At 40.5% G+C, this 288,358-nt stretch overlaps 11 protein-coding genes and 2 long non-coding RNA genes across 18 annotated transcripts in view; 11 read left to right on the plus strand and 2 right to left on the minus strand.

The window, feature by feature from the left end:
• The window catches only part of LOC139578959 (double C2-like domain-containing protein beta), a 52,040-nt gene extending 40,904 nt beyond the window's left edge, over positions 1–11,136 (plus strand). The window contains exons 9-11 of the mRNA XM_071407116.1: positions 6,450–6,531; positions 7,255–7,351; positions 10,877–11,136. Coding sequence (XP_071263217.1) covers positions 6,450–6,531; positions 7,255–7,351; positions 10,877–11,016 — 319 coding nt within the window. The 3' untranslated portion in view covers positions 11,017–11,136. The remainder of the gene's footprint in view (positions 1–6,449; positions 6,532–7,254; positions 7,352–10,876) is intronic.
• Positions 11,137–15,766: 4,630 nt separating this feature from the next.
• On the minus strand, positions 15,767–20,540 carry LOC139578958 (plasma protease C1 inhibitor-like). The gene is made up of 10 exons (XM_071407115.1): positions 20,375–20,540; positions 19,974–20,021; positions 19,284–19,572; positions 18,539–18,859; positions 18,112–18,327; positions 17,773–17,916; positions 17,404–17,607; positions 17,049–17,188; positions 16,730–16,952; positions 15,767–16,326 (listed from the first exon to the last, which is right to left on the minus strand). The coding sequence occupies exons 2-10, from the start codon at positions 20,019–20,021 to the stop codon at positions 16,079–16,081; spliced, it is 1,833 nt and encodes a 610-aa protein (XP_071263216.1). The 5' UTR covers positions 20,375–20,540; the 3' UTR covers positions 15,767–16,078.
• Positions 20,541–23,894: 3,354 nt separating this feature from the next.
• Positions 23,895–29,423, plus strand: LOC139578965 (transmembrane protein 134-like). The gene is made up of 8 exons (XM_071407127.1): positions 23,895–24,086; positions 27,164–27,427; positions 27,520–27,587; positions 27,724–27,810; positions 27,970–28,046; positions 28,455–28,499; positions 28,615–28,668; positions 29,053–29,423. The coding sequence occupies exons 2-8, from the start codon at positions 27,215–27,217 to the stop codon at positions 29,133–29,135; spliced, it is 627 nt and encodes a 208-aa protein (XP_071263228.1). The 5' UTR covers positions 23,895–24,086; positions 27,164–27,214; the 3' UTR covers positions 29,136–29,423.
• Positions 29,261–36,446, plus strand: LOC139578963 (AH receptor-interacting protein-like). 2 transcript variants are annotated; one of them, XM_071407124.1, is made up of 8 exons: positions 29,261–29,364; positions 29,861–30,008; positions 32,638–32,820; positions 33,066–33,254; positions 33,721–33,897; positions 34,134–34,275; positions 34,605–34,834; positions 35,224–36,446. In XM_071407124.1, exons 2-8 carry the CDS (start codon positions 29,910–29,912, stop codon positions 35,227–35,229), a joined length of 1,026 nt encoding a protein of 341 aa, XP_071263225.1. In that variant the 5' UTR covers positions 29,261–29,364; positions 29,861–29,909; the 3' UTR covers positions 35,230–36,446. The 2 variants fall into 2 exon arrangements, 1 of the variants encoding a protein (XP_071263225.1); XR_011675657.1 differs by lacking the exon at positions 29,261–29,364 and having other exon boundaries at positions 29,846–30,008; positions 34,134–34,279.
• A 1,661-nt stretch (positions 36,447–38,107) lies between these two features.
• Positions 38,108–44,016, minus strand: LOC139578966 (cyclin-dependent kinase 2-associated protein 2-like). 2 transcript variants are annotated; one of them, XM_071407129.1, is made up of 5 exons: positions 43,911–44,016; positions 42,944–43,101; positions 41,181–41,272; positions 40,721–40,841; positions 38,108–39,578 (listed from the first exon to the last, which is right to left on the minus strand). In XM_071407129.1, exons 2-5 carry the CDS (start codon positions 42,996–42,998, stop codon positions 39,511–39,513), a joined length of 336 nt encoding a protein of 111 aa, XP_071263230.1. In that variant the 5' UTR covers positions 42,999–43,101; positions 43,911–44,016; the 3' UTR covers positions 38,108–39,510. The 2 variants fall into 2 exon arrangements, with proteins under 2 accessions (XP_071263230.1, XP_071263229.1); XM_071407128.1 differs by lacking the exon at positions 43,911–44,016 and adding an exon at positions 43,470–43,885.
• Positions 44,017–44,387: 371 nt separating this feature from the next.
• On the plus strand, positions 44,388–51,316 carry LOC139578964 (butyrophilin subfamily 1 member A1-like). Its single transcript, XM_071407126.1, has 6 exons — positions 44,388–44,651; positions 45,714–45,776; positions 45,975–46,328; positions 48,730–48,894; positions 50,812–50,961; positions 51,165–51,316. Exons 1-6 carry the CDS (start codon positions 44,564–44,566, stop codon positions 51,299–51,301), a joined length of 957 nt encoding a protein of 318 aa, XP_071263227.1. The 5' UTR covers positions 44,388–44,563; the 3' UTR covers positions 51,302–51,316.
• Positions 51,317–51,319: 3 nt separating this feature from the next.
• LOC139578960 (uncharacterized) lies at positions 51,320–66,648 on the plus strand. Its single transcript, XM_071407117.1, has 26 exons — positions 51,320–51,447; positions 51,553–51,582; positions 52,358–52,378; positions 52,476–52,541; positions 52,682–52,702; positions 52,800–52,865; positions 54,682–54,759; positions 55,010–55,075; positions 55,316–55,393; positions 56,259–56,336; positions 56,582–56,647; positions 56,886–56,963; positions 57,202–57,279; positions 57,513–57,590; positions 58,104–58,181; positions 58,694–58,771; positions 60,866–60,931; positions 61,170–61,247; positions 61,493–61,558; positions 61,797–61,874; positions 62,113–62,190; positions 64,117–64,194; positions 64,331–64,351; positions 64,449–64,514; positions 64,693–64,719; positions 65,353–66,648. Exons 1-26 carry the CDS (start codon positions 51,411–51,413, stop codon positions 65,862–65,864), a joined length of 2,067 nt encoding a protein of 688 aa, XP_071263218.1. The 5' UTR covers positions 51,320–51,410; the 3' UTR covers positions 65,865–66,648.
• A 14,587-nt stretch (positions 66,649–81,235) lies between these two features.
• Positions 81,236–151,845, plus strand: LOC139578961 (butyrophilin subfamily 2 member A2-like). Of its 2 annotated transcripts, none has more exons than XM_071407119.1 (11): positions 81,236–81,452; positions 85,579–85,641; positions 85,777–86,130; positions 86,327–86,482; positions 90,216–90,344; positions 92,670–92,765; positions 93,040–93,069; positions 93,226–93,246; positions 93,367–93,420; positions 93,506–93,532; positions 151,005–151,845. In XM_071407119.1, exons 1-11 carry the CDS (start codon positions 81,422–81,424, stop codon positions 151,544–151,546), a joined length of 1,503 nt encoding a protein of 500 aa, XP_071263220.1. In that variant the 5' UTR covers positions 81,236–81,421; the 3' UTR covers positions 151,547–151,845. The 2 variants fall into 2 exon arrangements, with proteins under 2 accessions (XP_071263220.1, XP_071263221.1); XM_071407120.1 differs by lacking the exon at positions 151,005–151,845 and adding an exon at positions 94,138–96,304.
• LOC139578967 (uncharacterized) lies at positions 129,811–130,925 on the plus strand. Its single transcript, XR_011675658.1, has 3 exons — positions 129,811–129,984; positions 130,164–130,190; positions 130,811–130,925. It is a non-coding gene; the product is annotated as an uncharacterized lncRNA (long non-coding RNA).
• Positions 151,846–162,423: 10,578 nt separating the features above from the next.
• On the plus strand, positions 162,424–177,336 carry LOC139579713 (butyrophilin subfamily 2 member A2-like). Its single transcript, XM_071408543.1, has 11 exons — positions 162,424–162,630; positions 166,681–166,743; positions 166,879–167,230; positions 170,978–171,126; positions 173,451–173,546; positions 173,663–173,710; positions 173,820–173,849; positions 174,006–174,026; positions 174,147–174,200; positions 174,286–174,312; positions 174,934–177,336. The coding sequence occupies exons 1-11, from the start codon at positions 162,600–162,602 to the stop codon at positions 175,467–175,469; spliced, it is 1,407 nt and encodes a 468-aa protein (XP_071264644.1). The 5' UTR covers positions 162,424–162,599; the 3' UTR covers positions 175,470–177,336.
• An 8,819-nt stretch (positions 177,337–186,155) lies between these two features.
• LOC139579715 (butyrophilin subfamily 1 member A1-like) lies at positions 186,156–196,218 on the plus strand. The gene is made up of 11 exons (XM_071408544.1): positions 186,156–186,353; positions 193,682–193,744; positions 193,847–194,200; positions 194,297–194,461; positions 194,560–194,694; positions 194,903–195,001; positions 195,142–195,183; positions 195,287–195,316; positions 195,812–195,832; positions 195,930–195,995; positions 196,211–196,218. The coding sequence occupies exons 1-11, from the start codon at positions 186,323–186,325 to the stop codon at positions 196,216–196,218; spliced, it is 1,014 nt and encodes a 337-aa protein (XP_071264645.1). The 5' UTR covers positions 186,156–186,322.
• A 1,569-nt stretch (positions 196,219–197,787) lies between these two features.
• LOC139578968 (uncharacterized) lies at positions 197,788–199,047 on the plus strand. The gene is made up of 3 exons (XR_011675659.1): positions 197,788–197,911; positions 198,169–198,234; positions 198,374–199,047. It is a non-coding gene; the product is annotated as an uncharacterized lncRNA (long non-coding RNA).
• Positions 199,048–212,835: 13,788 nt separating this feature from the next.
• Positions 212,836–277,232, plus strand: LOC139578962 (butyrophilin subfamily 1 member A1-like). 3 transcript variants are annotated; one of them, XM_071407121.1, is made up of 10 exons: positions 212,836–213,054; positions 219,032–219,094; positions 219,225–219,572; positions 219,796–219,951; positions 223,892–223,987; positions 224,260–224,289; positions 224,446–224,466; positions 224,568–224,621; positions 224,707–224,733; positions 225,338–227,333. In XM_071407121.1, the coding sequence occupies exons 1-10, from the start codon at positions 213,024–213,026 to the stop codon at positions 225,877–225,879; spliced, it is 1,368 nt and encodes a 455-aa protein (XP_071263222.1). In that variant the 5' UTR covers positions 212,836–213,023; the 3' UTR covers positions 225,880–227,333. The 3 variants fall into 3 exon arrangements, with proteins under 3 accessions (XP_071263222.1, XP_071263223.1, XP_071263224.1); XM_071407122.1 differs by lacking the exons at positions 223,892–223,987; positions 224,260–224,289; positions 224,446–224,466; ... (1 more) ...; positions 224,707–224,733; positions 225,338–227,333 and adding exons at positions 274,356–274,484; positions 276,805–276,900; positions 277,173–277,232; XM_071407123.1 differs by lacking the exons at positions 223,892–223,987; positions 224,260–224,289; positions 224,446–224,466; ... (1 more) ...; positions 224,707–224,733; positions 225,338–227,333 and adding exons at positions 274,356–274,484; positions 276,860–276,900; positions 277,173–277,202.
• Positions 277,233–288,358: the final 11,126 nt, after the last annotated feature.

Consider the following 288,358-nt stretch of genomic DNA (forward strand, 5'->3'; position numbering starts at 1 on the left):
GTTGTCCGAGAATTTATAGCACAGCTTTTGATGATCCTTCGTTGGGGTCTAAGCAGATTATTTGTTGCGATTGCAAACATAATAAAATGGTGGTCTGGTAGGCCATTCCACGGGACAAAACTAGGTCCAGAGTATGACTGGCAGTGAGCAAGTCCGGAGACATGTTGTCCAAAACCCACTTAGTCGATGATGGATCCAAAGCCTTTTGGAGTGGGTCTGTGGACTTTTCCATATGAATATTATAGTCACCAAAAATTTGAATATTATCTGCCATGACTATAAGGTCCAATAGGAATTCAGGGAACTCTGTGAGAAATTATGTATACAGCCCTGGAGACATGTAAACAGTAGCTATAAAAAGTGATTGAGTAGGCTAAATAGATTTCACGATTAGAAGCTCAAAAGACACAAACAGTATTTTTTTTGGGGGGGGGTGTAAATGGAAATTTGCTATCGTAAATGTTAGCAACACCTCCACCTTTGCGGGATGCGCAGGAGATATGGGCACTAGTGTAACCAGGAGGAGAGCCCTCATATAACCTCTTAACTTATCCAGGCTAAAATTGGAAAAAAAGGAGCCTAAAATGACCCATATCTAACTGCCTGTAGCTCAGGCCCTGGAGCAAGGATACACATATTATTGGTACCATTTGAAAGGAAACACTTTGAAGTTTGTGTAAATGTGAAAGCAATGTCGGAGAATATACCACAGATCTGGTCAAATAAAAACAATTTTTTTTTTGTACAATGTTAAAAATGCAAGAGAAAGACCGTAATGTATTAGTCCAGCCCAGGTGCAATTTAGATGTTGGCCACTAGATGGCAGCAGTGTATGTGCAAAGTTTGACTGATCCAATGAACCATTTTTATTTCTGTAAAAATGTTTTTATCAAAACTGCCCAAATGTGCCTAATTTGTTTATTAATAACTTTTCATGTTCATAACTGTGCACTCAAACAATAGCATGGTATTCTTTCACTGTAATAGCTAGTGTAAATTGGACAGTGCATTTAGATGAACAAGAATTTAAGCTTTCTGACAATATCAGATATGTCTATGTCCTGGGAAATTCTCGTTACTTACAACCTCATGCTAATTGCATTAGCCTACGTTAGCTCAACCATCCCACAGGGGACCCACCAATCCTGAAGAAGTTTAAAAAGTAAACTTTTTTCTTTGTATTATCTTTTACCAGATCTAATATGTTATATTATCCTACATTCCTTTCACATTTCCACAAACGTCAAAGTGTTTCCTTTCAAATGGTAGCAAGAATATGCATATCCTTGCTACAGGCAGTTAGACTTAGGTATGTCATTTTAGGCAATAATTGAAAAAAAGGGGGCCGATCCTTAAGAGGATTTATTAACAAAGTCAATTCATCAGGCTTAAGCCATGTTTCAGTCAGGCCAATCACATCAAGATTATGAACAGTGATTAATTAATTGACTATAACTGCCTAGAAAGTGAGGGATCTAACATTAAGTATCCCTATTTTGAGATGTTAGAGATCACAATCTTCCATCTTCCAGTGAGATTGCTAAGGCGAACACAGCCATGTTTAGTTTTGCCCAACCTAGATCGAGGCACGGACTCGGTCTCAATGGGGATAGCTGAGCTGACTACACTGACTGTGCTAGTGGCAGACTCCACTAAGCTGGTAGGCTGGCTAACAGCCTGCACCCTATCTCATTGTGGAGCAAGAGGAGTTAGAGCCCTGTCTATGTTCATAGATAAGATGAAAGCACCCCTCCAGCTAGGATGGAGTCCAGGTCAGGGACTTAGCATGCGTGTATGTAAACTCAGCAAAAAAAGAAACTTCCTCACTGTCAACTGTGTTTATTTTCAGCAAACTTAACATGTGTAAATATTTGTATGAACATAACAAGATTCAACAACTGAGACATAAACTGAACAAGATCCACAGACATGGGGGGGGGGGGGGTCAAAATCAAAGTAACAGTCAGCATCTGTGTGGCCACCACCTGCATTAAGTACTGCAGTGCATCTCCTTCTCATGGACTGCACCAGATTTGCCAGTTCTTACTGTGAGATGTTACCCCATTCGTCCACCAAGGCACCTGGTGAGATCCGGGCTCTTCATTGGCCATGTCAGAACACTGACATTCCTGTCTTACAGGAAATCACGCACAGAATGAGCAGTATGGCTGGTGGCATTGTCATGCTGGAGGGTCATGTCAGGATGAGCCTGCAGGAAGTGTACCACATGAGAGAGGAGGATGTCTTCCTTGTAACGCACAGCGTTGAGATTGCCTGCAATGACAACAAGCTCAGTCCGATGATGCTGTGACACACCGCCCCAGACCATGACGGACCCTCCAACTCCAAATTGATCTCGCTCCAGAGTACAGGCCTCGGTGTAACGCTCATTCCATTCCGTCACCCCTGGTGAGACAAAACTGTGACTCGTCAGTGAAGAGCACTTTTTGCCAGTCCTGTCTGGTCCAGCGACGGTGGGTTTGTGCCCAAAGGCGACATTGTTGCCGGTGATGTCTGGTGAGGACCTGCCTTACAACAGGCCTACAAGCCCTCAGTCCAGCCTCTCTCAGCCTATTGCGGACAGTCTGCGTACTGATAGAGGGATTGTGCATTCCTGGTGTAACTCAGGCAGTTGTTGTTGCCATCCTGTACCTGTCCCGCAGGTGTGATGTCCGGATGTACAGATCCTGTGCACGTGCTCTTACACGTGGTCTGCCACTGTGAGGACGATCAGCTGTCCGTCCTGTCTCCCTGTAGCGCTGTCTTAAGCGTCTCACAGTACGGACATTGCAATTTACATGCCTAAGGCACGTTCACGCAGATGAGAAGGGACCCTGGGCGTCTTTCTTTTGGTGTTTTGAGTCAGTAGAAAGGCCTCTTTAGTGTCCTAAGTTTTCATAGCTGTGACCTTAATTGCCTACCATCTGTAAGCTGTTAGTGTCTTAACAATTGTTCCACAGGTGCATGTTCATGAATTATTTATGGTTCATTGAACAAGCATTGGAAACAGTGTTTAAACCCTTTACAATGAAGAAGTTATATTACACTAAGTTGGAAGTTGATTTGTGTGCTGGCTGCAGTTTCACATAACACGTTTTCTGCAAGAGATTAAGCAGGGTTCAAGTTTTGGGTCCTATGAACTTTTACATTGCTCCACCCCAAATGGCACTATTCCCTATTTCATGGGCACAACTTTGGTCTTAAAAGTAGTGGGGGGGCATCATTTGCTTTATTGTTTTTTTAATCTAGTCTTACACTCCAAACAGGCTACCTGACCGCTCGGAGGCGTCATCAAGGTCCCAAAGCACACCATTGCCTAGTTTTGTATCACATCCCAATGATTGAACTGGGGGGGGGGGGGCATTTGGGACCCAGCACAACTTATGGCTGCGGGTCTCCAACTCTGGTCCTGGAAGCTATTGTGCGTGCAAGCTTTTGCTCCAACCCAGCACTAACACATCTACAACGAGGACAGAGAACTAGAGACAGCATCGTCAAATGTATCATTGCATGACACTATTTCAGAGCAAAAACTGTTTTAGGGGGGGGAGACAAAAAAAATGTGCAAATCATCAATGAGCGAGTCAAAAGCTGGAGCCAAGAGCAAGACAAATGGGTTCTCGGAGTCAGACTCTTAATAACCTTCTCATTACAAAATGTTCAGGGGCCTTCAACCAGAGCCAGAAAATAGACGAAGCAGAGCTGTGTGAAACAAGGATGTCAGTTCAACATTGACTCCCCGAAAAAAATTCCTTACCCCAGGATACTTCAACTGTTGACTATCCGGGAGAATAAAGAAAAAGGAGCACTATGTGTGACGTGGTGAGGTTGGACCCAGGTGCAGAGAAGAGACCAGACAAGGAATCAGTGGTTAAGGATAAACATAATACTTTACTGAGAAACGGTAGCCGCAGGATCACAATACACTTGAAAAGCGACAAACACTAAGTCTCAAACTCACTCGGGGAACAAACACACAAAGGACCACAGAAAACACACCTCTTTTAACAGGGACACAATCATGAAATAACAAGATATACCCGAGTCCAATAAAAGTCTCTAGGGCGGTCTCTGCCACACTCTGGTGCCAGGAGGAACCATGACACTCTGTTGCTGGGTAAATCGAATAGATTTATTGATGGGAGAAACAACCAATAGTCTTACGTTTCGGCATGAATCGCCTTTGTCAGAGCCTTAAGTAGGAACAATGTGGTAGGCACCTATATACCCTCGCCCGGTAGGGTCCCACTCATCATGTCAATCAAGCATGTCAATAATGTCAATACTGTCAGTAGCAGTAGCAACTACGCAGGTTATTTAAACAAGAGTATGATCATCATTGATCATGCTGGTCCGGAACAAAAGCCTGCACACCCAGTAGCTCATCCAAGATTGCATGGCTGGAGATCTTGGACTAGGAGATTCCTGACTCAGGGACTCTTATAATAACCACAGAGATACATATGTATATTATGTTGTACTTAATTCTGTGCTGATTAACTTCTCATTACAAATGTCCAGGGGGCCTTTTCCTATCTTTCCAACATACGATTGGCTCCTATGGTTTGAGCCGCCTACTCCTGGCCTTTACAATTCACTTAAGCATATATCAAATTCACAATCACCCACACAACCCCCTCAACCCTGTTTAGAGCGACCAAGAGGCTATTCCATCAATGCCTTGAAGACCAATATTGACCTCTAGGTCAGTTGCTCTAGGTGGGTGGCCTGCCTTTCCTCTGTTTTCCTCTCTTCTCGGATACAGATGAACAGAAATGTTAGAGCAACGTTCCATCAACATTTTAAAGACCAATATGAACCTCTTCAGTAGTGCTGGTGTGTTGCCTACTTGCCTTTCCTCTATTTTCCCCTCTCCGTTAATACAGATGAACTAAGATATTAGAGCGTTTCATAATCGCTTCCAACCAGAGACCACGAAGAGACATTATGTATTGGAAACGAGGATCTCAGTTTCTCTACCTCCCAAATGGCAGCTTATTCCCTGTATAGTGCGCCATGGCCCATAGGGTTCTGTTCAAAGGTCGTACACTATGTAGGGAATAGGGTGCTATTTGGGATGCCACCCGTCCCTCTGGTGCTGAGTGAGCAAACTGTCATCTCGGCCTGTGCTGTTTGGATGTGTGAGTCTCTAAACTGGGCGGTTTGTTTTGCTCCTCTCTCTCCTCGCTCTCCTCCCTCTCCCCGCTCTCCAACTGTCACTCTGTTTTTCTATCCTCTGTCTCTGTGTGAAATTGACTGTTTTTCTCGTTCTTTCACTCTTCTGTCTCTCTCCCTCCATCCCTCTCTGTCTTAATTTTTCTCCTAGCTTGTATTCTCTCGAACCCAATTTCTTTCTCTCTTTCACTGCGTTGGTTGAGGACTCTCTTTCTCTATCTTAATCAATCAAATTCCAATTTGTTTTATAAAGTCCTTTTTACATCAACAGTTGTCACAAAGTGCTTGTACAGATACTCAGCCTAAAACGCCAAAGAGCAAGCAATGAAGATGTGGAAGCACAGTGGCGAGGAAAAACTCACCAGAAAAGGCAGGAACATAGGAAGAAACCTAGAGAGGAACCAGGCTCCGAGGGGTGGCCAGTCCTCTTCCATATTTCTTTCTATAAACACCCCTCTCTCCCTCTTTTCCAACAAATCCAATTTGTTTCTTTCTTTCACTGGGTTGGTTGAGAACTCTCTCATACTACCTCTTTCTTTCTCTCTCTCATCCCTCTCTCCCTCCCTCCTGTCTACTTGTTGTGAACAAACCAACCATAGCAGCACATCTGTTAGCTTGTCATTGAGTACGTGTTATTGACGTTGGGCTGAAGGTGGGTGGCGTTGGGGAGTGAGATATCTCCTCCCCGCTAGAACATCATGACTTCGCTGCTTGAATTTATGCTGATGCCTCCTCCAATAACAACCAATGGCCTTCTGGGAAGCTGTCTGTCCCACTCTTTGCTTGAGCTTTTGAGTCTCTGACTCTCTCATCACCGATTTCTCTCGCCCTCTCCCCAAAAAATGAAATGAAAGTTTTCGGCTCTGAATTTTTTCAATTTTTTTTCTCTCACTGTCTCTCTTTGTTCTATTTTCCTCCCTCGTTCCGGTGGGGTTTAATGTCATGCCGGGGTGGAAGACTAAATGGAAGATAATTTGCTTTGATGTTTCAGAAACAATAAAAGACCTGTGTCAGAAATATGGGGGAAAAGCGGCATTTTCAGTCGTCATGCTGTGTCAACTGTCTAATTAAAATTCCATATTTTTCTCATTCTCCTGCTCTCCCTTCATATCTCCCTCTCCCTCTCGATCTGGCTTTCACTTGCTCTCTTTCTCCTCTGTGCTCTCCCATGCCCTCTAACTCGCTCTCATATGCCTCATTCTCTTTCACACTCTCATCCCCTCCTTCCCTTTCTCTCTATATCTCCCTCGCTGTTTTCTCCCCCTCTCTCTCAGTGTGCTGCAGCCTGATATGGGGAAAAAGTCCAAGTACAAAACCACAGTGAAGAAGAAAACTCTCAATCCCGAGTTTAATGAGGTACTTCCACCCGCTCCGAGCACTACAAATCACTCTCCCTAATACATAAACCAATACCTGGCAACCTTCCAGTGAAGTAATATCTATCATTCTTCCAATACACACATACAGATGTAGGTTCTTAATTTGAGCAGTTTGCTACTGCAGGAAAATAATCCTTAGCAACAATAAACATGAATTATTATGTGGATTATAATTAATGAACATTTTTGAATGGGTTGATACATTGTTCGTTAGGGCAAATCAATTATGACATTTCAAAGTGGAAATCACAAACTTTAGAAGCATGTTTAAAACTCAAATACACTGCAAGTTTGCAGGAAAATCAGCAACAAAAGGGTGATCAAATTAAGATCCTACATCTGTACCTGGCAACCCATTTCTCTGACTCACATTTGGCAACCAGATGTGCAAGATATATAATATATCATATTAATGTTGTTTGTTAAAGTTGAACTGTATGCCCTTGGAAGTGATGGAGAGCTATAGCTTACCCCTTCTCATGCATTTGTGTAAGAATATTGTCCCATGCATTTAATTCCATAATTTATGTGCCATAATTTTAATACATTTTCCATCTCCTTCAATACTGCATAACTACCTACCCTACCATCAACATGAATTTAAGTCAATGCATGTTTCACATTCAACGTTAAACATAATCTGAGTAACTTTCCGCTAATAGTGAGTACATGAATACCTTTCTCTCTCTCTACATTACAGGAGTTTGTGTATGAAGTTCCACACGACCAGCTGGCGAAGAAAACCCTAGAGATCTCCGTATGGGACTACGATCTGGGGATGAGCAACGACTTCATAGGTAAGAGAAAGGGGGAGTGAGGGAAAGGAGGAGAGTTAGAGAGCGAGAAATGTAGCTCCAGAAAATAATGTAATAGAATTTATGTGTGCGAGGAGGAAAGCAACGCGGGCCGCAGTGTGATGAGCAATGACGTCATCGGTAAAAGAGAGGGAGGGAGCAATGATGTCATCGGTAAAAGAGAGGGAGGGAGCAATGACGTCATCGGTAAAAGAGAGGGAGGGAGCAATGACGTCATCGGTAAAAGAGAGGGAGGGAGCAATGACGTCATCGGTAAAAGAGAGGGAGGGAGCAATGACGTCATCGGTAAAAGAGAGGGAGGGAGCAATGACGTCATCGGTAAAAGAGAGGGAGGGAGCAATGACGTCATAGGTAAAAGAGAGGGAGGGAGCAATGACGTCATAGGTAAAAGAGAGGGAGGGAGCAATGACGTCATAGGTAAAAGAGAGGGAGGGAGCAATGACGTCATAGGTAAAAGAGAGGGAGGGAGCAATGACGTCATAGGTAAAAGAGACGGAGGGAGCAATGACATCATAGGTAAAAGAGAGGGAGGGAGCAATGACGTCATAGGTAAAAGAGAGGGAGGGAGCAATGACGTCATAGGTAAAAGAGAGGGAGGGAGCAATGACGTCATAGGTAAAAGAGAGGGAGGGAGCAATGACATCATAGGTAAAAGAGAGGGAGGGAGCAATGACGTCATAGGTAAAAGAGAGGGAGGGAGCAATGACGTCATAGTTAAAGAGAGGGAGGGAGCAATGACGTCATATGTAAAAGAGAGGGAGGGAGCAATGACGTCATAGGTAAAAGAAAGGGAGGGGGCAATGACGTCATATGTAAAAGAGAGGGAGGGAGCAATGACGTCATAGGTAAAAGAAAGGGAGGGGGCAATGACGTCATGGGTAAAAGATAGGGAGGGAGTGAAAGGATGAAAATAAATAGTGAAAGGATGGAAGAACTGAAAAGTGGGATGAAATGAAAACGAGCAGAAAAGAGGGAAAGGACTGCATGTGAAGAAGCAAGAGCATTGGGGAATGAAAACGAGAGCGACAGAAAGTTGTCCTCAATCCCTCAACGGGGCGACACGTCAAATTCACACTGCTTTGTGAGGATCTAAACAGCTCTGACACGGCCCGGCGTGTACCGTATATCACAGGGAGAACCGGTGGGGAGGCAGCTGGGGCAGAATGGATTGTCTCCCAGGGAGCTGGAAGGTCTTGACATCAAAGTGTTTTACTCCCATCTGGAGGTTCCCTGTAACAGGCTGAGTCTCTCTCTCTTTCCGACTGTCACCCTAGTGCTCTCGTTCTCTCTCCATTGCCCTCGCTCTCTCTCCCTAGTGCCCTCGCTCTCTCTCCCTTGCCCTCGCTCTCTCTCCCTTACTCTCGCTCTCTCTCCCTAGTGCTCTCGCTCTCTCTCCATTGCCCTCGCTCTCTCTCCCTAGTGCCCTCGCTCTCTCTCCCTTGCCCTCGCTCTCTCTCCCTTACTCTCGCTCTCTCTCCCTAGTGCTCTCCGCTCTCTCCCTTGCCCTCACTCTCTGTCCCAAGTGCCCTCGCTCTCTCTCCCTTGCCCCCGCTCTCTCTCCCTTGCTCTCTCTCCCTAGTGCCCTCGCTCTCTCTCCCTTGCTCCCGCTCTCTCTCCCTAGTGCCCTCGCTCTCTCTCCCTTGCTCTCTCTCCCTAGTGCCCTCGCTCTCTCTCCCTTGCTCTCTGTCTCTTTCTCCAACTCACCCTTTCTATTTATCTCAGGCCCACTCTCTCTTTCACACAGACACACACACACACACACACACACGCATACACTCAATCTCTCCTTCATGCCCTCTCTCTCTCTCCCTACATCTCTCTCTCTCTATTTCTCTTTCTCTCTCTCTTTCTCTCTCTCAAGCTGGGGACATAACGTGAGTTATTACCCGCGCCAGAAGAGAAGGGGAAAAAGGCCATCGCTCTAACACAATGCTCCGGCTAACCTCTCCCATGACTGTTATCGTTATGGTGTAATGGCCAACATACACGATGGCCTAGATCTGTTAGCACTGCGGAAAAATGACTGTGATACTGGGAGAGACAGAGCGAGACGGGAGGAAGAGGGGGAAGAGAAAGGGGGGAGTGACCGAGAGGAAAAAAGACAGATAGAGCGGAGGGAGAAGCAAATGTGCTGTCAAATACTCTCTGTAAAGGCCAGGAAGAATGATGGAGGAAGAAGATGAGAAGCCAGGGACAGAAAAATGAAAAAGAAATCGAGTAATTATGGAAGGCAGAGAGATAGGAGGAGAGACGGAGAGGGAGTAGCAGTGTCCCCCCTGATTTGTGGGAGCAATTGATGGGCGGACTGGACCTCTCATTTTGCACAAAGACAGAGGTGTCGAGGAAGGAGGAGAAGGGGAGGAATAGAAGAGGAGGAAAAGAGAAAGGGAGTGGGACGCCCCCGCCAGGTCCTCCCTCATCCATCTCATCCGTCAGTGTTTCTCTCTCGCCCTTCTTTCTCTCGTCCCACGGCGGGTCACACAATCGCCCGCCATTTGTCACCCACACCCCTCCGGACTCAGGGAACATGTTATCGATCTGTTTGTGTGTGTGGGGGGGGGGGGGGGTCAGTGAAGGGAAGGGAGAGGGAAGGGAGAGGGGGGATTGGAAGGTCATTAAGGGGGTACGTGAGTGGCCTAGACAAACAGGTCAGGTGTGTGTACCACTGTGTGTGTGTCTGTGTTTGTTGGTGGCAAGAATGAGAAGGGGTCATTTGGAAGGTACGTGAGACGACTATCCAAACACACTATCTGAAACTTGGGCACTATGAGGGCCGAGGTGTGTTTGCGCACATACAATTGCACACATCCCGCTGGGCACACACTGGTTGAATCAACGTTGTTTCCACATTATTTCAATGACATGACGTTGAACCAACGTGGAATACATGTTGAATTGACGACTGTGCCCAGTGGTATCTGTGTGTGTGTTTGTGTTACTATACTTGTGAGGACTGTGTGTTGATGTGTGTATGTCTGGTTCCGAGGGAGTGTGAGATATGTAAGAGAACAGTCTTCCCCACGCCTCTCACTGTATCTGAGTTTAATACCAAGGCTTAGTTGGGGCCACAGATGAGCTATTGAGCGTGTTTGAGGCGTTGTGAAAGCCGGCGTCTGTTAAATACTGTGTTGAAAACTTCACACTCCATCAACTATGCAATCACAGCCAGGAAAACCTCTATCTGTCTGATGACCCCCCCCCCCCTGACTCTGTCTTTCGCTCTTCATCTCTCTCTCTCGTTTCCTATCTGTCAATTTCAAGTTCTCTCTCTCCCTGTGTGTCTCCCGTGTCTCTCTGTGTGCTTCTCTGTGGGTCTGTCTGCGTGTCTGTCTGTATGTCTGTCTGTCGCTAGGTTGTTCATGTAAAATATATGTTTTTCTCGATGACTCACCTACCTGACTTAAGGTTAAATATTTCCTTTCTCTTCTCTCCTTCTTCCTCTCTCTCTCTTTCTCTCTCTCTCTCTCTCTGTCTGTCTCTCCCTTCCACCTTCTCCCTCTCTCACAGGCGGAGTTGAACTGGGCATAAATGCCAAGGGAGTGAGGCTGAAACATTGGTTTGAGTGTCTCAAACACATCGGCAAGAAAGTTGAGTACTGGCACACCCTCACGCAGCAAGGAGCCCCTCCGGAGGCCCCCCCGCAGTGACTGACATACACACACACTCAATTATTAAATGATCATCAATGAATGGTGAAGAAAGAAAGAAAGAATAAAGTAATAAAGTAATACAGTGATAAAACATGCAATAATGATACGGATAATGATGATATAATAATAAGAATAATATTATTTATAATACAAATCATAATAGTAGGTAATTATCCCAATGTAGCTTTTTTATAAGTAAATACATTTGTGAAAATGTCCCTCGTTGAAATGTTTAATGTGAAGGTGCGAACAAATTTGACCTTAGCCCTCAATATTATGAAGTCACTTGCATTTCAGTCATTCAAATGTACACATTAATAGTGTAAAATCTCTTACCTGCACTGTAACTACAATACTGGAACATTCTGTAAGCACCTTTGCCCGACAAGGTCTTGTTACGAACGTTGTAGTCACCAGGTTGTTTCTACTAGGGATGTAGTTGAAAATGGTGGGTAAGAGTGCTAAACGTCCGGTTGAGATGACTGGCGTCTAGCAACGCTAATGCTAACTGCTATAACAGTTCTAGGAAGTATGGGTAACTGCATACTTGGTGTGTCTCTGAAAGTGGCTGTGGCGAATAAAGTGGGTGGATCAACAGTGATGGGTGTAACATCAGCGCCTGTTATTGGTTAGACGGTTTTGACTGAGCGGTGTTGTTTTTCGTTTCTTACCATGCAACTACCATACCGCCAGTGTTGGGACTTCAGTTTTGAAGCCAGAAGATGAGCGCAATTTGTATTTCACTGCTACAAATAGTTGTACATTTTCAGTGAATATAACTGACAACTTTGAATTTTTTATTAAAAGTACTTATGATGGTGTCACGACTTCCGCTGAAGTCGGCTCCTCTCCTTGTTCGGGCGACGTTCGGCGGTCGACGTCACCGGCTTTCTAGCCATCGCCACTCCATTTTTCATTGTTCCTTTTTTTTTTCTTGTTCCCTGCACACCTGGTTTACATTCCCAATCACACTGCATGTATTTATTCCTCTGTTCCCCCCATGTCTTTGTGTGAAATTGTTTTTGTTACGTGTTTCGTGGGTACGCGCCAGGCTGGGTTTTTTCCCGTTGTTCCGTGGTTTCTCCACGAAGGATGTTTATTGTAAAACATTTTGATAATTTTTGTGACGATTTCGCACCTTGCCGTACCTTTGGCTGGAGGTTTTTGACGCAGTGGCGTCTGTCTGTTTATTGCCTCTGCCGAAATAAAGTGTGCGCCTGTTCACAACTCTCTGCTCTCCTGCACCTGACTTCTCCACTCGTAATGCACACCCTGACAGATGGGTGTACTGTTGCTTGAATGTGTTGTATGTGTGTGCTTACCTTGACTGTCACCCTGATGTTGGCTACACTAGGTAGCTACTTCCCACGCTGTTGCGGGACAAAAGTGCTTAGCAAGCGGAAGCGAAGGCCCGGTGTTGTTGCCGTTCATGCCCTTGAGCAGGTTGTATCAAGGTGACATCTAGATAGCTGTGTAGGCTACTATCCCACTTGAAATAAAATAATGGGAGGGCAAAAAATTGCCACATTAGCTACTGCTGGTGACACAGCTGATACGGCTGCCCAGTGGGAAGCACCTCAGGTTGGCAGACACCTCGATACAACAACAGTACATTAGTCATTCGCACTGGCTTATACACTCCTCGTGCATCCCAGTCAGCCACGCAAAACGGTCTTTGGCTCCAACAAATCTGCCCAATTTGCTGATTCGCTTTCCATATACCCACTTGTGCTGATCAACCCACTTCTTTCGCCACGTCCACTTTCAGACACACTCCGCATATGCAGTTACCCATGACTCAGTTCGAGCATTAACTACGCTAACAATACAAACAGCGCTAACAATGCTAACAGCGCTAACAGTACTAACAGTGCTAACAATGGTAACAGTGCTAACAATGCTAACACTACTAACAGTGCTAGCGCTAAATTAGCGTAATAGGTGTGAAAACAGTATTCACCAAGGTGCGTTAACAGCGTTAGCATGTGTTTACCCTCCTCTGCATCCCTGATTTACTATACAAAGTACCCAAATGACAAGTTGGGTAAGTCACCTGCTACAGATTTTTATTATTATTATGGTGGTTGTCGCTCTGATGCAAACTGGCACACCATGACGTTAAAGCACAAAAGGATCCAGCTGACGGTACTGTCTCTGTGTACTTGTCCGATGTCTGTACGTGATGACAGTGGGTGTCTGTATCTCCCATTATCCTCCTGTGTGTATGTGTCTTTGTGTGTGAGCGAGTGTTTGTGTGTGCATACATTTTGCATACAAATATGTGTGTGCACGTGTGTTTTTGTGTGTATGCGCGCGTGTGTGTTTGTCTGTAAGCGTGTCTGCAAATGTCTCCATCCATGACCCCCAAAGCATGTAGCAGTGAGGAAAGACAGAAAAAAAGAGACAAGACTCACTCCTACAGTATGAGACTCACTCCTATGTTCCCTGGATGTCCCCCTGGTCTAACAAACGGATGTCCTGTCACATGTGCAACAGTATGGCTGGCAGTCCAGTGAGTCACTTTTCCTTGGTTACAGTCACACAAGATAACCATCAGTCTGGATTATTCTCTGAACCCTGCTCTGTGCCCTTTGACCTTTGACTTTGAGTGACTTGAAAGCTACACAGAGAGATTTCTGCGTCACAGTCTCAAACACACTATAGCCCCCTACTCTAAAGAGGGGTTATCATTGGTTATCAAATACCAACTACTGGGTGTGCAGGCTTTTGCTCCAGCTCCAGCCTAATGCAGTCTGGACGACAATAAGTGTCATCGGGTGTGTTCGTGCTGGAACAAAGGTGTGCACATCCCAGTAGCTCTCGAGTTTCCTCCTTCTTTTCGGCGCCCTTACACTAAGATTTTATTTATAAATGCCAGGATTTTTTCAATTTCGGTGAGTCTCTTATGACATTCAAATGTTCCATCGTGGAGATAAAAAAACTATTAGTGTGAGAAATATGGCAAAAACTCCACCTGTAGCCAAAGGAATAGGTTGATTTGAGATTTTATCAATGTGCTCATCTATTCATGTCTAAGAGGAGCATATCAAGAAGTGTCTAGGTGTTTGTTTAGGGAACTATGCGAGAGAGGCTACTCAGGCTGTTTTTATGAGAGAGGACCGCCCATAGAGCACCATGGATTTCTTCACCAGAGACAGACCTCGAGAGGTTACCCACACTAAGGACAGAGGGCCAAACCTGTGGCCCCTGGCTACAGTTTGGACACCTTATAGTTCCAACGTTGGCCCACTAAAGCACACTATTACCCTTTTCACACTACTGAGACAAACATAGCCAAGTCAAGCCAAGCTGTATCACACTGGCCTGGTTCCTCATCTACTGTAGTTGCTGGAATGAAAAAAGGACAATGTGAAAATAAAATATCCAGTCCAGCACAGTATGGTTTGGGTCGGCCCTGTAGTGTGAATCATCAGTCAGTCAACAGTCTCCTGGACGTTTTCTTACTTTCTAATCATTGTCTGGGATCTCTGTGTTGTTCTGTACTTGGACAAAGGTGTGAATGAAGGAGTCATCATGGATAGCAAAAAAACTAAGACGATTCAGCATGGCTAGGGGTCAAATATAGGGGGACTGTGACACGGATCATGGATCGTCAAAGCTTAGGGACTGAACTCTGAAACGACGAGTGAGAAGTTCAGCTCGTCTAAGTCTTTCTCGGTTACCAAGAACACACATTGATTGACCTTGACAAAGATGGCGGTGGAGTGGAGAGGGCGGAATCTGTTCTTCTCTATGCACACCAATGACGACACAGAAATCCTCTCCACGCGCAGCAACAACAGTGAAATGAATAATCAAATGATAAACATCTCCGATGTCACTATGTGATATGTTGTCAAAGAAGCCTTCATGTTTTTTTTGTATGTAATACTGCGTATGTATACAACGGGTGGGTCTAATCCTGAAAGATGATTGGTTAAAACCGCACTCCAGCCGGTGTCTATTCTAAAAGTTACTTAGTATGTATGTACTTCCCTCCCTGGGATATTCCTTATCATGGGAAGCCAGGCTTGAAGTTCTGATGTAACAACGGGAGATATTTCTTCTCTTGTCCAGGTGATCTGGTGGTTTATTTTCACTCAGATTCTCTCGATCTCTGCCTTTTATTTTGATATGTTATCGGTCAAGCGAACTTGACTTTGTTCATCATGTGACAAAAAAAAAATATGCATCTTAACATTCTAATAAAGAATTGCATGTGTAAAGATTGTCATATATATGCATATGTAACTAACATTGTAACTTACATTGATCAATGCCAATTTCTTTATGGTTGATATCATTGACATGGTATCATCAATCAAATCTGTTACAGCTATCATCCCTGCTGTTTACTCGTTGGTTTGTAATTTACTGTTTGTAAAAAAAAAAAAGGGATAATTCAGGGTAATTTGCTCAATTTTATGCTTTACTCGGTTCTGCCGTTGCTTTAAAACCTTTATCGTCATAGATATTGACATTGTCTTCCTTTAATGACATTAATGGAATGGGGAGACAGGGTGGAGGGGGAGGACTATTGTTACAGCATCCCTGTGTACTCACTGACATCCTGTACTGTCTATTTCTATGTGGAACATACGGTGTGATTGCCATCCTGTGGTGAATTTGTGGAACTACTTCTCAAAATAAACAACTCGTTTTGAGTGGCTTACTGTGTACGTTTTTGGACAGAAGAGTGAATTAAATGGCACATTTGTCCCAAAAAAGATTTCCATACCACATGTGGAGAGATGTTGTCACCTTTTATTCTTTGATAAGTCATACATTTTGTGACAACCTATAGCAAGCCCTCGCAAGCATTTATTTTAAAACAAATTTAAATCATTCTACGAAGTTACAATGAACATGTAATTATAATGAGTCTATATCGATTTATATTATATGTTGAAACGTGCTGATGATTAAACGTACAGTATTGTCAAAAAGCATAATCTCAATGAAGTAATACTGCTAATATTATTGCAAATGTCCTTTCCTTTGCAAACATGGCTTTTTCTATATGCATGCTACTCTGGCCCCCTCTCTCTTCCTCCTCCTCTCACGGCTCGGTCACTCGGCCCACGAACAGTGGGGCCTTGGCCTGGTCGCTCCACAGTATCATCAGGAAGGGCCTGAGGGCTGAGAAGGAAGAGAAGGAGCGGGAGAAAGAGAGGGAAGTGGCCGCACCAGCCTCCACACCTTGCTCCGTCAGGGAGAGGAAGGCCCGGTGGCGGGCGTCCGTCAGGAGCAACTCGTTGTCGGGGTAGAGGCCACACAGGTTGGCGCTGTCGAACAGCTCTGACAAACCTAAGGGAAGAAAGAGGTGGGGGAGTAAGAGGAGGTGGATATGGAGAAGGAGAGCGAAGAGGGCCAGAAGGAAAAAGTGAAGGATAGAGGGAGATCGAAGAAAGGAAGGGAGAGAAGTGAGAGAGGCAAATCAAGAAAAGACAGAGTTATATAAAAGATTGGAATTTGTTTTGTTGGTTTAGGTTGACTTAGAACGACCTGGGGAAATCCATTCCTGCATCTGGTCGTGCACATTTTGTAGTAGCCAAGCACAAACATCTAGTTCAACCAATCAAGTGCTTGGTGATGAATTGAATCAGGTGGCTACAACAAAAGGCACAGTCTGTAATTTCAACAGTCAGGCAGCAGGTAGGCTAAAAGACAGACAGATAGACATGACATGCATACAAACAGACAGACAGACCTATCTTCCTGAGCAGGGTGTTCATCTCGGTCCGAACGTCCAGTGTGATTTTGGGCAGAGTGACCTCGGTGGCCTGGGGAGACACCTGATTCATCTGCTCCACCATCTGGCTCACTGCCTTGTCCGTCATCTTCCCCTCCACCAATTGCAGGTCAGAGAGCTTGGCAGAGGGCGGGAGCAGGATAAACAGGCTACTTTCACCAGAGAGAGGGAACATCGCCACCTATGGGTGATAGACAAGGTTATGTAGATTGTGTGTGTGACTGCTTATAGTGTATCTATGCATGTAGGTGTGGGTGTGTGTAATCAAAATGGTTACCTGTGCCTTCACTGCCGGGATGTATTGCATAGCCAATTTGTATTTGGCACTGTAGAGGACAGGCACCTTCACAGTATCACCATTCAGTTTCACAAATGGAGACTTCTTGGATTTTGCATCAAATTTCATCTTCCATTGACCTAAAACAGATATGTTTTTAATCCACAAACTCCATATCCGCTAAAATAGACTATATCATATCAGATAGATAGAGCATCGGTGCTTACCAAGAGCTTACTTTGATCACACACACACCACACACACACACACACACACAGACACACACACACACACACACACACACACACACACACACACACACACACACACACACACACACACACACAATACTGACCATTGAAATACACAGCATTGAGGAGTACCAGTTCGGTGTGGGCAGGAACAGAGTCGACCAGCTCGTTGATTTTATTATTTGTCTGCTTCGCCACCCAACTGTTGATCATTTCCACGTTTACCTCACTACTATTGGTCAATTTGACTGGATCTGCACCGTAGAACTGCATGGATTGGTTGGTAAAGGACTCACTCAACTTCATGTCTGAGGTGGGAGAGAGAGGGAATGTCCGAGAGGTGGACAGACAGACAGTGAGTTAAGGGGTGTCGGCGACTCATGATTAAATTGACAATATACGACGAGAATTCGAAATTATAGCTGGAGAATAAGTTAGAATTATCATGAGTACTAATTGTGCTCTGGTAGTACTGGGGTTGTAATAGATCTGAGAGGCCATCTTCAGTGTGTCCTGAAGTTTCAGCTTCAGTTTCTTCATCTCGGAATGAACGCAGAAGAAGTCGTGAGACAGACAGAGAGCTGTCTCCATGTCTCTCCTTGTCTTGCCACGAGCACCTAATGAGAGAGAGAGAGAGAGAGAGAGTGTGAATGTATTTTACTTGGCTCCCCATGAGTCTATTATTCACACAGTAGGAGTTTATATCAAGAATGTTGCTTTATTAAAAAAAAAAAAACTGAGATCTAGAGTATGAGTGCACTTGGACAACCCCTCCCCATGTTCCCTTTTAAAGAAACCCCACCCTCTCTTACCTAGTAACAGGTGGGTTAACACCCCGCTGATACTGATTGGAGAGAAGAGTACGTTTTTCATGGGCTGCGATTGGCTGAGGTGGGCATAAAGCTTCATGGAGAACTCATTGAGGGATTCTTTTAGCATGGCCTCCCACGACCTGCTGGTCTCGTCTTGACACGATTCCCAGGGGGTCATGAACCCAACGCAGGAGTAAGGAAGAACGGTGGGCGCAGCTAAAAGAAATGGCAAACTAATATTATAATTTCAACAAATCAAGAGCGTAACAGTGTCTTGAACATTGCAGGTGAGAGTCTAACATTTGGGAATTATGGCTATTCGGTACCAATTGATGTTACATTTGTGAATTACACCAATTTAACAAACGTGTGTGCATACACAGGCAAAAGTTTGAGCGTGTAATAGAAGTAGGTTAGCTAAACGTACCTTCCACAATTAGCTCAATTGTATTAAAGTTGCTGCTGTCTCTGCCCTCCTCAGCTGTCTCACAGTAGTACATGCCGGCATCTTCCATTTTGACCCCATTAAGTGTGATTGTCATATCTTTTTCAAAGGGGCCAAAAAGCCATTCTAGTCTGTCACCATCCACCATTTCTCCAGTCTCTGCGGGATTCAGCTGCTTCCGTGTGCCGTTCATTACTTTATCATATCTGTACCAATGGATCTGGTATTTGCTGGATGGTGGGCGTTCACAAGGTAAATTCACAGTGGACCCTTCGTTTACCTTGAGAATGTAGCTGCTGGACACTGGAGGGATAGAGACCAAGATGAAAGACAGCAAAACAGTAGAGTTGATTTCTGGAGCCAACCTCAAAATGCATGCAATGTTTGCTGACCTGCAGAGTTTGCTAAATTGCACCAACAAAAAAATCGCCCCATATTTCACCAGTTTTTAACAATTACAATCTATGAATAGAGTTCTCGGGCTGTATGTTGAAATCAACTGAATGCCTTATTCGTTGTGATCTAAACCCTCTGCTCAAGTTGTCGTCCTTTTTCTCTCCTCAACATGGACTCAAAGATTCATTCCTGGATTGAGTTTAACTTGTAACATGATTTTTTTATAAAGTTGGATGTAAAAACCACAAGCAGAGTGTCTATTTTAAGAAAGGCCTACATCACGTCACAGGCAGTTGTGATGAAAATAGGAGGTGGCAGTATGTGTCCTTACCATCAACCTGGACTATGTGCACTTTTTGCCACTCCATATCATTCTGCTTGATCACACATTCATATTCCCCCTCGTTGGCTACACTGACGGGAGAGATTTCCAGAAAGAAACCATCCGGGGAGAGCTTGAGTTGCTCTGAGGATTCTGGGTAGTCTGGAACCAGGGAGTCATTGTATTTCCAGGTGATCTTAGCCCCAGCAAAGCTTTGTTGTTTTTGTCCAGGGAGACATGGGAAGACCAGGGTGGAGCCAGGTACACCAAGCAGGACTCCAACGGAGGAAGAGAAAAGCTGGATCGAGAGACAGATGGACAACCAAACAAAAAGGTGGAGGCTGTAAGGTACATGAGGTGTCTCAGTGCTACATTAGCATTTGTCCTAAAAAAACAGATTAATTTTAGAATTCAAAACGGGCCAGTTTTCTCAGAACCAGATTCACGCTTACACTCCTGGGCCCGTTTTCAAAAAGTGTCTTAGAGAAGGACTGCTGATCTAGCAACAGGTCTGCCCTGTCCATATGATCATATTCATTATGATCTGAAAGCTAAAGCCGAACAGCAATCCTACTCTTTGTAAATACAGGCAACGGACCCGGGACTAAAAAGCATTTAACAGAGATTCTCCATTTAGCATGCTTTTCAGACCAAGAGTGTGTTTAATCATTCTCCAGGAAACTGTCTCTTTGTGTTTACCTCAAAGAGGAGCAGGAGGGAGACACACGATATGACTGAAATCCTCATCTAGGGAAGATGAAGAAAGATAGAGGGGGGGAGAAGAGGTAGGAAGGGATGGCGGGACATAGTGGGCAAAGGGGCAGTGGGAATGTGAACAAATCAATAGAACACAGAAGCAAGCTTAGTTTGGCACATATTCATGCATTCTTTCCTAATCCGGTGGGCCATTGACCCATGCCTTATTTCTCAGTGCAACAAGCAAAGTATCAGACATATCATTTGCAGTTATAACAACATAGACAAACAATATCAGAAATATTCTTTCTAGAGTACCTAACCATGATATCCTTATGACAGTAGGCCTATCATGATTGAGTCATCGGTAGATCTTTAGAAAGGCATCTAAAAAGTGTACTCACACTGCAGGTCACTTGCAAATACTACAGCATCAGAAATTGTCTGAGGATGATATATTTTCTCTACTGGGAAAAAAAAGGTTCACGTCCTACTGCGTGTGTTCATCTACTGCTTGTATTCAGTATGGGTGTCCTTCCCTTCCCTGCTCTCTCTAAAACGAATGACTTATCTGTTTATTGTTTGATCAGTGGTCTTGTGTGTTTGCACTTTGTACGGGTTGATTTACCGAAAATCACATGGCTATTTGGCAAAAGCTCCCATACACACTGAACAAAAATATAAACGCATGTTTCACGAGCTGAAATAAAAGAAAATTAAATGTTTCATACGCAGAGGCTTATTTCTCTCAAATGTTGTGTAGAAATGTGTTTACATCCCTGTTAGTGAGCATTTCTCCTTTGCCAAGATAATCCATCCACCTGACAGGTGTGGCATATCAAGAAGCTGATTAAACAGCATGATCTTTAGACAGGTGCACCTTGTGCTGGGGATAATAAAAGGACACTCTAAAATGTGCAGTTCTGTGACACAACACAATGCCACAGATGTCAAGTTTTGATGTCCACCAGAGCTGTTGCCAGAATTTTATTTGCATTTCTCTTTCATAAGCCACCTCCAATATTATTTAAAAGAATTTGGCAGTATGTCCAACCGGCCTCAACCGCAGACCACGTACAGTTAAAGTCGGAAATTTACATACACTTAGGTTGGAGTCATTAAAACTAGTTTTTCAACCACTCCACAAATTTCTTGTTAACAAACTATAGTTTTGGCAAGTCGGTTAGGACATCTACTTTGTGCATGACACAAGTAACTTTACCAGAAATTGATTACAGACAGATTATTTCACTTATAATTCACTGCATCACAATTCCAGTGGGTCAGAAGTTTACATACACTAAGTTGACTGTGCCTTTAAACAGCTTGGAAAATTACAGAAAATGATGTCATGGCTTTAGAAGCTTCTGATTGACTCAAATGTTGTCAATTAGCCTATTGAGGTGTACCTGTGGATGTATTTCAAGGCCTACCTTCAAACTAAGTCCCTCTTTGCTTGACATCATGGGAAAATAAATTAGCCAAGACTTAAGACAAAAAATTGCAGACCTCCGCAAGTCTGGTTCATCTTTGGGAGCAAGACCACATTCATCTGTACAAACAATAGTACGCAAGTATAAACACCATGGGACCACGCAGCCATCATACCACTCTGGAAGGAGACGCGTTCTGTCTCCTAGAGATTAACGTGCTTTTGTTCGAAAAGCGCAATTCAATCTCAGAACAACAGCAAAGGACCTTGTGAAGATTCTGGAGGAAACGGGTACAAAAGTATCTATATCCACAGTAAAACGAGTCCTTTATCGATATAACCTGAAAGGCCACTCAGCAAGGAAGAAGCCACTGCTCCAAAACCGCCATAAAAAAGCCAGATTACGGTTTGCTACTGCACATGGGGACAAAGATCATACTTTTTGGAGAAATGTCCTCTGGTCTGATGAAACAAAAATAGAACTGTTTGGCTATAATGACCATCGTTATGTTTGGAGGAAAAAGGGGGAGGCTTGCAAGCCGAAGAACACCATCCCAACAGTGAAGCACGGGGTGGCAGCATCATGTTTTGGGGGTGCTTTGCTGCAGGAGGGACTGGTGCACTTCACAAAATAGAGGGCATCATGAGGCAGGAAAATTATGTGGATATATTGAAGCAACATATCAAGACATCAGTCAAGAAGTTAATGCTTGGTCGCAAATGGGTCTTCCAAATGGACAATGACCCCAAGCATACTTCCAAAGTTGTGGCAAAATGGCTTAAGGACAACAAAGCCAATGTATTCACAAAGCCCTGACCTCAAATCCTGTAGAAAATTTGTGGGCAAAACTGAAAAAGCGTGTGCGAGCAAGGAGGCCTACAAACCTGACTCAGTTACACCAGCTCTGTCAGGAGGAATGGGACAAAATTCACCCAATTTATTGTGGGACGCTTGTGGAAGGCAACCCAAAACGTTTGACCCAAGTTAAACAATTTAAAGGCCATGCTACCAAATACTAATTGAGTGTATGTAAACTTATGACCCACTGGGAATGTGATGAAAGAAATAAAAGCTGAAATAAATCATCCTCTACTTTTATTCTGACATTTCACATTCTTAAAACAAAGTGGTGATCCTAATTGACCTTAAACAGGGATTTTTTTACTGGGATTAAATGTCAGGAATTGTGAAAGACTGAGTTAATGTATTTGGCTAAGGTGTATGTAAACTTCCGACTTCAACTGTATATGGCGTCATGTGGGCGAGTGGCTTGCTGATGTTAACATTGTGAACAGAGTGCCTCGTGGTGGTGGGATTATGGTATGTGCAGGCATAAACTACGGACATCGAATACAACTGCATTTTATCCATGACAATTTTAATGCACAGAGATACCGTGACGAGATCCTGAGGCCCATTGTCATTCATCCGTTGTCATTCATCAGCATGATAATGCACGGCCCCATGTCGCAAGGATCTGTACAGAATTCCTTGAAGCTGAAAATGTAATTTCTAGAGTAATTTACTAGTTCTTCCATGGCCTGCATACTCAACAGACATGTCACCCATTGAGCATGTTTGGGATGCTCTGGACCGACACGTACGATAGCGTGTTCCCGCCCACATCCAGCAACTTCGCAGAGGAGTAGGACAACATTCCACAGGCCACAATCAACAGCCTGATCAACTCTATGCAAAAGAGATGCATGAGGCAAGTGGTGGTCACACCAGATACTGATCCATGCCCCTACCTTTTTTGAAGGTATCTATGACCATCAGATTCATATCTGTATTCCCAGTATTGGGAAATCCATAGATTAGGGGAAAATGAATATATTTCAATTTACTGATTTCCTTATGTGAACTGTAACTCAGTAAAATCTGTGAAATTGTTTCATGTTGCATTTATATTTTTGTTCAGTATATTTTTCCAGTATTATTACTGTTCATGATTTTAAAGTTTATCTTTGTATTTTTTTGTTTAGTTATGTATATTCGCTGCTCTGGCCCCCCAATGGTGGAACAAACTCCCTCACGACGCCAGGACAGCGGAGTCAATCACCACCTTCCGGAGACACCTGAAACCCCACCTCTTTAAGGAATACCTAGGATAGGATAAAGTAATCCTTCTCACTCCCCCCCCCCTTAAAAGATTTAGATGCACTATTGTAAAGTGGCCGTTCCACTGGATGTCATAAGGTGAATGCACCAATTTGTAAGTCGCTCTGGATAAGAGCGTCTGCTAAATGACTTAAATGTAAATGTAAATGTATATTCATCTTGATTAGCATTGATAAAGTCAATTTTTTACAAATATGCATCAATCTAATAGTTCCGTGTGCCGCTTGTTGTTATGCTATAAACATAACATGAACGAATGAAAATATACATTCATGTGTTATTTTGGGTATAAAACTTTTTTTTGCCCCAAGTACATGATAGATCGACATTGCAAGTCAGTGATCGATTACTAGAGTCTTTTCATGTGGGCGTATTCGAATCCGAATACTTTTCACTCAGTCATGTTCAATCGGGAACCGGATGCAAATACGAAGCCTAAAGTTTTGGGAAGTTTTTGCAGTCCGTATGCTGTGATTTGTATGACATATTGCAAACAAAAGCTTACAGTAAATAATGTAATTATGTGAAGATGGAAAGTCAAAGTAAAATCGCCTGAAAAAGAGTAAGTTTTTTTCTAGCCGTTAGCGGAGCAGTGCAACCAGACAATGTAGACAAAACAACAGTGCTAAAGTAGCTATTAAAAGTTGCTTTTAAATGTTTCCAATAATTTCTCAGAGCTTCAGATAATAATGTACGTTAACGACAAAGGCATTTGTGTTTATTAGTTAGCAACGTTCTTTGTTTATGTTATTTCTACCACTTAGCTAACGTTTTTCAACCGGATAACGTTACTAGTAACGTAAACCCCATTCCGTACAAATGTGCGTAACTGCGACATTCAAACGAGGCTACAAAGAAAACTAATGGGACTGTAGCGACTGTGTTGACTTCAAAATCGGGGGTGTGAACTAGGTTTCTATTCAAGCGTTGATCGACATGGTAATGGCTCTATAGTATTGGAGAAAAGTTGAAAACTGACCCTCCGTTACATCTTGACGTGTCATGTAACGTACAGCACGCATAAAGCAACTATTTCTGTCTTACAATCTCTCTCCACCAGGTGTAGCACTTCTCTCATCGTTTAAAAACAAGAAATGGACAGTGACAGGGGCAAGGGGGGATACCTAGTCATTTTTTGCGTCATCATTGCATGCGATCATCATTCTCAAAGCCACTGTTTACTTCTAAGATCACTTTAGCACCGCCCTAAAAACCTGATTTAAATTCGACACAAACCTTCAAATAGGTATGTAATGACACATTATATGAACTCTTTATAGTGTTTTATTTACATTTTAGAGGCGATAAGGTGATTAGTTGGACAGATCGAGTGAAAAAAGCAATTTTCCCACACAACACATCTCCTTCTCACTATCACGCATTAGTTTAGCTTCCCCACCCGCCATTTTTAAAAAGACCTGACGGGGCTCATTGCCTGCTTGAATTATGCAGAAACGGGCAGTGTTTAGGTCATGTAATTGATTTTGTTGGAAGGGGAGAAATTGTGCTTTACAATGGTATTGACATCACAGTTGATCTGGAAGTATTACGTTTTTGGGGCGCTAAAATAAAGGCAATTGTACGGACCAAGGCGATGTACGAGTTTACGTGAGTTTACGTTATGCCGCTTAATGTCCTTATCTACGAAAACGTGTTTGCAAATCGCAGGGTTGGAGGGTACAGTGGCAATGGAGTTGTAAACAATTTGGTTCATCAGATTTACGCAAGATCTGTTTAATTCAGATGAACGTAACAAATACGAAAGGAAAAAATCTAATAAATATCTCAGAATTTTCTTTGTTGAAAACGACATGCAGCCTAAGCTTCAATGTGGTTAATCATTAACCCAAAGGCTGTATGATGTCGATATCACACGTCGAACAGCTAACACCAGACAAATCCACTTAAGCCATAACTTTAGTTTAGCCTAGATCAGAGCCCTATGTGGACGTCCACATACAGTGGGGAGAACAAGTATTTGATACACTGCCGATTTTGCAGGTTTTCCTACTTACAAAGCATGTAGAGGTCTGTAATTTTTATCATAGGTACACTTCAACTGTGAGAGACGGAATCTAAAACAAAAATCCAGAAAATCACATTGTATGATTTTTAAGTAATTAATTTGCATTTTATTGCATGACATAAGTATTTGATCACCTACCAACCAGTAAGAATTCCGGCTCTCACAGACCTGTTAGTTTTTCTTTAAGAAGCCCTCCTGTTCTTCACTCATTACCTGTATTAACTGCACCTGTTTGAACTCGTTACCTGTATAAAAGACACCTGTCCACACACTCAATCAAACAGACTCCAACCTCTCCACAATGGCCAAGACCAGAGAGCTGTGTAAGGACATCAGGGATACAATTGTAGACCTGCACAAGGCTGGGATGGGCTACAGGACAATAGGCAAGCAGCTTGGTGAGAAGGCAACAACTGTTGGCGCAATTATTAGAAAATGGAAGAAGTTCAAGATGACGGTCAATCACCCTCGGTCTGGGGCTCCATGCAAGATCTCACCTCGTGGGGCATCAATGATCATGAGGAAGGTGAGGGATCAGCCCAGAACTACACGGCAGGACCTGGTCAATGACCTGAAGAGAGCTGGGACCACAGTCTCAAAGAAAACCATTAGTAACACACCATGCCGTCATGGATTAAAGTCCTGCAGCGCACGCAAGGTCCCCTTGCTCAAGCCAGCGCATGTCCAGGCCCGTCTGAAGTTTGCCAATGACCATCTGGATGATCCAGAGGAGGAATGGGAGAAGGTCATGTGGTCTGATGAGACAAAAATAGAGCTTTTCGGTCTAAACTCCACTCGCCGTGTTTCGAGGAAGAAGAAGGATGAGTACAACCCCAAGAACACCATCCCAACCGTGAAGCATGGAGGTGGAAACATCATTCTTTGGGGATGCTTTTCTGCAAAGGGGACAGGACGACTGCACCGTATTGAGGGGAGGATGGATGGGGCCATGTATCGCGAGATCTTGGCCAACAACCTCCTTCCTTCAGTAAGAGCATTGAAGATGGGTCGTGGCTGGTTCTTCCAGCATGACAACGACCCGAAACACACAGCCAGGGCAACTAAGGAGTGGCTCCGTAAGAAGCATCTCAAGGTCCTGGAGTGGCCTAGCCAGTCTCCAGACCTGAACCCAATAGAAAATCTTTGGAGGGAGCTGAAAGTCCGTATTGCCCAGCGACAGCCCCGAAACCTGAAGGATCTGGAGAAGGTCTGTATGGAGGAGTGGGCCAAAATCCCTGCTGCAGTGTGTGCAAACCTGGTCAAGAACTACAGGAAACGTATGATCTCTGTAATTGCACACAAAGGTTTCTGTACCAAATATTAAGTTCTGCTTTTCTGATGTATCAAAAACTTATGTCATGCAATAAAATGCAAATTATTTACTTAAAAATCATACAATGTGATTTTCTGGATTTTTGTTTTAGATTCCGTCTCTCACAGTTGAAGTATACCTATGATAAAAATTACAGACCTCTACATGCTTTGTAAGTAGGAAAACTTGCAAAATCGGCAGTGTATCAAATACTTGTTCTCCCCACTGTATATGGCCCTTGGGTAGAAAATCTGCTTTTGTACATTTTGATTGTTTGCTGAATTTCCCCCTCAACCCACAGTGTATATCAACCAAAGCAGCAGCAAGGTGTGAGTACTGGCAACCGCCAGCTATGGCAACGCAGTTCAGCATCGATGACGCGTTTGTGCTGGAGGGAGAGGACGAAGGGGTGACCGATGGAGAGAATGAAGGATGGAAGGGCCGAGAGAAAGACAGAGAGGGGGGAGAGATGACGTTCGGTACCCTGTCCTTTGCCAAACCCCAGACTCACCCGGCCTCCGCTGTGGCTGGCTCCCCCGACCACAGCAGCAGTCTGAAGTACCAGGTGATGCCCCATCATACACAGACATACAAGTGATATCAGGGTGTAATGTTGTGTGGTGGTGACCTAACATTTTACTCTCTCTGCTCGCACAGAATCTGGAAAATGAAGACGTCTTAGGCAGCAATGGCAATTCCTCTTTCAATAACTTATTCAAAATCAGGTGTGTCTTCATTGGAGTGTTGTGATTGCATCTGGTATTACCTAGATGAGAATAGGATACTCAAATGTAAATGTGTGTTCCTTGTTTTCTATGTTATCAATAAAGATGTACAACATTCCATTTTCTTCCCCCTCAGTGATCCCGCTACTCTGTCTTACTGCAGCTCCCAGTGGTCGTTCAGCACCTTGAGTTCTGTCACCCAGCTCTCTGCACAGTGCTGCGGGTATTTACCCACGCACACAAACACACACAAACAGTAATTCATAAGAAAGCATTTACACTGAACCATGCCCACAATAATGCATAAGATCAAGGATGTACTCACACACCAGCACTCTCAATCACCCACAATGACTGACAAAAACCCTGACGTTTTCCTCAGATGGACGTCTCACCCTCTGGTGAAGAAGAACAGAAGAGTGGTCCTCGCTTCATTCCTTCTCCTCGTCACTGGAATCGGTAAGTCACACCATCTCTGCTGAAAGAAGTGACACCTCCCATGATTCTCCTGCAACAGTGTTTTTCACCAATCCATTCCTGGGGGAACGCACGCGCAAGGTATCAGCCCAGCACTAACACACTTGATTCAACTAACCAAAGGTTTGCTGATACATTGAATTGTGTGTTATTACGAGGCTAGAAAACAATTGCGCGTTGGGGAACGCTGCAGTCGAACATTTAGTTTGTGTATGGCGCTTTATATTTTATAGATGTATTTTTTTTTTTACCACCGATTGTCAGCCATTGTAATGTATTCATGGCACTGAACTTTTCCTCAGAATAATTCCTCATTGTCTTCTCAAATCTCTTGTTAGTTATCTTGAGATATTGCCTTTTCATTCAATTTCCATGTTTTCTTTCTCTCAGCTCTCATTTTTACTGGTGTCGTAATACAATTGAATCCGGATGCAGGTAAGAGACTCAGTTAATGTGGGGTGTGTTGTCACAAATCAGTGAAGATGTCTGTTCTTGGTTGGTTGTCTTTTACTGTGGGCTTTGACAACTTGATCTTTGACCTTTTCCACAGGGGTCTCAAGTGCCATTTTCTTCGTCCCTGGATTTCTTCTCTTCATTCCTGGGGGTATATAGCGTTCTTTACCGTGACTTGGTTGTGTTGTCCAATGTATTTTATGTTTCACACGTCTTTCATGCTTTTCTCCTGTCTTTTTAATCATAATGTCTGGACAGTGCATTTGGGAGGAATGTTACCTTAAACATTCCTGTAATGGTCTGTAGGAGTCCCCACTGTCACATACTTGTCACTGTATGTTGATACAAGTAATCTGCAGATTAAATAACATACAGGCAACATGTGCAGTACTATTTTCATTTGACCTTTATTTACCTAGGCAAGTCAGTTAAGAACAAATTCTTATTTTACAATGACGGCCTACTATACCTTCATATATTTACTACAGAAATTATTAAAACAGTGTGGTAATTGTTTTCTCTCCTTCACCCTCAGTGTACCATGTGATTTACATCAGCTGTGCGGTTCGGGGAAGAAGAGGCTTCAAGTTCTTCTACTTGCCCTATTTTGAAAAATGACCTATTGCACTACACCTTTTTTTGGTCCAATTTCCAGAATCATACTTTTTTCAATTATGTAACAGAAATACATTGTTCCATGGATGTTTTTTCTTATTTTGTAAAACATTTTTACCCTGTCTTTATACTGACCACTACTACGGACTCAACCACTTTGTGCCTCAATAAGCTTCCTGCACATCCTGTATGGAAGAGAAGGGAGTCTGATTTGCCCTGTTTGTCATGTCTCGTGAGTACATAATGACTGTGAAACTACAATAAACGTTTTTTTAATTTTTTGGTATATTACTTTTAGGTCTCGGTGAGTCAGTGTTTGTTAGTAGCACTGTTGTTGCAGTAATGCAATGCGAACAGTATGGGCATTTTAGGACGGCTGTGATGCTGTTGGTGCCAAACTTATCAAGTATTAGGTATTTTTCTGATGTGTTTGGTGGGGCCGCAGATCCCAGATTTTAATGAATGGGATGAGTATTTGCGCTTGTGTATAGCTCATCAATTCTGAGTGCAAGAGTATCCTATATGCAGATTTTTGGATACAATAAGCTTTTGAAAAGCATTATGTTGGTATGTAGGGAAAACTTAACCACATCAATGTTGGAGAAGAGTGGTGAAAAATAATCAATGGACAATGACATTCAACTGGTAGAAAGTAATCTAATCACAAAACTGCTTGAAGTCCCTAGCCGTCAGCAGTGACGTCAATGTATGTGTTGGTTTCTCTCGAGCTCCCGAAGATAGGCAATCGGCTGCTTTTTGACACTCGGGGAAACAAGGATGGAGGAACTGGCTACCAAGCTACTCGCAGAAGGCATTCAGAAGAAAGTAGTCAGTCCTGGCAAAGGAGATCTGTCAACGTTTCCCGATGGGACCAAGGTGAGTTATAAAATACTGCATTTAATCCACGTTCAAAGAGTAGTTTTGTATGCGTATGGCTGGCTAAATTGGTTAGCATTATTAGCTAGCTGCTAACGTTAGCATGGAGCGTAATTATCGAGGTTCTACATGTTCAGAGGTGACGCATACATTACCTTATTTTAGTTAATTCTGGTAGACAGAGTTATAGTTTGTTATTTACAGTAATTATCAGCTAACAAGTAATTATTGGAGCAAAAACGATAATTGTCTTGGTGAAACTGTAAGAGGGCGGGGCTTTTACAGGATGGACACATTTTCATTGATGTTCGTCTCTTATTGGTCGGTAAACATTAGTTATACGTTTTAATTGGATATTCGGCATGATCGACAGTATTGTTGGATAATCCGTGTGAATTTCTGCCTCTTCCTGTTGATAATCTCCAATTTCTTATTATGTGGAGTTTTTTAATCTGTGAAAGACATGCATTATAAACCTTTTACCAGCTCACTCTATCAGCATTTATTGTCCAACTTGTGTATATAATAATGTTCGGCCTGCTGGCAAGTGATTGTGTAGAGACTACACATTTTATTGTTACAAAACAGAAAAAACACTCATCAGTACAATGCATGTCACTTACACTGAACAAAAAATGTCATGTTCATATAAAGAAATCCAGTCAATTGAAATACATTAATTTGGCCCGAATCTATGGATTTCACATGACTTGGAATATAGATATGCATATGTTGGGCACTGATTTTTTTATTTTTTTTTGAAAAATCATTTAGTATCTGGTGTGACGACTATTTGCCTCATGCAGCACGACACATCTCCCTTGCATAGATTGTGGCATGTGGTATGTTGACCCACTCTTCAATGGATGTGCGAAGTTGCTGGATATAGGTGGGGACTGGAAAACGCTGTCGTACACGTTGATCCAGAGCATCCAAAACATGCTCAATGAGTGAAATGTCTGGTGAGTATGCAGGCCAGGGAAGAACTGGGACATCGTGGACTACGACGGGGCTGTAGTGGAGCGGGTCACGAGTTTCAAGTTCCTTCGTGTCCACATCACCAACAAACTATCAGGTCCAAACATACCAAGACAGTCGTGAAGAGTGCACGACAACACCTTTTCCTCCTCAGGAGACTGAAAAGATTTGTCATGGGTCCCCAGATCCTCAATTTCTACAGTTGCACCATCGAGAGCATCCTGACCGGTTGCATCACTGCCTGGTATGGCAACTGCTCGGCATCTGACCGTAAGGCACTACAGAGGGTAGTGCTTACGGCCCAGTACATCACTGGGGCCAAGCTTCCTACCATCCAGGACCTATATACTAGGCACGTCAGAGAAAAGCCCCAAAAATTGTCAAAGACTCCAGTCACCCAAGTCATAGACTGTTCTCTCCGCTACCACACGGCAAGCAGTACCGGAGCGCCAAGTCTAGGACCATGAGGCTCCTTAACAGCTTCTACCCCCAAGCCATAAGACTGGCCACCCGGACTATGTGACAAAAGGTTTGATATGATTTTCAGCTTCCAGGAATTGTGTACAGATCCTTGGGACATGGGCCTGTAAATTATCATGCTGAAACATGAGGTGATGGCGGTGGATGAATGGCACGACAATGGGCATCAGCATCTTGTCACTGTATCTCAGTGTATTCAAATTGCCATCAATAAAATGCTATTGTATTCGATGTCTGTCGCTTATGCCTGCCCAATACCATAACCCCACCACCACTATGGGCCCCTCTGTTCACATCGTTGACATCAGCAAACCGCTCGCCCACACGACGGCATACACGCTGTCTGCCATCTGCCCAGTACAGTTGAAACCGGGATTCAGCCGCGAAGAGCACGCTTCTCCAGCGTGCCAGTGAGGTGAGCATTTGCCCACTAAAGTCTGTTATGAAACCGAACTGTAGTCCGGTCAAGACCTTGGTGAAGACCACAAGCACGCAGATCCGCTTCCCTGAGACGGGTTCTGACATTTGTGCAGAAATTCATCGGTTGTGCAAACCCACAGTTTCATCAGCTGTCCAGGTGGCTGGTCTCAGACGATCCCGCAGGGGAAGAAGCTAGATGTGGGGGTCCTTGGCTGGCGTGGTTACACGTGGTCTGCAGTTGAGGCCGGTTGGACGTACTGCCAAATTCTCTAAAACAACGTTGGAGGCGGCTTATGGTAGAGAAATTAACATTCAACTCTCTGGCAACTGCTCCGGAGGACATTCCTGCAGTCAGCATGCCAATATCATGCTCACTCAGAACTTGATATCTTTGGCATTGTGTTGTGTGACAAAACTGCACATTTTAGAGTGTCCTTGTATTGTCCCCAGCACAAGGTGCACCTGTATAATGATCATGCTGTTTAATCAGTTTCTTGATATGCCACACCTGTCAGTGGGATGGATTATCTTGACAAAGTAGAAATGCTCACTAACAGGGATGTAAACACATTTGTGCTAAACTCTTTAGAGAAACACGCTTTTTGTGCATATGGACAATTTCTGGGATCTTTTATTTCAGCTCATGAATCATGGAACACTTTACATGTTGCGTTTTTGTTCAGTGTATTACATGATTTATCCACTTTGTGTAATACCTGTTCTCCATTCTATCCCCTCAATTTTCCAACAGGTGATATTCCACTACCGCTCCAGCCTGTGTGATGGCACGGTGCTGGATGACTCCAGGACCATGGGGGGCCGGAGCAAGCCCATGGAACTCATCTTGGGGAAGAAGTTCAAGCTGGCCGTGTGGGAGCGAGTCATTGCCACCATGAGGGAGGGAGAGGTGGCAGATTTCACATGTGACGTCAAGGTGGGTCGCCTAACTTAATATGGTTGACTTGGATGGATTAGAGACTGTTACATCTGTACACACACACACACATACAATTCGTGGCAAAAATATTGACCGTTATGGAATTTGACAGGGTTTGTCAATATGTTTTGTTAATTGTTTCCCTTCAGAGAACTGCCTTAATTGTACTTTCATAACCACCAGTCCCTCAATTTGTCCCAGTGAATGTAATGTAACCATCCTCTTTCCTTCTCTCCCCGCAGCACACAGCCCTATACCCGCTGGTGTCCCAGTCCCTGAGGAACATCAGTGCAGGGAAGGACCCCCTGGAGGGCCAGAGACACTGCTGTGGCATTGCTCAGATCCACTCACACCACTCCCTGGGCCACTGTGACCTCGACAAGCTCCAGGCCAACCCTCAGCCCCTGGTCTTCACCCTGGAGCTCATGGAGGTGAGGGGGCGGCTTATTTCTTCTCCATTAGGGGTCCAAGCACCATGTGCTGAGTCTGGTTCCTCTCAAGGTTTCTTCCATCCAGGGAATTTTCCTTGCCACGGTGCTACTGCGTATTTCTTAGAGCAAAGCACCTTCCTTGCTTGGGGCATTAAGTAAATGGACATCTGTCTCACCTAGATGGTTAAATGAAGTCTGAACTTCAACCACAACATCAAGAGGAGGATGGCACCCTTCCTTTCAAAGTTTATGTCCTCAAGAGTTTTCCTTTGCCAGTGCTACTGCTTGCTCTTTGGGGGTCTAAGCCTGGTTACTGTAAAAGCATTTTGTGACAACAGTTTTTGTTAAAAGCACTACATCAAAATGTTTTCTAACCCTTTTATCACCCAAGCAGCACTCATGCCTCTGTCAGTTCACTGCATAAATACATTTTGATGGAATAATATGATTGACGCCTCTCTCCCAGGTTTTGACGCCCGGCTCGTTCAGACTGGACATCTGGGCGATGACGGACGACGAGAAGCTGGAGGTGGTGCCTCAGATCCACGTGGAGGGTAACGCCCTGTACAAGAAGGGCGACGTGAAGGAGGCGGCCGAGAAGTACCACAACGCCATCGCCTGTCTGAAGAACCTGCAGATGAAGGTAAACCTTTCTGACTTCAAACCTGGTCCCCATGCTTTTTTGGGCATTTTTATTTAGTAGGGTAATATTTAGAGCACTTTAGACAAATTGCTTTTCATTTAGCTGAGATGACATGACAAGCAGAATGGCTAGTTAAATGAGATCTATGCATTCCCTGTCTGTAGAACGTCTTAACCCCACTAAATAAGTGACTAGTCTTCTAACTCCTCCCAATCCTTGGCCCCTCTTCCAATTAGGAGCGTCCGGGCGATGAGGGGTGGATCAAGCTGGACCTCATGATCACGCCCCTGATGCTGAACTACTGCCAGTGTCAGCTGATCCAGGGTCAGTACTACGAGGTGCTGGAACACTGCTCCTCCATCCTCTCCAAATACGAGGGTGAGTCACACACTTCTGAATACATTCAAGGTGTAGCCCTGCCCTAGGATCAAGTGAATATGCTGAATTCACATAACAATAAGCTATGCTCTGAAAGCGAATGTGTAATTTGTTGCCGCACTGTCATTACTTAAGACAATCCCTTTACAAATAAACGTGTTACTTTTGCTGTTTTATCGGTCTACAGTAGGCTTGTTGCTAGTGAATGACAAGTCCTTTTGAACTGTTATTTCGTACTACCAGCTACTCAACTTAAATGTGTGTAAACTTAACATTTGAACACACCAGTCTCTTTCCCATTGACACACTCTTGCCTCCCATCCCCACAGACAACGTGAAGGCCTACTTCAAGCGGGCCAAGGCCCACGCTGCGGTGTGGAACGAGACGGAGGCGCGGGCCGACTTTGCCAAGGTGGTGGAGCTGGACCCGTCGCTGGGGCCCTCGGTGGCTAAGGAGCTGAGGGCCATGGAGGAGAGGATCCGCTCCAAGGAGAAGGAGGAGAAGGGCCGCTACAAGAGTCTGTTCAGCTACGACAGCAGCGCCCCGGCCACCGCCACGGTGAGTAGCGGAGTACCTTCTAGAAGTTTCTCTTAGAATCTAGGCCCATATTAAAACGGCATCTTAGAGTAGGAGTGCTTATGTAGGATCAGGCCCCCCCCTGTCCCTATAATCTAATTGATTATAATCTAAAAGGCCAAACTAATCTATATCAGCACTCATACATGAATGCTATTTGAGTGCTTTTCCCAGATCTAGAATCAGATGACCCTGTGTGAAGAAAATATCTCCCCTTTCTTTTACTAGTGAAATTAATGATCCATCTGTCTTTACACTAATTGATGTATTTTTAAATTGGCACTATTTCATCCCTTATTAGTGTTGAATTACTAATTTATGTAAATGTTGTACTTTTTGAATGTCTAAAACTGTGTTATGCCCTCTTTTAGGGTTGAATTAAGAAGATGTGTATTTTTGTTATAAAGAAGAGAGGAGGAGCATTTGTGGACACATTGCTGACACGTTTAGTTTTATCCACACATCAAAGCCATATTCAGTTTCCCCATGAAACATCACTTTCGCGATGCCCTCGCAAAACCCACACGCCACTCGCATGTCACACATTCTCCTTCTAGATTCACTTATCTTTTATAGAACAACATTACACACCCACACAAATGTACCCTCCACACAAACAGACTTTCAATGTTCAGCTTTCCCCTACTGCAAACAGCCATTTACATCACACGCGCTGCGAAAGCACAGGAATACGGAGGAGATCCTCCACTTCTGGCAGTATGACTAGGACATCAACTTCGGAGACAATCATAAGATATACGATATGTATGGACACTAGAGCAGTCTCCACCATATCCCTCTTGTTCACCCCTATCTTATTTACCCCTATTAATGTTCTATATATGACTATCCAAGTTATTTACTCTTATCTTTACTTGTATCTATTATTGTTATGTTATTATTACTGTATTACATTTCATTTGCTAATCTGTGTCTTTGTAGTCCTGTATATTTTAAGCTAGGACATTTTGTAATGGTCTGTTTTGCCCTCAACTCAACCACCACCCCAACCCCACTTGCCTTTTGGTCAGTCGAACAGAGCTAATGATTTGCCAAGTCATTGGCATCAGTGAGTGTAGTTGGGATAGTGGCCATCATTTTGGCCCCTAGCTCATTCCTGTGTTCAACAAACTGAAATGACTGGATAGGGGAAGGCAATATGGCGGAGGCTCGATTTAGACTACTCCTTCCAGGCCTCCAATAGTCACTGAAGGGTTAGAGATGGTAATGGAACCGCATCAAGTAGAAGGTCGAGAGCCTCTTCTGTAGGGCCCATTTTCATAGGTTTGCACATCAAACGAATGACACAGCTCGTCATACCAGCATTTAACTCATTTGTCCCTTGTATTTGTGAAAATTGTATCTGACTCAAGTGTCAGTTGTATGAAATGGGTGTTCTTATCTAGCCTGGTTGAAGCAGAGTAAATGCTACACTCAACATTGTTTTCATTGGTGAGAAGTGTTCAATCTGATTTAACCAGGCTACTACTTCATGCCTTCTATAAAATGTCTACGGCGGGACAGCCAGGAGTGCTTTTTGCAGCCGTCTTTTGCTGTTATGACTGAGAAGCCAAATAAAGAGGTGCAACTCTTACTAGTGTTTGTAGTGGTACCCACCCGTGACCCCATGCTTGCGTGTGAGCATGCTCACCCCCTTCATCAAGGTCTCCACACACACATAGTCCCTATAGAAAGTCTACATCCCCTTTTAAAATGTTCACCTTTTGTTGCCTTATAGCCTGGAATTAAAAAGCGTTTTTTATCCACTGATCTTTGCATCCTACCCCACAACTTCCAAGTAAATTTAAAAAAAGAAAAATGTATCAAAAGAAATTGTGAACTGATAGCTTGGTTGGACAAGTGTCCACCTCCCTTGTACTAGCGATCCTAAATCACCTACCAAGTTAATTGTCCTCCACCTGTGTTAAATTGTAGTGATTCACATGATTTTAGGATAAATGTAGCCATTCCTGTAGGCTCCCTCTGATGGGTAGTGAATTGCAAAGCAAACACTCAACCATGAGCTTTCAAATGAACTCCGGGACAGAACAGAGGATGGGTATAAAAAGATTAAGGCCTTGAATATCCCTTGGAGCACGGTCAAGACAACTATTAATAATTGAAAGGTGTATAGCACCACCAAGACCCTGCCTAGATCAGGCTGCCCTCCAATCTGGATGACTGAGAAAGTAGGAGACTGATCAGCGAGGCTACCTAGAGTCCGATGGAAACTTTGAAAGAGCAACAGGCTTTTATGGCCAAGACTGGTCAGTGTGCATGTGACAATATCCCAAGCACTCCACAAATATGTCATGTATTGTAGGGTGGCAAGAAGGAAGCCATTACTCAAAGAAGCCCACCTTGAATCAGTTTTGAAGTATGCAAAAAAAAAACACTTGGGAGATTGTAGCTGTGGCAAAGGGTTTTGTGGTCTGACTAAAATGTAACTTTTTGGCCTAAATGCAGTGTTACATTTGTCGCAGACCAAACACATATGGTGGTGGCAGCATCATGTTATGGGGATGTTTCTCATCGTCAGGGACTTATCGGGACAGAACAGAAAATAAAAGCACAGAAAAGTCCTTGAGGAAAACCTGCTGCCCTCTGCCATAAAGCTGAAACTGGGACGGAAGTTCACCTTTCAGCATGACAACGACCCAAAGCTACAGTACAATGAAGTGCCTAAGGAATAAAAAGGTCAAGTCCTTAAGTGGCCCAGACCTAAATCAAATAAAAAATGAGGCATGACTAAGATTTCTGTCCAACGCTCCCCAGAGAACTTGAGAGCTTGTACAGTTTTGTAAGGAATGGTCAGACATTGTCAAATCTAGGTGTGCAAAGTTGGTAGTGACCTATCCCAACACTCACAGCTGTAATTGCTTCCAAAGGTGCTTCCACCAAGTATTAACTCAGGGGTGGAGACTTATCCAATTACATTTTTCTAAACACATTTTTCCTTAATGTGTGGAATATGGGGTGTAGATATGTGGGAAAAATCCTTATTTTAAAATGCATGAAACTGAGGCACTGTCAACAAAATGTGAAAAGTTCAAGGGCGTGTAGACTTTCTACAGGCACTACATCACAGGAGGCTGCTGCGGGGAGGATGGCTCATAATGGCTGGAACAGAGCAAACGAAATGGCATCAAACATGTTAATCATGTGTTTACCATCCCACGCATTGCGCTCCAGACATTACCTCCCCAATTAAGGTGCCACCAACCTCCTGTGCACTGCATAAAAATGAAACACTCGTTTTTTAATTGGAAAACTTTTCATTTTATTCAATTTTTGAAGTACAGAACTGCAAAAATTGGGTTTACAAAATTGCCATACTAACAAAACTGATTTCAGGTGTGTAGTGAGGTAATAGTTAATTGGGAGGAGGATGAAGGGCAAGGAAAGCTTGATCTTATGCGGCAAATAGAGGGTGCTATGACAGCAGAAAATGTAAGCATTTCACGGTAAGGTCTACACTTGTTGTATTCAGTGCATGTGACAAAGTGTGTGTGTATTTTCAAGATGCTGTAAAGCCTTGTTCACATCAAATCCATTTTTTTTTTTTTGCATATCCGATTCAAAACGTATTTTTCCTGCAGTCTGAACAGTCAAATAGCACATGGAATAGGATATTTTAAGCCACCTTCGTAGGTGGTTTGAAGTCAGATACAAATCTGATTCCTGGCCATGCGACTTATCTGAATGGTCAAATCTGATTGATTTACCCTCAAGTGTTTCTAAAAACTTATTTGGCATATCTTGTTGCTTGCTAGCTACACTTGACAGTTTGACAAGAATGTGCCAACTAACTAGCTTATTAATCATTTACAAATAAATGAGTGAATGTGCTAGAAAGATAAACAGCTACCTAGTTAGTTGACTGCTGTGTCTAGCCAAACACTTGTTTTGAAAGTAGGAGTATCTTATCCTGAGGCTTTTAAAGTGTTCTTACACTATGATTTAGAACATTCAAAACAACTGGGAAATGTCCATTGCAGGCAGTCACCGTCGCTTGCTACATAACTGAGTGATAGGAAGCACAAGCACCAACGCGCACCCCCCCCCTCCCCCTCATTACTATGACAACTAGCATAGCCATGTCAGCAACTGACTGCTGTCTGAACACACACATCTGATTTGGTCACTTGACTTGCTGTTTGGACAGCCAGTATTGCAAAACGGATTTGAAAAAACAAAACTGATTTGAGCATTAAGGCCTGCAGTGTGAACAAGGCTTAAGTGTTGCTTACTGTAAAATAATGTGTAATTGAACCTTTGGTTGTTGAGTGGTGTCAGTATAGCAGCTAAGAGAAAGATTCAGAGTATCAAACTCATCAGATAGATTATTGAAAACTACGCCATAATGAAACGTCTATCAGAAATATTTTACATTACCATCACCCCCACTGAACTGGACAACCAGGTTCAGACAATATTTACCAGGCCCTCGTGGTGCCTATGAAACCGATATAAGTTACAGAATGTTCTGAGAGCAAACTGTCCTACAACTGCAAAATGTGTTACACATTCTGATGTGAGAGACTACATGGAAGAGGGAATGGAACAAGGGAAAGTTACAAGTTCAGTCAGGATAACGAAGACATGACACATAGATGAGGCCTGTACAGAGACGAGGGACGGGGGGATTCTGCCAACTGTTATGTGCGAGCGCTCCTCTCCGTCTCTGCCAGACACTCCCTGACCAGCGCCCTCGCGTGAATGATACCTAGAAAACAGATCAACAACATCACAAGTTGGGATTTATAACTTTTACTTCATGTGTGGAGATTTCCACATTTAACCTGAATGTGAATTGAAATGCAGCTATTTCCAGGTAAACTCATATGTACTAAGTATTGGTGCCATGTGAGTAGGGAACAATGGGATCCTTGGGACTAACTGTCACCTCATTGAGTCACCTCATTGAAGTTGAAATGTGTTAAGGTTAGGGTTTAGGGTAGGGACGTCCCAAGGAGCCCAGATAACCATGTGAGTAGAGAACAAAATGGCCGTCGTGTGAGAAGCATGGGTGAAATGTTTGTTTAATTGAAAAGTATTTACTTCAGTAATTATTCATAAGAAAAACATGTTCCTTGGGATTACAAGCCTTGGAATAGGGATTTCTGGACTGACCATCTCAAATAATATGACTACCTTTCATCACCAAGTAGTGGTTAATTCATTATTTTTGATGTGTCCTGCATTTGGGCAATTCCCCTGTAACGGAATTACGACGAGACTCCGATATTTCACTTTAAAATGTATGCCAAACCAAAAAACACTGATTTCAAAGTTTAACAAACCGTACAAAAACGATGGTTTTTGTTTGGTATCCATGTTAAAGTGAATCTTAGTCGCAGCGTAATTCCGTTACCATGGAATTTCCCATTTTCATTTTGTGCATAACATTTACGTTTCATGAATTGAACATAATTTAGGCTTCTTTGGCTTTAAAGGACAATGTCAGATTGGACTGGCTGTCATTTTGCTAATTGAAATTGGTGGATTTAAACTTTGATGATTGATTGACTGGATGACTGCGCTTGTTGATGGTTTTATTGAATGCAGGAAGCCTTGGAACATATAATTTGGCTTATTTCAATGATTTACGTGTGCTGCTGCTGCCATGCAATGTTGCTGATTGTTTTCACCCACTGCCTTATGTTAATTTCTTATAGCTGTGTTTATGCCAATAATATTAATGTGCTTACTGTCTGCTTGCTGGGTATGTGCACTGTGGTTAGGGAAAATTAAAGTAACCTCTATGGAGTACTGATAAACACCCTACGTCAATACAACCACAACCTTTGCTCCAAACTTCGGGAGGATATTTGTGGCCTAGGCGTTTAGCCGGGCAGGCTGCAGTACCTCTCTTTAGCCTCTCCATGGCGCTCTTGCTCCCGGCGTAGGTGGGGCGGATCTCGCGACTCATCTCCTCGATGACTGACAGCAGCTCGCTGTAGGTTGAGCCTTGAGACACTTTCACTGGCTGTGTGTGAGAGAGGGGGGGGGGGGGGGGACAAAGGTCATATGCTGGAAGAGAGCGAAAACAACTAGAACTCCGAATTGACCCTGAACAAGATATAATCATTTTATACAGAGTAGAGATACGGGGATAATTACCATGACGAATCGACAGAAATGCAAATAAACATACAATTAAATTGACCAGTAATGACCATCTGCTTTGTATTTGTTGTTAGTGATACCTGGACCCTATTGATATAATACCCTGAATAACATCACATGATATTTAACATGACTTTCTAAAATAGCATAGGCACTAGTTAAAGCAGTTGGAGATGAGGATCAGGCTGTTCAGTCCCACCTGAACGAAGCCCATCGACGGCGGGCCGAAATCACTGAACGCCGGTCTGAAGTTGGAGGAGGAGGGGAGTGAGGGGGAGGGCACACTGGAGCCTAGGCAGAGGAAAGAGAGAATTCAGACGCACTGAAGCGCCCTATGACTGGTTAACATCTTTGAAATGGGAGGCAGGGGCAGAAAGGCTCCGTGGCATAGTGGTGTATTCATTCTCAGGTAAGAGGGATTGTTACATTATGGGTTGGTAGTAAACTCAGTAAAAAAAGAATCGTCCACTCACTGTCAACTGCGTTTATTTTCAGCAAACTTAACGTGTAAATATTTGTATGAAAATAACAAGATTCAACAACTGAGACATAAACTGAACAAGTTCCACAGACATGTGACTAACAGAAATGGAATAGTGTCCCAGGACAAGGGGGGGTAGCCCTAGCCCTCCGATCCAACAGTTTCCAGGTGTGCTCAATGGGATTGAGATCCGGGCTCTTCACTGGCCATGGCAGAACACTGACATTCCTGTCTTGCAGGAATTTACGCACAGAGTGAGCAGTATCGCTGGTGGCATTGTCATGCTGGAGGGTCATGTCAGGATGAGCCTGCAAGAAGGGTACCACATGAGGGAGGAAGATGTCTTCCCTGTAACACACAGCGTTGAGATTGCCTGCAACGACAACAAGCTCAGTCCGATGATGCTGAGACACACCGTCCCAGACCATGACGGACCCTCCACCTCGATCCCGCTCCAGAGTACAGGCCTCGGTGTAACGCTCATTCCTTCGACGATAAACGCGAATCCGACCATCACCCCTGGTGAGAAGACTGCGACTAGTCAGTGAAGAGCACTTTTTGCCAGTCCTGTCTGGTCCAGCGACGGTTGGTTTGTGCCCATAGGCGATGTTGTTGCCAGTGATGTCTGGTGAGGACCTGCTTTATAACTGAACTACAAGCCCTCATTCCGGCCTCTCTCAGCCTATTGCGGACAGTCTGAGCACTGATGGAGGAATTGTGCGTTCCTGGCGTAACTCGGGCAGTTGTTGTTGCCATCCTGTACCTGTCCCACAGGTGTCATGTTCGGATGTACCGATCCTATGCAGGTGTTGTTACACGTGGTCTGCCACTGCGAGGACGATCAGCTGTCCGTCCTGTAGCGCTGTCTTTGGCGTCTCACAGTACGGACATTGCAATTTATTGACCTGGCCACATCTGCAGTCCTCATGTCTCCTTGCATCATGCCTAAGGCACGTTCACGCAGATGAGCAGGGACCCTGGGCATCTTTCTTTTGGTGTTTTTCAGAGTCAGTAGAAAGGCCTCTAGTGTCCAAAGTTTTCATAACTGTGACCTTAATTGCCTACCGTCTGTAATCTGTTAGTGTCTTAACGACCGTTCCACAGGTGCATGTTCATTAATTGTTTATGGTTCATTGAACAAGCATGGGAAACAGTGTTTAAACCATTTACAATGAAGATCTGTGAAGTTAGTTTTTTTACGAATTATCTTTGAAAGACAGGGTCCTGAAAAAGGGGATTTTTTTTTGTTGCTGAGTTTATATGACACTCAGGTTTGCCGTTGACATGGTGTGTTCCCTGGGCAGGTGCAGGTATAGGACCGCTAGTCTTATCTATTGAATGGAATCCACTGCACTGTGGTAGGGTAGAGAGTTCAGTAAGATGGGTGGAGACCAAACCAAAGATGAGTAGTGTAGAGGGTGCATCTATAGAAATAGAAATTATAGTGGATACAAAATAACAGATTGACAGTCGGCAGAAACCTGGCGGGGTGTGGTTGGAGCCGGACGGGGCAGGGGCGATGGGTTTGTAGCTCATCGTGATGTCACTGCGGACCTCCCCATACAACGACGCGCCGCTTCCGTCTGTCCCGTCGACCCGGTGCTGATACAGCTTTACTGGTGGGCTGGGCCCCTGAGAGCTAGGAAGAAGAAAGTCGTGGATTTATGGTCATGTATGACATTCATTAATTATACTGTCAGTCTAACCTGGTCCAGAATATACTGTGTGCTATGCAAGTATTGTTGAATGCTCTGTATGGCCAATTGGGTTTGGCATGAAAATGATTGAGGAATGTTTTTTAAGTCATACAGATTTGGACCAGGCTGTCATGACGTTGTCAGTGGATTACTGACGTTTGCAAACATATGACTTAATGACCCAGACCTTAGGTTATCTAGCTAGCAAGTAATCCAACAACCCCAGCTGGTTAAAAACATTTGTCACAACAGTGCCTGTTTCCTCTAGCTACATCAGCTTAGCGGGCAACTTTTCACAGTAAATCAGTACCTCATCTGGTCGTAGCCTAACTAACGTCAGCTAGGTAGACAAGCTAACGTTAGCCAACTGTAGGTCGCTAACTAGTTACCGAACCAAAGGTCGACGACATGACATCTTGCATCAGATAAAGTCAAATTAATAGAAACAAAACTGGTTAGCGGGTGACCTAACTTGTAATTGCAATGTCTTTGTTCACCACTGCGCATGTCATAGCTAGTTACTTAGCAAGGAAGCTAGCTAGCTACATTAACTAGCTATTTGCTGACAGGTTTGCATTCGGTGTGAAACAGGCTTACTAGCTAACATTATCTAGCTAGGTGGACAACAAAGTACATAGCTATAACGTTCTAGTTGCAGAATGAATTTGCGTTCCATAGGTTTAAGTATCTAAGTTGCCATTCAACATGTAATAGAAAACAAAACTCAAGGGGAACGGCTTTCGAAATGTACCTTTCTAGGGGAAGATTTTCAGCCAGGTCGAAAAAGCAGCTTCCTTTCTCCTGTTGAAAGGGGCGTGGCTGTTAATGCAAATATAAACTGAATATTCATAAGGTGGCGCGTTGTCATTGGCTGAATTAGGCTGAAAAAATCAAAGGCAGGTGAGCAGAACTGTCTATTTATCAGCGCCTTCCCTTTTTATTTAGAGGTTTCTGCACTGGTGTGTATTTTTTCATAATCTCTTTGGTATTCAGAGTTTGAGTGTAAAGAAAAAAATCTAATAATCAGGTATAGGGATTACCCCAATGATTTTTTCCCCTGTGATTAAATGATTTGTGGGCATGTCGATTTGATGGCTTTCCAGGTCGTCTTTTTCACAGTCACGCTACACATATTATCAGATCTCATAACACCTGGATTAGTGTTTAACATTTCCGGAATCACATCAATATGATATAGCAATCTTCTGAGATGCGTCGTGTCGACCTGGTATATCACCTTTTGTCAACCATTAACCCATGTTGCTGCAAGAAAAGGGAAAGTGAAAGCACAATGAAATATATAGGGAGTGGGCAAGAAAAATGACTTTCGCGCTTACTAACTATTCGATTTACATTCTCATTTTACGGTAGAATTGAAATGCACGGGATGTATGTTGGAGGGTCATGAATCTATTGGATCATCGGAGGATCCCTAAAGTGAGGATACATTTGATGTTTACGACCGTTGGAAATCGAGGCACCATGCACTTAGGTACAAATGCATTTTCTATGACTTCTCCAGTAAAAGATTAGTTAACATTTAAATGAAAGGTTATCAGTTACCTCTTAATTGAAAAAAAGTTATGCTTCTTCTATTCCCCCTTCTCACAACTTTTCACTTGCTTTTGTCTTTTAATAAATGTTACATTTATGACTTGCCACTTGGATTTGTTACATTTGTTCTTTTCCTTTCATAGTAATAGGACATTTTGTTAGATTTATTCTCAATGTATTATTTCTAGTAATGTTTTTTGCCTATTACTATTAGGCTGGTATTCTATATTCTTCCATTAAACCCAGTTAAAATGACTACTGTGCGTGTACCTTTCTAAAATGGCTGCTAGTGCTAGTGTGGCTATTTAATCAATATACTGTAGCAGTAGTAAAAAGATAAAACCAATGTCTGAAAGTCCGAAGTTCAGGGTGTCAAGTTCATTCACCTTCACCTGGTTACCAATTAACCCAATAGCTACACTTCTGAGAGAAAAAGCGGGATCTGATTTGACCATGAGTGTACAAAACATTAGGAACATCTGCTCTTTTCATGACAGACTGACCAAGTGAATCCATGTGAAAGTTATGATATTTTATTGATGTCACTTGTTAAATCCACTTCAATCAGTTTAGATGAAGTGGAGGAGATGGGTTAAAGAAGGATTTTTACACCTTGAGACAATTGAGACATGACTTGTGTATGTGTGCCTTTCAGAGGGTGAATGGGCAAAACTAAATATTTAGGTGCCTTTGAAGGGGGAAAGGTAGTAGGTGCCAGGCGCACCGGTTTAAGTGTGTCAAGAACTGCAAAGCTGCTGGGTTTTTCACGCTCAATAGTTTCCTGTATGTATGAAGAATGGTCCATCACCCAATGGACATATAGCCAACTTGACACAACTGTGGGAAGCATTGGAGTCAACATGGGCATAATCATTATGACAATTTTTGTAACTTTATTGGTGAAGTATTTTGATACTTTGTATGTACCTACAATGTTAATCTCTCTCGGGCTACCGAACACCTAAATCATGATAATGTCATTCTGATGTCTTCTATGCAGGTTTGTGTCTGAGGGTGCTGATACTGACTGTTCTCACAGTTCCCATCAGAGCAGCTCAACCTGGTGAGAATGTTTAAACAGTTAATCACATAAAAGTAACTGAAAGGAAACGGTTTTCTGGACACAGAAAGTAATTTCAATGGAGATCCAGGTCAGGACTATGCTTAATCTGTGTCCAGGATACTGGCCCTGGGAGTCTAGCACAAATCAGTCACCATCTTTTTCTCTCTCCCTCTTTCTCCCCTGTCTCTCCTTCTCCAGCCCAGGAGACATTCACCTTAACTGTCCCTGATGGTCCAACCTCGACCTTGTCTGGCTCCTCTGTCTCTCTACTCTGTCAAGTTTCACCTCTCTTCAATGCTGAGTCATTGGAGGTGCGCTGGTATCGTTCCAGTAACTATCACAGTCCTGCCTTGTTGTACAAAGATCACAAGATCCAGGAGGCCCCTGTGGACCCCCATTACAGGGGCAGGGTGTCTCTAACTGGGGGGCTGGATAGAGGGAACGTGTCTCTGACACTGGAGAGGGTCACACTGGAAGACAGCGGGGAGTATGTGTGCCAAGTCACCAGTGAACAGTGGTATGAAAAGGCCAGTGTCTTCCTCTCAGTGAATGGTAAGGGTTATCTCTCAAATTGATGGTGAAACTGTGTATTGTGGTGTCACCATCAAAGCACCTGATCCTAGATCAGCACTCCTACTATGAGACACTTTATGAATACAGGCCCTGGAGTCTTTGGTACCACAGAGTTTAAAAAAAATGGCAGTTACATTTGCCACCTATGTTTACAATGGGTGGGTTTCATTTGTGCAACGTTCCAACAGGAATCTGTTCCAAAAACGTTGTAAATAACACTGATGCCAATAAACGCATACACGTAGCATGATCAATTCATCTAGCAAACCAGCTGCCGAATAGGCATCAACTCACCACGTAGCTTATTCTTAATGTTTGTCTATAGGCCACCAGAGTGAGGACAGACATTTTTCAGAATATACTTGGTGAGTGATACCTACTCGGTATCTTATTCTGCAGTTATACAACTTTGTATGCATTGTTTGTTGGCAACCTTGTTATTTACAAAGTGTTTGGAACAGATTCCTGTTGGAACGTTCCACAAATTATACCCACCTGTTTACAATTGCATTAGGGGTACAGCCACTACAAACTTCAGCTGTATTTAGCCTTATACAGCCCATTAAAAAATCTTTAGAAGCGATGGGGGCATCCATGTAATGTAAAAAAAAGCAAAAAAAGAAAAGGGCAATCCACCTTTAAGTAATTTAAGAAAATGTCATGGATGCCCCTATCCTATTGAATGTTAACTAGCGGTGGCTAAAGTTAGGTGAAGTTTGTCGTAATCGTTTAAAAGACAACCAAACAATGGAATACCGTTTCTCCTGTCCCATAGACTACTTTCAGAGTGAGGAACCATCTAACATTAAATTGTAAAATACATAAACTCAGCAAAAAAAGTAACGTCCCTTTATCAGGATCCTGTCTTTCAAAGATAATTCGTAAAAATCCAAATAACTTCACAGATCTTCATTGTCAAGGTTTTAAACACTGTTTCCAATGCGTGTTCAATGAACCATAAACAATTAATGAACATGCACCTGTGGAACGGTCGTTAAGACACTAACAGCTTACAGACGGTAGGCAATTAAGGTCACAGTTATGAAAACTTAGGACACTAAAGAGGCCTTTCTACTGACTCTGAAAAACACCAAAAGAAAGATGCCCAGGGTCCCTGCTCACCTGTGTGAACGTGCCTTAGGCATGCTGCAAGGAGGCATGAGGACTGCAGATGTGGCCAGGGCAATAAATTGCAATGTCCGTACTGTGAGACGCCAAAGACAGCGCTACAAGGAGACAGGATGGACAGATGATCGTCCTCGCAGTGGCAGACCACGTGTAACAACACCTGCATAGGATCGGTACATCCGAACATCACATCTGCGGGACAGGTACAGGATGGCAACAACAACTGCCTGAGTTATACCAGGAATGCACAATCCCTCCATCATTGCTCAGACTGTCTGCAATAGGCTGAGAGAGGCTGGACTGAGGGCTTGTAGGCCTGTTGCAAGGCAGGTCCTCACCAGACATAACCGGCAACAACGTCGCCTATGGGCACAAACCCACCGTCGCTTGACCAGACAGGACTGGCAAAAAGTGCTCTTCACTGACTAGTTGCGGTCTTGTCTCACCAGGGGTGATGGTCGGATTTGCATTTATCGTCGAAGAAATGAGCGTTACACCGAGGCCTGTACTCTGGAGCAGGATCAATTTGAAGGTGGAGGGTCCGTCATGGTCTAGGGTGGTGTGTCACAGCATCATCGGACTGAGCTTTTTGTCATTGCAGGCAATCTCAATGCTGTGCATTACAGGGAAGACATCCTCCTCCCTCATGTGGTACCCTTCCTGCAGGCTCATCCTGACATGACCCTCCAGCATGACAATGCCACCAGCCATACTGTTCGTTCTGTGCGTGATTTCAAGACAGGAATGTCAGTGTTCTGCCATGGCCAGCGAAGAGCCCGGATCTCAATCCCATTGAGCATGTCTGGGACCTTTTGGATTGGAGGGTGAGGGCTAGGGCCATTCCCCCCAGAAATGTCCAGGAACTTGCAGGTGCCTTGGTGGAAGAGTGGAATAATATCTCACAGCAAGAACTGGCAAATCTGGTGCAGTCCATGAAGAGGAGATACACTGCAGTACTTAGTGCAGCTGGTGGCCACACCAGATACTGACTGCTACTTTTGTTTAGGGACACATTATCCAATTTCTGTTGGTCACATTTCTGTGGAACTTGTTCAGTTTATGTCTCAGTTGTTGAATCTTGTTATGTTCATACAAATATTTACACATGTTAAGTTTGCAGAAAATAAACGCAGTTGACAGAGAGAGGACGTTTCTTTTTTTGCTTAGTTTATCTTGCATTCTTCCAAATCATTCTGTCATTCAATCTGTGTCCTAATAGTTGTGGCTTGTCCCCCCCTTATCTGTCCATTAGTAACAGGTAGTGAACCAGTTCTCTCTGTAGCTGAAGCAAGAGGAGGAGGAGGCCAGCTGAACGTTACATGTTCATCAGCGGGCTGGTCACCACAACCTAAACTCACCTGGAGAAACAAAGATGGGGCAGAGATCAGAAATGGACAAGAAGTACTCAACACTTCTGGTAATTACATTTTGTTACTTCCTGTCAAGGGTGTGTATACTGGTGGCGAAGTCAGGTGCAGGTGAGCAGAGTGTTGTGAACAGGCGCACACTTTATTCAGGCTGGAGTGAACAAACAGACGGACGCAAACTGCGTCAAAACCTCCAGCAAAAAGGCAAAAGTGCAAAGCGCGAAGAAACACTCACCAAAGCTAATGTACCAAATGAACATACAACGTGCACCACATAACCACATAACAACAAACAATTTCACAAAAAGACATGGAGGGGAACAGAGTAATAAATACATGCAGTGTGATTAGGGAATGAAAACCAGGTGTGCAGGGAACAAGACAAAACAAATGGAACAATGAAAAAAAAATCATTTTTCATTGTTCCATTTGTTTTGTCTTGTCTTGTTTTGTCTGCACACCTGGTGTGCAGGGAACAAGACGAGGAGCCGACTTTGGCGGAAGAACAAGGAGAGGAGCCGACTTTGGCGGAAGTCGTGACACTTCCTGACACTGTGTAAGGGTCCTGTGTGTAGCTGGTGTAGAGGAGTCAGGCGCAGGAGAGCAAACATACTTTACTCCAAAATTCACACAAAATACACGAGCCCACAATAACGGACCGAATTACAAACCAACAATCACTCACAAACAAACAGAGGGTTAAATAATGAACAAGTAATTGGGGGATTGAACAATTTGGGGATTGAACAGAACGACAGATTTTTACCTTGTCAGCTCGGGGATTTGATCTAGCAACTTTTCGGTTACTGGCCCAACGCTCTAACCACTAGGCTACCTGCCACCCCAAAATAAAACATGTAAAAATGCGGGACACCAGTCAACAACATCCGGTGAAATTGGAGGGCGCGCAATTCAAATAAAAATTCGTAATATTAAACATTCATGAAAATACAAGTGTCTTACATAATTCAAAAGCATAGAATCTTGTTAATCGAACTGTGTTGTCCGATTTACAATAGGCTTTACAGCGAAAGCGTTTGTCTGAGGACAGCGCCCCACATCAACATATTTTTCAACCAGCATAGGCGTCACAAAATCACAAATAGCGATAAAATCACTTACTTTTGAAGATCTTCCTCTGTTTGCAATCCCAAGGGTCCCAGCTACACAATGAATGGTCATTTTGTTCGATAAAGTCCTTCTTTATATCCCAAAAAGTTAGTTGGCGCCATTGATTTCAGTAATCCACTCTTTCAACATGCAGAGAAAGGAATTCAAAAAGCTACCAGTAAACTTCATCCAAACAAGTCAAACGACGTTTCTAATTAATCCTCAGGTACTCTCATATCTAAATAAACGATAATATTTAATACGGAAAGTAGTATGTTCAATAGGAAAGAAAAATAACGAAAAGCGCGCCCTCATTCTCGCTTCCCAAAACACTACTTTTCTTATGGAGCTCTCTCTCAGAAAAACTACAATTACTTGTTCTTTTTTTTAAAATGAAGCCTGAAACCTTGTATAAAGACTGATGACATGTAGTGTAAGCCATAGGAACTGCAATCTGGGAGACGGAAATATATATCAGCAATAGGTTTGCGTTGGAAGAAAAATTGGGGTTAAATTTTTGCCTGCCATATCAATTGTGCATTACTGAGGAAGGGGGTCGAGGTCAGTTAAGGTCACATTAAGGGAGAAGGAACAGTTTATTGCCCGTATTCCTTAACTTCCTGCCTAGCAATAAAAATGTAATGTTTAGAGAGAAGGAGGAGACTCCACCCAAATTGGGGTAAATATATTACCACTGGTGGAAATATGTTTGTGTCGGTTCAGTTGTTCGATCCTTTGGGGTGAATAAACTTGGTTGGAGCTTTAATAGAGTCCGTCAATTTCTTACTCTGATATTTAGAACCTAACAAAGTCAATGTGAATATTTTTGATTTCCCCTCCCCATCTTCCTGTATCAGATACCCAGGGCTTGGTGAGTGTTAGTAGTTGGCTGCTGTATGCTCCCTCATACTCCGATTGGCTCGCCTGTACAGTCTCTCTGTCTGAGGAGGCGAAGAGAGAGGGCAGGATTCTGCCACATGCATACACAGCTCCTACAGCTGCACCTGGTGAGTTAGTCTCCTACACAAACATCCTACCCACGATCAGATCCCTCTCTCCCCATCCCACAGACACTAGTTTAGAGGATGAACATGTTGAAGAGGTGTCTACAGTTTATTTTGGTAATTCATTTCACTGTGATGATGTTCTGATGATATCATGTCTTGAGAGCTTTTGAGGCATTTGATCCATGTGGAGTCTCTGTGTGCAGGAGTCTACAAAGAGGCCTTCATTGTCACTCTGGTCCTGTTGATCCTGTCTCTGGTCATCATCTGTGCTCTGTGCTCTGTCATCCTGTGGAAACGAAGAGGTATCTGGAATTCAGTCATATTAGTGTTTGTGATTTAATTATAAGAGCAAGATAAAACAGTAATAATGACCCTAAAGAGAATTGTGTCATAAAAGATTTTGTCCATAACATATTTAAACAATAATATTTGTTTATATTTTATGGTCCATGTGGTCTTCATCCCAAAAGTCCAGAAACCGTTCAGGTAGTGTGTTTCATCTGATAAATAAACTAAGAATAAAATATGAGTTATGACATAACATAAACAATGAGTTTATTTTATTTTGACAATTGTGTCTCTATATTTCAGATCAAACTGAGCTGGGACAGAGGCCAGCAGGTAATTGTTTCATTTTGATCTCTGGGTGAAGGCTATCATAAGATACACGCAACTTATTTTTGAGAACCTTTCCATTGACACGAAGCATGATATGTACATATCTCAATAGGATTTGACTCTACTTGTTCCACAATTTACCTTTTTATAATAATTTTAACCTTCTCCATTCAACAGAGCAAAATAAAACTATTGCAGGTTGTTCACTATCATGATGATATAATTTTATAACGTTGATAATCATTTAGTAGCCTAGTTTTGTATAAATTAAATATTTACGATTATTGAATTGCAGGATAATGACCTAAATGCGCTCTGCTAGGGGCAGAAAGCAAAGAACAGATACCAACTACTGAAGAGATAGCAGCTGGTATAGAAATTAATCTGGAAGGTATTAAGTAATAGGGGGAAAACATTTCTTTACCCTCTAAAATGTGTCATGCCAAAAGTGCAGAAACAGTATCTCATCTGATCTGTGTTATAACTCATCTCACACTTAGTTTATTTATGACAACATAAACCATGATGGATTTTATGTTGACATGATTGTGTCTCTATATTTCAAATCAAACTGAGCTAGGACAGGGGCCGGCAGATAACTGTTTCATTCTGATCTCTCGGTGAAATGCTAATACATGCTAATACATGCTACTAACTTATTTATGAGGAAACATTCCATTGACACCAAGCATAATATGCACATATCTCAATAGGGTTTGACTCTCCCTGTTCCACAATTCACCTTTTTACAATAACTTTCACCTTTTCCATTCAACAGAGACAAAAAACCTAATTGAAGGTAATGTTCACTCGTGATATACTGTATATGATCTTATATAACTTTGATAATGTAGTAAACTGATGAATTTCAATATTACTGAAATGTGCTCCATTAGGGGCAGAAAACACAATCCCGAGACCTACCGACCAGAGAGCAGCTGGAAAAGAAGTGAATCTGGAAGGTATAGTAAAAGGATAAAAAAATGTATTACCTTTTTAATTGTATAATTTGATGATCATTTGTCATAATCACATTTGGATTCGACTTTCCCAGTTCCACATTCACCTTTTTACTATAACTTTCACCTTTTCCAATCAACAGAGACAAAAAAACTAATTGAAGGTAATGTTCACTCATTATATACTGAATATGATATATTATAACTTTGATAATGTAGTAACCTAATGAATTTCAATATTACCTAAATATGCTCCGTTAGGGGCAGAAAACACAGTGCCGACACCTCCCAAACAGAAAGCAGCTGGAAAAGAATTGAATCTGGAAGGTAAAGTAATAGGAGAACAAATACAGTTGAAGTCGGAAGTTTACATACACCTTAGCCAACTACATTTAAACTCAGTTTCACAATTCCTGACATTTAATCCATGTAAAAAATTCCTTGTCTTAGGTCAGTTAGGATCACCACTTTATTTTAAGAATGTGAAATGTTAGAATAATAGTAGAGAGAATGATTTATTTCAGCTTTTATTTCTTTCATCACATTCCCCGTGGGTCAGAAGTTACACTCAATTGGTATTTGGCAGCATTGCCTTTAAATTGTTTAACTTGGGTCAAATGTTTCAGGTAGCCTTCCACAAGCTTCCCACAATAAGTTGGGTGAATTTTGGCCCATTCCTCCTGACAGAGCTAGTGTAACTGAGTCAGGTTTGTAGGCCTCCTTGCTCACACACGCTTTTTCAGTTCTGCCCACAAATGTTCTATAGGATGGAGGCCAGGGCTTTGTGATGGCCACTCCAATACCTTGACTTTGTTGTCCTTAAGCCATTTTGCCACAACTTTGGAAGTATGCTTGGGGTCATTGTCCATTTGGAAGACCCATTTGCGACCAAGCTTTAATTTCTTGACTGACGTCTTGAGATGTTGCTTCAATATATCCACATAATTTTCCTGCCTCATGATGCCATCTATTTTGTGAAGTGCACCAGTCCCTCCTGCAGCAAAGCACCCCCAAAACATGATGCTGCCACCCCGTGCTTCACTGTTGTGATGGTGTTCTTCGGCTTGCAAGCCTCCCCCTTTTTCCTCCAAACATAACGATGGTCATTATAGCCAAACAGTTCTATTTTTGTTTCATCAGACCAGAGGACATTTCTCCAAAAAGTATGATCTTTGTCCCCATGTGCAGTAGCAAACCGTAATCTGGCTTTTTTATGGCGGTTTTGGAGCAGTGGCTTCTTCCTTGCTGAGTGGCCTTTCAGGTTATATCGATAAAGGACTCGTTTTACTGTGGATATAGATACTTTGTACCTGTTTCCTCCAGAATCTTCACAAGGTCCTTTGCTGTTGTTCTGGGATTGAATTGCACTTTTCGAACAAAAGCACGTTAATCTCTAGGAGACAGAACGCGTCTCCTTCCAGAGTGGTATGATGGCTGCGTGGTCCCATGGTGTTTATACTTGCGTACTATTGTTTGTACAGATGAATGTGGTCTTGCGCCCAAAGATGAACCAGACTTGCGGAGGTCTGCAATTTTTTGTCTTAAGTCTTGGCTAATTTATTTTCCCATGATGTCAAGCAAAGAGGCACTTAGTTTGAAGGTAGGCCTAGAAATACATCCACAGGTACACCTCCAATTGACTCAAATTATGTCAATTAGCCTATCAGAAGCTTCTAATGCCATGACATCATTTTCTGGAATTTTCCAAGATGTTTAAAGGTACAGTTAACTTAGTGTATGTAAACTTCTGGCCCGCTGGAATTGTGATACCGCTGAATTATAAGTGAAACAATCTGTCTGTAAACAATTGCTTGAAAAATTACTTGTGTCATGCACAAAGTAGATGTCCTAATCGACTTGCCAAAACTATAGCTTGTTAACAAGACATTTGTGGAGTGGTTGAAAAACTGTATGCTACCCTTTTAATTGTATAATTTGATGATATTTTGACATAATCGCAATAGGATTTGAATTTCCCAATTCTACATTCACCTTTTTACAATAATGTTCACCTTTTCCATTCAACAGAGACAAAAAAAATTATTGAATGTAATGTTCACTCATGATATACTGTATATGATATAACTTTGATAATGTAACTTTGATAATGTAGTAACCTGATGAATTTCAATATTACCTAAAGGTGCTCCATTAGGGGCAGAAAACATAGTGCTGACCCCTCCCATACAGAAAGCAGCTGAAAAAGAATTGAATCAGGAAGGTATAGTAAAAGATAAAACATGTATTACCTTCTTAATTGTATAATTTGATGATCATTTGTCATAATTTGATTTGTTTGTCCCAGTTCCACATTCACCTTTTTACAATAACGTTCACCTTTTCCATTCAACAGAGACATAAATCCTAATTGAATGTAATGTTCACTCATGAAATACTGTATATGATATAATATAACTTTGATAATGTAGGAACCTGATGAATTTTTGTATTACCGAAATGTGCTCCATTAGGTGCAGAAAACACAGTGCCGACACCTACCGAACAGAAAGCAGATGAAAAAGACTTGAATCTGAAAGGTAAAGTATTAGGATAACAAATATATTACCCTTTTAATGGTATATTTTGATGATATTTTGACATAATTACAATAGGAGTTGACTGTCCCAGTTCCACATTCACCTTTTTACAATAACGTTCACCTTTTCCATTCAACAGAGACAAAAAACCTAATTGAATGTAATGTTCACTCATGATATACTGTATATGATATAACTTTGATAATGTAGTAACCTGATGAATTTCAATATTACCTAAAGGTGCTCCGTTAGGGGCAGAAAACACAGTGCTGACCCCTCCCATACAGAAAGCAGCTGAAAAAGCATTGAATCTGGAAGGTATAGTAAAAGAATATAACATGTATTACCTTCTTAATTGTATAATTTGATGATCATTTATCATAATTGGATTTGTATGTCCCAGTTCCACATTCACCTTTTTACAATAACTTTCACCTTTTCCATTCAACAGAGAAAAAAAAGTAATTGAATGTAATGTTCACTCATGATATACTGTATATAATATAACTTTGATACTGTATTAAGCTGATTCATTTTTATATTACCTAAATGTGCTCCGTTAGGGGCAGAAAACACAGTGCCGAGACCTTCCGAACAGAGAGCAGATGGAAAAGACTTGAATCTGAAAGGTAAAGTAATAGGATAACAAATATATTACCCTTTAATGGTATATTTTGATGATATTTGACATAATTGCAATAGGATTTGACTGTCCCAGTTCCACATTCACCTTTTTACAATAACGTTCACCTTTTCCATTCAACAGAGACAAAAGACCTAATTGAATGTAATGTTCACTCATGATATACTGTATATGATATAACTTTGATAATGTAGTAACCTGATGAATTTCAATATTACCTAAAGGTGCTCCGTTGGGGGCAGAAAACACAGTGCCGAGACCTTCCGAACAGAGATCAGATGGAAAAGACTTGAATCTGAAAGGTAAAGTAATAGGATAACAAATATATTACCCTTTAATGGTATATTTTGATGATATTTGACATAATTGCAATAGGATTTGACTGTCCCAGTTCCACATTCACCTTTTTACAATAACGTTCACCTTTTCCATTCAACAGAGACAATAGACCTAATTGAATGTAATGTTCACTCATGATATACTGTATATGATATAACTTTGATAATGTAGTAACCTGATGAATTTCAATATTACCTAAAGGTGCTCCGTTAGGGGCAGAAAACACAGTGCTGACCCCTCCCATACAGAAAGCAGCTGAAAAAGCATTGAATCTGGAAGGTATAGTAAAAGAATATAACATGTATTACCTTCTTAATTGTATAATTTGATGATCATTTATCATAATTGGATTTGTATGTCCCAGTTCCACATTCACCTTTTTACAATAACTTTCACCTTTTCCATTCAACAGAGAAAAAAAAGTAATTGAATGTAATGTTCACTCATGATATACTGTATATAATATAACTTTGATACTGTATTAAGCTGATTCATTTTTATATTACCTAAATGTGCTCCGTTAGGGGCAGAAAACACAGTGCCGAGACCTTCCGAACAGAGATCAGATGGAAAAGACTTGAATCTGAAAGGTAAAGTAATAGGATAACAAATATATTACCCTTTAATGGTATATTTTGATGATATTTGACATAATTGCAATAGGATTTGACTGTCCCAGTTCCACATTCACCTTTTTACAATAACGTTCACCTTTTCCATTCAACAGAGACAAAAGACCTAATTGAATGTAATGTTCACTCATGATATACTGTATATGATATAACTTTGATAATATAGTAACCTGATGAATTTCAATATTACCTAAAGGTGCTCCGTTGGGGGCAGAAAACACAGTGCCGAGACCTTCCGAACAGAGATCAGATGGAAAAGACTTGAATCTGAAAGGTAAAGTAATAGGATAACAAATATATTACCCTTTAATGGTATATTTTGATGATATTTGACATAATTGCAATAGGATTTGACTGTCCCAGTTCCACATTCACCTTTTTACAATAACGTTCACCTTTTCCATTCAACAGAGACAATAGACCTAATTGAATGTAATGTTCACTCATGATATACTGTATATGATATAACTTTGATAATGTAGTAACCTGATGAATTTCAATATTACCTAAAGGTGCTCCGTTAGGGGCAGAAAACACAGTGCTGACCCCTCCCATACAGAAAGCAGCTGAAAAAGAATTGAATCAGGAAGGTATAGTAAAAGATAAAACATGTATTACCTTCTTAATTGTATAATTTGATGATCATTTGTCATAATTTGATTTGTTTGTCCCAGTTCCACATTCACCTTTTTACAATAACGTTCACCTTTTCCATTCAACAGAGACATAAATCCTAATTGAATGTAATGTTCACTCATGATATACTGTATATGATATAACTTTGATAATGTAGTAACCTGATGAATTTCAATATTACCTAAAGGTGCTCCGTTAGGGGCAGAAAACACAGTGCTGACCCCTCCCATACAGAAAGCAGCTGAAAAAGCATTGAATCTGGAAGGTATAGTAAAAGATAAAAAATGTATTACCTTCTTAATTGTTTAATTTGATGATATTTTGACGTAATCGCAATAGGATTCACATTTGGGTTTGCTTGTCCCAGTTCCACAATTCACCTTTTTACAATAACTTTCACCTTTTCCATTCAACAGAGACAAAAAACATAATTGAATGTAATGTTCACTCATGATATACTGTATATGATATAACTTTGATAATGTAGTAACCAGATTCATTTCAATATTAACTAAATGTGCTCCATTAGGGGCAGAAAACACAGTAATAGGAGAACAAATATATGACCCTTTTATTTGTATATTTTGATGATAATTATACATAATTGTAAATTGATTTTACTGTCCCAGTTCCACATTGACCTTTTTACAATAACGTTCACCTTTTCCATTCAACAGAGACAAAAAACCTAATTGAATGTAATGTTCACTCATGATATACTGTATATGATATAACTTTGATAATGTAGTAACCTGATGAATTTCAATATTACCTAAAGGTGCTCCGTTAGGGACAGAAAACACAGTGCTGACCCCTCCCATACAGAAAGCAGCTGAAAAAGCATTGAATCTGGAAGGTATAGTAAAAGATAAAAAATGTATTACCTTCTTAATTGTTTAATTTGATGATATTTTGACGTAATCGCAATAGGATTCACATTTGGGTTTGCTTGTCCCAGTTCCACATTCACCTTTTAATAATAACTTTCACCTTTTCCATTCAACAGAGACAAAAAACATAATTGAATGTAATGTTCACTCATGATATACTGTATATGATATAACTTTGATAATGTAGTAACCAGATTCATTTCAATATTAACTAAATGTGCTCCATTAGGGGCAGAAAACACAGTAATAGGAGAACAAATATATGACCCTTTTATTTGTATATTTTGATGATAATTATACATAATCGTAAATTGATTTTACTGTCCCAGTTCCACATTGACCTTTTTACAATAACGTTCACCTTTTCCATTCAACAGAGACAAAAAACCTAATTGGATGTAATGTTCATTCATGATATACTGTATATGATATAACTTGGATAATGTAGTAACCTGATGAATTTCAATATTACCTAAAGGTGCTCCGTTAGGGGCAGAAAACACAGTGCTCACCCCTCCCAAACAGAAAGTAGCTGGAAAAGAATTGAATCTGGAAGGTATAGTAAAAGAATATAACATGTATTACCTTCTTAATTGTATAATTTGATGATCATTTATCATAATTGGATTTGTATGTCCCAGTTCATCATTCATCTTTTTACAATAACTTTCACCTTTTCCATTCAACAGAGAAAAAAAAGTAATTGAATGTAATGTTCACTCATGATATACTGTATATAATATAACCTGTTGAGGACAGAGGGCGCTGTTTTCACTTTGGGGGAAAATCGTGCCCAATTTAAAACGGCCTCGTACTCAATTCTTGCTCGTACAATATGCATATTATTATTACTATTGGATAGAAAACACTCTCTAGTTTCTAAACCCGTTTGAATTATATCTGTGAGTAAAACAGAACTCATTTTGCAGCAAACTTCCTGACAGGAAGTGGAAAATCTGAAATCGATGCTCTGTTCGAGGCCCTGCCTTTAAATGTCCTTGATATTTATTAGTATACTTGCACTTCATACTTCTTCCACTAGATGTCGACAGGCAGTGAGAGAAGAAATGGAGTGTATAACTTGATCTGGGGTCGAATAAAAGCTCTTGGCATGACGTGTCACCAGTTTCCTGTTTTCTGGAGAGCGCGTGAAGGGACCTGGTTTTGCCTTCTGAAAAGCTGTCGTTATAGACGACTAATATCTCCGGCTTTGATTTTATTTGATACTTGTGACAATATCATCGTAAAGTATGTTTTCTGAATATAGTTTTATTAGATTATTGAAATTTATTCGGGACGTTAGGCGTGTTGCGTTGTGTGCCTTTGTTCAGGAATGAGAGCTTTGCGCTACTTTGCTAGCTTTCCGTGCTAACTGACTGGAGAAGAGGACATTCTAAAACCAAACAACGATTGTTCTGGACAAAGGACCCCTTGTACAACATTCTGATGGAAGATCGTCAAAAGTAGGACCCATTTTATGATGCTATTTCATATATCTGTCGAACATGTGAAATAGTCGTTTGCGCCCAGATTTTGGGTACTCTCTCGCTATAACTAAGCTGGATGTCGTAATGAAGTTATTTTTAGAATTCTAACACGGCGATTGCATTAAGAACTAGTGTATCTATCATTTCCTATACAACATGTATTTTCTAGTAACGTTTATGAATAGTTATTTGGTCAGAATAGTTGAGTGTCATAAAAATATCCGCACATTCTGGGAAAAAGATGCTACGTTAGCACAATGTATAACCACTGATTTCAGCTCTAAATATGCACATTTTCGAACAAAACATAAGTGTATGTATAACCTGATGTTATAGGACTGTCATCTGATGAAGGTTTATGAAGGTTAGTGAAAATTAATATCTTTTGCTGGTTTATTCGCTATCGCTAACATGCCTATTGCTATCGCTAACGTGCCTTGATGAATGAATGCGGTAGTGTGGTAGGCTATTGTAGTAAGCTAATATTATGCTATATTGTGTTTTCGCTGTAAAACACTTAAAAAATCGGAAATATTGGCTGGATTCACAAGATGTTTGTCTTTAATTTGCTGTACACCATCGATTTTTCAGAAATGTTTTATGATGAGTATTTAGGTATTTGACGTTGGTGTCTGTAATTACTCTGGCTGCTTCGGTGCTATTTCTGATGGTAGCTGTGATGGTAGCTGCAATGTAAAACTGATTTATACCTCAAATATGCACATTTTTCGAACAAAACAAAGATTTATTGTATAACATGTTATAAGACTGTCATCTGATGAAGTTGTTTCTTGGTTAGTTTGGTTGGTTCTTGGTTAGTTTGGTTGGCTTTGTGCATGCTACCTGTGCTGTGAAAAATGTCTGTCCTTTTTTGTATTTGGTGGTGAGCTAACATAAATATATGTGGTGTTTTCGCTGTAAAACATTTTAAAAATCGGACATGTTGACTGGATTCACAAGATGTGTATCTTTCATTTGCTGTATTGGACTTGTTAATGTGTGAAAGTTAAATATTTCTAAAAAATATCTTTTGAATTTCGCGCTCTGCCTTTTCAGTGGAATGTGGGAGGAGTTCCGCTAGCGGAACCCCGGTGCCAGACAGGATAACTTTGATACTGTATTAAGCTGATTCATTTTTATATTACCTAAATGTGCTCCGTTAGGGGCAGAAAACACAGTGCCGAGACCTACCGAACAGAGAGCAGATGGAAAAGACTTGAATCTGAAAGGTAAAGTAATAGGATAACAAATATATGACCCTTTAATGGTATATTTTGATGATATTTGACACAATCGCAATAGGATTTGACTGTCCCAGTTCCACATTCACCTTTTTACAATAACGTTCACCTTTTCCATTCAACAGAGACAATAGACCTAATTGAATGTAATGTTCACTCATGATATACTGTATATGATATAACTTTGATAATGTAGTAACCTGATGAATTTCAATATTACCTAAAGGTGCTCCGTTAGGGGCAGAAAACACAGTGCTGACCCCTCCCATACAGAAAGCAGCTGAAAAAGCATTGAATCTGGAAGGTATAGTAAAAGAATATAACATGTATTACCTTCTTAATTGTATAATTTGATGATCATTTATCATAATTGGATTTGTATGTCCCAGTTCCACATTCACCTTTTTACAATAACTTTCACCTTTTCCATTCAACAGAGAAAAAAAAGTAATTGAATATAATGTTCACTCATGATATACTGTATATAATATAACTTTGATACTGTATTAAGCTGATTCATTTTTATATTACCTAAATGTGCTCCGTTAGGGGCAGAAAACACAGTGCCGAGACCTTCCGAACAGAGATCAGATGGAAAAGACTTGAATCTGAAAGGTAAAGTAATAGGATAACAAATATATTACCCTTTAATGGTATATTTTGATGATATTTGACATAATTGCAATAGGATTTGACTGTCCCAGTTCCACATTCACCTTTTTACAATAACGTTCACCTTTTCCATTCAACAGAGACAATAGACCTAATTGAATGTAATGTTCACTCATGATATACTGTATATGATATAACTTTGATAATGTAGTAACCTGATGAATTTCAATATTACCTAAAGGTGCTCCGTTGGGGGCAGAAAACACAGTGCCGAGACCTTCCGAACAGAGATCAGATGGAAAAGACTTGAATCTGAAAGGTAAAGTAATAGGATAACAAATATATTACCCTTTAATGGTATATTTTGATGATATTTGACATAATTGCAATAGGATTTTACTGTCCCAGTTCCACATTCACCTTTTTACAATAACGTTCACCTTTTCCATTCAACAGAGACAATAGACCTAATTGAATGTAATGTTCACTCATGATATACTGTATATGATATAACTTTGATAATGTAGTAACCTGATGAATTTCAATATTACCTAAAGGTGCTCCGTTAGGGGCAGAAAACACAGTGCTGACCCCTCCCATACAGAAAGCAGCTGAAAAAGAATTAAATCTGGAAGGTATTTTAAAAGAATAAAAAATGTATTACCTTCTTAAAACTTCTTATGGCTTAGATCCCGCTAACGGGATCGATATGACAACAGCCAGTGAAAGTGCAGGGCGCCAAATTCAAACAGAAATCTCATCATTAAAATTCCTCAAACATACAAGTATTTTACACCCTTTTAAAGATAAACTTGTTGATAATCCCACCACAGTGTCCGATTTCAAAAAGGCTTTACGACGAAAGCACACCAAACGATTATGTTAGGTCAGTACCTAGTCACAGAAAAACACAGACATTTTTCCAGCCAAAGAGAGGAGTCACAAAAAGCAGAAATAGAGATAAAATTAATCACTAACCTTTGATGATCTTCATCAGATGACACTCATAGGACTTCATGTTACACAATACATGTATGTTTTGTTCGATGAAGTTCATATTTATATCCAAAAATCTCAGTTTACATTGGCGGGTTACGTTCAGTAATGTTTTGCTTCCAAAACATCTGGTGATTTTGCAGAGAGCCACATGAATTTACAAAAATACTCATTATAAATGTTGATGAAAATATAAGTGTTATGCATGGAACTTTAGATAAACTTCTCCATAATGCAACCGCTGTGTCAGATTTCAAAAAAGCTTTACCAAAAAAGCACACCATGCAATAATCTGAGTACGGCGCTCAGACACAAAAACAAGCCATACAGATATCCGCCATGTTGTGGAGTCAACATAAGTCAGAAATAGCATTATAAATATTCACTTACCTTTGATGATCTTCATCAGAATTCACTCCCAGGAATCCCAGTTCCACAATAAATGTTTGTTTTGTTCAATAAAGTCCATAATTTATGTCCAAATACCTCCTTTTTGTTCGCGCCTTGAGTTCACAAATCCAAATTCACGATGCGCAGGCCAGACGAAAAGTCCAAAAATTCCATTACAGTTCGTAGAAACATGTCAAACGATGTATAGAATCAATCTTTAGGATGTTTTTAACATAAATCTTCAATAATGTTTCAACCGGAGAAATCTTTTGTCTTTAGAAATGCGATGGAACGCAGCTACCTCTCACAGGAGCGCGCCTGAATGAGCTCATGACACTCCAGACACCTGACTCAATCAGCTCTCATTCCCCCCCACTTCACAGTAGAAGCCTCAAACAAGGTTCTAAAGACTGTTGACATCTAGCGGAAGCCTTAGGAAGTGCAATCGGACCAAATTTACACTGTATCTTGGATAGGCAAAGAGTTGAAAAACTACAAACCTCAGATTTCCCACTTCCTGGTTGGCTTTTTTCTCAGGTTTTTGCCTGCCATATGAGTTCTGTTATACGCACAGACATCATTCAAACAGTTTTAGAAACTTCAGAGTGTGTTCTATCCACATCTACTAATAATATGCATATCTTAGCTTCTGGGCCTGAGTAGCAGGCAGTTTACTCTGGGCACCTTATCCATCCAAGCTACTCAATACTGCCACCCAGCCATAAGAAGTTAATTGTATAATTTGATGATCATTTGTCATAATCACATTTGGATTTGACTGTCCCAGTTCCACATTCACCTTTTCCATTCAACAGAGATAAAAAAACGAATTGAATGTAATGTTCGCTCATGATATACTGTATATATCGGCGGTGGCAGGGTAGCCTAGTGGTTAGAGCGTTGGGCTAGTAACCGAAAAGTTGCAAGTTCAAATCCCCGAGCTGACAAGGTACAAATCTGTCGTTCTGCCCCTGAACAAGGCAGTTAACCCACTGTTCCTAGGCCGTCATTGAAAATAAGAGTTTGTTCTTAACTGACTTGCCTAGTTAAATAAAGGTTAAAAATGTAAGTCGCTTTGGATAAGAGCGTCTGCTAAATGACTTAAATGTAAATGTATATGATATAATATTACTTTGATAATGCAGTAACCTGATGAATTTCAAAATTACCTGAAGGTGCTCCGTTAGGGGCAGAAAACACAGTGCTGACACCTACTGAACAGAGAGCAGATGGAAATGAATTGAATCTGGAAGGTAAAGTAATAGGATAACAATATTTCCCTTTTCGTTATATATTTTGATGATAATTTGACATATTCGCGATAGGATTTGACTGTCCCTGTTCCACATTCACTTTTTTACAATAACTTTCACCTTTTCCATTCAACAGAGACAAAAAAACTAATTGAAGGTAATGTTCACTCATTATATACTGTATATGATATAATATAACTTTGATAATGTAGTAACCTGATTCATTTTAATACTACCTAAATGTGCTTCGTTAGGGGCAGAAAACACAGTGAAGACTCCTACCGAACAGAGAGCAGCTGGTAAAGAAGTTAATCTGAAAGGTGAAGTTATACTGGGGGGGAAATGCATTACCCTCTAAATTGTATAATTTACAGTGTTTACATTGTTCATAAAACTAAGTCTGCTGACATGTTGGAGTGCATTAAACCATTTATAATTCATACAATTTTTGGAACAGTTGAAATACAGGACACTCACAATTTCCTTTTTTAAATGCAGATTGGCACCAGGTGAAAGGATTCAAAGGTAAAAAAAAAAATCACAGTAGGACAGGAACATTGTATGTTCATTAGATTATTACAATATACAGGTAACAGCATAAATAAAGGAAACCAACAAAGTGTCTTAATAGGGCGTTGGGCCACCACGAGCTGCTGGGACAGCTTCAATACTCATTGGCATAGATTCTACAAGTGTCTGGAGCTCTCTTGTTAATGGTGGTGGAAAACGCTGTCTCAGGCGCCGCTCCAGAATCACTCATAAGTGTTCAATTGAGTTGAGATCTGGTGACTGAGATGGCCATGGCATATGGTTTACATTGTTTTCATGATCATCAAACCATTTTGACCACTCGTGCCCTATTGGGGAAGTGTCATTCTGTAAGAGACCCCTCCCATCAGGATAGAAATGGTTCATCATAGGTTGAAGGATGGATGTGTAGTTATTGACGTTTACCTGGCCCTCTAAGGGGTTGAGTGGACCTAAACCATGCCAGGACAAAGCACCCCACACCATAACAGATCCACCAGAAACCTAATTTACTCAAGTGTTTTCTTTATTTTGGCAGTTACCTGGAGGTCCACATTATCTGAAATCCTTACCAATCCATCCCATCATATTGTGTGAATGAAAGAAATCTTGTCTTTCTATTTCCCCCAGAGAACATCATTCTGGATGAAAAGACTGCGCACCCTGCTATTAGAGTCATTCAAAGAAAGCGTGCTAGTTACATTAAAGAAAAAGATACAGAAAACCCCTCTGTTAGAATGCATCTCCATGTATTTTCTCAAGAGAGTTTCAGTTCAGAACGACACTATTGGGAAATGAAGGTAAAGGAACGAACAACAGAAAAACTGTCATGGTATGTTGGTGTGGCCAGAGAAAATGTTGAGAGAAGATGTAATGTTCCTTTAACTCCACAGAATGGATTTTGGATTCTATCTTTTGATAAAGAAAAAGGTTTCCATGTCAATACTGACCCTCAACCACCAATAACTGTGGCAGAGCTCACTATTGTGGGAGTGTTTCTAGACTGTGACAGACACACTCTGTCTTTTTATAATGTTGATACAGAGTCACTTCTTTACACTTTTACTGATGTGAAGACATCAAACTACTTTCCTGTGTTCAGCCCGGGACAACGTGACAGATTCGCAATAAGAATCATTTGAATGCATACCAAAACCCTTTTCACACCACTGAGCCAAGTCGAGCTGTACTACGCTGGCCTGGTTAGTATAGGTTGGGTCAGCACGATAGTGTGAAAAGGGTCCGAGATGCAGGTGAAATTCATGTCAAATGAGACATGCATTATACACATTTTATGTTGTTCAGTGATACCAAGTTGTAAATGTGTGTATCTTTTTCCCAAAAAGTTTTCAGACGCCACAAGAAAAAGAGCACTAGTAATGGCATCTTTTGGAAGACAGTAACTCCGCCATGGTTCGTTGAACAAACCCTATTGGAAAATTAATGTAGTTTTTGTCGATTTTTGGGATAAAAGTTGAAAATAAGGTCTGTGGTAAACGCAGGCTTATGAGCTAATCTTCATCAGCTAAAGTCACTGATTTTTTTTAAAGCATTTATTTAATCAGAAAAAAAACAAAGGCTTAATTCATAACGTTCCTATTAACTGATGGATATTATCTCAGATTATAATGTATATCATCTCTAAAGCCTGTGTTGACCTCAGACGTTATTTCTACATTTATCCCAAAACCCTATTCTTTCCCCCTAAGAATGGCTGAACGAACCAAAACTTACTCATACAAATCTTTTACGACTACAAATTGGTGAGTTTTATATAATCTACAAAAAATCTTTGACTTTTTTTCTACCTGTATCTAGATTATGAATGTATTCTGTGAAACTACTGTAATACAAGTTAGAAATATCCTTTGTGTTCTTCAGTTCTGTTAAAATGTTGTCCCAATTAATAAATTACTGTAATCTGTTGATAAAGTTTCACTGTTGCTGAATGTTTGAATGTATAAAAAATATAAATGCAACAATTTCAAAGATTTTACTTAGTTACAGTTCATATGAGGAAATCAGTCAATTGAAATACATTCATTAGGCCCTAATCTATGGATTTCACATGACTGGAATACAGATATGCATCTGTTAGTCAGATACTTTTTTTAAAAAGGTAGGGGTGTGGATCAGAAAACCTGTCAATATCTGGTGTGACCACCATTTGCCTCATGCAGCGCGACACATCTCCTTTGCATAGAGTTGATCAGGCTGTTGATTGTGGAATGTTGTCCCACTCGTCTTCAATGGCAGTGCGATGTTGCTGGATATTGGCGGGAACTGGAACACGCTGTCGTCGATCCAGAGCATCCCAAACTTGCTCAATGGGTGACATGTCTGGTGAGTAAGTAGGCCATGGAAGAACTGGGACAAGATCCTGAGGCACATTGTCGTGCCATTCATCTGCCGCCATCACCTTGTTTGAGCATGATCATGCACGTCGTAAGGATCTGTACACAATTCTTGGAAGCTGAAAATGGCCCCGTTCACCCATATTGCTTTAGATAAAATTGTCTGCTAAATGGCATACATATTACTCTAAAACATTTTAAGGATAGCCCAACCTCTTTCCCTCTTGGGTGCATAGCCAATATTGAACCTGACTTCAACTTTCCTCAAAATACTATGCTGCAGGATGACACATGCTCTAAAGTGCCTTTTAAGATCTGTAAAAAATTTACATATACACTACGGTTCAACATTTTGGAGTCGCTTAGAAATGTCCTTATTTTGGAAAGAAAAGCAATTTTTTGTCATTAAAATAACATCAAATTGATCATAAATACAGTGTAGACATTGTTAATTGTAGCTATTGTAGCTGGAATCGGCTGATTTTTTGTGGAATATCTACATAGGCGAAGAGGCCCATTATCAGCAAGCATCACTCCTGTGTTCCAATGGCACGTTGTGTTAGCTAATCCTAGTTTATCATTTTAAAAGGCTAATTGATCATTAGAAAACCCTTTTGCAACTATGTTAGCACAGCTGAAAACTGTTAAAGAAAAAATAAAACTGGCCATCTTTAGACTAGTTCCGTATCTGGAGCATCAGCATTTTTTAGGTTTGATTACAGACTCAAAATGGCCAGAGAAAAAAAGCACTTTCTTCTGAAACTCATCAGTCTATTCTTGTTCTGAAAATTGAAGGCTATTCCATGTGATAAATTGCCAAGAAACTGAAAATCTCGTACAACTCTGTGTACTACTCCCTTCACAGAACAGCGCAAACTGGATCTAACTAGAATAGAAAGAGGAGTGGGAGGCACTGGTGCACAACTGAGCAAGAGGACATGTACATTAGAGTGTCTAGTTTGAGAAACAGACGCCTCACAAATCCTTAACTAGCAGCTTCATTAAATAGTACCCGCAAAACACCAGTCTCACCGTCAACAGTGAAGAGGCGACTCCTGGATGCTGGCCTTCGAGGCAGTTGCAACGAAAAAGCCATATCTCAGACAGGCCAATAAAAATAAAATATTAAGATGGGCAAAAGATTACAGACACTGAACAGAGGAATTCTGCCAAGAATGCTTGATTCTCATGGTCACAGTTCTTTTGGTGCCTTTTGGCAAACTCCAAGCGGGCTGTCATGCGCTTTTTACTGAGGGGTGTCTTCCGTCTGGCCACTCTACCATAAAGGCCTGATTGGTGGAATGCTGCAGAGATGGTGGTCTTTCTGGAAGGTTCTCCCTTCTCCACAGAGAAACTCTGAAGCGCTGTCAGAGTGACAATCAGGTTCTTCGTCACCACCCTGAATGCTCAGTTTGGCCGGGCGGCCAGCTCTAGGAAGAGTCTCGGTGGTTCCAAACTTCTTCCATTTAAGAATGATGGTGGCCACTGTGTTTTTGGGGACCTTCAATGCTGCAGAAAAAGTTTTGTACTCTTCCCCAGATCTGTGCCTCTACACAATCCTGTTTCTGAGCTCTATCGACAATTCCTTCGACCTCATGGCTTGGTTTTTGCTCTGACATGCACTGTCAACTGTGGGACCGAATATAGACAGGTGTATGCTTTTCCAAATCATGTCCAATCAATTGCATTTACCACAGGTGAACTCAATCAAGTTGAATAAACATCTCAAGGATGATCAATGTAAACAGGATGCACCTGAGCTCAATTTCGAGTCATATAACAACAGGTCTGAATACTTATATAAATCATTTCAGTTTTTTATTTGTAATAAATGTGCAAAAATGTCTAAACTTGTTTTCACTTTGTCATTATGGGGTATCGGTCCCGCTCTTTGTTCGGGCGGTGTTCGGCGGTCGACGTCACCGGTCTTCTAGCCATCGCCGCTCCACCTTTCATTTTCCATTTGTTTTGTCTTGTTTTCCCGCACTCCTGGTTTACATCCCCTCTTTACTCTACGTGTTTATTATCCTCTGTTCCCCCCATGTCTGTGTGTGGTATTGTTCGTTCGTTACGCGTGTGACGCTACAGGCTGGTTTTGCGCCGGGTATTGTTGTAACACGTGGTTTTGTTATTTGTACCTATTTGTGTAATTTGTGCGCTATCGCTTTTTTCCTTGGGCCGGAGTGTTGCGACGCAGTTGCGTCCGGCTGTTTTCCTCTGCCTGAATAAAGTGTGTCTGTTCACTCATTTCTGCTCTCCTGCACCTGACTTCCTTCGACGAGTTGCGCACACTCTGACAGATAAATCATTTCAATGGAGGATACATACAATGCCTAGTGAAAGTATTCACATTCTGCTGTCTTAAAATTTTATCTAAAAAGGAAATAAATATACAACCTACTCCACATTTTAAAAGTGAAAGAAAATCATATAAACATTGCTCAATGAATAAAAAAAACTCAAACCAATAACATGTTGTAATGCTCTGTATTTATTTTCTTAGTCAACCTTGTGTTCGTTGTGTCAATCAACCTGTTTCGTTGTGTTTTTGAACGTAGCCCTCTTTCATTGTGTTATTGAACGTAGCCCTGTCTTTCATTTTTGTTCATTGATTTCACCTGTGTTAGTTTCTCACCTGGTCTCATCAGCTCCTTATTTAGTTCAGTTCATTCTGTTTGTGCCTTTGTGAGGTAGTCTTTGGCATTAATATTTGTGTAATTGTCCTGCTGAATAATACAACTATCCCAGGGTCAGGTTTTCACTGTTTACATGACCTTTGGAGTGGATTTTGTAACACATGCTTCCTGTTCACTGTGTTATACAGGACAGTAATGTGGAGTAAATGGTGGCAGCATCATGTTATGGCTACGCTTGTCACCGGCAGGGACTGGAGATTTTGTTATTCCTGACTGAATGCTTGACAATAAGAGACAAAGTTTGAATATTGCTGTCATCAATAATTCCCAAACAAATTGACTGAGTTTGAGCATTACATTTGACGTTTTAGTAGACGCTCTTATCCAGAGCGACTTACAGGAGAAATTAGGGTTTAAGCACCTTGCTGAAGTGCACATCGACAGATTTTTTACCTAGTCAGCGTAGGATTCGAACCAGCAACCATTCGGGTTACTGGCCCAATGCCCAATTTTGACAAAAACATTGGATAAACTGTATGTTGCCCTAAGAGTTGTGCAAGGTTAGTAACATCTTATTCAACATGATTCACAGCTGTAATGGCTGCCTAAAGTGCTTCCACCAAGGATTAACTCTGGGTGTCAATACATTTTCATTTTTCATTAATTAGGAACATCTTCTATAACTTTTCTTCACTTTGAAAACGTAGAGTAGGTTGTGTAGATGGGTAGGAAAACATCTAAACCAATCCCTTTTTACATTGAATTTTAAGGCAGAATAATGTGAAGACCGCGCAAGGGGTGTGTAGACTTTCACTAGCGACTGTATATTTCAACAATGGCTCCCATTGTGTATGTTTTTATAGCAGTAATAATAGCAGTTATAAGATAAAACTTATCCAACAGCTGAAGGTCCAAAGTTCAGTATAACACAGTCTATTTGTTCAAGGGTTCCTACACATTGGTTGTATGACCTAATGGTTTTAGCTTTGAGACACAACGTGGAATTGAATCAAATGACCAGGGTCACATTAAGGGATGTGCAACATACTGAATATTGCACCCTGTGTTTAATGGCGCAATAGATTAAACTTCTAATACCTGCAATTATGATGATATTGTCATCACGGTGATGTTCTGATCTACCCCAGCGGTCTTCACCTTGTGGTTCCCTCATGTTCCGGTCTTGACCTGGTAGAACTCCTCTATCTCTATCCTCTCTTTAATGCGGAGAGATTGGAGGTGCGCTGGTATCGGTCCGGTGACTTCAACCAACCTGCCAAGTTGGACAAAGATCACACGATCCAGGATGGTCCTGTGGACCCCCGGTACAGGGGCAGGGTGTCTCTAACTGGGGGGATGGATAGAGGGAACGTGTCCCTGACACTGGAGAAGGTCACACTGGAAGACTGGAAGTATGTGTGCCGTGTCAGCAGCACACAGTGGTATGAAAAGGCCAGTGTTTTCCTCACAGTAAATGGTAAGGGACTGAAGACTGCACTGCACTTGTGTAGACAATGTGGAATGGGTAGCTACAGTGACATCAGAAAGTATTCACACCCCTTGACTTTTGGCACATTTTGTTGTATTATAGCCTGCATTTTAAATGGTTTAATTGTAGATGTTGTCACTGATCTACACCCAATAACACATAATGTCAAAGTGGAATTATGTTTTTAGAAATGTTTAAAAATAAAATAAGACAAAATGTCTTGAGTCAAAAAGTAGTTTTTGTCATGGCAAGCCTAAATAAGTTCAGGAGTAAAAATGTGCTTAATAAGTTGCATGGACTCACTCTGTGTCCAATAATAGTGTTTAAAAGGATTTTTAAATCACTACACCAATCACTACACAATTATATGTATGGTCCCTTAGTCAAGCAGTGAATTTCAAGCACAGATTCAAGCACAAAGAACAGGAAGGTTTTCCAATGGTTCACAAAGAAGGGCACCTATTGGTAGATGGGTAAAAAGCAGACATTGAGTATCCCTTTGAGCATTGTGCAATTATTAATTAGACTTTGGATGGTGTATCAATACACCCAGTCACTACAAAGATACAGGCACTCTTCCTAACTCAGTTTCCGGAGAGGAAGGAAACCGCTCAGGGATTTCACCATGAGGCCAATGGTGATTTTTAATTTTTTTTTTACAGTGTTTAATGGCTGTGATAGGAGATAACTGAGGATGGATCAACAACATTGTAGATGATCCAGAATAATAACACAAATGACAGGGTGAAAAGGAAGCCTGTACATAATACACACATTTTAAACATACATCTTGTTTGCAATAAGGCACTAAATTAATACTTCAAAACAAAAAATGTGGTAAAGAAATTAAATCTTTGTCCTGAATAGAAAGTGTTTTGGGGAAATCCCACACAACACTGAGCACCACTCTTCATATTTTCAAGCATGGTGGTGGATGCGTCATGTTAGGGGTATGCTTGTCATTTTTTGGGATAAAAATAAACGGAATAGAGCTAAGCATTGTCCTTTGTAGAATGCCCTTCTAGCCAATCAGAAATGAGTATTCAACAATGCTGCTTTCTTATCTCCTAGGTATAGTACAGACACTTCAAAACCTTATGATAAATGTTTTTGACTGTCTGTTTTGCCATTTATTAATGTGTTATTCAATGCATTTCTATGGAAGCAGGTAGCCTAGCTTGTAAGAGCGTTGAGCCAGTTACCGAAACATCGCTGGTTCGAATCCCCGAGCTGACAAGGTGAAAAATCTGCCGATATGTCCTTGAGAAAGGCACTGAAACCTAATTGCTCCTGTAAATCGCTCTGGATTAGAGTGTCTGCTAAATGACTAAAATGTCAAATGCATATGGGCTATAGTAGTAAATGCCAAATCCAGGGGGTCTTAATGTTCAAATCAAAAGAGCAAAATAATCCATGGTATGCCCATCATTTGCCAGGTCGTAGTTGCAAATGAGAACTTGCCTACCTGGTAAAATAAAGGTGAAATATATATATTTTTAAATCTCCATGGTATGACCATGTTAGATCTCAGATATCAAATTGTGAACCCGAGACCCACATTTATCACATAAAATGTATATGCCATATCTCACAATTGATTTGACTTCCCGAATGTAGAATTATCACTGTGACAGAACGTTTATTTTTTTTGGTAGATTTGTGTCATTCCATAAAGTTCTATATAGCGCTGCAGTGAGTGGGGGACTGTATAACCCTGTGACATAGCATTCGCTCTAGCTCTACCTTGCTCTCCCTAAGTGAGAGAGGTCCGCACTTTGAGAGACAGTCCAACAACAAGTTCGAGGGGTTTATGAACTTAGACACATTTTCTGAATTTGCCGTTTTTCCCATTATGACACTTCATGTCTGTGTTTCCTTTATTTTTGTAATTACCTGTATCTCCTAACTTGGCTCTTTTACTATAGCGATGCTTTGATGACTTGTGATTGGCCGGCAACAACAGCAAGCTTCACGCACCACTTTCGTGAAAAGCAAGAGCAGCAGCATCAATTGTACAATTTTCACTTTCTCTCCACAACACCAGTCGCGTTCGGGTGTGTACGAGTCCTTACGGGCAAATCGGTTATAATTACAAATACCCAAGACCCATGACAATTAGGTCCAACCTGGCTTTTTGGGTACAGGTGGACCGGTGAAGTCCTCAAATATGTTGTCTTGAGTTACTGTATCTACCAAAGACGACGACATAAATGTGAGAAATAAGATTCACTTCCGATTTTAAATACAGATTTTGTCAAATTTTAAGTGGTTTTATAAATCCTTTGTACAGGATATTGGAGACTTGGAGCCTTCATCACGACTCTGATTATTTTACTGCTAGTCGTCTTTACTGTCATTGGACTCTTCATCTGGAACAAAAAACAGGTATGTCAACAAGCTAACATGTTCATTTAAATATGAACAGTCTATTGATGGTCTATTAATAGTACTAATATACTGATATAGTAGGCTGAGCTAAACTATTCTTCTCCGCATTTCAGATAAAACAGCGTCTACTGAGATGCCAGGCATTACTTCTATATGTTTTACTATTGTGTATATTTCTACAAATACAGTACCAGTCAAAGGTTTGGACACACCTACTCATTCCAGGGTTTTTCTTTATTTTTACTATTTTCTACATTGTAGAATAATAGTGAAGACATCAAAATTATGAAAAACACATATGGAAACATGTAGGAACCAAAAAACTGTTCAACAAATCAAAAACAATTTTTCACAGGACAATGTCCCAAAACACCTCCAGGCTTTGTAAGGGTTATTTTACCAAGAAGGAGAGTGATGGAGTGGTGCATCAGATGACCTGGCCTCCACAATCACCTGACCTCAACCCAATTGACATGGTTTGGGATGAGGTGGACCGCAGAGTGAAGGAAAAGCAGCCAGCTCAGCATATGTGGGAACTCCTTCAAGACTGTTGGAAAATCATAAATTCCAGGTGAAGCTGGTTGAGAGAATGCCAAGAGTGTGCAAAGCTGTCATCAAGGCAAATGGTGGGTATTTGAAGAATCTCAAATATAAAATATACTTTGATTTGTTTAAAACTTTTTTGGTTACTACATGATTCCCCCCCATGTGTTATTTCATAGTTTTGATGTCTTCACTAATATTCTACAATGTAGAAAATAGCAAAAATAAAGGAAAACCCTTGAATGAGTAGGTGTGTACAAACTTTTGACTGGTACTGTATTATATCATGATTTTTAACATATTTCGTTTCTTATTTTGTTTTTTACATTTTCTTTTAATTAGGAGAAACAGCTCTTGTCACAGGTACATTTTGTTTATTATTTAATAATATTTTGATTTAAGTTGGCTACGGTATCTTGACTGAGTATTTATTGTGTTATGTAGTGAAGATTGTTTGTTGATTATTTGATGTAAAAAATGTGTATACTGTATATCTACTATATATACACTGCTCAAAAAAATAAAGGGAACACTTAAACAACACAATGTAACTCCAAGTCAATCACACTTCTGTGAAATCAAACTGTCCACTTAGGAAGCAACACTGATTGACAATAAATTTCACATGCTGTTGTGCAAATGGAATAGACAACAGGTGGAAATTATAGGCAATTAGCAAGACACCCCCAATAAAGGAGTAGTTCTGCAAGTGGTGACCACAGACCACTTCTCAGTTCCTATGCTTCCTGGCTGATGTTTTGGGCACTTTTGAATGCTGGCGGTGCTTTCACTCTAGTGGTAGCATGAGACGGAGTCTACAACCCACACAAGTGGCTCAGGTAGTGCAGCTCATCCAGGAATGCACATCAATGCGAGCTGTGGCAAGAAGGTTTGCTGTGTCTGTCAGCGTAGTGTCCAGAGCATGGAGGCGCTACCAGGAGACAGGCCAGTACATCAGGAGACGTGGAGGAGGCTGTAGGAGGGCAACAACCCAGCAGCAGGACCACTACCTCCGCCTTTGTGCAAAAAGGAGCAGGAGGAGCACTGCCAGAACCCTGCAAAATGACCTCCAGCAGGCCACAAATGTGCATGTGTCTGCTCAAACGGTCAGAAACAGACTCCATGAGGGTGGTATGAGGGCCCGACGTCCACAGGTGGGGGTTGTGCTTACAGCCCAACACCGTGCAGGACGTTTGGCATTTGCCAGAGAACACCAAGATTGGCAAATTCGCCACTGGCGCCCTGTGCTCTTCACAGATGAAAGCAGGTTCACACTGAGCACATGTGACAGACGTGACAGTCTGGAGACGCCGTGGAGAACGTTCTGCTGCCTGCAACATCCTCCAGCATGACCGGTTTGGCAGTGGGTCAGTCATGGTGTGGGGTGTCATTTCTTTGGGGGTCCGCACAGGCCTCCATGGGCTCGCCAGAGGTAGCCTGATTGCCATTAGGTACCGAGATGAGATCCTCAGACCCCTTGTGAGACCATATGCTGGTGCGGTTGGCCCTGGGTTCCTCCTAATGCAAGACAATGCTAGACCTCATGTGGCTGGAGTGTGTCAGCAGTTCCTGCAAGAGGAAGGCATTGATGCTATGGACTGGCCCGCCCGTTCCCCAGACCTGAATCCAATTGAGCACATCTGGGACATCATGTCTCGCTCCATTCACCAACGCCACGTTGCACCACAGACTGTCCAGGAGTTGGCGGATGCTTTAGTCCAGGTCTGGGAGGAGATCCCTCAGGAGACCATCCGCCACCTCATCAGGAGCATGCCCAGGTGTTGTAGGGAGGTCATACAGGCACGTGGAGGCCACACACACTACTGAGCCTCATTTTGACTTGTTTTAAGGATATTACATCAAAGTTGGATCAGCCTGTAGTGTGGTTTTCCACTTTAATTTTGAGTGTGACTCCAAATCCAGACCTCCATGGGTTGATACATTTGATTTCCATTGATCATTTTTGTGTGATTTTGTTGTCAGCACATTCAACTATGTAAAGAAAAAAGTATTTAATAAGAATAGTTAATTCATTCAGATCTAGGATGTGTTATTTTAGTGTTCCCTTAATTTTTTTGAGCAGTGTATATATACACACCACTGTTCAAGAGTTTGGGGTCACTTAGAAATGTACTTGTTTTTGAAAGAAAAACACATTTTTTGTTCCATTAAAATAACATCAAATTGATCAGAAATACAGTGTAGACATTGTTAGTCATATACAACATTATTGTAGCTGGAAACAGCAAATTTTTTATGGAATATCTCTGAAGTACAGAGGCCCATTATCAGCAACCATCACTCCTGTGTTCCAATGGCACGTTGTGTTAGCTAATCCAAGTTTATCATTTTAAAAGGCTAATTGATCATTAGAAAACCCTTTTGCAATTCTGTTAGCACAGCTGAAAACTGTTGTTCTGATTAAATAAGCAATAAAACTGGCCTTTTTTAGACTAGTTGAGTTTCGGGAGCATCAGCATTTGTGCGTTCGATTACAGGCTCAAAATGGCCAGAAACAAAGACTTTCTTCTGAAACTCGTCAGTCTATTCTTGTTCTGAAAAATGAAATCTATTCCATGCGAGAAATTGCCAAGAAACTTTATATCTCGTACAACGCTGTGTACTCCTCCCTTCACAGAACAGCGCAAACTTGCTCTAACCAGAATAGAAAGAGGAGTGGGAGGCCCCGGTGCACAACTGAACATACTTTGTTCATCTTTCCCTCGATCCAGTCCCTGCTGCTGAAAAACATCCCCACAGTATGATGCTGCCACCTCAATGCTTCACCGTAGGGATGGTGCAAGCTGTCCTCCAGACTTTACACTTGGCATTCAGGCCAAATAGTTCAATCTTGGTTTCATCAGACCAGAGAATCTTGTTTCGCGTGGTCTGAGAGTCTTTTGGCAAACAGCAAGCAGGCGGTAATGTGCCTTCTACTGAGCTGTGGCTTCCGTCTGGCCACTCTACCATAAATACCTGATTGGTGGAGTGCTGCAGAGATGGTTGTCCTTCTGGAAGGTTCTCCCATCTCCACAGAGTAACTCTGGAGCTCTGTCAGAGTGACCATCGGGTTCTCGGTCACCTCCCTCACGAAAGCCTTATCCCCAGATTGCTCAGTTTGGCCAATCTGGGGCCAAAAAACAGTTTTCGCTTAGTCATTATGGGGTATTGTGTGAAGATTGAGGAAAAAAAGTATTTAATCCATTTTTAGAATAAGTCTATAACGTAACTAAATGTGGAAAAGGGACGGGATCTAAAAACTTTACGAATGCACTGAATATCATTAATTTATATGTAAACAAATGGATGTAGCAGCTAAGGATTCTCTTTATGGTTGATCAATATGGTTGATTTATAGATTATTATTAATAAATAATATATCAATAGTCACATGTTTAACTCATGCAGAATGTGGTATGCCAAGGAAACTACTACACAGAAGAAATGTGTCCCAAAAGGTACATTTATATTGACATACCTTTTCTTTATTTAATGTTTTTTAATCTGTTTTTTAGATCTTATTCACCCCACAAGCACAGTCATTCAATGGTTAATAACATTTATTGAAGAACACCCATAAGAAGAAAAGGTGGTACAACCCAAAATCTATTTTCTGTTGATAAGATTAGTGGTTAAATATTTCTCTGATTTGATTTGTTCATTTGCTGCATGGGGCGAAGTGAAGAGATTCAAAGTTAGGACACATGAACAAATAACTAGCATAGTGTCATTACATGGCTGTACTGTCAGGAGGTCTATGTGTAGCTGGTGAATAGAAGTCAGGCGCAGGACCGCAGATAAGAGTAAATAAACGTATTTTACTCAACAATTAATAAATCCAATACAAAAACAGAGGCCATAATAACGGACCTACCTACATAGAAACAATCACTCACGAACAAACATGGGGGAACAGAGGGTTAAATAATGAACAGGTAATTAGGGGATTGAAACCAGGTGTGTAAGACAAAGACAAAACAAATGGAAAATGAAAAGTGGATCGGCGATGGCTAGAAGGCCGGTGACGTCGACCGCTGAACGCCGCCCGAACAAGGAGAGGGACTGACTTCGGCGGAAGTCGTGACATGTACCTTCAAGTAACATCCATATCAGAAAACCATGTGAGTGAATGAATTCACCAAATCTTGTTCTCTTTTTTTTGTGGACATCACTCTGGACCCAACGTCTGCTCACCCTAACCTAGACATGTATGCAGGTAGAAAGGTTTTTTGTAAGAAGTCAAAAGTAACTGATGTTCCCAAAGCTCTTCATGCCTTTACTAAGGACACATTCAGCTCCAAACAGTTATACTGGGAAATGAAGGTGATGGAAGATTCCATTTTTAGCAAAGAGAAACAGACATGGTATGTTGGTGTAGTCACAGACATAGCCATTCTGACAAGGGCTGTTATGCCCTTAACCCCTGAGAATGGTTTCTGGGATTTTACATATGAAAAAGGGAAATGTTATTATGTCCCTGATGACCCTCAATACCAGAATTGGGAAATGAAAGCCATTTAATATTTCTAAGCCTACAAGAATCTGGAAAAGCAATTGTTACAACACTTGGAGTGTTCTTAGATTGTGACAGGCAGATGCTTTCCTTTTATGATGCTGAATCAAAGGTACATCTTTACAGTTTGTTTAACGTTGTGTCATCTAACACATTCTTCGCTGTATTCAGCCCTGGGTTACGTGGCAAATGTCCCTTAACAGTAAAATGACTATGGATGACAAAGGTGGAAATACATATTAAATGAAATACCAATGTAACACTCTGTGACACTAACAGGGAATTCAACCGCATAGATACATTACACTTTAAATGTATATTTACTACCTTTAGCAACATCATTGATGTAAATCTGTAATACAAGTATTGAATATCAACAACACTGTTGATTTCTGTATTGTGTATTGAGATGAACTAACTTGATATTGAATTAATGTCATTTGAAAAACTCCTGTGCAACACCTCCTCTCAGTGGTCTATTCAGTGCATTGAACAGACTGGACCAGGATGCCACTAATGAAACAGACTGACATACCCATACAATTGTGCATCAACTGACATAGGAGACTGACGTCTGCTTTTCATCAACATTTAGTAAATGAGTAAGCCTTGGGTGTGTGCTTTGATGGAGAGGAGATAGTGAAAGTCCAGACAGTCAGACAAAGAGAGGGAGTTTACGGGAGAGGGAGAGGGAGACAGCAGGGGTTCAAGCTGTAGAACCCAGTTCCTACATTAGAATATAAAAATAGATTTTATCAAACAAAACTATGCTACATATTATCTCTGGGACCCTCAGGATGACAAATCAGAGCAAGATTACTGTATGTACAATTTTTACCTTCAGAGGTGAATGTATCAAACTAGCTGCCGTGAAAGTGTTTTGTTGTTGTGCACGCTCTTCAAACAATAGCATGGTATTTATCACTGTAATAGCTACTGTAAATTGGACACGAGTTAGATTAACAAGAATTTAAGCTTTCTGCCATATAAGACATGTCTATGTCCTGGAAAGTTGGCTGTTACAGACATCATTCTAACCACATTAGTGCACGTTAGCAACAACCATCCCGTTTTAAGGTCACAAAGTAAAATACTACTTGAATAAAAGTCCAAGTATTTGGTTTTATTAAAATGTTTTAATGGAATTGCTAAAATACATTTCAAAGTAAAAGTATTGATAATAAAAAAATCCTTATTATGCAAACTAGACGCCACATTTCTTGTTTTATTTTAACTTACAGACAGCCAGGGGCACACTCCAAGACTCAGACATTAATTTACAAACTAAGCATTTGTGTTAGTGAGTCCTCCAGATCAGAGGAAGTAGGGATGACCAGGGATGTTCTCATGATAAGTGTGTGAATTGGAGCATTTTCCTGTCAAATTGTAACGAGTACTTTTGGGTATCAGGGAAAATGTATGGAGTTAAATGTATATTATTTTCTTTAGGAATGTAGTGAAGTAAAATAAAAAGTAGTCAAACATTTAAACAGTAAAGTACAGATACACACAAAAACTACTTAAGTAGTCATTTAATTTTTTTTTTACTTCAGTACTTTACACCACTGTTAAATGACTGTGATAGTAGATAACTGAGGATGGATCAACAACATTGTAGCTACTCCACAATAAATGACAGAGTGAAAAGAAGTAAGCCTGTACAAAATTAAAATATTATGAAATATGCATCCTGTTCGCAATAAGGCACTAAAGTAGAACTGCAAGACATGTGGCAAAGAAATTATCTTTATGTCCTGAATACAAAAGAGTTATGTTTGGGGCAAATCCAATGCAATGCATCACTAAGTACCACTCTTCATATTTCCAATCATGGTTGTGGCTGCATCATGTTATTGATATGCTAGTCATCAGCAAGGACAAGGGAGTTTTCTTGGATAAAAAGAATAGGAATAGAGCTAAGCACAGACAAAATCCTAGAGGAAAACCTGGTTCAGTCTGCTTTCCAACAGACACTGGGAGACAAAGTCATCTTTCAGCAGGACAACAACCTAAAACACAAGGCCAAATTTACTGTACACTGGAGTTGCTTACCAAGATGACATTGAATATTCCTGAGTGGCTCGTTACAGTTTTGACTTAAATCGGCTTGAAAATCTATGGCAATACTTAAAATGGCTGTCTATCAATGATCAACAACCAACTTGACAGAGCTTGAAGAATTTTTTAAATAATAATGTGCAAATATTTTACCATCCAGGCTCAATTCAATACAAAGCTCTTAGAGACTTCACCCAGAAAGACTCAAAGCTGTAATCGCTGCTGAAGGTCATTCTAACAGGTATTGACTCAGACTCAGGGCTATGAACACTTATGTAAATGAGATATTTCTGTATTTAATTTTCAATAAATTTGTAAACGTTTCCAAGAAGATGTTTTCCTTTAGTCATTATGGAGTATTGTGTGTAAATGGTGAGGTGAAAATAAGCAATTTAATCAATTTTGAATTCTGGGTGTCACACAACAAGATGTGGAATAAATCAAGGTGGATGATTACGAATACTTTCTGAAGGCACAGTGTTGCTCAACTGTTAGTAAATGAATACGCCTTAGGGGTGTTTGATGGAAAAGAGAAAGTGAAAGTACTGACCGTGAGAAAAATAGGAGTTTACAGGAGAGGGAGAATTAAGTGATTCTCAGTCTTTTGTTAAGATTGGTAGAATGCAAACGTGATATTTAACATTTAGTATACAAACACTGATATGTCAGTCGGTTATAGGGTGATCAGAAGATTCCAAAGGTAAATGTTGATCGTGCAATGGAAACTAATCGAAGGATCACGCGCTCAGGTACAAATGCATTTTATTATTTGATTACAACCTCTCCATTACAAATACCTTCCTTCTCTCCACTCTTCTCCTTACTTTAATCTTTAAACAGTGATCATTTCTGAGTTTCTTAATTATTGTTGTTTACAATCTAGTCTTAACCAATGTGCCCTCAAATCTTCTTCAGCCCTGAGCAACTTTCTGGTCTGCTGAGCGCAAACTTGAACATTGTGAAAATTCTTTGCAACTTCTGGCTCGAAATTACTGTAAACACTAAGGCTGTACCCGCTTTAAGTACAGTTTTAACATTGGCCAATTATTATTATTCCCATACCTGTCACGTCTGCTCCCGCTCTTCCCTTCTGCTGGCGCTTGAGGGCGCCAGATTACCCTGCATCACACGCTCCTGCCATCCATTACTCACACCTGCCCTCCCTCGTCACTTGCATCAGCGATATTGGACTCACCTGGACTCATTCATTACCTGTTTATTTCCTCCCCTATATTTGTCAGTTCCCTACCTCTGTTCCCTGCTGCTGCATTGTATTGTTCTTGTCTTTTGAATTTGTTTCTGACGCTGTTCCTGTCTCGTCTCTGTCCGTTAAAATTAAATGTTTTACTCCCCGTACCTGCTTCGTCTCAACAGCGTCATTCCGCGTGGCAATACCATTATTACAGAGAATCAGACACATTATGCTACCCGAGATCTTACCTGACTCGCTTTTCAAAGATGGCTGGAAATGCAGACATTTTGTGCTCTTGTGGGAAGTAACCACTCCTCAATTGGTTTACCCTTTTTCTCCCCAATTTTGTGGTATCCAATTGGTAGTTACAGTCTTGTCTCATCGCTGCAACTCCTGTACGGACTCAGAAAAGGCGAATGTTGAGATCCGTGCATCCATCGAACACAACCCAACGAAGCCGCACTACTTCTTGACAAAATCCCCGCTTAACCCGGAAGCCAGCCACACCAATGTGTCGGAGGAAACACGGTACACCTGGCGATCGTGCCCGCCACAGCAGTCGCCAGAGGGGTGATTGGCCGAGGACATCCCTGCTGGCCAAACCCTCCCTAACCTGGACGATGCTGGGCCAATTGTGCGCTGCCTCATGGGTCTCCCAGTCGCATCCAGCTGCGACAGAGCTTGGACTAGAACCAGGATCTCTAGTGGCACAGCTAGCACTACGATGCAGTACCATTCCCCAATTGTTGACTAGAAATTAGGTATAACTGGGCTAATAACTCACTAACTAGAAATAATATAATATGAACAAATGTGCACAGGTGGCTACATGCAGCTCTCGCTTTGATCTCAAAACAAGCACATTTACTCATGACCGCTCATACTGTAAACACAGTCCAGTTCAAAGTGAATGGCACATTTCCGTATATCGCAATGGCTATTTGCATATAGGCCTACTGCAGCTCTGATTGATTGGTTATGGCGCACCAGTCTGTGTAGAGTAGGGGCTTGAGTCATCCTTGTCAATGCAATAGAATCCTACGTCGATGCGCTCTGCATAATTTGTTTTGTTTCGGTATGTGACATCGAAAGTGACTAATGTTGCATTGATTCGAGCACAATTCCCACAGTAGCTCGAAACATCGATAGTGTTAAGTAAAGGGGAAAACTCTAGAAAGTTGAGTGAAGCTCAATCTTGTGCTTTTCTGCGCGTGCTGATATTTGTTCTGTGCACAGTATAGAGGAAACATTGATCATAATTCCATACTGCATGATTGGTATACAGTGCATTCAGAGAGTATTCAGACCCCTTGACTTTTTCCACATTTTGTTATGTTACAGCCTTGTTCTGAAATTGATTAAATATATATTTTTTCTCATCAATCTACACACAATATCCCATAATGAGAAGCTAAAAACAGGTAAAAATGGAAATATCACATTTACATAAGTATTCAGTATTCAGACCCTTTACTCAATACTTTGTTGAAGCACCTTTGGCAGTGATTACAGCCTTGAGTCTTCTTGGGTATGACACTACAAGCTTGGCACACCTGTATTTGGGGAGTTTCTCCCGTTCTTCTCTGCAGATCATCTCTAGCTCTGTCAGGTTGGATGGGGAGCGTCACTGCACAGATAATTTCAGGTCTCTCCAGAGATATTCGATCAGGTTCAAGTCCGGGCTCTGGCTGGGCCACTCAAGGACCTTCAGAGACTTGTCCCGAAGGCACTCCTGCGTTGTCTTGGCTGTGTGCTTAGGGTCGTTGTCCTGTTGGAAGGTCAAGGATCTCTCTGTACTTTGCTCCATTCATTTTTCCTTGACCCAGGTTAGTCTCCCTGTCCCTACCTCTGAAAAACATTCCCAGAGCATGCTGCCACTGACATGCTTTATCGTAGCGATGGTGCCAGGTTTCCTCCAGACGTGACGCTTGGCATTCAGGCCAGATAATCTTGGATCTCATGGTTTGAGTGTCCTTTTGTGTATTTTGGCAAACTCCAAGCGGGCTGTCATGTGACTTTTACTGAGGCGTCACTTCCGTCTGGCCACTCTACCATAAAGGACTGATTGGTGGAGTGTAGCAGAGATGGTTGTCCTTCTGGAAGGTTCTCCCATCCCCACACAGGAACTCTGGAGCTCTGTCAGAGTGACCATCGGGTTCTTGGTCACCTCCCTTACCAAAGCCCTCCCCCCCCAATTGCTCAGTTTGGCCAGCCAGCCAGCTCCAGGAAGAGTCTTGGTGGTTCAAACTTCTTCCATTTAACAATGACGGAGACAACACTGTTCTTGGGGACCTTCAATGTTGCAGAAATGGCTTGGTACCCTTCCCCAGATCTGTGCCTCGACACAATCCAGTCTCAGAGCTCAACGGACAATTCCTTTGACCTCATTGCTTGGTTTTTGCTCTGACATGCACGTTCAACTCTGGGAACTTATATAGACAGATGTGTGCTTTTCCAAATCATCTCCAATCAATTGAATTTACCACAGGTGTACTCAATCACGTTCTATAAACATCTCAAGGATGATCATTGGAAACAGGATGCACCCGAGCTCAATTTTGAGTCATATAACAACAAATATGAATACTTATACTGATGTAAATAATTTCTGTTTTTTATTTGTAATAAATGTGCAAACATTTCTAAAAATCTCTTTTCACTTTGTCATTATGGGGTATTGTGTGTAGTATGATGAGTAGGATTTAAAAAGAGTAAGGCTATAACGTAACAAAATGTGGTAAAAAGTCAATAGGTCTGAATACTTTCCGAATGCACTGTATTTTACCCTTCAATGAGTGGGTCCCCTTTCATGATGAGCACAAACTGTGGTAGAAAGCCAACTTGTAAATCAATAAACCTTTGGTGTGGTGAACGTGAAGATAATGACACGCTCTAAAGGAGAGAGTGGACAGACTCCCTCTTTTTCTCGCTGGTCTATTACCACTCTCGTCTACAAGGTATAATAATAATTATTTGAATGATTATTTAAATATACTATGATATTCCGATTCAGCCATTAATCTACTTGATTACCAGAAGATCCCGTCCATTTTTAACCGCATAATAACAGGAAATGAAGGTGGAGGGACCATGCAATCAGGTACACAAGCATGTAATAATGCTGTGTGATTACCACCCTTCCTGTTATTGTTGAACAATGGTGTTCTTATTTGTCTCCCTCCACTTACAGAAAATCACATGATTTCACGTGAAATTTCACATGTAAAATCATGTGAAAACTTGTTTTTGGATCACTTGTGTAGTTTCATGTTATCACATACTGCTTTACATGGTATCACATTAACTTCACATCAGTCAGCTTCTATTATAATGGTTTTCTACAGTGTATGTTCTATGTAGAATCAGTGAGTCCAATGTTCATTGCTATATTGCCAGGTCGCAGTTGAAAATGAGAACTTGTTCTCAACTGGCCTAACTGGTTTAATAAAGGAGAAGTAAAAAAAGATTGACCAACCTTTTTTATGACTTGGCATGATAACGTAAACAAAATAGTACAGCTAGACTATGTCTGAAAGTAAAAAATTCAGCCTCTCAATCATTATTCATTAGTCTCTGTAGCTGATCATTTGCTAGATCAGGGATGTGAACTTCATAGGACTGTCTGATTTATTAATCCATTTAGCTGGGTAATGTAACAGTGTTGTCCTCTTTCTTCAACACAGGGGTATTGCTCAGGGTACTGATACTGGCTGCTTTCACTGTTACCATCACAGCTCAAAAACCTGGTGAGAATGTTTACTCTTTTAATTACATTAGTTTCCAGTTACCCACTAAAACAATTTCTTGGTTATTTAAGACCTAACAGGACTTGAATGAGTATTCTTCATCATACGTTCTTATTTCTTTCCCCCTATACCCAGCCCCAGAGGTCTTCACCTTGACGGTTCCTAATGGTCCCATTTTGACCCGGTTGAACGCCTCTGTCACTCTACCTTGTGAACTCTCACCTATCTTCAATGTTGAGCCATTGGAGGTGCGCTGGTACCGGTCCGAGAACTCCAACAGACCTGCCTTGTTGTACAAAGATCACAAGATCCAGGAGGCCCCTGTGGACCCTCGGTACAGGGGCAGGGTTTCTCTAACTGGGGGGCTGGAGAGAGGGAACGTGTCTCTGACACTGGAGAGGGTGACGGTGGAAGACAGGGGGGAGTATGTGTGCCATGTCAGCAATGAAAGGTGGTACGAAAAGGCCAATGTGTATCTCTCAATGAATGGTAAGAGGCTTATGGCTGAAACGGTTTAAACATGATTTTACATCTGCAAAACTGGACCGAACTCTACATAAAATATAGAATACTCACAATAAGGTGGCACTTATTTTTTACAACTTCAAAGTAATCCACAGGAAAATGTGATTGTCATTGTAGTTTCATTGTAGTTTCCCTCCACACTCCCTTATCTCTCCATCAGTGACAGGCAGCGCACCAGTTCTCTCTGTGGCCAGTGGAGGAGGAGGTCAGGTGAACGTTACCTGTTCATCAGAGGGCTGGTCACCACAACCTAAACTCACCTGGAGAAACAAAGAGGAGACCGAGATAAAAAATGAACAAGTACTCTTCACCTCAGGTAATTACATAGACAGTAATAGATCATCACCCCAGTTAAAACAATGGCCAAAGATGTAGGCCTAACATCCGTTTCCCAAAACACCACTCAGAGAGAACGTTCTCTATGTGTGTCATTGGAGTGTCGATAATGATAGGGTTGAAAGAAAGGCAACGCTGCTCCCAGATCAGTTTCCTCTATTCAAAATCTTACCTTAACATTAGAATGAACACAGACGACTGATATTGAGGAGGAATATTCTAATGCCTTAGTCTATAATACAGTTAGCTCCAAAGTATTGGGACAGTGACATTTTTATTTATTTAGGCTCTACTCCAGCACTTTGGAATTGAACACAATGATTATGAGGTTAAAGTGCAGACAGCCTCAGATTACTGCTGACAATATTCATCCATATCGGGTGAACCGTTTAGAAATTCCAGCACTTTTTGTACATAGTCTACCCCATTTTAGGGGACCAAATGTTTTGGGATAAATTCACTGAAAGTGTTCAGACCCCTTCCGTTTTTCCACATTTTGTTACGTCACAGCCTTATTCTAAAATTGATCACATTTTTTGCCTAATCAGTCTACACACAATACCCCTTAATGGCAAAGCGAAAACAGTTTTTTTGACATTTTAATTTTTTTTAATTAAAAATAAAAAAACAGATACCTTATTTACATAAGTATTCAGACCCTTTGGTATGAGACTCAAAATTGAGCTCCGGTGCATCCTGTTTACATTGATCGTCATTGAGATGTTTCTACAACTTGATTGGAGTCCACCTGTGGTAAATTCAATTTATTGGACATGATTTGGAAAGGCACACACCTGTCTATATAAGGTCCCACAGTTGAAAGTGCTTCTCAGAGCAAAAACCATTCCATGAGGTCGAAGGTACTGTCCGTCGAGCTCCGAGAAAGGATTGTGTCGAGGCACAGATCTGGGGAAGGGTACCAAAAAATGTCAACAGCATTGAAGGACCCCAAGAACAAAAGTTTGGAACCACCAAGACTCTTCCTAGAGCTGAGCAATCGGGGCAGAAGGGGCTTGGTCAGAGAAGTGACCAAGAACCCAATGGTCACTCTGAAAGAGCTCCAGAGTTCCTCTGTGGGGATGGGAGAACCTTCCAGAAGGACAACCATCTCTGTAGCACTCCACCAATCAGGCCTTTATGGTAGAGTGGCCAGATGGAAGCCACTCGTCAGTAAAAGGCACATGACAGCCTGCTTGGAGTTTGCCAAAAGGCACCTAAAGACTCTCAGACCATGATATACAAGATTCTCTGGTCTGATGAAGCCAATATTGAACTTTTTGGCCTGAATGCCAAGGATCACGTCTGGAGGAAACCTGGCAACATCCATACAGTGAAGCATGGTGGTGGCAGCATCATGCTGTGGGGATGTTTTTCAGGGGCAGGGAGACTAGTCAGGGTTGAGGGAAAGATGAACGGAGCATAGTACAGAGATATCCTTGATGAAAACCTGCTCCAGATCGCTCAGGACCTCAGACTTTGGGCGAAGGTTCACATTCCAACAGGACAACGACCTTAAGCACACAGCCAAGACAATGCAGGAGTGGCTTCGGGACAAGTCTCTGAATGCCCTTGAGTGGCCCATCCAGAGCCCGGACTTGAACCTGATCGGACATCACTGGAGAGACCTGAAAATAGCTGTGCAGCGACGCTCCCCGTCCAACCTGACAAAGCTTGAGAGGATCTGCAGAGAATGGGAAAAACTCCCCAAATACAGGTGTGCCAAGCTTGTAATGTCATACCCAAGTAGACTTGAGCCTGTAATCGCTGCCAAAGATGCTTCAACAAAGTGCTGAGTAAAGGGTCTGAATACTTAGGTAAATAAGATATTTCAGTTTTAATGTTTACCTTGTCTAATAACCTGTTTTTGCTTTTTCATAATGGGGTATTGTGTGTAGATTGAATAACGTTGTAACGTAACAAAATGTGGAAAAAGTCAAGGGGTCTGAATTCTTTCCGAACGTACTGTATTTCCTCAATTATAATATTTATTTATTTATTTTTCTGCTGCCTCTTGGGCCGCCAATGGGCCTGAGCCCCGGGGCTTCATCCCCGGTAAGCCCCAACATTTATCCGGCCCTGGTTTTCTGATCAACGCCCCTAGCTTTTTTAAAGGTGTCTGTGACCAACAGATGCATAACTGTATTCCCAGTCACGTGAAATGCATAGATTATGGCCTTATTTATTTATTTCAACTGACTGATATCCTTATATGACCTGTTGCATGTTGCGTTTATATTTTGTTCAGTACACAATAAAAGTAACAAGCTTGATGCAGTCATTGCATGCTATTAATATGGGAGCAAATACTTCTTACTACTTAAAAAAAACGTTTTACTACTTTAATACACATATAAGCTAATTTGTCCCAATACTTTTGGTCCCCTAGAATGGGGTGGCATTATACAAAAAGTGCTGTAATTTCTAAACGCTTCACCCAACATGGCCAATACCCTTAAATTAAAGCTGACAGTCTGCACTTCAACCTCATATTCATTGTATCATTTTGCCCTGTTAGTAAAGGGCCAAAACAACAACAAAAATGTCCAATACTTTTGGAGCTCACTGAATAATAGTAATGTTGTTACACAAAATGAAATATATTGAGGTAAAAATTTACTTTAGCCAGTAATACCAAAATATTACTAAATTGATTGAATATGCAATATGAATCTATGCAGCCTATGCCTATTTATTTTAAAATGCAGAGATATCGGTTTTCATTTTTTTTAAGGATCTTTCACTTGTTTGTAACAATTGCAAAGATATTGTAAACTTAGTATTTGAGTTCAGCTTTGTTCTGAAGTTATCAGCGGGTACAGAAATACAGGTGATTCGTGGGAGGGCAAAACATAATCTAAAAACAAATGTACCTGTTCTACGTGTGGTCTGAGTCAGTTGTTAACTTACGAGTGTTTTCAAGTGCAACTTAATTAAGTAACGATGGTTTTAGGAAACAGCTCAGAGATATAACGATGCTTGTACAAAGGTTTTAACGATGAACTTAGCCTCAACACTAGAACCGACATAGCGTCCCCTGCCATTTGATTTTGTAATAAAAATACATCTGCCATTTTGAAAGCAATTTTCTCCCCCTAAATAGTTATATTTTACATTGCTCGGTTGTCAGAATTTTTAAATCACAAACAGAAAAGTTTATAGAACCTGTTTACTTTTTCAGACCGATTCCTAATTTAAGGAGCCAAGACCATTTCGCTGCTGGGCGTTGGTACCTAGGTGATAATATGCCTCTCTCCTCACTGAATGAACGCTGTCAATAGATAAATTGGCGATAGAAATTGATAATCGTGCACGTGACTTTACAATTACATTTGAATGAACTGAATGATGAGGAGGGTGAAGAGGTTGATTGAATATAGAACAATAGTGTAATGATGATGATGAAGAATTGTGAACACCAAGAAAGCATGCAACTGCGTGTCCTCCTCAGCATCGTGCACTAAATTCCTAAACTAGCTAGTTTAAGAAAGAGAAGGGCGGGCTGTACATTGATCCTGCTCCTCTAATTGGATAGAGCAAAGCAGTCTATTTCACCCAATCACTTCTCATCGTATGTTTTGGTCTGGCTGATAACCTCTGTAATTCTAGTCTTAAGAAACCAGGAACTGTGCAATTTTAATGATTCAAAAAATTGTATCTATGAGTGAATCTCTCATAATAAATGGTTGTGTATCACTCCCTTCTCTCTGTAACAGATTCTCAGGGCTTGTTGAGTGTCAGTAGTTGGCTGCTGTATTCTCCCTCAGACTCAGATTGGCTCTCCTGTACAATCTCTCTGTCTGAGGAAGAGAAGAGAGAGAGTAGAGTCCTTCCTCACAAACCTGGTAAGTGTGTCTTCTACACAAACAGCATATCAAATCAAATGTATTCATCACACACAGTTTACAGCAGGTATAAAAGGTGCAGTGAAATGCTTATGTGCTAGCTCCCACAATGCAGTACATTAATCAATATTGAAATAACAATGAAAAGAGTAGAGTCAAATATCCACATACAGTGCCTGTAGAAAGACCACACCCCCTTGGACCTCTTCACATTTTACAAAGTGGGATTAGAATGGATTTAATTGCCTTTTGTCAATGATCGACACAAAATACTTAAATCAAAGTTGAAGAAGAATGCTATAATTTCTTTCAGCGATTAATGAAAAATGAAACACTAATACACACAAATCTAAGTAAAGGAATGGAATAAGAATATATACACTACCGTTCAAAAGTTGTCACTTAGAAATGTCCTTGTTTTTTAAAGAAAAGCAAATTTTTTTGTTCATAAAAATAACATAAAATTGATCAGATATACAGTGTAGACATTGTTAATGTTGTAAATGACTGTTGTAGCTGGAAACGGATGGAATATCTACAGAGGCCCATTATCAGCAACCATCACTCCTGTGTTCCAATGGCACGTTGTGTTAGCTAATCCAAGTATAACGAGTGCTCTGAGAGATGGGAAGCAAGTTCAGGGAGTGAGTGTTTTAATAAATATACGTAACATAATACAAACAAGAAACCAGGAACAACGCACAGACATGACACAGATCAGTGTCATATAGAGGGAAGGTAATCAGGGAAGTGATGGAGTCCAGGTGAGGGATGATGAGCAGGTACACGTAACAGTGGTGACAGGTGTGCACCATAACGAAGCAGGCTGGTGACCTAGATGCTGGAGAGGGAGCACACGTGATACCAAGTTTATCATTTTAAAAGGCTAATTGATCATTAGAAAAGGCTTTTTCAATTATGTTAGCACAGCTAAAAACTGTGTGCTGATTAAAGAAGCAATAAAACTGGCCTTCTTCAGACTAGTTGAGTATCTGGAGCATCAGCCTGTGGGTTCGATTACAGGCTCAAAATGGCCAGAAACCAGAACTCTCTTCTGAAACTCTTCAGTGTATTCTTGTTCTGAGAAATGAAGGCTATTCCATGCGAGAAATTGCCAAGAAACTGAAGCCCATTATTATTTTCTAAATTCTTCAAGCTCTGTCAAGGTGTTGGGGATTATGGCTAGACAGCACCTTTTGCCATAGATTGTCAAGCAGATTTAAGTCAAAACTGTAATTTAGCCTCAGGAATTTTCACTGTCTTCTTGGTAAGAAACTCCATTCTAGATTGGGCTTTGTGTTGTAGGGAATATCCTGCTAAAAGTTGAATTCCTCTCCCAGTGTCTGGTGTAAAGCAAACTGAATCAGGTTTTCCTTTACGATTTTTGGCTCTGCTAAGCTCCATCCCATTTATTTTCATCCTGAAAAACTCCCCACTGAAACACTGCCTCCTTATTTTCAAGCATTCCATACCATGATGCAGCCACCTCCATGCTTGAAAATAAGGAGGCAATTTTTCATTGATGTGTTTGCTTTGCCCCAAACATAAGGCTTTGAATTTAGGCGTGTAGTGTATTCCTTAGCAATTTTATTTTTTGCAGTATTACTTTAGTGCCTTGTTACATACATATGCTGGTTTGGGAATAAAAAAAAATATATATTCTGTATATTTTGTATTCTTCTTTTCACTCTGAGGTGACTCCACAATAATCTAAATGACAATGTTGTTGATCCATCCTCAGTTTTCTCCCATCACAGCCATTAAACTCTGAAGGTGTTTTAAAATCACCATGGTGACATCCCTAAGGAGTGTTCTTCCTGTTCTGCAGCTCAGTTCAGAAGGATGACTGCATATTTGATGTGTCTGGGTGGTTTAATACATCGTCCACAGCATAATTATTATCTTGACCATGCAGATATGTTCAATGTCTGATTTGTTATTGTTGCCCATCTACCAATCACTGCCCTTCTTAATGAGGCTTTCGAAAAGCTCTCTGGCCTTTGTTGTTGAATCTGTTCTTGAAGTTCAACACTTGACTGAGGGACCTTACAGATGTTGTATGTATGAAAAGTCATGACACCCCTATCATTTCACACAGAGCGTATCATTTGTTATGTGATTGTTTAAGCAAAATGTTGCTTTGAACTCATTTAGGCTTGCCTAAACAAAGGGGGTGAATACCTACGCATTGACTACATTCTATAGGCACTGTATCCAAATATCCACTCACCCCCACAAAAACTGAGGCGAACATGCTTAGGAAGCCTATCTGTGTTTTATGAGTATTTTAGAAGAATTTGGTTCATGTTGAATATCTGTGTGCAGGAGCCTGGAAAGAAGCTTTCATTGTGACTTTGGTCCTGTCTCTGATCCTTCTCTGTGCTCTGTCAACTGTGGTCTGCATTCTGCTCAAACATAGAGGTATAAAACACATTCTTGTCATTAACAGCAATATATTGTCAATGATAATAACATTACTATATAGAGATTTGTTAACAAAGATTTTTCTTAAGAAAAGTCATCCTTGTTATCTTTCAGGGTCTTGCACGTTGTTTTCATCACAGAAAAGCAAAAACCATACAGATTGTAAATATGTGAAATCTCATCAGTGTGATGAAATTAGATGTGACACGTTGTAACATAAAACATGATTGATTTTATATTAACATGATTTTGATTGTGGCTTTGTTTTCAGATCAAATGAAGCTTGAACAGAATAAATCAGGTAAGCTAATTGTTTCATTCTGAACACATTTTTGTGGGAGATATTCTCACATGACATGTCTGGTACTCAAATTTCTAAGTCTAATATTTCAAGTTTAGATTTGACTTTGTTCAAATTTTTCATATTTATACACTGTCTTGAATTTTCACTCAACAGAGACAAAACAACTATTTAAAGGTAATTAATGAATATTCATGATCATAAACTATGGCATAACATTGATAATCATGCCTAATTTCTTAGTTTGGTTTGCAATATATTTACCTAACTATATTTATTATCAATATGCCCTGTTAGGGACAGAAAACAGTCTGGAGAAACGAACCGTCAAAGAAGGAATTAATCTCGAAGGTAAAAATGTTTAACAATATTTTCCTACACAATCTTCATTGTAACATCTGTGTTTTACATTTACTTGGTATTTCTTTATATGCAGATTGGCACCAGGTGAAAGCATTCAAAGGTAGGAAAAACAATCTATGCCAAAATTGTTACATGTTTTTGTTTACGTTTAGGGAAGTTCAACTTAATGTTAGATGTGAACATAAACTGTGATCCATGGTAATATGGGAGAGATAGGGGCATAAAGTGGCCAAATCACCATTAATAAGCATGCTGACGCCTTAAGACATGGTACACTACGACGTTCACAGAGAGCTTCGTACACCAAAATGTCTGTCGGAACCAGTCCAGAACCACTCAAAGTCCCCCCCCCAAAAACAAATAATTTAGTTTATTTGAGTTGATTTGGCCATGCAATCATGTTGATTACTTCCCTTTTAAAAGGATTGTTATTTTGGCAATGAGGCCTTTAATCTACTTCGCCAGAATCAGATACCATTTTAATGTCTCCTTCCAGTATGAAGGAAGTTAGAGGTAGTTTTGTGAGCTAATGCTAAGTAGCGTTAGAGCAACGACTGAAAGTGTACAGGGACAGCTAGATAAAGGGTCTAATTGCAAAAATCCCAAACTATCCCTTTAAGATAATTATTTAGTAGGCCTAGATCACACAACTTACATATCTTAATATTGGATGTCAATGAATAAAACCATATTCTCTTCCCTCAGAGAACATTACTCTGGATGAAAAAACTGCTCATGGTACAATTAGAGTGACTCAAGACGGAAAGACAGCTCATTACATCAAAGAAACTATGAAATCTTCCGATCAAAGGCATCCTCATGTATTGGCTAATCAGAGTTTCGGATCAGAACAACACTACTGGGAAGTTAAGGTGAGGGATGAAACAGTGGATAAAGCAGTGGGTGACTGTGGGAAACTGTCATGGTATGTTGGTGTGGCCAGAGATAATGCTAAGAGAACATCTACAGTCCCTGTAACACCTCTTCATGGATTCTGGACTCTCTTTTATGAAGAAGGAAAGGGTTTCCATGTCAATACTGACCCTCCAACCTCAGTAACTGTGAGAGAAAAGCTCTCAAAAGTGGGAGTGTTTCTAGACTGTGATAATCGATCTCTGTCTTTTTATAATGTTGAAACAGAGTCACATATCTACACTTTTTGTAATGTGGTGACATCACACAAGTTTCTTCCTGTGTTCAGACCTGGACAACACCCAATAAAAATATTGAATGAAAACTAAGAAATGAGGGTAAAAACATGAGACACATGTCCAACAATACTGCTCATCAATAGAACAGACATGTTGAAGACAGGAACACGTGGTCAGAGATATAATTTTAGACATAAGTAATATTTAGTGATGTCCAGGTGTATATGGTTTGTCATCTGAGGCACAAGGGTAATCAAAACAACTACAATTGTTCAACTTGTTGCTACTTGTAGTGAGATTATTGATGTACACTGTAATTCAACTGTACTAAAAGCTAGCAGTATCATATATTCTTTAATTCTGTTGAAAGGTTTTTAGATAACGATGTCCTTTGTTAAAAATGTAATATACTTAAATAAATTAATATCAAGAGTACATGACTGACTGCAAAATATTTTCCATTGACCATGGTGTCCTGTCAGCTGCCACAATAAAGCTTTTGTTTCAGATTCCAATGCTACACACCCTTGTGGTATAGTTAGTGCACTGTACCGCGGTTTTGAATTTCTTGTATGTTATTGACGTCATTTTGATCAATTACATTAAATAGTTATGTTTTGTAAAACAATTTGAAAAACAACAGACGATAGGATTACTCAATACAATGATAAAATGGAAAAATCAAGACTCGTTTTAACCAACATGTCTACGGGCTTCAGAATGGAGACCTATCCCTAGCTAGTATGATCTAAGAAGTACAACTTTTACCTTTTGCTGTAAATATATATATATTTTTCAGTTTTCCATCATTTCCATTGATTGTTAGCTAGCAGTGATCAAAGTTAGCAGACATTTGTAATACATTTGTTTTAAGAACTGAAACATGGATTACAGTTTCTCCTGGTCCATAGACTACTTTCAGGAAAAGGAACCATCTAACATCAAGTTGTAAAATAGTGAATTACTTCTTTAAGATGAATGCACTAATAATAAGTCACTCTGGATAAAAGCATCTGATAAAAGACTAAAATGTCAATGTAGATGTACATGATTTGATATTCCATTGTTTGTCTGAGTAATGACAACGTACTGGGTTTAAATAAAAAATAAAAAATTAAAATATTATACTAAAACACAAAATGTACTTCTCATAGTATGATAATGTCGCGACTCCCGCCGAAGTCGGTCCCTCTCTTTGTTTGGGTGGCATTCGGCGGTCGATGTCACCGGTCTTCTAGCCATCGCCGCTCCACCTTTAATTTTCCATTTGTTTTGTCTTGTTTTCCCGCACACCTGGTTTACATCCCCTCATTACTCTACGTGTTTATTATCCTCTGTTCCCCCCATGTCTGTGTGTGGTATTGTTCGTTCATTACGCTACAGGCTGGATTTGCGCCGGGTATTGTTGTAACCCTTGGTTTTGTTATTTGTACCTATTTGTGTAATTTGTGCGCTCTCGCTTTTTTCCTTGGGCCGGAGTGTTGCGACGCAGTTGCGTCCTGCTGTTTTCCTCTGCCTGAATAAAGTGTGCCTGTTCACTCATCTCTGCTCTCCTGCACCTGACTTCCTTCGACGAGTTGCACACACTCTGACAGATAAATAATTTAAATGGAGGATACATACAATGCCTAGTGAAAGTATTCACATTCTGCTGTCTTAAAATTTTATCTAAAAAGGAAATAAATATACAACCTACTCCACATTTTAAAAGTGAAAGAAAATCATATAAACATTTCTAAATGAATAAAAAAACTCAAACCAATAACATGTTGTAATGCTCTGTATTTATTTTCTTAGTCAACCTTGTGTTCGTTGTGTTAATCAACCTGTTTCGTTGTGTTCTTGAACGTAGCCCTCTTTCATTGTGTTCTTGAACGTAGCCCTGTCTTTCATTATTTTTCATTGATTTCACCTGTGTTAGTTACTCACCTGGTCTCATCAGCTCCTTATTTAGTTCAGTTCATTCTGTTTGTGCCTTTGTGAGGTATTGTTCGTTTTGACTCTACTAAGCCTTTTCCTGGCTTGTTTGTGAGAACCATTTATAGCCTTCAGTCCTAGTTTTGATTCACCTGCCTGTTTGCCTACCTGTGTATGACCATTGCCTGCCTGTGACCACGTTTCCTGCTTCTGCAAAGGTGAAATAAACACCTGCTGCGCTCTGCATGTGAATCTACACCTTTTTATCCCTGAGTATTCATTACACATGTCTTGATTGTAAATGTCTTCATACATACTTGGTGGAAGCACCTTTGATAGCCATCACAGCTGTGAATCATTTAGAATAAAATTCTGTTAGGGCAACATATATCCATTGTTTTTCTCAAAATTGCTAGAGCTCTGTAAATTTGGTTGGGAGTCATTGATGGACAGCAATATTTAAACATGGATTTTTAAGCAAATTTAAGTCAGGACTGAGACTAGACCACTGAGGAACACTCAACACCTCTTGGAAAGTCACTATGTTCTGTCTTTGGCATTAATATTTGTGTAATTGTCCCACTGAATAATACGATCCCAGTGTCAGGTTAGCCAACTTCTACCGAATAGCAGCACTGTAGAAACTCACATTACAACTTACATTACAACGGAACGACTTGATTAGCGTAGTGTTAGCTAGCTACATAGTTGTCTTTGCTGTCCTTGTATCCAAGATAATTGTGTAGTTTTGAGAAATTGTCGAGGTTACCTAGCCAGTTAGAGGTTACCTAGCCAGCTACACTTTCAAACAAAGTCAAAAACGCAGCCACTGCTAGCCAGCCTACTTCACCGCCAGCAGTACTATATCATTTTAGTCAATAAGATTTTATTTTATTTTTGCAACGTAAGCTTAACTTTCTGAACATTTGCATTAGCGTAGCCTCTACTGTAGCCTGTCAACTATGTGTCTGTCTATCCCTCTTCTCCTCTCTGCACAGACCATACAAACGCTTCACACCGCGTGGCCGCTGCCACTCTAACCTGGTGGTTCCAGCGCGCACGACCCACGTGGAGTTCCAGGTCTCCGGCAGCCTCTGGAACTGCCGATCTGCGGCCAACAAGGCAGAGTTCATCTCAGCCTATGCGTCCCTCCAGTCCCTCGACTTCTTGGCACTGACGGAAACATGGATTACCACTGATAACACTGCTACTCCTACTGCTCTCTCCTCGTCTGCCCACGTGTTCTCGCACACCCCGAGAGCTTCTGGTCAGCGGGGCGGTGGCACTGGGAGCCTCATCTCTCCCAAGTGGACATTCTCTCTTTCTCCCCTGACCCATCTGTCTATCGCCTCCTTTGAATTCCATGCTGTCACAGTTACCAGCCCTTTCAAGCTTAACATCCTTATCATTTATCGCCCTCCAGGTTCCCTTGGAGAGTTCATCAATGAGCTTGACGCCCTGATAAGTTCCTTTCCTGAGGATGGCTCACCTCTCACAGTTCTGGGTGAATTTAACCTCCCCACGTCTACCTTTGACTCATTCCTCTCTGCCTCCTTCTTTCCACTCCTCTCCTCTTTTGACCTCACCCTCTCACCTTCCCCCCCTACTCACAAGGCAGGCAATACGCTTGACCTCATCTTTACTAGATGCTGTTCTTCCACTAATCTCATTGCAACTCCCCTCCAAGTCTCCAACCACTACCTTGTATCCTTTTCCCTCTCGCTCTCATCCAACACTTCCCACACTGCCCCTACTCGGATGGTATCGCGCCGTCCCAACCTTCGCTCTCTCTCCCCCGCTACTCTCTCCTCTTCCATCCTATCATCTCTTCCCTCTGCTCAAACCTTCTCCAACCTATCTCCTGATTCTGCCTCCTCAACCCTCCTCTCCTCCCTTTGTAGTAGTAACATAAGACACATGGATAACACATAAAGACATAAGACAGCTGAACATTAAAGTAACGAACCACATGTTCACGTTGATCATGAGATTGTGGTAATGGAGATATACTAAGGGACGTTCTGGCCCTCTTATTTTCTCCATTGTGCTGACAGACTGACCAGACACATGGCCACCTAAAACAATTGGACACACTAGACTTATAGTCTACACATTCCACTAAAAGCACACATACCAGAGAAATATGCCTAAGGCAACTGGACACTAATGATAAGAAGAGACATAGAGTCTGCCAATTCCAATAAGGACATACCAGAGAACATGCTGGGGCATTGAATTAAATACAGGGTTGAGTCATAGGCCTAGAGTATAGAGGGACATATATTATTTTTAAGACAAGCATGGGTCTGGCCACTATTATAATTTAACTGAAAGCAGATAATGGGCGTTAGTAGGCGTGAACAAGCAGGAAGCCTGAACTAAAAAGATAAGGATGGCAGGAAGAATTAGGGGAAGTATGCTTATTTGCATATGGGGTGGACCCATATGCTATTTATGTATAAATGTTGGAACCGGGGTTGGGAAGGGGTGTGTGTTCCGCGGGGTGTGTTCCGCGGGGTGTGTTCCGCGGGGTGTGTTCCGCGGGGACATGCCAGTTGGCTGTACAGTTGTAATAAAGAGCATGTTTGAATTTACAAGTTCTGATAAGCGTTGTATTTGAAATGATTTTCCACGACACCTTTCTGCATCCTTTGACTCTCTATGTCCCCTATCCTCCAGGCCGGCTCGGTCCTCCCCTCCTGCTCCGTGGCTCGACGACTCACTGCGAGCTCACAGAACAGGGCTCCGGGCAGCCGAGCGGAAATGGAGGAAAACTCGCCTCCCTGCGGACCTGGCATCCTTTCACTCCCTCCTTTCTACATTCTCCTCTTCTGTCTCTGCTGCTAAAGCCACCTTCTACCACTCTAAATTCCAAGCATCTGCCTCTAACCCTAGGAAGCTCTTTGCCACCTTCTCCTCCCTCCTGAATCCTCCTCCCCCTCCTCCCCCCTCCTCCCTCTCTGCGGATGACTTCGTCAACCATTTTGAAAAGAAGGTCGACGACATCCGACATCTCCGGCGCGGCCCACGCTTGGATTGCGTCCTACCTGACAGGTCGCTCCTACCAGGTGGCGTGGCGAGAATCTGTCTCCGCACCACGTGCTCTCACCACTGGTGTCCCCCAGGGCTCTGTTCTAGGCCCTCTCCTATTCTCGCTATACACCAAGTCACTTGGCTCTGTCATATCCTCACATGGTCTCTCCTATCATTGCTATGCAGACGACACACAATTAATCTTCTCCTTTCCCCCCTCTGATAACCAGGTGGCGAATCGCATCTCTGCATGTCTGGCAGACATATCAGTGTGGATGACGGATCACCACCTCAAGCTGAACCTCGGCAAGACGGAGCTGCTCTTCCTCCCGGGGAAGGACTGCCCGTTCCATGATCTCGCCATCACGGTTGACAACTCCATTGTGTCCTCCTCCCAGAGTGCTAAGAACCTTGGTGTGATCCTGGACAACACCCTGTCGTTCTCAACTAACATCAAGGCGGTGACCTGTAGGTTCATGCTCTACAACATTCGCAGAGTACGACCCTGCCTCACACAGGAAGCGGCGCAGGTCCTAATCCAGGCACTTGTCATCTCCCGTCTGGATTACTGCAACTCGCTGTTGGCTGGGCTCCCTGCCTGTGCTATTAAACCCCTACAACTCATCCAGAACGCCGCAGCCCGTCTGGTGTTCAACCTTCCCAAGTTCTCTCACGTCACCCCGCTCCTCCGCTCTCTCCACTGGCTTCCAGTTGAAGCTCGCATCCGCTACAAGACCATGGTGCTTGCCTACGGCGCTGTGAGGGGAACGGCACCTCCGTACCTTCAGGCTCTGATCAGGCCCTACACCCAAACAAGGGCACTGCGTTCATCCACCTCTGGCCTGCTCGCCTCCCTACCTCTGAGGAAGTACAGTTCCCGCTCAGCCCAGTCAAAACTGTTCGCTGCTCTGGCACCCCAATGGTGGAAAAAACTCCCTCACGACACCAGGTCAGCGGAGTCAATCACCACCTTCCGGAGACACCTGAAACCCCACCTCTTTAAGGAATACCTAGGATAGGATAAAGTAATCCTTCTAACCCCCCCCTCCCCCTTAAAAGAGTTAGATGCACTATTGTAAAGTGGTTGGTCCACTGGATATCATAAGGTGAATGCACCAATTTGTAAGTTGCTCTGGATAAGAGCGTCTGCTAAATGACTTAAATGTAAAATGTAAATGTCAGGTTTTCACTGTTTACATGGCCTTTGGAGTGGATTTTGTAACAGAGGTTTCCTTTTCACGGTGTTATACAGGCCAGTAATGTGGAGTAAATGGTGGCAGCATCATGTTATGGCTATGCTTGTCACCGGCAGGGACTGGAGATTTTGTTAATCCTGACTTAATGCTTGACAATAAGAGACAAAGTTTGAATATTGCTGTCATCAATAATTCCCAAACAAATTGACTGAGTTTGAGCATTACATTTGACGTTTTAGCAGACGCTCTTATTCAGAGCGACTTACAGGAGAAATTAAGTACCTTGCTGAATGGCATATCGATAGGTTTTTCACCTAGTCGGCTTAAGATACGAACCAGCAACCTTTCGGGTTACTGGCCCAACGCCCAATTTTGACAAAAACAATGGATATACTGTATTTTGCCCTGAGAGTTGTGCAAGGTTAGTAACATCTTATTCAACATGATTCACAGCTGTAATGTCTGCCAAATGTGCTTCCAGCAAGTATTAACTCTGGGTGTCAATACATTTTCATTTTTCATTAATTAGGAACATTTTCTATAACTTTTCTTCACTTTGAAAACGTAGAGTAGGTTGTGTAGATGGGTAGGAAAACATCTAATTCAATCCCTTTTTACATTGAATTTTTAGGCAGAATAATGTGAAGACCGCTCAAGGGGTGTGTAGACTTTCACTAGCGACTGTATATTTCAATAATGACTCCCATTGTGTACATTTTTATAGCAGTAATAATAGCAGTTATAAGATAAAACTTATCCAACAGCCCAAGGTCCAAAGCACAGCATAACACAGTCTAATTATTCAAGGGTTCCTACAAATTGGTTGTATGACCTAATGGTTTTAGCTTTGAGACACAACGTGGAATTGAATGAAATGACCAGGGTCACATTAAGGGATGTGCAACATACTGAATATTGCACCCTGTGTTTAATGGCGCAATAGATGAAACTTATTCTAATACCTGCAGTTATGATGATATTGTCATCACAGTGATGTTCTGATCTTTACGACAGGAGTGTGGCTGAGTTTGATGATACTGGCAGCTCTCAGTCCTCATGGCAGCTCAAAGTCCTGGTGAGCATATCAACTGTTTGCTAGTTTCAAAAGCTCCTATTTCTTCCATGTACATATTGTTTAGTAACACTTATCCTCTTCATAATCCATAAGCATATGTATCCCTTATGAGCAATGCATAATGAATGACAATGCACCACACACAGGTAGTGTGTATAACTGCTCATCAACATCTATAACCATAGTCATAGAGGATTCAGATCAGGCTTTATAAAGCCTTGTGGAGCAATGTGTTATAATGCCCTATTAAATTGATTTGCACTTGCTTTTGAAGCACTACAACTCCCTCCTACCCCAGCGGTCTTCACCTTGTGGTTCCCTCATGTTCCGGTCTTGACCCGGTAGAACTCCTCTATCTCTATCCTCTCTTTAATGCTGAGAGATTGGAGGTGCACTGGTACTGGTCTGGTGACCTGCCTTGTTGTAAACTCAGCAAAAAAAGAAACGTCCTCACTGTCATCTGCGTTTACTTTCAGCAAACTTAACATGTGTAAATATTTGTAGGAACATAACAAGATTCAACAACTGAGACATGAACTGAACAAATTCCACAGACATGTGACTAACAGAAATTGAATAATGAGTTCCTGAACAAAGGGGGGGGGTCAAAATCAAAGTAACACTCAGTATCTTGTGTGATTGAGATCCGGACTCTTCGCTCTTCACATACTGTCTTGCAGGAAATCACGCACAGAATGAGCAGTATAGCTGGTGGCATTGTCATGCTGGAGGGTCATGTCAGGATGAGCCTGCAGGAAGGGTACCACATGAGGGAGGAGGATGCCTACCCTGTAACGCACAGTGTTGAGATTGCCTGCAACAACAACAAGCTCAGTCCGATGATGCTGTGACTCACCGCCCCAGACCATGACGGACCCTCCACTGACCATCACCCCTGGTGAGACAAAACCGCGACACGTCGGTGAAGAGCACTTTTTGCCAGTCCTGTCTGGTAAAGCGACAGTGGGTTTGTGCCCATAGGCAACGTTGTTGCCAGTGATGTCTGGTGATGAACTGCCTTACAACAGGCCTACAAACCCTCAGTCCAGCCTCTATCAGCCTATTGCGGACAGTCTGAGCACTGAAGGCGGGATTGTGCGTTCCTGGTGTAACTCGGGCAGTTCAAATCAAATCAAATCAAATTTTATTAGTCACATACACATGGTTAGCAGATGTTAATGCGAGTGTAGCGAAATGCTTGTGCTTCTAGTTCCGACAATGCAGTAATAACAACAAGTAATCTAACCTAACAATTCCACAACTACTACCTTATACACACAAGTGTAAAGGGATAAAGAATATGTACATAAAGATATATGAATGAGTGATGGTACAGAACGGCATAGGCAAGATGCAGTAGATGGTATAGAGTACGGTATATACATATGAGATGAGTACTGTAGGGTATGTAAACATAAAGTGGCATAGTTTAAAGTGGCTAGTGGTACATGTATTACATAAAGATGGCAAGATGCAGTAGATGATATAGAGTACAGTATATACATATACATATGAGATGGGTAATGTAGGGTATGTAAACATTATATTAAGTGGCATTGTTTAAAGTGGCTAGTGGTACATTTTTACATAATTTCCATCAATTCCCATTTTTAAAGTGGCTGGAGTTGAGTCAGTATGTTGGCAGCGGCCGCTAAATGTTAGTGGTGGCTGTTTAACATTCTGATGGCCTTGAGATAGAAGCTGTTTTTCAGTCTCTCGGTCTTAGTCGAGCAGTTGTTGTTGCCATCCTGTACCTGTCCCGCAGGTGTGATGTTCAGATGTACCGATCCTGTGCAGGTATTGTTACACGTGGGCTGCCACAACGACGACGATCAGCTGTCCGTCCCGTCTCCCTGTAGCGCTGTCTTAGGCGTCTCACAGTACGGACATTGCAATTTATTGCCCTGGCCACATCTGCAGTCCTCATGCCTCCTTGAAGCATGCCTAAGCAACGTTCACGCAGATGAGCAGGGACCCTGGGATTCTTTCTTTTGGTGTTTTCCAGAATCAGTAGAAAAGCCTCTTTAGTGTCCTAAGTTTTCAAAACTGTGACCTTAATTGCCTTAATTGTAAGCTGTTAGTGTCTTAACGACCGTTCCACAGGTGCATGTTCATTAATTGTTTATGGTTCATTGAACAGGAATGGGAAACAGTGTTTAAACCCTTTACAATGAAGATCTGTAAAGTTATTTGGATTTTTACGAATTATCTTTGAAAGACAGGGTCCTGAAAAAGGAGGTTTCTTTTTTTGCTGAGTTTATAAAGATGACACGATCCAGGAGGGCCCTGTGGACCCCCGGTATAGAATCTGTGCCGTGTCAGCAGCACACAGAGATATGAAAAGGCCAGTGTCTTCCTCACAGTAAATGGTAAGGGACTGAAGACCGCACTGCACTTGTGTAGACAATGTGGAATGGGTAGCTACAGTGCCTTCAGAAAGTATTCACACCCATGACTTTTTGCACATTTTGTTGTGTTAGTCTGAATTTTAAATGGTTTAAATGTAGATGTTGTCACTGATCTACACACAATAACCCATAATGTCAAAGTGGAATTATGTTTTTAGAAATGTTTACAAATTAATGAAAAATGAAAAGCTAAAATTTCTTGAGTCATTAATTATTCAAACCTTTTGTTATGGCATGCCTAAATATGTTCAGGAGTACAATTGTGCTAAATCAGTCACATAATAAGTTGCATGGACTCACTCTGTGTGCCATAATAGTGTTTAAATTGATTTTTAAACAGATACAGCTATATGTATGGTCCCTTAGTCGAGCAGTGAATTTCAAGCACAGATTAGAGCACAAAGAACATGGAGGTTTTCCAATGGAATGCAAAGGGCACCTATTGGCAGACATTGAATATCCCTTTGAGCATTGTGCAATTATTAATTACACTTTGGATGGTGTATCGATACACCCAGTCACTACAAAGATACAGGCACCCTTCCTAACTCAGTTTCCGGAGAGGAAGGAAACCGCTCAGGGATTTCACCATGAGACCAATGATGATTTAAAAAAAAATGTACAGTGTTTAATGGCTGTGGTAGGAGATAACTGAGGATGGATCAACAACATTGTAGATGATCAAGAATAATAAATAACACAAATGACAGGGTGAAAAGGAAGCCTGTACATAATACACATATTTTAAAACATGTGTCGTGTCTTTGGCATCATTAAAACTGAAGACTTATTTATCAAATTACTCTCTGTAATTATTATTACGCGATTAAACTGATTAATCATGTAACTGTAATTAACTAGGAAGTCGGGGCACCAAGGAAAATATTCAGATTAAAAAGTTAGAATTTTCCTAAAGTAACTTTCAGATATTTTAATATCTGCTCAATTAGTCTTCGAATTAATGAATTATTATTTACCTCACGTTAGTCTCATTCCAAACGTCGTAAAATGTTGGTTATCTGCACAAACCCAGTCTTCACTATGAGTCATCCATACATCAATTGTCTTAAAATCATTGATTTACTAACTAAGTAATTCACAGAAATGCATAACACAAACACACAAAGTAGATGGTTACAAAGAAATGATAGCGGATGCGCCCTAGTGGGCTAAACCGGCATGGTGGCTTGTTAGACAAGAGGGGAGTGGGGGTCAGCTGAGAAGTCACTACAGAGTTGATAACTATAACAATTGAAATGCTAATTCTTTGTACATGAACGCTCACTCATTCACGAACAATTGCAATCAATGTATATATTTACGCTCAGTGTGTCGTCGGGATCTCTGTTGAAAAGTTTGTTTCTGTTGGAGAGTTTTTCCGCCCTCTCTCTCTGTCGTGGTTAGAACGCATAGTTCAGAGTGACATTCATTCATGTCGTTATAGGATAGATGTTTCGGCGGTTGTCGGTCTTCGCGTTCAATGATACTGAATTCCTAGCTGCAGACTAGTAATTAATATCAAAGACTTGTTCTTATTCTGTCGGTATCGATAGTCTAAGAGTTTAACCACGTGGTATGGTTAAAAGATTCAGCCATCTACTCAAACCTTGGCCCTCTCGTTATCGAGGTAAGCTGGTCTGGTGATAGAAAACCCGGGTGGGGGTTTTATTCGGAAGAGCAGAAAAGGGCCTGTCCCAGGACGCCAGACCATAACTGTGCTCATGGGCGGTCCTCTGATTTAGTTAACCTGTCTCACCCCCCCGTTCCGCTAGCGGAACTCCTCCCACATTCCACTGAAAAGGCAGAGCGCGAAATTCAAAAAATATTTTTTTAGAAATATTTAACTTTCACACATTAACAAGTCCAATACAGCTAATGAAAGATACACATCTTGTGAATCCAGCCAACATGTCCGATTTTTTAAAATGTTTTACAGGGAAAACACAATATATATTTATGTTAGCTCACCAACAAATAGAAAAAAGCACAGACATTTTTCACAGCACAGGTAGCAAAATCAAAATCAACCAAACTAACCTAGAACAAACCAAAGAAACCAAGAAACAACTTAATCAGATGACAGTCTTATAACATGTTATACAATAAATCTATGTTTTGTTCGAAAAATGTGCATATTTCAGGTATAAATCATAGTTTACATTGCGGCTACAATCAGAAATTGCACCGAAAGCAGCCAGAATAATTACAGACACCAACGTGACATACCGAAATACTCATCATAAAACATTTCTGAAAAATACATGGTGTATAGCAAATTAAAGACAAAGATCTTGTGAATACAGCCAATATTTCAGATTTTCTAAGTGTTTTACAGCGAAAACACAATATAGCATTATATTAGCTTACTACAATAGCCTACCACACTACCGCATTCATTCATCAAGGCACGTTAGCGATAGCAATAGGCACGTTAGCGTTAGCGAATAAACCAGCAAAAGATATTAAATTTCACTAACCTTCATAAACCTTCCTCAGATGACAGTCCTGTAACATCAGGTTATACATACACTTATGTTTTGTTCGAAAATTTGCATATTTAGAGCTGAAATCCGTGGTTATACAACGTAGCATAACGTAGCATAACGTGCTAACGTAGCATCTTTTTCCCAGAATGTGCAGATATTTCTATTAGACTCTCACCTATTCTGACCAAATGGCTATTCATAAACATTACAAAAAAATACATGTTGTATAGGAAACGATAGATCCATTAGTTCTTAATGCAATCGCAGTGTTAGAATTCTAAAAATATCTTCATTACGACATAAGAATTAGTTATGGTAAGGGAATAACCAAAACCTGAGCGCAAAGCTACTAGTACACAGTTCGACAGATATATGAAATAGCATCACAAAATGGTTCCTACTTTTGCTGATCTTCTATCAGAATGTTGTACAAGGGGTCCTTTGTCCAGAACAATCGTTGCTTGGATTCAGAACGAACTCTTTCCCTCTTGAATTAGCAAGCACACTGGCCATGCAGCGCTAAGCTCTCCAACGTCAACAAAGTCGAACAACGCAACACGCCGAACGTCCCGAATAAAGTTAAATAATCTAATGAAACTATATTGAAAAAACATACTTTAGGATGATATTGTAACATGTATCAAATAAATTCAAAGCCGGAGCTCATATTCGACCATAACGACCGGTTTCCAGTAGGCAATAACAGGTCCCCCCACGCGCCTTGCAGACAACAGAAAATGGGGGACACGTTGTTCCAAGATGGTTAATTCAACGTCAGACAGAGATAATCAACTCATTTTTCCTCTCACTTCCTCTTGACATCCGGGTGAAGGCGTATGACGTGCACGTATAGTCATACGTATCATGCCCATTTATAGGCAGTCACTTGAATAGAAGATAGATTTCAGACTTTCCACTTCAAATGAGTTCTGTTTTACCCACAGACAAAATTCAAACGGTTTTAGAAACTAGAGAGTGTTTTCTATCCAATAGTAATAATAATATGCATATTGTACGAGCAAGAATTGAGTATGAGGCCGTTTAAATTGGATACGATTTTCCCCAAAAGTGAAAACAGCACCCCTTGTCCTCAGGTTAAACTCCAAAGGGAATTGGAGTTTCCTTCATTAAACAGTCCAAAATCACATTACACAATTTCACAAACAGTTCCATCCTCACTCATTCATTTTATACAACAATTAGATGAAAGCCTCATATCTGAGGCTATTGTATAAACAGTGTTATGGTAAAGTGGCAGTATTGTCTCCCATGAGTTTCACAAAATTGTACCAAACGGACCAGTTCGTAGCTAGATTCTTCACCGATCTTTTAGACCTTCTCCAGAACATAAATGTCGTTTGGTTCTCCAGTTCTGTGAGGTAGAAGAAATTCCTTTGTTCTCTCTATGAAAACTCACTCTCTCTCTATACTGTGGCCATGAGGAGATAATCTCCTCCAGGAACTATGACCTCTCTGACCACAGCAGCCTGGGTGTAGGATACAGGGTGGAGGGGGATGGTGCATAGAAAAGGGCTGGTGCAGGGGGGGGGGGAGGGGGGGGGGGGTGCTCGCTGTACCCAAAGAGGACAATGTCTTGACACATGCATCTTGTTTGCAATAAGGCACTAATGTAATACTTTAAAAAACGTGGTAAAGAAATGAAATCTTTGTCCTGAATGCAAAGAGTTTTGGGCAAATCCAACACAACACTGAGTGCTACTCTTCATATTTTCAAGCATGGTGGTAGATGCGTCAAGTTAAGGGTATGCTTGTCATTTTTGGGGATAAAAAGAAACGGAATAGAGCTAAGCATTGTCCTTTGTAGAATGCCCTTCTAGCTGATCAGAAACGAGTATTCAACAATGCTGTTTTCTTATATCTCCTAGGTATAGTACAGACACTTCAAAACCTTATGATACATTTTTTTGACTGTCTGTTTTGCCATTTATTAATGTGTTATTCAATGCATTTCTATGGAAGCAGGTAGCCTAGCTTGTAAGAGCGTTGAGCCAGTTACCGAAACATCGCTGGTTCGAATCCCCGAGCTGACAAGGTGAAAAATCTGACGATATGCCCTTGAGAAAGGCACTGAAACCTAATTGCTCCTGTAAATCGCTCTGGATTAGAGTGTCTGCTAAATGACTAAAATGTCAAATGCATGTGGGCTATAGTAGTAAATGCCAAATCCAGGGGGTCTTAAAACCTTTTCTCAATAGGGGGTGCTGTTTACACTTTGTAGGAATTTCGTTCCCAAATTAAACTGCCTCGTACTCAATTCTTGCTGGTACAATATGCATATTATTATTACTATTGGATAGAAAATACTCTCTAGTTTCTAAAACCGTTTGAATTATATCTGTGAGTTAAACAGAACTCGATTTGGAGCAATTTTCCTGTGAGGAAGTGAGAAGTCTGAAATCGAGGTCTCTGTTCCAGGGTCGGTTTATAAATTCCCTTGTAAGCTATGGAGCTACATGCACTGCATACGCCTTCCCCTAGATGTCAGTAAGCGGTGAGACTTTGAATGGAGTGGATAGCACCATCTGGGGGAGTATAAAGGCTCTTGGAACGGAAGGACCGACCTTTTCGACGCGGGGCCTGACGCAGCAGGGACACCAGCATGGCGTCCTGAAAAGCTTTCGGTTTAGCAGTTCTATATCTCCGGCTCTGATTTAATTTGTTTTTTGTCTTAACTTCATAAGGTAGTTAATTTAAACCGACTTATAGCAGTTTATATCAGTTTATTGCGATTTTCTGGAGTTTCTTTGTCAGGCGTTATCGCGAGTTGGGCACCTCTCCGGTACATCGGAGTTCTGGACAAAGGACCACTTGCCCAAGATTCTGATGGAAGCTCATCGAAAAGTAAGAGCTATTTATGATGTTAATTCGTATTTCTGTGGAAGAATGTAAAATTATTATTATTAGTCCGCCATTAATTTCGGCATGGTCTCGCTGTAACGCACGCTGTATGTCGAGTAACGTTCATTTAAAAAATCTAACACAGCGGTTGCATTAAGAACTAATGGAACTTTCATTTGCTGTCCAACCTGTATTTTTTAGTCAAGTTTACTATTAGTTATCGATTAGATTAGGTGCCTCTCCAAGATGGCGCCGGACAGATTGCTTCAAGTTTGGCTACAATTCACATTGTATAACCACGATTTGGGCCGCTAAATATGCACATTTTCGAACAAATCCTATATGCATTGTGTAATATGATGTTACAGGACTGTCATCTGATGAAGTATATGAAGGTTAGTCAAAAATTATATATATTTTGCTGGTTTGTTAGGATCGCTAACCTTTGCTGCTGGTAAACGGCTTGTGTTTCTGGCTATTGTGGTAAGCTAATATAATGCTATATTGTGTTTTCGCTGTAAAACACTTAAGAAATCAGAAATATTGGCTGGATTCACAAGATGCTTGTCTTTCATTTGCTGTACACCATGTATTTTTCAGAAATGTTTTATGATGAGTATTTAGGTAGTTCACGTTGGTGTCAGTGGTTATACATTGTGCTAATGTAGCATCTTTTTCCCAGAAAGTCCGGATATTTTTATGACAATCACCTATTCTGACCAAATAACTATTCATAAACGTTACTAAAAAATACATGTTGTATAGGAAATGATAGATACACTAGTTCTTAATGCAATCGCAGTGTTAGAATTTAAAAAAATAACTTCATTACGACATCCAGTTTACGTTATGGCGAGAGAGTGCCCAAAATTTGGGCGCAAACTAATAGTACACATGTACGACAGATATATGAAATAACATCATAAAATGGGTCCTACTTTTGATGATCTTCCATCAGAATGTTGTACAAGGGGTCCTTTGTCGGGAACAATCGTTGTTTGGTTTTAGAATGTCCTCTTCTCCAGTCAATTAGCACGGAAAGCTAGCAAAGTGGCGTGAAGCTCTCCTTCGTGAACAAACGCAGACAAAGCAACACGCCCAACGTCCCAAAAAAAATTCAATAATCTAATAAAACTATAATGAAAAAACATACTTTACGATGATATTGTCACATTTATCAAATAAAATCAAAGCCGGAGATATTAGTCGTCTATAACGACAGCTTTTCAGAAGGCAATACCAGGGCCCTTCTCGCGCGCTCCAGAAAACAGGAAACTGGTGACACGTCATGCCAAGAGCTTTTATTCGACCCCAGATCAGGTTATACACTCCATTTCTTCTCTCACTGCCTGTCGACATCTAGTGGAAGACGTATGAAGTGCATGTATACTAATAAATATCAAGGACATTTATAGGCAGGCCCTAGAACAGAGCATCGATTTCAGATTTTCCACTTCCTGTCAGGAAGTTTGCTGCAAAATTAGTTCTGTTTTACTCACAGATATAATTCAAACGGTTTTAGAAACTAGAGAGTGTTTTCTATCCAATAGTAATAATAATATGCATATTGTACGAGCAAGAATTGAGTACGAGGCCGTTTGAAATGGGCACCTTTTATCCGGGCTACTCAATACTGATCTGCAGCCCAAAGAAGTTAACACTGTGTTTTGTAGTGAAGATTGTTTGTTGATTATTTGATGTAAAAACTGAGTATACTGTATATCTACAGTATATATATATATATATACACACCACCGTTCAAGAGTTTGGGGTGACTGAGAAATGTTCTTGTTTTTGAATTTAAAAATAAATAATTGTCCATTAAAATAACATCAAATTGATCAGAAATACAGTGTAGACATTGTTAGTCATATACAACATTATTGTAGCTGGAAACTGCAAATTTTTTATGGAATATCTACATAGGCGTACAGAGGCCCATTATCAGCAACCATCACTCCTGTTTTCCAATGGCACGTTGTGTTAGCTAATCCAAGTTTATCATTTTAAAAGGCTATTCTGTTAGAACAGCTGAAAACTGTTGTTCTGATTTAAATAAGCAATAAAACTGGCCTTTTTTAGACTAGTTGAGTTTCGGGAGCATCAGCATTTGTGGGTTCGATTACAGGCTCAAAATGGCCAGAAACAAAGACTTTCTTCTGAAACTCGTCAGTCTATTCTTGTTCTGAAAAATGAAATCTATTCCATGCGAGGAATTGCCAAGAAACTTTATCTCGTTCAACGCTGTGTACTCTTCACTTCACAGAACAGCGCAAACTTGCTCTAACCAGAATAGAAAGAGGAGTGGGAGGCCCCGGTGCACAACTGAACATACTCTGTTCATCTTTCCCTCGATCCAGTCCCTGCCGCTGAAAAACATCCCCACAGCATGATGCTGCCACCTCAATGCTTCACCGTAGGGATGGTGCAAGCTTTCCTCCAGACTTTACACTTGGCATTCAAGCCAAACAGTTCAATATTGGTTTCATCAGACCAGAGACTCTTGTTTCACGTGGTCTGAGAGTCTTTTGGCAAACTCCAAGCAGGCGGTAATGTGCCTTCCACTGAGGTGTGGCTTCCGTCTGGCCACTCTACCATAAAGGCCTGATTGGTGGAGTGCTGCAGAGATGGTTGTCCTTCTGGAAGGTTCTCCCATCTCCACAGAGGAACTCTGGAGCTCTGTCAGAGTGACCATCGGGTTCTCGGTCACCTCCCTCACGAAAGCCTTATCCCCAGATTGCTCAGTTTGGCCGGCCGGCCAGCTCCAGCAGGGGTCTTGGTGGTTCCAAACTTCTTCCATTTAAGAATGATGGAGGCCACTGTGTTCTTGGGGACCCTTCCCCAGATCTGTGCCTTTAAACAATCCTGTCTCGGAGCTCTAAGGACAATTCCTTTGACCTCATAGCTTTGTTTTTGCTCTGACATGCACTGTCAACTGTGGGACGTCATATAGACAGTAGTGTGCCTTTCCAAATCATGTCCAATGAATTGAATTTACCACAGGTGGAGTCCAATCAAGTTGTAGAAACATCTCAAGGATGATCAATGGAAACATGATGCACCTGAGCTCAATTTCGAGTCTCATAGCAAAGGGTCTGAATACTTATGTAAATAGGTATCCGTTTTGTATTTTAATACATTTGCCAAAATTTCTAAAAAACAGTTTTCGCTTAGTCATTATGGGGTATTGTGTGAAGATTGAGGAAAAAAAGTATTTAATCCATTTTTAGAATAAGTCTATAACGTAACTAAATGTGGAAAAGGGACGGGATCTGAATACTTTCCGAATGCACTGAATATCATTAATTTATATGTAAAAGAATGGATGTAGCAGCTAAGGATTCTATCTTTAACTCAATGAGTAATATATCATGCATTGAACATATAGATAGATCAATATGGTTGTTATTGGTTATTATTAATACATAATATGTCAATAGTCACATGTTTAACTCATGCAGAATGTGGTATGCAAACTGCCAAGGAAACTACTACACAGAAGAAATGTGTCCCTAAAGGTACATTTATATTGACATACCTTTTCTTTATTTAATGTTTTTTAATCTGTTTTTTAGATCTTATTCACCCCACAAGCACAGTCATTCAATGGTTAATAACATTTATTGAAGAACACCCATAAGAAGAAAAGGTGGTACAACCCAAAATCTATTTTCTGTTGATAAGATTAGTGGGTAAATATTTCTCTGATTTGATTTGTTCATTTGCTGCATGGGGCGAAGTGAAGAGATTCAAAGTTAGGACACATGAACAAATAACTAGCATAGTGTCATACATGGCTGTACTGTCAGGAGGTCTATGTGTAGCTGGTGAATAGAAGTCAGGCGCAGGACCGCAGATAAGAGTAAATTAACGTATTTTACTCAACAATTAATAAATCCAATACAAAAACAGAGCCCATAATAACGGACCTACCTACATAGAAACAATCACTCACAAACAAACATGGGGGAACAGAGGGTTAAATAATGAACAGGTAATTAGGGGATTGAAACCAGGTGTGTAAGACAAAGACAAAACAAATGGAAAATGAAAAGTGGATCGGCGATGGCTAGAAGGCCGGTGACGTCGACCGCCGAACGCCGCCCGAACAAGGAGAGGGACTGACTTCGGCGGAAGTCGTGACATGTACCTTCAAGTAACATCCATATCAGAAAACCATGTGAGTGAATGAATTCACCAAATCTTGTTCTCTTTTTTTTGTGGACATCACTCTGGACCCAACGTCTGCTCACCCTAACCTAGACATGTATGCAGGTAGAAAGGTTTTTTGTAAGAAGTCAAAAGTAACTGATGTTCCCAAAGCTCTTCATGCCTTTACTAAGGACACATTCAGCTCCAAACAGTTATACTGGGAAATGAAGGTGAGGGAAGATTCAATTTTTAGCAAAGAGAAACAGTCATGGTATGTCGGTGTAGTCACAGACATAGCCACTCTGACAAGGGCTGTTATGCCCTTAACCCCTGAGAATGGTTTCTGGGTTTTTACATATGAAAAAGGGAAATGTTATTATGTCCCTGATGACCCTCAAATACCAGAATTGGGAAATGAAAGCCCTTTAATATTTCTAAGCCTACAAGAATCTGGAAAATAAATTCTTACAACACTTGAAGTGTTCTTAGATTGTGACAGGCAGATGCTTTCTTTTTATGATGCTGAATCAAAGGTACATCTTTACAGTTTGTTTAACGTTGTGTCATCTAACACATTCTTCGCTGTATTCAGCCCTGGGTTACGTGACACCTGTCCCATAACAGTAAAATGACTCTGTTTGACAAAAGGTGGAAATACATATTTAATGAAATACCAATGTAACACTCTGTGACACTAACAGGGAATTCAACCGCGTAGATACATTACACTTTAAATGTATATTTACTACCTTTAGCAACATCATTGATGTAAATCTGTAATACAAGTATTGAATATCAACAACACTGTTGATTTCTGTATTGTGTATTGACATAAACTAACCTGATATTGAATTAATGTCATTTGAAAAACTCCTGTGCAACACCTCCTCTGTGTTCTATTCAGTGCATTGAACAAACAGGACCAGGATGCCACTAATGAAACAGACTGACATACCCATACAGTTGTGCGTTGAAAAAGGATGTATTCACCTTATTCGTTGGATATGTAACAATTTTTTACTTAACAAACAGTAAGATATCTGTCTTATGCTGTGTTTTATGGTCTCCACTCTAGTGCCCTGCAGCTAGTCTGTGTGTATATGACATGGGTTTTACTAGAGATAGCTTGAAGCTGACAATTGATTGATGTTGGTGATAAAAACCAAAGAGAGGGACTTTACGGGAGAGGGAGACAGCAGGGGTTTAAACTGCAGAACCCAGTTCCTACATTTGAATATACAAATAAATTTTATCAACAAAAAAACAATGCTACATTTTATCTCAGGGACCCTCAGGATGACAAATCAGAGCAAGATTACTGAATGGAAGTACATTATTTACCTTCAGAGGTGAATGTATCAAACCAGTTGCCGTGAAAAGTGTTTTGTTGTTGTGCACTCTATTCAAACAATATTATGGTATTTTCTTCCACTGTAATAGCTACTGTAAATTGGACACGAGTTAGATTAACAAGAATTTAAGCTTTGTGCCCATATAAGTCATGTCTATGTCCTGGAAAGTTGGCAGTTACTTACATCATTCTAATCACATTAGTGCACGTTAGCAACAACCATCCCGGTTTAGGGACACCAATCCCGTAGAGGTTTTAATGGAAAATGACTCAAGTAAAAGTGAAAGTCACGAAGTAAAATACTACTTGAATAAAAGTCAAAGTATTTGGTTTTATTAAAATGTTTTAATGGAATTACTCAAATATATTTAAAAGTATTGATAATAAAAAATTCCTTATTATGAAAACCAGACCACAGAATCTTCTTGTTTTATTTTAACTTACGGATAGCCAGGGACACACTCCAACACTCAGACATTCATTTACAAATGAAGCATTTGTGTTTAGTGAGTCCGCCAGATCAGAGGCAGTAGGGATGACCAGGGATGTTCTCTTGATAATTGTGTGAATTGGAGCATTTTACTGTCAAAATGAAACTTTTGGGTGTCAGGGAACATGTATGGAGTAACAAGTACTTGATTTTCTTTAGGAATGTAGTGAAATAAAAGTAAAAGTAATCAAAAATATAAATAGTAAAGTAAAGTACAGATACTCCAAAAAACGACTTAAGTAGTCATTTAAATAATTTTTTACACCACTGTTTAATGGCAGTGATAGGAGATAACTGAAGATGGATCAAAAACATTGTAGTTACTCCACAAGAAGGAAGCCTGTACAAAATAAAAATATTACAAAATATGCATCCTGTTTGCAATAAGGCACTAAAGAAAAACTGCAAGAAATGTGTCAAAGAAATTAGCTTTGTCCTGAATACAAAGAGTTATGTTTTTGGCAAATCCAATGCAACGCATCACTAAGTACCACTCTTCATATTTTCAATCATGGTTATGGCTGCATCATGTTATTGATATGCTAGTCATCAGCAAGAACAAGGGAGTTTTCTTAGGAACAGTGGGTCAACTGCCTTGTTCAGGGGCAGAACGACAGATTTTTATCCTGTCAGCTCAGGGATTCAATCTTGCAACCTTTCGGTTACTAGTCCAACGCTCTAACCACTAGGCTACCTGTCGCCCCTAAGTCCCCTCTTAGAGACTTATCCAGAAAGACTCAAAGCTGCAATCGCTGCCGACTGTCATTCTAACAGGTTTTGACTCAGGGCTGTGAATACTTATGTAAATGAGATAATTCTTTATTTAATTTTCAATACATTTGCAAACATTTCTAAAAACATGTTTTCCTTTAATCATTATGGTGTATAGTGTGTAAATGGGTGAGGTGAAAATAATACATTTAATCCATTTTGAATTCCAGCTGTAACACAAGATGTGTAATAAGTCAAGGGGTATGATTATGAATACTTTCTGAAGGCACTGTGTTTCTCAACAGTTAGTAAATGAATAACAGTTAGTAAATGAATAACAGTTAATAAATGAATAAGCAATAGGGGTGTTTGATGGAAAGTGAAAGTACTGACAGTGAGGAAGAGAGAAGTTTACGGGTGAGGGAGAATTAAGCGATTCTCAGTCTTTTGTTATGATTGGTAGAATGCAAACGTGATATTTAACATTTAGTATACAAACACTGATATGTCAGTCGGTCATAGGGTGATCAGAAGATTCCGAAGGTAAATTTTGATTGTGCAATGGAAACTAATCGAAGGAGTCGGACCACGTGCTCAGGTACAAATGCATTTTATTATTTGATTACCACCTCTCCATTACAAATAACTTCTTTCTCTCCGCTCTTCCCCTTACTTTAATATTTTAACAGCGATCATTTCTGAGTAATTCCCTGTCAGTTTTGACCAATGACTTAGTTCAAAGAGATGTTTTAATTATTGTTATTTACAATCTAGTCATAACCAATGTTCCCTCAAATTTTCTTCAGCCCTGAGCAACTTTCTGGTCTGCTGAGCGCAAACTTGAACATTGTGAAAATTCTTTGCAACTTCTGGCCCGAATTTACTGTAAATCCTGAGGCTGTACCCACTTTAAGTTACAGTTTTAATAGTGGCCAATTATTATTATTGTCACGATCGTCTTTGGGAGAGAGAGAGGACCAAGGCGCGGCGTGTGCAAAATACATCTTCTTTTATTTAGAAGACAGGAAAAACCACTCGAAACAAACACTAGACACAAACTAACAAAATAACAAACTGACGACCGTGAAGCTATATCTACCAATAGTGCTGACACAAACACTACACATAGACACAGACAATTACCCACAAAAACCTAGTGCCTATGGCTGCCTTAAATATGGCTCCCAATCAGAGACAATTAATGACATTTGTCTCTGATTGAGAACCATTCTGGCAACCATAGACACAGCTAGACTTCTATACTAAACATAAACCCAACTACTCTAATAAACCCCCTAAACCTTACAACCACCCTAGACACTACAAAAAACACATACATTCCCCATGTCACACCCTGACCTAACTAAAATAATAAAGAAAACAAAGAATACTAAGGCCAGGGTGTGACAATTATAGCGAATCAGACACATTATGCTACCCTACTGAGCTTATTCAAGACCACTCAAAATACAACACTGTCCCTTTAAAGACAAAAAATTATCTTACCTGACTCGCTTTTCAAAGATGGTCAGTGATGCAGAAATTTTGTGCTCTTGTAGGAAGTAACCACTCCTTAATAGTTTTTTTTACATCTACTCCACAATTTTGTGGTATCCAGTTGGTAGTTACAGTCTTGTCTCATCGCTGCAACTCCTGTACGGACTCAGGAGAGGCGAAGGTGGAGAACCGTGCGTCCTTCGAAACACGACCCAACCAAGCAGCAAACCTTCGACACAATGCCCGCTTAACCCGGAAGCCAGCCACACCAATGTGTCAGAGGAAACACCGTACACCTGGCGACCGTGTCAGTGTACATGCGCCCGGCCCGCCACAGGAGTCGCTAGAGCGCGATTGGACAAGGACATTCCTGCCGGCCAAACCCTCCCTAACCCGGACGAGGCTGGGCCAATAGTGCGCCACCTCATGGGTCTCCCAGTCGCGTCCGGCTGCGACAGAACCTGGACTCGAACCAGGATCTCTAGTGGCACAGCTAGCACTACGATGCAGTGCCATTCCCCAATTATTGACTAGAAATTAGGTATAACTGGGCTAATAACTAACTAGCAAAGAATATGAACAAATGTGCACAGATGGCTACATGCAGCTCTCGCTTTGATCTCAAAACAAGCACATTTACTCATGACCGCTCATACTGTAAACACAGTCCAGTTCAAAGTGAATGGCACATATGCAAATAGCCATTGCGATATATGGATATAGGCCTACTGCAGATCTGATCGATTGGTTATGGCGCACCAGTCTGTGTAGTGTAGGGGCCTGAGTCATCCTTGTCAATGCAATAGAATCCTACGTCGATGCGCTCTGCCTACAAGAAAATCTCTTGCATAATTTGTTTTGTTTCAGTATGTGACATTGAAAGTGACTAATATTGCATTGATTTGAGCACATTTCCCATAGTAGAGCGAAACATTGATAGTGTTAACTAAAGGGGAAAACTCTAGAAAGTTGAGTGAAGGTCAATCTTGTTCTTCTCTGCGCGTGATGATATTTGTTCTGCGCTCAGCATGGAGGGAACATTGGTCATAATTCCATACTGCATGATTGGTATACAGTGCATTTAGAGAGTATTCAGACCCCTTGACTTTTTCCACATTTTGTTACGTTACAGCTTTATTCTAAAATGGATTACATGTATTTGTTTTCTCATCAATCTAAACACAATATCCCATAATGAGAAACTAAAAACAGGTAAAAACAGAAATATCACATTTACGTAAGTATTCAGTATTCAGACCCTTTACTCAGTACTTTGTTGAAGCACCTTTGGCAGCGATTACAGACTTGAGTCTTCTTGGGTATGACGCTACAAGCTTGGCATACCTGTATTTGGGGAGTTATTCACAATCTTCTTTGCAGATCCTCTCAAGCTCTGTCAGGTTGTATGAGGAGTGTCGCTGCACAGCTATTTTCAGGTCTCTCCAGAGATGTTCAATTGGGTTTATGTCTGGGCTCTGGCTGGGCCACTCAAGGACATTCAGAGACTTGTCCCGAAGCCACTCCTGCGTTGTCTCGGCTGTGTGCTTAGGGTCGTTGTCCTGTTGGAAGGTGAACCGTTTCCCCAGTCAGGTCCTGAGCGCCCTGGAGCAGGTTTTCATCTATTCTTTACTCTTTCCCTTGATCCTGACTAGTCTCCCAGTCCCTGCCGCTGAAAAACATCCCCACAGCATGATGCTGCCACCACCATGCTTTTCCTCCTGACGTGACTCTTGGCATTCAGGCCAAAGAGTTCAATCTTGGTTTCATCAGAATCTTGTTTCTCATGGTCTGATAGTCATTTATGTGCCTTTTGGCAAACTCCAAGCGGGCTGTCATGTGCCTTTTACAGAGGAGTGGCTTCTGTCTGGCCACTGTCCCATAAAGACCTAATTGGTGGACGGCTGCAGAGATGGTTGTCCTTCTGGAAGGTTCTCCCATCTCCAAAGAAGAACTCTAGAGCTCTGTCAGAGTGAGCATTGGGTTCTTGGTCACCTCCTTGACCAAGAACCTTCTCCCTTGATTGCTCAGTTTGGCCAGCCAGCCAGCTTTAGGAGGAGTCTTGGTAGTTCTAAACTTCTTCCATTTAGGAATGATAGAGGCTACTGTGTTCTTGGGGACCATCAATGCTTCAGAAATGTTTTGGTGCCCTTCCCCAGATCTGTGCCTCGAAACAATTCTGTCTCGGAGCTCTACGGCCAAATCCGTTAACCTCATGGCTTGGCATTTGCTCTGACATGCACTGTCAACTGTGGGACCTTATATAGACAGGTGTGTGCCTTTCCAAATCATGTCCAATCAATTTAATCTACCACAGGTGGACTCCAATCAAGTTGTAGAAACATCTCAAGGATGATCAATGGAAACAAGATGCACCTGAGCTCAATTTCAAATCTTATAGCAAAGGTTTCAAATACCTGTGTACATAAGTTATTTCTGTTGAAACTAAATTTCTAAAAACCTGTTTTCACATTGTCATTATGGGATATTGTGTGTAGATAGATGAGGGAATACAATTATTTCATCAATTTTAGAATACAGTTATACATATCAGGTCATAATTCCAACCTGTATGATTAGTATAATTCTTAAAGAATCCATCAACCAGATTGTTTTTAAAATCTCTGTTTGCTAAATGTATCATTTTCTGGCAAGATAGCAGTAATATAAGGGCAATTCCACAAAAAACAGAATTACTCAGAGTTTTCCCTTATTTCAAACAAAAACATTGATTGCAAACCACACACATCTATGCACAAGGACTTATTTTAACAATTTCCACTGAACATTTTACAAAAACACAGGACAAATATTTTACCATGGAATTGCACATAATCAAACTGGTCCAATGTCTAAAGGTCCAAATATATTACCCTCTTAATTGTATAATTTTATGATAATTTGATGTAATCGCAATACGATTTGAATATCCCAGTTACACATTCACCTTTTTACAATAACTTTCACCATTTCCATTCAACAGAGACAAAAAACCTAATAGAAGGAAATGTTCACTCATGATATACTGTATGTGATATAATATATCTTTGATAATGTAGTAACCTGATTCATTTCAATACTACCTAAATATGCTCCGTTAGGAGCAGAAAACACAATGCCGACACCTTCCAAAAAGAGAGCAGCTGGAAAAGAAGTGAATCCGGAAGGTAAAATAAAAGAATAAAAAATTAATTTTGCCTTCTTATTTGTATAATTTGATGATCATTTGTCATAATCACAGTTGGATTTGACTGTCCCAGTTCCACATTCACCTTTTTACAATAACTTTCACCATTTCCATTCAACAGAGACAAAAAATCTAATTGAATGCAATGTTCTCTCATGATATACTGTATATTACATAATATAACTTTGATAATTTTGTAACCTGATTAATTTTTATATTACCTAAATGTGCTCCGTTAGGGGCAGAAAACACAGTGCCGAGACCTACCAAACAGAGTGCAGCTGGAAAAGAAGTTCATCAGGAAGGTAAATGAATAGGAGAACAAATATATTACCCTTTTAATTGTATAATCTTATGATAATTTGATGTAATCGCAATAGGATTTGAATGTCCCAGTGACACATTCACCTTTTTACAATTACTTTCACAATTTCCATTCAACAGAGACAAACAACCTAATTGAATGTAATGTTCACTCATGATATACTGTATATTATATAATATAACTTTGATAATGTAGTAACCTGATTCATTTCAATACTACCTAAATGTGATCCGTTAGGGGCAGAAAACACAGTGCCGAGACCTACCAAACAGAAAGCAGCTGGAAAAGAAGTGAATCCGGAAGGTAAAATAAAAGAATAAAAAATTAATTTTGCCTTCTTATTTGTATAATTTGATGATCATTTGTCATAATCACAGTTGGATTTGACTGTCCCAGTTCCACATTCACCTTTTTACAATAACTTTCACCATTTCCATTCAACAGAGACAAAAAACCTAGTAGAAAGTAATGTTCACTCATGATATACTGTATGTGATATAATATAACTTTGATAATGTAGTAACCTGATTCATTTCAATACTACCTAAATGTGCTCCGTTAGGGGCAGAAAACACAGTGCCGAGACCTACCAGACAGTGTGCAGCTGGAAAAGAAGTTCATCAGCAAGGTAAATTAATAGGAGAACAAATATATTACCCTCTTAATTGTATAATTTGATAATCATTTGTCATAATCACTGCTGGATTTTACTGTTCCAGTTCCACATTCAGCTTTTTACAATAACTTTCACCATTTCCATTCAACAGATACAAAAAACCTAATTGAATGCAATGTTCTCTCATGATATACTGTATATTACATAATATAACTTTGATAATGTTGTAACCTGATTAATTTTTATATTACCTAAATGTGCTCCGTTAGGGGCAGAAAAAACAGTGCCGAGACCTTCCAAAAAGAGAGCAGCTGGAAAAGAAGTGAATCCAGAAGGTAAAATAAAAGAATAAAAAATTAATTTTGCCTTCTTATTTGTATAATTTGATGATCATTTGTCATAATCACAGTTGGATTTGACTGTCCCAGTTCCACATTCACCTTTTTACAATAACTTTCACCATTTCCATTCAACAGAGACAAAAAACCCTGATAGAAGGTCATGTTCACTCATGATATACTGTATGTGATATTATATAACTTTGATAATGTAGTAACCTGATTCATTTCAACACTACCTAAATATGCTCCGTTAGGAGCAGAAAACACAATGCCGCCACCTTCCAAAAAGAGAGCAGCTGGAAAAGAAGTGAATCTGGGAGGTAAAGTAAAATAATAAAAAATGTATTACCTTCTTAATTGTATAATTTGATAATCATTTGTCATAATCACAGCTGGATTTTACTGTCCCAGTTCCACATTCATCTTTTTACAATAACTTTCACCATTTCCATTCAACAGAGACAAAAAACCTAATTGAATGCAATGTTCTCTCATGATATACTGTATATTATATAATATAACTTTGATAATGTAGTAACCTGATTCATTTCAATGCTACCTAAATGGGATCCGTTAGGGGCAGAAAACACAGTGCCGAGACCTACCAAACAGAGAGCAGCTGGAAAAGAAGTTCATCAGGAAGGTAAATTAATAGGAGAACAAATATGTTACTCTTTTAATTGTATAATTTTTTGATAATTTTATGTAATCGCAATAGGATTGAATGTCCCAGTTACACATTCACCTTTTTACAATAACTTTCACCATTTCCATTCAACAGAGACAAAAAACCTAGTAGAAAGTAATGTTCACTCATGATATACTGTATGTGATATAATATAACTTTGATAATGTAGTAACCTGATTCATTTCAATACTACCTAAATGTGCTCCGTTAGGGGCAGAAAACACAGTGCCGAGACCTACCAAACAGAGAGCAGCTGGAAAAGAAGTGAATCTGGGAGGTAAAGTAAAATAATAAAAAATGTATTACCTTCTTAATTGTATAATTTGATGATCATTTGTCATAATCACAGTTGGATTTGACTGTCCCAGTTCCACATTCACATTTTTACAATAACTTTCACCATTTCCATTCAACAGAGACAAAAAACCTAATTGAATGTAATGTTCACTCATGATATACTCTATATTATATAATATAACTTTGATAATGTAGTAACCTGATTCATTTCAATACTACCTAAATGTGCTCCGTTAGGGGCAGAAAAAACAGTGCCGAGACCTTCCAAAAAGAGAGCAGCTGGAAAAGAAGTGAATCCAGAAGGTAAAATAAAAGAATAAAAAATTAATTTTGCCTTCTTATTTGTATAATTTGATGATCATTTGTCATAATCACAGTTGGATTTGACTGTCCCAGTTCCACATTCACCTTTTTACAATAACTTTCACCATTTCCATTCAACAGAGACAAAAAACCCTGATAGAAGGTCATGTTCACTCATGATATACTGTATGTGATATTATATAACTTTGATAATGTAGTAACCTGATTCATTTCAACACTACCTAAATATGCTCCGTTAGGAGCAGAAAACACAATGCCGCCACCTTCCAAAAAGAGAGCAGCTGGAAAAGAAGTGAATCTGGGAGGTAAAGTAAAATAATAAAAAATGTATTACCTTCTTAATTGTATAATTTGATAATCATTTGTCATAATCACAGCTGGATTTTACTGTCCCAGTTCCACATTCATCTTTTTACAATAACTTTCACCATTTCCATTCAACAGAGACAAAAAACCTAATTGAATGCAATGTTCTCTCATGATATACTGTATATTATATAATATAACTTTGATAATGTAGTAACCTGATTCATTTCAATGCTACCTAAATGGGATCCGTTAGGGGCAGAAAACACAGTGCCGAGACCTACCAAACAGAGAGCAGCTGGAAAAGAAGTTCATCAGGAAGGTAAATTAATAGGAGAACAAATATGTTACTCTTTTAATTGTATAATTTTTTGATAATTTTATGTAATCGCAATAGGATTGAATGTCCCAGTTACACATTCACCTTTTTACAATAACTTTCACCATTTCCATTCAACAGAGACAAAAAACCTAGTAGAAAGTAATGTTCACTCATGATATACTGTATGTGATATAATATAACTTTGATAATGTAGTAACCTGATTCATTTCAATACTACCTAAATGTGCTCCGTTAGGGGCAGAAAACACAGTGCCGAGACCTACCAAACAGAGAGCAGCTGGAAAAGAAGTGAATCTGGGAGGTAAAGTAAAATAATAAAAAATGTATTACCTTCTTAATTGTATAATTTGATGATCATTTGTCATAATCACAGTTGGATTTGACTGTCCCAGTTCCACATTCACATTTTTACAATAACTTTCACCATTTCCATTCAACAGAGACAAAAAACCTAATTGAATGTAATGTTCACTCATGATATACTCTATATTATATAATATAACTTTGATAATGTAGTAACCTGATTCATTTCAATACTACCTAAATGTGCTCCGTTAGGGGCAGAAAAAACAGTGCCGAGACCTTCCAAAAAGAGAGCAGCTGGAAAAGAAGTGAATCCAGAAGGTAAAATAAAAGAATAAAAAATTAATTTTGCCTTCTTATTTGTATAATTTGATGATCATTTGTCATAATCACAGTTGGATTTGACTGTCCCAGTTCCACATTCACCTTTTTACAATAACTTTCACCATTTCCATTCAACAGAGACAAAAAACCCTGATAGAAGGTCATGTTCACTCATGATATACTGTATGTGATATAATATAACTTTGATAATGTAGTAACCTGATTCATTTCAACACTACCTAAATATGCTCCGTTAGGAGCAGAAAACACAATGCCGCCACCTTCCAAAAAAAGAGCAGCTGGAAAAGAAGTGAATCTGGGAGGTAAAGTAAAATAATAAAAAATGTATTACCTTCTTAATTGTATAATTTGATAATCATTTGTCATAATCACAGCTGGATTTTACTGTCCCAGTTCCACATTCATCTTTTTACAATAACTTTCACCATTTCCATTCAACAGAGACAAAAAACCTAATTGAATGCAATGTTCTCTCATGATATACTGTATATTATATAATATAACTTTGATAATGTAGTAACCTGATTCATTTCAATGCTACCTAAATGGGATCCGTTAGGGGCAGAAAACACAGTGCCGAGACCTACCAAACAGAGAGCAGCTGGAAAAGAAGTTCATCAGGAAGGTAAATTAATAGGAGAACAAATATGTTACTCTTTTAATTGTATAATTTTTTGATAATTTGATGTAATCGCAATAGGATTGAATGTCCCAGTTACACATTCACCTTTTTACAATAACTTTCACCATTTCCATTCAACAGAGACAAAAAACCTAGTAGAAAGTAATGTTCACTCATGATATACTGTATGTGATATAATATAACTTTGATAATGTAGTAACCTGATTCATTTCAATACTACCTAAATGTGCTCCGTTAGGGGCAGAAAACACAGTGCCGAGACCTACCAGACAGTGTGCAGCTGGAAAAGAAGTTCATCAGCAAGGTAAATTAATAGGAGAACAAATATATTACCCTCTTAATTGTATAATTTGATAATCATTTGTCATAATCACTGCTGGATTTTACTGTTCCAGTTCCACATTCAGCTTTTTACAATAACTTTCACCATTTCCATTCAACAGATACAAAAAACCTAATTGAATGCAATGTTCTCTCATGATATACTGTATATTACATAATATAACTTTGATAATGTTGTAACCTGATTAATTTTTATATTACCTAAATGTGCTCCGTTAGGGGCAGAAAACACAGTGCCGAGACCTACCAAACAGAGAGCAGCTGGAAAAGAAGTGAATCTGGGAGGTAAAGTAAAATAATAAAAAATGTATTACCTTCTTAATTGTATAATTTGATGATCATTTGTCATAATCACAGTTGGATTTGACTGTCCCAGTTCCACATTCACCTTTTTACAATAACTTTCACCATTTCCATTCAACAGAGACAAAAAACCTAATTGAATGCAATGTTCTCTCATGATATACTGTATATTATATAATATAACTTTGATAATGTAGTAACCTGATTCATTTCAATGCTACCTAAATGGGATCCGTTAGGGGCAGAAAACACAGTGCCGAGACCTACCAAACAGAGAGCAGCTGGAAAAGAAGTTCATCTGGAAGGTAAATTAATAGGAGAACAAATATGTTACTCTTTTAATTGTATAATTTTTTGATAATTTGATGTAATCGCAATAGGATTCAATGTCCCAGTTACACATTCACCTTTTTACAATAACTTTCACCATTTCCATTCAACAGAGACAAAAAACCTAGTAGAAAGTAATGTTCACTCATGATATACTGTATGTGATATAATATAACTTTGATAATGTAGTAACCTGATTCATTTCAATACTACCTAAATGTGCTCCGTTAGGGGCAGAAAACACAGTGCCGAGACCTACCAGACAGTGTGCAGCTGGAAAAGAAGTTCATCAGCAAGGTAAATTAATAGGAGAACAAATATATTACCCTCTTAATTGTATAATTTGATAATCATTTGTCATAATCACTGCTGGATTTTACTGTTCCAGTTCCACATTCAGCTTTTTACAATAACTTTCACCATTTCCATTCAACAGATACAAAAAACCTAATTGAATGCAATGTTCTCTCATGATATACTGTATATTACATAATATAACTTTGATAATGTTGTAACCTGATTAATTTTTATATTACCTAAATGTGCTCCGTTAGGGGCAGAAAACACAGTGCCGAGACCTACCAAACAGAGAGCAGCTGGAAAAGAAGTGAATCTGGGAGGTTAAGTAAAATAATAAAAAATGTATTACCTTCTTAATTGTATAATTTGATGATCATTTGTCATAATCACAGTTGGATTTGACTGTCCCAGTTCCACATTCACCTTTTTACAATAACTTTCACCATTTCCATTCAACAGAGACAAAAAACCTAATTGAATGTAATGTTCTCTCATGATATACTGTATATTATATAATATAACTTTGATAATGTAGTAACCTGATTCATTTCAATGCTACCTAAATGGGATCCGTTAGGGGCAGAAAACACAGTGCCGAGACCCACCAAACAGAGTGCAGCTGGAAAAGAAGTTCATCAGGAAGGTAAATTAATAGGAGAACAAATATATTCCCCTTTTAATTGTGTAATTTTATGGTAATTTGATGTAATCGCAATAGGATTTGAATGTCCCAGTTCCACATTCACGTTTTTACAATAACTTTCACCATTTCCATTCAACAGAGACAAAAAAACTAATAGAAGGTAATGTACACTCATGATATACTGTATGTGATATAATATATCTTTGATAATGTAGTAACCTGATTCATTTCAATACTACCTAAATGTGCTCCGTTAGGAGCAGAAAACAAAATGCCGACACCTTCCAAAAAGAGAGCAGCTGGAAAAGAAGTGAATCCAGAAGGTAAAATAAAAGAATAAAAAATTAATTTTGCCTTCTTATTTGTATAATTTGATGATCATTTGTCATAATCACAGTTGGATTTGACTGTCCCAGTTCCACATTCACCTTTTTACAATAACTTTCACCATTTCCATTCAACAGAGACAAAAAACCCTGATAGAAGGTCATGTTCACTCATGATATACTGTATGTGATATAATATAACTTTGATAATGTAGTAACCTGATTCATTTCAACACTACCTAAATATACTCCGTTAGGAGCAGAAAACACAATGCCGCCACCTTCCAAAAAGAGAGCAGCTGGAAAAGAAATGAATCTGGGAGGTAAAGTAAAATTTTAAAAAATGTATTACCTTCTTAATTGTATAATTTGATAATCATTTGTCATAATCACAGCTGGATTTTACTGTCCCAGTTCCACATTCATCTTTTTACAATAGCTTTCACCATTTCCATTCAACAGAGACAAAAAACCTAATTGAATGCAATGTTCTCTCATGATATACTGTATATTATATAATATAACTTTGATAATGTAGTAACCTGATTCATTTCAATGCTACCTAAATGGGATCCGTTAGGGGCAGAAAACACAGTGCCGAGACCTACCAAACAGAGTGCAGCTGGAAAAGAAGTTCATCAGCAAGGTAAATTAATAGGAGAACAAATATATTACCCTCTTAATTGTATAATTTGATAATCATTTGTCATAATCACTGCTGGATTTTACTGTCCCAGTTCCACATTCAGCTTTTTACAATAACTTTCACCATTTCCATTCAACAGATACAAAAAACCTAATTGAATGCAATGTTCTCTCATGATATACTGTATATTACATAATATAACTTTGATAATGTTGTAACCTGATAAATTTTTATATTACCTAAATGTTATCCGTTAGGGGCAGAAAACACAGTGCCGAGACCTACCAAACAGAGTGCAGCTGGAAAAGAAGTTCATCAGGAAGGTAAATTAATAGGAGAACAAATATATTCCCCTTTTAATTGTGTAATTTATGGTAATTTGATGTAATCGCAATAGGATTTGAATGTCCCAGTTACACATTCACGTTTTTACAATAACTTTCACCATTTCCATTCAACAGAGACAAAAAAACTAATAGAAGGTAATGTACACTCATGATATACTGTATGTGATATAATATATCTTTGATAATGTAGTAACCTGATTCATTTCAATACTACCTAAATGTGCTCCGTTAGGAGCAGAAAACAAAATGCCGACACCTTCCAAAAAGAGAGCAGCTGGAAAAGAAGTGAATCCGGAAGGTAAAATAAAAGAATAAAAAATTAATTTTGCCTTCTTATTTGTATAATTTGATGATCATTTGTCATAATCACAGTTGGATTTGACTGTCCCAGTTCCACATTCACCTTTTTACAATAACTTTCACCATTTCCATTCAACAGAGACAAAAAACCCTGATAGAAGGTCATGTTCACTCATGATATACTGTATGTGATATAATATAACTTTGATAATGTAGTAACCTGATTCATTTCAACACTACCTAAATATGCTCCGTTAGGAGCAGAAAACACAATGCCGACACCTTCCAAAAAGAGAGCAGCTGGAAAAGAAGTGAATCCGGAAGGTAAAATAAAAGAATAAAAAATTAATTTTGCCTTCTTATTTGTATAATTTGATGATCATTTGTCATAATCACAGTTGGATTTGACTGTCCCAGTTCCACATTCACCTTTTTACAATAACTTTCACCATTTCCATTCAACAGAGACAAAAAACCCTGATAGAAGGTCATGTTCACTCATGATATACTGTATGTGATATAATATAACTTTGATAATGTAGTAACCTGATTCATTTCAACACTACCTAAATATGCTCCGTTAGGAGCAGAAAACACAATGCCGACACCTTCCAAAAAGAGAGCAGCTGGAAAAGAAGTGAATCTGGGAGGTAAAGTAAAATTAAAAAAAATGTATTACCTTCTTAATTGTATAATTTGATGATCATTTGTCATAATCACAGTTGGATTTGACTGTCCCAGTTCCACATTCACCTTTTTACAATAACTTTCACCATTTCCATTCAACAGAGACAAAAAACCCTGATAGAAGGTCATGTTCACTCATGATATACTGTATATGACATAATACAATTTTGATAATGTAGTAACCTGATTCATTTCAATACTACCTAAATGTGCTCCGTTAGGGGCAGAAAACACAGTGAAGACTCCTACCTAACAGAGAGCAGCTGGAAAAGAAGTTAATCTGAAAGGTGAAGTTATACTGGGGGGAAAAATGTATTACCCTCTAAATTGTATAATTTACAGTGTTTGCATTGTCCATAAAACTAAGTCTGCTGACATGTTGGAGTGCATTAAACCATTTATAATTTATAACATTTTTGGAACAGTTGAAATACAGGACACTCACAATTTACTTTTTTAAATGCAGATTGGCACCAGGTGAAAGGATTCAAAGGTAAAAAAATCACAGTAGGACAGGAACATCGTATGTTCATCAGATTATTACGATATACAGGTAACAGCGTAAATAAAGGAAACCAACAAAGTGTCTTAATAGGGCGTTGGGCCACCACGAGCTGCCAGGACAGCTTCAATACTCATTGGCATAGATTCTACAAGTGTCTGGAGCTCTCTTGTTGATGGTGGTGGAAAACGCTGTCTCAGGCGCCGCTCCAGAATCACTCATAAGTGTTCAATTGAGTTGAGATCTGGTGACTGAGATGGCCATGGCATATGGTTTACATTGTTTTCATGAACATCAAACCATTGTGACCACTCGTGCCCTATGGGGGAAGTGTAATTCTGTAAGAGACCCCTCCCACCAGGATAGAACTGGTTCACCATAGGTTGAAGGATGGATGTGTAGTTATTGACGTTTACCTGGCCCTCTAAGGGGTTGAGTGGACCTAAACCATGCCAGGAAAAAGAACCCCACACCATAACAGAGCCACCAGAAACCTCATTTACTCAAGTGTTTCCTTTATTTTGGCAGTTACCTGTAGGTCCACATTATCTGAAATCCTTACCAATCCATCCCATCATATTGTGTGAATGAAAGAAATCTTGTCTTTCCAGTTCCCTCAGAGAACATCATTCTGGATGAAAAGGCTGCGCACCCTGCTATTAGAGTCAATCAAGGAAAGCAGCGGGCTTTTTACCTGAAAGAAAAAGATACAGAAAAAAAACCTCTGCATCTCCATGTATTTTCTAAAGAGAGTTTCAGTTCAGGACAACACTATTGGGAAGTGAAGGTAAAGGATCAATCAACAGAAAAACTGTCCTGGTATGTTGGTGTGGCCAGAGAAAATGTTGAGAGAAGATCTATTGTTCCTTTAACTCCACAGAATGGATTTTTGATTCTATCTTTTAATAAAGAAAAAAGTTTCCATGTCAATACTGACCCTCAACCACCAATAACTGTGGCAGAGTTCACTAGTGTGGGAGTGTTTCTAGACTGTGACAGACACACTCTGTCTTTTTATAATGTTGATACAGAGTCACTTCTTTACACTTTTACTGATGTGAAGACATCCAACTACTTTCCTGTGTTCAGCCCGGGAAAACGTGACAAAACCCCAATAAGAATAATTTGAATGCATACCAAAACCCCTTTCACACCAGTGAGCCAAGTCGAGTTGTACTGGACTGGCCTGGTCAGTATAGGTTGAGTCAGAACGATAGTGTGAAAAGGGTCCGAGATGCTGATGAAATTCATGTCAAATGAGACATTGCATTATACACATGTTGTGTTATTCAGTGATACCAAGTTGTAAATGTGTGTAACTTTTTCCCAAAAAGTTTTCAGACGCCACAAGAAAAAGAGAGCACTAGTAATGGCGTCTTTTGGTAGGCAGTACTTCGCCATGGTTTGTTGAACAAACCCTATGGGAAAATGAATGGAATTTTGGTAGGGTATTTGGATAAACGTTGAAACTGAGGTCTGTGGTAAACACAGGCTTATGAGCTAATCTTCATCAGCTAATGTCACTTCGATTTTTTTTAAAGCATTTATGTAATCAGAACAATTAATCGGATATTATCGGATATATAAAAACAACTTTTTTGCCCGCTTTGAGGACAATACAGTGCCACTGACACGGCCCCCTACCAAAACCTGCGGGCTCTCCTTCACTGCAGCCGAGGTGAGTAAAACATTTAAACGTGTTAACCCTCGCAAGGCTGCAGGCCCAGACGGCATTCCCAGCCGCGTCCTCAGAGCATGCGCAGACCAGCTGGCTGGTGTGTTTACGGACATATTCAATCAATCCTTATCCCAGTCTGCTGTTCCCACATGCTTCAAGAGGGCCACCATTGTTCCTGTTCCCAAGAAAGCTAAGGTAACTGAGCTGAACGACTACCGCCCCGTAGCACTCACTTCCGTCATCATGAAGTGCTTTGAGAGACTAGTCAAGGACCATATCACCTCCACCCTACCGGACACCCTAGACCCACTCCAATTTGCTTACCGACCCAATAGGTCCACAGACAACGCAATCGCAACCACACTGCACACTGCCCTAACCCATCTGGACAAGAGGAATACCCATGTGAGAATGCTGTTCATCGATTACAGCTCAGCATTTAACACCATAGTACCCTCCAAACTCGTCATCAAGCTCGAGACCCTGGGTCTCGACCCCGCCCTGTGCAACTGGGTCCTGGACTTCCTGACGGGCCGCCCCCAGGTGGTGAGGGTAGGTAACAACATCTCCACCCCGCTGATCCTCAACACTGGGGCCCCACAAGGGTGCGTTCTGAGCCCTCTCCTGTACTCCCTGTTCACCCACGACTGCGTGGCCATGCACGCCTCCAACTCAATCATCAAGTTTGCGGATGACACTACAGTGGTAGGCTTGATTACCAACAACGACGAGACGGCCTACAGGGAGGAGGTGAGGGCCCTCGGAGTGTGGTGTCAGGAAAATAACCTCACACTCAACGTCAACAAAACAAAGGAGATGATTGTGGACTTCAGGAAACAGCAGAGGGAGCACCCCCCTATCCACATCGACGGGTCAGTAGTGGAGAAGGTGGAAAGTTTTAAGTTCCTCGGTGTACACATCACGGACAAATTGAATTGGTCCACCCACACAGACAGCGTTGTGAAGAAGGCGCAGCAGCGCCTCTTCAACCTCAGGAGGCTGAAGAAATTCGGCTTGTCACCAAAAGCACTCACAAACTTCTACAGATGCACAATCGAGAGCATCCTGTCGGGCTGTATCACCGCCTGGTACGGCAACTGCTCCGCCCACAACCGTAAGGCTCTCCAGAGGGTAGTGAGGTCTGCAGAACGCACCACCGGGGGCAAACTACCTGCCCTACAGGACACCTACACCACCCGATGTCACAGGAAGGCCATAAAGATCATCAAGGACAACAACCACCCAAGCCACTGCCTGTTCACCCCGCTATCATCCAGAAGGCGAGGTCAGTACAGGTGCATCAAAGCAGGGACCGAGAGACTGAAAAACAGCTTCTATCTCAAGGCCATCAGACTGTTAAACAGCCACCACTAACATTTAGCGGCCGCTGCCAACATACTGACTCAACTCCAGCCACTTTAAAAATGGGAATTGATGGATATTATGTAAAAATGTACCACTAGCCACTTTAAACAATGCCACTTAAAATAATGTTTTCATACCCTACATTACCCATCTCATATGTATATACTGTACTCTATATCATCTACTGCATCTTGCCATCTTATGTAATACATGTACCACTAGCCACTTTAAACTATGCCACTTTATGTTTACATACCCTACAGTACTCATCTCATATGTATATACCGTACTCTATACCATCTACTGCATCTTGCCATGCCGTTCTGTACCACCACTCATTCATATATCTTTATGTACATATTCTTTATCCCTTTACACTTGTGTGTGTGTATAAGGTAGTAGTTGTGGAATTGTTAGGTTAGATTACTTGTTGGTTATTACTGCATTGTCGGAACTAGAAGCACAAGCATTTCGCTACACTCGCATTAACATCTGCTAACCATGTGTATGTGACTAATAAAATTTGATTTGATTTGATATTAATTCATAATATCCGTCAGTCAATAGGAATGTTATCTCAGATCAAAATGTATAACATCTCCTAAGCCTGTGTTAACCTCAGACGTTATTTTCTGCATTTATCCCAAAACTCTATTCTTGCCCCCTAAGAATGGCTGAACGAACCAAAACGTACACATACAAATCTTTTAGCACTACAAGCTGGCGAGTTTTATATAATCAACAAAAAAAATTTAACTTTTTTTCTACCTGTAGCTAGATTATGAATGTATTCTGTGAAGCTACTGTAATACAAGTTAGCAATATCCTTTGCATTCTTGAATTCTGTTCAAATGTCCCAATTAATAAATTACTGTATCTGTTGATAAAGTTTTGTTGTTGAATGTTTGAATGTACTGAACAAAAATAGAAATGCAACAATTTCAAAGATTTTACTTACAGTTCATATAAGGAAATAAATCATTTGAAATACATTCATTAGGCCCTAATCTATGTATTTAGGTCAGATACCTTAAATAAGGTAGGGGCGTGGATCAGAAAATCTCTCAGTATCTGGTGTGACCACCATTTGCCTCATGCAGCGCGACACATCTCCTTCGCATAGAGTTGTTCAGGCTGTTGATTGTGGCTTGTTGTCCCACTCCTCTTCAATTGCACAATGGCAGTACGAAGTTGCTGGATATTGGCTGGAACTGGAACATGTTGTCGTCGATCCAAAGCATCCCAGACAGGCTCAATGGGTGACATGTCTGGTGAGTATGTAAACTATGGAAAAACTGGGACAAGATCATGTCGTACCATTCATCCGCCTCCATCACCTTGCTTCAGCATGATAATGCACGTCGCAAAGATTTGTACACAATTCTTGGAAGCTGAAAATGTCCCAGTTCTTCCATATCGCTTTGGATAAAAGTGTCTGCTAAATGGCATACATATTACTCTAAAACATTTGAAGGATGGCCCAACCTCTTTCCCTCTTGGGTGCATAGCCAATATTGAACCTGACTTCAACTTTCCTCAAAATGCTATGCTGCAGGATGACACATGCTCGAAAGAGCCTTTTAAGATACGTAAAAATAAAAATCACAAATATATTATTCATTTTACTGTTTTGTTTTTCCATGTTCCCAAGATTTTTTTGTTGTTGATTTTCTGTGTTCACAACAATGGTTAAACCATATAAGGGGACCACTTTTGAGGTCTGGGAAAAATATAAGAAACTTAGATTGTTTACTGTAGTTATCCTTTAATTCCCTTTTAACACATGCATCCTCAGCTGAAGGCAAGAACAGCTCCTGCTTTCTTTTGAGACTTTTTAAAATCATAATCACACACCTCATGTGGCCTTGCCCATAGGCCTATATGTTTTATAAAGTTTCTATCACAACTAAAGTGACCAAATAACTTTTTAAAATAAGAACATTAATCCGCTTTACAACAGCTGTAGAGCCTAACTGGCATACATATAAGCAACACTTTTCACCATAAAAATGCACCTTTATAATAAATGCATTACATGTATAATGGCATTTTTGGTGACTTTTGAGAATAGTAATTTCCTTCTAATGGAACATTAGTGCTTATAGTGCCGTGTGCCCATTACTGCGTTCATAATGTGAAGAAATAGCCGAATAATTTATCAACATTTTAAATATTCTCATCTGTTGTGTCAGGCTCACAGCTTAAAACACATTTTTTTATGCTAGTGGTTGTATTAATTTGGGATCTAGCCCATCCCACAATTGTCCCAGACTATGTTTGGAATATTTATTTATTGAATAGGACAACTTTTGTACTATGAGGAATAGTAGATTGACATAGGCTAGTGCTTTTTTTTAAACAATTTTGTTTTTTATATTGTCGTGGAAATTCAGTACTGAGAGAAACTTGATCTTGGTCATTTCTTCAAAAAATCATCTTTATTTCATATCGATTAATTATTGCAATAATGAGACCGTCAGCCCACCAATCTTGACTGACTGTTAGGCTGAGAGTCTAGCCTTTACAGATGACGCACAGTATTTATATACAGTGGGGAGAACAAGTATTTGATACACTGACAATTTTGCAGGTTTTCCTACTTACAAAGCATGTAGAGGTCTGTAATTTTTATCATAGGTACACTTCAACTGTGAGAGAAGGAATCTAAAACAAAAATCCAGAAAATCACATTGTATGATTTTTAAGTAATTAATTTGCATTTTATTGCATGACATAAGTATTTGATACATCAGAAAAGCAGAACTGAATATTTGGTACAGAAACCTTAGTTTGCAATTACAGAGATCATACGTTTCCTGTAGTTCTTGACCAGGTTTGCACACACTGCAGCAGGGATTTTGGCCCACTCCTCCATACAGACCTTCTCCAGATCCTTCAGGTTTCGGGGCTGTCGCTGGGCAATACGGACTTTCGGCTCCCTCCAAAGATTTTCTATTGGGTTCAGGTCTGGAGACTGGCTAGGCCACTCCAGGACCTTGAGATGCTTCTTACGGAGCCACTCCTTAGTTGCCCTGGCTGTGTGTTTCGGGTCGTTGTCATGCTGGAAGACCCAGCCACGACCCATCTTCAATGCTCTTACTGAGGGAAGGAGGTTGTTGGTCAAGATCTCGCGATACATGGCCCCATCCATCCTCCCCTCAATACGGTGCAGTCGTCCTGTCCCCTTTGCAGAAAAGCATCCCCAAAGAATGATGTTTCCACCTCCATGCTTCACGGTTGGGATGGTGTTCTTGGGGTTGTACTCATCCTTCTATTCCTCCAAACACGGCGAGTGGAGTTTAGAGCAAAAAGCTCTATTTTTGTCTCATCAGACCACATGACCTTCTCCCATTCCTCCTCTGGATCATCCAGATGGTCATTGGCAAACTTCAGACGGGCCTGGACATGCGCTGGCTTGAGCAGGGGGACCTTGCGTGCGCTGCAGGATTTTAACCCATGACGGCGTAGTGTGTTACTAATGGTTTTCTTTGAGACTGTGGTCCCAGCTCTCTTCAGGTCATTGACCAGGTCCTGCCGTGTAGTTCTGGGCTGATCCCTCACATTCCTCATGATCATTGATGCCCCACGAGGTGAGATCTTGCATGGAGCCCCAGACCGAGGGTGATTGACCGTCATCTTGAACTTCTTCCATTTTCTAATAATTGTGCCAACAGTTGTTGCCTTCTCACCAAGCTGCTTGGCTATTGTCCTGTAGCCCATCCCAGCCTTGTACAGGTCTACAATTTATCCCTGATGTCCTTACACAGCTCTCTGGTCTTGGCCATTGTGGAGAGGTTGGAGTCTGTTTGATTGAGTGTGTGGACAGGTGTCTTTTATACAGGTAACGAGTTCAAACAGGTGCAGTTAATACAGGTAATGAGTGGAGAACAGGAGGGCTTCTTAAAGAAAAACTAACAGGTCTGTGAGAGCCGGAATTCTTACTGGTTGGTAGGTGATCAAATACTTATGTCATGCAATAAAATGCAAATTAATTACTTAAAAATCATACAATGTGATTTTCTGGATTTTTGTTTTAGATTCCGTCTCTCACAGTTGAAGTGTACCTATGATAAAAATGACAGACCTCTACATGCTTTGTAAGTAGGAAAACCTGCAAAATCGGCAGTGTATCAAATACTTGTTCTCCCCACTGTAGCTGATACCAAGATTGCTTAGTCAGTCACAACTAACCTTCCCATAAGCCACCTTGGTTGTCAACACAGGATGTTTTTTTACGTAGTTTCCCAGATGCCAGGAAGATGAGACAATGAGGCATTGTTCTTAACTCTTCCAGGCTCTCTCTATCTCGAGTCACACACACCACATCTTGTCTATAGAATGCTAGCTTTTAGGTTTTTATCACCAACACAAATCAATTGTCAGCCTCAAGCTATCTCTAGTAGAACCCATGTCCTCAACACCCAGACTAGCTGCAGGGTGCTAGAGTGGAGACCATAAAACACAGCTTTAACAGGACAGAAATATCTTACAGTTCGTTAAGTAAACAATTGTTACATAGCCAACAAATAAAGTGAATACATCATTTTTCCCTCACAATATTCGAAACATACAATATACTTGCAGTGAAGCCGCTCAACAACTACATCATACCAGTCATTCAAAAGATTCCCATTCAGAGCGACACACAGAAGCATCCAGGGTCAATGCCCTGCTTGACCGATCTACCACCAGGCCAAAAAACGTGAACCCGAACCCTCCAAGATCCCCCCACAGTTCCCCAATAGCTGTCCCTCAACCATTCGATATCCCTTCCACAGCCACCCGCAAGAAAAATAAAAAATACAATTTATTCCATTCCCCACCCCCAAGAACCCCCCAATGCACCAACAGCCAAGAGAATGAACTAAAGAAAAAAAAGGAAAACAAAATCATAAAACAAAATAATAAATTTAAAACAAAGGACATCAAGGACAACTAAAATCATAACAGCAATGCCAACTGTATATGTTTGTGTGCATGTCTTGCACTATTACATGTATGTGTGTGTTCTTGTATGTGTTTATTTGAATGAGAGTGTGTGTATATATATATAATAACGATCTTCAAAGTAATGACTCGGGACGTCGGGTTTGAAATGAAAGCTTATTTTTGTAATACTACTTGTTCACGTTACATTTAACAACTTTAGATTCTACAAAACAATAAAATAAAGTTGCTAGCGAAAGTCAGGATAATCACTTGTCACTTGTACATGACTGGCGCGTTCTCTCTCTACTTCCTGTCGCAAGGCATTCTGGAACTTGCAGTCAAAATCGTTATCCAATACTAACCAATACAACAAAATATGTATATAGTTCTATCAATCTCCAACACACGAATTCTAATACAATTACATATGTAAATAACTGTAAAGAAAATATCTTTAGATACAGCTCAATTAATTAACTGTAAACATTAACTCTGTAACCCATTAAAGTTAAAACAGTATATGCATGTGTACAAACACCTGCACGACATCAGCCTCAGGCAAACCGGCGTTAGTTGTAAAAGCACTGCCCCTTAGTGTCATTCAAATGTACTTTTTATTATGTTTTATTTTGACTTAAATATATATATATTTTTTTTTTTACTTTTATATTTGACCATCAATCTATCTCCCACACAGCAACTCCACTCCCAATTGTCTCCAATTCCACATACCAACCCTCAGCTTCCCTCAGCCCATCCCATCCATCTCTGCTGGCCACCCACTTTGGGTTTCTACACAACACATCTTTCAACTATGCTGTGATGTTTAACGTACAATTTCAATCTATCTAATCGAATGGATTCCACAGATCAAAGTTGAAGATAGTAAAAGTATATAAGAGAATTAATATATAATTAATTGACTGACCCGGTCTCTCCAGATCTCCTAACAGTACTATTTCTAAGGTCAATTTTAGATCAATGCTATGCATTTTCAGCCATTCCTGAACCTGAGACAAGAAACAGGCTATCTGAGGGCAATACCAAAATAAATGGTCTATTGATTCTGTTTCCTCACAACAAAATCTGCAGAGCTTCGATGATTCGATGAAGTTATTGCGTTCAGAGGTATTTGGATGGTTAAAACTAGAGCTTTCAAATGTCTGATATTTAGAATTCAAGAAATATCTTCTACCAGTATTTGTTATATTCCCTTGACTGTTTGCCTTTTGCTGTTTGTTAGGTGTACTCTTCTTGTTGGCTGACGAAAAATAAATGTGGACAGTTTTTCCAAAATCTTCAATGTGCACCTCGGAATTGGATAAGAACTTGTGCAGTGAAGTCCGAGATGTGTCTGTCTTCACTTGTAGCCTGAGAGAAAGACCCAATCACTTGACAGAGAGCCATGTGAGTGAGCGGTGCTTCGGCACGCAGCAGGGAGAAGGGAATTATAATTATTTGATTCAGTCCAAGGGCAGAACTGCCTCTGGCCGCAAAAGGCATGGATTCTTTTAGGGGGCATTACGACCACACGAAGGGGATGCAGCTGGGAATCCCCTCCAAATTGTGAATTAGAGATGTGTACAGGCTGCGCAAAAAACAAAGCAGAGCTCATGCCTTTCATCATTAGAGTGGCTTCATGTAGCCTTAGAATGTATTAAATATCAAAACATTTAGCCCAACATTTGTATCATAACTAAGGGTTACATAAATAACTCTAATTAAGACCTGTTTCTTTGTTAAGCGCTCCACACAGAATAGCCGCATGTGCACTTCCTCAAATCATTTGGAGAAAATATCCTTTCTATTTCATTCAGCTTTGTTCAATTGTATTCTTCATACTATAAAATAATGCCACGGAATTCTAAGCAAATTTTGTCTGCTAAATTAACTAGTGTAGCCCACAGCCATATGGCATAGCCAGATCAGGGCCTAACATACAGTAAGGACAATTTAGAGTATGCTATTTTGTTCTTCTGAAAGAGATGACATTTTCTTCATATCATGTTTCGTTAGACCTGTCTAAAATAAATAATAGATCTACTGTGATGGTGTAGGCTATATTGCATGGATTTATTAGACTTTTTTAAATGTACAGTCGTGGCCAAATGTTTTGAGAATGACACAAATATACATTTTCACAAAGTCTGCTGCCTTAGTGTTTTTAGATATTTTTGTCAGATGTTACTATGGAATACTGAAGTATAATTACAAGCATTTCATAAGTGTCAAAGGCTTTTATTGACAATAACATGAAGTTGATGCAAAGAGTCAATATTTGCAGTGTTGACCCTTCTTTTTCAAGACCTCTGCAATCCGCCCTGGCATGCTGTCAATTAACTTCTGGGCTACATCCTGACTGATGGCAGCCCATTCTTGCATAATCAATGCTTGGAGTTTGGCAGAATTTGTGAGTTTTTGTTTGTCCACCCGCCTCTTGAGGATTGACCACAAGTTCTCAATGGGATTAAGATCTGGGGAGTTTCCTGGCCATGGACCCAAAATATCGATGTTTTGTTCCCCTGAGCCACTTAGTTATCACTTTTGCCTTGTGGCAAGGTGCGCCATCATGCTGGAAATGGCATTGTTCGTCACCAAACTGTTCCTGGATGGTTGGGATAAGTTGCTCTCGGAGGATGTATTGGTACCATTCTTTATTCATGGCTGTGTTCTTAGGCAAAACTGTGAGTAAGCCCACTCCCTTGGCTGAGAAGCAACCCCACACATGAATGGTCTCAGGATGCTTTACTGTTGGCATGACACAGGACTGATGGTAACGCTCACCTTGTCTTCTCCGGACAAGCTTTTTTCCGTATGCCCCAAACAATCGGAAAGGGGATTCATCAGAGAAAATTACTTTAACCCAATCCTCAGCAGTCCATTCACTGTACCTTTGGCAGAATATCAGTCTGTCCCTGATGTTTTTCATGGAGAAAAGTGGCTTCTTTGCTGCCCTTGTTGACACCAGGCCATCCTCAAAGTCTTTGCCTCACTGTGCGTGCAGATGCACTCACACCTGCCTGCTGCCATTCCTGAGCAAGCTCTGTACTGGTGGTGCCACGATCCAACAGCTGAATCAACTTTAGGAGACGGTCCTAGCGCTTGCTGGAATTTCTTGAGCGCCCTGAAGCCTTCTTCAAAACAATTGAACCGCTCTCCTTGAAGTTCTTGATGATCCGATAAATGGTTGATTTAGGTGCAATCTTACTGGCAGCAATATCCTTGCCTGTGAAGCCCTTTTTGTGCAAAGCAATGATGACAGCGCGTGTTTCCTTGCAGGTAACCATGATTGACAGAGGAAGAACAATAATTCCAAGCACCACCCTCATTTTGAAGATTCCAGTCTGTTATTCGAACTCAATCAGCATGACAGAGTGATCTCCAGCCTTGTCCTCGTCAACACACACACACCTGTGTTAACGAGAGAATCACTGACATGATGTCATCTGGTCAATTTGTGGCAGGGCTGAAATGCAGTGGAAATGTTTTTTGGGGATTCAGTTCATTTGCATGGCAAAGAGGGACTTTGCAATGAATTGCAATTCATCTGATCACTGTTCATAACATTCTGGAGTATATGCAAATTGGCATCATACAAACTGAGGTAGCAGACTTTGTGAAAATTAATATTTGTGTCATTCTCAAAACTTTTGGCGACAACTGTAGATGTTCCAAAGGTCTGGATCAGTGGCTTGTAGGCAATGAATGGAAGCCAGGATATGCTAAATGTTATGTTAATTAAAGGTCAATTACTGTGTGACTGGCAGAGATTTGCTTGACAATCACAGGCTGACAAAATGTCATTACCGTCACAGCACTAGTTGTGCATCAGTAGTAATCATGGCCGAATACTGAACCAGAATTTAGAAATTTTGGCAAATGTATTAAAAATACAAAACTGAAATATCACATTTACATAAGTATTCAGACCCTTTACTCAGCACTCTGTTGAATCATCTTTGGCAGCAATTACAGCCTCGAGTCTTCTTGGGTATGACACTACAAGCTGTACTTTGCTCCATTCATTTTTCCTCGATCCAGAATAGTTTCCCAGTCTCTGCCGCTGAAAAATATTCCCACAACATGATACTGCCACCACCATGCTTCATCGTAGGGATGGTAGCAGGTTTCTACCACACGTGACGCTTGGCATTCAGGCCCGAGAATCTTGATTCTCATGGTCTGAGAGTCCTTTTGTTGCCTTTTGGAAGACTCCAAGCGGGCTGTCAAGTGCCTTTTACTTAGGGGTGGCTTCCGTCTGGCTACTCTACAATAAAGGCCTGATTGGTGGAGTGCTGCAGAGATGGTGGTCCTTCTGGAAGGTTCTCCCTTCTCCACAGAGGAACTCTGAAGCTCTGTCAGAGTGACAATCAGGTTCTTGGTCACCACCCTGACCAAGGCCCTTCTCCCCTGATTGCTCAGTTTGGCCGGGCGGCCAGCTCTAGAAATAGTCTTGGTGGTTCCAAACTTCTTCCATTTAAGATTGATGGACACTGTGTTTTTGGGGACCTCCAATGCTGCAGAAATAGTTTTGTACTCATCCCCAGATCTGTGCCTCGACACAATCCTGTCTCTGAGCTCTATCAACAATTCCTTCGACCTCATGGCTTGGTTTTTGCTCTGACATGCACGGTCAACTGGGGGACCTTATATAGACAGGTGTGTGCTTTTCCAAATCATGTCCAATCAATTGCATCTACCACAGGTGGACTCAATCAAGTTGTATAAACATCTCAAGGATGATCAATGGAAACAGGATGCACTTGAGCTCAATTTTGAGTCATATAACAACGGGTCTGAATACTTATACTTATGTAAATAATTTCTAAAAACCTGTTTTCACTTTGTCATTTTGGGGTATTGTGTGTAGTATGATGAGAATAAAAAATTAAAACATTTGAATAAGAATATAACATAACAAAATGTGGAAAAATTCAATGTGTATGAATACTTTCCGAATGCACTGTATTTTACCCTTCAATGAGTGGGTCCCCTTTCATGATGAGCACAAACTGTGGTAGACAGCCAATTTGTAAATCAATAAACCTAAGGTGTGGTGAACGTGAAGATAATGACACACAGAATCCCTCTTTTTCTCGCTGGTTTATTACCACTCTTGTCTACAAGGTATAAGAAAAATTATTATAATAATTTAAAAAATATACTATGATATTCAGATTCAGCCATTAATCTACCAGATTACCAGAAGATCCTGTCCATTTTTAACCGCATAATAACAGGAAATGAAGGTGGAGGGACCATGCAATCAGGTACACAAGCATTTAATAATGCTGTGTGATTACCACCCTTCCTGTTATTGTTGAACAGAAACAGAAAACAGAAAATCACATGATTTCAAGTGAAATTTCACATGTGAAATCATGTGAAAACTGGTTCTTCACAAGATGGGTAATGTAACAGTGTTGTCCTCTTTCTTCAACACAGGGGTATTGCTCAGGTTGCTGATACTGGCTGCTTTTACCATTACCATCACATCTCAAAAATCTGGTGAGAGTGTTTATTCTCTGTTAATTACATTAGTTTCCATTTACCCACTAAAACAATCTCTTGGTTATTAAAACCTTTTGTCAATAGGGGGAGCTGTTAGCACTTTTTTTTTTGACATTGCCAAATTAAACTGCCTAGTACTCCATTCTTGCTCGTACAATATGCATATTATTGTTATTATTGAATAGAAAACACTCTCTAGTTTCTATAACCGTTGGAATTATGTCTCTGAGTGGAACAGAACTCATTCTACAGCACTTTTCCTGACAGGGAGTGAGATTTCAGAAATCTTGGCCTCTGGTCCCAGGTCAGTTTTAATGTCCCTGTGAATGCTATGAGGATACAAACACTGCCTACGCCTTCCTCTAGATGTCAGTAAGTGGTGACAATTTGAATGGAGTCGATTGCGCAATCAGGGCCTGTATAAAACACAAAAGACCGGAAGGAGCTTTCTTTTGGACCCTGCGCTCGACGCACAATGGACATCGGACTGGCATCTTTCCAAGCCTTGGTTTAGCCAGTAATATATCGCCGGTCATGTTTTTACTCGTTATAGGTGTTAAAAACATCATAAGGTAGTTAATTTAAACCGTTTTATAGCAATTTATATCCGTTTAGTGCGATTTTGAGGCATTTATTTGTGACGTCCTTCCATGAGCTGGGCACTTTTCCTGTACATACCGAACGTTAGTGGCCATTTCGACGGGACAAGAGGACATCTTTCGACCAAAAGACGATTAGACCGGAGAAAGGATACATTGATCAAGATTCTGATGGAAGAACAGCTCACAGTAAGAACTATTTATGATGATAAATCGCTGTTCTGTTGAAAAATGTTAAACGCATATATCGCCATTTTGTTTTGTGTAGCTTCGCTTTGGCGGACCCGGTATTGCACAGTAAGGATAATTTTAGAAATGTAATTCAGCGATTGCATTAAGAACTAATTTGTCTTTCGATTCCTGTCAACCCTGTATTTTTTAGTCAAGTTTATGATTAGTTATCGATTAGACTAGATCACTCTCAAAGATGGCGCCCGACATTTTCAGGCCAGTTTTGCTACTATTCTCATTGTATAACCACGTTTTTTTGTGGCTAAATATGCACATTTTCGAACAAACTCTATATGTATGTTGTAATATGATGTTACAGGAGTGTCATCGGAAGAATTCTGAGAAGGTTAGTGAAAAAATTAATATATTTTGGTGATCATAACGTTATCGCTCCCTTTGCCTTGAATTCATGCTGGGGTAACGTTTGCACATGTGGTATGCTAATATAACGATTTATTGTGTTTTCGCTGTAAAACGCTTAGAAAATCTGAAATATTGTCTGAATTCACAAGATCTGTGTCTTTCCATTGCTATGCTTTGTCTATTTTTATGAAATGTTTTATGATGAGTAAATTGGTAATACACGTTGCTCTCTGTAGTAATTCTAGTCGCTTTGGGGAGATTTGTGATGGTGGCTGCAATGGCAAACTATGATTTATACCTGAAATATGCACATTTTTCTAACAAAACCTATGCTATACAATAAATATGTTATCAGACTGTCATCTGATGAGGTTTTTTCTTGGTTAGTGGCTATTTATTTCTTTATTTGGTCGAATTGGTGATAGCTAGTGATGGAGTGGAAAAATAGTGGAGTAAAAATTTTTTGGTCTTTTGCTAACGTGGTTAGCTAATAGATTTACATATTGTGTCTTCCCTGTAAAACATTTTAAAAATCAGAAATGGTGGCTAGATTCACAAGAAGTGTATCTTTCATCTGGTGTCTTGGACTTGTGATTTAATGATATTTAGATGCTACAATTTACTTGTGACGCTATGCTATGGGGGGGGGGGGGGGGGGTGCTCCCGGATCCGGGTTTCTGAGGCAGTAAAAGTTAAAGACCTAAACAGGACTTGAATGAGTATTCTTCATCATACGTTCTTATTTCTTTCCCCCTATCCCCAGCCCCAGACGTCTTCACCTTGACGGTTCCTAATGGTCCCATTTTGACCCGGTTGAACGCCTCTGTCACTCTACCTTGTGAACTCTCACCTCTCTTTAATGCGGAGCCATTGGAGGTGCGCTGGTACCGGCCCGATAACTCCTACAGCCCTGCCTTGTTGTACAAGGACCACAAGATCCAGGAGGCCCCTGTGGACCCCCGGTACAGGGGCAGGGTTTCTCTAACTGGGGGGCTGGAGAGAGGGAACGTGTCCCTGACACTGGAGAGGGTGACGGTGGAAGACAGGGGGGAGTATGTGTGCCATGTCAGCAATGAAAGGTGGTACGAAAAGGCCAATGTGTATCTCTCAATGAATGGTAAGAGGCTTAGGGCTGAAACGGTTTAAACATGATTTTACATCTGCAATACTGCACCGAACTCTACATAAAATATAGAATACTCACAATAAGGTGGCACTTATTTTTACAACTTCAAAGTAATCCACAGGAAAATGTGATACAATCGTTTCTCACAATTGTTGTTTAGACTACATCATTGTAGTTTCCCTCCACACTCCCTTATCTCTCCATCAGTGACAGGCAGCGCACCAGTTCTCTCTGTGGCCAGTGGAGGAGGTCAGGTGAACGTTACCTGTTCATCAGAGGCACAGATCTGGGGATGGGTACCAAAAAATGTCAACAGCATTGAAGGACCCCAAGAACAAAAGTTTGGAACCATCAAGACTCTTCCTAGAGCTGAGCAATCGGGGCAGAAGGGGCCTGGTCAGAGAGGTGACCAAGAACCCAATGGTCACTCTGAAAGAGCTCCAGAGTTCCTCTGTGGGGATGGGAGAACCTTCCAGAAGGACAACCATCTCTGTAGCACTCCACCAATCAGGCCTTTATGGTAGAGTGGCCAGATGGAAGCCACTCGTCAGTAAAAGGCACATGACAGCCCGCTTGGAGTTTGCCAAATGGCACCTAAAGACTCTCAGACCATGATATACAAGATTCTCTGGTCTGATGAAATCAAGATTGAACTCTTTGGCCTGAATGCCAAGGATTACGTCTGGAGGAAACGTGGAAACATCCATACAGTGAAGCATGGTGGTGGCAGCATCATGCTGTGGGGATGTTTTTCAGGGGCAGGGAGACTAGTCAGGGTTGAGGGAAAGATGAACGGAGCATAGTACAGAGATATCCTTGATGAAAACCTGCTCCAGATCGCTCAGGACCTCAGACTGTGGGCGAAGGTTCACATTCCAACAGCACAACGACCTTAAGCACACAGCCAAGACAATGCAGGAGTGGCTTCGGGACAAGTCTCTGAATGCCCTTGAGTGGCCCATCCAGAGCCCGTACTTGAACCTGATCGAACATCGCTGGAGAGACCTGAAATTAGCTGTGCAGCGACGCTCCCCGTCCAACCTGACAGAGCTTGAGAGGATCTGCAGAGAAGAATGGGAGAAACTCCCCAAATACAGGTGTGCCACGCTTGTAGTGTCATACCCAAGAAGACTTGAGCCTGTAATCGCTGCCAAAGATGCTTCAACAAAGTGCTGAGTAAAGGGTCTGAATACTTAGGTAAATGTGATATTTCAGTTTTTTGTTTACCATGTCTAATAACCTGTTTTTGCTTTTTCATAATGGGGTATTGTGTGTAGATTGAATAATGTTGTAACGCAACAAAATGTGGAAAAAATCAAGGGGTCTGAATTCTTTCCGAATGCACTGTATTTCCTCAATTATAATATTTATTTTTCTGCTGCCTTGGGCCGCCAACGGGCCTGAGCCCCGGGGCTTCATCCCCAGTAAGCCCCTACATTTATCCGGCCTTGGTTTTCTGATCAACGCCCCTAGCTTTTTTAAAGGTGTCTGTGACCAACAGATGCATAACTGTATTCCCAGTCATGTGAAATGCATAGATTATGGCCTTATTTATTTCAACTGACTGATATCCTTATATGACCTGTTGCATGTTGCGTTTATATTTTTGTTCAGTACACAATAAAAGTCACAAGCTTGATGCAGTCATTGCATGCTATTAATATGGGAGCAAATACTTCTTACTACTTTAAAAAAATGTTTTACTACTTTATATTTTATACTTTTATAAGCAAATTTGTCCCAATACTTTTGGTCCCCTAAAATGGTGTGGCATTATACAAAAAGTGCTGTAATTTCTAAACGCTTCACCCAACACGGATGCCAATACCCTTAAATTAAAGCTGACAGTCTGCACTTCAACCTCATATTCATTGTATCATTTTGCCCTGTTAGTAAAGGGCCAAAACATTTTAAAAAATCCAATACTTTTGGAGCTCACTGAATAATAATAATGTTGTTACACAAAATTAAATATATTGAGGTAAAAATTTACTTTAGCCTGCAATACCAAAATATTACTAAATTGATTGAATATGCAATATGATTCTAGGACTATGCAGCCTATGCCTATTTACTTTACAATGCAGACATCTCGGTTTTCATTTTTTTTAAGGATCCTTCACTTGTTTGTAACAATTGCAAAGATATTGTAAACTTAGTATTTGAAATCAGCTTTGTTCTGAAGTTATCAGCGGTTACAGAAATACAGGTGATTCGTGGGAGGGCAAAACATAATCTAAAAACAAATGTACCTGTTCTACGTGTGGTCTGAGTCAGTTGTTAATTTACGAGTGTTTTCAAGTGCAACTTAATTAAGTAACGATGGTTTTAGGAAACAGCTCAGAGATATAACGATGCTTGTACAAAGGTTTTAACGATGAACTTAGCATCAACACTAGAACCGACATAGCGTCCCCTGCCATTTGATTTTGTAATAAAAATACATCTGCCATTTTGAAAGCAATTTTCTCCCCCTAAATAGTTATATTTTACATTTCTCGGTTGTCAGAATTTTTAAATCACAAACAGAAAAGTTTATAGAACCTGTTTACTTTTTCACACCGATTCCTAATTTAAGGAGCCAAGACCATTGCGCTGCTGGGCGTTGGTACCTAGGTGATAATATGCCTCTCTCCTCACTGAATGAACGCTGTCAATAGATAAATTGGCGATAGAAATTGATAATCGTGCACGTGACTTTACAATTACATTTGAATGAACTGAATGATGAGGAGGGTGAAGAGGTTGATTGAATTTAGAACAATAGTGTCATGATGATGATGAAGAATTGTGAACACCAAGAAAGCATGCAACTGCGCGTCCTCCTCAGCATCGTGCACTAAATAACTAAACTAGCTAGTCTAAGAAAGAGAAGGGCGGGCTGTACATTGATCCTGCTCCTCTAATTGGACAGAGCGAAGTAGTCTATTTCACCCAATCACTTCTCATCGCATGTTTCGGTCTGATCATTTAGATTGTTGCTGCCTCCTGTTAGCCTGCTGCTATGATAAATCAATAGACAAGGATGTTTTCTAGCAAGCTATCAATGTGCATAATATCTGATCTAATATCTGACAGCAAACTTGTCTGCCTGCTGCAAGTTTTAAGGTCAGGACACACACACACACCTCAGCGAGCTGCTTCAAACCTGCAGCTTTTTTGGTCTTTTAGCCTATAGGGAGATGAGACATTTTGCCAACATCTAGTTGGGCATAAAAAACACTTCAGTTTTTTCCGATCACAAGTAACTGTCAATTTAAGGCTACGTTTACGAATACAGCCAGGTTGTCACGCCCCTAATAACACAGTATATGAATCTGATATGTAGGATAAAGAGGACGCCCGACGGCACATTCTCTAGCAAGAACTTAGAGGCTGATAATCTCTGTAATTCTAGTCTTAAGAAACCAGGAACTGTGCAATTTTAATGATTCAAAAAAATGTATCTATGAGTGAATCTCTCATAATAAATGGTTGTGTATCACTCCCTTCTCTCTGTAACAGATTCTCAGGGCTTGTTGAGTGTCAGTAGTTGGCTGCTGTACCCTCCCTCAGACTCAGATTGGCTCTCCTGTACAATCTCTCTGTCTGAGGAAGAGAAGAGAGAGAGTAGAGTCCTTCCTCACAAACCTGGTAAGTGTGTCTTCTACACAAACAGCATATCAAATCAAATGTATTCATCACACACAGTTTACAGCAGGTATAAAAGGTGCAGTGAAATGCTTATGTGCTAGCTCCCACAATGCAGTACATTAATCAATATTGAATAATAACAATGAAAAGAGTAGAGTAAAATATGCACATACAGTGCCTGTAGAAAGACCACACCCCTTGGACCTCTTCACATTTTACAAAGTGGGATTAGAATGGATTTAATTGCCTTTTGTCAATGATCGACACAAAATACTTGAACTACTTGAATATACTTGAAAAAAATACTTGAAAAATGAAACACTAATACACACAAATCTAAGTAAAGGAATGGAATAAGAATATATACACTACCGTTCAAAAGTTGTCACTTAGAAATGTCCTTGTTTTTTAAAGAAAAGCAAATTTTTTTGTTCATAAAAATAACATAAAATTGATCAGAAATACAGTGTAGACATTGTTAATGTTGTAAATGACTGTTGTAGCTGGAACGGATGGAATATCTACAGAGGCCCATTATCAGCAACCATCACTCCTGTGTTCCAATGGCACGTTGTGTTAGCTAATCCAAGTGTAACGAGTGCTCTGAGAGATGGGAAGCAAGTTCAGGGAGTGAGTGTTGTAATAAATATACGTAATATAATACAAACAAGAAACCACGAACAACGCACAGACATGACACAGATCAGTGTCATATAGAGGGAAGGTAATCAGGGAAGTGATGGAGTCCAGGTGAGGGATGATGAGCAGGTACACGTAACAGTGGCGACAGGTGTGCACCATAACGAAGCAGGCTGGTGACCTAGATGCTGGAGAGGGAGCACACGTGATAAACTGTGATCCATGGTAATACGGGAGAGATAGGGGCATAAAGTGGCCAAATCACCATTAATAAGCATGCTGATGCCTTAAGACATGGTACCCTACAACGTTCACAGAGAGCTTTGTACACCAAAATGTCTGTCGGAACCGGTCCAGAACCACTCAAAATCCCCCCCAAAAAACAAATAATTTAGTTTATTTGAGTTGATTTGGCCATGCAATCATGTTGATTACTTCCCTTTTAAAAGGATTGTTATTTTGGCAATGAGGCCTTTAATCTACTTCGCCAGAATCAGATACCATTTTAATGTCTCCTTCCAGTATGAAGGAAGTTAGAGGTAGTTTGGCGAGCTAATGCTAAGTAGCGTTAGAGCAACGACTGAAAGTGTACAGGAACAGCTAGTTAAATGGCCTAATTTCCAAAATCCCAAACTATCCCTTTAAGATAATTATTATATCGGCCTAGATCACACTACTTACATATCTTAATATTGGATGTCAATGAATAAAACCATATTCTCTTCCCTCAGAGAACATTACTATGGATGAAAATACTGCTCACAGTGATATTAGAGTGACTCAAGAAGGAAAGACAGCTCAGTACATCAAAGAAAAAGAAATGATTAAATCTTCCATTCAAAGGCATCCTCATGTATTGGCTAATCAGAGTTTCGGATCAGAACAACACTACTGGGAAGTTAAGGTGAGGGATGAAACAGTGGATAAAGAAGTGGGTGACTGTGGGCAACTGTCATGGTATGTTGGTGTGTCCAGAGATAATGCTAAGAGAACATCTACAGTCCCTGTAACACCTCTTCATGGATTCTGGACTCTCTTTTATGAAGAAGGAAAGGGTTTCCATGTCAATACTGACCCTCCAACCTCAGTACATGTGAGAGAAGATCTCTCTATGATAGGAGTGTTTCTAGACTGTGACAATCAATCTCTGTCTTTTTATAATGTTGATACAGAGTCGCATATCTACACTTTTTGTGATGTGGTGACATCACACAAGTTTCTTCCTGTGTTCAGACCTGGACAACACCCAATAACAATATTGAATGAAAACTAAGAAATGAGGGTAAAAACATGTCACATGAAACACATGTCCAACAATACTGCTCATCAATAGAACAGACATGTTGAAGACAGGAACACGTGGTCAGAGATATAATTTTAGACATAAGTAATATTTAGTGATGTCCAGGTGTATATGGTTTGTCATCTGAGGCACAAGGGTAATCAAAACAACTACAATTGTTCAACTTATTGCTAGTTGTAGTGAGATTATTGATGTACACTGTAATTCAACTGTAATAAAAGATAGCAGTATCATATATTCTTTAATTCTGTTGAAAGCTTTTTAGATAATGATGTCCTCTTGTTAAAAATGTAATATGCTTAAATAAATTAATATCAAGAGTACAAGACTGACTGCAAAATATTTTCCATTGACCATGGTGTCCTGTCAGCTGCCACAATACAGCTTTTGTTTCAGATTCCAATGCTACCCCCCTTGTGGTATAGTTAGTGCACTGTACCGCGGTTTTGAATTTCTTGTATGTTATTGACGTACTTTTGATCAATTACATTAAATAGTTATGTTTTGTAAATCAATTTGAAAAACAACAGACGATAGAAATATTCAATACAATGACAAAATGGAAAAATCAAGACTCCTTTTAACCAACATGCAACATGTCTACGTGCTTCAGAATGGAGACCTGTCCCTAGCTAGTATGATCTAAGAAGTAAAACTGTTACCTTTTGTTGTAATTATTTGATTTTTTTTCAGTTTTCCATCACTTCCATTGATTGTTAGCTAGCGGTGATTAAAGTTAGCAGAATTTTTTTATAAATTTGTATAAAGAAAACTGAACCATGGATTCCAGTTTCTCCTGGTCCATAGACTACTTTCAGGAAAAGGAACCATCTAACATTAAGTTGTAAAATAGTGAACTACTCCTTTAAGATGAATGCACTAACAATAAATCGCTCTGGATTAAAGCATCTGATAAAAGACTAAAATATCAATGTAGATGTACATGATTTGATATTCTATTGTTTGTCTGAGTTATGACAAAGTACTGGGTTTAAATAAAAAATTTTAAACAAAAAATAATACTAATACAAGAAATGTACTTCTGATAGTATGATACATCATTTAAATGGAGGACACATACAATGCCTCGTGAAAGTATTCACATTCTGCTGCCATAATATTAAATCTAAAAAGGATTTAAATACACAACTTACTCCACATTTTAAAAGTGAAAGAACATGTTATAAACATTTCTAAATGAATAAAAAACCTCAAACCAATAACATGTCTTGATTGTAAATGTCTTCATACGTACTTGGTGGAAGCACCTTTGATAGCCATCACAGCTGTGAATCATTTAGAATAAAATTATACTTCGCACTCTCGAACTAATAGGGCAACATATATCCATTGTTTTTCTCAAAATTGCTCAAGCTCAGTAAATTTGGTAGGGAGTCATTGATGGACAGCAAAATGTGAAGTTTGATTTCTAAGCAAATTTAAGTCAGGACTGAGACTAGACCACTGAGGAACACTCAACACCTCTTGGAAAGTCACTATGGTCTGTCTTTGGCATTTGTGTAATTGTCCTGCTGAATAATACAACTTTCCAAGGGTCAGGTTTTCACTGTTTACATGGCCTTTGGAGTGGATTTTGTAACACAGGCTTCCTTTTCACTGTGTTATACAGGCCAGTAATGTGGAGTAAATGGTGGCAGCATTATGTTATGGCTATGCTTGTCACCGGCAGGGGCTGGAGATTTTGTTATTCCTGACTTAAAGCTTGACAATAAGAGACAAAGTTTGAATATTGCTGTCATCAATAATTCCCAACCAAATTGACTGAGGTTGAGCATTACATTTGTCATTTTAGTAGACGCTCTTATCCAGAGCGACATACAGGAGAAATTAGGGTTAAGCACTTTGCTGAAGTGCACATCGACAGATTTTTTTACTTAGTCAGCTTAGGATACGAACCAGCAACCTTTCGGGTTCCTGGCCCAACACCCAATTTTGACAAAAATTGAACTAAAATTAAATATGAACTGTATGTTGCCCTAAGAGTTGTGCAAGGTTAGTAACATCTTATTCAACATGATTCACAGCTGTAATGTCTGCCTAAAGTGCTTCCACCAAGTATTAACTCTGGGTGTCAATACATTTTCATTTTTCATTAATTAGGAACATTTTCTATAACTTTTCTTCACTTTGAAAACGTGGAGTAGGTTGTGTAGATGGGTAGGAAAACATCTAATTCAATTCCTTTTTACATTGGATTTTAAGGCAGAATAATGTGAAGACCGCTCAAGGGGTGTGTAGACTTTCACTAGCAACTGTATATTTCAACAATGGCTCCCATTGTGTACGTTTTTATAGCAGTAATAATAGCAGTTATAAGATAAAACTTATCCAACAGCCCAAGGTCCAAAGCACAGCATAACACAATCTATTTGTTCAAGGGTTCCTACACATTGGTTGTATGACCTGTTGGTTTTAGCTTTGAGACACAACGTGGAATTGAATCAAACGACCAGGGTCACATTAAGGGATGTGCAACATACTGAATATTGCACCCTGTGTTTAATGGCGCAATAGATTAAACTTCTTCTAATACCTGCAATTATGATGATATTGTCATCACGGTGATGTTCTGATCTACCCCAGCGGTCTTCACCTTGTGGTTCCCTCATGTTCCGGTCTTGACCCGGTAGAACTCCTCTATCTCTATCCTCTCTTTAATGTGGAGAGATTGGAGTTGCACTGGTACTGGTCCGGTGACTTCAACTGACCTGCCTTGTTGTAAACTCAGCAAAAAAAGAAACGTCCTCTCACTGTCATCTGCGTTTATTTTCAGCAAACTTAACATGTGTAAATATTTGTAGGAACATAACAAGATTCAACAACTGAGACATGAACTGAACATGGAATAACATGGAATAATGTGTCCCTGAACAATGGAGGGGGGGGGGGGTCAAAAATAACAGTCAGTATCTGGTGTGGCCACCAGCTGCATTAAGTACTGCAGTGCATCTCCTTCTCATGGACTGCACCGGACATTGCAATTTATTGCCCTGGCCACCTCTGCAGTCCTCATGCCTCCTTGCAGCATGTCTAAGGCACGTTCACGCAGATGAGCAGGGACCCTGGGCATCTTTCTTTTGGTGTTTGTCAGAGTCAGTAGAAAGGTCTCTTTAGTGTCCTAAGTTTTCATAACTGTGACCTTAATTGCCTACCGTCTGTAAGCTGTTTGTGTCAAAGACCGTTCCACAGGTGCATGTTCATTAATTGTTTATGGTTCACTGATCAAGCATGGGAAACCGTGTTTAAACCATTTACAATGAAAATCTGTGAAGTTATTTGTATTTTTACGAATTATCTTTGAAAGACAGGGTCCTGAAAAAGGGATGTTTCTTTTTTGCTGAGTTATAAAGATCACACAATCCTGGAGGGCCCTGTGGACCCCCGGTACAGTATGTGTGCCGTGTCAGCAGCGCACAGTGGTATGAAAAGGCCAGTGTTTTCCTCACAGTAAATGGTAAGGGATTAAAAACTTCACTATGCATATGGGCTGTAGTAGTAAATGCCAAATCCAGGGGGTCTTAATATTCAAAACAAAATAGCAAAATGATCCATGGTATGCCCATCTCCATGGTATGACCATGTTAGATCTCATAAAATATCAAATTGTCAACCCGAGACACACATTTATCACATAAAATGTATATGCCATATCTCATAATTGATTGGACTTCCCGAATTTAGTATTTTGACTGTGACAGAACGTAAATTTTTTTTGGTAGATTTGTGTCATTCCATAAAGTTCTATATAGCGCTGCAGTGAGTGGGGGACTGTATAACCCTGTGACATAGCGTTCGCTCTAGCTCTACCTTGCTCTCCCTGACTGAGAGAGGCCTGCACTTTGACAGACAGTCCAACAACAAGTTCGAGGGGTTTATGAACTTAGACACATTTCCTGAATTTGCCGTTATTCCAATTAAGACACTTTATGTCGGTGTTTCCTTTATTTTTGTAATTACCTGTATCTCCTAACTTGGCTCTTTTACTATAGTGATGCGTTGATGACTTGTGATTGGCCGGCAACAACAGCGAGCTTCAAGCACCACTTTGTGAAAAGCAAGAGCAGCAGCATAAATTGTACAATTTTCACTCTCTCTCAATTGGACAATTAGGTCCAACCTGGCTTTTCGGGTACAGGTGGACCGGTGAAGTCCTGTAATATGTTGTTTTGTGTTACTGTATCTACCAAAGACGACGACATAAACGTGAGAAACAAGACTCACTTTGGATTTTAAATACAGATTTTGTCAAATTTTAAGTGGTTTGATAAATCCTTTGTATAGGACATTGGAGTCTTGGAGCCTTCATCACGACTCTGATTATTTTACTGCTAGTCATCTTTACTGTCATTGGACTCTTCATCTGGAACAAAAAAAACAGGTATGTCAACAAGCTAACATGGTCATTTAAATATGAACAGTCTATTGATGGTCTATTAATAGTACTAATATACTGATATAGTAGGCTGAGCTAAACTATTCTTCTCCGCAAACATATATACATATTTATGTTGTGTTTATAGGGATTTTTGACAGTGGTTAAAGTGTATGCCTATCATAACACTTTTTTGGTTACTACATGATTCCATGAGTTATTTCATAGTTTTGATGTCTTCACTAATATTCTACATTGTAGAAAATAGCAAAAGTAAAGAAAAACCCTTGAATGAGTAGTTGTGTACAAACTTTTGACTGGTACTGTATTTTATCATGATTTTTAACATATTTGGTTTCATATTTAGTTTTTTACATTTTATTCTATTTTGTTTATTATTTAATAATATTTTTTATTTAACCTGGCTACGGTAACTTGACTGAGCATTTATTGTGTTTTGTAATGAAGATCGTTGGTTGATTATTTGATGTAAAAAATGTATATACTGTATATCTACAATATATATATATATATATACACACACCACCGTTCAAGAGTTTGGCGTCACTTAGACATTTCCTTGTTTTTGAAAGAAAAGCTAATATTTTTGTCCATTAAAATAACATCAAATTGATCAGAAATACAGTGTAGACATTGTTATTAATTTACAACAACATTGTAGCTGGAAACGGTTCATTTTTAATGGAATATCTACATAGGCGTACAGAGGCCCATTATCAGCAACCATCACTCCTGTGTTCCAATGGCACGTTGTGTTAGCTAATCCAAGGTTATCATTTTAAAAGGCTAATTGATCATTAGAAAACCCTTTTGCAATTCTGTTAGCACAGCTGAAAAATGTTTTTCTGATTAAAGAAGAAATAAAACTGGCCTTCTTTAGACTAGTTGAGTATCGGGAGCATCAGCATTTGCGGGTTCGATTACAGGCTCAAAATGGCCAGATACAAAGACTTTCTTTTGAAACTCGTCAGTCTATTCTTGTTCTGAGAAAGGAAGGCTATTCCATGCGAGAAATTGCCAAGAAACTGAATATCTCGTACAACGCTGTGTACTCCTTCCTTCACAGAACAGCGCAAACTGTCTCTAACCAGAATAGAAAGAGGAGTGGGAGGCCCCGGGGCACAACTGAACATACTCCGTTCAACATTCCCTCGAAATATGAAAAACATCCGCACAGCATGATGCTGCAACCTCAATGCTTCACCGTTGGGATGGTGCAAGGTTTCCTCCAGACTTTACACTTGTCATTCAGGCCAAATAGTGGGTTTCATCAGATCAGAGAATCTATTTCTCATGGTCTGAGAGTCTTTTGGCAAATTCCAAGCAGGCTGTTATGTGCCTTTTACTGAGGTGTGGCTTCCGTCTGGCCACTCTACCATAAAGGCCTGATTGGTGGAGTGCTGCAGAGATGGTTGTCCTTTTGGAAGGTTCTCCCATCTCCACAGAGGAACTCTGGAGCTCTGTCAGAGGGACCATCGGGATCTCGGTCACCTCCCTCACGAAAGCCTTATCCCCCGATTGCTCAGTTTGGCTGGCCGGCCAGCTCCAGGAAGAGTCTTGGTGGTTCCAAACTTCTTCCATTTAAGAATGATGGAGGCCACTGTTCTTGGGGACCCTTCCCAAGATCTGTGCCTTGAAACAATCCTGTCTAGGAGCTCTATGGACAATTCCTTCGACCTCATGGCTTGGTTTTTGCTCTGACATGCACTGTCAACTGTGGAACCTCATATAGACAGTAGTGTGCCTTTCCAAGTCATGTCCAATCAATTGAATTTATGACAGGTGGAGTCCAATCAAGTTGTCGAAACATCTGAAGGATGATCAATGGAAACATGATACACCTGAGCTCAATTTCGAGTCTCATACCAAAGGGTCTGAAAACTTATGTAAATAAGTTATCCGTTTTTTATTTTTAATACATTTGCCAAAATTTCAGAAAACCTGTTTTCGCTTTATCATTATGGGGTATTGTGTGAAGAATTAGGAAAAAAAGTATTTAATACATTTTTAGGATAAGTCTATAACGTAACTAAATGTGGAAAAGGGACGGGATCTGAATACTTTCCGAATGCACTGAATATCTTTAATTTATATGTAAAAAATGGATGTAGCAGCTAAGGATTCTATCTTTAACTCAATGAGTAATGTATCATGCATTGAACATATAGATAGATCAATATGGTTGATTTATAGTTTATTATTAATAAATAATATGTCAATAGTCACATGTTTAACTCAAAAGCAGAATGTGGTATGCAAACTGCCAAGGAAACTACTACACAGAAGAAATGTGTCCCTAAAGGTACTTTTATATTGACATACCTTTTCATTATTTTATGTTTTTTATCTGTTTTTTAGATCTTATTCACCCCACAAGCACAGTCATTCAGGGTTAATAACATTTATTGAAGAACACCCATAAGAAGAAAAGGTGGTACAACCCAAAATCAATTTTCTGTTGATAAGATTAGTGGTTAAATATTTCTCTGATTTGATTTGTTCATTTGCTGCATGGGGCGAAGTGAAGAGATTCAAAGTTAGGACACATGAACAAATAACTAGCATAGTGTCATTACATGGCTGTACTGTCAGGAGGTATATGTGTAGCTGGTGAATAGGAGTCAGGCGCAGGACAGCAGATAAGAGTAAATAAACGTATTTTACTCAACAATTAATAAATCCAATACAAAAACAGAGCCCATAATAACGGACCTACCTACATAGAAACAATCACTCACAAACATACATGGGGGAACAGAGGGTTAAATAATGAACACGTAATTAGGGGATTGAAACCAGGTGTGTAAGACAAAGACAAAAACAAATGGAAAATGAAAAGTCGATTGGCGATGGCTAGAAGGCCGGTGACGTCGACCGCCGAACGCCGCCCGAACAAGGAGAGGGACTGACTTCGGCGGAAGTCGTGACATGTACCTTCAAGTAAGATCCATATCAGAAAACCTCGTGAGTGAATGAATTCACCAAATCTTGTTCTCTTTTTTTTGTGGACATCACTCTGGACCCAACGTCTGCCTAGACATGTATGCAGATACCTAGACATGTATGCAGGTAGAAAGGTTTTTTGTAAGAAGTCAAAAGTAACTGATGTTCCCAAAGCTCTTCATGCCTTTACTAAGGACAGATTCAGCTCCAAACAGTTATACTGGGAAATGAAGGTGAGGGAAGATTCAATTTTTAGCAAAGAGAAACAGTCATGGTATGTTGGTGTAGTCACAGACATAGCCACTCTGACAAGGGCTGTTATGCCCTTAACCCCTGATAATGATTTCTGGGTATTTACATATGAAAAGGGAAAAGGTTATTATGTCCCTGATGACCCTCAAATACCCGAATTGGGAAATGAAAGCCCTTTAATATTTCTAAGCCTACAAGAATCTGGAAAGCAATTCTTACAACACTTTAAGTGTTCTTAGATTGTGACATGCAGATGCTTTCCTTTTATGATGCTGAATCAAAGGTACATCTTTACAGTTTGTTTAACATTGTGTCATCTAACACATTCTTCGCTGTATTCAGCCCTGGGTTACGTGGCAAATGTCCCTTAACAGTTCAATGACTCTGGATGACAAAGGTGGAAATACATATTAAATCAAGTACCATTGTAACACTCTGAGACACTAACAGAGAATTCCACTGCTTAAGATACATTACACTTTAAATGTATATTTACTACCTTTAGCAACATCATTGATGTAAATCTGTCATACAAGTATTGAATACCAACAACACTGTTGATTTCTGTATTGAGTATTGACATAAACTAACCTGATATTGAATTAATGTCATTTGAAAAACTCCTTGTGCAACACCTCCTCTCAATGGTCTATTCAGTACATTGAACAGACTGGACCAGGATGCCACTAATGAAACAGACTGACATACCCATACAATTGTGCCTCAACTGACAAGGACACTGACGTCTGCTTTTCATCAACATTTAGTAAATGAGTAAGCCTTGGTGTGTTGTTTGATGGAGAGGAGATAGTGAAAGTCCAGACAGTCAGACAAAGAGAGGGAGTTTACGGGAGAGGGAGATAGCAGGGGTTCAAACTGTAGAACCCAGGTCCTACATTAGAATTTAACAATTTATTTTATCAAAGAAAACTATGCTACATATTATCTCTGGGACCCTCAGGATGACAAATCAGAGCAAGATTACTGAATGTACAATTTTTACCTTCAGAGGTGAATGTATCAAACTAGCTGCCGTGAAAGTGTTTTGTTGTTGTGCACGCTCTTCAAACAATAGCATGCTACTTATCACTGTAATAGCTACTGTAAATTGGACACGAGTTAGATTAACAAGAATTTAAGATTTCTGCCATATAAGACATGCCTGGAAAGTTGGCTGTTACAGCCATCATTCAAATCACATTAGTGCACGTTAGCAACAACCATCCCGTTTTTAGGTCACAAAGTAAAATACTACTTGAATAAAAGTCCAAGTATTTGGTTTCATTAAAATGTTTTAATGGAATTGCTAAAATACATTTCAAAGTAAAACTATTGATAATAAAAAATTCCTTATTATGCAAACTAGACGCCACATTTCTTGTTTTATCTTAACTTACAGACAGCCAGGGGCACACTCCAAGACTCAGACATTAATTTACAAACGAAGCATTTGTGTTAGTGAGTCCTCCAGATCAGAGGCAGTAGGGATGACCAGGGATGTTCTCATGATAAGTTTTGTGAATTGGAGCATTTTCCTGTCAAATTGTAACGAGTACTTTTGGGTATCAGGGAAAATGTATGGAGTTAAATGTATATTATTTTCTTTAGGAATGTAGTGAAGTAAAATAAAAAGTAGTCAAACATTTAAACAGTAAAGTATAGATACACAAAAAAACGACTTAAGTAGTCATTTAAATATCTTTTTACTTCAGTACTTTACACCACTGTTTAATGACTGTGATAGGAGATAACTGAGGATGGATCAACAACATTGTAGTTACTCCACAATAAATGACAGAGTGAAAAGAAGTAAGCCTGTACAAAATTAAAATATTATGAAATATGCATCCTGTTTGCAATAAGGCACTAAAGTAAAACTGCAAGACATGTGGCAAAGAAATGATCTTTATGTCCTGAATACAAAGAGTTACGTTTGGGGCAAATCCAACGCAATGCATCACTAAGTACCACTCTTCATATTTTCAATCATGTTGTGGCTGCATCATGTTATTGATATGCTAGTCATCAGCAAGAACAAGGGAGTTTTCTTGGATTAAAAGAAAAGGAATAGAGCTAAGCACAGACAAAATACTAGAGGAAAACCTGGTTCAGACTGCTTTCCAACAGACACTGGGAGACAAAGTCATCTTTCAGCAGGACAACAACCTTAAACACAAGGCCAAATTTACTGTACACTGGAGTTGCTTACCAAGATGACATTGAATATTCCTGAGTGGCTCATTACAGTTTTGACTTAAATCGGCTTGAAAATCTATGGCAATACTTAAAATGGCTGTCTATCAATGATCAACAACCAACTTGACAGAGCTTGAAGAATTTATTTAATAATAATGTGCAAATATTGTACCAACCAGGCTCAATTCAATACAAAGCTCTTAGAGACTTCACCCAGAAAGACTCAAAGCTGTAATCAAAGCTGTAGGACCATACGTCAGGACTACCGGGCATGATGACTCCTTGCTGTCCCCAGTCCACCTGGCCTTGCTGCTGTCCCAGTTTCAACTGTTCTGCCTGCGATTATGGAACCCCTACCTGTCCCAGACCTGCTGTTTTCAACTCTTAAATTATCGGCTATGAAAAGCCAACTGAAATTTATTCCTGATTATTATTTGACCATGCTTGTCATTTATGAACATTTTGAACATCTTGGCCATGTTCTGTTATAATCTCCACCCGGCACAGCCAGAAGAGGACTGGCCACCCCTCATAGCCTGGTTCCTCTCTAGGTTTCTTCCTAGGTTTTGGCCTTTCTAGGGAGTTTTTCCTAGCCACCGTGCTTCTACACCTGCATTGCTTGCTGTTTGGGGTTTTAGGCTGGGTTTTTTGTACAGCACTTCGAGATATTAGCTGATGTACGAAGGGCTATATAAAATAAACTTGATTGATTAATCGCTGCTGACGGTCATTCTAACAGGTATTGACTCAGACTCAGGGCTATGAATACTTATGTAAATTAGATATTTCTGTATTTAATTTTCAATAAATTTGCAAACGTTTCCAAGAAGATGTTTTCCTTTAGTCATTATGGAGTATTGTGTGTAAATGGTGAGGTGAAAATAAGCAATTTAAAATAAATTTTGAATTCTGGGTGTCACACAACAAGATGTGGAATAAATCAAGGTGGATGATTACGAATACTTTCTGAAGGCACTGTGTTGCTCAACAGTTAGTAAATGAATACGCCTTAGGGGTGTTTGATGGAAAAGAGAAAGTGAAAGTACTGACGGTGAGAAAAATAGGAGTTTAGAGGAGAGGGAGAATTAAGCGATTCTCATTCTTTTGTTATGATTGGTAGAATGCAAACGTGATATTTAACATTTAGTATACAAACATTGATATGTCAGTCGGTTATAGGGTGATCAGAAGATTCCAAAGGTAAATGTTGATCGTGCAATGGAAACTAATCGAAGGATCACGCGCTCAGGTACAAATGCATTTTATTATTTGATTACCACCTCTCCATTACAAATACCTTCTTTCTCTCCACTCTTCTCCTTACTTTAGTCTTTAAACAGTGATAATTTCTGAGTAGTCTCCTGACAGTTTTGACTTAGTTCAAAGAGATGTTTTAATTATTGTTGTTTACAATCCAGTCATAACCAATGTTCCCTCAAATCTTCTTCAGCACTGAGCAACTTTCAGGTCTGCTGAGCGCAAACTTGAACATTGTGAAAATTCTTTGCAACTTCTGGCTCGAAATTACTGTGAACACTAAGGCTGTACCCGCTTTAAGTACAGTTTTAACATTGGCCAATTATTATTATTCCCATACCTGTCAAGTCTGCTCCCGCTCTTCCCTTCCATATTTTTCAGTTCCCTACCTCTGTTCCCTGCTGCTGCATTGTATTGTTCTTGTCTTTTGAATTTGTTTCTGACGCTGTTCCTGTCTTGTCTCTGTCCGTTAAAATTAAATGTTTTACTCCCCGTACCTGCTTCGTCTCAACAGCGTCATTCCGCGTGGCAATACCATTATTACAGAGAATCAGACACATTATGCTACCCTACTGAGCTTATTAAAGACCACTCAAAATACCACACTGTCCCTTAGAAGACAAAAAAGGATCTTACCTGACTCGCTTTTCAAAGATGGCCGGAAATGCCAAGTAACCACTTCTCAGTTGGTTTACCCTTTTTCTCCCCAATTTTGTGGTATCCAATTGGTAGTTACAGTCTTCTCTCATCGCTGCAACTCCTGGACGGACTCAGGAAAGGCGAATGTTGAGATCCGTGCATCCATCGAACACAACCCAACGAAGCCGCACTTCTTCTTGACAAAATCTCCGCTTAACCCGGAAGCCAGCCACACCAATGTGTCGGAGGAAACACGGTACACCTGGCGACCGTGCCCGCCACAGGAGTCGCTAGAGGGGTGATTGGCCAAGGACATCCCTGCTGGCCAAACCCTCCCTAACCTGGATGACGCTGGGCCAATTGTGCGCTGCCTCATGGGTCTCCCAGTCGCATCCAGCTGCGACAGAGCCTGGACTAGAACCAGGATCTCTAGTGGCACAGCTAGCACTACGATGCAGTACCATTCCCCAATTGTTGACTAGAAATTAGGTATAACTGGGCTAATAACTCACTAACTAGAAAATAATATGAACAAATGTGCACAGGTGGCTACATGCAGCTCTCGCTTTGATCTCAAAAAAAGCACATTTACTCATGACCGCTCATACTGTAAACACAGTCCAGTTCAAAGTGAATGGCACATTTCCGTATATCGCAATGGCTATTTGCATATAGGCCTACTGCAGCTCTGATTGATTGGTTATGGCGCACCAGTCTGTGTAGAGTAGGGGCTTGAGTCATCCTTGTCAATGCAATAGAATCCTACGTCGATGCGCTCTGCCTACAAGAAAATCTCTTGCATAATTTGTTTTGTTTCGGTATGTGACATCGAAAGTGACTAACGTTGCATTGATTCGAGCACAATTCCCACAGTAGAGCGAAACATTGATAGTGTTAAGTATAGGGGAAAACTCTAGAAAGTTAAGTGAAGCTCAATCTTGTGCTTCTCTGCGCGTGCTGATATTTGTTCTGCGCACAGTATAGAGGAAACATTGATCATAATTCCATACTGCATGATTGGTATACAGTGCATTCAGAGAGTATTCAGACCCCTTGACTTTTTCCACATTTTGTTATGTTACAGCCTTGTTCTGAAATTGATTAAATATATATTTTTTCTCATCAATCTACACACGATATCCCATAATGAGATGCTAAAAACAGGTAAAAACGGAAATATCACATTTATATAAGTATTCAGTACTCAGACCCTTTACTCAATACTTTGTTGAAGCACCTTTGGCAGCGATTACAGCCTTGGGTCTTCTTGGGTATGACGCTACAAGCTTGGCACACCTGTATTTGGGGAGTTTCTCCCGTTCTTCTCTGCAGATCATCTCTAGCTCTGTCAGGTTGGACGGGGAGCGTCACTGTACAGATAATTTCAGGTCTCTCCAGAGATATTCGATCAGGTTCAAGTCCGGGCTCTGGCTGGGCCACTCAAGGACCTTCAGAGACTTGTCCCGAAGGCACTCATGCGTTGTCTTGGCTGTGTGCTTAGGGTCGTTGTCCTGTTGGAAGGTGAAGGAAGGTCAAGGATCTCTCTGTACTTTGCTCCATTCATTTTTCCTTGAACCAGGTTAGTCTCCCTGTCCCTGCCTCTGAAAAACATTCCCACAGCATGATGCTGCCACTGCCATGCTTTATCATAGGGATGGTGCCAGGTTTCCTCCAGACGTGACGCTTGGCATTCAGGCCAGATCATCTTGGATCTCATGGTTTGAGTGTCCTTTTGTGCCTTTTGGCAAACTCCAAGCGGGCTGTCATGTGACTTTTACTGAGACGTGGCTTCCGTCTGGCCACTCTACCATAAAGGCCTGATTGGTGGAGTGTTGCAGAGATGGTTGGCCTTCTGGAAGGTTCTCCCATCCCCACAGAGGAACTCTGGAGCTCTGTCAGAGTGACCATCAGGTTCTCGCCTCCCTTACCAAAGCCCTTCCCCCTTGATTTCTCAGTTTGGCCGGGCGGCCAGCTCTAGGAAGAGTCTTGGTGGTTCAAACTTCTTCCATTTAACAATGACGGAGACAACACTGTTCTTGGGGACCTTCAATGTTGCAGAAATGGCTTGGTACCCTTCCCCAGATCTGTGCCTCGACACAATCCAGTCTCAGAGCTCAACGGACAATTCCTTTGACCTCATTGCTTGGTTTTTGCTCTGACATGCACGTTCAACTGTGGGACCTTATATAGACAGGTGTGTGCTTTTCCAAATCATCTCCAATCAATTGAATTTACCACAGGTGTACTCAATCACGTTCTATAAACATCTCAAGGATGATCAATGGAAACAGGATGCACCTGAGCTCAACTTTGAGTCATATAACAACAAGTATGAATACTTATACTGATGTAAATCATTTCAGTTTTTATTTGTAATAAATGTGCAAACATTTCTAAAAACCTCTTTTCACTTTGTCATTATGGGGTATTGTGTGTATTATGATGAGGATTTAAAAAGAGTAAGGCTATAACGTAACAAAATGTGGTAAAAAGTCAATAGGTCTGAATACTTTCCGAATGCACTGTATTTTACCCTTCAATGAATGGGTCCCCTTTCATGATGGGCACAAACTGTGGTAGAAAGCCAACTTGTAAATCAATAAGCCTTAGGTGTGGTGAACGTGAAGATAATGACATACTCTAAGGAAGGAGTGGATAGACTCCCTATTTTTCTCGCTGGTCTATTAACACACTTGTCTACAAGGTATAATAATTATTATTTGAATGATTATTTAAATATACTATGATATTCAGATTCAGCCATTAATCTACCAGATTACCAGAAGATCCCGTCCATTTTTAACCGCATAATAACAGGAAATGAAGGTGGAGGGACCATGCAATCAGGTACACAAGCATTTAATAATGCTGTGTGATTACCACCCTTCCTGTTATTGTTGAACAATGGTGTTCTTATTTGTCTCCCTCCACTTACAGAAAATCACATGATTTCACGTGAAATTTCACATGTAAAATCATGTGAAAACTTGTTTTTGGATCACTTGTGTAGTTTCATGTTATCACATACTGCTTTACATGGTATCACATTAACTTCACATCAGTCAGCTTCTATTATAATGGTTTTCTACAGTGTATGTTCTATGTAGAATCAGTGAGTCCAATGTTCATTGCTATATTGCCAGGTCGCAGTTGAAAATGAGAACTTGTTCTCAACTGGCCTAACTGGTTTAATAAAGGAGAAGTAAAAAAAGATTGACCAACCTTTTTTATGACTTGGCATGATAACGTAAACAAAATAGTACAGCTAGACTATGTCTGAAAGTAAAAAATTCATCCTCTCAATCATTATTCATTAGTCTCTGTAGCTGATCATAGGACTGTCTGATTTATTAATCCATTTAGCTGGGTAATGTAACAGTGTTGTCCTCTTTCTTCAACACAGGGGTATTGCTCAGGGTACTGATACTGGCTGCTTTCACTGTTACCATCACAGCTCAAAAACCTGGTGAGAATGTTTACTCTTTTAATTACATTAGTTTCCAGTTACCCACTAAAACAATCTCTTGGTTATTTAAGACCTAACAGGACTTGAATGAGTATTCTTCATCATACGTTCTTATTTCTTTCCCCCTATACCCAGCCCCAGAGGTCTTCACCTTGACGGTTCCTAATGGTCCCATTTTGACCCGGTTGAACGCCTCTGTCACTCTACCTTGTGAACTCTCACCTATCTTCAATGTTGAGCCATTGGAGGTGCGCTGGTACCGGTCCGAGAACTCCAACAGACCTGCCTTGTTGTACAAAGATCACAAGATCCAGGAGGCCCCTGTGGACCCTCGGTACAGGGGCAGGGTTTCTCTAACTGGGGGGCTGGAGAGAGGGAACGTGTCTCTGACACTGGAGAGGGTGACGGTGGAAGACAGGGGGGAGTATGTGTGCCATGTCAGCGCAGACAGCCTCAGATTACTGCTGACAATATTTATCCATATCGGGTGAACCGTTTAGAAATTCCAGCACTTTTTGTACATAGTCTACCCCATTTTAGGGGACCAAATGTTTTGGGATAAATTCACTGAAAGTGTTCAGACCCCTTCCGTTTTTCCACATTTTGTTACGTCACAACCTTATTCTAAAATTGATCACATTTTTTGCCTAATCAGTCTACACACAATACCCCTTAATGGCAAAGCGAAAACAGTTTTTTTGACATTTTTTAAAAAATTTATTAAAAATAAAAAAACATACCTTATTTACATAAGTATTCAGACCCTTTGGTATGAGACTCAAAATTGAGCTCCGGTGCATCCTGTTTACATTGATCGTCATTGAGATGTTTCTACAACTTGATTGGAGTCCACCTGTGGTAAATTCAATTTATTGGACATGATTTGGAAAGGCACACACCTGTCTATATAAGGTCCCACAGTTGAAAGTGCTTCTCAGAGCAAAAACCATTCCATGAGGTCGAAGGTACTGTCCGTCGAGCTCCGAGAAAGGATTGTGTCGAGGCACAGATCTGGGGAAGGGTACCAAAAAATGTCAACAGCATTGAAGGACCGCAAGAACAAAAGTTTGGAACCACCAAGACTCTTCCTAGAGCTGAGCAATCGGGGCAGAAGGGGCTTGGTCAGAGAAGTGACCAAGAACCCAATGGTCACTCTGAAAGAGCTCCAGAGTTCCTCTGTGGGGATGGGAGAACCTTCCAGAAGGACAACCATCTCTGTAGCACTCCACCAATCAGGCCTTTATGGTAGAGTGGCCAGATGGAAGCCACTCGTCAGTAAAAGGCACATGACAGCCTGCTTGGAGTTTGCCAAAAGGCACCTAAAGACTCTCAGACCATGATATACAAGATTCTCTGGTCTGATGAAGCCAATATTGAACTTTTTGGCCTGAATGCCAAGGATCACGTCTGGAGGAAACCTGGCAACATCCATACAGTGAAGCGTGGTGGTGGCAGCATCATGCTGTGGGGATGTTTGTCAGGGGCAGGGAGACTAGTCAGGATTGAGGGAAAGATGAACGGAGCATAGTACAGAGATATCCTTGATGAAAACCTGTTCCAGATCGCTCAGGACCTCAAACTGTGGGCGAAGGTTCACATTCCAACAGGACAATGACTTTAAGCACACAGCCAAGACAATACAGGAGTGGCTTCGGGACAAGTCTCTGAATGCCCTTGAGTGGCCCATCCAGAGCCCGGACTTGAACCTGATCGGACATCACTGGAGAGACCTGAAAATAGCTGTGCAGCGACGCTCCCCGTCCAACCTGACAGAGCTTGAGAGGATCTGCAGAGAATGGGAGAAACTCCCCAAATACAGGTGTGCCAAGCTTGTAATGTCATACCCAAGTAGACTTGAGCCTGTAATCGCTGCCAAAGATGCTTCAACAAAGTGCTGAGTAAAGGGTCTGAATACTTAGGTAAATGTGATATTTCAGTTTTAATGTTTACCTTGTCTAATAACCTGTTTTTACTTTTTCATAATGGGGTATTGTGTGTAGATTGAATAACGTTGTAACGTAACAAAATGTGGAAAAAGTCAAGGGGTCTGAATTCTTTCCGAATGCACTGTATTTCCTCAATTATAATATTTATTTATTTATTTTTCTGCTGCCTCTTGGGCCGCCAACGGGCCTGAGCCCCGGGGCTTCATCCCCGGTAAGCCCCAACATTTATCCTTCCCTGGTTTCCTTTTCAACGCCCCTAGCTGTTTTAAAGGTGTCTGAGACCAACAGATGCATAACTGTATTCCCAGTCACGTGAAATGCATAGATTATGGCCTTATTTATTTATTTCAACTGACTGATATCCTTATATGACCTGTTGCATGTTGCGTTTATATTTTTGTTCAGTACACAATAAGTCACAAGCTTGATGCAGTCATTGCATGCTATTAATATGGGTCAAATACTTCTTACTACTTAAAAAAAAACACGTTTTACTACTTTATTACACATATAAGCCAATTTGTCCCAATACTTTTGGTCCCCTAAAATGGGGTGGCATTATACAAAAAGTGCTGTAATTTCTAAACGCTTCACCCAATATGGATGCCAATACCCTTAAATTAAAGCTGATAGTCTGCACTTCAACCTCATATGCATTGTATCATTTTGCCCTGTTAGTAAAGGGCCAAAACAACAACAAAAATGTCCAATACTTTTGGAGCTCACTGAATAATAATAATGTTGTTACACAAAATGAAATATATTGAGGTAAAAATTTACTTTAGCCTGCAATACCAAAATATTACTAAATTGATTGAATATGCAATATGATTCTAGGACTATGCAGCCTATGCCTATTTACTTTATAATGCAGAGATATCGGTTTTCATTTTTTTTAAGGATCTTTCACTTGTTTGTAACAATTGCAAAGATATTGTAAACTTAGTATTTGAGTTCAGCTTTGTTCTGAAGTTATCAGCGGTTACAGAAATACAGGTGATTCGTGGGAGGGCAAAACATAATCTAAAAACAAATGTACCTGTTCTACTTGTGGTCTGAGTCAGTTGTTAACTTACGAGTGTTTTCAAGTGCAACTTAATTAAGTAACGATGGTTTTAGGAAACAGCTCAGAGATATAACGATGCTTGTACAAAGGTTTTAAGGATGAACTTAGCCTCAACACTAGAACCTACATAGCGTCCCCTGCCATTTGATTTTGTAATAAAAATACATCTGCCATTTTGAAAGCAATTTTCTCCCCTAAATAGTTATATTTTACATTTCTCGGTTGTCCGAATTTTTAAATCACAAACATAAAAGTATGTAGAACCTGTTTACTTCTTCACACCGATTCCTAACTTAAGGAGCCAAGACAATTGCGCTGCTGGGCGTTGGTACCTCGGTGATAATATGCCTCTCTCCTCACAGAATGAACGCGGTCAATACATGAATCGGCGATGGAAACTGATAATCATGCACGTGACTTTACAATTACATTTGAATGAACTGAATGATGAGGAGGGTGAAGAGGTTGATTGAATTTAGAACAATAGTGTAATGACGATGATGAAGAATTGTGAACACCAAGAAAGCATGCAACTGCGCGTCCTCCTCAGCATCGTGCACTAAATAACTAAACTAGCTAGTTTAAGAAAGAGAAGGGCGGGCTCTACATTGTTCCTGCTCCTCTAATTGGACAGAGTGAAGTAGTCTATTTCACCCAATCACTTCTCATCGCATGTTTCGGGTCTTATCATTTAGATTGTTGCTGACTCCTGTTAGCCTGAAATGATGATAAATCAATAGACAAGGATGTTTTCTAGCAAGCTATCAATGTGCATAATATCTAACAAGTGAAGCGAGAGTAGGGAAAGAAGAAGAAATTCTGACAGCAAACTTGTCTGCCTGCTGCAAGTTTTAAGGTCAGGACACACAGACCTCAGAGCGCTGCTTCAAACCTGCAGCTTTTCTCGTCTTTTAGCCTACAGGGAGATTAGACATTTTGTCAACATCTAGTTAGGTATAAAACACTTCCGTTTTTTCCGATCACAAGTAACTGTCAATTTAAGGCTACGTTTACGAATATGAGTATAGCCAGGTTGTCACACCCCAAATAACACAGTATATGAATCTGATATGTAGGATAAAGAGGACGCCTGACAGCACATTCTCTTGCGAGAACTTAACCTCTGTAATTCTAGTCTTAAGAAACCAGGCACTGTGCAATTTTAATGATTCAAAAAAATGTATCTATAAGTGAATCTCTCATAATACATGGTTGTGTATCACTCCCTTCTCTCTGTAACAGATTCTCAGGGCTTGTTGAGTGTCAGTGGTTGGCTGCTGTACCCTCCCTCAGACTCAGATTGGCTCTCCTGTACAATCTCTCTGTCTGAGGAAGAGAAGAGAGAGAGTAGAGTCCTTCCTCACAAACCTGGTAAGTGTGTCTCCTACACAAACAGCATATCAAATCAAATGTATTCATCACACACAGTTTACAGCAGGTATAAAAGGTGCAGTGAAATGCTTATGTGCTAGCTCCCACAATGCAGTACATTAATCAATATTGAAATAACAATGAAAAGAGGAGAGTAAAATATCCACATACAGTGCCTGTAGAAAGACCACACCCCCTTGGACCTCTTCACATTTTACAAAGTGGGATTAGAATGGATTTAATTGCCTTTTGTCAATGATCGACACAAAATACTTAAATCAAAGTGGAAGAAGAATGCTATAATTTCTTTCAGCGATTAATGAAAAATGAAACACTAATACACACAAATCTAAGTAAAGGAATGGAATAAGAATATATACACTACCGTTCAAAAGTTGTCACTTAGAAATGTCCTTGTTTTTTAAAGAAAAGCAAATTTTTTTGTTCATAAAAATAACATAAAATTGATCAGATATACAGTGTAGACATTGTTAATGTTGTAAATGACTGTTGTAGCTGGAAACGGATGGAATATCTACAGAGGCCCATTATCAGCAACCATCACTCCTGTGTTCCAATGGCACGTTGTGTTAGCTAATCCAAGTGTAACGAGTGCTCTGAGAGATGGGAAGCAAGTTCAGGGAGTGAGTGTTTTAATAAATATACGTAACATAATACAAACAAGAAACCACGAACAACGCACAGACATGACACAGATCAGTGTCATATAGAGGGAAGGTAATCAGGGAAGTGATGGAGTCCAGGTGAGGGATGATGAGCAGGTACACGTAACAGTGGTGACAGGTGTGCACCATAACGAAGCAGGCTGGTGACCTAGATGCTGGAGAGGGAGCACACGTGATACCAAGTTTATCATTTTAAAAGGCTAATTGATCATTAGAAAAGGCTTTTTCAATTATGTTAGCACAGCTAAAAACTGTGTGCTGATTAAAGAAGCAATAAAACTGGCCTTCTTCAGACTAGTTGAGTATCTGGAGCATCAGCCTGTGGGTTCGATTACAGGCTCAAAATGGCCAGAAACCAGAACTCTCTTCTGAAACTCTTCAGTGTATTCTTGTTCTGAGAAATGAAGGCTATTCCATGCGAGAAATTGCCAAGAAACTGAAGCCCATTATTCTTTTCAAAATTCTTCAAGCTCTGTCAAGGTGTTGGGGATTATGGCTAGACAGCACCTTTTGCCATAGATTGTCAAGCAGATTTAAGTCAAAACTGTAATTTAGCCTCAGGAATTTTCACTGTCTTCTTGGTAAGAAACTCCATTCTAGATTGGGCTTTGTGTTGTAGGGAATATCCTGCTAAAAGTTGAATTCCTCTCCCAGTGTCTGGTGTAAAGCAAACTGAATCAGGTTTTCCTTTACGATTTTTGGCTCTGCTAAGCTCCATCCCATTTATTTTCATCCTGAAAAACTCCCCACTGAAACACTGCCTCCTTATTTTCAAGCATTCCATACCATGATGCAGCCACCTCCATGCTTGAAAATAAGGAGGCAATTTTTCAGTGATGTGTTTGCTTTGCCCCAAACATAAGGCTTTGAATTTAGGCGTGTAGTGTATTCCTTAGCCATTTTATTTTTTGCAGTATTACTTTAGTGCCTTGTTACATACATATGATGGTTTGGGAATAAATAAATAAATATATTCTGTATATTTTGTATTCTTCTTTTCACTCTGAGGTGACTCCACAAAAATCTAAATGACAATGTTGTTGATCCATCCTCAGTTTTCTCCCATCACAGCCATTAAACTCTGAAGGTGTTTTAAAATCACCATGGTGACATCCCTAAGGAGTGTTCTTCCTGTTCTGCAGCTCAGTTCAGAAGGATGACTGCATATTTGATGTGTCTGGGTGGTTTAATACATCGTCCACAGCATAATTATTATCTTGACCATGCAGATATGTTCAATGTCTGATTTGTTATTGTTGCCCATCTACCAATCACTGCCCTTCTTAATGAGGCTTTCGAAAAGCTCTCTGGTCTTTGTAGTTGAATCTGTTCTTGAAGTTCAATACTTGACTGAGGGACCTTACAGATGTTGTATGTATGAAAAATCATGACACCCCTATTATTTCACACAGAGCGTATCATTTGTTATGTGATTGTTTAAGCAAAATGTTGCTTAGAACTCATTTAGGCTTACTAAACAAAGGGGGTGAATACTTATGCAATGACTACATTCTATAGGCACTGTATCCAAATATCCACTCACCCCCACAAAAACTGAGGCGAACATGCTTAGGAAGCTTATCTGTGTTTTATGACGATTTTAGAAGAATTTGGTTCATGTTGAATATCTGTGTTCAGGAGCCTGGAAAGAAGCTTTCATTGTGACTTTGGTCCTGTCTCTGCTCCTTCTCAGTGCTCTGTCAACTGTGGTCTGCATTCTGCTCAAACATAGAGGTATAAAACACATTCTTGTCATTAACAGCAATATATGTCAATGATAATAACATTACTATATAGAGATTTGTTAACAAAGATTTTTCTTAAGAAATGTCATCCTTGTTTTCTTTCAGGGTCTTGCACGTTGTTTTCATCACAGAAAATTAAACACCATACAGATTGTAAATATGTGAAATCTCATCAGTGTGATGAAATTAGATGTGAAACATTGTAACATAAAACATGATTGATTTTATATTAACATGATTTTGATTGTGGCTTTGTTTTCAGATCAAATTAAGCTTGAACAGAGTAAATCAGGTAAGCTAACTGTTTCATTCTGAACACATTTTTGTGGGAGATATTCTCACATGACATGTCTGGAACTCAAATTTCTAAGTCTAATATTTCAAGTTTAGATTTGACTTTGTTCAAATTTTTTATATTTATACACTGTCTTGAATTTTCACTCAACAGAGACAAAACAACTATTTAAAGGTAATTAATGAATATTCATGATCATAAACTATGGCATAACATTGATAATCATGCCTAATTTCTTAGTTTGGTTTGCAATATATTTACCTAACTATATTTATTATCAATATGCCCTGTTAGGGACAGAAAACAGTCAGGAGAAACGACCCGTCAAAGAAGGAATAAATCTCGAAGGTAAAAATGTTTAACAATATTTTCCTACACAATCTTCATTGTAACATCTGTGTTTTACATTTACTTGGTATTTCTTTATATGCAGATTGGCACCAGGTGAAAGCATTCAAAGGTAGGAAAAACAATCTATGCCAAAATTGTTACATGTTTTTGTTTACGTTTAGGGAAGTTCAACTTAATGTTAGATGGTTCCTTAGTCTATGAGCCAGGATAAACTGTGATCCATGGTAATACGGGAGAGATAGGGGCATAAAGTGGCCAAATCACCATTAATAAGCATGCTGATGCCTTAAGACATGGTACCCTACGACGTTCACAGAGAGCTTCGTACACCAAAATGTCTGTCGGAACCAGTCCAGAACCACTCAAAGTCCCCCCCAAAAAACAAATAATTTAGTTTATTTGAGTTGATTTGGCCATGCAATTATGTTGATTACTTCCCTTTTAAAAGGATTGTTATTTTGGCAATGAGGCCTTTAATCTACTTCGCCAGAATCAGATACCATTTTAATGTCTCCGTCCAGTATGAAGGAAGTTAGAGGTAGTTTGGCGAGCTAATGCTAAGTAGCGTTAGAGCAACGACTGAAAGTGTACAGGAACAGCTAGTTAAATGGCCTAATTTCCAAAATCCCAAACTATCCCTTTAAGATAATTATTATATCGGCCTAGATCACACTACTTACATATCTTAATATTGGATGTCAATGAATAAAACCATATTCTCTTCCCTCAGAGAACATTACTATGGATGAAAATACTGCTCACAGTGATATTAGAGTGACTCAAGAAGGAAAGACAGCTCAGTACATCAAAGAAAAAGAAACGATTAAATCTTCCATTCAAAGGCATCCTCATGTATTGGCTAATCAGAGATTCGCATCAGAACAACACTACTGGGAAGTTAAGGTGAGGGATGAAACCGTGGATAAAGCAGTGGGTGACTGTGGGCAACTGTCATGGTATGTTGGTGTGGCCAGAGATAATGCTGAGAGAACATCTAAAGTCGCTGTAACACCTCTTCATGGATTCTGGACTCTCTTTTATGAAGAAGGAAAGGGTTTCCATGTCAATACTGACCCTCCAACCTCAGTACATGTGAGAGAAAATCTCTCTGTGGTAGGAGTGTTTCTAGACTGTGATAATCGATCTCTGTCTTTTTATAATGTTGATACAGAGTCAAATATCTACACTTTTTGTAATGTGGTGACATCATACAAGTTTCTTCCTGTGTTCAGCCCTGGACAACACCCAATAACAATATTGAATTAAAACTAAGAGATGAGGGTTAAAACATGTCACATGAGACATGTCCAACAATACTGCTCATCAATAGAACAGACATGTTGAAGACAGGAACAGGTGGTCAGAGATATAATTGTATACCTGAGTGTTATTTAGTGATGCCCAGGTGTATATGGTTTGTCGTCTGAGGCACAAGGGTAAACAACTACATCTACAATTGTTCAACTTGTTGCTACTTGTAGTGAGATTATTGATGTACACTGTAATTCAACTGTAATAAAAGCTAGCAGTATCATATATTCTTTAATTCTGTTGAGAGGTTTTTAGATAACGATGTCCTCTTGTTAAAAATGTAATATGCTTAAATAAATTAATATAAGAGTACATGACTGACTGCAAAATATTTTCCATTGATCATGGTGTCCTGTCAGCTGCCACAATACAGCTTTTGTTTCAGATTCCAATGCTACACCCCCTTGTGGTCTAGTTAGTCTTTGTCATTAGTGGCATCCTGGTCCTGTTTGTTCAATGCACTGAATAGAACACTGAGTGGAGGTATTGCACAGGAGTTTTTCAAATGACCTTAATTCAATATCAGGTTAGTTTATGTCAATACACAATACAGAAATCAACAGTGTTGTTGATATTCAATACTTGTATTACAGAATTACATCAATGATGTTGCTAAAGGTAGTAAATATACATTTAAAGTGTAATGTATCTACGCGGTTGAATTCCCTGTTAGTGTCACAGAGTGTTACATTGGTATTTCATTTAATATGTATTTCCACCTTTGTCATCCAGAGTCATTGAACTGTTAAGGGACATTTGCCACGTAACCCAGGGCTGAATACAGCAAAGAATGTGTTAGATGACAACGTTAAACAAACTGTAAAGATGTTCCTTTGATTCAGCATCATAAAAAGAAAGCATCTGCCTGTCACAATCTAAGAACACTTCAAGTGTTGTAAAAATTGCTTTTCCAGATTCTCTTTGCTAAAAATGGAATCTTCCCTCACCTTCATTTCCCAGTTTAACTGTCCGGAGCTGAATCTGTCCTTAGTAAAGACATGAGCTGTGGGAACATCAGTTACTTTTGACTTCTTACAAATAACCTTTCTACCTGCATACATGTCTAGGTTAGGGTGAGCAGACGTTGGGTCCAGAGTGATGTCCACAAAAAAAAAGAGAACAAGAATTGGTGAATTCATTCACTCACATGGTTTTCTGATATGGATGTTACTTGAAGGTACATGTCACGACTTCCGCCGAAGTCAGTCCCTCTCCTTGTTCGGGCGGCATTCGGCGGTCGACGTCACCGGCCTTCTAGCCATCGCCGATCCACTTTTCATTTTCCATTTGTTTTGTCTTTGTCTTACACACCTGGTTTCAATCCCCTAATTACCTGTTCATTATTTAACCCTCTGTTCCCCCATGTTTGTTTGTGAGTGATTGTTTCTATGTAGGTAGGTCCATTATTATGGGCTCTGTTTTTGTATTGGATTTATTAATTGTTGAGTAAAATACGTTTATTTACTCTTATCTGCAGTCCTGAGCCTGACTTCTATTCACCAGCTACACATAGACCTCCTGACAGTACAGCCATGTAATGACACTATGCTAGTTATTTGTTCATGTGTCCTAACTTTGAATCTCTTCACTTCGCCCCATGCAGCAAATGAACAAATCAAATCAGAGAAATATTTAACCACTAATCTTTTCAACAGAAAATAGATTTTGGGTTGTACCACCTTTTCTTCTTATGGGTGTTCTTCAATAAATTTTATTAACCATGAATGACTGTGCTTGTGGGGTGAATAAGATCTAAAAAACTGATTAAAAAACATTAAATAAAGAAAAGGTATGTCAATATAAATGTACCTTTTGGGACACATTTCTTCTGTGTAGTAGTTTCCTTGGCAGTTTGCATACCACATTCTGCATGAGTTAAACATGTGACTATTGACATATTATTTATTAATAATAAACTATAAATCAACCATATTGATCTATCTATATGTTCAATGCATGATACATTACTCATTGAGTTAAAGATAGAATCCTTAGCTGCTACATCAATTTTTCTACATATAAATTAATGATATTCAGTGCATTCGGAAAGTATTCAGATCCCTTCCCTTTATCCACATTTAGTTACGTTATAGACTTATTCTAAAAATGGATTAAATACTTTTTTCCCTCAATCTTCACACAATACCCCATAATGACTAAGCGAAAACTGTTTTTTAGAAATTTTGGCAAATGTATTAAAATACCAAACGGATTCCTATTTACATAAGTATTCAGAACCTTTGTTATGAGACTCGAAATTGAGCTCAAGTGCATCATGTTTCCATTGATCATCCTTGAGATGATTCTACAACTTGATTGGACTCCACCTGTGGTAAATTTAATTGATTGGACATGATTTCGAATGGCACACCACTGTCTATATGAGGTCCCACGGTTGACAGTGCATGTCAGAGCAAAAACAAAGCTATGAGGTCAAAGGAATTGTCCTTAGAGCTCCGAGACAGGATTGTTTCAAGGCACAGATCTGGGGAAGGGTCCCCAAGAACACAGTGGCCTCCATCATTCTTAAATTGAAGAAGTTTGGAACCACCAAGACCCTTCCTGGAGCTGGCCGGCCGGCCAAACTGAGCAATCTGGTGATAAGGCTTTCGTGAGGGAGGTTACCGAGAACCCGATGGTCAGTCTGACAGAGCTCCAGAGTTCCTCTGTGGAGATGGGAGAACCTTCCAGAAGGACAACCATCTCTGCAGCACTCCACCAATCAGGCCTTTATTGTAGAGTGGCCAGACGGAAGCCACACCTCAGTGGAAGGCACATTACCGCCTGCTTGGAGTTTGCCAAAAGACTCTCAGACCACGCGAAACAAGATTCTCTGGTCTGATGAAACCAAGATTGAACTATTTGGCTTGAATGCCAAGTGTAAAGTCTGGAGGAAAGCTTGCACCATCCCTACGGTGAAGCATTGAGGTGGCAGCATCATGCTGTGGGGATGTTTTTCAGCGGCAGGGACTGGATCGAGGGAAAGATGAACAGAGTATGTTCAGTTGTGCACCGGGGCCTCCCACTCCTTCTATTCTGGTTAGAGCAAGTTTGCGCTGTTCTGTGAAGGGAGAAGTACACAGCGCTGTACGAGATATAAAGTTTCTTGGCAATTCCTCGCATGGAATAGATTTCATTTTTCAGAACAAGAATAGACTGACGAGTTTCAGAAGAAAGTCTTTGTTTCTGGCCATTTTGAGCCTGTAATCGAACCCACAAATGCTGATGCTTCCGAAACTCAACTAGTCTAAAAAAGGCCAGTTTTATTGCTTATTTAATCAGATCAACGGTTTTCAGCTGTGCTAACAGAATTGCAAAAGGGTTTTCTAATGATCAATTAGCCTTTTAAAATGATAAACTTGGATTAGCTAACACAACGTGCCATTGGAACACAGGAGTGATGGTTGCTGATAATGGGCCTCTGTACGCCTATGTAGATATTCCATAAAATATGTGCCGTTTACAGCTACAATAATGTTGTATATGACTAACAATGTCTACACTGTATTTCTGATCAATTTGATGTTAAAAATTTTCTTTCAAAAACAAGAACATTTCTAAGTCACCCCAAACTCTTGAACGGTGGTGTGCATATATATATATATTGTAGATATACAGTATACACAGTTTTTACATCAAATAATCAACAAACAATCTTCACTACAAAACACAATAAATGCTCAGTCAAGTTACCGTAGCCAGCTTAAATCAAAATATTATTAAATAATAAACAAAATGTACCTGTGACAAGAGCTGTTTCTCCTAATTAAAAGAAAATGTAAAAAACTAAATAAGAAACAAAAAAGGTTCAAAAACATGGTATAATACAGTACCAGTCAAAAGTTTGTACACACCTACTCATTCAAGGGTTTTCCTTTATTTTTGCTATTGTCTACATTGTAGAATATTAGTGAAGACATCAAAACTATGAAATATCACATGGAATCACGTAGTGATTGGTGTAGTGATTTAAAAATCCTTTTAAACACTATTATTGGACACAGAGTGAGTCCTTGCAACTTATTAAGCACATTTTTACTCCTGAACTTATTTAGGCTTGCCATGACAAAAATGACTTTTTGACTCAAGACATTTTGTCTTTTTATTTTATTTGTAAACATTTCTAAAAACATAATTCCACTTTGACATTATGGGTTACTGTGTGTAGATCAGTGACAACATCTACATTTAAACCATTTAAAATTCAGCCTATAATACAACAAAATGTGCAAAAAGTCATGGGGTGTGAATACTTTCTGAAGGCACTGTAGCTACCCATTCCACATTGTCTACACAAGTGCAGTGCAGTCTTCAGTCCCTTACCATTTACTGTGAGGAAAACACTGGCCTTTTCATACCACTGTGCGTTACTGACACGGCACACATACTCCCCCGTCTTCCAGTGTGACCTTCTCCAGTGTCAGGGACACGTTCCCTCATTCCATCCCCCCAGTTAGAGACACCCTGCCCCTGTACCGGGGGTTCACAGGGCCCTCCTGGATCGTGTGATCTTTGTACAACTTGGCAGGTTGGTTTTAGTCACCAGACCAGTACCTGTGCACCTCCAATCTCTCCGCATTAAAGAGTTCTACCGGGTCAAGACCGGAACATGAGGGAACCACCAGGTGAAGACCGCTGGGGTAGGAGGGAGATAGAAGTTTAATCTATTGCGCCATTAAACACAGGGAGCATTTTTCAGTATGTTGCACATCCCTTAATGTGACCCTGGTTGTTTGATTCAATTCCACGTTGTGTGTCAAAGCTAAAACCATTAGGTCAAACAACCAATGTGTAGGAACCTTTGAACAAATAGATTGTGTTATGCTGTGCTTTGGACCTTCAGCTGTTGGATAAGTTTTATCTTATAACTGCTATTATTACTGCTATAAAAACATACACAATGGGAGCCATTGTTGAAATATACAGTCGCTAGTGAAAGTCTACACACCCCTTGCACAGTCTTCTCATTATTCTGCCTTAAATTTCAATGTAAAAAGTGATTGGTTTAGATCTTTTCCTACCCATCTACACAACCTACTCTACGTTTTCAAAGTGAAGAAAAGTTATAGAAAATGTTCCTAATTAATGAAAAATTAAAATGTATTGACACCCAGAGTTAATACTTGCTGGAAGCACATTTGGCAGACATTACAGCTGTGAATCATTTTGAATAAGATATTACTAACCTTACACAACTCTCAGGGCAAAAAACAGTATATCCATTGTTTTTGTCAAAATTGGGCGTTGGGCCAGTAACCCGAAAGGTTGCTGGTTCGTATCCTAAGCCGACTAGGTGAAAAACCTATCGATATGCCATTCAGCAAGGTGCTTAATTTCTCCTATAAGTCGCTCTGGATAAGAGCGTCTACATAAATGACAAATGTAATGCTCAAACTCAGTCAATTTTTGGGGGAATTATTGATGACAGCAATATTCAAACTTTGTCTCTATTGTCAAGCATTAAGTCAGGATTAACAAAATCTCCAGTCCCTGCCGGTGACAAGCATAGCCACAACATGATGCTGCCACCATTTACTCCACATTACTGGCCTGTATAACACCGTGAAAAGGAAACCTGTGTTACAAAATCCACTCCAAAGGCCATGTAAACCTGACACTGGGATCGTATTATTCAGTGGGACAATTACAAATATTAATGCCAAAGACAGAACATAGTGACTTTCCAAGAGGTGTTGAGTGTTCCTCAGTGGTCTAGTCTCAGTCCTGACTTAAATTTGCTTAAAAATCCATGTTTAAATATTGCTGTCCATCAATGACTCCCAACCAAATTTACAGAGCTCTAGCAATTTTGAGAAAAACAATGGATATATGTTGCCCTAACAACATTTTATTCTAAATGATTCACAGCTGTGACGACTATCAAAGGTGCTTCCACCAAGTATGTATGAAGACATTTACAATCAAGACATGTGTAATGAATACTCAGGGATAAAAAGGTGTAGATTCACATGCAGAGCGCAGCAGGTGTTTATTTCACCTTTGCAGAAGCAGGAAACGTGGTCACAGGCAGGCAATGGTCATACACAGGTAGGCAAACAGGCAGGTGAATCAAAACTAGGACTGAAGGCTATAACTGGTTCTCACAAACACGCTAGGAAAAGGCTTAGTAGAGTCAAAACGAACAATACCTCACAAAGGAACAAACAGAATGAACTAACAGAATGAACTGAACTAAATAAGGAGCTGATGAGACCAGGTGAATAACTAACACAGGTGAAATCAATGAACAAAAATGAAAGACAGGGCTACGTTCAAGAACACAATGAAAGAGGGCTACGTTCAAGAACACAACGAAACAGGTTGATTAACACAACGAAACAGGTTGATTGACACAACGAACACAAGGTTGATTAAGAAAATAAATACAGAGCATTACAACATGTTATTGGTTTGAGTTTTTTTATTCATTTAGCAATGTTTATATGATTTTCTTTCACTTTTAAAATGTGGAGTAGGTTGTATATTTATTTCCTTTTTAGATTCAATTTTAAGACAGCAGAATGTGAATACTTTCACTAGGCATTGTATGTATCCTCCATTGAAATTATCTGTCAGAGTGTGCGCAACTCGTCGAAAAAAGTCAGGTGCAGGAGAGCAGAGATGAGTGAACAGGCACACTTTATTCAGGCAGAGGAAAACAGCCGGACGCAACTGCGTCGCAACACTCCGGCCCAAGGAAAAAAGCGATAGCGCACAAATAGGTACAAATAACAAAACCACGGCTTACAACAATACAACAATACACGGCGCAAAACCAGCCTGTAGCGTCACACGCGTAACGAACGAACAATACCACACACGGACATGGGGGGAACAGAGGATAATAAACACGTAGAGTAATGAGGGATGTAAACCAGGTGTGCGGGAAAACAAGAAAAAACAAATAGAAAATTAAAGGTGGAGCGGCGATGGCTAGAAGACCGGTGACGTCGACCGCCGAACACCGCCCGAACAAAGAGAGGGACTGACTTTGGCGGGAGTCGACATTATCATACTATCAGAAGTACATTTTTTGTATTAGTATTCTTTTTTGTTTAGAAAAAAATTATTTAAACCCAGTACGTTGTCATAACTCAGACAAACAATGGAATATCAAATCATGTACATCTACATTGACATTTTAGTCTTTTATCAGATGCTTTTATCCAGAGTGACTTATTATTAGTGCATTCATCTTAAAACCTCTAACGAGTCACAAACCCGGAACTACAGAGAGCAATGTGAATTACCTTAATACTCATCATAAAAAATTTATGAAAAATACACAGCGTACAGCAAATGAAAGACAAAGATCTTGTGAATCCAGCCAATATTTCAGATTCTTTAAGTGTTTTACAGCGAAAACACAATTTAGCATTATATTAGCTTACTACAATAGCCAACCACACAGCAGCATTGATTCATGCACGTTAGCGATAGCGAATAAACCAGCAAAAGATATACAAATTTTCACTAACCTTCTCAAAACTTCATCAGATGACAGTCCTATAACATCATATTACACAATACATATATTGTTTGTTCGAAAATGTGCATATTTAGCGGCACAAATCGTAGTTATACAATGAGAATAGTAGCCAAGCTGCCAACAAAATGTCGGGAGAAATCTTGGGAGAGGCACCTAATCTAATCAATAACTAATCATAAACTTGACAAAAAAATACAGGTTGGACAGCAGATGAAAGACACATTAGTTCTTAATGCAACCGCTGTGTTAGATTTTTAAAATTAACGTTACTACGACATACAGCGTGCGTTAACCTCTAATTCCTCCCAAACCCGGATCCGGAAGCACCCCCCACAGTAAAAAAGCTGACTAGCATAGCCTAGCATAGCGTCACAAGTAAATACTAGCATCTAAATATCATTAAATCACAAGTCCAAGACACCAGATGAAAGATACACATCTTGTGAATCCAGCCATCATTTCTGATTTTTAAAATGTGTTACAGGGAAGACACAATATGTAAATCTATTAGCTAACCACGATAGCAAAAGACACAACTTTTTTTCCCCACCATTTTTTTCCTGCATGGGTAGCTATCACAATTTCGACCAAATAAAGATATATATAGCCACTAACCAAGAAACAACTTCATAAGATGACAGTCTGATAACATATTTATTGTATAGCATATGTTTTTTTAGAAAAATGTGCATATTTCAGGCATAAATCACAGTTCTACATTGCAGCTGCAATCTGAAATAGTGCCGAAGCTGCCAGAATAATTACAGAGACCAACGTCAAATACCTAATTACTCATCTTAAAACATTTCTGAAAAATACACAGCGTACAGCAAATGAAAGCCCAACATCTTGTGAATCCAGCCAATATGTCAGATTTTTTAAGTGTTTTACAGCGAAAACACAATATAGCATTATATTAGCTTAGCACAATAGCCAGAAACACAAGCAATTTACCAGCAGCACAGGTTAGCGATCGTAACAATCCAGCAAAAGATATATAATTGTTGACTAACCATGATATACTTCATCAGATGACAGTCCTGTAACATCATATTACACAATGCATATAGGTTTTGTTCGAAAATGTGCATATTTAGCAGCACAAATCGTGGTTATACAATGTGATCAGTGGCAACAGGTCATGCATTCTGGCCGGCGCCATCTTGGAAAGGCACCTAATCTAATCAATAAATAATCGTAAACTTGACTAAAAAATACAGGTTGGACAGCAAATGAAAGATGCATTAGTTATTAATGCAATTGCTGAGTTAGATTTTTTAAATTAACGTTACTAGACATACAGTGTGCGTTACAGCCAGACTAGTGACGCAATAATGGCGGACAAATCCGTTTACATTTTTCCACATAAATACGGAATACCATCATAAATAGCTCTTACTTTTGGACGAGCTTCCATCAGAATCTTGGGCAAGGTGTCCTTTGTCCAAAATAATCTTTGCTTGGTTGTAAAACGTCGTCTTCAACTTCGGAATTAGCAGCTAACAATAGCTATGTGGCCACAACATGCCCAAATGTTCAAAACGCAATACTAAGGAAATTCCGAAAATAGCAATATACTCGCATAAACTGATATAACTCGGTTTAAAATAACTTCGTTATGATGTTTCTAACACCTATATCGAATTAAATTACAGACGGATATATCTAAGGCTGATAACTGAGCGTTTCAAAATGCCAACCTGAGGTCTTGCTTTGCGTAATGACGAATGTCGAAAAGAGAGCACCCTTCGTTCCTTGGCCTTTTATAAGGTTTGAGATCTACGTAGAAACTCCATTCCACTTCTCATTGGTTACTGACATCCAGGGGAAGGCGGGTGCAGTTCATGTCGACCCATAGGATACATACAGAGCTTTAAACTGATCTGAGAACAGAGCCTCGTTTTCAGACCTTCGCAGTTCCTGTCATGAATTTCGCTGCAGAAAGAGTTCTGGTTCACCCACAGACATAATTCAAACGGTTTTAGAAACTAGAGATTGTTTTCTATCCAATAGTAATAATAATATGCATATTGTACGAGCAAGAATTGAGTACGAGGCAGTTTAATTTGGGAACGATAAATGTCCAAGTTGAAACAGCACCCCCTGTAGTGTCAAGAGGTTACTCCACAAGAAGGAAGCCTGTACAAAATAAAAAATATTACAAAATATGCCTCCTGTTTGCAATAAGGCACTAAAGTAAAACTGCAAGAAATGTGGCAAAGAAATTAGCTTTGTCCTGAATACAAAGAGTTATGTTTGGGGCAAATCCAACGCAATGCATCACTAAGTACCACTCTTCATATTTTCAATCATGGTTGTGGCTGCATCATGTTATTGATATGCTAGTCATCAGCAAGAACGAGGGAGTTTTCTTGGATAAAAAGAAAAGGAATAGAGCTAAACACAGACTAGAGGAAAACCTGGTTCAGACTGCTTTCCAACAGCCCCTGGTAGATAAAATAATCTTTCAGCAGGACAATAACTTAAAACACAAGGCCAAGTATACTGTATACTGGAGTTTACCAAGTCGACATTGAATGTTCCTGAGTGGCTAGTTACGGTTTTGACTTAAAATCGGCTTGAATATGTCTGTCTAGCAATGATCAACAACCAACAAATTCTTATTTTCTATGACGGCCTAGGAACAGTGGGTCAACTGCCTTGTCCAGGGGCAGAACGACAGATTTTTATCTTGTCAGCTCAGGGATTCAATCTTGCAACCTTTCGGTTACTAGTCCAACGCTCTAACCACTAGGCTACCTGTCGCCCCCAAGTCCCCTCTTAGAGACTTATCCAGAAGACTCAAAGCTGCAATCGCTGCCGACTGTCATTCTAACAGGTATTGACTCAGGGCTGTGAATACTTATGTAAATGAGATAATTCTGTATTTAATTTTCAATACATTTGCAAACATTTCTAAAAACATGTTTTCCTTTAATCATTATGGTGTATAGTGTGTAAATGGGTGAGGTGAAAATAATACATTTAATCCATTTTGAATTCCAGCTGTAACACAAGATGTGTAATAAGTCAAGGGGTATGATTATGAATACTTTCTGAAGGCACTGTGTTTCTCAACAGTTAGTAAATGAATAACAGTTAATAAATGAATAAGGAATAGGGGTGTTTGATGGAAAGTGAAAGTACTGACAGTGAGAAAGAGAGAAGTTTACGGGAGAGGGAGAATTAAGTGATTCTCAGTCTTTTGTTATGATTGGTAGAATGCAAATGTGATATTTAACATTTAGTATACAAACACTGATATGTCAGTCGGTTATAGGGTGATCAGAAGATTCCGAAGGTAAATTTTGATCGTGCAATGGAAACTAATCGAAGGATCACGCGCTCAGGTACAAATGCATTTTATTATTTGATTACCACCTCTCCATTAAAAAAATACCTTCTTTCTCTCTGCTCTTCCCCTTAAACAGTGATAATTTCTGAGTAGTCTCCTGTCAGTTTTGACCAATGACTTAGTTCAAAGAGATGTTTTAATTATTGTTGTTTACAATCTAGTCATAACCAATGTTCCCTCAAATCTTCTTCAGCACTGAGCAACTTTCAGGTCTGCTGAGCGCAAACTTGAACATTGTGAAAATTCTTTGCAACTTCTGGTTCGAAATTACTGTGAACACTAAGGCTGTACCCGCTTTAAGTACAGTTTTAACATTGACCAATTATTATTATTCCCATACCTGTCACGTCTGCTCCCGCTCTTCCCTTCCGCTGGCGCTTGAGGGCGCCAGATTACCCTGCATCACACGCTCCTGCCATCCATTACACACACCTGCCCTCCCTCGTCACTTGCATCAGCGATATTGGACTCACCTGCACTCATTCATTACCTGTTTATTTCCTCCCCTATATTTGTCAGTTCACTACCTCTGTTCCCTGCTGCTGCATTGTATTGTTCTTGTCTTTTGAATTTGTTTCTGACGCTGTTCCTGTCTCGTCTCTGTCCCTTAAAATTAAATGTTTTACTCCCCGTACCTGCTTCGTCTCAACAGCATCATTCCGCGTGGCAATACCATTATTAGAACGAATCAGACACATTATGCTACCCTACTGAGCTTATTCAAGACCACTCAAAATACCACACTGTCCCTTCGAAGACAAAAAAGGATCTTACCTGACTCGCTTTTCAAAGATGGCCGGAAATGCAGACATATTGTGCTCTTGTAGGAAGTAACCACTCCCCAATTGATTTACCCTTTTTCTCCCCAATTTCGTGGTATCCAATTGGTAGTTACAGTCTTGTCTCATCGCTGCAACTCCTGTACGGACTCAGGAAAGGTGAAGGTTGAGATCCGTGCATCCTCCGAACACAACCCAACGAAGCCGCACTACTTCTTGACAAAATCCCCGCTTAACCCGGAAGCCAGCCACACCAATGTGTCGGAGGAAACACGGTACACCTGGCGACCGTGCCCGCCACAGGAGTCGCTAGAGGGGCGATTGGCCAAGGACATCCCTGCTGGCCAAACCCTCCCTAACCTGGACGACGCTGGGCCAATTGTGCGCTGCCTCATGAGTCTCCCAGTCGCGTCCAGCTGCGAGAGAGCCTGGACTAAAACCAGGATCTCTAGTGGCACAGCTAGCACTACGATGCAGTACCATTCCCCAATTGTTGACTAGAAATTAGGTATAACTGGGCTAATAACTAACTAGCAAAGAATATGAACAAATGTGCACAGATGGCTACATGCAGCTCCTGCTTTGATCTCAAAACAAGCACATTTACTCATGACCGCTCATACTGTAAACACAGTCCAGTTCAAAGTGAATGGCACATATCCATATATCGCAATGGCTATTTGCATATAGGCCTACTGCAGATCTGATCGATTGGTTATGGCGCACGAGTCTGTGTAGTGTAGGGGCCTGAGTCATCCTTGTCAATGCAATAGAATCCTACGTCGATGCGCTCTGCCTACAAGAAAATCTCTTGCATAGTTTGTTTTGTTTCAGTATGTGACATTGAAAGTGACTAATATTGCATTGATTTGAGCACATTTCCCACATAAGAGCGAAACATTGATAATGTTAACTAAAGGGGAAAACTCTAGAAAGTTGAGTGAAGATCAATCTTGTTCTTCTCTGCGCGTGATGATATTTGTTCTGCACTCAGCATGGAGGGAACATTGGTCATAATTCCATACTGCATGATTGGTATACAGTGCATTCAGAGAGTATTCAGACCCCTTGACTTTTTCCACATTTTGTTACGTTACAGCTTTATTCTAAAATGGATTACATATATTTGTTTTCTCATCAATCTAAACACAATATCCTATAATGAGAAACTAAAAACAGGTAAAAACAGAAATATTACATTTACATAAGTATTCAGTATTCAGACCCTTTACTCAGTACTTTGTTGAAGCACCTTTGGCAGCGATTGCAGACTTGAGTCTTCTTGGGTATGACGCTACAAGCTTGGCATACCTGTATTTGGGGAGTTATTCACAATCTTCTTTGCAGATCCTCTCAAGCTCTGTCAGGTTGTATGAGGAGCGTCGCTGCACAGCTATTTTCAGGTCTCTCCAGAGATGTTCAATTGGGTTTATGTCTGGGCTCTGGCTGGGCCACTCAAGGACATTCAGAGACTTGTCCCGAAGCCACTCCTGCGTTGTCTCGGCTGTGTGCTTAGGGTCGTTGTCCTGTTGGAAGGTGAACCGTTTCCCCAGTCAGGTCCTGAGCGCCCTGGAGCAGGTTTTCATCTATTCTTTACTCTTTCCCTTGATCCTGACTAGTCTCCCAGTCCCTGCCGCTGAAAAACATCCCCACAGCATGATGCTGCCACCACCATGCGTTTCCTCCTGACGTGACTCTTAGCATTCAGGCCAAAGAGTTCAATCTTGGTTTCATCAGAATCTTGTTTCTCATGGTCTGAGAGTCCTTTATGTGCCTTTTGGCAAACTCCAAGCGGGTTGTCATGTGCCTTTTACAGAGGAGTTGCTTCTGTCTGGCCACTCTACCATAAAGACCTAATTGGTGGAGTGCTGCAGAGATGGTTGTCCTTCTGGAAGGTTCTCTCATCTCCAAAGAAGAACTCTAGAGCTCTGTCAGAGTGACCATTGGGTTCTTGGTCACCTCCTTGACCAAGAACCTTCTCCCTTGATTGCTCAGTTTGGCCAGCCAGCCAGCTCTAGGAGGAGTCTTGGTAGTTCTAAACTTCTTCCATTTAGGATTGATAGAGGCTACTGTGTTCTTGGGGACCATCAATGCTTCAGAAATGTTTTGGTGCCCTTCCCCAGATCTGTGCCTCGAAATAATCCTGTCTCGGAGCTCTACGGCCAATTCCGTTAACCTCATGGCTTGGTATTTGCTCTGACATGCACTGTCAACTGTGGGACCTTATATAGACAGCTGTGTGCCTTTCCAAATCATGTCCAATCAATTTAATCTACCACAGTTGGACCAATCAAGTTGTAGAAACATCTCAAGGATGATCAATGGAAACAAGTGTCACGATCGTGTGGAAGAGATTCGGACCAAAACGCAGCATGAGGAAAATAAGCCATCTTCCTTTTATTATTGAAGAAGGCAAAACGAAACAAAACACTTACAAACTACCAAAACAACAAACGATCGTGAAGCTAAATAACGTAGTGCACACACACAGGCTACAAACGTTCTACATAGACAACTACCCACAAAAGCCTACTGCCTATGGCTACCTTAAATATGGCTCCCAATCAGAGACAAATGAATGACAGCTGTCTCTGATTGAGACCCAATCTAGGCAGCCATAGACATAACTAGACAACCTAACAATACTCTATCCCATACACATACAACACCCATAGACTAACCAAAACACACACAACATACAATGCCCACCCCAACTCACGCCCTGACCAACTAAACATAATCAAAATAACATAAAAATAGGTCAGGAACGTGACATAACCCCCCCCTCAAGGTGCGTACTCCGAACGCACCACCAAAAGTCTAGGGGAGGGTCTGGGTGGGCATCTGTCCACGGTGGTGGCTCCGGCTCTGGACGCTGTCCCCACACCACCATAGTCACTCCCCGCTTCCGTAGCCCCCCCCCAATGACCACCCTCCAACTAAACCCACCTAACTGAAGGGGCAGCACCGGGATAAGGGGCAGCACCGGGATAAGGGGCAACACCGGGATGAGGGACGGCAGCTCCGGGCTGAGGGACGGTAGCTCCGGGCTGAGGGACGGCAGCTCCGGGCTGAGGGACGGCAGCTCCGGGCTGAGGGACGGCAGCTCCGGACTGAGGGACGGCAGCTCCGGACTGGCTGGCGGATCCTGGCTGGCTGGCGGATCCTGGCTGGCTGACGGCTCTGGCTGGTCGTGGCTGGCTGACGGCTCTGGCTGGTCATGGCTGGCTGACGGCTCTGGCTGGTCATGGCTGGCTGACGGCTCTGGCTGGTCATGGCTGGCTGACGGCTCTGGCTGGTCATGGCTGGCGGAAGGCTCTGGCTGATCCGGTCTGGCGGAAGGCTCTGGCTGATCCGGTCTGGCGGAAGGCTCTGGCTGATCCGGTCTGGCGGAAGGCTCTGGCTGATCCGGTCTGGCGGAAGGCTCTGGCTGATCCGGTCTGGCGGAAGGCTCTGGCTGATCCGGTCTGGCGGAAGGCTCTGGCTGATCCGGTCTGGCGGAAGGCTCTGGCTGATCCGGTCTGGCGGAAGGCTCTGGCTGATCCTGTCTGGCGGACGGCTCTAGCGGCTCCTGTCTGGCGGACGGCTCTAGCGGCTCCTGTCTGGCGGACGGCTCTGTAGGCTCATGGCAGACGGGCGGCTTTGCAGGCTCATGGCAGACGGGCGGCTTTGCAGGCTCATGGCAGACGGACAGTTCAGACGGCGTATGGCAGACGGGCAGTTCAGGCCCCGCTGGGCAGACGGGCAGTTCAGGCGCCGCTGGGCAGACGGGCAGTTCAGGCGCCGCTGGGCAGACGGCAGACTCTGGCCGGCTGAGAAGCACTGTAGGCCTGGTGCGTGGTACCGGAACTGGAGGTACCGGGCTAATGACACGCACCTTAAGGCTAGTGCGGGGAACAACAACAGGGCACACTGAGTTCTCAAAGCGCACTATATGCCTGGTGCGTGGTACCGGACTGAGGGCACGCACCTCAGGACGAGTGCGGGGAGAAATAACAGTGTGTACAGGACTCAGGAGACGCACAGGTGGCTTAGTGCGTGGTGCCGGAACTGGAGGCACTGGGCTGGAGACACGCACCATAGGGAGAGTGCGTGGAGGAGGAACAGGGCTCTGAAAACGCACTGAAAGCCTGGTGCGTGGTGTAGGCACTGGTGGTACTAGGCTGGGGCGGGAAGGTGGCGCCGGATATACCGGACCGTGAAGGAGGACACGTGCTCTTGAGCACCGAGCCTCCCCAACCTTACCAGGTTGAATGGTCCCCGTAGCCCTGCCAGTGCGGCGAGGTGGAATAGCCCGCACTGGGCTATGCAGGCGAACCGGGGACACCACCTGTAAGGCTGGTGCCATGTACGCCGGCCCGAGGAGACGTACTGGAGACCAGATACGTTGGGCCGGCTTCATGGCACTCGGCTCGATGCCCAACCTAGCCCTCCCAGTGCGGCAAGGTGGAATAGCCCGCACTGGGCTAAGCACGCGTACTGGGGACACCGTGCGCTTTACCGCATAACACGGTGTCTGACCAGTACGACGCCCTCTTACTCCACGGCAAGCCCGGGGAGTTGGCTCAGGTATCCAACCCGGCTTCGCCACACTCCCCTTTAGCCCCCCCCCCCCCAAGAAATTTTTGGGTGTTACTCACGGGCTTCCAGCCACTCTGCCTTGCCTTTGCCTCATAAAACCGCCTCTCCGCTTTCGCTGCCTCCAGCTCCGCTTTGGGACGGCGATATTCCCCTGGCTGAGTCCAGGGTCCTTTGCCGTCCAGGATCTCCTCCCATGTCCATGAGTCCTGTTTACTTTGCCGCTGTTGTTGGTTCCGATCATGCTGCTTGATCCTGTTGTGGTGGGGAATTCTGTCACGATCGTGTGGAAGAGATTCGGACCAAAACGCAGCATGAGGAAAATAAGCCATCTTCCTTTTATTATTGAAGAAGGCAAAACGAAACAAAACACTTACAAACTACCAAAACAACAAACGATCGTGAAGCTAAATAACGCAAGTTCCCAGACAAGCAACAAACGTTAAACAAGACAACTACCCACAAAAGCCTACTGCCTATGGCTACCTTAAATATGGCTCCCAATCAGAGACAAATGAATGACAGCTGTCTCTGATTGAGACCCAATCTAGGCAGCCATAGACATAACTAGACAACCTAACAATACTCTATCCCATACACATACAACACCCATAGACTAACCAAAACACACACAACATACAATGCCCACCCCAACTCACGCCCTGACCAACTAAACATAATCAAAATAACATAAAAATAGGTCAGGAACGTGACAACAAGATGCACCTGAGCTCAATTTCAAGTCTTATAGCAAAGGTTTCGAATACCTGTACATGTGTTATTTCTGTTTAAACTACATTTCTAAAAACCTGTTTTCACGTTGTCATTATGGGATATTGTGTGTAGATAGATGAGGGAATACAATTATTTCATCAATTTTAGAATACAGTTATACATTTCAGATCATAATTCCAAACTGTATGATTAGTATAATTCTTAAAGAATCCATCAACCAGATTTTGAAATCTCTGTTTGCTAAATGTATCATTTTCTGGCAAGGTAGCAGTAATATAAGGGCAATTCCACAAAAAACAGAATTACTCAGAGTTTTCCCTTTAAAATGTATGTCAAACAAAAACATTGATTGCAAACCTCACACATCTATGCACAAGGACATTTCCAAAAACACAGGACAATTATTTTACCATGGAATTGCACATAATCAAACTGGTCCAATGTCTAAAGGTCCAAAGTTTAGCCTCACAGGGTGTCATGCAATCTATGCGTAGTGGGTGCGGAGTCAGGCGCAGGAAGCAGAGGGTAAAGAACAATGTTTTATTCCGGCGCAGGGAAAATGGTCACGCCAAAACACCAGGCGCAAATAACAAGACAGGCCCAAAACCAGGACCCAACCAGTAACGGAGGAAAAAATAAAGGAAATCGCACAAACATGAACAGAGGAAAAATAAGCCCGCACAAAGAGCTGGCGGGCATACCGGCTTAAATAGCCCAACTAAAACCTAAACAAGAAACAGGTGTAACCAATAAGACAAAAACAACAGAAAAGGGAAAAAGGGATCGTGGCAGCTAGTAGACCGGTGACGACGACCGCCCGAACAGGAAGAGGAGCCACCTTCGGTGGGAGTCGTGACACAGGGGCTCTATTTATATTGGTCTCCTTTTACTTCATATTGGCTGGATAAACATGATGGACAGGAGGCTGATCCAATAGGAGAAATTGGAGATGAACAGCACGATTCCTCTTTACAGCAGGACCCTGCATATGTACAGTATGTGGCTAATGATAAAATAGTTTAAAGTGTATTGCTAACACAATTATACTTATGTATTTACTTGTTTACTTACTTATTTACATACCTAGCTACTTACTTACTTACTTATTTACTAACTTATTTATGTACTTACTGTGTTTTATAAGTGACAGGCGTACATATTCATCACACAGCTTACTATGGATTCTCTTGTGATAATAATGTCACAGTCATGTCCTCTATCTTTACCACAGGGTTGTGTCTGATGGTGGTGATGCTGGCTGTCCTCACTGCTCCCATCACAACTCAAAAACCTGGTAAGAATTTGTATACTAATTTAATTACAATATATTCCACTTCCTGGATAAAACAGTCTGAGAATCTCTCCTCAATGTTCCATCTGTATCTCTCTACTCTAGCTCTAGATGACTTTTCAGTGTCAGTCCCTGATGCTCCAATCACGGCATGGTCAGGATCCTCTGTCTCTCTACCTTGTGAACTCTCACCTCTCTTCAATGCGGAGCCATTGGAGGTGCGCTGGTACCGGTCCGAGAACTCCTACAGCCCTGCCTTGTTGTACAAGGACCACAAGATCCAGGAGACCCCTGTGGACCCCCGGTACAGGGGCAGGGTGTCTCTAACTGGGGGGATGGAGAGGGGGAACGTGTCTCTGACACTGGAGAAGGTCACACTGGAAGACAGGGGGGAGTATGTGTGCCGTGTCAGCAGCGAACAATGGTTCGATAAGGCCAGTGTCTTCCTCACAGTGAAGGGTAAGTGGCTGGGGACAGGTTCACAGAACATATGCCTTGTCCAATCTTTTCATGGTTGTAACATGACCTTACACCCACCCTTTATATTTTCACTAGTATTAGGTGGTATCCCAGTTCTCTCTGTAGCTGAAGCAAGAGGAGGAGGAGGTCAGGTGAACGTTACCTGTTTATCAGAGGGATGGTCACCACAACCTAAACTCATCTGGACAAACAAAGAGGGGACAGAGATCAGAAATGAACAAGAAGTACTCAACACCTCTGGTAATTACTTCTAGAATCACTACACAGCTATACTGTATAGGTTTGAGTTGTGTGTCTATTAACATGTGTATCCTCAACCATCTCCCTCTATGTGTCAGATCCCCTGGGCTTGGTGAGTGTCAGTAGTTGGCTGCTGAATGCTCCCTCATACTCGGATTGGCTCGCCTGTATAGTCTCTCTGTCTGAGGAGGCGAAGAGAGAGGGCAGGATTCTGCCACATACAGCTGTACCTGGTGAGTTAGTCTCCTACGCAAACATCCTACCCACGATCAGATCCCTCTCTCCCCATCCCACAGACACTAGTTTAGAGGAGGATGAACATGTTGAAGAGGTGTCTACAGATTTCTGTTTGCTAATTAATTTCACTGTGATGATGTTCTGATGATGTCATGTCTTGAGAGCTTTAGAGGCATTTGATCCATGTTGAGTCTCTGTGTGCAGTAGTCTCCAAAGAGGCCTTTATTGTGACTCTGATCCTGTTGGCCCTGTCTCTGGTCATCATCTGTGCTCTGTGCTCTGTCATCCTGTGGAAGCGAAGAGGTATCTGGATTTCAGTCATATTAGTATTTGTGATTTAATTATAAGAGCAAAATATAACAGTAATAATGACCCTGTAGAGAAATGTGTCATAAAAGATTTTGTCCATAACATTTAAACAATAATATTTGTTTATATTTTAGGGTCCATGTGGTCTTCATCCCGAAAGTCCAGAAACCGTTCAGGTAGTGTATTTCATCTGATAAATAAACTAAGAATAAAATATGAGTTATGACATAACATAAACAATGAGTTTATCTTATTTTGACAATTGTGTCTATATTTCAGATCAAACTGAGCTGGGACAGAGGCCGGCAGGTAATTGTTTCATTTTGATCTCTGGGTGAAGGCTATCATAAGATACACGCAACTCACTTATTTTTGAGAACCTTTCCATTGACACGAAGCATGATATGCACATATCTCAATAGGTTTTGACGCTACTTATTTACCTTTTTACAATAACTTTCACCTTTTCCATTCAACAGAGACAAAAAAACTAATTGAAGGTAATGTCCACTCGTTATATACTGTATATGATATAATATAACTTTGATAATGTAGTAAACTGATGAATATCAATATATACCTAAATGTACTCTGTTAGGGGCAGAAAACACAGTTCTGACATCTACTGAACAGAGAGCAGCTGGAAAACAAGTTCACCTGGAAGGTAAAGTAATAGGAGAATAAATATATTACCCTTTTAAATTGTATAATTTTATGATAATTTGATGTAATCTCAATAGGATTTGACTGTCCCAGTTCCACATTCACCTTTTTACAATAACTTTCACCATTTCCATTCAACAGAGACAAAAAACCTAATAGAAGGTAATGTTCACTCATGATATACTGTATATGATATAATATAACTTTGATAATGTTGTAACCTGATTCATTTCAATACTACCTAAATGTGCTCCGTTAGGAGCAGAACACACAATGCCGAGACCTACCAAACAGAGAGCAGCTGGAAAAGAAATTAATCTGGGAGGTAAATTAATAGGAGAACAAATATATTACCCTTTTAATTGTATAATTTTATGATAATTTGATGTAATCGCAATAGGATTTGAATGTCTCAGTTACACATTCATCTTTTTACAATAACTTTCACCATTTCCATTCAACAGAGACAAAAAACCTAATTGAATGTAATGTTCACTCATGATATACTGTATATGATATAATATAACTTTGATAATGTAGTAACCTGATTCATTTCAATACTACCTAAATGTGCTCCGTTAGGGGCAGAAAACACAGTGCAGAGACCTACCAAACAGAGTGCAGCTGTAAAAGAAGTTCATCAGGAAGGTAAATTAATAGGAGAACAAATATATTACCCTTTTAATTGGAGAATTTTATGATAATTTGATGTAATCGCAATAGGATTTGAATGTCTCAGTTACACATTCATCTTTTTACAATAACTTTCACCATTTCCATTCAACAGAGACAAAAAACCTATTTGAATGTAATGTTCACTCATGATATACTGTATATGATATAATATAACTTTGATAATGTAGTAACCTGATTCATTTCAATACTACCTAAATGTGCTCCGTTAGGAGCAGACCACACAGTGCCGAGACCTACCAAACAGAGTGCAGCTGTAAAAGAAGTTCATCAGGAAGGTAAATTAATAGGAGAACAAATATATTACCCTTTTAATTGTATAATTTTATGTAATCGCAATAGGATTTGAATGTCTCAGTTACACATTCATCTTTTTACAATAACTTTCACCATTTCCATTCAACAGAGACAAAAAACCTAATAGAAGGTAATGTTCACTCATGATATACTGTATATGATATAATATAACTTTGATAATGTAGTAACCTGATTCATTTCAATACTACCTAAATGTGCTCCGTTAGGAGCAGAACACACAATGCCGAGACCTACCAAACAGAGTGCAGCTGTAAAAGATGTTCACCAGGAAGGTAAATTAATAGGAGAAGAAATATATTACCCTTTTAATTGTATAATTTTATGATAATTTTATGTAATCGCAATAGGATTTGAATGTCCCAGTTACACATTCACCTTTTTACAATAACTTTCACCATTTCCATTCAACAGAGACAAAAAACCTAATTGAATGTAATGTTCACTCATGATATACTGCATATGATATAATATAACTTTGATAATGTTGTAACCTGATGAATTTTTATATTACCTAAATGTGCTCCGTTAGGGGCAGAAAACACAGTGCCGAGACCTACCAAACAGAGTGCAGCTGTAAAAGATGTTCATCAGGAAGGTAAATTAATAGGAGAACAAATATATTACCCTTTTAATTGTATAGTTTTATGATAATTTGATGTAATAGGATTTGAATGTCCCAGATACACATTCACCTTTTTACAATAACTTTCACCATTTCCATTCAACAGAGACAAAAAACCTAATTGAATGTAATGTTCACGCATGATATACTGTATATGATATAACTTTGATAATGTAGTAACCTGATTCATTTCAATACTACCTAAATGTGCTCCGTTAGGAGCAGACCACACAATGCCGAGACCTACCAAACAGAGTGCAGCTGTAAAAGAAGTTCATCAGGAAGGTAAATTAATAGGAGAACAAATATATTACCCTTTTAATTGTATAATTTTATGATAATTTGATGTAATCGCAATAGGATTTGAATGTCTCAGTTACACATTCATCTTTTTACAATAACTTTCACCATTTCCATTCAACAGAGACAAAAAACCTAATTGAATGTAATGTTCACTCATGATATACTGTATATGATATAACATAACTTTGATAATGTAGTAACCTGATTCATTTCAATACTACCTAAATGTGCTCCGTTAGGAGCAGACCACACAATGCCGAGACCTACCAAACAGAGTGCAGCTGTAAAAGAAGTTCATCAGGAAGGTAAATTAATAGGAGAACAAATATATTACCCTTTTAATTGTATAATTTTATGATAATTTGATGTAATCGCAATAGGATTTGAATGTCCCAGTTACACATTCACCTTTTTACAATAACTTTCACCATTTCCATTCAACAGAGACAAAAAACCAAATTGAATGTAATGTTCACTCATGATATACTGTATATGATATAATATAACTTTGATAATGTAGTAACCTGATTCATTTCAATACTACCTAAATGTGCTCCGTTAGGAGCAGACCACACAATGCCGAGACCTACCAAACAGAGTGCAGCTGTAAAAGAAGTTAATCAGGAAGGTAAATTAATAGGAGAACAAATATATTACCCTTTTAATTGGAGACTTTTATGATAATTTGATGTAATCGCAATAGGATTTGAATGTCCCAGTTACACATTCACCTTTTTACAATAACTTTCACCTTTTCCATTCAACAGAGACAAACAACTCCATTGAAAGGGCTTGTTCACTATCATGATATACAGTATATGATGTCTTATTATAACTCTGATAATAATGTAGTAGCCTAGTTTTGTATCAATAAAATGTGTTTAATAATGAATTGCAATTTAATGACCAAAATGTGTTCTGTTAGGGGCAGAAAACACAGTGAACACTCCTACGGAACACATAGCAGCTGGTAAAGAAGTTAATCTGGAAGGTGAAGTTATACTGGGGGAAAAATTGTATAATTTACAGGGTTTGCATTGTTCATAAAACTAAGTCTGCTGACATGTTGGAGTGCATTAAACAATTTATAATTTATAACAGTTTTGGAACAGTTGAAATACAGGACACTCACAATTTACTTTTTTAAATGCAGATTGGCACCAGGTGAAAGGATTCAAATGTTTAAAAAAACACAGTAGGACAGGAAAATTGTATGTTCCTCCGATTATTACAATATACAGGTAACAGCCTAAATAAAGGAAACCAACAAAGTGTCTTAATAAGGCATTGGGCCACCACGAGCTGCCAGGACGGCTTCAATACTCATTGGCATAGATTCTACAAGTGTCTGGAGCTCTCTTGTTGATGGTGGTGTAAAACGCCGTCTCAGGCGCCGCTCCAGAATCACCCATAAGTGTTCAATTGAGTTGCGATCTGGTGACTGAAGAGAGAATAAAGTAGATGTCACACGTCAAAATTTTGATTGATGACCCTATGTCCTGCTGACGTGTGCACGCCCATATTTGGGCATCCGGTCAGGACATCCTGTTCCTGTTCTCACGCCTTAGAGTGTGAAAATATGTATAAATTGTCTTTGAAGTTGTCATGATGCTTGATGTCTAGGGACCTGGTTGAACTGGGTGGGGGGGGAAGAACATTTCAAAGAGGATGACCCCACATTTTATTGCCCTTAGGTTTGTTGTCTATGAAACAGGAATGTCTGGGAGGGGAACAGGATGTCCTGACCGGATGCCCAAATATGGGCACTCCCTAGAACACGTCATCCTGACATAGGGTCATAAATCATACGTTTGACGCTCCCTCTAAGGCGTGAGAACAGGAACAGGATGTCCTGACCGGAAGCCCAAATATGGGCGTGCACACGTCAGCAGGACATGGGGTCATAAATCAAAATTTTGACGTGTGACATCTACTTTATTCTCTCTGACTGAGATGGCCATGGCATATGGTTTACATTGTTTTCATGATCATCAAACCATTGTGACCACTCGTGCCCTATTGGGGAAGTGTCATTCTGTAAGAGACCCCTCCCATCAGGATAGAAATGGTTCATCATACATTTACATTACATTTAAGTCATTTAGCAGACGCTCTTATCCAGAGGGGTTGAGTGGACCTAAACCATGCCAGGAAAAACCACCCCACACCATAATAGAGACACCAGAAACCTCATTTACTCAAGTGTTTCCTTTATTTTTGGCAGTTACCTGTCGGTCCACATTATCTGAAATCCTTACCAATCCGTCCCATCATATTGTGTGAATGAAAGAAATCTTGTCTTTCTAGTTCCCTCAGAGAACATCATTCTGGATGAAAAGACTGCGCACCCTGCTATTAGAGTCACTCAAGGAAAGCGGCGGGCTTGTTACATTAAAGAAAAAGATACAGAAAAGCCCTCTGTTAGAATGCATCTCCATGTATTTTCTCAAGAGAGTTTCAGTTCAGGACGACACTATTGGGAAGTGAAGGTAAAGGATCAATCAACAGAAAAACTGTCATGGTATGTTGGTGTGGCCAGAGAAAATGAAAATGTTGAGCGAAGATGTAATGTGATGTAACCCTGTTAGGGCTGCAAGCCCGACGCCGGTACACCTCTGACAACATCCAGCTCAAGTGCAGGGCGCGAAATTCAAAATCTATTTTTTTTTAAATATTTAACTTTCACACATTAACAAGTCCAATACAGCATTTGAAAGATAAACATCTTGTCAATCCAGCCAACATGTCCGATTTTTTAAATGTTTTACAGAGAAAACACCACATATATTTATGTTAGCTCACCACCAAATAAAAAAGAGACAGACATTTTTCACAGCACAAGTAGGATCCAAGTAGCATGCACAAGCCAACCTAACTAACCTAGAACCAACCTAAATAACCTAGAAAAAACTACCTCAGATGACAGTCCTATAACATGTTACACAATAAATCTATGTTTAGTTCAAAAAATTTGCATATTTGAGCTATAAATCAGTTTTACATTCATGCTACCATCAAAGCTACAGTCAGAAATCGCACGGGAGTAGCCAGAGTAAATACAGACACCAACTTCAACTACCTAATTACACATCATAAAACATTTCAGAAAAATATATGGTGGATAGCAAATGAAAGACAAAGATCTTGTGAATACAGACAATATTTCAGATTCTTTAAATGTTTTACAGCGAAAACACCACATATATTCATGTTAGCTCACCACCAAATACAAAAAGAGAGACAGACATTTTTCACAGCACCGGTAGCATGCAAGTAGCATGCACAAAGCTAACCAAACTAACCTAGAACCAACCTAAATAACCTAGAACCAACCTAAATAACCTAGAAAAAACTCCCTCAGATGACAGTCCTATAACATGTTACACAATAAATCTATGTTTTGTTCGAAAAATTTGCATATTTTAGCTATAAATCAGTTTTACATTACTGCTAACATCATAGCCACCATCACAGCTACAGTCAGAAATCGCACGGCAGTAGCCAGAGAAAATACAGACCCCAACGTCAACTACTAATTACACATCATAAAACATTTCAGAAAAATATATGGTGGATAGCTAATGAAAGAGAAAGATCTTGTGAATACAGACAATATTTCCGATTTCTGAAGTGTTTTACAGCGAAAACACAATATATCGTTATATTAGCTTACTACAATAGCTAACACACAGCAGCATTGATTCTAGTCAAACGCTAGCGATAGCACAGTTCGACAGATATATGAAAAAGCATCCCAAATTGGGTCCTTATCTTTGTTGATTTTCCATCAGAATGTTCTCCAAAGGGTCCTTTGTTCAGAACCGTCTTCATTTGGACCCAGAACGAACGATGTCCCTCTTGAATTAGCAAGCACACTGGCTATGCCGTGCTAACCTCTCCGTCTTGACAAAATTCTTGCGTCGCATCACGTCTAAAGTCCAGAATAAATTTCAATAATATAATTAAAGTATATTGAAAAAACATACTTTAGGATGATATTGTGACATGTATCAAATAAAATCGAAGCCGGAGGTCATATTCACCTATAACGAGGGTTTTCCAGGAGCGCAGTCCAGTTCCTACTTCGCGCCCAGAAAAAAAAATAAAGTGCGCACTTCTCACTCCAAGATGTTGTTTTCAGTCCCTGACAGAGATAATCAAGTCATTTCTTCTCTCACTTCCGCATGACACCCAGGGGAAGGCGTGTGACGTGTTTCTACAGTCCTAAGTGCCAAGGCCTTTTATAGAGAGTATCTTGAAGAGAGACATAGCTTCTTGGAAATTTCACTTCCGGATAGAAAATGGACTGTAAAAAGAGTTATGTTTCACTTAGAGAAATAATTAAAACGGTTTTAGAAACTAGAGACTGTTTTCTATCCAATAGTATTAATAATATGCATATTGTAAGAGCAAAAATTGATTAAGAGGCCGTTTGAAAATGTGCACATATTTTCCAGTTTTTCAATACGCCCCCTACAGCCATAACAGGTTGTGGGAGTGTTTCTAGACTGTGACAGACACACTCTGTCTTTTTATAATGTTGATACAGAGTCACTTCTTTACACTTTTACTGATGTGAAGACATCAAACTACTTTCCTGTGTTCAGTCCGGGACAACGTGACAAATACACAATAAGAATCATTTGAATGCATACCAAAACCCTTTTCACACCACTGAGCCAAGTCGAGCTGTGCTACGCTGGCCTGGTTAGTATAGGGTGGGGCAGCACCATAGTGTCAAAGGGGTCTGAGATGCAGGTGAAATTCATGTCAAATGAGACATGCATTATACACATTTTGTGTTGTTCAGTGATTCCCAGTTGTAAATGTGTGTATCTTTTCCCAAAAAGTTTTCAGACGCCACATGAAAAAGAGCACTAGTAATGGCATCTTTTGGAAGACAGTAACTCCGCCATGGTTCGTTGAACAACCCCTATTTGAAAATGAATGTCGTTTTTGTAGATTGGGATAAAAGTTGAAAATAAGGTCTGTGGTAAATGAGCTAATCTTCATCAGCTAAAGTCACTTCGATTTTTTTAAAGCATTTATTTAATCAGAGAAAACACAAAGGCTTAATTCATAATGATCCTATTAACTGATGGATATTATCTCAGATCATAATGTATAGCAACGAAAAAGCCATATCTCAGACAGGCCAATAAAAATAAAATATTAAGATGGGCAAAAGATTACAGACACTGAACAGAGGAATTCGGCCAAGAATGCTTGATTCTCATGGTCAGAGTTCTTTTGGTGCCTTTTGGCAAACTCCAAGCGGGCTGTCATGCGCTTTTTACTGAGGGGTGGCTTCCGTCTGGCCACTCTACCATAAAGGCCTGATTGATGGAATGCTGCAGAGATGGTGGTCTTTCTGGAAGGTTCTCCCTTCTCCACAGAGAAACTCTGAAGCGCTGTCAGAGTGACAATCAGGTTCTTGGTCACCACCCTGAATGCTCAGTTTGGCCGGGCGGCCAGCTCTAGGAAGAGTCTTGGTGGTTCCAAACTTCTTCCATTTAAGAATGATGGAGGCCACTGTGTTTTTGGGGACCTTCAATGCTGCAGAAAAAGTTTTGTACTCTTCCCCAGATCTGTGCCTCTACACAATCCTGTTTCTGAGCTCTATCGACAATTCCTTTGACCTCATGGCTTGGTTTTTGCTCTGACATGCACTGTCAACTGTGGGACCGAATATAGACAGGTGTGTGCTTTTCCAAATCATGTCCAATCAATTGCATTTACCACAGGTGAACTCAATCAAGTTGAATAAACATCTCAAGGATGATCAATGTAAACAGGATGCACCTGAGCTCAATTTCGAGTCATATAACAACAGGTCTGAATACTCATATAAATAATTTCTGTTTTTTATTTGTAATAAATGTGCAAAAATGTCTGAACTTGTTTTCACTTTGTCATTATGGGGTATCGGTCCCTCTCTTAGTTCGGGCGGCGTTCGGCGGTCTTCTAGCGATCGCCGCTCCACCTTTAATTTTCCATTTGTTTTGTCTTGTTTTCCCGCACACCTGGTTTACATCCCCTCTTTACTCTACGTGTTTATTATCCTCTGTTCCCCCCATGTCTGTGTGTGGTATTGTTCGTTCGTTACGTGTGTGACGCTACAGGCTGGTTTTGCGCCGGGTATTGTTGTAACACGTGGTTTTGTTATTTGCACCTATTTGTGTAATTTGTGCGCTATCGCTTTTTTCCTTGGGCCGGAGTGTGGCGACGCAGTTGCGTCCGGCTGTTTTCCTCTGCCTGAATAAAGTGTGCCTGTTCACTCATCTCTGCTCTCCTGCACCTGACTTCCTTCGACGAGTTGTGCACACTCTGACAGATAAATCATTTCAATGGAGGATACATACAATGTCTAGTGAAAGTATTCACATTCTGCTGTCTTAAAATTTTATCTAAAAGGAAATAAATATACAACCTACTCCACATTTTAAAAGTGAAAGAAAATCATATAAACATTTCTAAATGAATAAAAAAACTCAAACCAATAACATGTTGTAATGCTCTGTATTTATTTTCTTAGTCAACCTTGTGTTCGTTGTGTCAATCAACCTGTTTCGTTGTGTTAATCAACCTGTTTCGTTGTGTTCTTGAACGTAGCCCTCTTTCATTGTGTTCTTGAACGTAGCCCTGTCTTTCATTTTTGTTCATTGATTTCACCAGTGTTAGTTTCTCACCTGGTCTCATTTACATTTACATTTAAGTCATTTAGCAGACGCTCTTATCCAGAGCGACTTACAAATTGGTGCATTCACCTTATGATATCCAGTGGAACAACCACTTTACAATAGTGCATCTAACTCTTTTAAGGGGGGGGATTAGAATGATTACTTTATCCTGTCCTAGGTATTCCTTAAAGAGGTGGGGTTTCAGGTGTCTCCGGAAGGTGGTGATTGACTCCGCTGACCTGGCGTCGTGAGGGAGTTTGTTCCACCATTGGGGTGCCAGAGCAGCGAACAGTTTTGACTGGGCTGAGCGGGAACTGTACTTCCTCAGAGGTAGGGAGGCGAGCAGGCCAGAGGTGGATGAACGCAGTGCCCTTGTTTGGGTGTAGGGCCTGATCAGAGCCTGAAGGTACGGAGGTGCCGTTCCCCTCACAGCTCCGTAGGCAAGCACCATGGTCTTGTAGCGGATGCGAGCTTCAACTGGAAGCCAGTGGAGAGAGCGGAGGAGTGGGGTGACGTGAGAGAACTTGGGAAGGTTGAACACCAGACGGGCTGCGGCGTTCTGGATGAGTTGTAGGGGTTTAATGGCACAGGCAGGGAGCCCAGCCAACAGCGAGTTGCAGTAATCCAGACGGGAGATGACAAGTGCCTGGATTAGGACCTGCGCCGCTTCCTGTATGAGGCAGGGTCGTACTCTGCGAATGTTGTAGAGCATGAACCTACAGGAACGGGTCACCGCCTTGATGTTAGTTGAGAACGACAGGGTGTTGTCCAGGATCACGCCAAGGTTCTTAGCACTCTGGGAGGAGGACACAATGGAGTTGTCAACCGTGATGGCGTGATCATGGAACGGGCAGTCCTTCCCCGGGAAAGTCTCATCAGCTCCTTATTTAGTTCAGTTCATTCTGTTTGTGCCTTTGTGAGGTATTGTTTGTTTTGATTCTACTAAGCCTTTTCCTAGCTTGTTTGTGAGAACCAGTTATAGCCTTCAGTCCTAGTTTTGATTCACCTGCTTGTTTGCCTACCTGTGCATGACCATTGCCTGCCTGTGACCACGTTTCCTGCTTCTGCAAAGGTGAAATAAACACCTGCTGCGCTCTGCATGTGAATCTACACCTTTTTATCCCTGAGTGTTCGTTACACACGTCTTGATTGTAAATGTCTTCATACATACTTGGTGGAAGCACCTTTGATAGCCATCACAGCTGTGAATCATTTAGAATAAAATTATACTTCGTACAACTCTTAGGGCAACACATATCCATTGTTTTTCTCAAACTTGCTAGAGCTCTGTAAATTTGGTTGGGAGTCATTGATGGACCGCAATATTTAAACAGATTTTAAGCAAATTTAAATCAGGACTGAGACTTGACCACTGAGGAACACTCAACACCTCTTGGAAAGTCATTATGTTCTGTCTTTGTCATTAACATTTGTGTAATTGTCCCACTGAATAATACAACTATCCCAGGGTCAGATTTTCACTGTTTACATGGCCTTTGGAGTGGATTTTGTAACACAGGCTTCCTTTTCACTGTGTTATACAGGCCAGTAATGTGGAGTAAATGGTGGCAGCATCATGTTATGGCTGTGCTTGTCACCGGCAGGGACTGGAGATTTTGTTATTCCTGACTTAATGCTTGACAACAAGAGACAAAGTTTGAATATTGCTGTCATCAATAATTCCCAACCAAATTGACTGAGCTTGAGCTCATTAAATTTGACATTTTAGTAGACGCTCTTATCCAGAGCGACTTACAGGAGAAATTAGGGTTAAGCACCTTGCTGAAGGGCACATCGATAGGTTTTTCACCTAGTCAGCTTAGGATTCGAACCAGCAACCTTTCGGGTTACTGGCCTAACGCCTAATTTTGACATAAACAATGGATATACTGTATTTTTCCCTGAGAGTTGTGCAAGGTTAGTAACATCTTATTCAACATGATTCACAGCTGTAATGTCTGCCAAATGTGCTTCCAGCAAGTACTAACTCTGTGTGTCAATACTTTTTCATTAATTAGGAACATTTTCTATAACTTTTCTTCACTTTGAAAACGTAGAGTAGGTTGTGTAGATGGGTAGGAAAACATCTAATTCAATTCCTTTTTACATTGAATCTTAAGGCAGAATAATGTGAAGACCGTGCAAGGGGTGTGTAGACTTTCACTAGCGACTGTATATTTCAACAATGACTCCCATTGTGTACGTTTTTATAGCAGTAATAATAGCAGTTATAAGATAAAACTTATCCAACAGCTGAAGGTCCAAAGTTCAGTATAACACAATCTATTTGTTCAAGGGTTCCTACACATTGGTTGTATGACCTACTGGTTTTAGCTTTGAGACACAACGTGGAATTGAATCAAACGACCAGGGTCACATTAAGGGATGTGCAACATTCTGAAAATTGCTCCCTGTGTTTAATGGCGCAACAGATTAAACTTCTTCTAATACCTGCAATGATGATATTGTCATCACAGTGATGTTCTGATCTTTACGACAGGAGTGTGGCTGAGTTTGATGATACTGGCAGCTCTCACAGTCCTCATGGCAGCTCAAAGTCCAGGTGAGCATATCACTGTTTGCTAGTTTCAAAAGCTCCTATTTCTTCCATATACATAGTGTTTAGTAACACTTATCCTCTTCATAAGCATATGTATGCCTTATGAGCAATGCATAATGAATTAAAATGCACCACACAGGTAGTAATAACTGCTCATCAACATCTATAACCATAGTCATAGAGGATTCAGATCAGGCTTTATAAAGCCTTGTGGAGCAATGTGTTAAAATGCCCTATTAAATTGATTTGCACTTCCTCTTACAAGCACTACATCTCCCTCCTACCCCAGCGGTCTTCACCTTGTGGTTCCCTCATGTTCCGGTCTTGACCCGGTAGAAGTCCTCTATCTCTATCCTCTCTTTAATGCTGAGAGATTGGAGGTGCACTGGTACTGGTCCGGTGACTTCAGCTGACCTGCCTTGTTGTAAACTCAGCAAAAAAAGAAACGTCCTCTCACTGTCATCTGCGTTTATTTTCAGCAAACTTAACATGTGTAAATATTTGTATGAACATAACAAGATTCAACAACTGAGACATGAACTGAACAATTTCCGCAGACACGTGACTAACAGAAATTGAATAATGAGTTCCTGAACAAAGGGGGGAGAGGGGGGGGGTCAAAATCAAAAGTAACACTCAGTATCTTGTGTGATTGAGATCCGGGCTCTTCGCTGGCCATGGCAGAACACTGACATACTGTCTTGCAGGAAATCACGCACAGAATGAGCAGTATAGCTGGTGGCATTGTCATGCTGGAGGGTCATGTCAGGATGAGCCTGCAGGAAGGGTACCACATGAGGGAGGAGGATGCCTACCCTGTAACGCACAGTGTTGAGATTGCCTGCAACAACAACAAGCTCAGTCCGATGATGCTGTGACTCACCGCCCCAGACCATGATGGACCTTCCACTGACCATCACCCCTGGTGAGACAAAACCACAACTCGTCAGTGAAGAGCACTTTTTGCCAGTCCTGTCTGGTAAAGAGACAGTGGGTTTGTGCCCATAGGCGACGTTGTTGCCAGTGATGTCTGGTGATGAACTGACTTACAACAGGCCTACAAACCCTCAGTCCAGCCTCTATCAGCCTATTGCGGACAGTCTGAGCACTGATTGCGGGATTGTGCGTTCCTGGTGTAACTCGTGCAGTTGTTGTTGCCATCCTGTACCTGTCCCGCAGGTGTGATGTTTGGATGTACCGATCCTGTGCAGGTGTTGTTACACGTGGTCTGCCACTACGAGGACGATCAGCTGTCCGTCCCGTCTCCCTGTAGCTCTGTCTTAGGCGTCTCACAGTACGGACATTGCAATTTATTGCCCTGGCCACATCTGCAGTCCTCATGCCTCCTTGAAGCATGCCTAAGCAACGTTCACGCAGATGAGCAGGGACCCTGGGATTCTTTCTTTTGGTGTTTTCCAGAATCAGTAGAAAGGCCTCTTTAGTGTCCTAAGTTTTCATAACTGTGACCTTAATTGCCTACCGTTTGTAAGCTGTTAGTGTCTTAACGACCGTTCCACAGGTGCATGTTCATTAATTGTTTATGGTTCATTGAACAGGCATGGGAAACAGTGTTTAAACCCTTTACAATGAAGATCTGTGAAGTTATTTGGATTTTTACGAATTATCTTTGAAAGACAGGGTCCTGAAAAAGGGAGGTTTCTTTTTTTGCTGAGTTTACAAAGATGACACGATCCAGGAGGGCCCTGTGGACCCCCGGTACAGTATGTGTGCCGTGTCAGCAGCACACAGTGGTATGAAAAGGCCAGTGTCTTCCTGACAGTAAATGGTAAGGGACTGAAGACTGCACTGCACTTGTGTAGACAATGTGGAATGGGTAGCTACAGTGCCTTCAGAAAGTATTCACACCCCATGACATTTTGCACATTTTGTTGTATTATAGCCTGCATTTTAAATGGTTTAATTGTAGATGTTGTCACTGATCTACACCCAATAACACATCATGTCAAAGTGGAATTATGTTTTTAGAAATGTTTAAAAATGAAATAAGACATAATGTCTTGAGTCAAAAAGTAGTTTTTGTCATGGCAAGCCTAAATAAGTTCAGGAGTAAAAATGTGCTTAATAAGTTGCATGGACTCACTCTGTGTCCATTAATAGTGTTTGAAAGGATTTTTAAATCACTACACCAATCACTACACAATTATATGTATGGTCCCTTAGTCAAGCAGTGAATTTCAAGCACATATTCAAGCACAAAGAACAGGAAGGTTTTCCAATGGTTCGCAAAGAAGGGCACCTATTGGTAGATGGGTAAAAAAGCAGACATTGAGTATCCCTTTGAGCATTGTGCAATTATTAATTACACTTTGGATGGTGTATCAATACACCCAGTCACTACAAAGATACAGGCACTCTTCCTAACTCAGTTTCCGGAGAGGAAGGAAACCGCTCAGGGATTTCACCATGAGGCCAATGGTGATTTTTTTTTTTTTTTTACAGTGTTTAATGGCTGTGATAGGAGATAACTGAGGATGGATCAACAACATTGTAGATGATCCAGAATAATAACACAAATGACAGGGTGAAAAGGAAGCCTGTACATAATACACACATTTGAAACATACATCTTGTTTGCAATAAGGCACTAAATTAATACTTCAAAACAAAAAATGTGGGAAAGAAATTAAATCTTTGTCCTGAATAGAAAGTGTTTTGGGGAAATCCCCACAACACTGAGCACCACTCTTCATATTTTCAAGCATGGTGGTGGATGCGTCATGTTAGGGGTATGCTTGTCATTTTTTTGGATAAAAATAAACGGAATAGAGCTAAGCATTGTCCTTTGTAGAATAACCTTCTAGCCAATCAGAAATGAGTATTCAACAATGCTGCTTTCTTATCTCCTAGGTATAGTACAGACACTTCAAAAACTTATGATAAATGTTTATGACTGTCTGTTTTGCCATTTATTAATGTGTTATTCAATGCATTTCTATGGAAGCAGGTAGCCTAGCTTGGAAGAGCGTTGAGCCAGTTACCGAAACATCGCTGGTTCGAATCCCCGAGCTGACAAGGTGAAAAATCTGCCGATATGTCCTTGAGAAAGGCACTGAAACCTAATTGCTCCTGTAAATCGCTCTGGATTAGAGTGTCTGCTAAATGACTAAAATGTAAAATACATATGGGCTATAGTAGTAAATGCCAAATCCAGGGGGTCTTAATGTTCAAATCAAAAGAACAAAATAATCCATGGTATGCCCATCATTTGCCAGGTCGTAGTTGCAAATGAGAACTTGCCTAACTGGTAAAATAAAGGTGAAATATATATATTTTTAAATCTCCATGGTATGACCATGTTAGATCTCAGATATCAAATTGTGAACCCGAGACCCACATTTATCACATAAAATGTATATGCCATTTTATCTCACAATTGATTTGACTTCCCAAATGTAGAATTATCACACGTTTATTTTTTTGGGTAGATTTGTGTCATTCCATCAAGTTCTATATAGCGCTGCAGTGAGTGGGGGACTGTATAACCCTGTGACATAGCGTTCGCTCTAGCTCTACCTTGTTCTCCCTGACAGAGAGGTCCACAGTCCAACAACAAGTTCGAGGGGTTTATGAACTTAGACACATTTCCTGAATTTGCCGTTTTTCCCATTATGACACTTCATGTCTGTGTTTCCTTTATTTTTGTAATTACCTGTATCTCCTAACTTGGCTCTTTTACTATAGCGATGCTTTGATGACTTGTGATTGGCCGGCAACAACAGCAAGCTTCACGCACCACTTTCGTGAAAAGCAAGAGCAGCAGCATTAATTGTACAATTTTCACTTTCTCTCCACAACACTAGTCGCGTTCGGGTCTGTAGGGTTCCTTACGGGCAAATCGGTTATAATTACAAATACCCAAGACCCATGACAATTAGGTCCAACCTGGCTTTTTGGGTACAGGTGGACCGGTGAAGTCCTCAAATATGTTGTCTTGAGTTACTGTATCTACCAAAGACGACGACATAAACGTGAGAAATAAGATTCACTTCCGATTTTAAATACAGATTTTGTCAAATTTTAAGTGGTTTGATAAATCCTTTGTATAGGACATTGGAGTCGTGGAGCCTTCATCACGACTGACTATTTTACTGCTAGTCGTCTTTACTGTCATTGGACTCTTCATCTGGAACAAAATACAGGTATGTCAACAAGCTAACATGTTCATTTAAATATGAACAGTCTATTGATGGTCTATTAATAGTACTAATAAACTGATATAGTAGGCTGAGCTAAACTATTCTTCTCCGTATTTCAGATAAAACAGCGTCTACTGAGATGCCAGGCATTACTTCTATATGTTTTACTATGGTGTATATTTCTACAAATACAGTACCAGTCAAAGGTTTGGACACACCTACTCATTCCAGGGTTTTTCTTTATTTTTACTATTTTCTACATTGTAGAATAATAGTGAAGACATCAGAATTACGAAAAACACATATGGAATCATGTCGTAACCAAAAACTGTTAAATACTACTTGAATAAAAGTCCATGTATTTGGTTTTATTAAAATGTTTTAATGGAATTGCTAAAATACATTTCAAAGTAAAAGTATTGATAATAACAAATTCCTTATTATACAAATTAGACGCCACATTTCTTGTTTTATTTTAACTTACGGACAGCCAGGGGCACACTCCAAGACTCAGACATTAATTTACAAACGAAGCATTTGTGTTAGTGAGTCCGCCAGATCAGAGGAAGTAGGGATGACCAGGGATGTTCTCATGATAAGTGCGTGAATTGGAGCATTTTCCTGTCAAATTGTAACGAGTACCTTTGGGTATCAGGGAAAATGTATGGAGTTAAATGTAGATTATTTTCTTTAGGAATGTAGTGAAGTAAAATAAAAAGTAGTCAAACATTTAAACAGTAAAGTACAGATACACACAAAAACTACTTAAGTAGTCATTTAAATATTTTTTTACTTCAGTACTTTACACCACTGTTTAATGACTGTGATAGGAGATAACTGAGGATGGATCAACAACATTGTAGCTACTCCACAATAAATGACAGAGTGAAAAGAAGTAAGCCTGTACAAAATTAAAATATTATGAAATATGCATCCTGTTCGCAATAAGGCACTAAAGTAGAACTGCAAGACATGTGGCAAAGAAATGATCTTTATGTCCTGAATACAAAGAGTTATGTTTGGGGCAAATCCAACGCAATGCATCACTAAGTACCACTCTTCATATTTTCAATCATGGTTGTGGCTGCATCATGTTATTGATATGCTAGTCATCAGCAAGAACAAGGGAGTTTTCTTGGATTAAAAGAAAAGGAATAGAGCTAAGCACAGACAAAATCGTAGAGGAAAACCTGGTTCAGTCTGCTTTCCAACAGACACTGGGAGACAAAGTCTTCTTTCAGCAGGACAACAACCTAAAACACAAGGCCAAATATACTGTACACTGGAGTTGCTTACCAAGATGACATTCAATATTCCTGAGTGGCTCGTTACAGTTTTGACTTAAATCGGCTTGAAAATCTATGGCAATACTTAAAATGGCTGTCTATCAATGATCAATAACCAACTTGACAGAGCTTGAAGAATTTTTAAAATAATAATGTGCAAATATTGTACCATCCAGGCTCAATTCAATACAAAGCTCTTAGAGACTTCACCCAGAAAGACTCAAAGCTGTAATCGCTGCTGACGGTCATTCTAACAGGTATTGACTCAGACTCAGGGCTATGAACACTTATGTAAATGAGATATTTCTGAATTTAATTTTCAATACATTTGTAAACGTTTCCAAGAAGATGTTTTCCTTTAGTCATTATGGAGTATTGTGTGTAAATGGTGAGGTGAAAATAAGCAATTTAATCAATTTTGAATTCTGGGTGTCACAGAACAAGATGTGGAATAAATCAAGGTGGATGATTACGAATACTTTCTGAAGGCACTGTGTTGCTCAACCGTTAGTAAATAAATACGCCTTAGGGGTGTTTGATGGAAAAGAGAAAGTGAAAGTACTGACCGTGAGAAAAATAGGAGTTTACAGGAGAGGGAGAATTAAGTGATTCTCAGTCTTTTGTTAAGATTGGTAGAATGCAAACGTGATATTTAACATTTAGTATACAAACACTGATATGTCAGTCGGTTATAGGGTGATCAGAAGATTCCAAAGGTAAATGTTGATCGTGCAATGGAAACTAATCGAAGGATCACGCGCTCAGGTACAAATGCATTTTATTATTTGATTACCACCTCTCCATTACAAATACCTTCCTTCTCTCCACTCTTCTCCTTACTTTAGTCTTTAAACAGTGATCATTTCTGAGTAGTCTCCTGTCAGTTTTGACCAATGACTTATTTCAAAGAGATGTTTTAATTATTGTTGTTTACAATCTAGTCATAAACAATGTTCCCTCAAATTTTCTTCAGCACTGAGCAACTTTCAGGTCTGCTGAGCGCAAACTTGAACATTGTGAAAATTCTTTGCAACTTCTGGCTCGAAATTACTGTGAACACTAAGGCTGTACCCGCTTTAAGTACAGTTGTACAGTTTTAACATTGGCCAAGTATTATTATTCCCATACCTGTCACGTCTGCTCCCGCTCTTCCCTTCCGCTGGCGCTTGAGGGCGCCAGATTACCCTCCATCACACGCTCCTGCCATCCATTACTCACACCTTCCCTCCCTCGTCACTTGCATCAGCGATATTGGACTCACCTGGACTCATTCATTAACTGTTTATTTCCTCCCCTATATTTGTCAGTTCCCTACCTCTGTTCCCTGCTGCTGCATTGTATTGTTCTTGTCTTTTGAATTTGTTTCTGACGCTGTTCCTGTCTTGTCTCTGTCCGTTAAAATTAAATGTTTTACTCCCCGTACCTGCTTCGTCTCAACAGCGTCATTCCGCGTGGCAATACCATTATTACTGAGAATCAGACACATTATGCTACCCTACTGAGCTTATTCAAGACCACTCAAAATACCACACTGTCCCTTAGAAGACAAAAAAGGATCTTACCTGACTCGCTTTTCAAAGATGGCCAGAAATGCAGACATTTTGTGCTCTTGTAGGAAGTAACCACTCCTCAGTTGGTTTACCCTTTTTCTCCCCAATTTTGTGGTATCCAATTGGTAGTTACAGTCTTGTCTCATCGCTGCAACTCCTGTACGGACTCAGGAAAGGCGAAGGTTGAGATCCGTGCATCCATCGAACACAACCCAACGAAGCCGCACAACTTCTTGACAAAATCCCCGCTTAACACGGAAGCCAGCCACACCAATGTGTTGGAGGAAACACGGTACACCTGGCGGCCGTGCCCGCCACAGGAGTCGCTAGAGGGGTGATTGGCCAAGGACATCCCTGCTGGCCAAACCCTCCCTAACCTGGACGACGCTGGGCCAATTGTGCGCTGCCTCATTTTTATTTATTTTTATTTATTTCACCTTTATTTAACCAGATAGGCAAATTGAGAACACGTTCTCATTTACAATTGCGACCTGGCCAAGATAAAGCAAAGCAGTTCGACACATACAACAACACATAGTTACACATGTAGTAAAACAAACATACAGTCAATAATACAGTGAAAAGTAAGTCTATATACAATGTGAGCAAGTGAGGTGAGATAAGGGAGGTGAAGGCAAACAAAATATATAAAATATATATATATAAATAAAAATATAAAAAAGGCCATGGTGGCGAAGTAAATACAATATAGCAAGTAAAAAAAAAACACTGGAATGGTTGGTTTGCAGTGGAAGAAAGTGTAAAGTAGAGATAGAAATAATGGGGTGCAAAGGAGCAAAATAAATAAATAAATACAGTAGGTAAAGAGGTAGTTGTTTGGGCTAAATTATAGATGTGGTATGTACAGGTGCAGTAATCTATGAGCTGCTCTGACAGCTGGTGCTTAAAGCTAGTGAGGGAGATAAGTGTTTCCAGTTTCAGAGATTTTTGTAGTTCGTTCCAGTCATTGGCAGCAGAGAACTGGAAGGAGAGGCGGCCAAAGGAAGAATTGGTTTTGGGGGTGACCAGAGAGATATACCTGCTGGAGCGCGTGCTACAGGTAGGTGCTGCTATGGTGACCAGCGAGCTGAGATAAGGGGGGACTTTACCTAGCAGGGTCTTGTAGATGACCTGGAGCCAGTGGGTTTGGCGACGAGTATGAAGCGAGGGCCAGCCAACGAGAGTGTACAGGTCGCAGTGGTGGGTAGTATATGGAGCTTTGGTGACAAAACGGATGGCACTGTGATAGACTGCATCCAATTTATTGAGTAGGGTTTTGGAGGTTATTTTGTAAATGACATCACCGAAGTCGAGGATTGGTAGGATGGTCAGTTTTACAAGGGTATGTTTGGCAGCATGAGTGAAGGATGCTTTGTTGCGGAATAGGAAGCCAATTCTAGATTTAACTTTGGATTGGAGATGTTTGATGTGAGTCTGGAAGGAGAGTTTACAGTCTAACCAGACACCTAGGTATTTGTAGTTGTCCACATATTCTAAGTCAGAGCCGTCCAGAGTAGTGATGTTGGACAGGCGGGCAGGTGCAGGCAGCGATCGGTTGAAGAGCATGCATTTAGTTTTACTTGTATTTAAGAGCAAATGGAGGCCACGGAAGGAGAGTTGTATGGCATTGAAGCTTGCCTGGAGGGTTGTTAACACAGTGTCAAAAGAAGGGCCAGAAGTATACAGAATAGTGTCGTCTGCGTAGAGATGGATCAGAGAATCACCAGCAGCAAGAGCGACATCATTGATGTATACAGAGAAGAGAGTCGGTCCAAGAATTGAACCCTGTGGCACCCCCATAGAGACTGCCAGAGGCCCGGACAACAGACCCTCCGATTTGACACACTGAACTCGATCAGAGAAGTAGTTGGTGAACCAGGCGAGTCAATCATTAGAGAAACCAAGGCTGTCGAGTCTGCCGATGAGCATGTGGTGATTGACAGAGTCAAAAGCCTTGGCCAGGTCAATGAATACGGCTGCACAGTATTGTTTCCTATCGATGGCGGTTAAGATATCGTTTATGACCTTGAGCGTGGCTGAGGTGCACCCATGACCAGCTCTGAAACCAGATTGCATAGCGGAGAAGGTATGGTGGGATTCGAAATGGTCGGTAATCTGTTTGTTGACTTGGCTTTCGAAGACCTTAGAAATGTGTCTCATGTGTCTCCCAATCGCATCCAGCTGCGACAGAGCCTGGACTAGAACCAGGATCTCTAGTGGCACAGCTAGCACTACGATGCAGTACCATTCCCCAATTGTTGACTAGAAATTAGGTATAACTGGGCTAATAACTCACTAACTAGAAAATAATATAATATGAACAAATGTGCACAGGTGGCTACATGCAGCTCTCGCTTAGATCTCAAAACAAGCACATTTACTCATGACCGCTCATACTGTAAACACAGTCCAGTTCAAAGTGAATGGCACATTTCCGTATATCGCAATGGCTATTTGCATATAGGCCTACTGCAGCTCTGATTGATTGGTTAAGGCGCACCAGTCTGTGTAGAGTAGGGGCTTGAGTCATCCTTGTCAATGCAATAGAATCCTACGTCGATGCGCTCTGCCTACAAGAAAATCTCTTGCATAATTTGTTTTGTTTTGGTATGTGACATCGAAAGTGACTAACGTTGCATTGATTCGAGCACAATTCCCACAGTAGAGCGAAACATTGATAGTGTTAAGTAAAGGAGAAAACTCTAGAAAGTTGAGTGAAGCTCAATCTTGTGCTTCTCTGCGCGTGCTGATATTTGTTCTGCGCTCAGCATGGAGGAAACATTGATCATAATTCCATACTGCATGATTGGTATACAGTGCATTCAGAGAGTATTCAGACCCCTTGACTTTTTCCACATTTTGTTATGTTATAGCCTTGTTCTGAAATTGATTAAAAATATTTTTTTTCTCATCAATCTACACACAATATCCCATAATGAGAGAAGCTAAAAACAGGTAAAAACGGAAATATCACATTTACATAAGTATTCAGTATTCAGACCCTTTACTGACATAGGAGACTGACGTCTGCTTTTCATCAACACCTTTGGCAGCGATTACAGACTTGAGTCTTCTTGGGTATGACGCTACAAGCTTGGCACACCTGTATTTGGGGAGTTTCTCCCGTTCTTCTCTGCAGATCATCTCTAGCTCTGTCAGGTTGGATGGGGAGCGTCACTGCACAGATCATTTCAGGTCTCTCCAGAGATATTCGATCAGGTTCAAGTCCGGGCTCTGGCTGGGCCACTCAACGACCTTCACAGACTTGTCCCGAAGCCACTCCTGCGTTGTCTTGGCTGTGTGCTTAGGGTCGTTGTCCTGTTGGAAGGTGAAGGAAGGTCAAGGATCTCTCTGTACTTTGCTCCATTCATTTTTCCTTGACCCAGGTTAGTCTCCCTGTCCCTGCCTCTGAAAAACATTCCCACAGCATGATGCTGCCACTGCCATGCTTTATCGTAGCGATGGTGGCAGGTTTCCTCCAGACGTGACGCTTGGCATTCGGGCCAGATAATCTTGGATCTCATGGTTTGAGTGTCCTTTCGTGCATTTTGGCAAACTCCAAGCGGGCTGTCATGTGACTTTTACTGAGGCGTCACTTCCGTCTGGCCACTCTACCATAAAGGCCTGATTGGTGGAGTGTAGCAGAGATGGTTGTCCTTCTGGAAGGTTCTCCCATCCCCACAGAGGAACTCTGGAGCTCTGTCAGAGTGACCATCGGGTTCTTGGTCACCTCCCTTACCAAAGTTCTTCCCTCCCGATTGCTCAGTTTGTCCGGGCGGCCAGCTCTAGGAAGAATCTTGGTGGTTCAAACTTCTTCCATTTAACAATGACGGAGACAACACTGTTCTTGGGGACCTTCAATGTTGCAGAAATGGCTTGGTACCCTTCCCCAGATCTGTACCTCGACACAATCCAGTCTCAGAGCTCAACGGACAATTCCTTTGACCTCATTGCTTGGTTTTTGCTCTGACATGCACGTTCAACTGTGGGAACTTATATAGACAGGTGTGTGCTTTTCCAAATCATCTCCAATCAATTGAATTTACCACAGGTGTACTCAATCACGTTCTATAAACATCTCAAGGATGATCATTGGAAACAGGATGCACCCGAGCTCAATTTTGAGTCATATAACAACAAGTATGAATATTTATACTGATGTAAATAATTTCTGTTTTTTATTTGTAATAAATGTGCAAACATTTCTAAAAACCTCTTTTCACTTTGTCATTATGGGGTATTGTGTGTAGTATGATGAGGATTTAAAAAGAGTAAGGCTATAACGTAACGTCTGAATACTTTCCGAATGCACTGTATTTTACCCTTCAATGAGTGGGTCCCCTTTCATGATGAGCACAAACTGTGGTAGAAAGCCAACTTGTCAATCAATAAACCTTCGGTGTGGTGAACGTGAAGATAATGACACGCTTTAAAGGAGAGAGTGGACAGACTCCCTCTTTTTCTCGCTGGTCTATTACCACTCTCGTCTACAAGGTATAATAATTATTATTTGAATGATTATTTAAATATACTATGATATTCCGATTCAGCCATTAATCTACTTGATTACCAGAAGATCCCGTCCATTTTTAACCGCATAATAACAGGAAATGAAGGTGGAGGGACCATGCAATCAGGTACACAAGCATTTAATAATGCTGTGTGATTACCACCCTTCCTGTTATTGTTGAATAAGGGTGTTCTTATTTGTCTCCCTGCACTTACAGAAAATCACATGATTTCACGTGAAATTTCACATGTAAAATCATGTGAAAACTTGTTTTTGGATCACTTGTGTAGTTTCATGTTATCACATACTGCTTACATGGTATCACATTAACTTCACATCAGTCAGCTTCTATTATAATGGTTTTCTACAGTGTATGTTCTATGTAGAATCAGTGAGTCCAATGTTCATTGCTATATTGCCAGGTCGTAGTTGTAAATGAGAACTTGTTCGCAACTGGCCTAACTGGTTTAATAAAGGAGAAGTAAAAAAAGATTGACCAACCTTTTTTATGACTTGGCATGATAACGTAAACAAAATAGTACAGCTAGACTATCTCTGAAAGTAAAAAATGCAGCCTCTCAATCATTATTCATTAGTCTCTGTAGCTGATCATAGGACTGTCTGATTTATTAATCCATTTAGCTGGGTAATGTAACAGTGTTGTCCTCTTTCTTCAACACAGGGGTATTGCTCAGGGTGCTGATACTGGCTGCTTTCACTGTTACCATCACAGCTCAAAAACCTGGTGAGAATGTTTACTCTGTTAATTACATTAGTTTCCAGTTACCCACTAAAACAATCTCTTGGTTATTTAAGACCTGAACAGGACTTGAATGAATATTCTTCATCATACGTTTCATTCCCCCTATACCCAGCCCCAGAGGTCTTCACCTTGACGGTGCCTAATGGTCCCATTTTGACCCGGTTGAACGCCTCTGTCACTCTACCTTGTGAACTCTCACCTATCTTCAATGTTGAGCCATTGGAGGTGCGCTGGTACCGGTCCGAGAACTCCAACAGTCCTGCCTTGTTGTACAAGGACCACAAGATCCAGGAGACCCCTGTGGACCCCCGGTACAGGGGCAGGGTGTCTCTAACTGGGGGGCTGGAGAGAGGGAACGTGTCCCTGACACTGGAGAGGGTCACACTGGAAGACAGGGGGGAGTATGTGTGCCATGTCAGCAATGAAAGGTGGTACGAAAAGGCCAATGTCTCAATGAATGGTAAGAGGCTTATGGCTGAAACGGTTTAAACATTATTTTACATCTGCAATACTGCACTGAACTCTACATAAAATATAGAATACTCACAATTCTATATTGTTTTATGTTTTACAACTTCAAAGTAATCCACAGGAAAATGTGATACAATCATTTCTCACAATTGTTGTTTAGCCTGAAGCATATCATTGTAGCCTGCCTCCACACTCCCTTATCTCTCTATCAGTGACAGGCAGCGCACCAGTTCTCTCTGTGGCCAGTGGAGGAGGAGGTCAGGTGAACGTTACCTGTTCATCAGAGGGCTGGTCACCACAACCTAAACTCACCTGGAGAAACAAAGAGGAGACCGAGATAAAAAATGAACAAGTACTCTTCACCTCAGGTAATTACATAGAGAGGAATAGATCATCACCCCAGTTAAAACAATGGCCAAAAGATGTAGGCCTAACATCCGTTTCCCAAAACACCACGCAGGAACGTTCTCTATGTGTGTCATTGGAGTGTCGATAATGATAGGGTTGAAAGAAAGGCAGCGCTGCTCCCAGATCAGTTGTCTCCATTCAAAATGTTACCTTAACATTAGAATGAACACAGACGACTGATATTGAGGAGGAATATTCTAATGCCTTAGTCTATAATACAGTGAGCTCCAAAGTATTGGGACAGTGACATTTTTATTTATTTAGGCTCTACTCCAGCACTTTGGAATTGAACACAATGATTATGAGGTTAAAGTGCAGACAGCCTCAGATTACTGCTGACAATATTCATCCATATCGGGTGAACCGTTTAGAAATTCCCAGCACTTTTTCTGTATAGTCTACCCCATTTTAGGGGACCAAATGTTTTGGGATAAATTCAGACCCCTTCCGTTTTTACACATTTTGTTACGTCACAGCCTTATTCTAAAATTGATTAAATTTTTTACCTAATCAGTCTACACACAATACCCCTTAATGGCAAAGCGAAAACAGGTTTTTAGAATTTAAAAGAAATTTATATAAAAAAAACAAAAAAAACAGATACCTTATTTACATAAGTATTCAGACCCTTTGATATGAGACTCGAAATTGAGCTCCGGTGCATCCTGTTTACATTGATCGTCATTGAGATGTTTCTACAACTTGATTTGAGTCCACCTGTGGTAAATTCAATTTATTGGACATGATTTGGAAAGGCACACACCTGTCTATATAAGGTCCCACAGTTGAAAGTGCTTCTCAGAGCAAAAACCATTCCATGAGGTCGAAGGTATTGTCCGTCGAGCTCCATGAAAGGATTGTGTCGAGGCACAGATCTGGGGAAGGCTACCAAAAAATGTCAACAGCATTGAAGGACCCCAAGAACAAAAGTTTGGAACCACCAAGACTCTTCCTAGAGCTGAGCAATCGGGGCAGAAGGGGCTTGGTCAGAGAGGTGACCAAGAACCCAATGGTCACTCTGAAAGAGCTCCAGAGTTCCTCTGTGGGGATGAGAGAACCTTCCAGAAGGACAACCATCTCTGTAGCACTCCACCAATCAGGCCTTTATGGTAGAGTGGCCAGATGGAAGCCACTCGTCAGTAAAAGGCACATGACAGCCCGCTTGGAGTTTGCCAAATGTCACCTAAAGACTCTCAGACCATGATATACAAGATTCTCTGGTCTGATGAAACCAAGATTGAACTCTTTGGTCTGAATGCCAAGGATCACGTCTGGAGGAAACCTGGCAACATCCATACAGTGAAGCATGGTGGTGGCAGCATCATGCTGTGGGGATGTTTGTCAGGGGCAGGGAGACTAGTCAGGGTTGAGGGAAAGATGAACGGAGCATAGTACAGAGATGTCCTTGATGAAAACCTGCTCCAGATCGCTCAGGACCTCAAACTGTGGGCGAAGGTTCACATTCCAACAGGACAATGACCTTAAGCACACAGCCAAGACAATACAGGAGTGGCTTCGGGACAAGTCTCTGAATGCCCTTGAGTGGCCCATCCAGAGCCCGGACTTGAACCTGATCGGACATCACTGGAGAGACCTGAAAATAGCTGTGCAGCGATGCTCCCCGTCCAACCTGACAGAGCTTGAGAGGATCTGCAGAGAAGAATGGGAGAAACTCCCCAAATACAGGTGTGCCAAGCTTGTAATGTCATACCCAAGTAGACTTGAGCCTGTAATCGCTGCCAAAGATGCTTCAACAAAGTGCTGAGTAAAGGGTCTGAATACTTAGGTAAATGTGATATTTCAGTTTTAATGTTTACCTTGTCTAATAACCTGTTTTTACTTTTTCATAATGGGGTATTGTGTGTAGATTGAATAACGTTGTAACGTAACAAAATGTGGAAAAAGTCAAGGGGTCTGAATTCTTTCCGAATGCACTGTATTTCCTCAATTATAATATTTATTTATTTATTTTTCTGCTGCCTCTTGGGCCGCCAACGGGCCTGAGCCCCGGGGCTTCATCCCCGGTAAGCCCCAACATTTATCCGACCCTGGTTTCCTTTTCAACGCCCCTAGCTGTTTTAAAGGTGTCTGAGACCAACAGATGCATAACTGTGTTCCCAGTCACGTGAAATGCATAGATTATGGCCTTATTTATTTATTTCAACTGACTGATATCCTTATATGACCTGTTGCATGTTGCGTTTATATTTTTGTTCAGTACACAATAAGTCACAAGCTTGATGCAGTCATTGCATGCTATTAATATGGGAGCAAATACTTCTTACTACTTAAAAAAAAAAACGTTTTACTACTTTATTACACATATAAGCCAATTTGTCCCAATACTTTTGGTCCCCTAAAATGGGGTGGCATTATACAAAAAGTGCTGTAATTTCTAAACGCTTCACCCAATATGGATGCCAATACCCTTAAATTAAAGCTGACAGTCTGCACTTCAACCTCATATGCATTGTATCATTTTGCCCTGTTAGTAAAGGGCCAAAACAACAACAAAAATGTCCAATACTTTTGGAGCTCACTGAATAATAATAATGTTGTTACACAAAATGAAATATATTGAGGTAAAAATTTACTTTAGCCTGCAATACCAAAATATTACTAAATTGATTGAATATGCAATATGAATCTATGCAGCCTATGCCTATTTATTTTAAAATGCAGAGATATCGGTTTTCATTTTTTTTTAAGGATCTTTCACTTGTTTGTAACAATTGCAAAGATATTGTAAACTTAGTATTTGAGTTCAGCTTTGTTCTGAAGTTATCACCGGTTACAGAAATACAGGTGATTCGTGGGAGGGCAAAACATAATCTAAAGATGGCACTTACCTGTTCTACTTGTGGTCTGAGTCAGTTGTTAACTTACGATTGTTTTCAAGTGCAACTTAATTAAGTAACGATGGTTTTAGGAAACAGCTCAGAGATATAACGATGCTTGTACAAAGGTTTTAACGATGAACTTAGCCTCAACACTAGAACCGACATAGCGTCCCCTGCCATTTGATTTTGTAATAAAAATACATCTGCCATTTTGAAAGCAATTTTCTCCCCCTAAATAGATATATTTTACATTGCTCGGTTGTCAGAATTTTTAAATCACAAACAGAAAAGTTTATAGAACCTGTTTACTTTTTCACACCGATTCCTAATTTAAGGAGCCAAGACCATTGCGCTGCTGGGCGTTGGTACCTAGGTGATAATATGCCTCTCTCCCCACTGAATGAACGCTGTCAATAGATAAATTGGCGATAGAAATTGATAATCGTGCACGTGACTTTACAATTACATTTGAATGAACTGAATGATGAGGAGGGTGAAGAGGTTGATTGAATTTAGAACAATAGTGTCATGATGATGATGAAGAATTGTGAACACCAAGAAAGCATGCAACTGCGCATCCTCCTCAGCATCGTGCACTAAATAACTAAACTAGCTAGTCTAAGAAAGAGAAGGGCGGGCTGTACATTGCAGATATGTTCAATGTCTGATTTGTTATTGTTGCCCATCTACCAATCACTGCCCTTCTTAATGAGGCTTTCGAAAAGCTCTCTGGCCTTTGTAGTTGAATCTGTGCTTGAAATTCAATAGTTGACTGAGGGACCTTACAGACGTTGTATGTATGAAAAATCATGACACCCCTATTATTTCACACAGATTGTATAATTTGTAATGTGATTGTTTAAGCAAAATGTTGCTTTGAACTCATTTAGGCTTACTAAACAAAGGGGGTGAATACTTATGCAATGACTACATTCTATAGGCACTGTATCCAAATATCCACTCACCCCCACAAAAACTGAGGCGAACATGCTTAGGAAGCCTATCTGTGTTTTATGACGATTTTAGAAGAATTTGGTTCATGTTGAATATCTGTGTTCAGGAGCCTGGAAAGAAGCTTTCATCGTGACTTTGGTCCTGTCTCTGGTCCTTCTCAGTGCTCTGTCAACTGTGGTCTGCATTCTGCTCAAACATAGAGGTATAAAACACATTCTTGTCATTAACAGCAATATATGTCAATGATAATAACATTATATATAAAGATTTGTTAACAAAGATTTTTCTTAAGAAAAGTCATCCTTCTTATCTTTCAGGGTCTTGCACGTTGTTTTCATCACAGACAATTAAACATCATAGAGATTGTAAATATGTGAAATCTCATCAGTGTGATGAAATTAGATGTAACACGTAGTAACATAAAACATGATTGATTTTATATTAACATGATTTTGATTGTGGCTTTGTTTTCAGATCAAATGAAGCTTGAACAGAATAAATCAGGTAAGCTAACTGTTTCATTCTGAACACATTTTTGTGGGAGATATTCTCACATGACATGTCTGGAACTCAAATTTCTAAGTCTAATATTTCAAGTTTAGATTTGACTTTGTTCAAATTTTTCATATTTATACACTGTCTTGAATTTTCACTCAACAGAGACAAAACTTCTATTTAAAGGTAATTAATGAATATTCATGATCATAAACTATGGCCTAATTTCTTAGTTTGGTTTGCAATATATTTACCTAACTATATTTATTATCAATATGCCCTGTTAGGGACAGAAAACAGTCAGGAGAAACGACCCGTCAAAGAAGGAATTAATCTCGAAGGTAAAAATGTTTAACAATATTTTCCTACACAATCTTCATTGTAACATCTGTGTTTTACATTTACTTGGTATTTCTTTATATGCAGATTGGCACCAGGTGAAAGCATTCAAAGGTAGGAAAAACAATCTATGCCGAAATTGTTACATGTTTTTGTTTACGTTTAGGGAAGTTCAACTTAATGTTAGATGTGAACATAAACTGTGATCCATGGTAATACGGGAGAGATAGGGGCATGCAGTGGCCAAATCACCATTAATAAGCATGCTGATGCCTTAAGACATGGTACACTACGACGTTCACAGAGAGCTTCGTACACCAAAATGTCTGTCGGAACCAGTCCAGAACCACTCAAAGTCCCCCCCAAAAAACAAATAATTTAGTTTATTTGAGGTGATTTGGCCATGCAATCATGTTGATTACTTCCCTTTTAAAAGGATTGTTATTTTGGCAATGAGGCCTTTAATCTACTTCGCCAGAATCAGATACCATTTTAATGTCTCCTTCCAGTATGAAGGAAGTTAGAGGTAGTTTTGTGAGCTAATGCTAAGTAGCGTTAGAGCAACGACTGAAAGTGTACAGGAACTGCTAGTTAAATGGCCTAATTTCCTAAATCCCAAACTATCCCTTTAAGATAATTATTATATCGGCCTAGATCACACTACTTACATATCTTAATATTGGATGTCAATGAATAAAACCATATTCTCTTCCCTCAGAGAACATTACTATGGATGAAAATACTGCTCACAGTGATATTAGAGTGACTCAAGAAGGAAAGACAGCTCAGTACATCAAAGAAAAAGAAACGATTAAATCTTCCATTCAAAGGCATCCTCATGTATTGGCTAATCAGAGTTTCGGATCAGAACAACACTACTGGGAAGTTAAGGTGAGGGATGAAACCGTGGATAAAGCAGTGGGTGACTGTGGGCAACTGTCATGGTATGTTGGTGTGGCCAGAGATAATGCTAAGAGAACATCTACAGTCCCTGTAACACCTCTTCATGGATTCTGGACTCTCTTTTATGAAGAAGGAAAGGGTTTCCATGTCAATACTGACCCTCCAACCTCAGTACATGTGAGAGAAGATCTCTCTATGGTGGGAGTGTTTCTAGACTGTGAAAATCAATCTCTGTCTTTTTATAATGTTGATACAGAGTCACATATCTGCACTCTTTGTAATGTGGTGACATCACACAAGTTTCTTCCTGTGTTCAGCCCTGGACAACACCCAATAACAATATTGAATGAAAACTAAGAAATGAGGGTAAAAACATGTCACATGAGACACATGTCCAACAATACTGCTCATCAATAGAACAGACATGTTGAAGACAGGAACACGTGGTCAGAGATATAATTTTAGACATAAGTAATATTTAGTGATGTCCAGGTGTATATGGTTTGTCGTCTGAGGCACAAGGGTAATAAAAACAACTACAATTGTTCAACTTGTTGCTACTTGTAGTGAGATTATTGATGTACACTGTAATTCAACTGTAATAAAAGCTAGCAGTATCATATATTCTTTAATTCTGTTGAAAGCTTTTTAGATAACGATGTCCTCTTGTTAAAAATGTAATATGCTTAAATAAATTAATATCAAGAGTACAAGACTGACTGCAAAATATTTTCCATTGACCATGGTGTCCTGTCAGCTGCCACAATACAGCTTTTGTTTCAGATTCCAATGCTATACCCCCTTGTGGTCTAGTTAGTGCACTGTACCGCGGTTTTGAATTTGTTGTATGTTATTGACGTACTTTTGATCAATTACAGTACATGAAATAGTTATGTTTGGTAAAACAATTTGAAAAACAACAGACGATAGGATTACTCAATACAATGATGAAATGGAAAAATCAAGACTTGTTTTAACTAACATGTCTACGGGCTTCAGAATGGAGACCTATCCCTAGCTAGTATGATCTAAGAAGTACAACTTTTACCTTTTGCTGTAAATATATATATATTTTTCAGTTTCCATCATTTCCATTGATTGTTAGCTAGCAGTGATCAAAGTTTTCAGAAATTTGTTTTAAGAACTGAAACATGGATTACAGTTTCTCCTGGTCCATAGACTACTTTCAGGAAAAGGAACCATCTAACATCAAGTTGTAAAATAGTGAATTACTCCTTTAAGATGAATGCACTAATAATAAGTCACTCTGGATAAAAGCATCTGATAAATGACTAAAATGTCAATGTCGATGTACATGATTTGATATTCCATTGTTTGTCTGAGTTATGACAACGTACTGGGTTTAAATACATTTTTTTAAATAAAAAAAGAATACTAATACACAAAATGTACTTCTCATAGTATGATAATGTCACGACTCCCGCCGAAGTCGGTCCCTCTCTTTGTTTGGGCGGCGTTCGGCGGTCGATGTCACCGGTCTTCGAGCCATCGCCGCTCCACCTTTAATTTTCCATTTGTTTTGTCTTGTTTTCCCGCACACCTGGTTTACATCCCCTCATTACTCTACGTGTTTATTATCCTTTGTTCCCCCCATGTCGGTGTGTGGTATTGTTCGTTCATTACGCCTGTGACGCTACAGGCTGGATTTGCGCCGGGTATTGTTGTAACCCTTGGTTTTGTTATTTGTACCTATTTGTGTCATTTGTGCGCTCTCGCTTTTTTCCTTGGGCCAGAGTGTTGCGACGCAGTTGCGTCCGGCTGTTTTCCTCTGCCTGAATAAAGTGTGCCTGTTCACTCATCTCTGCTCTCCTGCACCTGACTTCCTTCGACGAGTTGCGCACACTCTGACAGATAAATCATTTCAATGGAGGATACATACAATGCCTAGTGAAAGTATTCACATTCTGCTGTCTTAAAATTGAATCTAAAAAGGAAATAAATATACAACCTACTCCACATTTTAAAAATGAAAGAAAATCATATAAACATTTCTAAATGAATAAAAAAACTCTGAGCCTGCAGGAAGGGTACCACATGAGGGAGGAGGATGCCTACCCTGTAACGCACAGTGTTGAGATTGCCTGCACCAACAACAAGCTCAGTCCGATGATGCTGTGACTCACCGCCCCAGACCATGACGGACCCGCCACTGACCATCACCCCTGGTGAGACAAAACCATGACTCGTCAGTGAAGAACACTTTTTGCCAGTCCTGTCTGCCAGTCCTGCCAGTCCTGTCTGGTAAAGCGACAGTGGGTTTGTGCCCTTAGGCAACGTTGTTGCCAGTGATGTCTGGTGATGAACTGCCTTACAACAGGCCTACAAACCCTCAGTCCAGCCTCTATCAGCCTATTGCGGACAGTCTGAGCACTGAAGGCGGGATTGTGCGTTCCTGGTGTAACTCGGGCAGTTGTTGTTGCCATCCTGTACCTGTCCCGCAGGTGTGATGTTCGGATGTACCGATCCTGTGCAGATATTGTTACACGTGGGCTGCCACTACGACGACGATCAGCTGTCCGTCCCGTCTCCCTGTAGCGCTGTCTTAGGCGTCTCACAGTACGGACATTGCAATTTATTGCCCTGGCCACATCTGCAGTCCTCATGCCTCCTTGAAGCATGCCTAAGCAACGTTCACGCAGATGAGCAGGGACCCTGGGACTGGGATTCTTTCTCTTGGTGTTTTCCAGAATCAGTAGAAAGGCCTCTTTAGTGTCCTAAGTTTTCATAACTGTGACCTTAATTGCCTGCCGTCTGTAAGCTGTTAGTGTCTTAACGACCGTTCCACAGGTGCATGTTCATTAATTGTTTATGGTTCATTGAACAGGCATGGGAAACAGTGTTTAAACCCTTTACAATGAAGATCTGTGAAGTTATTTGGATTTTTATTAATTATCATTGAAAGACAGGGTCCTGAAAAAGGGAGGTTTCTTTTTTTGCTGAGTTTATAAAGATGACACGATCCAGGAGGGCCCTGTGGACCCCCGGTATAGTATGTGTGCCGTGTCAGCAGCACACAGTGGTATGAAAAGGCCAGTGTTTTCCTCACAGTAAATGGTAAGGGACTGAAGACTGCACTGCACTTGTGTAGACAATGTGGAATGGGTAGCTACAGTGCCTTCAGAAAGTATTCACACCCACCTTTTTGCACATTTTGTTGTATTATAGCCTGAAGTCTAAATGTAGATGTTGTCACTGATCTACACACAATAACCCATAATGTCAAAGTGGAATTATGTTTTTAGAAATGTTTACAAATTAATTAAAAATGAAAAGCTAAAATGTCTTGAGTCATTAAGTATTCAAACCTTTTGTTATTGCCAAGCCTAAATATGTTCAGGAGTAAAATTGTGCTAAATCAGTCTCATAGTAAGTTGCATGGACTCACTCTGTGTGCCATAATAGTGTTTAAATTGATTTTTAAACAGATACAGCTATATGTATGGTCCCTTAGTCGAGCAGTGAATTTCAAGCACAGATTAGAGCACAAGGAACATGGAGGTTTTCCAATGGAATGCAAAGGGCACCTATTGGCAGACATTGAATATCCCTTTGAGCATTGTGCAATTATTAATTACACTTTGGATGGTGTATCAATACACCCAGTCACTACAAAGATACAGGCAACCTTCCTAACTCAGTTTCTGGAGAGGAAGGAAACCGCTCAGGGATTTCACCATGAGGCCAATGGTGATTTAATTTTTTTTTACAGTGTTTAAAACATGTGTCGTGTCTTTGGCATCAATAAAACTGAAGACTTATTTATCAAATTACTCTCTGTAATTATTATTACACGATTAAACTGATTAACTTTTACAGCCTCAGAAACCCGGATCCGGGAGCACCCCCCACCCCCCACACACTGATTAGCATAGATAGCATAGCTTCAGAAGTAGATAGTAGCATCTAAATATCATTAAATCACAAGTCCAAGACACCAGATGAAAGATACAGATCTTGTGAATAAAGCCACCATTTCAGATTTTTAAAATGTTTTACAGGGAAGACAAAATATGTAAATCTATTAGCTAAACACGTTAGCAAAATACACCACTATTCTAACTCCATCAGTTTCTTACTCCTTCAGGTGCTATCACCAATTCGGCTCAACTAAGATATTGATAGCCAATAACCTATAAAAAAAACCATCAGATGACAGTCTGATAACATATTCATGGTATAGGATAGTTTTTGTTAGAAAAAAGTGCATATTTCAGGTAGAAATCACAGTTTACAATTGCACCGACCATCACAAATCCACTAGAATTACTAGATAGAGCAACGTGTATGACCAATTTACTCATCATAAAACATTTCATAAAAATAGACAAAGCATAGCAATGGAAAGACCCAGTTCTTGTGATTTCAGACCATATTTCAGATTTTCTAAGCGTTTTTCAGCGAAAACACAATAAATCGATAAGTTAGCATACTACATGTTCCAACGTTACCAGAGCATCGATTCCAGCCAAAGAGCGCTATAACGCAACCACCGCCAAAAGATATTAATTTTTTCACTAACCTTCTCAGAATTCTTCCGATGACACTCCTGTAACATCATTTTACAACATACATATACAGTTTGTTCGAAAAGGTGCATATTTAGCCATACAAAACCGTGGTTACACAATGAAAATACTAGGAAATCAAGCCTCAATATGTCTGACGTCATCTATCAGAGTGATCTAGTTTAATTAAAAGCTAATCATATACTTGACTAAAAAATACAGGGTTGACAGGAATCGAAAGACAAATTAGTTCTTAATGCAACCGCTGATTTACATTTTTAAAATTATCCTTACTTTTCAATACAGGGTTGGCCAAGTGAAGCTATACCAAACAAAATGGCGATGTATGCGTTTAAAATATTTCGACAGAAACACGGTTTATCATATTAAATATTGCTTACTTTGAGCTGATCTTCCATCATATTCTTGGGCAATGTATCCTTTCTATGTTATAAACGTCTTTTGGTCGATAGATGTCCTCTGTCCTTCGAAATGTCCACTAACAACGACCGAGACCGCGAAACGTTCCCAAAGCTAGAAAGTGCACGACAAATAAATTCCTCAGAATCGCACTAAACGGATATAAATTGATATAAAACGGTTAAAATTCACTACATTATGATGTTTTTAACAACTATAACGACTGAAAACATGACCGGAGAAATACTGCTGGTTAGAAAACGATTTGGAACGAGGCAGGTCCGATGGCCTTCACGCTTGAGGCGCACGTTGAGAAAGAGGGGTCTCTGTACATTTTTGTCATTTATAATGGCTGTGAACGTCCCATAGACTTCATTGAAAACGTGATGACGTACAGACACCCAGAGGAAGACGTAGGTAGTGTCGGTTTCTTCATAGCATTCACTGTGGCCTTATAAACAGACCCCAGATCAGAGGTAAAAATTTCTGAAATCTGAACCCTGTCATGAAAAGTGCTGTAGAAATTGTTCTGTACCACTCAGAGACAAAATTTCAACTCCTATAGAAACTATAGACTGTTTTCTATCCAATAATAACAATAATATGCATATTGTACGATCAAGAATTGAGTACGAGGCAGTTTAATTTGGAAATGTAAAAAAAAAAATAATGCTAACAGCTCCCCCTATTGCCAAAAGGTTAATCATGTAACTGTAAATAATTAGGAAGTCGGGGCACCAAGGAAAATATTCAGACTACAAAGTTATAATTTTCCTAATATAACTTTCAGATATTTTAATATCTGCTCAATTAGTCTTCGAATTAATGAATTATTATTTACCTCACATTAGTCTCATTCCAAACAGCGTAAAATGTTGGTTATCTGCACGAACCCAGTCTTCACTATGAGTCATCCATACATCAATTGTCTTAAAATAATTTATTTACTAACTAAGTAATTCACAGAAATGCATAACACAAACACACAAAGTAGATGGTTACAAAGAAATGATAGTGGATGTGCCCTAGTGGGCTAAACCGGCATGGCAGCTTGTTAGACAAGAGGGGAGTGGGGGTCAGCTGAGAAGTCACTACAGAGTTGATAACTATAACAATTGAAATGCTAATTCTTTGTACATGAACGCTCACTCATTCGCGAACAATTGCAATCAATATATATATTTACGCTCAGTGTGTCGTCGGGATCTCTGTTGAAAAGTTTGTTTCTGTTGGAGAGTTTGTCCGCCCTCTCTCTGTCGTGGTTAGAATGCATAGTTCAGAGTGACATTCATTCATGTCATCATAGGATAGATGTTTCGGCGGTTGTCGGTCTTCGCGTTCAATGATACCGAATTCCTAGCTGCAGACTAGTAATTAATATCAAAGACTTGTTCTTATTCTGTCGGTATTGTTAGGGTTGCGTCAATTCAATCTGGTATAAGGACAAGTATGACAATGAGTCACTAATTGTATGCTATGTACTTTTTATTAACTAAGTAATAAATGGCAAATGCAATTTCCGTATATACGGGTTCACTGTAACATCACGCAGGATGAAAACAGAGAAGACACTTGTTCCTGACAAAGATATTATAATATATACTCATGACAGAGATAGTTCCCACTTCCGAGCCGGCCTGTCAGAGTAGAGACTGGGCGTGGTTTAGACTTACCCAGCCTATCGTTGATGTTGGCGCCTTAAGCCAGTCCTGGCCCCTTAGCGCATGTGATGTCCAGACGCTGTTGCTGTGTAGATTACGCTCCTTCACCCCAGAGACTGAGGTCAGACAGCTCTGTAATATTGTCTGAGCTATTCGCACCTGTATACAATGGCCACTGTTCTCGCTCAAGGCTAACCACAGCTTCCCAGCACTCGTATCTGGCTAACTGTTACTTCCAACACACACACACAGACACCCAGGCTCCCAGGCCAACAGTTTGTCAATATCCAATCACATTTAATACAGTTGCTAATCACGTTTGTTATAGTATTGGGTTATAGTGCATAACTCAGAACCTCACAGATGTTCTTCGTGTGTATAGTTTATCTGTTATTGTCTATTGTACACCACAGTCAGCAGTCCCCTGATTCACCCCCCTCCTGTGTCTCTCTAAGATTAGCACAGTCTCGGTCACACAGTACAGCGCCCACAGCGCCCTTTCTAACACACACACATTTCAGACTGCTTGTTCATATCTTATGCTCAGATACATTTGTTGCAATTTCAGGCTGTGGCCTCATGGTTAGACAGAGCACTGGTAAGAGTAGAGACTAATGGAAAATGCAGGTTCACATGAGTCAGTAATTCAAACTTTAATGCATAAGAAGCCCTACTAGCTTATAGTTAGTTAAGCATGTCAAAAAACCTTATAAAAACCCCACAGTATCGATAGTCTAAGAGTTTAACCACGTGGTATGGTTAAAAGATTCAGCCATCTACTCAAACCTTGGCCCTCTCGTTATCGAGGTAAGCTGGTCTGGTGATAGAAAACCTGGGTGGGGGTTTTATTCGGAAGAGCAGAAAAGGGCCTGTCCCAGGACGCCAGACCATAACTGTGCTCATGGGCGGTCCTCTGATTTAGTTAAACTCCAAAGGGAATTGGAGTTTCCTTCATTAAACAGTCCAAAATCACATTACACAATTTCACAAACAGTTCCATCCTCACTCATTCATTTTATACAACAATTAGATGTAAGCCTCATATCTGAGGCTATTGTATAAACAGTGTTATGGTAAAGTGGCCGTATTGTCTCCCATGAGTTTCATAAAATTGTACCAAACGGACCAGTTCGTAGCTAGATTCTTCACCGATCTTTTATACCTTCTCCAGAATATAAATGTCGTTCGGTTCTCCAGTTCTGTGAGGTAGAAGAAATTCCTTTGTTCTCTCTATGAAAACTCTCTCTCTATACTGTGGCCATGAGGAGATAATCTCCTCCAGGAATTATGACCTCTCTGACCACAGCAGCCTGGGTGTAGGATTACAGGGTGGAGGGGGATGGTGCATAGAAAAGGGCTGGTGCAGAGGGGGGGGGGGGGGGGTTGTGCTCGCTGTACCCAAAGAGGGCAACGTCATGACACATGCATCTTGTTTGCAATAAGGCACTAATGTAATACTTAAAAAATGTGGTAAAGAAATTCAATCTTTGTCCTGAATGCAAAGAGTTTTGGGCAAATCCAACACAACACTGAGTACCACTCTTCATATTTTCAAGCATGGTGGTAGATGCGTCAAGTTAAGTGTATGCTCTTCATTTTTGGGGATAAAAAGAAACGGAATAGAGCTCAGCATTGTCCTTTGTATAATGCCCTTATAGCCGATCAGAAACGAGTATTCAACAATGCTGCTTTCTTATATCTCCTAGGTATAGTACAGACACGTCAAAACCTTATGATAAATGTTTTTGACTGTCTGTTTTGCCATTTATTAATGTGTTATTCAATGCAATTATATGGAAGCAGGTAGCCTAGTGGTTAAGAGCGTTTAGCCAGTTACCGAAACATCACTGGTTCAAATCCCCGAGCCGTCAAGGTGAAAAATCTGACAATATGCCCTTGAGAACGGCACCTAATTGCTCCTGTAAATCGCTCTGGATAAGAGTGTCTGCTAATTTACTAAAATGTAAAATGCATTTGGGCTATAGTAGTAAATGCCAAATCCAGGGGGTCTTAATATTCAAAATAGCAAAATGATCCATGGTATGCCCATGTTAGATCTCAGAAAATATCAAATTGTGAACCCGAGACCCACATTTATCACATAAAATGTATATGCCATATCTCACAATAGATTTGACTTCACGAACTTAGTATTTTCACTGTGACATAACATTTATTTTTACGTAGATTTGTGTCATTCCATAAAGTTCTATGTAGCGCTGCAGTGAGAGGGGGGGCTGCATAACCCTGTGACATAGCGTTCGCTCTAGCTCTACCTTGCTCTCCCTGAGTGAGAGAGGCCTGCACTTTGACAGACAGTCCAAAAACAAGTTCGAGGGGTTTACGAACTTAGACACATTTTAGGAATTTGACATTTTTCCCATTATAAAACTTCATGTCGGTGTTTCCTTTATTTTTGTAATTACCTGTATCTCCTAACTTGGCTCTTTTACTATAGTGATGCATTGATGACTTGTGATTGGCCGGCAACAACAGCGAGCTTCACGCACCACTTTGTGAAAAGAAAGAGCAGCAGCATAAATTGTAAAATGTTCACTCTCTCCACAGCACCAGTCGCATTCGGGTCTGTACGGGTCATTACGTGCAAATCGGTTATAACTACAAATACCCAAGACCCATGACAATTAGGTCCAACTTGGATTTTCGGGTACAGGTAGACCAGTGAAGTCCTCAAATATGTTGTCTTGAGTTACTGTATCTACCAAAAGACAACATCATAAACGTAAGAGATAAGACTCACTTTGGATTTTAAATACAGATATTGAAAATGTTTAAGTGGTTTGATAAATCCTTTGTATAGGACATTGGAGTCTTGGAGCCTTCATCACGACTGATTATTTTACTGCTAGTCATCTTTACTGTCAATGGACTCTTCATCTGGAACAAAAAAACAGGTATGTCAACAAGATAACACGTTAATTGAAATATGAACAGTCTATTGATGGTCTATTAATAGTACTAATATACTGATATAATAGGCTGAGCTAAACTATTCTTCTCCACAAACATATATAAATTTTGACGTTGTGTTTATAGGGATTTTAGTCAGTGCTTCAAGTGTATGCCTATCATTCACCAAATTGTTGCTTTAAAATGTTTCAGGTACTACTGCATTAATTGAGCACTCCATATAATTTACAATGTGTTAGTCAATGTAAAACTAAATATGTACTTTTCTTCCTCCTGCAGGGTTTATCAGATTCTCAACATCAAAGAAAGATGCAAATGCAGATGGTATTAAGCATTGTCTAATCATTTAGGGGCAAATCTTAACTTCCACTTAAGTCAACATTTCACCAGGTCATGCATAGATGTCAATTTTAAGAATGAAAATTCAACTTAAGTGAAAGTTAAGATTCGTATTATGTTTGATGAGGACATTGAAAACATCTCTGATATAACGCAATACATTTTAACAAAGTAATATTCCATGACCTACCTAAATTAAAATGAGTGTCATTGCATTTCAAATAACACAGAGTCTACTGAGAGGCCAGGTATTACTTCTATATGTTTAACTATTGTGTATATTTCTACACACACAGTACCAGTCAAAAGATTGGACACACCTACTAATTCCAGGGTTTTCCGTATTTTGACAATTTTCTACATTGTAGAATAATAGTGAAGACATCAAAATGATGAAATAACACATATGGAATCATGTCGTAACCAAAAAAGTGTACAGCGTTGTACGAGATCTTCAGTTTCTTGGCAATTTCTCGCACGGAATAGCCTTCATTTCTCAGAACAATAATAGACTGACGAGTTTCAGAAGAAAGTTATTTATTTCTGGCCATTTTGAGCCTGTAATCAAACCCCCAAATGCTGATGCTCCAGATACTCAACAAGTCTAAAGAAGGCCAGTTGTATTGCTTCTTTAATAGAACAACAGTTTTCAGATGTGCTAACATAATTTCAAAAGGGTTTTGTAATGATCAATTAGCCTTTTAAAATGATAAACTTGGATTAGCTAACACAACGTGCCATTGGAACACAGGAGTGATGGTTGCTGATAATGGGCCTCTGTACGCCTATGTAGATATTCCATAAAAATTCTGCTGTTTCCAGCTATAATAGTCATTTCCAACATTAACAATGTCTACAAGGACATTTCTAAGTGACACCGAACTTTGAATGGTAGTGTATATTTTTAAATTGAACCTTTATTTAACTAGGTAAGTCAATTAAGAACATATTCTTATTTACAATGACGCCCTACACCGGCCAAACCCAGACGACGCTGGGCCAATTGTGCGCTACCCGATGGGTCTCCGAATCATGGCTGGTTGTGATACAGCCTGGATTCAAACCAGGGTGTCTGTAGTGACGCCTCAAGCACTGAGATGCAGTGCCTTAGACCGCTGCACCATTTGATTAGAAATTGACTAAAATAAGTTTAGAATGAAACTCAGGAAGGCGGTGTACAAATTAAAGATAGTTTTTCTATTTTCTATATGGGAGATACTGTTCTATTAAAGAGTCCTTAATTGAAACAAGAACGAAGCGTTCACCCCACCTCTGTTTTCGTAAAAAGCTGAGGGGTGGGCCTGGAGAAATAATATGTCAATAATCACATGTTTTACTCATGCAGAATGTGGTATGCAAACTGCCAAAGAAACAACTACAAAGATGAAATGTGTTCCCGAAAGGTACATTTCTATTGACATACCTTTTCATTTTTTAATGTATTCTATCTAGGTTTTTAGAACTTATTCACCCCACAAGCACAGTGTGGTGGTTAATTTCTTTACTATCAAATGAGGAGAGACAAACTTATCACACAAGTCAGAGTTATACATAAACTAAATCTTTAATCACTTATTAATAAGGTAGCAGGTCAATACAACGCACACATATAAAGTGTATCGATTGAGTGCTCTATGATAATGATGGCTGGTCATGGCTGGTCGAAAATTCATGCTTAGATGATTCGGTGAGCCCCGAGACAAAAGTACAAAGGTCTTTTATAGACAAGATACACCCCTTTCAACCTACATGATTTTCAACAGATATATAGAATGGGTCACAAGGTTAAGATTTGTATGAAAGATACCTATAATACATAGCAGACAGTATCTGCTGTGTCAACAGTTTTCATTGTATAGAGACCAGTGTCTGGCCTTCCGACTCCAAACTGGAACCATCTCTCCCTGGTACGGTATAGAACAGAAACATTAACCCATGCTCTGGAATGCTCTTTAGTTTTTATCACCCAGAAGACATTGTAAATCTCCTGTCAGTGTTATCTCCCAGAGGCCCATGCTCAGTAGAACACACACAATAGTTAACAGAATACTCTATTCTGTTGCATAACACAACCATTTGATGCAATAAAAGTATTATAACAATCTTGCAATTTTTCCACCATAACAGTCATTCAGGGTTAATAGCATTTATTGAAGAACACCCATAAGAAGAAAAGGTAGTGCAACCCAATATAGTGGTTAAAAGTTTCTCTAATTTGATTTGTTAATTTGCAGAATGGGGCGAAGTGAAGAGAATCAAAGGTAGGACACATGAACAAAGAATTAACATAGTATCATTACATGGCTGTACCTTCAAGTAACATCCATATCAGAAAACCATGTGAGTGAATGAATTCACCAAATCTTGTTCTCTTTTTTTAGTGGACATCACTCTGGACCAAACGTCTGCTCACCCCAACCTAGATGTGTGTGCAGGTAGAAAGGTTTTTTGTAGAGACTCAAAAGTGCAGCTCTTAATGTCTTTACTGAGGACAGATTCAGCTCCGGACAGTTATACTGGGGAGTGAAGGTGAGGGAAGATTCAGTTTTTAGCAAAGAGAAACAGTCATGGTATGTTGGTGTAGCCACAGATATAGCCATTCTGACAAGGGCTATTGTCCCCTGTCACGTTCGTTGATGGAAGAATTAGATCGAGGTGCAGCGTGGTAAGCGTACATCATTTTATTAGATGAACACGAAACAAAAACAACAAACTACAACCGAACGTGAAGCTATATGCAGTGCAGAACGCAACAACACACAAACAAGACCCACAACTAAAAGGTGGAAAAAAGGCTGCCTAAGTATGATCCCCAATCAGAGACAACGATAGACAGCTGCCTCTGATTGGGAACCATACCCGGCCAACAAAGAAATAGAAAAACTAGAATGCCCACCCAAATCACACCCTGACCTAACCAAATAGAGAAATAAAAAGGCTCTCTAAGGTCAGGGCGTGACATCCCCTTAACCCCTGAGAATGGTTTCTGGGATTTTACATATGAACAATAAAAAAAGGTAATTATGTATCTGCTGAACCTCAAATACCAGAATTGGGAAATGAAAGCCCTTTAATATGTCTAAACCTACCAGGATCTGGAATAGCAATTCTTACAACACTTGAAGTGTTCTTAGATTCTGACACACAGATGCTTTCCTTTTATGATGCTGAATCAAAGGTACAGTTGAAGTCGGAAGTTTACATACACCTTAGGCAAATACATTTAAACTCAGTTTTTCACAATTCCTGACATTTAATCAGAGTAAAAATCCCTTTCTTAGGTCAGTTAGGATCACCACTTTATTTTAAGAATGTGAATTGTCAGAATAATAGTATAGAGAATGATTTATTTAAGCTTTTATTTCTTTCATCACATTCCCAGTGGGTCAGAAGTTTACATAAACTCAATTAGTATTTGGAAGCATTGCCTTTAAATTGTCTAACTTGGGTCAAACATTTCAGGGTAGCCTTCCACAAGCTTCCCACAATAAGTTGGGTGAATTTTGGCCCATTCCTCCTGACCGAGCTGGTGTAACTGAGTCAGGATTATAGGCCTCCTTGCTCGCACACGCTTTTACAGTTTTGCCTACAAATATTCTATAAGATTGAGGTCAGGGCTTTGTGATGGCCACTCCAATACCTTGACTTTGTTGTCCTTAAGCCATTTTGCCACAACTTTGGAATTATGCTTGGGGTCATTGTCCATTTGGAAGACCCATTTGCGACCAAGCTTTAACTTCCTGACTGATGTCTTGAGATATTGCTTCAATATATTCACATAATTTTCATCCTCATGATGAAATCTATTTTGTGACGTGCACCAGTCCCTCCTGCAGCATTGCACCCCCACAAAATGATGTTGCCACCCCCGTGCTTCATGGTTGGGATGGTGTTCTTCGGCTTGCAAACCTCCCCCTTTTTCTTCCAAAAACAATGATGGTCATTAAGGCCAAACAGTTCTATTTTTGTTTCATCAGACCAGAGGACATTTCTCCAAAAAGTATGATCTTTGTCCCCATGTGCAGTTGCAAACCGTAGTCTGTCTTTTTTATGGCGGTTTTAGAGCAGTGGCTTCTTCCTTGCTGAGCAGCCTTTCAAGTAATGTCAATATAGGACTCGTTTTACTGTGGATGTAGATACTTTTGTACCTGTTTCCTCCAGCATCTTCACAAGGTCCTTTGCTGTTGTTCTGGTATTGATTGCGTTCAAAGTACGTTCATCTCTAGGAGACAGAACGCGTCCCCTTCCTGAGAGGTATGACGGCTGCATGGTCCCATGGTGTTTATACTTGCGTACTATTGTTTGTACAGATGAACGTGGTACAATTAGACGTTTGGAAATTGCTCCCAATGATGAACCAGACTTGTGGAGGTCCACAATTTTTTTTATGAGGTCTTGGCTGATTTCTTTTGATTTTCCCATGTCAAGCAAAGAGGCACTGAGTTTGAAGGTAGGCCTTGAAATACATCCACGGGTACACCTCCAATTGACTCAAATGATGTCAATTAGCTTATCAGAAGCTGCTAAAGCCATGACATCATTTTCTGGAATTTTCCAAGCTGTTTAAGGCACAGCCAACTTAGTCTATGTAAACTTCTGACCCACTGAAATTGTGATACAGTGAATTATATGTGAAATAATCTCTAAACAATTGTTGGGAAAATGACTTGTGTCATGCACAAAGTAGATGTCCTAACCGACATGCCAAAACTATAGTTTGTTAACAAGAAATATGTGGAGTGGTTGAAAAAGTAGTTTTAATGACTCCAACCTAAGGGTATGTACATCTTTACAGTTTGTTTAACGTTGTGTCATCTAACACATTTTTCGCTGTTTTCATGCCTGGGTTACGTGACAAATGCTCCTTAACAGTTAAATGACTCTGGATGATAAAGGTGGAAATAAATATTAAATAAAATACCATTATAACACTCTGAGACACTAACAAGGAATTCAACTGTGCAGACACATTATAATTCAAATGTAAATGTACTACCTTTAGTAATATCATTGATGTATATCTGTAATAAAAGTTTTGAATATAAACAACACTGTTGATTTCTGTATTGAGAATTGACATAAATTAACCAGATATTGAATTAATGTCATTTGAAAAACTCCTGTGCAACACCTTCACTCAGTGCTCTATTCAGTGCATTGAACAGACTGGACCAGGATGCCACTAATGAAACAGACTGACATACCCATACAATTGTGCCTCAACTGACATAGGAGACTGAAGTCTGCTTTCATCAACATTTAGTAAATAAGTAAGCCTTGGGGTGTGGTTTGATGGAGAGGAGATAGTGAAAGTCCAGACAGTCAGACTAAGAGAGGGAGTTTACGGGAGAGGGAGACAGCAGGGGTTCAAGCTGTAGAACCCAGTTCCTACATTAGAATATAAAAATACATTTTATCTAACAAATATATGCTACATATTATCTCTGGGACCCTCAGGATGACAAATCAAAGCAAGATTACTGAAAGTAAGTACATTATTTACCTCCAGAGGTGAATGTATCAAACCAGTTGCAGTGAAAAGTGTTTTGTTGTTGTGCACTCTCTTCAAACAATATTATGGTATTTTTTTCCACTGTAATAGTTACTGTAAATTGGACACGAGTTAGATTAACAAGAATTTAAGCTTTGTGCCCATATAAGACATGTCTATGTCCTGGAAAGTTGGCTGTTACTTACATCATTCTAATCACATTAGTGCACGTTTGCAACAACCAGGGACACCAATCCCGTAGAGGTTTAAATAGAAAATGACTCAAGTAAAAGTGAAACTCACAAAGTAAAATACTACTTGAATAAAAGTATTTGTTTTTATTAAAACGTTTTAATGGAATTGCTAAAATATATTTAAAGTAAAAGTAGAGATAATTAAAAATTCCTTATTTTGCAAACTAAACGGCACAATTTTCTTGTTTTATTTTAACTTACGGAGACCAGGGGCACACTCCAACACTCAGACATTAATTTAAAAACTAAGCATTTGTGTTTAGTGAGTCCGCCAGATCAGCGGCAGTAGGGATGATCAGGGATGTTCTCTTGATAAGTGTGTGAATTGGAGCATTTTCCTGTCAAAATGTAATGAGTACTTTTAGGTGTCAGTGAAAATGTATGGAGTTAAAAGTATATTATTTTATTTTGGAAAGTAGTGAAGTAAAAGTAGGCCAAACTCTAAAAAGTAAAGTACAGATACACAAAAATATGAAGAAATGTACTTTTTGTCCTGAATACAAAGAGTTATGTTTGGGGCAAATCCAATGCAATGCATCACTAAGTGCCAATCTTCATATTTTCAATCATGGTTGTGGCTGCATCATGTAATTCATATGATAGTCATCAGCAAGAACACGGGAATTTTCTTGGATTAAAATAAAAGGAATAGAGGTAAACACAGACTAGAGTAAAACCTGGTTCAGACTGCTTTCCAACAGACACTGGGAGACAAAGTCATCTTTCAGCAGGACAACAACCTAAAACACAAGGCCAAATATACTGTACACTGGAGTTGCTTACCAAGACGACAGTGAATATTACTGAGTGGCTAGTTACAGTTTTGAATTAAATCGGCTTGAAAATCTATGGCAAGACTTGAAAATGGCTGTCTATCAATGATCAACAACCAACTTGACAGAGCTTGAAGAATTTTTTAAATAATAATGTGCAAATATTGTACAATCCAGGCTCAACACAATACAAAGCTCTTAGAGACTTACCCAGAAAGACAAAGCTGTAATCGCTGCCTACTGTCATTCTAACAGGTATGGACTTGTGTAAATTAGATATTTCTGTATTTAATTTTCAATACATTTACAAACATTAAAAAAACATGTTTTCCTTTAGTCATTAAGTATTGTGTGTAAATGGGTGAGGTGAAAATAATACATGTAATTAATTTTGATTTCTGGCTGTAACAACAAGATGTGGAATAAATCAAGGGGGATGATTACGAATACTTTCTGAAGGCACTGTGTTTCTCAACAGTTAGTATATTAATAAGCCTTAGGGGTGTTTGATGGAAAGAGAAAGTGAAAGTACTGACAGTGAGAAATAGAGAAGTTTACGGGAGAGGGAGAATTAAGTGATTCTCAGTCTTTTGTTATGATTGGTAGTGTCACGCCCTGACCTTAGAGAGACTTTTTTATGTCTCTATTTTGGTTTGGCCAGGGTGTGATTTGGGTGGGCATTCTATGTTTTGTTTTCTATGTTTTTGTGCTTCTATGTTTTGGCCGGGTATGGTTCTCAATCAGGGACAGCTGTCTACCGTTGTCTCTGATTGGGAATCATACTTAGGCAGCCTTCTTTCCCTGTTGATTTTGTGGGTAGGTAGCTTTGTTAGTGGCACTATAGCCCTGTTAAGCTTCACGGTCGTTCCTTTGTTTTGTTGGCGACATTTTTATAAATAAAAGAAAATGTACGCTCACCACGCTGTGCTTTGGTCCACTTCATACGACGTCCGTGACAGGTAGAATGCAAACGTGATATTTAACATTTAGTATACAAACACTGATATGTCAGTCGGTCATAGGGTGATCAGAAGATTCCAAAGGTAATTTTGATCGTGCAATGGAAACTAATCGAAGGATCACGCGCTCAGGTACAAATGCATTTTATTATTTGATTACCACCTCTCCATTACAAATACCTTCCTTCTCTCTACTCTTCCCCTTACTTTAGTCTTTAAACAGTGATCATTTCTGAGTAGTCTCCTGTCAGTTTTGACCAATGCCTTAGTTCAAAGAGATGTTTTAATTATTGTTATTTACAATCTATAGTCATAACCAATGTTCCCTCAAATTTTCTTCAGCACTGAGCAACTTTCAGGTCTGCTGAGCGCAAATTTGAACATTGTGAAAATTCTTTGCAACTTCTGGCCCGAATTTACTGTGAACACTTAGGCTGTACCCGCTTTAAGTAGAGTTTTAACAGTGGCCAATTATTACTATTCCCATACCATTATTACTGAGAATCAGACACATTATGCTACCCTACTGAGCTTATTCAAGACCACTCAAAATACCACACTGTCCCTTAGAAGACAAAAAAGGATCTTACCTGACTCGCTTTTCAAAGATGGCCAGAAATGCAGACATTTTGTGCTCTTGTAGGAAGTAACCACTCCCCAATTGGTTTACCCTTTTTCTCCCCAATTTCGTGGTATCCAATTGGTAGTTACTGTCTTGTCTCATCGCTGCAACTCCTGTACAGACTCAGGAAAGGCGAAGGTTGAGATCCGTGCATCCTCCAAACACAACCCAACGAAGCCGCACTACTTCTTGACAAAATCCCCCCTTAACCCGGAAGCCAGCCACACCAATGTGTCGGAGGAAACACGGTACACCTGGCGACCGTGCCCGCCACAGGAGTCGCTAGAGGGGCGATTGGCCAAGGACATCCCTGCTGGCCAAACTCTCCCTAACCTGGATGACGCTGGGCCAATTGTGCGCTGCCTCATGGGTCTCTCAGTCACGTCCAGCTGCGACAGAGCCTGGACTAGAACCAGGATCTCTAGTGGCACAGCTAGCACTACGATGCAGTACCATTCCCCAATTGTTGACTAGAAATTAGGTATAACTGGGCTAATAACTAACTAGTAAAGAATATGAACAAATGTGCACAGACGGCTACATGCAGCTCTCGCTTTGATCTCAAAACAAGCACATTTACTCATGACCGCTCATACTGTAAACACAGTCCAGTTCAAAGTGAATGGCACATATCCATATATCGCAATGGCTATTTGCATATAGGCCTACTGCAGCTCTGATCGATTGGTTATGGCGCACCAGTCTGTGTAGAGTAGGGGCTTGAGTCATCCTTGTCAATGCAATAGAATCCTACGTCGATGCGCTCTGCCTACAAGAAAATCTCTTGCATAGTTTGTTTTGTATCAGTATGTGACATTGAAAGTGACTAATATTGCATTGATTTGAGCACACTTCCCATAGTAGAGCGAAACATTGATAGTGTTAACTAAAGGGGAAAACTCTAGAAAGTTGAGTGAAGATCAATCTTGTCCTTCTCTGTGCGTGATGATATTTGTTCTGCGCTCAGCATGGAGGAAACATTGGTCATAACTCCATACTGTCAGGTTTTGGCCAGGACTGTTCAGGTTTTGGTCACTAGATGTCCCCATTGCACCTTTTTTGTACCTTTTGTCTTTTCCTTGCTCTAATTATTGTTTGCACCTGTGTGTCGTTCCCTTGTTAGTATTTAAACCCTGTGTGTTCCTCAGTTCTTTGCTCAGTGTTTGTATGTTAGCACCCAGCCCCAGCCTTGTTGTAAACATATATTTCTCTTATTGGATTTTCCAGAGGTTCTCTGGTTTAGTGCTTGTGTATTTTTGAGTAGTCTTTTGAGGTTTGTTTTTCCCTGCTGTTTTTACCACTTTGTGGAGTTTCTTTGTATTTTGGAGGATATCCATTTTGTGCCTCTTGGCTTTATTTTTGGACGTGGTGGATTTATATTCTTTGCCTGAAGATCTTGTCCTTTTATTAAACCACCATCTCTAGTACTGCTGAGTCTGCCTCATCTTCTGGGTTCTGCCGACTATTAGTGACTGTTTCTCTCACCGGGTCCTGACAGAAACACTGAGCCATTAAAATGAACCCAGAGGCAGCCAGTACCCAGGACTTTTTTCCCATGCTGTCCCACCACGAGGGGACTGTCCAACGTCACGAAGCTGCTCTGGTTCAGCAAGAGGCCTTACTGGCTGGACATTCTCAACTTCTGTCGGAGATGATGACTTCCATAAAGCAGATTTCTGATCAACTTTCCCCTGCAACCGCTTCTGCTCCAGTTCATCAGATTCAAGTGCCCGTGACAGTTAACCCCCTGGCTGAACCTCGTCTGCCGCCTCCCCAACGGTTCTCAGGTGATCCGAGTGTTTGTAAGGGGTTTTTCACCCAATGTTCTCTCTTCTTCGAGCTGCAACCCTCGTCGTTTCCCACCGACCGGTCCAAGATAGCATATATCATCACCCTGCTGTCGGAAAAAGCCCTAGCCTGGGCTACTGCTGTGTGGGATGCCCAAAGTCCCTGCTGTGCCAGCTACTCTACCTTTGCTGAAGAATTCAAGCGAGTGTTTCAAGATCCCACCAGGGGTCCTGACTCAGCCAAACAGCTCCTGACTCTCAGCCAAGGTCGGCGCAGCGTGACGGACTATGCCATCCAGTTCCGCACGGTGGCAGCAGCGAGTGGCTGGAACGACGAGGCGCTCACAGTGTGTTTTTTGAAGGGTCTTTCCGACACCATCCAAGATGAACTGGCCACTCGGGAACCACCGGACAACCTCGAGTCCCTGATCAAGTTGGCTTCACGCATAGACCAGCGTCTGAGAGAGAGAGAGCTCAACCGTAGATCTCTCACCCTAGCTCCTATCGGTCCCAGCTCCGAGTCTCCACCTTTATCCTCACTGACTCCACCGGAACCCATGCAGGTTGGACGCATCTCCCAGGCTGAGAGAGACTGCCGGATAAGGGAACGATGCTGTCTATATTGCGGCAAACCGGGCCATTTCCTCTCCACGTGTCCCGGGCTCCAGGGAAAACGCACTCTCCCGTGCTGGCCTGGGAGGACTGTAACGGGAAACATAACCTCCTCCCATCCATCCAACTCTCGCCTGCTTATTCCAGTTACCCTTTCCAGGGACAACCACGAGCTTCCCCTTCAAGCCTTGGTAGACTCTGGAGCCGCAGGTAACTTCATGGATGGTGTCTGGGCGAAGGAGAATGGCGTTCCCTCTGAACATCTTAGTGACCCCATAAGGGTTACTACGTTGGATGGAAGCCCTTTGGGATCTGGACTTGTCACTCGTGTCACTACCCCCTTGCGACTTTCAGTTTCCCAACACCAGGAAGTGATGAACTTTCATCTGACCTCGTGTTCCGAGTTCCCTCTCGTCCTTGGATACCCCTGGCTTCACAGCCATAACCCTCACATCGACTGGTCTGTGGGCACTATCAAGCAGTGGGGTCCTACGTGCCAAGCCACTTGTATCTTCCCTAGTTCCCCGAGTTCCCCTCCCGAGTCTCTAGAATCCATCGACCTGTCCCGAGTTCCCGAGTGTTACCATGACCTCAAACCGGTATTTAGCAAACAGAGGGCCACCAAACTACCACCCCATAGACCTTACGATTGCCCCATCGACCTGTTTCCGGGCACCTGCCCCCCCAGGGGTCGGATCTTTTCCCTATCTCCTCCCGAACGAGCTGCTATGGATACCTACATCAAGGACGCTCTGGCAGCAGGCCTCATGCGTCCATCCACCTCGCCGGCGGGAGCAGGGTTTTTCTTTGTGGCCAAAAAATACGGTGGATTACGTCCTTGCATCGACTACCGGGGACTTAATGCCATAACCGTCCATAACCGCTACCCGCTACCCCTTATGGCCACAGCCTTTGAGCTGCTCCAGGAAGCAGTGGTCTTCACTAAGCTTGACCTACGGAACGCATACCATCTTGTGCGGATCAAACCCGGTGACGAGTGGAAGACCGCTTTCAACACGCCTACTGGTCACTACGAATACTTGGTGATGCCCTTCGGCCTGACCAACGCCCCGGCTGTGTTCCAAGCGCTCATAAACGATGTGCTTAGGGATATGCTTAACATTTTCGTGTTTGTTTACTTGGATGACATCCTCATCTTTTCAAGCTCCCTTCAAGAACACACTAAGCATGTCAGACAAGTGCTCAAACGCCTCCTAGACAGCCATGTGTACGTTAAGCCGGAAAAGTGTGAATTCCATTCCTCTCGAGTACAATTCCTGGGATTTGTAGTGGAACCCGGTCGAGTCCAGATGGACCCCAAGAAGGTAGGGGCGGTAGCGGATTGGCCCACCCCCAAGTCCGTTAAGGAAGTTCAGCGTTTTCTGGGCTTCACTAACTTTTACCGCAAGTTCATCAAGAACTTCAGCTCGGTGGCAGCCCCTCTCTCAGCTGTAACCAAGGGTGGCAACACAAGGTTTCTGTGGGGAAGAGAAGCTGAGACGGCCTTCCAAGGACTCAAGCAGCGCATCCTCTCTGCTCCCATCCTGACACTACCGACGGCGGATGAACCTTTTGTGGTGGAGGTAGACGCATCAGAGGTTGGTGTTGGAGCTGTCCTGTCTCAGAGGAGGGAAGACAAGAGGCTTCATCCTTGCGCCTTCTTCTCTCACCGGCTTACCCCGGCCGAGAGGAATTACGATGTGGGGGATCGTGAACTCCTAGCGGTTAAGATGGCATTGAAGGAATGGAGACACTGGCTCGAGGGGGCTTCTCAACCATTTAAAGTGCTTACGGACCACAAAAATCTGGAGTATATCCAGCAGGCGAAGCGGTTGAACTCCAGACAAGCTCGATGGTCTCTTTTCTTCAGCCGATTCCAGTTTATCCTCACCTATAGACCCGGGTCGAAGAATCTCAAACCGGACGCTTTGTCACGAGTCTACACTAAGTTCTGGTGGCCCACCATAAGAGAAGACGTTGCCACTTTCGTCAAGGCCTGTCCCGTGTGCTGCCAGGGCAAATCTTCTCACCTCCGCCCTCAAGGACTCCTTCACCCTTTATCTATTCCCCACCGACCCTGGTCCCATATCTCGTTGGACTTTATTACTGGCCTTCCTCCGTCCCATGGTAATACTACTATCCTAGTCATCATCGACAGGTTTTCTAAGGCGGCCAGGTTTGTTCCCTTGACCAAATTACCTTCTGCCAAGGAAACAGCTGAGTTGGTGATTAACCATGTGTTCCGAGTCTTTGGCATTCCGCAAGATATGGTTTCCGACAGAGGTCCCCAGTTCGCCTCAAGGTTTTGGAAGGCCTTCTGCCAACTCATAGGGGCCACGGCCAGTTTATCTTCAGGGTACCATCCGGAGTCCAACGGCCAAACCGAGAGGATGAATCAGGAGTTGGAAACCACCCTCAGATGTATGGTTTCCAACAACCCGTCCACATGGTCATCCTTCATTGTTTGGGCCGAGTACGCGCACAACACCTTGTGCTCCTCCTCCACTGGTATATCCCCGCACGAGTGTCAGTTTGGCTATGCTCCTTTATTGTTCCCGGACCAGGAGGCAGAAGTCAGAGTGCCTTCAGCCTCGAGGTTCATCAGACGCTGTCGGCTTACGTGGAAGAAGGCCCGTCTTAATCTTCTGCGTTCCTCACAGCAGTACCAGCGACAAGCCAACAGACGTCGCCGTCCCGGTCCTACCCTGTACCCCGGCCAGAGAGTATGGCTCTCAACAAAGAACTTACCGCTACGGGTGGAGTCTCGTAAGCTGTCCCAGAGATTCATCGGTCCCTTTAAGATTGCCAGGAGAGTCAATCCCGTTACTTTTCGCCTGCACTTACCCAGATCCCTTAAGATCAATCCAACATTTCACATTTCTTTATTAAAACCTGTTGTTTTTCTCCCCTTATCCCGGCAGGCAGACCTCCCCCTCCGCCCCGTGTCATCGGAGGCCAGTCGGCTTATACCGTCCACCGGATACTGGATTCCCGCCGGGTGCAGCGGTCCTGGCAGTATCTGGTGGACTGGGAAGGCTACGGTCCCGAGGAGCGCTCCTGGGTTCCTGCCAAGGACATACTGGACCCTGACCTCATTCGTCAGTTCAGGGCCCTCCACCCTGAGAAGGCTGGTAGGAACGTCAGGAGCCGTTCCTAGGAGGGGGATTCTGTCAGGTTTTGGCCAGGACTGTTCAGGTTTTGGTCACTAGATGTCCCCATTGCACCTTTTTTGTACCTTTTGTCTTTTCCTTGCTCTAATTATTGTTTGCACCTGTGTGTCGTTCCCTTGTTAGTATTTAAACCCTGTGTGTTCCTCAGTTCTTTGCTCAGTGTTTGTATGTTAGCACCCAGCCCCAGCCTTGTTGTAAACATATATTTCTCTTATTGGATTTTCCAGAGGTTCTCTGGTTTAGTGCTTGTGTATTTTTGAGTAGTCTTTTGAGGTTTGTTTTTCCCTGCTGTTTTTACCACTTTGTGGAGTTTCTTTGTATTTTGGAGGATATCCATTTTGTGCCTCTTGGCTTTATTTTTGGACGTGGTGGATTTATATTCTTTGCCTGAAGATCTTGTCCTTTTATTAAACCACCATCTCTAGTACTGCTGAGTCTGCCTCATCTTCTGGGTTCTGCCGACTATTAGTGACTGTTTCTCTCACCGGGTCCTGACACATACTGCGTGATTGGTATACAGTGCATTCGGAGAGTTTTCAGACCTCTTGATTTTTTCCACATTTTGTTACGTTACAGCTTTATTCTAAAATGGATTACATGTTTTTTTTTCTCATCAATCTAAACACAATATCCCATAATGAGAAACTAAAAACAGGTAAAAACGGAAATATCACATTTACATAAGTATTCAGTATTCAGACCCTTTACTCAGTACTTTGTTGAAGCACCTTTGGCAGCGATTACAGACTTGAGTCTTCTTGGGTATGACGCTACAAGCTTGGCATACCTGTATTTGTGGAGTTTCTCACAATCTTCTTTGCAGATCCTCTCAAGCTCTGTCAGGTTGTATGAGGAGCGTTGCTGCACAGCTATTTTCAGGTCTCTCCAGAGATGTTCAATTGGGTTTATGTCTGGGCTCTGGCTGGGCCACTCAAGGACATTCAGAGACTTGTCCCGAAGCCACTCCTGGGTTGTCTCGGCTGTGTGCTTAGGGTCGTTGTCCTGTTGGAAGGTGAACCGTCGCCCCAGTCAGATCCTGAGCACCCTGGAGCAGGTTTTCGTCTATTCTTTACTCGTTCCCTTGATCCTGACTAGTCTCCCAGTCCCTGCCGCTGAAAACCATCCCCACAGCATGATGCTGCCACCACCATGCTTTTCCTCCTGACGTGACTCTTGGCATTCAGGCCAAAAAGTTCAATCTTGGTTTCATCAGAATCTTGTTTCTCATGGTCTGAGAGTCCTTTATGTGCCTTTTGGCAAACTCCAAGCGGACTGTCATTTGCCTTTTACAGAGGAGTGGCTTCTGTCTGGCCACTCTACCAGAAATACCTAATTGGTGGAGTGCTGCAGAGATAGTTGTCCTTCTGGAAGGTTCTCCCATCTCCACAGAAGAACTCTAGAGCTCTGTCAGAGTGACCATTGGGTTCTTGGTCACCTCCTTGACCAAGGCCCTTCTCCCCCGATTGCTCAGCTTGGCCAGCCAGCCAGCTCTAGGAGGAGTCTTGGTGGTTCTAAACTTCTTCCATTTAGGAATGATAGAGGCTACTGTGTTCTTTGCTCTGACATGCACTGTCAACTGTGGGACCTTATATAGACAGGTGTGTGCCTTTCCAAATCATGTCCAATCAATTTAATCTACCACAGGTGGACTCCAATCAAGTTGTAGAAACATCTCAAGGATGATCAATGGAAACAAGATGCACCTGAGCTCAATTTCAAATCTTATAGCAAAGGTTTCAAATACCTGTGTACATAAGTTATTTCTGTTGAAACTAAATTTCTAAAAACCTGTTTTCACATTGTCATTATGGGATATTGTGTGTAGATAGATGAGGGAATACAATTATTTCATCAATTTTAGAATACAGTTATACATATCAGGTCATAATTCCAACCTGTATGATTAGTATAATTCTTAAAGAATCCATCAACCAGATTGTTTTTAAAATCTCTGTTTGCTAAATGTATCATTTTCTGGCAAGATAGCAGTAATATAAGGGCAATTCCACAAAAAACAGAATTACTCAGAGTTTTCCCTTATTTCAAACAAAAACATTGATTGCAAACCACACACATCTATGCACAAGGACTTATTTTAACAATTTCCACTGAACATTTTACAAAAACACAGGACAAATATTTTACCATGGAATTGCACATAATCAAACTGGTCCAATGTCTAAAGGTCCAAATATATTACCCTCTTAATTGTATAATTTTATGATAATTTGATGTAATCGCAATACGATTTGAATATCCCAGTTACACATTCACCTTTTTACAATAACTTTCACCATTTCCATTCAACAGAGACAAAAAACCTAATAGAAGGAAATGTTCACTCATGATATACTGTATGTGATATAATATATCTTTGATAATGTAGTAACCTGATTCATTTCAATACTACCTAAATATGCTCCGTTAGGAGCAGAAAACACAATGCCGACACCTTCCAAAAAGAGAGCAGCTGGAAAAGAAGTGAATCCGGAAGGTAAAATAAAAGAATAAAAAATTAATTTTGCCTTCTTATTTGTATAATTTGATGATCATGTGTCATAATCACAGTTGGATTTGACTGTCCCAGTTCCACATTCACCTTTTTACAATAACTTTCACCATTTCCATTCAACAGAGACAAAAAATCTAATTGAATGCAATGTTCTCTCATGATATACTGTATATTACATAATATAACTTTGATAATTTTGTAACCTGATTAATTTTTATATTACCTAAATGTGCTCCGTTAGGGGCAGAAAACACAGTGCCGAGACCTACCAAACAGAGTGCAGCTGGAAAAGAAGTTCATCAGGAAGGTAAATGAATAGGAGAACAAATATATTACCCTTTTAATTGTATAATCTTATGATAATTTGATGTAATCGCAATAGGATTTGAATGTCCCAGTGACACATTCACCTTTTTACAATTACTTTCACAATTTCCATTCAACAGAGACAAACAACCTAATTGAATGTAATGTTCACTCATGATATACTGTATATTATATAATATAACTTTGATAATGTAGTAACCTGATTCATTTCAATACTACCTAAATGTGATCCGTTAGGGGCAGAAAACACAGTGCCGAGACCTACCAAACAGAAAGCAGCTGGAAAAGAAGTGAATCCGGAAGGTAAAATAAAAGAATAAAAAATTAATTTTGCCTTCTTATTTGTATAATTTGATGATCATTTGTCATAATCACAGTTGGATTTGACTGTCCCAGTTCCACATTCACCTTTTTACAATAACTTTCACCATTTCCATTCAACAGAGACAAAAAACCCTGATAGAAGGTCATGTTCACTCATGATATACTGTATGTGATATTATATAACTTTGATAATGTAGTAACCTGATTCATTTCAACACTACCTAAATATGCTCCGTTAGGAGCAGAAAACACAATGCCGCCACCTTCCAAAAAGAGAGCAGCTGGAAAAGAAGTGAATCTGGGAGGTAAAGTAAAATAATAAAAAATGTATTACCTTCTTAATTGTATAATTTGATAATCATTTGTCATAATCACAGCTGGATTTTACTGTCCCAGTTCCACATTCATCTTTTTACAATAACTTTCACCATTTCCATTCAACAGAGACAAAAAACCTAATTGAATGCAATGTTCTCTCATGATATACTGTATATTATATAATATAACTTTGATAATGTAGTAACCTGATTCATTTCAATGCTACCTAAATGGGATCCGTTAGGGGCAGAAAACACAGTGCCGAGACCTACCAAACAGAGAGCAGCTGGAAAAGAAGTTCATCAGGAAGGTAAATTAATAGGAGAACAAATATGTTACTCTTTTAATTGTATAATTTTTTGATAATTTTATGTAATCGCAATAGGATTGAATGTCCCAGTTACACATTCACCTTTTTACAATAACTTTCACCATTTCCATTCAACAGAGACAAAAAACCTAGTAGAAAGTAATGTTCACTCATGATATACTGTATGTGATATAATATAACTTTGATAATGTAGTAACCTGATTCATTTCAATACTACCTAAATGTGCTCCGTTAGGGGCAGAAAACACAGTGCCGAGACCTACCAAACAGAGAGCAGCTGGAAAAGAAGTGAATCTGGGAGGTAAAGTAAAATAATAAAAAATGTATTACCTTCTTAATTGTATAATTTGATGATCATTTGTCATAATCACAGTTGGATTTGACTGTCCCAGTTCCACATTCACATTTTTACAATAACTTTCACCATTTCCATTCAACAGAGACAAAAAAACCTAATTGAATGTAATGTTCACTCATGATATACTCTATATTATATAATATAACTTTGATAATGTAGTAACCTGATTCATTTCAATACTACCTAAATGTGATCCGTTAGGGGCAGAAAAAACAGTGCCGAGACCTTCCAAAAAGAGAGCAGCTGGAAAAGAAGTGAATCCAGAAGGTAAAATAAAAGAATAAAAAATTAATTTTGCCTTCTTATTTGTATAATTTGATGATCATTTGTCATAATCACAGTTGGATTTGACTGTCCCAGTTCCACATTCACCTTTTTACAATAACTTTCACCATTTCCATTCAACAGAGACAAAAAACCCTGATAGAAGGTCATGTTCACTCATGATATACTGTATGTGATATAATATAACTTTGATAATGTAGTAACCTGATTCATTTCAACACTACCTAAATATGCTCCGTTAGGAGCAGAAAACACAATGCCGCCACCTTCCAAAAAGAGAGCAGCTGGAAAAGAAGTGAATCTGGGAGGTAAAGTAAAATAATAAAAAATGTATTACCTTCTTAATTGTATAATTTGATAATCATTTGTCATAATCACAGCTGGATTTTACTGTCCCAGTTCCACATTCATCTTTTTACAATAACTTTCACCATTTCCATTCAACAGAGACAAAAAACCTAATTGAATGCAATGTTCTCTCATGATATACTGTATATTATATAATATAACTTTGATAATGTAGTAACCTGATTCATTTCAATGCTACCTAAATGGGATCCGTTAGGGGCAGAAAACACAGTGCCGAGACCTACCAAACAGAGAGCAGCTGGAAAAGAAGTTCATCTGGAAGGTAAATTAATAGGAGAACAAATATGTTACTCTTTTAATTGTATAATTTTTTGATAATTTGATGTAAACGCAATAGGATTGAATGTCCCAGTTACACATTCACCTTTTTACAATAACTTTCACCATTTCCATTCAACAGAGACAAAAAAACTAATAGAAGGTAATGTACACTCATGATATACTGTATGTGATATAATATATCTTTGATAATGTAGTAACCTGATTCATTTCAATACTACCTAAATGTACTCCGTTAGGAGCAGAAAACAAAATGCCGACACCTTCCAAAAAGAGAGCAGCTGGAAAAGAAGTGAATCCAGAAGGTAAAATAAAAGAATAAAAAATTTATTTTGCCTTCTTATTTGTATAATTTGATGATCATTTGTCATAATCACAGTTGGATTTGACTGTCCCAGTTCCACATTCACCTTTTTACAATAACTTTCACCATTTCCATTCAACAGAGACAAAAAACCCTGATAGAAGGTCATGTTCACTCATGATATACTGTATGTGATATAATATAACTTTGATAATGTAGTAACCTGATTCATTTCAACACTACCTAAATATACTCCGTTAGGAGCCGAAAACACAATGCCGCCACCTTCCAAAAAGAGAGCAGCTGGAAAAGAAATGAATCTGGGAGGTAAAGTAAAATTTTAAAAAATGTATTACCTTCTTAATTGTATAATTTGATAATCATTTGTCATAATCACAGCTGGATTTTACTGTCCCAGTTCCACATTCATCTTTTTACAATAGCTTTCACCATTTCCATTCAACAGAGACAAAAAACCTAATTGAATGCAATGTTCTCTCATGATATACTGTATATTATATAATATAACTTTGATAATGTAGTAACCTGATTCATTTCAATGCTACCTAAATGGGATCCGTTAGGGGCAGAAAACACAGTGCCGAGACCTACCAAACAGAGTGCAGCTGGAAAAGAAGTTCATCAGCAAGGTAAATTAATAGGAGAACAAATATATTACCCTCTTAATTGTATAATTTGATAATCATTTGTCATAATCACTGCTGGATTTTACTGTCCCAGTTCCACATTCAGCTTTTTACAATAACTTTCACCATTTCCATTCAACAGATACAAAAAACCTAATTGAATGCAATGTTCTCTCATGATATACTGTATATTACATAATATAACTTTGATAATGTTGTAACCTGATAAATTTTTATATTACCTAAATGTTATCCGTTAGGGGCAGAAAACACAGTGCCGAGACCTACCAAACAGAGTGCAGCTGGAAAAGAAGTTCATCAGGAAGGTAAATTAATAGGAGAACAAATATATTCCCCTTTTAATTGTGTAATTTATGGTAATTTGATGTAATCGCAATAGGATTTGAATGTCCCAGTTACACATTCACGTTTTTACAATAACTTTCACCATTTCCATTCAACAGAGACAAAAAAACTAATAGAAGGTAATGTACACTCATGATATACTGTATGTGATATAATATATCTTTGATAATGTAGTAACCTGATTCATTTCAATACTACCTAAATGTGCTCCGTTAGGAGCAGAAAACAAAATGCCGACACCTTCCAAAAAGAGAGCAGCTGGAAAAGAAGTGAATCCGGAAGGTAAAATAAAAGAATAAAAAATTAATTTTGCCTTCTTATTTGTATAATTTGATGATCATTTGTCATAATCACAGTTGGATTTGACTGTCCCAGTTCCACATTCACCTTTTTACAATAACTTTCACCATTTCCATTCAACAGAGACAAAAAACCCTGATAGAAGGTCATGTTCACTCATGATATACTGTATGTGATATAATATAACTTTGATAATGTAGTAACCTGATTCATTTCAACACTACCTAAATATGCTCCGTTAGGAGCAGAAAACACAATGCCGACACCTTCCAAAAAGAGAGCAGCTGGAAAAGAAGTGAATCCGGAAGGTAAAATAAAAGAATAAAAAATTAATTTTGCCTTCTTATTTGTATAATTTGATGATCATTTGTCATAATCACAGTTGGATTTGACTGTCCCAGTTCCACATTCACCTTTTTACAATAACTTTCACCATTTCCATTCAACAGAGACAAAAAACCCTGATAGAAGGTCATGTTCACTCATGATATACTGTATATGACATAATACAATTTTGATAATGTAGTAACCTGATTCATTTCAATACTACCTAAATGTGCTCCGTTAGGGGCAGAAAACACAGTGAAGACTCCTACCGAACAGAGAGCAGCTGGAAAAGAAGTTAATCTGAAAGGTGAAGTTATACTGGGGGGAAAAATGTATTACCCTCTAAATTGTATAATTTACAGTGTTTGCATTGTCCATAAAACTAAGTCTGCTGACATGTTGGAGTGCATTAAACCATTTATAATTTATAACATTTTTGGAACAGTTGAAATACAGGACACTCACAATTTACTTTTTTAAATGCAGATTGGCACCAGGTGAAAGGATTCAAAGGTAAAAAAATCACAGTAGGACAGGAACATCGTATGTTCATCAGATTATTACGATATACAGGTAACAGCGTAAATAAAGGAAACCAACAAAGTGTCTTAATAGGGCGTTGGGCCACCACGAGCTGCCAGGACAGCTTCAATACTCATTGGCATAGATTCTACAAGTGTCTGGAGCTCTCTTGTTGATGGTGGTGGAAAACGCTGTCTCAGGCGCCGCTCCAGAATCACTCATAAGTGTTCAATTGAGTTGAGATCTGGTGACTGAGATGGCCATGGCATATGGTTTACATTGTTTTCATGAACATCAAACCATTGTGACCACTCGTGCCCTATGGGGGAAGTGTAATTCTGTAAGAGACCCCTCCCACCAGGATAGAACTGGTTCACCATAGGTTGAAGGATGGATGTGTAGTTATTGACGTTTACCTGGCCCTCTAAGGGGTTGAGTGGACCTAAACCATGCCAGGAAAAAGAACCCCACACCATAACAGAGCCACCAGAAACCTCATTTACTCAAGTGTTTCCTTTATTTTGGCAGTTACCTGTAGGTCCACATTATCTGAAATCCTTACCAATCCATCCCATCATATTGTGTGAATGAAAGAAATCTTGTCTTTCCAGTTCCCTCAGAGAACATCATTCTGGATGAAAAGGCTGCGCACCCTGCTATTAGAGTCAATCAAGGAAAGCAGCGGGCTTTTTACCTGAAAGAAAAAGATACAGAAAAAAAACCTCTGCATCTCCATGTATTTTCTAAAGAGAGTTTCAGTTCAGGACAACACTATTGGGAAGTGAAGGTAAAGGATCAATCAACAGAAAAACTGTCCTGGTATGTTGGTGTGGCCAGAGAAAATGTTGAGAGAAGATCTATTGTTCCTTTAACTCCACAGAATGGATTTTTGATTCTATCTTTTAATAAAGAAAAAAGTTTCCATGTCAATACTGACCCTCAACCACCAATAACTGTGGCAGAGTTCACTAGTGTGGGAGTGTTTCTAGACTGTGACAGACACACTCTGTCTTTTTATAACGTTGATACAGAGTCACTTCTTTACACTTTTACTGATGTGAAGACATCCAACTACTTTCCTGTGTTCAGCCCGGGAAAACGTGACAAAACCCCAATAAGAATAATTTGAATGCATACCAAAACCCCTTTCACACCAGTGAGCCAAGTCGAGTTGTACTGGACTGGCCTGGTCAGTATAGGTTGAGTCAGAACGATAGTGTGAAAAGGGTCCGAGATGCTGATGAAATTCATGTCAAATGAGACATTGCATTATACACATGTTGTGTTATTCAGTGATACCAAGTTGTAAATGTGTGTAACTTTTTCCCAAAAAGTTTTCAGACGCCACAAGAAAAAGAGAGCACTAGTAATGGCGTCTTTTGGTAGGCAGTACTCCGCCATGGTTTGTTGAACAAACCCTATGGGAAAATGAATGGAATTTTGGTAGGGTATTTGGATAAACGTTGAAACTGAGGTCTGTGGTAAACACAGGCTTATGAGCTAATCTTCATCAGCTAATGTCACTTCGATTTTTTTTAAAGCATTTATGTAATCAGAACAATTAATCGGATATTATCGGATATATAAAAACAACTTTTTTGCCCGCTTTGAGGACAATACAGTGCCACTGACACGGCCCCCTACCAAAACCTGCGGGCTCTCCTTCACTGCAGCCGAGGTGAGTAAAACATTTAAACGTGTTAACCCTCGCAAGGCTGCAGGCCCAGACGGCATTCCCAGCCGCGTCCTCAGAGCATGCGCAGACCAGCTGGCTGGTGTGTTTACGGACATATTCAATCAATCCTTATCCCAGTCTGCTGTTCCCACATGCTTCAAGAGGGCCACCATTGTTCCTGTTCCCAAGAAAGCTAAGGTAACTGAGCTGAACGACTACCGCCCCGTAGCACTCACTTCCGTCATCATGAAGTGCTTTGAGAGACTAGTCAAGGACCATATCACCTCCACCCTACCGGACACCCTAGACCCACTCCAATTTGCTTACCGACCCAATAGGTCCACAGACGACGCAATCGCAACCACACTGCACACTGCCCTAACCCATCTGGACAAGAGGAATACCCATGTGAGAATGCTGTTCATCGATTACAGCTCAGCATTTAACACCATAGTACCCTCCAAACTCGTCATCAAGCTCGAGACCCTGGGTCTCGACCCCGCCCTGTGCAACTGGGTCCTGGACTTCCTGACGGGCCGCCCCCAGGTGGTGAGGGTAGGTAACAACATCTCCACCCCGCTGATCCTCAACACTGGGGCCCCACAAGGGTGCGTTCTGAGCCCTCTCCTGTACTCCCTGTTCACCCACGACTGCGTGGCCATGCACGCCTCCAACTCAATCATCAAGTTTGCGGATGACACTACAGTGGTAGGCTTGATTACCAACAACGACGAGACGGCCTACAGGGAGGAGGTGAGGGCCCTCGGAGTGTGGTGTCAGGAAAATAACCTCACACTCAACGTCAACAAAACAAAGGAGATGATTGTGGACTTCAGGAAACAGCAGAGGGAGCACCCCCCTATCCACATCGACGGGTCAGTAGTGGAGAAGGTGGAAAGTTTTAAGTTCCTCGGTGTACACATCACGGACAAATTGAATTGGTCCACCCACACAGACAGCGTTGTGAAGAAGGCGCAGCAGCGCCTCTTCAACCTCAGGAGGCTGAAGAAATTCGGCTTGTCACCAAAAGCACTCACAAACTTCTACAGATGCACAATCGAGAGCATCCTGTCGGGCTGTATCACCGCCTGGTACGGCAACTGCTCCGCCCACAACCGTAAGGCTCTCCAGAGGGTAGTGAGGTCTGCAGAACGCACCACCGGGGGCAAACTACCTGCCCTACAGGACACCTACACCACCCGATGTCACAGGAAGGCCATAAAGATCATCAAGGACAACAACCACCCAAGCCACTGCCTGTTCACCCCGCTATCATCCAGAAGGCGAGGTCAGTACAGGTGCATCAAAGCAGGGACCGAGAGACTGAAAAACAGCTTCTATCTCAAGGCCATCAGACTGTTAAACAGCCACCACTAACATTTAGCGGCCGCTGCCAACATACTGACTCAACTCCAGCCACTTTAAAAATGGGAATTGATGGAAATTATGTAAAAATGTACCACTAGCCACTTTAAACAATGCCACTTAAAATAATGTTTTCATACCCTACATTACCCATCTCATATGTATATACTGTACTCTATATCATCTACTGCATCTTGCCATCTTATGTAATACATGTACCACTAGCCACTTTAAACTATGCCACTTTATGTTTACATACCCTACAGTACTCATCTCATATGTATATACCGTACTCTATACCATCTACTGCATCTTGCCATGCCGTTCTGTACCACCACTCATTCATATATCTTTATGTACATATTCTTTATCCCTTTACACTTGTGTGTGTGTATAAGGTAGTAGTTGTGGAATTGTTAGGTTAGATTACTTGTTGGTTATTACTGCATTGTCGGAACTAGAAGCACAAGCATTTCGCTACACTCGCATTAACATCTGCTAACCATGTGTATGTGACTAATAAAATTTGATTTGATTTGATATTAATTCATAATATCCGTCAGTCAATAGGAATGTTATCTCAGATCAAAATGTATAACATCTCCTAAGCCTGTGTTAACCTCAGACGTTATTTTCTGCATTTATCCCAAAACTCTATTCTTGCCCCCTAAGAATGGCTGAACGAACCAAAACGTACACATACAAATCTTTTAGCACTACAAGCTGGCGAGTTTTATATAATCAACAAAAAATCTTTAACTTTTTTTCTACCTGTAGCTAGATTATGAATGTATTCTGTGAAGCTACTGTAATACAAGTTAGCAATATCCTTTGCATTCTTGAATTCTGTTCAAATGTCCCAATTAATAAATTACTGTATCTGTTGATAAAGTTTTGTTGTTGAATGTTTGAATGTACTGAACAAAAATAGAAATGCAACAATTTCAAAGATTTTACTTACAGTTCATATAAGGAAATAAATCATTTGAAATACATTCATTAGGCCCTAATCTATGTATTTAGGTCAGATACCTTAAATAAGGTAGGGGCGTGGATCAGAAAATCTCTCAGTATCTGGTGTGACCACCATTTGCCTCATGCAGCGCGACACATCTCCTTCGCATAGAGTTGTTCAGGCTGTTGATTGTGGCTTGTTGTCCCACTCCTCTTCAATTGCACAATGGCAGTACGAAGTTGCTGGATATTGGCTGGAACTGGAACATGTTGTCGTCGATCCAAAGCATCCCAGACAGGCTCAATGGGTGACATGTCTGGTGAGTATGTAAACTATGGAAAAACTGGGACAAGATCATGTCGTACCATTCATCCGCCTCCATCACCTTGCTTCAGCATGATAATGCACGTCGCAAAGATTTGTACACAATTCTTGGAAGCTGAAAATGTCCCAGTTCTTCCATATCGCTTTGGATAAAAGTGTCTGCTAAATGGCATACATATTACTCTAAAACATTTTAAGGATGGCCCAACCTCTTTCCCTCTTCGGTGCATAGCCAATATTGAACCTGACTTCAACTTTCCTCAAAATGCTATGCTGCAGGATGACACATGCTCGAAAGAGCCTTTTAAGATACGTAAAAATAAAAATCACAAATATATTATTCATTTTACTGTTTTGTTTTTCCATGTTCCCAAGATTTTTTTGTTGTTGATTTTCTGTGTTCACAACAATGGTTAAACCATATAAGGGGACCACTTTTGAGGTCTGGGAAAAATATAAGAAACTTAGATTGTTTACTGTAGTTATCCTTTAATTCCCTTTTAACACATGCATCCTCAGCTGAAGGCAAGAACAGCTCCTGCTTTCTTTTGAGACTTTTTTAAATCATAATCACACACCTCATGTGGCCTTGCCCATAGGCCTATATGTTTTATAAAGTTTCTATCACAACTAAAGTGACCAAATAACTTTTTAAAATAAGAACATTAATCCGCTTTACAACAGCTGTAGAGCCTAACTGGCATACATATAAGCAACACTTTTCACCATAAAAATGCACCTTTATAATAAATGCATTACATGTATAATGGCATTTTTGGTGACTTTTGAGAATAGTAATTTCCTTCTAATGGAACATTAGTGCTTATAGTGCCGTGTGCCCATTACTGCGTTCATAATGTGAAGAAATAGCCGAATAATTTATCAACATTTTAAATATTCTCATCTGTTGTGTCAGGCTCACAGCTTAAAACACATTTTTTTATGCTAGTGGTTGTATTAATTTGGGATCTAGCCCATCCCACAATTGTCCCAGACTATGTTTGGAATATTTATTTATTGAATAGGACAACTTTTGTACTATGAGGAATAGTAGATTGACATAGGCTAGTGCTTTTTTTTAAACAATTTTGTTTTTTATATTGTCGTGGAAATTCAGTACTGAGAGAAACTTGATCTTGGTCATTTCTTCAAAAAATCATCTTTATTTCATATCGATTAATTATTGCAATAATGAGACCGTCAGCCCACCAATCTTGACTGACTGTTAGGCTGAGAGTCTAGCCTTTACAGATGACGCACAGTATTTATATAGCTGATACCAAGATTGCTTAGTCAGTCACAACTAACCTTCCCATAAGCCACCTTGGTTGTCAACACAGGATGTTTTTTTACGTAGTTTCCCAGATGCCAGGAAGATGAGACAATGAGGCATTGTTCTTAACTCTTCCAGGCTCTCTCTATCTCGAGTCACACACACCACATCTTGTCTATAGAATGCTAGCTTTTAGGTTTTTATCACCAACACAAATCAATTGTCAGCCTCAAGCTATCTCTAGTAGAACCCATGTCCTCAACACCCAGACTAGCTGCAGGGTGCTAGAGTGGAGACCATAAAACACAGCTTTAACAGGACAGAAATATCTTACAGTTCGTTAAGTAAACAATTGTTACATAGCCAACAAATAAAGTGAATACATCATTTTTCCCTCACAATATTCGAAACATACAATATACTTGCAGTGAAGCCGCTCAACAACTACATCATACCAGTCATTCAAAAGATTCCCATTCAGAGCGACACACAGAAGCATCCAGGGTCAATGCCCTGCTTGACCGATCTACCACCAGGCCAAAAAACGTGAACCCGAACCCTCCAAGATCCCCCCACAGTTCCCCAATAGCTGTCCCTCAACCATTCGATATCCCTTTCACAGCCACCCCGCAAGAAAAATAAAAAATACAATTTATTCCATTCCCCACCCCCAAGAACCCCCCAATGCACCAACAGCCAAGAGAATGAACTAAAGAAAAAAAAAGGAAAAGAAAATCATAAAACAAAATAATAAATTTAAAACAAAGGACATCAAGGACAACTAAAATCATAACAGCAATGCCAACTGTATATGTTTGTGTGCATGTCTTGCACTATTACATGTATGTGTGTGTTCTTGTATGTGTTTATTTGAATGAGAGTGTGTGTATATATATATAATAACGATCTTCAAAGTAATGACTCGGGACGTCGGGTTTGAAATGAAAGCTTATTTTTGTAATACTACTTGTTCACGTTACATTTAACAACTTTAGATTCTACAAAACAATAAAATAAAGTTGCTAGCGAAAGTCAGGATAATCACTTGTCACTTGTACATGACTGGCGCGTTCTCTCTCTACTTCCTGTCGCAAGGCATTCTGGAACTTGCAGTCAAAATCGTTATCCAATACTAACCAATACAACAAAATATGTATATAGTTCTATCAATCTCCAACACACGAATTCTAATACAATTACATATGTAAATAACTGTAAAGAAAATATCTTTAGATACAGCTCAATGAATTAACTGTAAACATTAACTCTGTAACCCATTAAAGTTAAAACAGTATATGCATGTGTACAAACACCTGCACGACATCAGCCTCAGGCAAACCGGCGTTAGTTGTAAAAGCACTGCCCCTTAGTGTCATTCAAATGTACTTTTTATTATGTTTTATTTTGACTTAAATATATATATATATTTTTTTTTACTTTTATATTTGACCATCAATCTATCTCCCACACAGCAACTCCACTCCCAATTGTCTCCAATTCCACATACCAACCCTCAGCTTCCCTCAGCCCATCCCATCCATCTCTGCTGGCCACCCACTTTGGGTTTCTACACAACACATCTTTCAACTATGCTGTGATGTTTAACGTACAATTTCAATCTATCTAATCGAATGGATTCCACAGATCAAAGTTGAAGATAGTAAAAGTATATAAGAGAATTAATATATAATTAATTGACTGACCCGGTCTCTCCAGATCTCCTAACAGTACTATTTCTAAGGTCAATTTTAGATCAATCCTATGCATTTTCAGCCATTCCTGAACCTGAGACAAGAAACAGGCTATCTGAGGGCAATACCAAAATAAATGGTCTATTGATTCTGTTTCCTCACAACAAAATCTGCAGAGCTTCGATGATTCGATGAAGTTATTGCGTTCAGAGGTATTTGGATGGTTAAAACTAGAGCTTTCAAATGTCTGATATTTAGAATTCAAGAAATATCTTCTACCAGTATTTGTTATATTCCCTTGACTGTTTGCCTTTTGCTGTTTGTTAGGTGTACTCTTCTTGTTGGCTGACGAAAAATAAATGTGGACAGTTTTTCCAAAATCTTCAATGTGCACCTCGGAATTGGATAAGAACTTGTGCAGTGAAGTCCGAGATGTGTCTGTCTTCCCTTGTAGCCTGAGAGAAAGACCCAATCACTTGACAGAGAGCCATGTGAGTGAGCGGTGCTTCGGCACGCAGCAGGGAGAAGGGAATTATAATTATTTGATTCAGTCCAAGGGCAGAACTGCCTCTGGCCGCAAAAGGCATGGATTCTTTTAGGGGGCATTACGACCACACGAAGGGGATGCAGCTGGGAATCCCCTCCAAATTGTGAATTAGAGATGTGTACAGGCTGCGCAAAAAACAAAGCAGAGCTCATGCCTTTCATCATTAGAGTGGCTTCATGTAGCCTTAGAATGTATTAAATATCAAAACATTTAGCCCAACATTTGTATCATAACTAAGGGTTACATAAATAACTCTAATTAAGACCTGTTTCTTTGTTAAGCGCTCCACACAGAATAGCCGCATGTGCACTTCCTCAAATCATTTGGAGAAAATATCCTTTCTATTTCATTCAGCTTTGTTCAATTGTATTCTTCATACTATAAAATAATGCCACGGAATTCTAAGCAAATTTTGTCTGCTAAATTAACTAGTGTAGCCCACAGCCATATGGCATAGCCAGATCAGGGCCTAACATACAGTAAGGACAATTTAGAGTATGCTATTTTGTTCTTCTGAAAGAGATGACATTTTCTTCATATCATGTTTCGTTAGACCTGTCTAAAATAAATAATAGATCTACTGTGATGGTGTAGGCTATATTGCATGGATTTATTAGACTTTTTTAAATGTACAGTCGTGGCCAAATGTTTTGAGAATGACACAAATATACATTTTCACAAAGTCTGCTGCCTTAGTGTTTTTAGATATTTTTGTCAGATGTTACTATGGAATACTGAAGTATAATTACAAGCATTTCATAAGTGTCAAAGGCTTTTATTGACAATAACATGAAGTTGATGCAAAGAGTCAATATTTGCAGTGTTGACCCTTCTTTTTCAAGACCTCTGCAATCCGCCCTGGCATGCTGTCAATTAACTTCTGGGCTACATCCTGACTGATGGCAGCCCATTCTTGCATAATCAATGCTTGGAGTTTGGCAGAATTTGTGAGTTTTTGTTTGTCCACCCGCCTCTTGAGGATTGACCACAAGTTCTCAATGGGATTAAGATCTGGGGAGTTTCCTGGCCATGGACCCAAAATATCGATGTTTTGTTCCCCTGAGCCACTTAGTTATCACTTTTGCCTTGTGGCAAGGTGCGCCATCATGCTGGAAATGGCATTGTTCGTCACCAAACTGTTCCTGGATGGTTGGGATAAGTTGCTCTCGGAGGATGTGTTGGTACCATTCTTTATTCATGGCTGTGTTCTTAGGCAAAACTGTGAGTGAGCCCACTCCCTTGGCTGAGAAGCAACCCCACACATGAATGGTCTCAGGATGCTTTACTGTTGGCATGACACAGGACTGATGGTAACGCTCACCTTGTCTTCTCCGGACAAGCTTTTTTCCATATGCCCCAAACAATCGGAAAGGGGATTCATCGGAGAAAATGACTTTACCCCAATCCTCAGCAGTCCATTCACTGTACCTTTTGCAGAATATCAGTCTGTCCCTGATGTTTTTCCTGGAGAAAAGTGGCTTCTTTGCTGCCCTTGTTGACACCAGGCCATCCTCAAAGTCTTTGCCTCACTGTGCGTGCAGATGCACTCACACCTACCTGCTGCCATTCCTGAGCAAGCTCTGTACTGGTGGTGCCACGATCCAACAGCTGAATCAACTTTAGGAGACGGTCCTGGCGCTTGCTGGAATTTCTTGAGCGCCCTGAAGCCTTCTTCAAAACAATTGAACCGCTCTCCTTGAAGTTCTTGATGATCCGATAAATGGTTGATTTAGGTGCAATCTTACTGGCAGCAATATCCTTGCCTGTGAAGCCCTTTTTGTGCAAAGCAATGATGACAGCGCGTGTTTCCTTGCAGGTAACCATGATTGACAGAGGAAGAACAATAATTCCAAGCACCACCCTCATTTTGAAGATTCCAGTCTGTTATTCGAACTCAATCAGCATGACAGAGTGATCTCCAGCCTTGTCCTCGTCAACACACACACACCTGTGTTAACGAGAGAATCACTGACATGATGTCATCTGGTCAATTTGTGGCAGGGCTGAAATGCAGTGGAAATGTTTTTTGGGGATTCAGTTCATTTGCATGGCAAAGAGGGACTTTGCAATGAATTGCAATTCATCTGATCACTGTTCATAACATTCTGGAGTATATGCAAATTGGCATCATACAAACTGAGGTAGCAGACTTTGTGAAAATTAATATTTGTGTCATTCTCAAAACTTTTGGCGACAACTGTAGATGTTCCAAAGGTCTGGATCAGTGGCTTGTAGGCAATGAATGGAAGCCAGGATATGCTAAATGTTATGTTAATTAAAGGTCAATTACTGTGTGACTGGCAGAGATTTGCTTGACAATCACAGGCTGACAAAATGTCATTACCGTCACAGCACTAGTTGTGCATCAGTAGTAATCATGGCCGAATACTGAACCAGAATTTAGAAATTTTGGCAAATGTATTAAAAATACAAAACTGAAATATCACATTTACATAAGTATTCAGACCCTTTACTCAGCACTCTGTTGAATCATCTTTGGCAGCAATTACAGCCTCGAGTCTTCTTGGGTATGACACTACAAGCTGTACTTTGCTCCATTCATTTTTCCTCGATCCAGAATAGTCTCCCAGTCCCTGCCGCTGAAAAACATTCCCACAGCATGATGCTGCCACCACCATGCTTCATCGTAGGGATGGTATCAGGTTTCTACCACACGTGACGCTTGGCATTCAGGCCCGAGAATCTTGATTCTCATGGTCTGAGAGTCCTTTTGTTGCCTTTTGGAAAACTCCAAGCGGGCTGTCAAGTGCCTTTTACTTAGGGGTGGCTTCCGTCTGGCTACTCTACAATAAAGGCCTGATTGGTGGAGTGCTGCAGAGATGGTGGTCCTTCTGGAAGGTTCTCCCTTCTCCACAGAGGAACTCTGAAGCGCTGTCAGAGTGACAATCAGGTTCTTGGTCACCACCCTGACCAAGGCCCTTCTCCCCTGATTGCTCAGTTTGGCCGGGCGGCCAGCTCTAGAAAGAGTCTTGGTGGTTCCAAACTTCTTCCATTTAAGATTGATGGACACTGTGTTTTTGGGGACCTCCAATGCTGCAGAAATAGTTTTGTACTCATCCCCAGATCTGTGCCTCGACACAATCCTGTCTCTGAGCTCTATCAACAATTCCTTCGACCTCATGGCTTGGTTTTTGCTCTGACATGCACGGTCAACTGGGGGACCTTATATAGACAGGTGTGTGCTTTTCCAAATCATGTCCAATCAATTGCATCTACCACAGGTGGACTCAATCAAGTTGTATAAACATCTCAAGGATGATCAATGGAAACAGGATGCACTTGAGCTCAATTTTGAGTCATATAACAACGGGTCTGAATACTTATACTTATGTAAATAATTTCTAAAAACCTGTTTTCACTTTGTCATTTTGGGGTATTGTGTGTAGTATGATGAGAATAAAAAATTAAAACATTTGAATAAGAATATAACATAACAAAATGTGGAAAAATTCAATGTGTCTGAATACTTTCCGAATGCACTGTATTTTACCCTTCAATGAGTGGGTCCCCTTTCATGATGAGCACAAACTGTGGTAGACAGCCAATTTGTAAATCAATAAACCTAAGGTGTGGTGAACGTGAAGATAATGACACACAGAATCCCTCTTTTTCTCGCTGGTTTATTACCACTCTTGTCTACAAGGTATAAGAAAAATTATTATAATAATTTAAAAAATATACTATGATATTCAGATTCAGCCATTAATCTACCAGATTACCAGAAGATCCTGTCCATTTTTAACCGCATAATAACAGGAAATGAAGGTGGAGGGACCATGCAATCAGGTACACAAGCATTTAATAATGCTGTGTGATTACCACCCTTCCTGTTATTGTTGAATAATGGTATCCATATTTGTCTCCCTCCACTTACAGAAAATCACATGATTTCAAGTGAAATTTCACATGTGAAATCATGTGAAAACTGGTTCTTCACAAGATGGGTAATGTAACAGTGTTGTCCTCTTTCTTCAACACAGGGGTATTGCTCAGGTTGCTGATACTGGCTGCTTTTACCATTACCATCACATCTCAAAAATCTGGTGAGAGTGTTTATTCTCTGTTAATTACATTAGTTTCCATTTACCCACTAAAACAATCTCTTGGTTATTAAAACCTTTTGTCAATAGGGGGAGCTGTTAGCACTTTTTTTTTTGACATTGCCAAATTAAACTGCCTAGTACTCCATTCTTGCTCGTACAATATGCATATTATTGTTATTATTGGATAGAAAACACTCTCTAGTTTCTATAACCGTTGGAATTATGTCTCTGAGTGGAACAGAACTCATTCTACAGCACTTTTCCTGACAGGGAGTGAGATTTCAGAAATCTTGGCCTCTGGTCCCAGGTCAGTTTTAATGTCCCTGTGAATGCTATGAGGATACAAACACTGCCTACGCCTTCCTCTAGATGTCAGTAAGTGGTGACAATTTGAATGGAGTCGATTGCGCAATCAGGGCCTGTATAAAACACAAAAGACCGGAAGGAGCTTTCTTTTGGACCCTGCGCTCGACGCACAATGGACATCGGACTGGCATCTTTCCAAGCCTTGGTTTAGCCAGTAATATATCGCCGGTCATGTTTTTACTCGTTATAGGTGTTAAAAACATCATAAGGTAGTTAATTTAAACCGTTTTATAGCAATTTATATCCGTTTAGTGCGATTTTGAGGCATTTATTTGTGACGTCCTTCCATGAGCTGGGCACTTTTCCTGTACATACCGAACGTTAGTGGCCATTTCGACGGGACAAGAGGACATCTTTCGACCAAAAGACGATTAGACCGGAGAAAGGATACATTGATCAAGATTCTGATGGAAGAACAGCTCACAGTAAGAACTATTTATGATGATAAATCGCTGTTCTGTTGAAAAATGTTAAACGCATATATCGCCATTTTGTTTTGTGTAGCTTCGCTTTGGCGGACCCGGTATTGCACAGTAAGGATAATTTTAGAAATGTAATTCAGCGATTGCATTAAGAACTAATTTGTCTTTCGATTCCTGTCAACCCTGTATTTTTTAGTCAAGTTTATGATTAGTTATCGATTAGACTAGATCACTCTCAAAGATGGCGCCCGACATTTTCAGGCCAGTTTTGCTACTATTCTCATTGTATAACCACGTTTTTTTGTGGCTAAATATGCACATTTTCGAACAAACTCTATATGTATGTTGTAATATGATGTTACAGGAGTGTCATCGGAAGAATTCTGAGAAGGTTAGTGAAAAAATTAATATATTTTGGTGATCATAACGTTATCGCTCCCTTTGCCTTGAATTCATGCTGGGGTAACGTTTGCACATGTGGTATGCTAATATAACGATTTATTGTGTTTTCGCTGTAAAACGCTTAGAAAATCTGAAATATTGTCTGAATTCACAAGATCTGTGTCTTTCCATTGCTATGCTTTGTCTATTTTTATGAAATGTTTTATGATGAGTAAATTGGTAATACACGTTGCTCTCTGTAGTAATTCTAGTCGCTTTGGGGAGATTTGTGATGGTGGCTGCAATGGCAAACTATGATTTATACCTGAAATATGCACATTTTTCTAACAAAACCTATGCTATACAATAAATATGTTATCAGACTGTCATCTGATGAGGTTTTTTCTTGGTTAGTGGCTATTTATTTCTTTATTTGGTCGAATTGGTGATAGCTAGTGATGGAGTGGAAAAATAGTGGAGTAAAATTTTTTTTGTCTTTTGCTAACGTGGTTAGCTAATAGATTTACATATTGTGTCTTCCCTGTAAAACATTTTAAAAATCAGAAATGGTGGCTAGATTCACAAGAAGTGTATCTTTCATCTGGTGTCTTGGACTTGTGATTTAATGATATTTAGATGCTACAATTTACTTGTGACGCTATGCTATGGGGGGGGGGGGGGGGGTGCTCCCGGATCCGGGTTTCTGAGGCAGTAAAAGTTAAAGACCTAAACAGGACTTGAATGAGTATTCTTCATCATACGTTCTTATTTCTTTCCCCCTATCCCCAGCCCCAGACGTCTTCACCTTGACGGTTCCTAATGGTCCCATTTTGACCCGGTTGAACGCCTCTGTCACTCTACCTTGTGAACTCTCACCTCTCTTTAATGCGGAGCCATTGGAGGTGCGCTGGTACCGGCCCGATAACTCCTACAGCCCTGCCTTGTTGTACAAGGACCACAAGATCCAGGAGGCCCCTGTGGACCCCCGGTACAGGGGCAGGGTTTCTCTAACTGGGGGGCTGGAGAGAGGGAACGTGTCCCTGACACTGGAGAGGGTGACGGTGGAAGACAGGGGGGAGTATGTGTGCCATGTCAGCAATGAAAGGTGGTACGAAAAGGCCAATGTGTATCTCTCAATGAATGGTAAGAGGCTTAGGGCTGAAACGGTTTAAACATGATTTTACATCTGCAATACTGCACCGAACTCTACATAAAATATAGAATACTCACAATATGGTGGCACTTATTTTTACAACTTCAAAGTAATCCACAGGAAAATGTGATACAATCGTTTCTCACAATTGTTGTTTAGACTACATCATTGTAGTTTCCCTCCACACTCCCTTATCTCTCCATCAGTGAGAGGCAGCGCACCAGTTCTCTCTTTGGCCAGTGGAGGAGGTCAGGTGAACGTTACCTGTTCATCAGAGGCACAGATCTGGGGATGGGTACCAAAAAATGTCAACAGCATTGAAGGACCCCAAGAACAAAAGTTTGGAACCATCAAGACTCTTCCTAGAGCTGAGCAATCGGGGCAGAAGGGGCCTGGTCAGAGAGGTGACCAAGAACCCAATGGTCACTCTGAAAGAGCTCCAGAGTTCCTCTGTGGGGATGGGAGAACCTTCCAGAAGGACAACCATCTCTGTAGCACTCCACCAATCAGGCCTTTATGGTAGAGTGGCCAGATGGAAGCCACTCGTCAGTAAAAGGCACATGACAGCCCGCTTGGAGTTTGCCAAATGGCACCTAAAGACTCTCAGACCATGATATACAAGATTCTCTGGTCTGATGAAATCAAGATTGAACTCTTTGGCCTGAATGCCAAGGATTACGTCTGGAGGAAACGTGGAAACATCCATACAGTGAAGCATGGTGGTGGCAGCATCATGCTGTGGGGATGTTTTTCAGGGGCAGGGAGACTAGTCAGGGTTGAGGGAAAGATGAACGGAGCATAGTACAGAGATATCCTTGATGAAAACCTGCTCCAGATCGCTCAGGACCTCAGACTGTGGGCGAAGGTTCACATTCCAACAGCACAACGACCTTAAGCACACAGCCAAGACAATGCAGGAGTGGCTTCGGGACAAGTCTCTGAATGCCCTTGAGTGGCCCATCCAGAGCCCGGACTTGAACCTGATCGAACATCGCTGGAGAGACCTGAAATTAGCTGTGCAGCGACGCTCCCCGTCCAACCTGACAGAGCTTGAGAGGATCTGCAGAGAAGAATGGGAGAAACTCCCCAAATACAGGTGTGCCACGCTTGTAGTGTCATACCCAAGAAGACTTGAGCCTGTAATCGCTGCCAAAGATGCTTCAACAAAGTGCTGAGTAAAGGGTCTGAATACTTAGGTAAATGTGATATTTCAGTTTTTTGTTTACCATGTCTAATAACCTGTTTTTGCTTTTTCATAATGGGGTATTGTGTGTAGATTGAATAATGTTGTAACGTAACAAAATGTGGAAAAAATCAAGGGGTCTGAATTCTTTCCGAATGCACTGTATTTCCTCAATTATAATATTTATTTTTCTGCTGCCTTGGGCCGCCAACGGGCCTGAGCCCCGGGGCTTCATCCCCAGTAAGCCCCTACATTTATCCGGCCTTGGTTTTCTGATCAACGCCCCTAGCTTTTTTAAAGGTGTCTGTGACCAACAGATGCATAACTGTATTCCCAGTCATGTGAAATGCATAGATTATGGCCTTATTTATTTCAACTGACTGATATCCTTATATGACCTGTTGCATGTTGCGTTTATATTTTTGTTCAGTACACAATAAAAGTCACAAGCTTGATGCAGTCATTGCATGCTATTAATATGGGAGCAAATACTTCTTACTACTTTAAAAAAATGTTTTACTACTTTATATTTTATACTTTTATAAGCAAATTTGTCCCAATACTTTTGGTCCCCTAAAATGGTGTGGCATTATACAAAAAGTGCTGTAATTTCTAAACGCTTCACCCAACACGGATGCCAATACCCTTAAATTAAAGCTGACAGTCTGCACTTCAACCTCATATTCATTGTATCATTTTGCCCTGTTAGTAAAGGGCCAAAACATTTTAAAAAATCCAATACTTTTGGAGCTCACTGAATAATAATAATGTTGTTACACAAAATTAAATATATTGAGGTAAAAATTTACTTTAGCCTGCAATACCAAAATATTACTAAATTGATTGAATATGCAATATGATTCTAGGACTATGCAGCCTATGCCTATTTACTTTACAATGCAGACATCTCGGTTTTCATTTTTTTTAAGGATCCTTCACTTGTTTGTAACAATTGCAAAGATATTGTAAACTTAGTATTTGAAATCAGCTTTGTTCTGAAGTTATCAGCGGTTACAGAAATACAGGTGATTCGTGGGAGGGCAAAACATAATCTAAAAACAAATGTACCTGTTCTACGTGTGGTCTGAGTCAGTTGTTAATTTACGAGTGTTTTCAAGTGCAACTTAATTAAGTAACGATGGTTTTAGGAAACAGCTCAGAGATATAACGATGCTTGTACAAAGGTTTTAACGATGAACTTAGCATCAACACTAGAACCGACATAGCGTCCCCTGCCATTTGATTTTGTAATAAAAATACATCTGCCATTTTGAAAGCAATTTTCTCCCCCTAAATAGTTATATTTTACATTTCTCGGTTGTCAGAATTTTTAAATCACAAACAGAAAAGTTTATAGAACCTGTTTACTTTTTCACACCGATTCCTAATTTAAGGAGCCAAGACCATTGCGCTGCTGGGCGTTGGTACCTAGGTGATAATATGCCTCTCTCCTCACTGAATGAACGCTGTCAATAGATAAATTGGCGATAGAAATTGATAATCGTGCACGTGACTTTACAATTACATTTGAATGAACTGAATGATGAGGAGGGTGAAGAGGTTGATTGAATTTAGAACAATAGTGTCATGATGATGATGAAGAATTGTGAACACCAAGAAAGCATGCAACTGCGCGTCCTCCTCAGCATCGTGCACTAAATAACTAAACTAGCTAGTCTAAGAAAGAGAAGGGCGGGCTGTACATTGATCCTGCTCCTCTAATTGGACAGAGCGAAGTAGTCTATTTCACCCAATCACTTCTCATCGCATGTTTCGGTCTGATCATTTAGATTGTTGCTGCCTCCTGTTAGCCTGCTACTATGATAAATCAATAGACAAGGATGTTTTCTAGCAAGCTATCAATGTGCATAATATCTGATCTAATATCTGACAGCAAACTTGTCTGCCTGCTGCAAGTTTTAAGGTCAGGACACACACACACACCTCAGCGAGCTGCTTCAAACCTGCAGCTTTTTTGGTCTTTTAGCCTATAGGGAGATGAGACATTTTGCCAACATCTAGTTGGGCATAAAAAACACTTCAGTTTTTTCCGATCACAAGTAACTGTCAATTTAAGGCTACGTTTACGAATACAGCCAGGTTGTCACGCCCCTAATAACACAGTATATGAATCTGATATGTAGGATAAAGAGGACGCCCGACGGCACATTCTCTAGCAAGAACTTAGAGGCTGATAATCTCTGTAATTCTAGTCTTAAGAAACCAGGAACTGTGCAATTTTAATGATTCAAAAAAATGTATCTATGAGTGAATCTCTCATAATAAATGGTTGTGTATCACTCCCTTCTCTCTGTAACAGATTCTCAGGGCTTGTTGAGTGTCAGTAGTTGGCTGCTGTACCCTCCCTCAGACTCAGATTGGCTCTCCTGTACAATCTCTCTGTCTGAGGAAGAGAAGAGAGAGAGTAGAGTCCTTCCTCACAAACCTGGTAAGTGTGTCTTCTACACAAACAGCATATCAAATCAAATGTATTCATCACACACAGTTTACAGCAGGTATAAAAGGTGCAGTGAAATGCTTATGTGCTAGCTCCCACAATGCAGTACATTAATCAATATTGAATAATAACAATGAAAAGAGTAGAGTAAAATATGCACATACAGTGCCTGTAGAAAGACCACACCCCTTGGACCTCTTCACATTTTACAAAGTGGGATTAGAATGGATTTAATTGCCTTTTGTCAATGATCGACACAAAATACTTGAATATCAAAGTGGAAGAAAAATGCTATAATTTCTTTCAGCGATTAATGAAAAGTGAAACACTAATATACACAAATCTAAGTAAAGGAATGGAATAAGAATATATACACTACCGTTCAAAAGAAATGTCGTTGTTTTTTAAAGAAAAGCAATTTTTTTGGTTCATAAAAATAACATAAAATTGATCAGAAATACAGTGTAGACATTGTTAATGTTGTAAATGACTGTTGTAGCTGGAACGGATGGAATATCTACAGAGGCCCATTATCAGCAACCATCACTCCTGTGTTCCAATGGCACATTGTGTTAGCTAATCCAAGTGTAACGAGTGCTCTGAGAGATGGGAAGCAAGTTCAGGGAGTGAGTGTTGTAATAAATATACGTAACATAATACAAACAAGAAACCACGAACAACGCACAGACATGACACAGATCAGTGTCATATAGAGGGAAGGTAATCAGGGAAGTGATGGAGTCCAGGTGAGGGATGATGAGCAGGTACGCGTAACAGTGGCGACAGGTGTGCACCATAACGAAGCAGGCTGGTGACCTAGATGCTGGAGAGGGAGCACACGTGATACCAAGTTTATCATTTTAAAAGGCTAATTGATCATTAGAAAAGGCTTTTGCAATTATGTTAGCACAGCTAAAAACTGTGTGCTGATTAAAGAAGCAATAAAACTGGCCTTCTTCAGACTAGTTGAGTATCTGGAGCATCAGCCTGTGGGTTCGATTACAGGCTCAAAATGGCCAGAAACCAAAACTCTCTTCTGAAACTCTTCAGTGTATTCTTGTTCTGAGAAATGAAGGCTATTCCATGTGAGAAATTGCCAAGAAACTGAAGCCCATTATTCTTTTCAAAATTCTTCAAGCTCTGTCAAGGTGTTGGGGATTATGGCTAGACAGCAATTTTTGCCATAGATTGTCAAGCAGATTTAAGTCAAAACTGTAATTTAGCCTCAGGAATATTCACTGTCTTCTTGGTAAGAAACTCCATTGTAGATTTGGCTTTGTGTTGTAGGGAGTATCCTGCTGAAAGTGGAATTTCTCTCCCAGTGTCTGGTGTAAAGCAAACTGAAGCAGGTTATCCTTTACGATTTTTGGCTCTGCTAAGCTCCATCCCATTTATTTTCATCCTGAAAAACTCCCCACTGAAAAACTGCCTCCTTATTTTCAAGCATTCCATACCATGATTCCATACCATGATACCATGATGCATCCATGCTTGAAAATAAGGAGGCAGCTTTTCAGTGATGTGTTTGCTTTGCCCCAAACATAAGGCTTTGAATTTAGGCATGTAGTGTATTCCTTAGCCGTTTTATTTTTTGCAGTATTACTTTAGTGCCTTGTTACATACATATGCTGGTTTGGGAATAAAAAAATAAATATATTCTGTATATTTGTATTCTTCTTTTCACTCTGAGGTGACTCCACAATAATCTAAATGACAATGTTGTTGATCTATCCTCAGTTTTCTCCCATCACAGCCATTGAACTCTGTTGCTGTTTTAAAATCACCATGGTTACATCCCTAAGGAGTGTTCTTCCTGTTCTGCAGCTCAGTTCAGAAGGATGACTGCATATTTGATGTGTCTGGGTGGTTTAATACATCATAATTATTATCTTGACCATGCAGATATATTCAATGTCTGATTTGTTATTGTTGCCCATCTACCAATCACTGCCCTTCTTAATGAGGCTTTCGAAAAGCTCTCTGGCCTTTGTAGTTGAATCTGTTCTTGAAGTTCAACACTTGACTGTGGGACCTCACAGATGTTGTATGTATGAAAAATCATGACACCCCTATTATTTCACACAGATTGTATAATTTGTTATGTGATTGTTTAAGCAAAATGTTGCTTTGAACTCATTTAGGCTTACTAAACAAAGGGGGTGAATACTTATGCAATGACTACATTCTATAGGCACTGTATCCAAATATCCACTCACCCCAACAAAAACTGAGGCGAACATGCTTAGGAAGCCTATCTGTGTTTTATGAAGATTTTAGAAGAATTTGGTTCATGTTGAATATCTGTGTTCAGGAGCCTGGAAAGAAGCTTTCATCGTGACTTTGGTCCTGTCTCTGCTCCTTCTCAGTGCTCTGTCAACTGTGGTCTGCATTCTGCTCAAACATAGAGGTATAAAACACATTCTTGTCATTAACAGCAATATATGTCAATGATAATAACATTATATATAGAGATTTGTTAACAAAGATTTTTCTTAAGAAAAGTCATCCTTGTTATCTTTCAGGGTCTTGCACGTTGTTTTCATCACAGAAAATTAAACACCATAGAGATTGTAAATATGTGAAATCTCATCAGTGTGATGAAATTAAATGTGACACGTTGTAACATAAAACATGATTGATTTTATATTAACATGATTTTGATTGTGGCTTTGTTTTCAGATCAAATGAAGCTTGAACAGAATAAATCAGGTAAGCTAACTGTTTCATTCTGAACACATTTTTGTGGGAGATATTCTCACATGACATGTCTGGAACTCAAATTTCTAAGTCTAATATTTCAAGTTTAGATTTGACCTTGTTCAAATTTTTTATATTTATACACTGTCTTGAATTTTCACTCAACAGAGACAAAACAACTATTTAAAGGTAATTAATGAATATTCATGATCATAAACTATGGCATAGCATTGATAATCATGCCTAATTTCTTAGTTTGGTTTGCAATATAATTACCTAACTATGTTTATTATCAATATACCCTGTTAGGGACAGAAAACAATCAGGAGAAACAACCCGTCAAAGAAGGAATTAATCTCGAAGGTAAAAATGTTTAACATTATTTTCCTACACAATCTTCGTTGTAACATCTGTGTTTTACATTTACTTGGTATTTCTTTATATGCAGATTGGCACCAGGTGAAAGCATTCAAAGGTAGGAAAAACAATCTATGCCAAAATTGTTACATGTTTTTGTTTACGTTTAGGGGAAGTTCAACTTAATGTTAGATGGTTCCTTAGTCTATGAGCCAGGATAAACTGTGAACCATGGTAATACGGGAGAGATAGGGGCATAAAGTGGCCATATCACCATTAATAAGCATGCTGATGCCTTAAGACATGGTACCCTACGACGTTCACAGAGAGCTTCGTACACCAAAATGTCTGTCGGAACCGGTCCAGAACCACTCAAAGTCCCCCCAAAAAAACAAATAATTTAGTTTTTTTGAGTTGATTTGGCCATGCATTCATGTTGATTACTTCCCTTTAAAAAGGATTGTTATTTTGGCAATGAGGCCTTTAATCTACTTCGCCAGAATCAGATACCATTTTAATGTCTCCTTCCAGTATGAAGGAAGTTAGAGGTAGTTTGGCGAGCTAATGCTAAGTAGCGTTAGGGCAACGACTGAAAGTGTACAGGAACAGCTAGATAAATGACCTAATTGCCAAAATCCCAAACTATCCCTTTAAGATAATTATTATATCGGCCTAGATCACACGACTTACATATCTTAATATTGGATGTCAATGTATAAAACCATATTCTCTTCCCTCAGAGAACATTACTTTGAATGAAAAAACTACTCACAGTGCTATTAGAGTGACTCAAGAAGGAAAGACAGCTCAGTACATCAAAGAAAAAGAAACAATTAAATCTTCCGATCAAAGGCATCCTCATGTATTGGCTAATCAGAGTTTCGGATCAGAACAACACTACTGGGAAGTTAAGGTGAGGGATGAAACAGTGGCTAAAGCAGTGGGTGACTGTGGGCAACTGTCATGGTATGTTGGTGTGTCCAGAGATAATGCTAAGAGAACATCTACAGTCCCTGTAACACCTCTTCATGGATTCTGGACTCTCTTTTATGAAGAAGGAAAGGGTTTCCATGTTAATACTGACCCTCCAACCTCAGTACATGTGAGAGAAGATCTCTCTATGGTAGGAGTGTTTCTAGACTGTGACAATCAATCTCTGTCTTTTTATAATGTTGATACAGAGTCGCATATCTACACTTTTTGTGATGTGGTGACATCACACAAGTTTCTTCCTGTGTTCAGACCTGGACAACACCCAATAACAATATTGAATGAAAACTAAGAAATGAGGGTAAAAACATGTCACATGAGACACATGTCCAACAATACTGCTCATCAATAGAACAGACATGTTGAAGACAGGAACACGTGGTCAGAGATATAATTTTAGACATAAGTAATATTTAGTGATGTCCAGGTGTATATGGTTTGTCATCTGAGGCACAAGGGTAATCAAAACAACTACAATTGTTCAACTTATTGCTACTTATAGTGAGATTATTGATGTACACTGTAATTCAACTGTAATAAAAGCTAGCAGTATCATATATTCTTTAATTCTGTTGAAAGCTTTTTAGATAATGATGTTCTCTTGTTAAAAATGTAATATGCTTAAATAAATTAATATCAAGAGTACAAGACTGACTGCAAAATATTTTCCATTGACCATGGTGTCCTGTCAGCTGCCACAATACAGATTTTGTTTCAGATTCCAATGCTACTCTCCCTTGTGGTTTAGTTAGTGCACTGTACCGCGGTTTTGAATTTGTTGTATGTTTTTGACGTACTTTTGATCAATTACATTAAATAGTTATGTTTTGTAAATCAATTTGAAAAACAACAGATGATAGGAATATTCAATACAATGACAAAATGGAAAAATCAAGACTCCTTTTAACCAACATGCAAGATGTCTACATGCTTCAGAATGGAGACCTGTCCCTAGCTAGTATGATCTAAGAAGTAAAACTGTTACCTTTTGTTGTAATTATTATTATTTTTTCAGTTTTCCATCACTTCCATTGATTGTTAGCATGCGGTGATTAAAGTTAGCAGAAATTTGTAATACATTTGTTTAAAGAAAACTGAACCATGGATTACAGTTTCTCCTGGTCCATAGACTACTTTCAGGAAAAGGAACCATCTAACATCAAGTTGTAAAATAGTGAACTACTCCTTTAAGATGAATGCACTAACAATAAGTCGCTCTGGATTAAAGCATCTGATAAAATACTAAAATATCAATGTAGATGTACATGATTTGATATTCCATTGTTTGTCTGAGTTATGACAAAGTACTGGGTTTAAATCCATAATTTTTTTAACAAAAAAATAATACTAATACAAAAAATTTACTTCTGATAGTATGATACTGTAACGGTTGTCTTGTGGTGAATGAGCGGACCAAGGCGCAGCGGGTGATGAATACATAATGATATTTATTAAACAAGACGGAAACTAAACACACTTGAGAATTTACAAAATAATAAACGAAGTCAACAGACCTGAACAAATGAACTTACAGAACACGAAGAACGCACAAACAGGAACAGACTACATATACGAACGACACCGAAACAGTCCCGTGTGGTGCGAACAAACACAGACACAGGAAACAATCAGCCACAAACAAACAGTGTGAACAGCCTACCTTAATATGGTTCTCAATCAGAGGAAACGTAAAACACCTGCCCCCTAATTGAGAACCATATCAGGCAACACATTGCACCCAACATAGAAACACAAAACATAGAATGCCCACCCAGCTCACGTCCTGACCAACTAAACAGAGTTAAACAAAGGAAAATAAGGTCAGGAACGTGACAGGTACATCATTTCAATGGAGGATACATACAATGCCTAGTGAAAGTATTCACATTCTGCTGCCATAATATTAAATCTAAAAAGGAATTAAATGCACAACTTACTCCACATTTTAAAAGTGAAAGAACATGTTATAAACATTTCTAAATGAATAAAAAACCTCAAACCAATAACATGTGTTGATTGTAAATGTCTTCATACGTACTTGGTGGAAGCACCTTTGATAGCCATGTAACGGGTGCTCTCCTCTTCGTCTGAAGAGGAGAAGCGAGAAGGGTCGGACAAATACGCAGCGTTGTAATCCATAATGATTTATTAAACAGAACGATGAAACACGATAACACTTGAAAAGATACAAAATAACAAAACGACGTAGACTGACCTAAAACATGTGAACTAACATAAACACGAAGAACGCACGAACAGGAACAGACTACATACATGAACGAAACCGAAACAGTCCCGTGTGGTGCAACATACACAGACACGGAAGACAATCACCCACAAACAAACAGTGAGAAACAACCTACCTTAATATGGTTCTCAATCAGAGGAAATGTCAAACACCTGCCTCTAATTGAGAACCATATCAGGCAACCCATTTAAACCAACATAGAAACACATAACATAGAATGCCCACCCCAACTCACGCCCTGACCAACTAAACACATACAAAAATAAGAGAAAACAGGTCAGGAACGTGACATAACCCCCCCCCCTCAAGGTGCGAACTCCGGACGCACCAGCATAAAGTCTAGGGGAGGGTCTGGGTGGGCATCTGTCCACGGTGGCGGCTCAGGCTCTGGGCGTGGTCCCCACCCCACCATAGTCAATCCCCGCTTTTGTAACCCCCTCCCAATGACCACCCTCCAAATAAACCCACCTAAATTAAGGGGCATCAGCGGGATAAGGGGCATCAGCGGGATAAGGGGCAGCACCGGGATAAGGGGCAGCACCGGGATAAGGGGCAGCACCGGGATAAGGGGCAGCACCGGCCTGAGGGACGGCAGCTCCGGACTGAGGGACGGCAGCTCCGGACTGAGGGACGGCAGCTCCGGACTGGCTGACGGATCTGGCTGCTCATGGCTGGCTGACGGCTCTGGCTGCTCATGGCTGGCTGACGGCTCTGGCTGCTCATGGCTGGCTGACGGCTCTGGCTGCTCATGGCTGGCGGAAGGCTCTGGCTGCTCATGGCTGGCGGAAGGCTCTGGCTGCTCATGGCTGGCGGAAGGCTCTGGCTGCTCATGGCTGGCGGAAGGCTCTGGCTGCTCATGGCTGGCGGAAGGCTCTGGCTGCTCATGGCTGGCGGAAGGCTCTGGCTGCTCCTGTCTGGCGGACGGCTCTGGCTGCTCCTGTCTGGCGGCTTTGAAGGCTCGGGACAGACGGGCGGCTTTGAAGGCTCGGGACAGACGGGCGGCTTTGAAGGCTCGGGACAGATGGGCAGCTCTGAAGGTGCTTGGCAGACGGGCAGCTCTGACGGTGCTTGGCAGACGGGCAGCGCAGGCGGCGCTTGGCAGACGGACAGCTCAGATGGCGTTGGGCAGACGGGCAGTTCAGGCGCCGCTGGGTAGACGGCAGACTCTGGCCGGCTGAGGCACACTGTAGGCCTGTTGCGTGGTGCCGGAACTGGTGGTACCGGGCTGGGGACACGCACCTGAAGGCTAGTGTGGGGAGAAGGAACAGGGCATACTGGACCCTGGAGACGCACATTAGGCCTAGTGCGTGGTGCCGGAACTGGTGGTACCGGGCTGGGGAGACGCATCTCAGGGCTAGTGCGGGGAGCAGCAACAGGACGCACAGGACTCTGGAAACGCACAGGATGCTTGGTGCGTGGTGCCGGAACTGGTGGTACCGGACTGGAGACACGCACCATAGGGCTAGTGCGTGGAGGAGGAACAGGGCTCTGGAGACGCACAGGAAGCCTGATGCGTGGTGTAGGCACTGGTGGTACTGGGTTGGGGCGGGGAGGTGGCGCCGGAAATACCGGACCGTGCAGGCGTACTGGCTCCCTTGAGCACTGAGCCTGCCCAACCTTACCTGGTTGTATGCTCCCCGTAGCCCGACCAGTGCGGGGAGGTGGAATAACCCGCACTGGGCTGTGTAGGCGAACCGGGGACACCATGCGTAAGGCTGGTGCCATGTATGCCGGCCCGAGGAGACGTACTGGAGGCCATATATGTAGAGCCGGCTTCATGGCACTTGGCTCAATGCTCAATCTAGCCCGGCAGATACGAGGAGCTGGTATGTACCGTACCGGGCTATGCACACGTACAGGAGACACCGTGCGCTCTGCTGCTTAACACGGTGTCTGCCCGTACTCTCGCTCTCCACGGTAAGTACAGGGAGTTGGCGCAGGTCTCCTACCTGACTTCGCCAGCAGTTTAACGGGCGCTGAGGACAAACGGAGATGTAATGTCCCGAACTACCACAGTAGAGGCAGCTGTTGGTCTCACGTCTACGTTGGCGCTCGTCCTTAGTTAACCCGTGCCGCCCCACTTGCATAGGTTCAGGATCTGGCGGCAGAACTCCTCCACTAAGCCCGTGTGAAGGAAAATGATCAACCCGTTCTGGTCCATTTCCTGACCCGAATGGTAACCGAGTCTCAGATTGATTAGATGGACCCCACTTCTTCTCCCTCCTTCTCTCTCGGACTCTATTATCTACCCGAATAGCTAAGGTGACCAAACTATCTAGGTCACTAGGCTCTGGATAGGAGATCAGCTCGTCCTTGAGTTGCTCCGACAACCCCTGGTAAAAAAACGCTTGTAGTGATTCCTCATTCCAACCACTCTCCACAGCCAATGTCCTGAATTCTATCACAAAGTCTGCCACACTGAGAGCTCCTTGGCGAAGAGAGAACAAGCGTTTAGCTGCGTCCTTACCTCGGACTGAATGGTCAAAAAGCTTTCTCATCTCTGCCGTGAAACCCTGGTATGACGTCATGCAGGTGTCCCGTCGTTCCCAAACAGCTGAAGCCCATTCCAGAGCTCTACCACGCAGCAGCTCAATAACAAAAGCTATCCTAGCCTTATCTGTGGCGTAAGAGTAGGGCTGCAGATCAAAAACTAATCCACACTGCAAAAGAAATGAACGGCATCCTCCCAGATCTCCCTCGTACTTATCCGGTGTCGGAACCTTGGGCTCACGGAAGGAACCCGCTCCCGAATCGGCAGGTGATATGGGTGAAACAGGTGGTGGATGATCCGCCGGCAACCTGAGCTGATCCTGGATACTCGTTAATCTATCCGATAAGTTTCTGATTGAACCCGCTATCTCGTGTAGCGCCGTGTTGTGTTGTCCCAACATCTTCTCCTGCTGGGTAATTGCATGGCAAACGGAGTCCAGGTCCGCTGGGTTCATCACTGGCCGGATCGTTCTGTCAGGGTTTACCAGAATTGGACCCAGAAGCAGACCAGGACAAGGTGAGTAAAAAGATGGTGAGTATTTATTAATCAATGAGAACGTGGAGGTAGATAGTTCCGGGTGGAGGAGCGGGCAGCGGAGGTGGGTTGATGGGAGTGGATAGGCAGATCCAATGGATAACAACACACTGGCGACGAGCAGACAGGGATGGGGTATGGGTTCCGGGTGAATGGCTGTAGACAAAACAAACGGCGGTAAGTTAAAGGCAAGCAAGACGTACAAAACAATAAAACAAAACAAAACAAACTCTATAAACTGGAGGCTGGTTCGTGGGCACAACATACTGTTCATGGCTAACGATCCGGCAGGGAATGGATGTCAGGTCAGAGCTTTTGAAGGGGAGAGGTGATGATCAGGACAGGTGTGCAGATTACTGATGGGATACAGGTGCGGGTGAACATCGATCTCCCAACAAGCTAATTCGCCCGGCAACCAGACAGGGTGCGTTCCAGGACACCGGAAACACACTCCAGGACAGAAACACAGGCAAACACAGACTCAGGAAGCGGGATTCGTGACAACATTGGAGTCTTGGAGCCTTCATCACGACTGACTATTTTACTGCTAGTCGTCTTTACTGTCATTGGACTCTTCATCTGGAACAAAATACAGGTATGTCAACAAGCTAACATGTTCATTTAAATATGAACAGTCTATTGATGGTCTATTAATAGTACTAATATACTGATATAGTCGGCTGAGCTAAACTATTCTTCTCCGTAAACATATTTACATATTTACGTTGTGTTTATAGGGATTTCTTTCAGTGGTTAAAACCTTTTCTCAATAGGGGGGCGCTATTTTCACTTTGTAAAAAATTGTGCCCAAATTAAACTGCCTCGTACTCTATTCTAGATCGTACAATATGCATAGTATTATTACTATTGGATAGAAAACACTCTCAAGTTTCTAAAACCATTTGAATTATATCTGTGAGTAAAACAGAACTCATTTTGCAGCAAACTTCCTGACAGGAAGTGAAAAATCTGAAATCGAGGCTCTGTTCCAGGGCCTTCCTATTAATTTGCCTGAAATCTATGGATATACATGCACTTCATATGCCTTCCAGTAGATGTCTACAGGCAGTGGGAGGTGGAATGGGGTGTCTAGCTTGATCTGAGGCCGAACAAGAGCTTTTGGAATGACGTGACTGGAAATGTCATTGTCTTCGAAGGCGCGAGAAGTAACCCCAGATTGCCTTCTGAAAAGCTTTCGGTATACACGTTAGATATCTCCGGCTCTGATTTTATTTGATAGATGTGATAAAAACATCATAAAGTAGTTTTTTTCAACCGAGTTGTATCAGTTTATTGAACGTTTATTGCGAGTTTTGGAATTTTCTTTTCTTTGCGTCAGGTGAATCTGGGCACGTTTGCGCCACATGGCTAGCTATGGTTGCTAATTCGACAGGAGAAGAGGACATTCTAAAACCAAACAACGATTTATTCTGGACAAAGGACTCCTTGTACAAGATTCTGATGGAAGCTCAGCAAAAGTAGGAACCATTTATGATGTTATTTCTTATTTCTGTGGAAAATGTTTAGTCCTATTTTCCGCCCTCATTGCGGGCGCTGTCTCGCTATAACGTAAGCTGTATGTCGTACTAAAGTTATTTTTAAAAATCTAACACAGCGGTTGCATTAAAAGAACTAGTGTATCTTTCATTTGCTGTACAACATGTATTTTTTAGTAAAATTTATGATGAGTTCTTTGATTAGATTAGGTGACTGTCCAAAATATCTCCTGAGAATTTTGTGCAGTTTGGCTACGTATTCACATTGTAAAACCAGGATTTGTAGCTCTAAATATGCACATTTTCGAACAAAACATATATGTATTGTGTAACATGATATTATAGGACTGTCATCTGATGAATTTTGTCAAGGTTAGTGAATAATTTAATATCTTTTGCTGGTTTTTGCGATCGCTACCTTTTGCTGCTGATAAATGCGTTTGTGTGGTTGGCTATTGTGGTAAGCTAATATAATGCTATATTGTGTTTTCGCTGTAAAACACTTAAAAAATCTGAAATATTGGCTGGATTCACAAGATGTTTATCTTTCATTTGCTGTACACCATGTATTTTTCATAAATGTTTTATGATGAGTATTTAGGTATTTCACATTGCTCTCTGTAATTATTCCGGCTGCTTTGGTGATATTTTTTATGGTAGCTGCAATGTAAAACTATGATTTATACCTCAAATATGCACATTTTCGAACAAAACTTAGATTTATTGTATAACATGTTATAAGACTGTCATCTGATGAAGTTGTTTCTTGGTTAGTGACTAAATATATCTCTATTTGGTCGGTTTTGTGATAGCTACCTATGCGGTAAAAAAATGGTGAAAATATGCGGTTGAGTCTTTTGCTATTGTGGTTAGCTAATAGAAATACATATTGTGTTTTCGCTGTAAAACATTTTAAAAATCGGAAATGATGGCTGGATTCACAAGATGTGTATCTTTCATTTGGTGTCTTGGACTTGTGATTTCATGATATTTATATGCTAGTATTTACTTGTGGCGCTATGCTAGGCTATGCTAGTCAGCTTTTTTACTGATGAGGATGCTCCCGGATCCGGGATGGTGATGAAGTAGAAGTTTTAACTTCTTGTCAATACGGGGGCGCTGTTTCTACTTTGGAAAAAATCGTGCCCAAATGAAACGGCCTCATACTCTGTTCTAGATCATACAATATGCATATTATTAATACTATTGGATAGAAAACACTCTCAAGTTTAAAACTGTTTGAATTATATCTGTGAGTAAAACAGAACTCATTTGGCAGCAAACTTCCATACAGGAAGTGAAAAATCTGAAAACGAGGCTCTGTTTCAGGGCCTGCCTATTCAACTGGCTTTTATTTATCGATATGCATGCACTTCATACGCCTGCCACTAGATGTCAACAGGCAGTGGAAGGTGGAATGGTGTGTCTAGCTTGATCTGAGGCGGAACAAGAGCTTTTGGAGTGACAGGTCCGGTATTTTCTTTGTCTTCGACGGCGCGCGGGGGAGCTCGACATTGTCTTCTGAAAAGCGTTCGGTATACACGGCGAATATCTCCGGCTCTGATTTTATTTGATACATATGATAATAACATCATAAAGTAGGTTTTTTCAACTGAGTTTTATCAGTTTATTCAACGTTTATTGCGAGTTTTGGAATTTTCTTTTCTTTGCGTCAGGTGAATCTGGGCACGTTTGCGCCACATGGCTAGCTATGGTTGCTAATTCGACAGGAGAAGAGGACATTCTAAAACCAAACAACGATTTATTCTGGACAAAGGACTCCTTGTACAAGATTCTGATGGAAGCTCAGCAAAAGTAAGAAAACATTTATGATGTTATTTCGTATTTCTGCGGAATATGTAGAATCCAACAGGGCAGAGAATATGTGAGCGCTGTCTCACAATAATGTATTTTGTATGTTGTAGTAAAGTTATTTTAAAAAATCTAACACAGCGGTTGCATTAAGAACCAGTGTATCTTTCATTTGCCATACAACAAGTATTTTTATGTAAAGTTTATGATGAGTTCTTTGGTCAGATTAGGTGAGTGTCCAAAATATCTCCAGACATTCTGGGGAAATGTTGCTACGTATTCACAATGTATAACCACGATTTGCAGCTCTAAATATGCACATTTTCGAACAAAACATAAATGTATTGCATAACATGATGTTATAAGACTGTCATCTGATGAAGTTGTCCAAAGGTTAGTGATTAATTTTGTATTTATTGCTGGTTTTTGCGAAAGCTACCTTTGCGGTGAATAAATGCCGTTGTGTGTTTGGCTATTGTGGTAAGCTAATATAATTCTATATTGTGTTTTCGCTGTAAACCACTTAAAAAATCTGAAATATTGGCTGGATTCACAATAGGTTTATCTTTCATTTGCTGTACACCATGTATTTTTCATAAATGTTTTATGATGAGTATTTTGTATTTCACGTTGCTCTCTGTAATTATTCTGGCTGCTTTGGTGCTATTTTTGATGGTGGCTGCAATGTAAAACTATGATTTATACCTCAAATATGCACATTTTCGAACAAAACATAAATTTATTGTTTAACATGTTATAAGACTGTCATCTGATGAAGTTGAAAATCGGAAATGATGGCTGGATTCACAAGATGTGTATCTTTCATTTGGTGTCTTGGACTTGTGATTTCATGATATTTATATGCTAGTATTTACTTGTGGCGCTATGCTAGGCTATGCTAGTCAGCTTTTTTACTGATGAGGATGCTCCCGGATCCGGGATGGTGATGAAGTAGAAGTTTTAACTTCTTGTCAATACGGGGGCGCTGTTTCTACTTTGGAAAAAATCGTGCCCAAATGAAACGGCCTCATACTCTGTTCTAGATCATACAATATGCATATTATTAATACTATTGGATAGAAAACACTCTCAAGTTTAAAACTGTTTGAATTATATCTGTGAGTAAAACAGAACTCATTTGGCAGCAAACTTCCATACAGGAAGTGAAAAATCTGAAAACGAGGCTCTGTTTCAGGGCCTGCCTATTCAACTGGCTTTTATTTATCGATATGCATGCACT

The sequence above is a fragment of the Salvelinus alpinus genome, chromosome 6 (assembly GCF_045679555.1).
Source record: "Salvelinus alpinus chromosome 6, SLU_Salpinus.1, whole genome shotgun sequence".
Classification (NCBI taxonomy): domain Eukaryota; kingdom Metazoa; phylum Chordata; class Actinopteri; order Salmoniformes; family Salmonidae; genus Salvelinus; species Salvelinus alpinus.

Excerpts from the sequence above, each read along its gene's own strand:
- LOC139578958 (XM_071407115.1), bottom strand. The coding sequence starts at position 20,021 with ATGAGGATTTCAGTCATATCGTGTGTCTCCCTCCTGCTCCTCTTTGAG. Across the intron at positions 18,328-18,538 it reads AATTGAGCTAATTGTGGAAG|CTGCGCCCACCGTTCTTCCT; the intron begins GTACGTTTAGCT and ends CATTTCTTTTAG. Across the intron at positions 16,327-16,729 it reads CACCCTGCTCAGGAAGATAG|GTTTGTCAGAGCTGTTCGAC; the intron begins GTCTGTCTGTCT and ends TTCTTCCCTTAG.
- LOC139579715 (XM_071408544.1), top strand. The coding sequence starts at position 186,323 with ATGGAAACTAATCGAAGGATCACGCGCTCAG. Across the intron at positions 195,002-195,141 it reads CATCCTGTGGAAGCGAAGAG|GGTCCATGTGGTCTTCATCC; the intron begins GTATCTGGATTT and ends TTTATATTTTAG. Across the intron at positions 195,317-195,811 it reads GCTGGGACAGAGGCCGGCAG|AGACAAAAAACCTAATAGAA; the intron begins GTAATTGTTTCA and ends TCCATTCAACAG.
- LOC139579713 (XM_071408543.1), top strand. The coding sequence starts at position 162,600 with ATGGAAACTAATCGAAGGATCACGCGCTCAG. Across the intron at positions 166,744-166,878 it reads CATCACAGCTCAAAAACCTG|CCCCAGAGGTCTTCACCTTG; the intron begins GTGAGAATGTTT and ends CCCTATACCCAG. Across the intron at positions 173,850-174,005 it reads GCTTGAACAGAGTAAATCAG|AGACAAAACAACTATTTAAA; the intron begins GTAAGCTAACTG and ends TTCACTCAACAG.
- LOC139578965 (XM_071407127.1), top strand. The coding sequence starts at position 27,215 with ATGGCAACGCAGTTCAGCATCGATGACGCGTTTGTGCTGGAGGGAGAG. Across the intron at positions 27,588-27,723 it reads AATAACTTATTCAAAATCAG|TGATCCCGCTACTCTGTCTT; the intron begins GTGTGTCTTCAT and ends CTTCCCCCTCAG. Across the intron at positions 28,500-28,614 it reads ACAATTGAATCCGGATGCAG|GGGTCTCAAGTGCCATTTTC; the intron begins GTAAGAGACTCA and ends CCTTTTCCACAG.
- LOC139578964 (XM_071407126.1), top strand. The coding sequence starts at position 44,564 with ATGAATCTATTGGATCATCGGAGGATCCCTAAAGTGAGGATACATTTG. Across the intron at positions 44,652-45,713 it reads TCGAGGCACCATGCACTTAG|GTTTGTGTCTGAGGGTGCTG; the intron begins GTACAAATGCAT and ends TCTTCTATGCAG. Across the intron at positions 50,962-51,164 it reads AGCTCCTACAGCTGCACCTG|GAGTCTACAAAGAGGCCTTC; the intron begins GTGAGTTAGTCT and ends CTCTGTGTGCAG.
- LOC139578962 (XM_071407121.1), top strand. The coding sequence starts at position 213,024 with ATGGAAACTAATCGAAGGATCACGCGCTCAG. Across the intron at positions 224,290-224,445 it reads GCTTGAACAGAATAAATCAG|AGACAAAACTTCTATTTAAA; the intron begins GTAAGCTAACTG and ends TTCACTCAACAG. Across the intron at positions 224,467-224,567 it reads GACAAAACTTCTATTTAAAG|GGACAGAAAACAGTCAGGAG; the intron begins GTAATTAATGAA and ends ATGCCCTGTTAG.
- LOC139578961 (XM_071407119.1), top strand. The coding sequence starts at position 81,422 with ATGGAAACTAATCGAAGGATCACGCGCTCAG. Across the intron at positions 93,247-93,366 it reads GACAAAACAACTATTTAAAG|GGACAGAAAACAGTCTGGAG; the intron begins GTAATTAATGAA and ends ATGCCCTGTTAG. Across the intron at positions 93,421-93,505 it reads AGAAGGAATTAATCTCGAAG|ATTGGCACCAGGTGAAAGCA; the intron begins GTAAAAATGTTT and ends CTTTATATGCAG.
- LOC139578966 (XM_071407128.1), bottom strand. Across the intron at positions 41,273-42,943 it reads CTCCAACCACACCCCGCCAG|GCTCCAGTGTGCCCTCCCCC; the intron begins GTTTCTGCCGAC and ends TCCTCTGCCTAG. Across the intron at positions 40,842-41,180 it reads CGTCGATGGGCTTCGTTCAG|CCAGTGAAAGTGTCTCAAGG; the intron begins GTGGGACTGAAC and ends TCTCACACACAG.
- LOC139578960 (XM_071407117.1), top strand. The coding sequence starts at position 51,411 with ATGTGGTCTTCATCCCAAAAGTCCAGAAACCGTTCAG. Across the intron at positions 51,448-51,552 it reads AAAGTCCAGAAACCGTTCAG|ATCAAACTGAGCTGGGACAG; the intron begins GTAGTGTGTTTC and ends TCTATATTTCAG. Across the intron at positions 61,248-61,492 it reads AAAAGCATTGAATCTGGAAG|GGGCAGAAAACACAGTGCCG; the intron begins GTATAGTAAAAG and ends GTGCTCCGTTAG.
- LOC139578963 (XM_071407124.1), top strand. The coding sequence starts at position 29,910 with ATGGAGGAACTGGCTACCAAGCTACTCGCAGAAGGCATTCAGAAGAAA. Across the intron at positions 32,821-33,065 it reads ATTTCACATGTGACGTCAAG|CACACAGCCCTATACCCGCT; the intron begins GTGGGTCGCCTA and ends CTCTCCCCGCAG. Across the intron at positions 34,276-34,604 it reads CATCCTCTCCAAATACGAGG|ACAACGTGAAGGCCTACTTC; the intron begins GTGAGTCACACA and ends CCATCCCCACAG.